This window comes from Rhynchophorus ferrugineus, unplaced genomic scaffold, assembly GCF_030347505.1.
Source record: "Rhynchophorus ferrugineus isolate W39M unplaced genomic scaffold, kcgeb_rfMv2 rfM2, whole genome shotgun sequence".
NCBI classification, from domain to species: domain Eukaryota; kingdom Metazoa; phylum Arthropoda; class Insecta; order Coleoptera; family Curculionidae; genus Rhynchophorus; species Rhynchophorus ferrugineus.
This window is the reverse complement of record NW_027472581.1, coordinates 79,340,320-79,561,776: the sequence shown is the minus strand read 5'-3', so window position 1 is coordinate 79,561,776 and position 221,457 is coordinate 79,340,320. Positions and strand designations below refer to the sequence as shown.

General features: G+C 31.7%; 9 protein-coding genes and 1 long non-coding RNA gene across 33 annotated transcripts; 7 read left to right on the top strand and 3 right to left on the bottom strand.

Moving 5' to 3' along the window:
- The first annotated feature begins 5,326 nt into the window (after positions 1-5,326).
- Positions 5,327-7,938, top strand: LOC143190603 (uncharacterized). Its single transcript, XM_076395009.1, has 3 exons — positions 5,327-5,486; positions 5,544-5,674; positions 7,631-7,938. Exons 1-3 carry the CDS (start codon positions 5,426-5,428, stop codon positions 7,877-7,879), a joined length of 441 nt encoding a protein of 146 aa, XP_076251124.1. The 5' UTR covers positions 5,327-5,425; the 3' UTR covers positions 7,880-7,938.
- Positions 7,939-8,209: 271 nt separating this feature from the next.
- Positions 8,210-9,159, top strand: LOC143190602 (uncharacterized). Its single transcript, XM_076395008.1, has 5 exons — positions 8,210-8,309; positions 8,360-8,441; positions 8,499-8,604; positions 8,707-8,835; positions 8,898-9,159. The coding sequence occupies exons 1-5, from the start codon at positions 8,242-8,244 to the stop codon at positions 9,011-9,013; spliced, it is 501 nt and encodes a 166-aa protein (XP_076251123.1). The 5' UTR covers positions 8,210-8,241; the 3' UTR covers positions 9,014-9,159.
- LOC143190600 (protein YIPF1) lies at positions 9,057-10,334 on the top strand. 2 transcript variants are annotated; one of them, XM_076395004.1, is made up of 2 exons: positions 9,057-9,428; positions 9,479-10,334. In XM_076395004.1, exons 1-2 carry the CDS (start codon positions 9,206-9,208, stop codon positions 10,216-10,218), a joined length of 963 nt encoding a protein of 320 aa, XP_076251119.1. In that variant the 5' UTR covers positions 9,057-9,205; the 3' UTR covers positions 10,219-10,334. The 2 variants fall into 2 exon arrangements, with proteins under 2 accessions (XP_076251119.1, XP_076251120.1); XM_076395005.1 differs by having other exon boundaries at positions 9,064-9,428; positions 9,482-10,334.
- A 256-nt stretch (positions 10,335-10,590) lies between these two features.
- Lamtor1 (Late endosomal/lysosomal adaptor, MAPK and MTOR activator 1) lies at positions 10,591-11,889 on the bottom strand. The gene is made up of 5 exons (XM_076395007.1): positions 11,709-11,889; positions 11,570-11,646; positions 11,422-11,511; positions 11,155-11,368; positions 10,591-11,105 (listed from the first exon to the last, which is right to left on the bottom strand). The coding sequence occupies exons 1-5, from the start codon at positions 11,754-11,756 to the stop codon at positions 11,010-11,012; spliced, it is 525 nt and encodes a 174-aa protein (XP_076251122.1). The 5' UTR covers positions 11,757-11,889; the 3' UTR covers positions 10,591-11,009.
- Positions 11,890-12,282: 393 nt separating this feature from the next.
- Positions 12,283-193,766, bottom strand: LOC143191377 (uncharacterized). Of its 20 annotated transcripts, none has more exons than XM_076396376.1 (13): positions 193,363-193,766; positions 152,251-152,356; positions 119,805-119,985; positions 118,117-118,276; positions 77,773-77,916; positions 33,728-33,802; positions 27,365-27,431; positions 27,190-27,305; positions 24,704-24,785; positions 19,509-19,843; positions 17,139-18,577; positions 15,311-15,679; positions 12,283-13,860 (listed from the first exon to the last, which is right to left on the bottom strand). In XM_076396376.1, exons 2-13 carry the CDS (start codon positions 152,354-152,356, stop codon positions 13,416-13,418), a joined length of 3,519 nt encoding a protein of 1,172 aa, XP_076252491.1. In that variant the 5' UTR covers positions 193,363-193,766; the 3' UTR covers positions 12,283-13,415. The 20 variants fall into 20 exon arrangements, with proteins under 20 accessions (XP_076252491.1, XP_076252501.1, XP_076252496.1 ...); XM_076396386.1 differs by having other exon boundaries at positions 19,509-19,747; XM_076396381.1 differs by having other exon boundaries at positions 118,117-118,273; positions 193,363-193,678.
- On the top strand, positions 30,072-30,494 carry LOC143191380 (uncharacterized). Its single transcript, XR_013004491.1, has 2 exons — positions 30,072-30,212; positions 30,274-30,494. It is a non-coding gene; the product is annotated as an uncharacterized LOC143191380 (long non-coding RNA).
- On the top strand, positions 48,194-66,643 carry LOC143192019 (uncharacterized). The gene is made up of 21 exons (XM_076397479.1): positions 48,194-48,404; positions 50,102-50,233; positions 50,290-50,458; positions 51,668-51,853; positions 52,124-52,329; positions 53,259-53,463; positions 53,599-53,765; positions 54,713-54,845; positions 55,860-55,992; positions 56,057-56,242; positions 57,393-57,503; positions 58,237-58,465; positions 60,516-60,647; positions 60,705-60,876; positions 60,980-61,165; positions 62,558-62,763; positions 63,092-63,296; positions 63,358-63,524; positions 64,798-64,930; positions 66,225-66,357; positions 66,409-66,643. The coding sequence occupies exons 1-21, from the start codon at positions 48,219-48,221 to the stop codon at positions 66,593-66,595; spliced, it is 3,564 nt and encodes a 1,187-aa protein (XP_076253594.1). The 5' UTR covers positions 48,194-48,218; the 3' UTR covers positions 66,596-66,643.
- A 223-nt stretch (positions 193,767-193,989) lies between the features above and the next one.
- On the top strand, positions 193,990-195,683 carry Ndfip (Nedd4 family interacting protein). Of its 2 annotated transcripts, XM_076396394.1 has the most exons (6): positions 193,992-194,172; positions 194,356-194,487; positions 194,648-194,782; positions 194,873-194,987; positions 195,109-195,294; positions 195,465-195,683. In XM_076396394.1, exons 1-6 carry the CDS (start codon positions 194,122-194,124, stop codon positions 195,566-195,568), a joined length of 723 nt encoding a protein of 240 aa, XP_076252509.1. In that variant the 5' UTR covers positions 193,992-194,121; the 3' UTR covers positions 195,569-195,683. The 2 variants fall into 2 exon arrangements, with proteins under 2 accessions (XP_076252510.1, XP_076252509.1); XM_076396395.1 differs by lacking the exon at positions 195,109-195,294 and having other exon boundaries at positions 193,990-194,172.
- Positions 195,684-197,350: 1,667 nt separating this feature from the next.
- Positions 197,351-203,541, bottom strand: LOC143191375 (uncharacterized). Of its 3 annotated transcripts, none has more exons than XM_076396367.1 (11): positions 203,405-203,541; positions 201,307-201,489; positions 201,015-201,147; positions 200,771-200,962; positions 200,553-200,700; positions 200,398-200,497; positions 200,222-200,346; positions 199,962-200,159; positions 199,497-199,817; positions 199,148-199,432; positions 197,351-197,572 (listed from the first exon to the last, which is right to left on the bottom strand). In XM_076396367.1, exons 2-11 carry the CDS (start codon positions 201,418-201,420, stop codon positions 197,497-197,499), a joined length of 1,692 nt encoding a protein of 563 aa, XP_076252482.1. In that variant the 5' UTR covers positions 201,421-201,489; positions 203,405-203,541; the 3' UTR covers positions 197,351-197,496. The 3 variants fall into 3 exon arrangements, with proteins under 3 accessions (XP_076252482.1, XP_076252485.1, XP_076252484.1); XM_076396370.1 differs by lacking the exon at positions 203,405-203,541 and having other exon boundaries at positions 200,771-200,860; positions 200,918-200,962; positions 201,307-201,527; XM_076396369.1 differs by lacking the exon at positions 203,405-203,541 and adding an exon at positions 201,490-201,519 and having other exon boundaries at positions 201,307-201,442.
- LOC143191376 (uncharacterized) lies at positions 203,108-205,718 on the top strand. Its single transcript, XM_076396371.1, has 5 exons — positions 203,108-203,360; positions 203,472-203,707; positions 203,915-204,060; positions 204,120-204,390; positions 205,014-205,718. The coding sequence occupies exons 1-5, from the start codon at positions 203,315-203,317 to the stop codon at positions 205,260-205,262; spliced, it is 948 nt and encodes a 315-aa protein (XP_076252486.1). The 5' UTR covers positions 203,108-203,314; the 3' UTR covers positions 205,263-205,718.
- The last annotated feature ends 15,739 nt before the right edge of the window (positions 205,719-221,457 follow it).

Sequence of the window (221,457 nt, the reverse complement as noted above, 5' to 3'; positions counted from 1 at the left end):
TCTGCAAAAGAATAGGTGTCCATTATCTTCTCATACATATATACTAAATGCACATGCTTGCACAGAGTATTCTTTATCGTATATTCTGGACAGCTACAGACATACCTATACACACAAATATTACACACCCTACTATACAAAGTTTTACAACTATTCTCGCAGATTTGATAGAAATTTACATTGTATATTTTGTTGTAATATTTGACTTTAAATTTGCCTGAATTTTGTGGAACTGTATGTATTTTATACTTATTTTTTGTATGTTCTGCTCTCTTATGGGCCCTAATAATTACACGATCCTGATAGATACTAGCGTTTGGTCTTTCAATGTTCAAAATCCTTTTCCAAATTAGCAAATCTTCCAGATCATTTAACGAATGTAATACTTTTTCAACTGACACCCTAGCATTCCTCCTTAGTGTATTGGTTTTTAACACAATGTTCAAAGATTCTATTGCCATATTTGTATTGATTCGAAATATCTTTTAAAATATTTGTAAAATCAGAAAGATATAAGTATAATAACAAATAGACAGAAAACGGTTACACACATGGCGATATTACATTCTATTTATATCATTCTTTTCTATAATCTTCAAGTAAGTTCGGTTTTCATATTATTTAACATAAAAATATATCCTTTGTTCCATAAATATCTACAAAATCAGTGTTATAAAATGATAATAGTTTACTAATAATTCATTCCTTATACACTTATTTTTGCATTATCTGCCGCTAATTTTGTCTAGAAAATAACTATATTACCTCAACAAAATGCAAATACAAAGTTTTTTTTTATTGTTTAATTAACACATTGTTACTAGTCGTTTCCGTCTAACCTACAATTTGTCTTCTAGAATTTGTCAATCTAGATATATAACTAGGAGGACCCATCGGCCCTAACTCAGTCTCTGGTGAAATAATGTTTAAGCACGTCACTGCTGAATTTTTTAATATATGTAACTCACTACACGACACTACACAAGATCAGATGGTTTGATTCTTTTGAGTCTATGTCCTGTTCTGGTGGTATCCAAAAGTTGCAATTTTTCAATATTAGTATGAGAATGCAGTCTTTCCTCATACCCCATTGCAATTCTCTTGATTTCTTGACTGACTGTGGGTATCTGAAGGTCTCGATGTAGGTAATCCGTCCTATAGTATTTGGGTGCACCCACAATACCTCTCAGTACTTTGTTGTGAAAAATGTGTATTTTATTAATGTTACTCTTTGCAGAACATTCCCTTAATTGAACTCCGTATGTCCCTATAGGTTTCAATATTTGCTTACATAATAGTTATTTATTATGTACTGATAATTGTGATTTTCTTCCAATTACCCAGTACATTTTCCTATATTTCAATTCCAGTCCTTTCTTTTCTTCTTTATATGTTCCTTCTAGCGAAGTTTTGCATCGAGATTCATTCCGAGATATTTAGCGTTGTTGCTATATGGAATGAAAGTATTATTTAATGTTATGGGTGCTTATACGGTCTGTTTATAGGTGAACTGCACATGTACAGATTTACTTTCATTAATTTTTATTTTCCAAGCTTTTGTCCAATTATTTATATTGTCACTTGCCTGTTGTAATTTTCGTGAGGCTTCTTTACTATTGTCTCCGACAGCTATTATCGCAGTATCATCAGCAAATGCAGCCAGGGATATTTTCCAAAATACAAAGTTAACGTAAAAATGACTTCTAAACACAACTGTGGTAAACAACAAGGCGTATATAGAAAAGGAGGCATAGTTGTGAAAACTCTCAGGTTAGATTAGCACAAGTGCGTATAGGCAATATTAGCCAATCGCAATTTGTATAGGCATGGAGGTATAGGTTTTTCACTGTCATCTGTATAACGTACGCCCCGAACAATGGTCCTCAACATTAAGCTTACCAACTGGCAAGAGATCAACACAGGGGCAAGGGATTATTTTCTTTGTCAGATGTTGCTCTCTTGCCTATTGGACATCCACAATTACAAACAATCACAAACATATATTTACGATCTTGACTGTCGCAACAGTAGGAGGGCCGTCCTGTCCTCTTGACCACTGCGAAAACCAAGCCGTCTATGGGAATTATTAATGGTTTATTCTAAACAAGGAAAGTCTACCTAGTTAGTTAGTTTAGTTATTTTTATCGCATCTTTATAAGCCACGCTCCTAGCTTGTGATTTTGATTGAAAATCAAATTAGAATGTTTAGTTGTTGCTGATACTTCTATAATTCTGAATAAATCCGATTAGTTCCACATGACTTAGAAAGTCTTAAACAGATATCTCCAATATTGATACAGAAAAAAGATGTATATTCACATAACAGGCCAATTTAAAAGTCCCCGGCCTACCATAGCAAAATATATTTTTTTTTGGCAAAATTTGTTTTTTTTTATTGAACATAATTCCCTTCAAAGGTGATACACTGTTACACTTATGTATATTTGTGTAGGATTTTATTTTAATAAATTAATTTTAAAAATTAAATTTGATTTTCCTTTAAATACTGTTGTCCAATAAATGTGACGTCACAAAGTAATCAGGCGAAATGGCAGACCAGTCAAAGCAAAGTATGTTCCTTACAGGTTTCTACATAACTATTTTAAACTAACCAATCAAATTCACGTTGTCAGTGCCGTCAATGATTGAACTAAGCAAAACTTTTCTCCACTACTTACCATTGGAGATGCACACCCCTGTTTCTCAATTGCTTGTAAATGGGAACGTCGCAAAGTCAGGCGAAAACTACCGAAGTTTATCGAATGCCGGCTATGACTTTCCAAAATTAGCCAATACTGACAAATTACAGAATAATATATTTAGTCAATTTAAAGTTTACTTGTACATACGTCATTAAGATTTAAAGTATTGCCTGCCGAAATAGTTTCCTTATCATTTTATTCTAGTTAACAAGAGACACAATGCTGTCTGATTAGTTCAAACGCGTAAACGAATGAGCCTATCAAAATCGTCCAGTTGCCGGACGTATGCAAAATTCTTGAAAACAATAGTGATAGGAGGTTATAACTCTAACCTATAAACTAACGTGGCTGTATAATTAACAGTAATTATTAAATGTACTATAATGTTAAAATAAATCATATATCATTTTATTTAGATTGGAATTTGTTGTGTACCAAAGCCAAACTGAACTAAAACTTGGAGTTGATGCGGCAACATGGCGACGTTTTAATGCCACAAATTTAGACAAGGTATACAGGGGTGCGCAACTCCAATGGTAAATAGTGGGGCAAAGTGTTGCATAGTTCAATCATTGGTGGCGCTGACAACGTGAATTTGATTGGTTAGTTTAAAATAGTTATGTAGAAACCTGTAAGGAAAATACTTTGCTTTGATTGGTCTGCCATTTCGTCTGATTAATTTGTAACGTCACATTTAAATGAAAATCAAATTTAATTTTTAAAATTAATTTATTAAAATAATATCCTATAAAAATATACATTAGTGTAAATATTATAAATACATATAAACAAAAAGCAAAAAAAAGACAATTATGAACTCTATTCTAGGCAAAATTAAAATATCTATAATCCTTCTATAATGCCTTCCAATATTTGTTTAGTGCCATCAATTTTATGGGATCTATTAGAGTTCTAACTTATCTTGACATATTGAAGGTAAACTTTAAATCCTTCCCTGTTGATATTGCGTTAACTTCATTAAACCAAAAATACAATCACACCTCATAATAACTTTTAAAATTTGGCCTTGAAAATCATTATGGATTTGACAGTTGAAACACTAAAAATGTATGTGTTTTTTAAAGATATTTAGATTTTAGAGTATTTAATCTGTGGAACTACTTAATATAGAATGTAGACAAATATTGCATGTTGTCTCTTTATCAGAAATTTTGTTAAATAGCCTGAAATAGTGGTAACTACTGTGGTACTAGATCTCCCGTTAAAAAAGAATATAAGTTATCTAACATTTTCATCTTCTTCACAATTTTCTCTGGGAGAATGATGTGAAAAAATTGAAGTGATGATGAGCCCTTTTAAAGATTTCTCGAACTTACTAGGTGAAGGATGCTCTTTCTACCTTCATGACCTCTAATAAATCCAACAAAATTCTTTAAGCAATCTTGGTTAAGATTTATTAAACAAATGTAGTTATTTGTAAATTTAGACACAATAGATTTCTTTAAGGTAATAAATCCCCTAAAAGTAGCAATTAAATTTTTAATTGATGGCACCGTACTAAATATTTTCTTAACAAGGCAATCAAATTTAAATATACAATAGCTCTACTATAAAATTATTGAACACTGATTGTTCTAAAATATTAAAGTATTACAAATATTTTAGAGATATTTTACAAATAAAAGTAGTATTTATTACTACTAATTATCCAGTTATCTTAATTATTACCTTCTTGTAAGACTTCTTTATGTAGAGACATCACACTGACAGCATACGAACAACTTGGTAGATTAATTGAATTTTATAACCACTAATATCTTCATAAGTAGGTTTTGATTTTCTGTAAACAAACAATATATAAACAGACATGTAGTAGATAGATAATTTTATATGTACCTGATAAAACAATGTTGGATATGCATTTACCCTAATACCTGTTCCTGAAGGAAGGGTAATTCTAAATTTTTCACTAAAATGTCCATAACAGACACCACGACGTTGATATATTTGCATTGTGGTTTATCCAGGTAACTTACTACTATTTACTTGATCAACCCATTTTTGGAAAGAAGCGAGATCATTCTTTGGGAAACGATGATTAATTTCCGTAGTAGACTTTTACACCGGTACGCTACATCTTTTACTACACTGGCGCATTGTCGTCAATTTTTATATTATCGCTCCATAATAATTAATGTAAAACAGACAATATGCACAACGTAAAACGAAGATTTCTTGATCTAAACAAAAACCAAAACCTACAAACAACAAATTTTAAAATAGACGCCCATAGAAAATGCTGACTTCACACAATTTAATCGACCAATCACGTTCCATGTTAGTGGCGGCACCAGGAATTTAAACTAGACAATCACAATTGGCGATCGCAGCGCTACCGTTGATTGAACTAAACAAAACATTTCCCCAAGGTCGCCTATACCGTGAAATTTATATTTTTTCTGTGAAGGTATATACAAAATAACTTTGAATAGACTATAGATAGTAGTGTCCGAGATAAACATTAAATTAATTGAACTAATACATTCATTTGATCAAGATAAAGACAACAAATTTAATGAAAGAAGATAAAATTAAACACCATATCTAATAACTGTTTATTAGGTCAAAAAAGTGCATAATATACTAAAGTAATTATTTGTTAAGTCAGCATTATAATACCAATCACGATCACCATTCGCTAGTCTTGACCTATTCTTGATTTTGATCTAACAAATTTTCGTGTTAATATAACATCGGTACAAATGAATCCACTAGTTATTATTGCATTTGTGATTTCGTCAGTATACGCGTTATTTGATAACGGTAATCGATAATATTTTAAATAGTTTATATATCACATATTTAAAAATGCCGTTCTAGATCTGGATCTAACCTGCATTGGGAAAACATTCAGGAATGTCACATTAACAGCCTATTATCCTGATTACATCAATCTAGACAATGAGTACGGGTTTCAAGATAAACAGGGAAGGAAACTAAAAACTCTGCAGGTAAAATGGATGAATTAATTATATATTTTTATTAATTACATCTTACATTGGATATGCTTAGTGCACTCTTAATTTACAAATTAATTTATTACTACTGTTCCGTTGTACTTGCATTAATACACAAGCAAGGCGAGTACGGGATTAATACATCAGTATGTATTTTCCAAATTATATAAAACTAATCTACTACTAAGCTAAAATTTAGAATAATCTTACATATTAAACAAGTTCGTGTGGTTTGGTTCGCTTCAATCTTCTGATTTCCTTCATGTTGTCCAATAGCTTCCACATCGCTGTGATTTAGCAACCTTATTTCATGTTTTAGGGCGAAATCTTGATCACTTCGTGTATCCATTTGATTTCGAGCTCATCGCGCAGCTCTTCGTTGGTTACGTAACGATAATTCCATCACGGTATTTGGCTGATTCTGCTTGAGAAATCGAGCATCCGTCAAGTGATATTGTGAGTTTTTTATCATTTGGAAGCAACGAAAAATTAATATGGACAGATTTGAAGCTATTAAGCTGTATTTTCCAGTCTCTTGTACATTTGTAGATCTTGTTGACCACTACTTTCACTTTCTCTACAGCCTTAGACAGGGATACATATTTTGACATGATAACTATATCGTCGGCAAATGTTCAATGTACTGTTTCCTTTATTGATGGGATATCAGCAGTATAGAGGAGATATAGGAGTTGCTCCAAGACACTACTCTGTGGAACTCCAGCCGAAATAGGTTCAAGACTGTAAATTTTCTTTCGAAAATATATGTGTTCTGCTTTTTGAAAATATAACTTGTTCTGCCAATTTGTCAGGTTTTTTAAACATAATTATTCGCGCAACCTTAAGATATTGCGGAACATGCTGCAGTCTCAAACTGGCATTTATTATATATGTCAACATGCTTATCAACTTGTCAACTTATTGCTTTTCATGGCAGCTCTTTTAATGACCCAGGTGAAAGGAGGATTGAGGTTGTTCTCAATTTCTGTGGCAAGTTCTATTGGAGAAAGCAGATTTATAGCTACATCGGGCTAATAAACATGATTTATATCTATTGTAGATTCCATATCCTTCGGTTGAAATACGTTAGCTAAACGTTCTGCGAGTAATTCAGCTTTTTCTTCGTTACGTCGAACGATGAAAAATAATTGGTCTTTTAAATATACGATTTGCTTTCCATAGCGAGTAATCTTTGTCTGTGCTTCCGGGATTAATTAACTTATATATTTTTCCAAGAAATTGTGTTTATATTCTTTAATCTTTTGATTTATCCGATTACTAATTCTATTAAACATTGTTTTGTCCACAGCATTTCTGGCTCTGTGCCATACTCTTCTAGCTTTTCGTCTTAGTGCATTATAAGTATAAACGTGTCCCAGTTTGTAAATTTGTTAGTAAGATTAGGCTTCTTTGTTTTTTTTTTTTAATTGTCGCAACTAGTGTTAACAATAATGTAGTATGATCAGGTGATTTTTCACTCAAGCTTTCGATGTGTATCTGTATTAATTATATTGATTAACTTAAGTATTAAAAAACATTATTGAGTGACATCTATTTGACAAAATTTAAATGAGGCTAAGTAATTTTCCATGTTAAATGTGATAGTTTCATAGACTGTCACGAATTGTTAAGTGGATATCAATTAAAACAAAGAAATGAGTTAATCCCAAAAAACCATAGATGTCTCAAACATAATGGTTGTGCAACATATAAACCGTACAGGCGAAAATATAACCTTAATATCAATATCACCCTAATTCAAAAAATAGCAAATTTAAAAAAAACAAAAAAATTATAGTAATGATAAAATAATGTTAAACGAGACCAGTAATATAGCAATAGACAAAACTTATAATTTCCACTTTTGATAAGCAAATAATGGAAATTAATCTGTAAACGCTGCATAACAAAGGAAGTGTTACAATTTGTCAAAATATAGTTATTTTTTAGGATTACTTGGACGACAGATCCAACTACGTTACCCTAGGCATGGACGAACAATTGGGTATACCATATGGGACCAAAGTCTGTATACCCGAATTAAACAAACACTTTGGCCATCGAATTCGCCTAGAAGTACGTGACACCTCCTTCGACCTTTATGGATTGGGATATAATAGAGCCGACATTTGCGTACGAACCGAAATAGACAGTTATGATATCACTGTCAATCGACTAATAACTTTAGTTTTTGTTTAAGCCGAAAAAATAAAAAAATTAGAAAAAAAGATTACTTAATTAGCTATTAACAATAATATATATAATAATAAATTATAAAAGTAAATTAATACAGGTAAAATAATACCTGATATAATGTAATACAATAGAAAAGAACTTAATAAAATATATATGAATTCATATTGCGGTTATATTATTTAACAAAAACATATTCCTCTAAATAATCCTTCAGTACTAATAACCCTGTACCATAAATATTATTAGTAGAATAGTATATTCTATAGTTCCTCTACACTTCATATCAATAATTGAGGTTACGCTTATTGATATAATGTCATTTTGACAATACCCTATTCAAATAACAGTTAAATTTTCTTCGAACTATGGCACAAGCATTTGTAACTTCATACAGAAATCAATTTAGGTGGTATGACCAAGCAAGACGACAACCGTATGTATATACAATGTCTTCGAATTAACTTGACGGATCACACTTTTTAGAATTGACCCGGATAAACTAACGAAATTCGAGTTAGAAGGTGATATATGGTTTCTAGACCTCAATGGCGAAATTGACGAGGAGGTAAGTATAGCTTTTTATGAGTGAACAGTCACACAAACATAATATAAAACGTTTTAGCTAAAAAACTTAAATAGCATAAAAGAAGCAATTCATAAACTTTATTTGAAACGGATGAAATCCACCTATCAAGTATCACATTGTGACAATCTTAAACCAACTCAAAGTATATTGAAGAATTATAACTTTTTGTTTATCTGGACATATGCAACTAAACATACAAAACTAAAATATGACTGAATAATTCTAATATATATATGCTTTTAAGGTGTCGATGTTTCTACCTTGGATCATCCGTCAGACAAAAAAGTAAAAAACGAGCTGTTAGAATACTGTCATAAACTGTACGGGCCTAAAAGGCAAAAAATCATACCGCCTCTATACAGCGCACGAAATGGTAACTATTTTTTCTGTATTTGACCATTTCATCGACGGTCTCATTGAAATGATCCTTTCTAGTATTTGGTTATATGAGACCTTCCAAACTGCAAACAGCCCTCACAGTTTACCAAGTCGAATATGGACGGGTCGCCTATAAACTTTTAAAATCTGCATATGGTGTCAAATATTCCTGATAAAAAATAAAGAATAAAATTAAAACAGCTGGTTTTTGACGTCAGACAACGTACGACAGTGTGTGTCAACGTTGACAGTCTATGAAAGTGTATTGAGTTAGAAAGTGCTTTTCTCTATGTTGGTGTTGGATATGACATAAAGTTGAATTGAAGCTGTATAGTTAAAGTTGTTTCGTAACACCTTGTGAAGAAATGACAAATCTTCAAGAAATACCTACGGACGATTTATTATCATTCCACGATTTTCCAACTGTACCAGTGCATAATACCGTTGGTAATTCCACAATTTCGGTACCGGCATCTCAAGTTGACGTATCTGGAAATCTAAAAAGTACGCCACAAATTCCAATTGATAATACACCACATCAAACCAACCCAAACAATTTTGGTGGCATGGACCCTCCGGAAAATCAAGGTAGATGTTATGATAAATGTCATAAGTCGTATAATGTTTTTTTTTTTCAGAAGCCACACCTGTGAAATCATTTTGGACCTTGGAGTATTATCAAAAGTATTTTGATGTTGATACAAAAGATGTTTTGGAGAGAATAGTGGCTTCAGTGACACCAAAATGGGATAATTCACTTAAGCATCATTTGAGAACAAAACCAGACCTATATGGGCCATTTTGGATAAGTGTAACATTAATATTTACCATTGCAATAAGTGGAAATATTGCCAATTATTTACAACATGCTAGTTCAAAGTATCAGTGGAAATATGACTTCCACCTTGTCTCATATGCAGCCACTACTATATGTTTATATATTTCTCTGGTACCTTTTACACTTTGGGGTTTATTAAAATACACTTCTCAACCTGCCAGCGATATTGAACAATTTGAACAGGAAGATCCCACTCCAGGTGCTTTAGAACTTATTTGTATTTATGGCTATTCATTATTTATATACATTCCAGCTGCTATTCTGTGGTCTATTCAAATAAATTTATTACAATGGCTTTTAGTATTGATAGCAGCATTTATATCTGGATCAGTTCTGCTTCTTACCCTATTACCTGCTCTTCGTTTATCCAAGCACAAGTTCTTTTTAGCAGCTGCTATCATGATATGTCATGCTTTGCTAGCAGCTGGTTTTATGCTATACTTCTTCCATGTACCCAATACTTTGCCTGTACCTGATCCTATTACTGTTAAACCAGTTGAAATACAAAGTAATATTAATATATCTAATACTTTACATTAACTGTTTTTTTATATTCACTATAAATAATGTGTGATAATAGATCATAACTATAACAACAATTATCAATAGTATCATTAAAATATTATCATAATCCAATAAAATATAATCAAGAAACACCAACTCTTTTTCTGCTTATTATTTATTTTCATAAATATATAATGAAGTGCTGCGCATTGTTACATTTTTTACCTCTAGTATTTATATAAACATTAACTTCTTTTCACTGAAGTGTTTATATTTATGACTATTGATCGTGACTATAAATACTTTTACTTTATGTTAATACCTATTATTTTTTTATACTGTTATCTGAGCAGCTCTAAATTTATAAATGGGTGTGTAACTTGTTAGGAATAGGAAACAAATAATACATTGCAAATATCACATTTTTTATTTAGAAATAGTACAATTGCAATGAATTCTGATAAGTGAAAGTATACATATAATCTTAAAAATCCGTATGAAGACGACAATGTGTGTCAATTAAAATTCACATAATGTTTTTACAAAAAAATTTAGTTACATATATAGAAAACTAGTAATAAAATATTTCTTTTGTTTAATTACCTTATATTTATCCTATATTTAATATAGTTATATACACAATTATAAGGCAAAACATAGTTAAAAACTGACTTCAATTAAAGTATAAATAACTAACAAGAGGCAACTACAGTTTGATGTGAATTAAGAACTAAGTGAAGATCTGATGTAGTCACAGTTATCACAAGACAACATTTTTAAATATATTTTACCTTACTTGTTAAAAACATAGTAGAGTAGTGTATATTTCAACAGTTTAATCCAAAAGGAACCACCAAATCCTCTTTGTGGTCCACTTTTATGTCATTTATTGCATTTAGTGCAGCATTCACTGAAGTTGTAATCTAAATATCCACAAAATATAATATTAATTTGAAATAAAATATTACTTACCAAGCTAATGTCATCTGAACCCAGTAAATCAGCACCAAGAAGCTTTTCAGGTTGAGGGATATCTTGAAGAATACAGCTTCTTAAACCACTAGCTACAATTGATTTGTTACTGGCCAATACTTGTTGAACTTGCATATTATACATCTTCATTCTTTCAATATATTCATGCTGTTGCAAATTGTGAGTATCTAATGCTGCTACATCTATAACATTCCTACAATAAAACCAATATTTGTTCAAACGAAACAAAACAAAAGACACTCTTACGTAGCCGTCTCCTGTAATATTCTGCTTAAAGCAGATTGTTCATCAGTCTTTTTAGGTAATGTACTTGGATTTATACCTAATAGGTCCTCACTAGAACAACAGTAATATAAAATACTTTTACGGCATCACATATCAGTTATAATGTTACCTATTTACAATATGTACATTTAAATTGTTTGATGCTGTATCTGTCAGCAAATGTGTTTGTTCATTCGGTTCTCCGTGCTAAAAAAACATATTTTTAATAATAATGATATGCCGCGGGTGCATATAAATCTCTTTCACACCTGTGTAGAGTTATCATCTTTGCAAAAAAAACTCCAACAACATCCCATTATTTTCTCTTTAAAATAAAAGCACCTAGTTAAACTCTTTTAATACTCACTCAACCTCCTTCAAAATACAATATCCGCTATTACTCGGATTTATTTACAAAATCCAAATGTCATTTTGCTCCGACAGTTGACGTTTCAAACAAAAGCCTAGGATAACCAAAAACATTTTTGTCGACATTATCTGCAAATTAACGAACTGTTGTGTATTTTTAGTTGCATATATACACCATTTAGTTATCAAAGTAGTATTCTACATAGAGTAATAAATTCTCTATAGAATACCATAGAGTATATATATATATATATATATGCTTTATGGCATTCTATGCTTATCACAAAATACAGAGGCTATTATTAATGGACATTTTCATGGTTTGTAATGCTAATATCTACATATATAAAAAATAACTCTATGCTTTACTAATACCCCTGTTAAAAATTGGAAGTTACTTAAATAAATCAGTTTCATAGTTATTAAAAGTTACTTTTACTATTATCGGATATTATATATAATAAAACAAATATATAAAATTATATTAGACATTTATTTTGAAACATAGAATTTAATATACAGATATAATATCAATACACATAATATACATAAATTCTTTCTCTCAAGCACCAAGGATTATCTCTTCGAAAAGGCAAGCATGGGTTCACTAAATCTATCATTTCAATCATAATCATCACAATTAGGGTCAAAAATGTACACCCATGGAGTCACAGTTATTTTATTAGTATGGTTAACAAATATAAAGAAAACTGAAGAATACTAAAAAGGCACTTATGTAAATATTTACATAAAAAGTACACTATCATAATGAAGACCTGACAGTCTTAGAAACGAAAACAATATAAATGCAAACTTTTGGGGTAGGTTTTGTTCAAACAGTTTTGGTGATTAAAAAAAATCATTTCTGGACTTCTGACTTCGTGAGTTAAAACATAAAGGTTTACTACTAACGATTTTAAATTGGCAAGACTGTAAAAGTGATAATCAGGAAGTAATTTTAGGAACACTCCCAAACTGTCTGAGGCTTACGTATACAGTTAGCAGGAACAACATTTTCTGAATAGTGCTTTGTATCAATTCATATTTACAAATGGACATGGAAAAATAGAACTATCCTACACTGTATACATTATATGGGTTGCATTAGTATAACTGAGTAAGTACTTATAAAATAATTATAAAACTTTTTTTTAATAAATTTACCACATTCAACGTATTTATTATTTTAGAATTCAGTCAAACCGTTGATCACATTTTTTTTGCTACTAACTAAATGAAGGTTTAATATACTCTCTTAGGCCTTAACGCGTTATTTATATTTTGTTTAATATTTTATAGAACTTTCAAGATACATCTGAATTTTTTAAAATATAAATTTACCATATCTGATATATATAATTTATGTAGCTAGTAATAAAAAATGGATTTCTAACGCCCCTTAAATATTTTGGCATGAATATCATCGAATTTAAGATCACGTTATCACATCACTTTTAAGATTAGTTTTTGGTATTCAATTTTTATTTTCAAAAAGTTGCAATCGCTCTTGAACATTCTCGCAAACTTTTTTTACACTTTTATCAGACTTGGGAGATAACAAGTCAACTATTATCCGTAATTTGATTCCCTAGACATGTGGTGGTTAGTTATTTCTGTGCTTGCTGTACTCTTTTTTCCCATTCGGCTTTACGTTGACTGAAATTTTTCGTCGGTATATCCGAGTTAGTGCTGATGGTCGTGATCGTTTCGGACTCCGCTCTTTTCTCCGAATAGTTCTGTTCCTTCACTGATTGCCAATCGGTTCGTCGTCTCTCATTGAGTGATGGTTGTTTTCTGATTGACAGCTCATGGGTAGGCTGAGGTTTCGCCAGGTTCAGGCTAACTGCTCGATGGGATGACAGGAAGACGTTATTGCTGATGCTCCGTCGAAGATGTACGTCCGATTCTTCGCCACTTGTTCGTAATGACTCCGTTGATTTTTTTGAATCGTTGAAACTGGATTTTATCAATTTGTTTTGCATAGAGCAATCCTCTTTCTTCTTTTGGGGGTCCTCACCAGTAGCATCCTTCACATTCTCTTTGTTCGACTCTCTAAATAAAAAAAACAGAAATAACATCAGCCTTTTAAAAGTAATTAAGACATTTTTTTGATTTATAATTTTTTACTAAAATTGTTTAAATGTGGAATACACTTTATTATTGTATATAAATAAGTACTGATGAAGAGATAGAGAGAGGAAACAAGAGAGATATTGTGGAAGAGTGAGAGGTGGAGCAGAAATAGGAAATGATGACTACTTAGTACTAAAGACAATAAGACTGGACAATGAATCGGTGAAACAGAAACGGTCAACAAAAAGAGGTACACAATTTGAAACTATAAGAGCTTATAAGTTACACAATGAAATTATAAGCAGAAAGTATACACAAGTATTAAGCAAGACAGAGATATGAAACAAAACCTAAGACAAACAACTGAGCAACTCTGGAATTATTTCAAGAACAGAAAGAAAGATTTCAAGAGTATTATTTATTAGAAGCAGCGAAATGAATCTGTAATACTAACAAAATAAAATCTGATTAATATACAACAGCATGGTGGTCCGAAATAAATAAGAATGGAAATAGAGCAATAGAAAACCGGAACAAACTATCTGAATAAAAAATCAACTAAAAGCTATGGAATATGCTATGCTATATATAAGGAGATCTAATTTATGAAGATGAAAACATAATGGAGAGATGAAGGGATACCTGGAATTGCTTTGTTGACAGGAAACAACGACAAAAATATACCGACCAACAAGAAAAGAAAGTGAGAGTACAGAGGCGATAGAAATTTAAGAATTAAAAAGTCTACTGAGAAAATTGAAGCATGAAAAGGTAGTAGGTCAAGACAGAAGTACTGAAAAAAATTAATCAGAAAGCTACTGAATTATCAGCGGAAATTTATAATAAAGTATGGAAAGAGGAACAAACGCCACAAGATTGGCAAATTGCACTTATTATGGCGATAAAGAAACAATGACATAAAAAAATAAAGATTTGTAATAATTATAAGAAGCATTAATCCGTTATGCACAGCTATGGAGATATATACCAGAAAATTACATAAAATCGTCTGAAATCAGTAGCAGATAGGTAGAAGAATAGAATAGAATAGAATAACAGTAATAGAATAGAACAGCACAACGAATTCAGAAAGGGAATAGGTATAAAACACCATATTAAATATATAAGACAAATAGTGGAAAAAGTACAACCCCAAAAAACCCTTTCATATAATTACGAAAAAAAATATTACAAAGAAAAACTTGCACTGAGTTTTTTCTAAGCTGCGTAGGACACTAAAATTTGAAGCTTTTTATTGAAAATACTGTAATTCAAATTTTAATATAAAAATATTAGAATATACAACATTACAGTATTATTTAGGAATGCATATTTAGATATTTTGTTAAATTGCTTTAAAAATCATTTATTGGAGTATTTAGGCATCGTGTTCCCGTGTATTTGACCTTTATCCAGTCAGAATATTTACCTAAGTTTCTCTTCAGCGATGCTCTCCTGAATTTGCTCTACGTCGCCATCTTTTAATTTCAGCGACCTCCGTGCAAATACTTTCATCAACTCCGGCTCTTCCTCGTTCTTATGTTTCACCAACGATTTTCTCCGAAGGATGACGCCGTCGCCTGTCCTCCTGTCCAGCTTGTCCAGGCTGTCCTGCGACGATTTATCCGCAGCACCTGTCGATGGATCGTTACCGTTCTGATCGGTTTTCAAAGAATCCAGCGATATGGAGCGGGCTTTCAGCGCCCTATCTTTTAAATGATCTCTGACCGGAGATTCCGGAGTAATCGATATGATTGAGGATTTCCGGGACGATGGCTTTGAATCGTTCTTCCTAAACCTGTCACAAAATTGATCGTCATGTTGCGTTCACTAAAGAATGGACGATGGTCTAATCTATATTATGTATTCGTTAGCGTAACTCCAATAAGCATTAGTCATTGGTCAGTTTACAAGCAAAATTCTAGTAATTTAGAACTTCATTGAGTTCATTCAGATAATTATAATGAGGCCGTTATTAGTGGAAGAATACCGAAGACAGCAGTGAAACAGAGATATTAATGAAGATTCGTGTCAAAGTCAAGAAGAATCAATACAATTATTAGAAATGATTCAACAAGTAATTTCAGATTGATTGAAAAGCAAAGAAAATTAGTTTATTGCAATAAGCCCCAATACAGACCTGAGTGCCCCAGAGATTATGGAATTATTCTGAGTTAAGATAGTCACAAAAGTTATCAGAAGCAATTTAATCCGTTTGATCAGACCACTGATAAATGGTAATAACACAATGACAATATTGTATTGTATTGTTATATCTAACAACTCTATACAATGAGAATGCTAACACATAGAAATTTTATAAATTTCAATTTTAGAAAATTTAAAAATCAATGGATTAAATTTTCAAAAAAATTAAGAATTTATTACACTGCTAAACACCAAAAAATAATGATTTTTCACTTTGCAAGTCAATCATTATCAATTTTATCTATCACACTATATCAATAAATACGATAAAGAAAAAAGGAATTAGTTCTAGTTTTAAGTGGCATAATTCTGTAAAATATTTCATTACTGTAACTTTGACCAAAGGAATTTTAAATAATAAATATTTAAATAATAAATATTTAAATAATAAAGTATGGAATGGTGTATCGATGAAATAACAGCTGTGAGTTTAGAGTATTTCACTAAACATTTCATTTTATTTGTAATTTTGTAAATTAAAATCAATCAGTTGGATGTTTAAGGCTTGTTGAGTTTTTAGGTTCAGGCGGTCACATTTTCTGCTTTCAATCGATAAATTTGGTGTGGCATAGGAACTGGTAAACTGTTCGACTGTAGAATAGATCAAATAGCGGATGGGACATTGGGATATTTCACTTTTCCTTTTCTTTTATTGATAAACCTACTCTTATGGGCGGATTCGAGCAAAAATTATAGTCCTGTAAATTCCAAAAACCTAGTGTCCCTGTGGAGTCTACAACATCACAAGACAAAACAAGAAATTCTGCACCAATTACAAAAAAATACTATGAAATTCACGTTTACAGCAATAGTATTACTAATTATAACATACAACTATATGTATTGACAGTTAACAGGTACATAAATAATGAAAAACAAATTTACCACAAACTGAAAATGTAGAATATTGAAAATATAAACTATCACTATGTAATTTTTTAATCCAGCAGATTTATTTTTGAATCTGAAATATTTTCATTGTTGAGCAGTGTTATTATGGTAACAAAAAAGGAATTAATTATTTACTAAAATTCTTCTGAAGCTCTCACCTGTTCTGGTTAGGAGTAGTGGGTGTTACAGGAACTAAAGTTGGTGTTTTAGGAGGAGAAACATCCTTGGAACATTCACTATCGCCATCCCTCTCGATGATTTCGACGTCTTCCTTGCTGAACTTTCTAGGCAATAGCTGAGGCCGTTCTAAATCGTCACCTGAGGTGGTTTTAGTTTTTGACTGCTCGACTTCGTCAGGTTTCATCGTGAGTATGATGTTACTTGCCGATCTTTGTTCCACTTTATTAAGTTGTTTATTCAGGAACTCTGGAACGTTTTCCTTGGGCACAGTTACGCTCGTTCGGATAATCTCGGTGCTTTTCTGTTTCAGATGGATTTTCGTGACCGATATTTGACTCTCTTTGTGCACGATGGATTTAATGCCCTCATTTTCCACGCATTCAGTCTCGGAAGTTATAGTATTGTGATTGATATTGTCTGCTTGGCTGGTGACGTTTACGATTGCGGTGTGACTGGGACCGGATATAGTAATGGCGTCGTTGAATGGAAGCAGAACGGGTTCTTTGTTCGTCTGGACACTATGTTCTTCAAAAGTATTTGAGGAAGAAGTGTTATATGTGTAAGTTGAACTACTTTGCTCGCTGTGGACCTGAGTCCTTTCGGCTTCTTTCAGTGCCGATTCAGTAACACTTTTATTGTTCACGGTTATAATCTCGTTGTTTTGCGTTTCAACCTCCGGAGGTTTATCTACTTTATCGCACAGTTTTTGTACCGGTTTCAAGATCATCTGCAACTCGGACTTCAATTTCGGTTCATCCAAATTTTTAATACTGTCCAAGGAGGAGGATTTCGTTACGGTTTTCGAACTATCCGCCGAGAGTCGGTCGCCGTCGAGAACAATCAGTTTCTCCGATTGGTTTTTGAAGCTGTACGATTTACTGATCGTTTTTTTCGGCTTGGGGATCGCGATTTCAACGGAAGGCGGTAGCTGGTCCTCCTCGACGGCGCTGCTCAGATTCAGCACGCGTTGTTGCAACGATGACAAAGCGGCGAATTTCGCTCTACTTTTGGTCTCCTCCACGACAATGGACTTAATTTCAGAATGTTCTTTTGTTGTTGTGGTGATCGAAGACGAAGTGTGTGTGGTAACATCCCTTACGGTTTCCTTGACGTTAGAATGCTGGATTTGCCGTTGTTTTAAAACGTTCTCCAGCTCGAGTTGTATGGGCGATGTTCGGGCGTGGTATAGTCGTTCCGGGGTCACCGGTGAGATGGGCTCGACGCTCGAAGACTCCCTGGGTGAGGTGGGCGACGACGGGATGTCGATAGGTTGAATTCTCTGACGGGAAGCCGCTCCTGTGCGTGGGACCACCGTTGGTTTAACTTCTTCGCGTTTCGCATAAGTGTGTGATGTCCTGGGGCGCGTTTCCGGTTGTGCTTTGGACACCGTTACCGGAATAGGCTGTGTATGGACGACCTACAGACAAACAAATATTTAATTAAATCATATTTACGGTTTATCTGTTCTTAATAATTTTTCTATGGGTTTGATTAGTCCATGGCCAATAGAATATATGATACAAAGGCTTCAGCAGATATTAACGATAATTTTATATAAATATAATTTTCAAGTAAATGAAAAGTTTCATAGATGGTGCCGTCGGTACGATTCTTGGAACATTATAAAATAATGTGTTCTCCTTTTTTAAATTTTTATATTTTCATTCTATTAATCAAAATCAATTTATTTATGAAGAAAAGAGTATCAAGTTTATCAAGAATGGAAGGTCGACGTTGGATTGACAATATTTCGTTAATTCGTTGACATAATTAAGTGGAGTTTCGGCAAAAGCATGGCAGTTCAAGTTATAATCTTAATATTGTCCCTATTCATTTGATCACAGAACAACAGAAGAACAGAAGAAACTAAGGGGAAATATAGTGATATCAAAATAACTTCAAAAATAAACACAACAACGAAGGAAACAAGAACTAAACGTAAATAAGTAAATATGATCTCTAAATAAAAGTAAAATACATGGATATACAATTGTTGATTAGATGAATTAGACCTCCAGGGGATACCATCATATGAAACGAACATAAAACTGGTGAACAATTGATAGGTGGTGAGCAAAAAGAGTTTTATCAAAATATCATAAAACCACCTTAACCTACAAACTATTGTGGCTGTATGATTAACTGTCGCTTAAATCCTTTGATAATATATGCATGTCGAACTATAATGTTAAAAAAAGCTATTTGATAACATTACTTGTATTTTATTATTTTATTTAGATGATGAAGTGCAGTAACATTATGACGTTTTGAATTTTGATGTGGTGAATTCACTGTTTTATTGAATAGACTATATCTGTTAACACCCATTGAAATTAAAAGATGTTCACCTTTTCGTCGCTGGTCCTCTTCGCCGATCCACTATCCACCTCCATGATGGTGTTACGTTCCATCACCTTCTCCTCCTTCTTCTTCTTCTTTCCGCTCCGGCGTGGAAACAGTCGATCGAACAGGCTGAGTTTCTCCTCTTTCTCCTGCACGGGCAGCGCAGCGTCGTCCTGGCTCTTACCTGCGTTCGACCTGCTACGGCTCAACCGAAAAGAATCGCCAGTGGGCGGGGTGACTCCGGCTGGCAAAGAGTTACATTTTAATTTGATATCGGGACGAGGCGGATTGGTTAAGGCGCTAGTCCTGGAAGTACTGCTATAAAGCTCGATTATTGGCTCTGGAAAAAAGGGAGCGAGCAAAACGGGCAATATTAGTACACAAAGTATTAAGGGTGACGAACGGTTTGGTGGAGAGGTGCTTAATTAGTACATTAAAACAGTAAGTACCTGTACGGAACAGGTATTAACTTAGGAGCTTATTGATGTTTCTCAAAGAAGAAATATGATATTTTATATTTTTCCGGTTGGTAACCGTAATATGTTGAAATATTAGATTTCCTAATAGATTTTTGATCTAACTAGCATCATATTTTTTTGAGCAAATTTGATGCTTTATCAGTCATAAGTTTTTTTTATTTGTTAGTTGAACACATACAGGAGATGTTCAAAATAATATGAACACCTGACATGTAAAATATTTATTTATTAATAACGTGTTGAACCACAATTTAAATTTTCCACAATTTTTTTAAACAGTTGCAATTCTTCGAAGAATAGATTCAGAGTACTGTGTAGTGGCGGCTAATGATAAACATTTTCAGGTGTTTTGGCATTTTTGCAAAAAAACCTATTTTTTATAAATTAAGTCCATCCTACGCTGTTTTCTGTTCGCAAATTTAGTAATTACTTTGTCATTAAAATTATTTGTTACAGAACTAAAATGTTTTTGAATAGATAGCATGGAAAGAGCTGTTAAACGATCTTCGACCGTTGCATTTCTGAGTAACGTTTTGATGCACTTTAATGTTGAGAAACCCCTTTCGACCTCTGATGTTGTTATTGGAGTTATTGTCTCCTAGATTGTTTGCTATTAAAAATTTTACAAGAGGTAGTGCACCATTTAATGTCCTGTAATCATTTCTTAGATAAATAACTGACAGTTTAGTTTGTAATCATTCTTATTATTTCAAACTCATATGCAATACTGCGTTCAAAATATCAATAGCGTCGCTTATTTCAGTAGGTCCTTTGCTGCGGTTTGTTCAAAACGATATCTACGTGGGGCATCACATGTTGGAATGAAGTAATGTACGGTGAATAGAGGCTGCTGCACTACAGACAGTGTTGCTGGAGAATTGATCTTCAATTTCATCTAAACACTCAATGAGATGATTTCTGTTACCGTACACAACATTAATAGTCTGTAGATTAAAGTTCCAACGGGTTGGAGCACCGCGGAAGATCCTTATGTTCACAATTTTGTTCAACACATCTACTCGTTGGGGTGAATTATTAAAAAAAAAGTAATGTCTTGCAGATTGCCAAAACTACACGTACGTGCTTATTTGTGGAAGCAGTTTTAAACATAATTAAATTAAATTGGTTGACATAACAGTGTACATAGTGAGCCGAACGATACTTTTTTAATCGCTCTCATCATGCCTCCAAAGAGCTATCCTTTGACACATTTTTATTATGCCTCTATATATTTATCTAATACACAGAATATAATTGAGCCATAATATTAGTTGGCTCTGCTAATGCAAATTCTATGTTTCTATATTTTCATGTTTTCTTATTTTAAAACTTAAATGCTCTAGATCGTTGACGCCCATTTCCGTCCAAGCTATCACCACCAAAAAGTAAACAAAGAAATCCGTACAACGCTTTTTTTTGTTACATCCACGTATCCAAAATTCATTTTTAAAATAAATGTCTCTATTAAATTTACGGGATTAACTTTTCCATTTACTTGCACCAGATTTCTCAATAATATTTTCTGGTAATGGTCTACTTTTTCGTTTAAATTCCTACTTTTCTTCGTAAGAATATTTAAAGAATATCTTCAGATTAATTAAATTAAAGACGACATCCATACTCACAGTTATTAATAACTGGTGGAAAGTCGCGTAAAATTCCGATACAGATAACCAATATCACATCACATACTGGGCGCTGGACTAAAGGCAGTGAAATCTCCATTTAAAATATCGGCTTTGTTTTGAACCGATGGAATTGACATGGGGATAGCGGGTGTCGCGCGAGGATTTCAAGGAGTTCGCAGAGCACGTCCGTCTGGCCCAGATAAATAATAGCGATCGCTATAGCGTCAGTCGGTATCGACCGTAGGTTATTCCACTAGTCCACGTTACTTCCGTGGCCTGCACTTCCATTCCAGTTTTTAAGATTTATTACAACAAGAATTCGCGAATGTTAAATGGGATTTGATTTTTGGTAAATATGGAAATCTACTCGTCGGTCTATACCTTAAAACTCCTCCTCAATTATGTTGAGGTCTGGCGATTGTAATAGTCAGAAAAGATGTTTGATGATATTTTGATCTTCCTCAAACCAAGACTCAGATTTTTTGGCCGTGTATGAGGGCGAATTATCATCTTGAAATATGGCAGTGTTTGGCAAAAAAATTCTAGTCATAGTAAGAACGTAGCATTAAGGATATTGCTGTATTAATTCGTAGTAATCCGTAATCAGTGATGTGAATGACAGGATTCAATACTACGAAATTTTAACTACTCAAAAACTTCTCATTGTAGAAAACTTTAGGAGTTGACGTAATATCAACACAACTGTTTGAGGGTTCACATGATGAACGTGATGAATCCATAGCAATTCGGTTACGTCCTGTAAATTTATATTTATTTGAAATTGAAATCTTGTTGACATCTTTTTCAGAGCATACCAAGAGAAAATATCAAGAGTTTATGATTGTATTTTAGATCCATTTGTAAATGGGAAAGGTTCTTGGAATATAGGCCCCAAATGGTATCATATTCACATTTTTAGTAGATGAAGATTCGTCGATTCGATAAATTTAATCTGGTTCACATCATTATAATAAGTTTTTGCTCAATAAATGTGTTAAACATGGTGAGTGTTGAAACATCGAAGTTTAATTGTAAGTAGAGGTGGGAGATAGTAAACGCTGGATTCTGAACATCTAATTTTGTTAAAAAATAAGAAATAAAAGGACTCCAATGGCAATCTGTTTATGAGCTATTGAAGAAATTCTTCAATATAGATAGGGGATAAACAAAACATTATATACAACTAGATACTAATTTAGCTATTCTTGACATTTCTACAGTTTTTTTTAAATTAAATCCTTTCTGGATTTTATGTTTTCCGTTCAGATAAAGTAGTAGAACTACATATTTATGCCGTTTGATATCATCATCTCAACTCGAATTTTAATTAAGGATTCACTCAAAATAATTCACCAACATGCCTGGAGTGTTTCCCTATTTAGTGAGCTATCTTTTAGCAAGTCATTAGATTAAGAGCCAGTAAATTATTTATAAATCATATCATAGAACCCGCCTGTTTGACGTTTTGGCGATAATGATCATTATTCTGCTGAATGACGTACTTTAATTGTTGATATCGGAATCTTGCTTCGACAAAAATTCATTTTCACGGTTCTACTTCTGAAAGAACTATTCTTTTTCAGTGCTTGATTTAAATGCATCTTGTATCGTTCAGTTTGAACAACCCATAATAAATTGTATTCTGCTGATTTCCACAAAGTCTTAACAATTAGTTTTTATTAGCGTTGGGAACTATCGACTGAAAACGACTATCGACTGTTTAGCAATTGACTACTTTTTACTATCGACTGTTTTCAGTCGCTATTTTCGGTCCAACTGATTTTGTTACTATTTACTATCGACTGTTTCAGTCGTGTACAACGTGTGTCGTTAATTATTATTTTTGGTTCTACTAGTTTCATTGGACTGATTTTTAACATTCTGGCTGTGTTGCGACCTTGACAAAAATGTACCCAATTTATGCTTACATAGATTTATATGTAATATGTATAGTTTTATATTTTTGTTGGCAGTTGTAAATAACAATACATTATATATTAATATAGCAGCATTTTGGAACGATATTTTTCAATATTGTTAATATAATAGGGTAAAAAGATTTATATTGTGAATGATAAACAGTAAAATACTTTTGACTGTTTTTATGGCAATAATAGGTAATATTTCGATTACTCTCTCGATTTTTGATTTATTTAAAGAAGGTCTAGCAGTTATTGTGCGATCATTTTTAATTATGTCATGGATTATTTTTTTTCTATGATTAGGTATATGTTTCATTTTTATTTAGCATTTATGGTTATTGTACATCTTTAGTTTTTAGGTTTTGTTTAAGTTCTATTGCATTGTCTATATTTATAATAGTATATTATTTAAAAATAGCAATTAACATATTAAAATACGATAAAATATTTGTGGTGTATTATTCCACTCCATAGAAAAATTCCAATACTTTGTCCCAGATCCACAGAACATTCAAATATAAATGTAATTCAACTTGGCAATTATCTCTGTTAGTACGTGAATGAATATGTACATCTCTGTCTTGCTTATACTACCATTGGAAAATATAAGCACATATAAAATTAACTGCTCCAAGCAATTATCTCCGTCTTTTCCTCTCTTATAATTTATACAGGAAAAGTTTCGTACATCTTCGTCTGACATCACGAACTGAAAAAAATAGTCGAATCGTGCGTGTGACTGAAAACAGCAATAACTATTTTCAGTCGCTAGTTTTTTGACTATCGACTGTTTCGACTGTTTTCAGTCTATAGTTCCCAACGCTAGTTTTAATATTGTTAAAATTAATTTATTTGAAAGAAGTTACACGCATGAGAATATTATTATATGATGTTTGCTTGTGGTATTGGTGGAATCATCGCTGCCAATTATCATAAACAGTTACTATCTTCTTATAAATATTATTTATTTCGACGGACTCACTCTATTCCAAATAATGATTTAGTACAATTATCATAACTTATTTTAAAAATATTACTGATACATTTTTTGTCGATAATGATGATTGATGATATAATTAGAACAAAGCAGGACAGAAACACTGACTGTTATGTACAAAAGCACATTCGTTAGAGACAACAGAGACAAAAATACGAAGGAATAATTACCTACCTGTAGTAATACTTTCTGGAGATATACTTCTAATGGAAGATTCTTCATTAACTTCTGGTGTGGCGGGTAAGGCAGTGGCAATCTATAAAATATTACATTTTTTAAATCTCGTATTCACATTTAATTGAATACAGAATTTTAAAATACGAATATAAAAGTAATCCACGCCATTTATGTTTAAAAATAGTATACTTAAAGTTTGTTTAACAAGTTTACACGCCATTTTTAACATCCGTTCATCTCCTATGTGTAAATAAAAAATATTTGTGTAGTTCCTTGTAGGTCCCGTAACAAAAAGCATTGGTAATTATCGAGGAACTTTACTTTGGTAGAGTTGTATTCCTAGCCAGTTTGATGTCTTAGTGCAACCCTAGATTTGTATTCAATAAGTCCAAATAAGCTTTGTTAAATGTGATAAAACACTATCTTTGATCTAGTTGAGATTATCTAACTAGATATAGATTTAATTTCGGGTTTGACCTGCTTAGCTTTGTTTGATATTTCCATTTTAATTCTATGATCGAGAGAGATGTCGAGGTATTTCGCTAATTGTACTCTGGTTGTTAGGGTCTTGTTATTATTCAGTTCCTGTCTTTTCCTAGCAACGCAAAATCGAGTTTACACTCCCAAACTTATGTGGTGTGTTGTGGTTTGATTTTAATAATAATATAAGTGAATATAGTCTTCAAACCATGAGCAACATGCCCACATGTGCTGTTCTTTATATACAGCTTTGTTTTGACTTGGTTTATCATAGTATGTTTACTTTTGACACCCAATAACAAAGAAATGCAAAAAATGCTTCTTTTTCTAGTACTGAAGCAATATTTTTTATCTCCTTCTTTGACATCGCCTCTTGGCTTCATGTTATGTGGCATTCAGTTTCTTGTTTTAAATGCAATCAAGTTACCTTTCATATACAAATATGTTCTTGTGTTCTCTATGGATCTTCATCCGGTCATTCATCTTAATTACTAAATGCAAATAATCATTCAGTAAAATGTTCGGGTGGAAAATGAACTCAGTTATTCAAGTAAAAGTTTCACAATTTCGTCGGTTTCATATCCAAATATTCCTATAAAATGTGATGTACTCGCTCAGTTGAGATACTTATGGCCTCAGCCACCTCACGTATTTCGATCGTATAATATTCTATTGATATTTTTGACGTGACGACTACTTTGGCCGACCTAAATGTTTGGCATCATTTGTTCTGGTACGAAAAAAAATGGAATTCAGTAAACTTCTCAACTATTAAAATTAATAGTGCAAAGTCCCTCTAGTATTTGTCAAGTCTTCCATAGTTTTGATGATTTTTTTTAAACAAAAAATGCTTAATCAGCACATCAAAATGACTGCAACGAGAAGCAATAATCATACTGACATTTACAGTATACAGTTTGGGGACTGAAACATGTTCTGGAATGTCTTAAGATTGCTCGAATAATTATGCTTAAAAAATTATAAACGGACTTCCCGGACGTCTCACAAACTTTTGACTGTGCATGGAATTTGGGATTAATTTACAAAATGAGTAAATTGCTACCACAGAATTACTGTCAAGGACTGGAATCATATATTTTCAAAAGAATCGAGAGTATTCTGGATAAACCTATTTTGGGTGGAGTTCCACAGGGTAACGTCTTGGAGCGACTCCTGTATTTGCTCTATACTGTTGATATCTCAACAACAAAATTAACAGTACTTGGAACATTTGCCGACGACACAGTTATCGTGGCAAAAGATGCGATGCGGTGAAATGACAAAAATCTAATTATCATTTGACGGATGCCCGATTTTTCAAGCAGAATCAGCTAACTACTTCGGAATACATCTCAATTAGGTTAGTAGGTTAAATTATAAACATCATGTTAGACAAAAAGCAGATCAAATTAGACTCAAAGTCAAGGAACTGTACTGGTTGGTCCGAAGATACTATAAACTTGACCTAAAGTCAAAGGGATTGGTTTTTCAGTATCATTCGTAAAGCCAATTTGGACCTAAGGGGTGAAAATATGGGGTTGCACTAAAACATCAAAACAACTAGTAATCCAACGCACCGAAAACAAAGTTTTACGGCTAATTGCCAATGTTTATCTATCGCTACGTAATCAATGAAGAGCTGCACGATGCCCACGAAATCAAATTGTTACACGAAGTGATCCAAGATTTCGCCTTAAATATAAAACAATGTTAAATCATAGCAACGTAGAGGCAATACAGCTACTGGACAGTACGCCGGAAATCAGAAGATTGAAGCAAACCAAACCGCACGAACTTGTTTAGTGTATAAGTGTATTCTTAACTTTAGCTTAAGTAGCTTAGTTTTGATTTTAATTAATTTGGGACATACATTAAAATTTAAAATATGAACTTTCCAAATAGAGAAACTGTATTATGATTGAATAATCTTAGTTCAACTTCCTGACAATCAAACTGCTTACACTTGTAAAGACAAGAACAAAACTGATTTGTTATAAATATACCTGTCCTTTTTTCCTTCGCGGTGCTCCGTATGTTCGTTTGGGTCTGACCGATACCCGGTGATGGGCGGCGCTGTGATTCAATGGTACCGACAAACTCGTGGGCCCCAGCTCTATGTCTGCAAGAAGTCAACATAAACAAAACAATGAGTGCGGGCCAACGCTCGGCCATATTTACCCAATTCTGGCTTTTTTTCGTTCAGAGATACCTTAGAGGAATTCCGAGATGGCAATCCGATGGAATCCTGAAAGGGAAGGGCAACGTTATATATAATAGAGACATACATAAGATAATGTTAAAATGATCATAATACAATAAAAAGGATTATACCTAACAGGTCAATTGAAAAGTCCCCGACCTACCATAGCAAAACAAATGTTTTTGGCAAAATTAGTTCTTTTATTCAACATAATTTCCTTCAAGAGTAATACACTGATTATAGCGTCCCTCCAACTTTTCGATACCATTTTTGTAATACGATTTGTCCTTTGCGATGTGTACGATAACCTCCTCATTCGACAAGAATTTTTTCCCAGCATTCTTTTGAGATCTCAGAACAGGAAATACGGTGGATGAGGAAGCAATTCTAAGCCCAACTCATGGATTTTTGTTATCGTTTTCACTGACTTGTGACACCGTGCATTGTCTTGGTGAAGCAGATCTTTCTTTTTCTTCAAATGCGGCCGTTTTTCAGCGATTTCGTCCTTCAAACGGTCCAATAACGCTATGTAATAGTCGCTATTGATGGACCTTCCTTTTTCAAGGTAGTAAATGAAAATTATTCCATGCGCATCCCAAAATACAGACGAAATAACATTGCCAGCCGACTGTTGCGTTTTCCCACGCTTTGGAGCGGGTTCATAGTGTGCCGTCCACTCGGATGACTGTCGATTAGATTTCGGAGTGAAGTGATGGAGCCATGTTTCATCCATTGTCAATTATCGACGCAAAAATTCGGGTTTATTACGCTCGATCATCTTCAAACACTGCTCCGAATCATCAACTCGTCGTTATTTTTGGTCAAAAGTGAGCTCGCGCGGCACCCACTTTACACAGAGCTTCCTCATACCCAAATATTCGTAAATGACACCATGTGCACGTTCAGTTGATATCTTTAGAGTATCTGCTATTTCATTCAATTTCAATTTACGGTCATTCGAAATCATTTCGTTGATATTTTAATGTTTTCATCGGTAACAACCTCTTTTGGGCATCCACTGCATTCACCGTCTTCGGTGCTCATTTCACCATGTCTAAACTTAGCATACTAATCTTTGATGGTTGATTTTCCTAGGGCAGGGTCCGGAAACTGAAAGTTTTTCAAAAAACAATATTTTATTAACACGCGAAATTCCTTTTTATCCATTTTTTCATAATAACAAAAGCTGCTGCTAAAAATGCTATAATTCACAAACTAATGATCCGACAGATGTTAAATTTATACACGTATCTTTTGAGGATTAGGGCTAACTAAAGAACATATGGATTTAATTCTAGTAGCGCCATCTATGTGCCAGGCCGGGGACTTTTCAATTGACCTGTTATATTGACATGCTTATTAAGATTCAGAAATGTGATAGAGTTTATTGGAGTTACTCCAAGTTTTAACGCTGTCTTCAATACTTTAATAGACATGATATAGTCTATTCAAAGTTTATTTGTATATGCGTCATCGATATGTTTAATGTTGCCTGCCGCAGCTTGTAAATTAGTTTTATAATCAGACAATAGTTTCCTTCTCATTTTAATCTAGTTAAAAAGATACACAATGCTGTCTGATTAGTTCGAATGCGTAAGCGAATGAGCCTGTCAAAATCGTCCAGTTGTCAGACGTACGCAAAATTATTCAAAATATTGGTTATAATTACTACAGGTTATAAACCGGCAAACGTTATTTTAGCACTTTGTTATATTATATAGTAATATATCATATCACTTTGTTTGAAAATGCCGAAAACAATAGATATTTATAATAATTAGATAACTGCAGATATATTGTTCTTCTTGCAGGGAATAAGCATGGTTTCATTCCTGGTGCAGAACTAGTGTTGTCCTCCAAATCCAACAGCGGCTACCATGAAGAAACGAACCATCAGTTATTATTTTGGACAGTGCCGCATATCAAAGCACAATGGTGGAATAAATCCAAACAATAGCATCAACAAAGGCTGTAATGGAGGAATGGCTTTCAAGACATGAGTTGATTTTTGAGGAGACTATGCTGAAAACTGAATTATTTCAATTTGTTACTAGGTAAATATAAATGAAATGTTTCATTGCGTTTCTTGCAATTTTTAGAAATAAGCCCGAAAAAAAAGATATATATAGTAGATCAGATGGCTGAACAATATGGTCACATAGTATTACGACTATCATTGTATATTCAATCCAAGTCAGTTAATATGAGGGGTAGCAAAGAATTATTTTAATAGACATGCTGGCCCAGAAGGATATTCTATCAAGAACTCCTTGGATATGCGGAAGGAAGCATTGTCGACCATAACACCTTTGGTTTGGATGAACTCGATAAGACATACAGAAGAAGTAATTGATAAATGGTGGACCGTGAACATGTTTTAGACATATTGGAAATTAACATTTTACTGATTGACTTGGACAGTGACTCGGAAAGTGAAAGTGACTAAAGGAAACTTTCAGGATATGTGATAATGCTGTACATTCCTGAGACAGTGATGAGAGTGGAAACAACTAAAGGTGTGCACATAATTAATAGAATATAACTGTAGAAAATGATATATGATAGGGGGGCGTGTAATATTTGTGTGCACAGATATGATTGTAATTGTTCAGAATTAAACATGAGCGTTAGGTTAGAATGTATGAGGAGAGAATGAATACTAACTATTTTGTAGATATGGTAAATGCATTAGGCAGAATTCAGTGATTAATTTTATCAAGAATGGTGTACCCAGGTAGTAGCAGAAGTAATAAAAAATACAGTCATATCAAGATGACTTGACAAGCAAATATATCATCGAAGGAAACAAGAACTAAACGGAAAAATGTAAATATTAGCTCTCGAATGAAATTAAAATACATTACTTTGATATGTAATTGTTAATTAGGCGGATTAGGTTAATTAGCCTCTAGGGGGATACCACTACTTAAAAATATGTGCCTAGAACTCTACTTCATGGGTGGTGTGGAAAAAAGTTCAATGTAAATATGATAAAACAACTTTAACCTACAAACTATTATACCTGTGTTCTTAATTGTAGTTTTAAGTCCTTCGATAAAATATGCATTAGATTTACTATAATGTTAAAGTAAATTATATTTGATAACAGTATTTTTGTTTGATTATTTTATTTAGATTAGAATTTTGTTCTATGCCAAAGCAAAACTGAACTAAAACGACGTTTTGACGTCACAAATTTCAATGACGCATATACAAATAAACTTTGAATAGACTATATCTCAAATTTTACTGAAACGACTACATTTATTCAAAATCTAATTTTTTTCCTGTATATCCTTTGTAATCCTTGTATATTCGTAAAACAGACGCAAGATAGTCGCCATTTTCGATTTTTAAAAAGTATTTCCTCAAAGATCGAGGATGTAGCTACATCTTCACTGCTGAAGATTTCTGTTTGATTAAGAACACTACAAGGGTTGGAAGCATGTCAAGCAGAACATACTTTTTTGTAGCCCTCCTTTGATTATCCTGATTTTCTTTGGTGATTTTTTGAACAGTGAAATTCTCTTTAATGTTTTTTTAGTTCATTAAACATTTCTTTAACCTACAAGGAAAAAAGTTGAACGTAACGTAGAAGTACTAAAAATAGAAACGATGAATTATTTTTGATTCGCAAGAAAAACAGACCATTGTATAATATTAAATGTTATCAAAATTGAAAAGTTTCATGCAAAGTGCAAATTTCTTAGTCATTTATTATATTAATACATAAAATAATTTCTGAATTCATATCTAGTTTCCTCCTTATAAAATTGGCCACTGATATTAGCTATAATGGCGTTACTATACCTGTCAAAAAGGAACCTACGACATTCACTAATATATAGTCCTTCCAATGAAATAGCCAATGCACGTCAAATGTATCGCCAAATTTAGTTTATAAAAACGTAAAATCCCTTTTTAACTAGGAGCATGTTTCTTTCTCATTTTACTAATTAGCATTACCCTAGTTAAAAAGAGACAGAATGAAGTCTGATGCGTCCGAACATGTAACCAAATCGAAGTCTGTAAAATTCGATTTGTGTTGGTATTGGTCGACACCGTTGTCATAAATCAATGTAAATATAATAAAACAACTGTGACCTACAAACCACTGTGGCTGTTTAATTAACTGTAATATTTAACTGCCATTCACTAAATATGCGTTAGATGTACTATAATGTCAAAATAAATTATATTTTATAACAGTATTTTTGTTTAATTATTTTATTTACATTAGTATTTTATTATCAGAGGTAAAATAAATGAAAACATGAATTTGGTGCGGCAACGATGCATTATAAATTTTGATAGCCTGCATTAGCTGTTTCATTGGAAGGACTATATATTAGGTGTTTGCCTATATTCCCGATCATCGATATCTATTGATGAAAAAGTATCAATGCATATAAATATCAAACAACCTATCATAACCTGTATAACCTCCTATAGCTAATAGTTTAATTTAGTGCTATTGAGATATATAGATAATATAGAAGCTAACCATAAAACACTCAAAATTACATTTCTGAAGCTCATTATTTTGGTTGACTGATTCAAAAACATCTGCGGTTATAGTCCATCAGACAATTAGAAATTATGGTGATTTAGAACCCTTTCAACAAGGCGTTTTCATTGCTTGTCGGGCAAAAAAGAAGAGATTTCGATAGTGTATTATGGCTAGTGATGGAAAATGGATATACTACGACAACCCGACAGTATTCTAGAAGAGACCATACATTCTTGCAGTTCATATGGTGAGATCATCAAGGCAGTAGCACAGGTCACTAAAACCGTGTGAAACTATTACTACCAATATCTAGTAATATTAATTAAACAAAATGAAAGACATATTGCTGCAAAAAATTAGCCATTCTCTTGCATTACAACCCTTGGTCACACATTGCAAGAGTGGTGAAGGATGCGATAATGCAGATTGAATATAAAGTTATTCCAGCATACTAACCAGGTATAGTGCCTTCTGATTAGTACTCTTTTAGATCAACATATCATAATTTCGCTGCCACATGTTTTCGAAATGCTGAAGATGTGCGAAAATTGATCGATTATTATTAGATCGCTGCCAAACAAACATTATTGTAGAGCATGATGGAAAATATTTTTATTAATATATATAAGAAGAATTTCTCTCAATGAATATCTTTTTAAAGTGAAACTTTGTGCACTCATATAACCAGGACTGTGAATAAATTTTGAGAATTTTCTTTTATTTTATGTAATTTTGCGAAAGTAAAAACGATATGTATTGCTTCAGTTCAAAGATTGTGGAATTACCATCCATCGACAGCAGTTACCTTAATTAGTTTAATTTAGTTTTAAATTAAGTTTAATTTAAAGAAGAATGTCGCTGGAAATAATAGGATGCCCTTGGAGTCTTACGATGAATGTTAATAAGAAGAACATATAACTTTAACAAATAAACTGTGATTTCGATATAGTTAATTGTTTTACAATAAGTTTTCGTTTCTGTTAAAATAAGACTGATTTATGTTGTTTTATTCCCATACCACCATTACCAACGATCTAAAAACAATACTTCAGTTTGAAAATGTTCCAATATCAACAAATAAAACCGGAAAAATCTTGATAACGGGAACTTTCCTGCATAAATAGATTAGAGACATTTAAATACCAAGGTAAATTCATAAAATGACGGAAAAATCAATAGATAATTTTACGATATTCTATTATACGGGATGTTTTTTAAATTTTTGCTAAACTAACGTTCCTATGGATGACATTTTTTATAGTATGTATTAAGTGTATGACTTAATTTTTGATATATTTTTTTTAGGAAATTTTAAAATTAATTAAAAAAAACACTGAAAGACAAATTGACAAGGAGAAACCCTTCAAAAGCACGAGAGTCAATTTGTTATGTTCGTTATGCAAACGTTACGTCTTATAAAACATGTAATTATAGACACAAGCCATTTAGATTTTAAAAATTAAATTGAACTAATACAAATAATATTTATAATAATAAATTAAGCCACATTAGTAAAAATAATAAAAAGCATATTATAATTTTAGGCACCATGTGTTCATATCTTCAATATACTTTTGAACTTTTTGAAATAACTAGAAGAAAAATAATTTCGAATATCCTGATGAAATTACACACGTATGTCAACTTTATAACCACGCCTTTAAAGTATGAATCAATGCTTTTGTTTCGAACGTAAATTCACACAATCACGATAAATGTTAGTCCTTTTCGTCCAATTAATTCTAGATAAATACCCAATTCTAATGAGTATATACATAAGTATGTCATTAAGATAATAATTGGATACTTTGATGTAGATGAGGATCGTTACCTCTTCCATTTCTGACCCATCCATGCTAAGTAGGGAGCCATCACTACAGGTACTGTGTGACTTGCAGGGGAGATCCTGAAACAAAAAAGAACGAAAATTATTAGAATCATAGTAATAATATTATAATATGTTTCATATATTCGTATTTCTTAATTATTTCAGCAGTAAAAGTTTTTGAATATGTGAAAAGTTTCTTTTGGAATTAATTAATAACAATGTTTAATTAATAACAGAAAAATACGTTATTTATAAAATGAGTAATTAACGCAAAGTTCAGGTTGATCAAAACTTTATTTGGTAATGTAGAAATGAGATTCTTTGGCAATACCGTAAAAATATCAGCAGTAACATTGAATTGTGGAAAAGAACCACAGTATAACATAATAATCACGCTATATTATTAATCAATGCGCTTCTTGTAAAATATAACAGTTCAACGGTAGACCATTCGTATTATTCGGCAAATCCAAGATCATGTAATTTTTATTTATCCACAAAAAAAAATCTTACACTATAATAATTATATTTTAGACTGTAAAAGACGCAGAGAAAATGAGTTCTAGAACGATATTCACTTGTGCAGAAATTATTTGTCCAATAATTGAGTATTTCTTGATACCAAACAAGAGATTAGGAGTTTGAAGCTCTAGCCTTCTTTTAAAATAGATTTAATTGTCACCCGGTGATTATTAAGTACCAAATCCTTAATTTTTGGAGGAGATTTTCTGATCTATAGGGTAACTGCTATCTTTGACTAATATATATTAATTAAAAATACTTGTTCTGTCTATAGTATTATCAAAGTTTGGAATTATTTTAGAACAATGTTTAATGCAACTTTTTACTGATTTTTTCTTTGTTATTTGTGGTTGAACGAATGTAAACGAACTACCAACGCTATTGTTTATACCCAGATGGCAGTTAAGGTTCTATTAACATAACGAAAAAAATCAGTACGAATTTCTCTGTACGATTCATATTTAAAAACCTTTAATTATTATTACTTAAAATTAAACTTTTACAAAGCAATATATCAAAATACAGCATTTGCAATAATAATTGATATATATAGCAAAATTAATTAAACTTAAATTAGCTAGTAGTAACTCAATACATCTAATCGATTTTAATGAGTTTGCGAGGCATTGTTAAGGAATACCATTTCAGCTAGATAATGATAAAATTAATTTTTCTGTTGTTAAGAGTAACAATACAGTTGTCGAGAAAGAGAAAGTTTAATTATGGGATTATTGAGATTCATAACATCTGTATAATAATTAATACTAATTCCCATTAATTTAATTTTATAAAATAATTTTTATTACTCTTAGTGGTTCCACAATCTGCCCAATAGGCAATAAGTATTTCTTATGTTTATATTATATATACATGGCATGTAGAAAATCACTTCATTAGTGATCTCCTGTATAAAATACTATTTTAATTTGAACTGAATTAACTTATTGTTTGAAACATAGTACGGAGCATCAATAACGGCACGCAACACTTTATTTTGGAACCCCATAGTTGGAGCCCATATGACCAAATACCTTGTTTTCTAATGATAACTTGAATTTGCACCCCATGAGCCAATACATTTGATATAATTTTAGTCCCAGTTGTTTCCGTTTAGCGAGTATGTGCTTCTTGCAGGTTAGGCGCCGACCTAAATGCATATCAATATATTGAACATCTTCTGCTTGGGGGAGTTGAAAATGATTGATATTCACTGATGGACATGTTCTTCTACACGGTAAAAGTTATATGAGTGGTTTTTGTTTCATTGGCTTTAATGCGCCATGTCTTCAACCATAATTGTATTTGCTCCGGGTGGGTTTGTAGGTTTATTGATGCTGTGACTGGATCTTCATGAGATGCTAAGATTGCTGTGTCGTCTGCGTATGTTGCCACAGCAGTTATTTTTGTGGTGGGTAGATCGGCTGTATATAGAAGATAGTATTAGTCCCAGTACACTATCTTGCGGAACTCCTGAATATATTGGATGTAATTCGGTATGTTCATCGCCTTGTTCTACAGTAAAATATCTATCAATGAGATACGACTTTAGTTAATTGATAGTCTACATGAGGGAGAACTTTCATTAATTTAACTTGCAAGCTCGTATATCATACTTTATCAAAAGCCTGAGATATGCCTAGGAAAGCAGCCCAACAATATATTTTGGCGTTTAGGTCCAGGTTTATTTTATTTACAAGTCTATGCACTTATTGCACTTTTTTGTTGCAAAATAAATCATCAGTAAAATTTTATTCATTTCTTTTCAATCTGATATTTCTTTATTATTTCACTTATAAAAAAAATTTAAATATAATGACATGGAAAAAACATATAGTGATAAAACGCAAACATCTTGGGCTTAAACTAAACCAAATGTATTGGCTGATAGGGCGCAAATCTAAATTATCATTAGATAACAAGATTTTGAGGGATATGTCAATATTTAGATCCATTTGCACCTATGGTATTATTATTATAGAACTGTGGGGTACAACTAACGCCAAACAGTTAAATGTGAGCGATGACAGTGTGGTGCATAGGCTCAAACGCCTGTACTACTGTACTGTACTAGTTGTACAGCAGATCACTTATTGAACCGATCTTCTACAAGTCACGATAGTTATATTATATAACTGAAATCATATAATAATACTTATTGCCCACGGGCAGATTGCTGAAGTTCTAAGAGATTAATTTAAAAAAAATGATGCTAAGCTTCGTTAAATTGTTAAAAATAAAGTTTTCAAGCAAATAGTAAAAATTCTTGGACAAAATGAAGCTCTCCCAGAGTTAGTCACTTGCCGATGTATTTAAAGCTCAAACCAAAAGAGATTCATCATCAAGAACATATCAATAATACTATTCAATATTCCTTTATTAGTCACGAATTCATGAAAAGATATGTAAAACCCTATAAGACTCATATGATGATTTTTATGTAATTATAATATTTGTTTCCTTAAAATTAGTAATTATTAATTAAAATTAAAAAAAATAAATAAATAACTGACATGAATCCACTGTATGTAACTGGTAAATACCGGAATATGTTTATTATATAATGAAGCAATAATTAATGGAACTTACCCGATATGGCAGCACTATTCGAATCATATTTATCCAGGACAGTTCTCGCGAAGTTCTCTGGCCAAAATAGGGCCTATTTTGATAGAACATTTCGCTAAACCACTTCACTGAACGTTAGTGCTCACTGACTACGGTAATAATTGCATATCACATGTTGATATGGTTATAAAATCAGCATGGGTAGGTATTAATTTTCGATAAAATACTGGGGTAAAATTGCGAAAATTCTTCTGCAAGTCATAAAAGACTAAAATCCATATTAAGTCTCGAGTTAACAAGTTGACGGGAGAGTGTATAATTTCATCAAAACAGTAAAACGAATTAAATCATAAAATATTACTTTTATTTTTTATATTTTTTTATACGGAAAAAGTATTGAGATTTTTACTTTACAGTTATTATCAGAAACGCATATTTCGGTAATATTATTTTCATAACTTTTACTGCTGTATCAAGATTTTAATAACAACATACCAGGTGTGTCGGTAATTAATGTCCAGTTTTTGCAACAGATTTCACTAGCCGTAAGTATACAATGTTACGATTTGATACATATATTATTTTATTTTACTGAAATTAGCGTCAAAGCTACACAAGACGTTCTGCCAAGATAATGGCGTTAGGGATCTAAAATATTTTTAAAATGTCCACTTTTGTGTCTGAAAACGCGCACCTGAGTTCACGCATTACTTTTCTTATTTCATCAAAAGAAAAAAGTTTCTGAAGGCCATCGTTCGCTGGTAAAGACTTACTGGAGAGCATTCCCCAATCATAACAACATGCGAAACTTGGTTTCGATATTCCAAATGTGTCGATTTCGACGTTCAAGACAAATAGAATCCTCGTAGGCCAAAAGCATTTAAAGATAAAGACCCAATATAAACTGAAATTGAGATCAATGGCAAAAAAGTTGAACGTAAGTAGAGTCGGAATTTGTGAATAATTACAAACGATAGGAAGATGGGTGTTATATGAATTGAATGGCAGACAACTAGAAAATCGAAAAATCATCAATGAAGTACTGATATATTTAAATATATAAAAGGAATTTGTTTCTGCATCGAATACTAACGGGTGATGAAATTCTTTCACAACCATGTTGTAAATTATGAAATCTGGAGAAACTGTAAATACTGATCGCTACTGTTTTAGTAAATTGTGCGTTGATCGAAAAACGTCCACAAAACGCTTATAGACCTAATAAGGTGATTTTGCAGCAGGATAATGTATCATACAGCAAAACCACTTAACGAAGCACTGAAATCACTTCGATGGGAGCTTTTATCGCACCCGTCGTACTCTACAGATCTGGCCCTATCCCACTACAACTTCTTCGCATCGATAGTACATGCGCTTACAACACAACACTTCGCCGACTTCGAGGAAGTTAATAAATGCCTAGATGAAAAGAGAAACTGATCCATATTACATTGTAAATAGGCAAAATCTGTAGAATGAAATCGCCAATACTTTGAATAAATAACATTTAACTATCCATTGTACACATAACATGTAAGATTTACTTGATAAATAAAAATATAGCATCGACAAGTAATATAACATAGCATTAATCTATTAAAGATACTTTTTCTCATACTATGATTGTGAATTAATTTTAACGGGTTTACAAAAAAGAGGCTAAGTATTCCCTTATCACTCTAAATAATTCTGTAACTATAGCAATTTAAAACTTTTCTTAAGTTTCAGGTTAGCATAATTTGTATTTTGAGCTACTTGAATTGAAAGGAAAGATATGTGAAAGATAATAATTATTGTTGGCAATTAATAGTGAGCATATTCTATTGGTAAAAATGTGCTTCCTTTTCAAATGTGGCGTCAATCGTTAACTATAATCAATTGTTAATTGGGTTTTCAAAATGAGATTGTGGAAGGTAATTTTCACCGGACCATCAATGGTTGAGAAAGTCGATGAAACTATTAATTATGACATAAAACACTTTTAAAGCCTTCACATGAGACTGAATACTAAAATATACTTGAATACCTGAATGAAGGATATTTGGATTTCTAGATAAATTAGCAGTGAAAAATTTAATGAGCCCTGTTCACATCTGTAGTCCCTGATTACACAATCAATGTGTTGCTAAGCGTTTGGTGGGAATAGAAAGGAATCATGAGCTAGAACCTGGGTAAACAATTAATTCGAGTACTGTCAGGTAAACTAAACAGGTAACTAAAACGGATAAAAAGTGATTAATAGAAAAAGCATCGTCTTCTACGACGATAACACTAGACCACATATCTTTAGTGAATCGGTAAAAGTTGAGATAAATAGACTGGGAAGTTTTGATACATTAAAATTTTTAACTCTTAATGCGGGGAAAAGCGGGCCACAATAGCCGAATTATGATTTTACTAGAAAAGTGGCAAAATACCATCAATCAAAACGGTATATATATAATTAATTAGTGATTAAAAATTATTGGAATAAATTCGATTTGAAAAACGAAAAAACCGAAATTACTCTTTTACCCACCGTATATTTATATAGAGTATTTGTTCTTCAAAGTACAGTAAAAAGATTATATTTAATATTTAACCTCCGTTGAACTTCTTGAAACAACCAATTAATTTATATTTTTCTAATAACTTTTTAACAGATTTATTTAATTGAATTGTTCGGTGTGAACTCTGAACTGTTATAAGCATTTTTAAAACAAAAACGGATATTTTGGCGAAGAAAATTGTTTATATTGCAAAAAAGCTATTGAAATTCCTCCTGAATATGAATGATCCTCCAAATTTCTATTTTAAAAAAATACGAGGTTGTACGGGGTGTGCTCCAAGAATAGCTGAAAATTTATTTTTAATAAATATAATTTTACTTATTCATCTACATTAATATTAAGGTCTTATGCTAACGTTTAAACTTTTTCGAGAACTCACTTTCGATTAAACTTTAATCCCAACTATGCTTGCAAAAAGTCTGATCACGAGCATTAACGTAATGTAAAAGCATTGTTTTTCAATTGATTTGAATATTATAGACTGTCGTTACACATTTTCGCGTTTTTATCGAATTGTGCGTGCATCATCATCAACTTCTTCACAGGCACTTTGAAAATATTTACACCACTTGTAAACCCTTATTCATCCATCGCAAAATTCAACGAAATCAAAATTTAATGCAAATATTACAATCACCAGCAAAACATATATATTTTCCATCTATAGATATTTTTAGACATGCCTTCAATAAAATAAAAAACGTGGTAAGCGAACCGACACAGCCCACGAAATTTCAAAATTCTCGTTACTTTTCGAGCACACCCTGTACTCGTATTAGGTAACACCACAGAAGAAATAACTTCCCATCAATGTAAACGCATTCGGGCACCAGACAATGAATCAATAAATGAAAGTAAATATGTGGTATCCTCGAGCTAACCAACACAGGATGGACTGTTGGGAATTAAAGCGTGATATATTAATTACATGAATTAATACTTCAATCTTTAATAACCCCACGAGACATTTTATAGTGGTCGAGTTAACGCTGTTAAGTATTAAGTGCTGTTACACGATTATCTGTTAATTACTGTGACTGAGAAGGAAAATATTTTTCGACATTACAACACCACATTGCTGCAATTATACAAAAAATGGTTTCAAAACCTGCAATATATTAATATTGCAGTGTGGATTTAATATGATGAACGAATATATATGTGGAAATACATTTCACTGACTAACAATGAAAATATAACGTATACGGATGATTTTATATATTTAACATTTATTTTATATTTTCAGTTGGCTATAAAATCGATATTGGCACACCTGTTAACTGTAAATTAGCAATTTAAAGGTTATAAACTTATCTAATATATAGAGAGAATATCTGGAGCGTCTAAAAGAGTAAAATTTGTTACATCAACATACCACGGAAATGTGTAAATTCAGTCAACAATTGTTGTTACATTTGTGAAGAAATAATTCTTTGTAATAATTTGGTGCTTGTTGTAAGACCGCCTAATGGTATTATAATATTTACATATAATGTTTCAATTCATATTCAGTTACATAAGGAGGATTTTGCTACGGATTTTTACTTGAAGCCTCCAACAAAAACAGAGACATTATTTAAAAAAGGACAAATATCCGAATCTTCCACCTACTATTTGGTATAGATTAATTTAAGGAATTTACAACAGATGGTGTTTGTGTACAAAATTGTGTCGGGTAACTTTGTAATCAACTTCATGTAGAAACTACACTCACGGACTTCACATTTTAGTATATGTCATTTCGAAGAAGGGCGAACAAAACATATTTTCAGTGTTCTCTCGACCATATATTACAAAACCGGTGAAAACATACTTGAAAACATTAAATTGTGAATTACTACCCCATTCACCGTATTCTCCAGATGTAGCTTCTCCTGGTTTCAACATATAAGTCGTGAAAGCTGAGCGAGTGGTGCTTCATTTCTTATGAAGATACCAAAAAATGGACCGATTCGTAAATAGCCTCAAAAGATATATTCTAAATTGCCTTAAAGATGGGGAAAAGTAGTGGCTATCGATGGGCAATACTTCCAATAAAATATATTGTAACAATTTCCTTTAAATCCTTTAACTAATAAAATGAGTTAAGTAAAAAGTTAAGTTAAGTAAAAAAATTAAGATAGTGTGGAAGAACTTAAAAACCGTTGACAAGATTCCATAACCATGATGTTGATGAAAGACCCATTCAGTGATCTAATTCGAGTTTTATTTATTTACTATAGAATCAGGCAGAATCTCTTTGACAACACTTCTAAAAAATAGGCTTAATTTAAAAAATAAACTTATATAAAATAGCTATTAACAATTTAAAATTAAAGTATATGAAAAATCACTGTATTCATAATGTCCAATACCACCAAAACGTTTTTAGCGTTAGAACAGCTATGAATCCAAAAAATCTGTAAAATCCATCTTTAATTAATTAAGCAAAACTATTACGTCGGGACTGTTACGTAAACGAACAGTTTTTCCTTAAAAACTTTTATCTAATATCAACACAAAGACAATATAAACGATTTCGCAAATCGGCAATAAAAAAACTAAACTATACCAAAACAATCAATTCAAAGGTAGTCTTTCTTGCAAAAAAAAAACGTAAACCAAGGACAGCAAACAATAAAACTCGTAAGAAAGTATACCGAACGCAGATTTGAATCGAACAGTAATGATAATTAAATCAAATAATGGAATAGTAGGATTGTGAATTAATTTTGAGGGTTTTACAATAGATTATGTAACTTGGTTTATATTAACACATTTAACTCAGTCAATTAATTAATGGCATTAATTAATGTAACAGATAATGTCTGGAGAACCCCGTTCGTATAGCAGAACTTTTTTACATGTGACTGGTTATTGTAATGTTACAAAATTACTTTGTCTTTCAACAATAGTCAATAATTAAATGTAACACATCTAGAATATAATACCTATATTTTCGATTAACAAATGTGTACTTTATCAAGTTAACTGTAAGTTCCTCATATCAATCGATGACTGATATTAGAGATGAATACAAAGCAAAATCTGATGACAAAACGTACAAACACATCGATGCTATATGGCCTAAGCTATTGTCAATCCCTTAAAATTAATTCACAGTATATATAATAATTAATGTAATTTTGATAAATAATACACTTTACACTCCGGATTTAGTCCCATGCGCAAAAAGTTCTAGAGACCCTTACGGGACCCATATCAACACTGACGACATACTTATCTGGTTGACGGAGACGCGTTAAATACGGTTCGTATACATATTAGAACTGCACGTATGGTCAGTACCCAACTGACAATTGAATAACGCAAGAGGAACTTTCTATCGCACTAGCACAGTCTTAGCAACAGTACCGAATGCACAACAATGAACGACGGTGGTTCGAGGCGGCGGTTGCGTAACGTGGTTGGAAAGTACCATAATCGATGGCCGAACGGGATGGTATGTTTTCGTATTTTTGCGAAAAACGCGGTCTGTTGTTTTTTTCGTCCGCTGTCTCGCTTAAATTCCATTTACCACAAGCAAAGTTTCGACATTTTTATTGAAAGAGGGAAGCCGGCCCGATTGAATCATGCCCGCATTGACTAATAATCATATTAATAACAGGTGCCAGTAATTAAAATATAGGGTGGGCTATCTGTTGATTTATTTTTGTGATCAGGCCTATTCATTAATTTTGAAGGATTTGTAACAGGTGGGGTTACTGTGTATTAAATTGCATCGGGTACATGAAGCTGGTTACTTCCTTGTTGAAACCTCACTGGGTCACTCTTCACACAAACAGGGATCCCGCAAGGTGCTCCACTAGCCCCTGTCCTGTTCAACCTTTACATGGCTGATTTCCCACTCCAGAAGTATTCCCACACAGCATTTTATGCAGATGATACTGCTTTTTTCACAACCGGTTACAGTCCCAATGCTATTCGCCACAGACTTCAAGTCCAACTGAACCAGGCGATTGCGCGGTACAAATTCTGGCTGCAGATAAAGCCAAGCAAAACTCAGGCTATTCTGTTCCACTGCAAGAAGGAGTTCCGCGCATATCGCCTCCACAGAATACTAGAAATCTTCTAAAAAATATGAATGAAAGGTAAAGTCTTTCTCAATTTATAGAGTGACCAAGTGAAATAGGGACTCATTTTTATATACATAATATAAACCTAGACTTTTTTGATATTTAGTGTGCTAGAATAATAAGCCACAGTATTGTCCAACTTCTTATCTGTTTTATTTATTACGAGGGGCAAGTAAAAAATAAGATTCCCACATTTTTTCCAGATGTAAGGCATTTTTTACTGCAATAAATAAGTATATCATCTGAAAACTTGTACTTTAAACAATTTTTATACATAGTCATACATAGTTTTTTCCTGACGAGTTATCCACTTCTGAAACTCCGCTGCTAGGTCGCCGATGAACTTTGTGACCGGTCCCTTCGCCTCTTCATCTTTAGTGAATTTGTCCACCCAAGTGCTGCTTCGATTTCGGAAACAAGTGGAAGTTGCTGGGAGCAAAATCAGAGTTGTAGGGGGCATGCTCAAGCAATTTCCATTCGAATTTGTCTAGTAGGGCGGTGGTCTGTTGAGAGACATGCGGGGACGCGTTGTGGTGCAGCCTAACGCCCCTGGTCAGTCCTCCTCTCCGGCGATTTTGGATGGCACTTTTGAGTTTCGTCAACGTCTCGCAGTACCTGTCCGAATTTATTGTGGTCCCTTTAGGCATAAACTCGGTTATCAACAGCTTTAATTTTTCTGCGGGCAGCGTCTGCTTAAGCTTTTTTGGCCTGGGCGATCCGGGATGGCGGCATTGTTTCTATTGTTCTTTGTTTCCGGAGTGGCGTAGTGACGCCACGTTTCATCCTCTATAATAATGGAATCCAAGAATTCTTCGGTATTCTCGGCGCATTCTCTAAGAAACCCCTCGGCACACTTGACGCGATTGTCTTTGTGGGTTTCTGAATTCTGAACCTTGCGTTTATCATCGTGGACGGTAGCTTTGCCATAAACTTCTTCTAACTGTCTATGAATTTCAATAGGCTTAAGCTTCTTCGCGATTAAAAATCGAATCACTGAATGGATTCCACACCTGGCGGTGACCTATCGCGAATGGCTGTTAGGCCGACACTGGGCGTCGCTGCGATCGCTCCCAGTAGTGGAGGGACCAACAATCAAGGCGGTGTTGCCAGATCTCGCCTAGCATCGCGCGCGGCGAGAGTACAGCGTTGCGAACTTTATTTTTTACCTGCCCCTCGTATGAAAGCTCCTATCGAATCAAATAGATGCAATGAATTTAGAAGTTGTTTACATTGATGTTTTCTATTCTCGTCACTAGATATCGCTGATCAAATACGTAATATTAATTATTGTTAAAATCTATATGGGCGAGATATTTTATAGCTTCAATTATAATTACATTATTTATAATAAAGTTTTCGAATATATAAATTATGCTAAACACTTTTTTGTAGTTTTTTCCTAACCTGGTTTACATACTGTTGTTCAAATAGGATTGATGATGCTGGAGAATTGAACCTCCTGGATTGTGTCAAAAATTAGATAAAATGAAATATGTTGACAAAATCGACTTTAAAACATCCCTAATCTAATTTCGAAAAGTTATTAAAACCTAATTGATAACCCTAGTACTGTCCTTGAAATATAACCGTTGAAATAACGATTATTGTTGGCATTTCCAAAATGCATAAATTTTGTTTAACAGAATGTTTATATATATCAAACGTGATAAACTCTTAGTCCAAGATCCCGTGAACGCCGGACTTTTATGAATCTTGCCTTAGGAAGTTATCATTAGAATATGCGTTTTTGGTGTTGTTTATAAGAAAGTATAATTTATACATTTAATTGATATGGTGGTGGTAAACTCTAATACAATGGAATATTAATTTAGTCTTGGTTAATATGGTTGAGAATTAATAAAGAAAAGGCTAAAATTTGATAACTGACTGAATATGGTGTGTAAATCAGGATCCAGCTAAAGCTATTTAGGGTAAGAAAGTGGCATCTAGGGCTGAAGTAATCATCCGAAGCAGCCAACTTGCAAGAGCTTTTGCTTCTCTAAGGTGGTGCTTGTGGAAGAAAGGAAATTAAAATTACCGATACTTTTAAACTCTTATCTTGCCAATACTTCTATATAAATCCGAAATTTGATTCAGTCTGGCACCTGAAAACTCGAGATCTTATCTGATGCTTAAGGCAAATTCTGCATGTTTCTCGCCGAGACCATTACTATAAATGACATTTGACTCTTTTTGATGGTCACTTGTACTTATCTGTAGTTTTTTAATGGATTTATAGACATTGTGATCTCGAATATCTCTAGGAATATTTGTAACTGTCTCCACCTTGTTCAGAATTTTATTTGCATTTTTGGATTTGCATTAAGCATGGGAAAAATCTTGAAATGTATATTGGGACTTTTGTGCATCCGTTGGTGGGGTAAGATTCTTGTAAGATATAACATTATCCCAGAGTAGGTAGAGGTAGTATACCCACGTTACGATGCTGCCAGATAGCATTCACATATTTAAAGTTGAAGATGTAGTCTCGTAGATTAATATCACCCGCTTCATTTCGTTGTAAATAGTTGTAAAAAGTATTGACTCAATAAAAATGTTAGGCACAGTAAATAACACTAAATTGTAAGGCGTTTAAAAGATGCCACATAGCGACTTGCTGATGTTACTGCATAAAGGCAAGTGGGTTCTAACGTGAGTTCCGTTCATGAACTGCCAATAATGCCAATAACTAAGTAAAATTCGTTAGAATTTTGGTACAAAAATCAATCAAAAAAAGAAAAAATATATAATGTTAGATTCATGGAGAAGAAACCGTCTATATATTGATGTTAGTTATATCCAAGACTAAATATATAAAATGTATGTAAAACAGCGAGTATTTTTTCAATATAAATATAACTTAATACAAATATTTTAAAGATAACTGTTACTCTATAAAGTATAACTTTTGTAAAACTTTATGAAACTTATGCACACGATATAAGCATGTAAGCTTATACACTGTTAAGAAACATACAATTTAAATAATGTAAAGATAACTGACAAAAAGAAGGAGAAGTTCAGACATTGCTTTAAAAGAATACAATTTTTAAAGGCATATAATAAAATTACGGAAAATTTCTTAATTCAATTTATGTGTAGACATGGATATTTCAAAATGGTACATTAGGTCACCTTTGGAACCATAAGTTATTGTTGTGGATAATGCACCATACCATAACACACTGGTAGAAAATATATCAACAAATAGATCGGCAAAGGCTGTAACTAAGGAGTGACATGCATAATATAAATTAAGTTTTGAAAATACCATGTTAAAGACTGAAGGACTTCAAATTGTTATTTGGTATAAAGGTTTAAAAGGAAATGTTTAATTGCGTTTTATGTAATTTACTTTTTTAGAAATAGGTCTGAAAAAATACACAGTAGATTATATGGCTGAATAATAGTATACATTAAAAATCATCGTGGTCCGGAGATTCGGCTACTTTCGTGACTATTCGTTGGCGCAATCTACTCGCCGCTAGCAGAAATGCTAAAAGTCGATGTTGCCAAATTTACAGCTAGGCTGTTTGCTTTATGGAAGTATTTTATTTTTAAAAAATAATATATTATAATAACAAGACTTTCTGACATTAATTTTTATATTTTGTTTTGAAAAAAAATAGAGTAGATACGCTTAGTGCGCTTTTCTAGTGTTTAGTACAATATATAGTCTTGCCCTTAGATTTAGCAACACTGCATGGTATTCCAAGCCAAACGTTTCTCAAAAGAAATGGCGATGTGCCGTATTGCTCTGATTAAACTTTGGGCATTTATTTGCTTAACTATTAACACGTTTGATATGGCATTTTAAAAGTTATATTGTGATGTTCCTTTTTAATTAAAAAGAAGGCCTTTTAGTTTAACATTTCAGCATTATAACAGGATTACAAATATGAAGAGTCAAAGGTAGGTTTAGTTTCAGTTGTTACAAATAGGATAAATTAATTAAATGACTTAAATTTTGCAGTGAAACTAAATAAATATGTCAAGTTTGTAATATGACATACTTAGTAGCAAGAGAAAAAAAGATTTCACCATGAGCTTGCTGCACAACTAAAGCCGATAACAAGACGGATCATCTGCCTTCTGTGTGTCTCCAATTTAGTGATTTTAGTATCCATACATACTGAATTTCGGCAGCATCTTTGTCGGATCCATAATATAGATATTAAACAATCTAATCTATATTTTAAGGATTTGTAAGGCTTTGAAGGTTGGAATCCACAGAACGCTAAAATATACATAGATGTACACAGATAGTAACAGAAGAAATACTATGTGAATACGAAGTGATATTAAAATGCGTGACAAGGAAATACAGCAACGAACAAGGAAACAAGAACTAAACATAAAGAGGTAAATATGATCTCTAATGAAAATAAAATAAATTACATGAATATACAATTGTTAATTAGATGGATTAGCCTCCAGGAGATACTATAGGTAGTTTAGAAAAGAGTTTAATGTAAATAAAATGAAACAACTCTCCTACATACTATTGTGGCCGTAAAATAATTGTAGTTTAAATATTTCGATAATATATGCATTAGATGTACCATAAAGTTAAAATAATTACTATTTTATAACATTTTGGTTTAACTATTTTATTTACATTAGAATTTTGGTCAGGAAAAAAATTGCACAATAATATATTATAAAATGATGCCTAACGTTCATGGGATCTTGGACTAATAAAAAAAATATGTCCTTATCACTACGTTTTAAATAAACTACACTATGATCCGAAGAATATCAGTTGTTCGGTGAATTTATAAAATGAATAACATGCCAGCACTCGGTTTTTTAATATTACTGGCCGGCGCTTTCGCTCAAGAGTTGACAGTCACCTTACCCGATGGTGCAGTAAAGGGGGTTCAAAGGGTGACAACAGCAGGTCATCCGTATTACGCATTTTTTTCTATTAGATATGCCAAACCCCCAGTTGGTGCTTTAAGATTTCAGGTAAAGTTATGTTTAATAATCAAAAATTGTTAGAGTTGTTAAGTTGAGTTATTAAACCCGGTCAAAATAAGTACAGAAGCAGGCTACCGAAACCAACTTATGTATTTAAACGAAGAAAAACGACAAAAAATGCCCCAACGTTAACGATAGTGGTGGATAGGATTTATAGAATAAATATGCAGTAGTTTTGTGTCGTAAAGGTTTAATCCCGTTTGAGTTTCGAAAACCCAGGTCATCTTCTTCCACAAGAAGCGTTTTGCACCGAGAATTTCGCGTCTTAAAATCGAGAATGTCGAAATCCCATGGTCAGAAGAAGCCACCTATCTCGGTCTTGTCCTCGATCGCAAATTTAGGTGCAATTCCCACATTCAAAAGTCCCTCCATAAAGGTCAAGGTATTGTTAATTTCCTGTTTCCCCTTATCAACTGGGCCAGCAGGCTTCCTCTATCTATAAAATTTCTTCTGTACAAGATGCTGGTTCGATCAGTCGTTTTATACGGCTCCAGTGTCTATATAAAATACGTCTCACCTAGCCAAGTGGAACGTCTTCAAGTCTTTCAAAACAAAATTCTCAGGAGAAGAGTCAATGCCCCCTGGTTCGTCAGGAACAATCAAATTCATAGAGAAACAGACGTCCCCCAAGTTCACGATTTTATATCCGAGGTTTATTCGAGATATTTCTCCACTCTTCGTCTCTTGGACAATATATCTATTACCGAGCTGGCCGATATTTCAGGCCAATAACTCATTCGGCTCTTCGTAGCCTTCTATCACAGCCGACACTACCCCGTCGTGCTCTAACTCCAAATTGTCTCGACCTTCTCCGGCGAGCGATTAACTCATGTAACGCAAGCTGCGTGGTGTGATAACGGCGCCACATACTTACCTGGCCCTTGTGCCTCTTAACGGTGTTACCGGTTACGGGCACCCTCCTCACTAACAGTAAGAAGTATCAGTTAGGGTCTGTGGATCAGCTGATAGGGTGGGGTTTAGTGGGTAGCCCAGAGGCAGTCCCCACATAACCAGTCCAACTCGCTTATTCCTACGGATCTTCCCGACCAGGTATCCGTAACAGGATTCCCCTACAAGGTTCCAGGCCAAAAAAAATTGAGTTTCGAAATCACCACCCAAAAATCGACCAAGTGCACAGAATAACAGCTTTTGTCGATACAATTGGAAAAAGTCGTTAAAGAGAAGAAATAAGCCCTGCAATACTCCTGGACGTCGCATACGCTTTTGACCGGTTATGGCATTTGGAACTAATCTACAAGATGAGCAAAACTATTGACAAAATTGCCGAAGTAATATCTATTCGAAAAAATATTTAGAGTATCGCATGAAGGGATATTCTCAACACTCAAACCTATTTCGACTGGAGTTCCCCATTTTAGTGTCTTGGGACCACTCCTGTATCTGCTATACAGTACTGAAATCTCAACAACAAAAGAAACAGTACTTGGAACATTTGCCAATGACACAATTATGGCAAAAGATGCCTAAAGCTGTACAAATAGATTGAAACATCAAGTTAGACAAAAAGCAGAGAGAAAAAAAGAGCGTTTTCAGGCGGTTTTAATATTGAACTCCTAGTATATACTGATCCTTACAATTACAATTACATTACCATTACAATATCATTAAATGGTACAATTCATCTAAAAAGTACTCTTTAATTATGATAATACTGAATATTACAGGCTCCCGTACCAGTAGACCCATGGAATGTTGTGTACGACGCAACATTCGAAAAGAATGTTTGTTATCAGGTCAGCTTTGATGTAAAAGAGGAAAATGAAGACTGTCTAACCGTTAGTGTATATACCCCTATAGTAAGACCTTTTAATAAATCTGTATACCCCCTTCACTAAGGATGATATTATTTTAGAACCCCCTGACAACCAAAAATAAATTACCTGTGATGGTTTATATTCATGGCGGGGGATTTGTGGTGGGTTCTGGACGTTACACAGGGAATTTATATGGAGCATCACCAGGATATATCATAGACAATCAGCTTATTATGGTCAGCATTAACTATCGACTAGGACCATTTGGTAAAATATGAATTTACCTATATCAAATCATCGAACCCAACAAAAAAATAAAATTTTATATTTTTTCCACTTAATGCGTCCTGCGTTACATTCCATAGACTTGCTTGAATTGCCTTAAAAGTAATTTTCTCATTTCTTCTTTTTACATACTCTACTTCAAACCCATACATCTGGGGTGAAGTAGAAAATGGTAAACTCACTGTATTCATTTATTATTAAGATCAGTTGATCTGAAACCATTGACCATTTCTTGTTTTGCAGTGATTTTTTAAGAAAAAAAATGTCACTAGTATCTCAATAACTAAAATTAATCGGTAGATTTGATGATTTTTGAATTCACGAAATGGGAATAGATTATTTTTAGGCCCAAACATTTTCATCGTTTGCATTGGTATTATATAAACGTCTTTGGAAGCACCGCGTATGAATTTCCTGAGCATTTCTTTGCACCAACCGACACGAACTTAATTTTCGCACAGCTAAGTGTTCACGTAAAATCACATATATGTTGGTGGAACTAATGCTTATGGATGCTTCAATCTTACAATAGGTGACATGACGATCTTGCGTAATCATTTCGCACGCTGCATCGATGTTTTCTGGCATAACAGCTGATTTTGGACGACCTTCACGAAACTCGTTGGACAGCGAACCACGACTACGATTGAATTTACTAAACCAGCGATACCTGGTGGTTTTTGATGGAGCTTCATCGCCAAAAGTCAAATCAAGTTGATCGATGCACTCTTGTTGTGATAATCCACGTCGAAAATCGTAAAAAAATCATCGCACGATTCAGTACGATATTTTTGCCGAGACGAAACTTTCAGCTAAATATAAAATAAACAAATGGCGTCCGTTTGTCGCACAGAATGTTCTGGGTACGTATATAGTCAAAAATGTCAAACTTTACGGTAGAACCCTCAGATGGACTCACATGACAACAGTGTTGCCAATTCCCGAAATATAAATAGTAACCCTCGTAACACTACATGAATATAATAATCTTAGAAAAATATTTCACTAATTTAGCAATGTGACTAATCTACAATGCTGCAACTCATTCTGTATACCTTGGCTCAGAAAACAGAGTATGTCTTTCTTTGGGGAAGGCAAATTGGAAATTTGGGGAGGATATATATATACTTTATCATTAAGTACCATTTGCAATAATGACATAACTGGACATAATTATTTGTTTTTGTGTAGGATTTTTATCAACTGGCGACAAAGTTATTCCCGGAAATGCAGGCTTGAAAGATCAGACGCTAGCTTTAAAATGGGTTCAGAAGAATATCGCCTTCTTTGGCGGCGACCCGGACAAAGTAACCCTCTTCGGTCAATCAGCCGGTGGAGCTTCGATCGGATACCTAATTCTCAGTCCCTCGGCTGCTGGTAAGGCTTATAATTGAACAGTTATAAATTATGTTTATTACAGTTTAATAAATCCTATGGTGCGCCATGATAGTAAAGCTGAATGAATAAATCGTTCGAGATGCTCATCGTGTGACTTTACATTTTACCATGTTTAGGTTCCATCTGGTTTTTCGATGTTCAGTATGTAGATTTACTACTACAATTTAGTCTCCTAAGTGTCAAATATTAACAATATCCAGACATTATTAAAAATCACATTCTCAAATATTTATTTAAAAATAATTTTAGGACTATTTCGAGCGGCCATATTGGAATCTGGCACACCTCTCTGCCCTTGGGCGTACCAAAGGAATCAAACCGAAATTACTTATAAAACGGCAAGTTTTATTGACCAAAGATTCAACCACCAAAGAGACGCGCAAGAACTACTAACATTTCTGCAAAAAGTTGACGCGAAAACCATAGACAATGCGTCGAATCGCTACACAGTTTGGGTGAGATTATCTTTTGCTTATTGTTGTTATGCCAAAACGAAACAATTAAATTGCTTCACAATAGATTGTTTATTAATTAAATTAAATAAGTACAGAACGTGTTATTGACTGAAGACTCTTGGATATATTTTAAAATACGTAAATTAACTATAGAAGAGTAAACTTTAAAAGTAATTTTTCTTTGCATTTCCATGTTTTATTTTTACAGATTCTTTATTATTAGTACTGAGTAAGAATAAAAGTGAGTATAGAAAAAGTCAAGTCATCTACTGTAAAAGTATCAACTAGCTCCTTTTACGTTTTCGTAAAAATTCCTTTTTCGATATGGACAAACCTGTAAACCATAAAAATGCAAATCCATTTGAAGGATATAAACGATGAATTTTATGATATTTTTGTCGTAAATTGTATAGAATACCTTATTTTGAATAAAATTATAACTTGCAAATCATATACTGTTGTATTATGAGACATAAACCGATCATTAGGTTTTGCTGTGGTTACTTATAGTTCAGCGAGAGCTTACATACTATATGGCATTCTGTAAAATCAGGATTATCAAACAGAAATATAGACAATGGGAATATACGAATTTTTCCCCCCGAAGTTTATGAGTTGGAATTAGAAAATGAAGACGATGTAGAAGCAAAACTCAAAAATTTTCGACATACCATGACTCTGACTTTAAAGAAAAATCTGATAAGCTAAGAACTTAAGTGCAGTTAAGATTACGAGTTCAGAATGTAAATGTCTAATTCAGCTGTTATAATAATACGTAGAATATGTAATTAATATTTACCATTTTCTATTACACTAAATCCTCATCCTTCTTTTAATACGATATATTTTTATATTATTTTATTTACAAATTACGTACAAACAAGACATTGCGTGGTTCTTCACTGGTTAGAAATTAATTCGTGTTTTAGGCAACAACGCCAGCTGAGACCGGCCATAATAGTATTATAAATGGACAACTTGAACAGGGATTTTTCTTTGCACCAGTTGTGGAAGTCGAACATGATGGAGCCTTCCTCACTCAGAAACCATACGAAGCTCTCGCCCGAGGCAACTTTAACAAAGTTCCAATTATTATCGGAGCCTGCAGTGAAGAAGGTCTCATGAGTTTGAGTCGTGAGTAAATTGCAACAAAATTTATTTTAGTATTTAATGCAAAAACTACAATAATAAACTAAGTTTACCGTTTTTATGTTTTTAGAGTGATATATTCTAACAGCAAGATAATTTAATTTATCAATTATCTTTCAGCCAATCTGAAATCGATCTTTTCAGTTTACGATTCAAACCCTAGCTTTCTCGTACCTCAAGGGATGCATATTACAAACTCATCAACTAAATCTTATGCAGGTTCTCTGATCAAAGCTCAATACTCCCCAAATTCCGAGATGAAAAATAATATTTTGAGTGGAATACAAGTAAGTTTGATTTATTATAAGTAGCGTTGGGACGTATCGATCGAAAAGAGTCGAAACAGTCAATAGTAGCAAAACAGTCCAAACAGTCGATAGTCAAAAAACTAGCGACTGAAAATAGTAATTACTGTTTATTCAAATCTTTTCAAATCTATTCAATTTCTTCACCTTTTCAAGACTAAATTTTGTTTTCAATATTTTAGGAAGGAAGTGTTGACAATCAAAAGACTTGAACAAAAATTGAGAGAGTTAGATCGAAAGCAAAAAGTCAATAAAAAAAAACATACTAATCCCATAAAAATAATCAAAAGTATTTTATTATTTATCATTCACAATTTTAATCCTTTTACCCTATTATGTTAACAATCTTGAAAAATAGCTTTCTAAAATGCTACTATATTAATATACAATATATTGTATTTACAAGCAAATTACCAAAATCATAAAACTGTATATATTACATATAAATCTATATAAGTCTAAATTCGGCATATTTTTGTCAAGGTCGCGGCTAGGACGACAGCCGGAATGTTAAAAATCAATCGAATGAAATTGGTAGAACCGAAAATAATAACTAAAAGTACACGACAGTCGATAGTAAAATGTAGTTAAATACTAAACAGTCGATAGTCAATTTCAGTCAAAAGTTCCCAATGCTAATTATAAGGTATCTCAAACAAAAGTTTATTTTTAGTGGATTGATTTTTCATGCTATTATATTTTAAAAAATCTTGGAATCTTTCACAAATATAAATAAGCAAATGAGTTTGTATGCTAGTAACCATTATAATAATTATAAATCAATAACTATTCCTAATAAGTAATATAATAATTAGTCATATTTTTTTTCTTAAAAAGAGAAAATCAAAAATATATTCCAAACATTTTAAAAAGTATGAATATTTTTACAAAAAATAGCGGTACTACTTAATAATTTAATAACATTCCAGTACTATACAGACCAGAATTTCGTAAAATCGCTGATCAAGCATGCTGAACTTCAATCCCAATATACAGACGTTTATTTTTACGTGTTCTCTTACTCTGGACCATTAGGAGGCAATGTTCATAACAAATACCCAGGTATGAAAAATGTCCAATATAATAAAAATATAAAGATCTGAATGGATCTCTAATGAATTTGATAAATTATTTCGCAGAGAAGTTTAATACTTTTTAGTGGTTGAACATGTCGAGCTTCCAAAGGTCATGATAACGGTCATTTTTTAGTTAAATACCTATGTCATCAAATAATCAAAACAATTCATTTGGAGCGAATATAATTCTTGAGTTTACTGATAATACAAAAAGAAACTGATTCGATTACATGCTTTACGAGTTGATGGGGGAATCATAGGTCTGTGTTTTTTCAAAAAAGATGCTGGTTAGAATCTTACAGTGAGTGAAGGCTATTAAAGAGCCTTCGTTATTTCAATCATCGTTTTCGAGCGGTTCCAACAAGTAGCAGCAACATGTCACATAGATTGTAATCGATTGCTATAAAAATAATCCATGTCATAAAATAATTATCACTAATATACGACAGCAGACAATATTGTTGCTTAGGATAACGAAAATACTAGGTGAAAGCTTACTGTACAATTAATTATGATTTAGTGACATGTATGTAAAAGGATAATGTAAAACCCAGTTTAATACTAATCCGTATAAAACTAATGCATGGTATTGAATTTGGGAAAAAGTTTGTAACCTTTTTCCTAATGCATAATTCCAATTAAAAATAATGGACGAAACGCAGATCGCAACGACATATCTAGTTCATTGAAAAGGTGAATCTTCGAGTTGCATAAACATCAAAATGGATGCAATGAGCGGAAGAAAGTTGTTTAAGTTTGAATAAAAAAGAAATAAGTAATAAAAGTTGTATCATATCCCGAAATATTATGAGAAAGGAAAGAATGCTGTACAGCTTTGTACTTCGTATAGTGAAGATATTTTTTATGAGTTTTGATTGTAAAAAATTGAAGATTAGTTAACAAAAAAAAACCTATGCAAATATTAGTTAAAAAATATATTTATAATTAATAAATCCGTTAGTATATGAAAAAGTATTCGGAATAATAATCTTTGTTCAAGGCTCAGGAAATGTGACACATGTAGAAGAAGCGAATTATATTTTGGACCGGTTGAACGTCAAACTATTCCCTCCCGCCGATCAACTAGTTCATCAGCGTATAGTAAAGTTATGGACCAATTTTGCTATTCACAAGTAAGTTGCTACAGGAATATAAAGAAATATTTCGAAATATACATCTTCAAATTATTTTTCTCAGAAACCCTACACCAACACAGGATCCTCTTTTACAAAACATAATGTGGCCAAAGGTTTCACAAGCCAACTTTCAGTATCTAGACATTGGAGCTAATCTACAGATCCTAAAGGATCCCAAGAAAGAAAAGTACAACTTCTGGAAGACCCTCTACGAGATGTTTGGCGAAAGACCATTCGATACCTTTTAGATCTTCTAATACTCTGACGTGGACTTCAAATTGTGAGCAAACAATGGAGTCAGTGAGGGATGTTTTGAAAAATAACAATGTAAATAACTTTTACAATAAATATGTCAATATTAATCCACAATTTTTATATATTAAGCTATTATACTATTACTATATTATTATGTATTATACGGTTTGCTGTAATTGAAATACAAATTACAAAATATTAAGTTACATAAATAGGATTGAACTAATCCAGTCACGGCATTAATCAGTAAAAAAAATAATGTTCTTTCATGAACACTATATTTTTAAATGTATTATCAGACAAACAGCTCCTTGTGGAGGATAAAACAAATGCTCAAGACAACAATCTTTCTATAGGCTCTGTTGACCACAATCTTGCGATATATTGTATAAGCAAATTTTTATATTTAGTTAGTGCTTAAAGATAGTAACCAGTTCGTTTTTATCATTCAGGAATCTGATTAACTCTAAGTACATTTTTGATGTCTGTGGTTGATCATTGTCTTTGCCCGCAAAAACAATAAAATAATTTTATTTACTAGCATTTCTGGTAATTTGCCTTTATTAACCAGCCAATATTTCTCTTTTAATTGTGAAATAAAGAAATAAAAATGCCTCAAAATGCAGTCTTGCAGACTATCTAATCTGGTCCTTACAGATATTAAAGTAGGCAAAAGGTTGTCGTAGTAACGATTGTTGTGAACTAATAGATTGCAGAAAACTTCTACATTAAATTGCCAGCAAAATAAAAAATATAATACATAAATTGCAATAAAATAACATTTTCTATGAAATCAAGATAAGTCATCGGTTGCGCATATAAGCAGGAAAACTTACACTATAACATTGTAATGTAACATTGTAAGAATGAGTGTGAAGTGGTTGAGATTTGTTTTGATATAAATTATTGCAAACGATACCGACTGTGAAAGTATTCAGTGATCTTACTCTAGACTTAAGATTACTAAAACTAAACAGAATCTCCAGCCTTTCAGAAGAATAACAGTTCAAGGCAAGAAGAATATTCACATTCAAAAAATTGTTGGACACTGTATTTTAAGACAATTTCTGGTTTTCAAAAAGCTGATTTGAAGGTGAATTTGTCAGTAACATCTGGGTGCTTGCATGTTGCATGATATCTAGCGAAAATGCGAAATATAAACGTAAACAACAGCCAGCGGTCGGTTTGATTGGTACAGTGATCAAGGCGATAGGGCGGTCCATCCACTGTTGCGATAGTTGCATCCCGCTGAGGTATGGATGTACTTTATGACTGTGATTATAATTGTAAATGTCTTTATAAGTAATAGTGGAAAATTCGTCAAGGAACGCCAGTAACCAGGCTGGATAAGACCGGACGTCTGGGATGATCTCTAACTGGTCGGTAGTCGGTAGGATTAATGCCGAAGGCCGTGGTTCTGAGTTCACGTTAAATAGCAGCTTCAGTTCAGATAAACCGTCGTTGGTAAAAAGGATATTTAAAATTAAATTCGATAGTCTTGACATTTCTCTATAAAAAATTATATATTTCAATTACTTATCTCATTGAACGAAAATCCGGCTTAAGTTCTCAAAGCACTTTCAGATGAATTGATGAATCAACTATTTCAAGGCATTTACACACGATAGGAAACATCCAAAAGGAAAGAAAGTGGCTACGATAGTAATTGACTGAACATGTCATTTCAAACCATTTCAACATCAGTTACATTTTATAGCTTGTCAAACAAAAAAGAACAGTTTTCTGAGTTCTATTAGAAAAGCGAAATTGGTTCCCCTACTAATGAAAAATTAAAAAGAGGTAGAAATACTATCATTGCTAATTTAGTACTGGATTTAAATATAGTCAAGTCACTTGTTACCAACAGAATGTTTTTATTTACAAAAAAATGATAAACTCGTTAAGCAATAAATATTTTCAAGCACATTGTAAACACTCAAAGAACAAAACACTTCACATTTTATCAAAACACTTTAAATAACCGAGCACTACGGGTCGAAGACCATTAGTGTTTCAGCGGTGTTTCAAAATGAATAAAGCGCTAGCTCTTGGGTTTTTTATATTACTGGCTAGCGTTCTAGCTGAAGAGTTGACAGTCACCATACCCAATGGTGCCGTAAAAGGTACACAAAGATGGACGGTAGCCGGTCAATCTTACTATGCGTTTTTCTCGATCAGATACGCGAAACCACCCACTGGAGTGTTGAGATTCCAGGTAAATATATCGATATATTTAAGAATAGCAAGCTTTTTCTGCAATATTTTTGTGTTTCTTATACCCCATAAAAATATTCTTATTTTCCAAATTAGGAAACATAAAACAAATATCGCTAAAAACCAAATTGCAGCAAAATACGGTTGAAATTGTATGCAGTGTTAAATTTTCGTTTCTCCCATTGTTATTAAAATATAAATATCGTTACGTATAATAGGTTTAGCAAGAAATATATTATTTTTGTGGGAAATTGAAGGTTTTCAATTTTTATATGACATAGAATTGTCGGGTTTAAGTCATATATGCACCAATTTTGCTTGCATGCAATCTTATTCGATAAATTGTTATAATTTTGAAGAAAAAACATCAAAAAACTGGTTCGGAAAAACTGAACGGTCGATTTTCTGTTGAGGCGAATTTTTCCCCAGCAACATAGTAGGTATGACATGACAGAAACAGGTGGTAATCACTTGATGCTTGGTTCAGACTATAATGTGGATGCATGCAAGAACCCCCGGAATTTCTGGAGAGTTGCTATCGATGGAACAGACAACGCCAGCGTCTTCATGAAACATAATTACTGTTCTGGTGGTCATAATTTCCAATTTCTGGGTGATTGTTTTCTTCGGACGGTCCAGTTGTTCACAATACAAGTTCGACCCACCAACTTCACACCAAATTCACAGCAAAGAGTGAGTTTGAAAATGAGTTTCTGTTGTTTTAAGTTTCCTGACACTCTTATATCTAGATTCTGTTTGCATCCATTCTTTGCCAAATGATTCTGAAATATTTTTATGCAATATTTAACTCCTGAGTACTAAAAAACCCTCTTTATATGAGTCCGTCATTCTCAAAACTGTCAACTAAGTTTCTATTTGGCATTCAAGAGTTACGATTTAAACAAGAAAACAAATAAAACAAGAAAAATCGAGTAAAAGTACAGCACTGTAGGTAGACGATTATTTAATCAATGTGCATGAATGTATGTACGTACTAATTTCATGATGAGTACTAATTCAACACCACAATTCTTATTAAATTAAATCTAAATGTATATATTAATTTTATATATATGCTATATTCATTGGAGACAGATTTGCTCTTTTTTTAGATTAAATTAAAGAAAAGCGATAACGTCAGATATTTGTATGGAAAATCCAATACATTATTTTACCATCTGACAACACCCATAAAATTCTCAAATTTAGTTTTAATTACTTCTAGCATACAATCTCCATTTTCTGCAGTTGGAAAATATGATAAACTAGAGTTACTTTTAGAACTTTGTAATTATTTACGATGAAATGTTCAGAAAGATGTAAATCTTATATTTCGACAGCTCTTGTTAAACTACTTTTTCTTCTTTCAATCACGAATCTTATCACACTTCAATATAGAACAGAATTAACAAGAATAATATATCACTTGTTCAGTTTTATATTACACTACATTCCGTATCATAGAAGAGAAATGCTATTTCTACGTACCACTTGGTGGGTTTCAAAAGATCATTTCGTTAAAGTTCTATAAACATTTGTGCACTATTTACTAACCCAACGTCGTATCTATATTATCCAGTAATAATTAAAAATAAATAAATTAAAGTAATAATAGAATTCATAAATTTCCCCACATATATAAAATACATAAAACATAGTTTAATAACTAGTACATTAACAATAAAAACCAATAATATTATTACTCAATTATAATTTAAAATGTTTTGAATATCAACATGAATGTAAATAACAAATAACAAGGTATTGTATGATAAAACATATTTTAATTATATTCATTTATATCTGTTCTATTACGAATACATTAATAATTCTCTTTATCAATAGTAAAAATCAAATGTTCGCTCTTTATAACGCTTATAATTATCCAATGTTCAGGCTTCTTCTTCATCCGTATCAACTACTGAAATTGCATCTTACAATTAGACAGTTTACTGTAAAATTGCATGATGAAAAGAAACGTATAAAATCGTGATTATTTATTCATGCAGCTAATATACCCAGTAATTGTTATAAATACATTTATACTACAGGCTCCCGTAGCAGCAGACCCATGGAGTGGCGTGTATGACGCAACTTACGAAAAGAACATTTGCTACCAGGTCAATGTCGACTCCGATGACGAGAACGAAGACTGTCTCACCCTCAATGTTTACACCCCTATTGTAAGTTCCTTGGACCAACTTACAGAGTGTCACATATATGATTTATGTTGTTGTTAGAACCCTCTGACACAAACCCAAAATAAATTACCAGTGATGGTTTATATTCATGGTGGGGGATTCAATTGGGGCTCCGGACAGACCAAGGGTGCTACAGGGGGAATATCGCCGGGATATATCATGGACAGCCAGCTGATTATGGTCAGCATTAATTATCGTCTAGGACCTTTCGGTAATCCATTTTTCTAACGTATACGCATACTGTTAAACATCATTAATTAATTATTAACACTCTCAATTAAAGAATTACATTTTTTATATCTTTGTCTATATAGGATTCCTCTCCACTGGTGACACAGTCATTCCCGGTAATGCAGGTTTGAAAGATCAGACGTTAGCCCTCAAGTGGGTCCAGAACAATATCGCTTACTTTGGCGGTGATGTTAATAAAGTTACCATCTTTGGTCAATCCGCTGGTGGAGCGTCAGTTGGATACCAACTTCTGAGTCCCTCTGCAGCAGGTAAAAGTTGCATTGAATCGAATATACCGTTATATAGATTATGAAATCTGAGTGAATTCCAAATCTTATAATATTTTAAATCCAATTAAAATGATTAATGATGATTTAACTCGTTGATTTATTAATGTTCAAGTTCATTAAAGAGCACTTAATGTTTTTTTACGAAAGTAATTATACATTAATTTAAAATTCTACATTTTAATTACTAATTGACATTTAACAGTTTTTAAGAAATATCTCAATACCGTAAAGTTGGTAGTTATATATTTTTAAATAAATAATAAACACCGTTTATTAGATACCCTTAGTGTAATTTTAATTAAAATATCATTCATAATTGGGCCAATTTACAAGCAAGATGAGCATGTTAAAATTAATTAGACTAACTTAAGTAGTAAGTAAGTTAAAATAAGTTTGGTTCAGTTAAATCTTTCAGTTTCTCGTCCATTGTCCATCCAGTTGCATGGCTTCCAATATCCTGTGATTTAATAAACTTAATTCATGTTTTACGATAAAATCTTGGATATCTTCGTGGCTCTATTTGATATCGCGGTCATACGCACTTCTTCGTTAGGCGATACGTATTGATTATTAATCGAATAATTTGTAATTTATGCAAATATATAAGCCCAAATAGGCTTTATTGCGAACTGATGAAAATCTAGAGTTCATCTGACTAAGCAACAAAGTTGTACCATATATGTATCGAAAGTACAGTTGGCGTTTAAACAACGCTACAGTTTAAAGATCCAAATAACCAGAAAGAAAACTAAATAAGTGCCAAACCTTAAAAAATTATTTAATCAACGAAAATGTATACAAGACATAATCCTAATTATCCGCTTCATTAAAAGTTACTGAATAGTGTTTCATAAAATTTCAATTTCAAACAATGCTCAGCAACATCAACTTAATCAAGATCCAATTATAAAAAAGTATTTGTAGAAGAATGATGAATGAATGATTGTATAAATATTAAAAAATATTAAGAAAAGCCAGATGAAGCAGGTTTACCGCAGATAAAAATAAAAACATTCTAATAATTACTAATTAATTAATTAATGTGTCAATACGATCTCATCTAATGAATTTCTAAAATAGTCATGGTATTCATGAATGGAGAACTATTCATGGTAAACACTACTAAGGACTTGAGATATGAATGAAAGAGCGAGAATTGATCTCACCTGCTGTATTCCGCGGATTTAGGACCATTTATCATTACTTCGATTCTAATTCGATTTTTTTGAAATATTGTCTTCAATCACCAAAAATCAAATAGTGAATATGATCAAATAATTCTTTATTAATAGTAATTAAATTCGAATAAATACTCAACAGAAAATTACAGATAGCCATATACATTTATTGATATATTTCTTTAAAAAATAGGATTATTTGGAGCAGCCATGTTGGAATCAGGCACAGCTTTGTGCCCTTGGGCGTATCAGAGAAATCAGACCGAGATCACTTACAAAACAGCAAGCTTCATCGATTCACGATTTGATTATCAAAGAGATTCACAGCAACTACTGAACTTCCTGCAGAACGTTGATGCCAAGGCTATCGACAACGCTTCTAAAAGCTACACAACTTGGGTAAGAGTTTTTCCATTTATTTTATTACTAATTATATATACGCAATGCTGCAATTTTAAATAAAATTTAAACAATTACTTTTAAAGAAAGTTTTACTTCATGTTTGGGGGTAATTAAATCAACTCACGATCAATCTTAATTAATTACTATAATAATTAATATTAATCGAACCAAACATAATTACTAATCGATCAAATATTATCCACCTAATAACACATAATACTACCTTAATGATTTTTTACGAAACTATACTCTGTCAAATGTATTTTTAATGATTACTATATATCTAATTAGTTAATCGTTAATTATTATGTTATAAAAAAATCAGGCTCAATCATATACTGATACTGGTTTTAACGGTGTCATAAATGGGGAACTCCAACAAGGTTTTTACTATGCACCAGTGGTGGAAGTGGAACACGATGGAGCTTTCCTCACCAAGAAACCATACGAGGCCTTCGCCGAGGGCAGTTTCAACAAGGTTCCCATCTTCATCGGAGCTTGTTCCGAAGAAGGCCTTATGAGTTACAATCGTATGTTAATTAATGATGATTTAATGAATGTTTGATCAATTTTCTTGTCTTTCTTGTTCAGAATATCTGCAATGGACTTTGTCGGTGTACGACTTGGATCACAGCATTCTCGTGCCCCAGGGAATGTATATTAATAACCAACAAACTAAATCTTATGTGGGTGATCAAATCAAAAACATGTACTCCCCATATTCGGACATGCAGTATAATCTTTTAAGTGGAATCCAAGTAAGTTTTCTATTATAATTGATAAGGCAATTGATATGTTTGCAAGTTTTCAAATCTAAAGCTGTATAAAAAATTTTGGGAGTACACATTAGATCCGTCTGTTTCTCAAAGATGGCTCTGACTGTTACGCATGTTTTATAATATCAACTGATTCGGTAAGTTTCGCAAGAAAATTAGACAATATTCAATAAATATTAGGTTCATAGTGCTTTGAATCCCATCAAATCTCTATATTCACCATACTGAATAAGTTAAATTTTGTGTTAATTAAAAAAAATAACATTTGTGGGGGGATTACTGGACTTTTAATGGGTGACATCGATGCATGACGACAGTACTCAATGAGAATCAAAATCAAACACAAGATGAACTTGTAAATCGTTGGGAGTTATGCAACCATCAATTTCCATATCATTAAAGTTTGGGTTCAGCAATAAACTGAATTAATTTATTTTGATTTTTACCAGTGAATAAGAATAGGTTTAACGGCGGATTATGACTGGAATTAAAAAACAATTCTTATATCCTCAAAAAGAAAGGGAAGAAAATGGTTCTAAACAACGACTGCTACTTGCATTGATGTATTTTTTTTTGTAATATTTTAGTTTCCTCTTCATCGACTAGCATTATTTGGATCGGACATACTGCTTAACGTGGACTCCGAACCACGGTCCTCGGCATTAAGCCTACCGACTAGCTAATGACCAATTTACAGATCATCCCAGAAGAGAAAATCAAAATTAAAATAATTATAAACATAAATATATAACCATGCTCCAGTAGGATTTGAACCTACGACTATCGAACAGTAAGAGGACCTCCTCTCACCTTGATCACTTAATCAAGCCAATTATTTATTCATTTTATTCTAAAATAAATAAATTTGTGTCCCAAAATAAAGGCATTGAACTCATCTCTATTCTCAACATAGGTTATAAATGAGCAGAGACAATTAAGTTAATGTAATTAGGTAATTGAATTATCTAATACACTATTTAATAGTTTACAATTGCGTCAGTGTGGGATTGTCAGTGAAAATGGACGAGAAAATTTACAAAGTAACAAAGAATAATGATGAAGGGAAGTTACAGGAGAGGTCAGTTTCAAATGTACCTTGGAGTTTACTGCTTTTAAAGTAGTTTTATTCTATTAACCAAATTCGAACATTGCCTATATACCAACAATTTTTCATAATATGACACTAAATCAATGCTTCTTCATAATTTTAAGTCATAATTATATTTTGTTATTTAACAACTGGATGATGTTTCAGTATTACACAGATCAGAACTTCCAAAAATCCCTCTTCAGACATGCCGAACTCCAATCTCAATACACTGATGTTTACTTCTACATGTTCTCATACTCTGGTGATATGGGCGGTAATACTGAACAAAGATATCCAGGTAAGAAGCATAATTTCATTTTAACAAATAAGAATTGGGTTGATGACACTAATCAACAAACACAAAAATATAACATTTATCTAACGAAATCAGATTAATGAATTTATTTTTAAAATATATATACTTCAAGACGCGATTACAAAATATCGGCGAGTATATAACAGATATTGATTTTATAAATATATCGATATTGCTTCAAGAAGTCTAAGCCTATTTAGAGAATAATTTCGTTTCATCATCAGTTTTCTCTTTATCGTTCGATATTTTATCTGGCTTAGATAAAATGTTCTTAATAAAATTAAAACACCTTAGAATTCATGTTTAATAGATAAATTAATGATTTTGAAATTCTCGCGGTTAACTTCATTGTTCACTCACTGTATTTTGACGCGATATGATGCCGGCGAGCGCGTTGACGCAAATTTAAACCTCAAAAAAAGAAAAAAAAGCTTTTTTCCAACAGAAATAATAATTACAATATAACGGTATTAAGTACCATCGATAACTAACACATAAGTTAACCTTTGTATCAGAAAGTATCTAATTAATTAAAGAATGATGTATAATAAGGATAATAAGTATAATAATATATAACTATTCTAGAGCACATTTGTGTTTTATTTGCCATATCCAAAAACAAACAAGTTGCTATGAAAACATTCCGGTAGCAAAAATCACTTAACCTATTTGCGCTACATTTTTTAAAAAATTTAAATTTTTTAAAAGTTATATAATTATTAGGGATTTCTTTTAGTTTTTTTACTTTCGGTAAATTTACTTATAAAGTTATACTTTTACAGCTTTATAGACTGTTATATTAATATTATTCAAGGTGTTATCCATCAGTAGCCACTACTAAATTATCATCTTTCTGGTCCTAAACAGTCGGACCATATAGCACCTATCGAAAAAAATAATTGGAACTTTTCATATACTTTCTCCATCCTTCCAGTAGTTTTATCAATAATGAGAGATTATTTTGTTACGTTTGATCGCTTTTCTTGAAGAACTCAACTGAAATATATAAACTGTATAGGGAAGCGGGCATTATTACCGGATATCCTATAAAAGAAACTACATTTATTAGAGTCCAATGTAGTATAGAATCATTATATCATCAAAAATAAACTTTTGTGTTTTGTTTTCCTAAATCAATACAGAAAGTTTTTCAGTATTTAATTAAAGTTGGTAGAAATATTAAAATATTAAATCTGTCGTAGGTATAATTTGAACAGCTCATAGATAATTAATTTATATAATCATTTGAATAGGCAATTGTAATTTTTTTCCTAAGGTTCCGGAAATGTGACTCATACAGAGGAAGGAAACTACATCTTCGACAGGAACAATCCAAACTATTTCTCTCAAGCCGATCAACTCGTTCATCAGCGTATCGTAAAGATATGGACCAATTTTGCCACCTACAAGTAAGTCGCTATACAATATTGCAAAACAATATTTTCCGAATATCTTTTCAGGAATCCGACGCCTAGTCAGGACTCCCTGTTGCAAAATATAATATGGCCCAAAGTTTCGGAGTCAAACTTCCAATACGTAGATATCGGTGAGAATTTGCAGGTACTAAAAGACCCGAAAAAAGAAAAGTATAGCTTCTGGAAGAACCTTTTCAACACTTACGGCGTAAGACCATTCGAAACGTACTAAACGATGTTCTTGTTTTTTTGGAGTCACAATTAAATAAAATAAACGTTATTCTAGTTACTAGTATTATTTCATTTAGCTCTCATTCATAGCTCATTCCTCACTTTCCATATTTTATCAAAGCATCAGATAAAAAAATTTTGAATTTTGTAAAGTTTTTATTTGAATAAAGGAGCTAGATAAAAAGGAGGCTCTTTTTGGGCAAAATTACGTTCAGTGATGACAAAAACTATTCATCCATGCCACGTTCGTTCATGGCTTTATCGATATTTGAGATTCAAAAAATGAAAAAGCACTGATAAAAAATAAAGATATCTACAATATTTTGTTAGTATAATATTTGGAGAAAATTTTAGTTAGTGGACAATATTACTTAACGGTGCATACTATAGCCATATGACAATTCAATTTCTCAAACTTAGATACAATATATGGATATGGATAACATGGAACCTAAACAAGATCTTATTATATTATTTACCAGAATTTCTTTTCCTATTAAAAATGTTACCGCCATACATATCTCGAAGAAAAAAAAAGTGTAATGTAAATTTTAACAACAGAAAATCACAATGATCACATTTTACAAAGGCTTCTTTTTTTGATTTATTAAGATACTTAAATGTCTATTTCTATTTCCTTTTTTCTATTATCTGTTTATGCATTACAAATTTATTCAATTAAAAAATTACTCAATGAGAATGTTAATACATTTTATATACATGTATTTTTAACAAACATTTCCGTGCCGGCTTGGTTGGCGCAGTAGTCAAGGCGACAGGACGACCGTCTTAGTGTTGCGATAGTCGCGGGTTCGTAAATGTCTTTATAAGCAACAGTGACCGACAAGGAATAACCATCCCAGGCACACCAGTAACCAGGCTGGGTAATACCTGATGTCTTCTGGGATGGTCTCTAAAGTTGGTCAATGGCCAAATTTTTTATATATGTAAATAAATTGGTTTATTAGTCTTTTATAAAACCTATTTGGACTTATGGGGTTCAAATATCCGGTTGCATTAAAATATAAAGCCAACTTGCAATCAAACGTGCCATAACAAAATTCTTCGATTTTATTACCAATGTTTATCGTTGCATAAACAATGAAGAAGTCAAATGGATTTACAAAGTTATCCAAGATATCCTCTTAAAACATGAAATAAGGTTACTAAATCACAGCAGCGCAGAAGCGATACTAACATAATAGCTACTGGATAACGCACAGGAAAACAAAAGATTGAAGGGAACCAAACCACATGAATGTGTATAGTGTATAAGTGTTCAATCTTAACTTAAGTAGTCTATTTTAATTTGGGAATGACATACTGATGTATTTATCCCACAGTAGACGTGCTTGTATACATGTATATATGATTCAAGTACAATTGAACAATAGTAATAAATATCGTAGTAATACATAGTAATACATTTAAGTGGTAGTAAAATGCATGTAATGCCTGCTATCAAAAATATGATAATATATCATAAAATATAATATCTAACTTAGATCCCATAAGTCAAAAAAATTACATACAAATAGTACGTATCTTCCGACATATTTCATACTACTAATTAAAATATTTTTTAACTACTACTTTTATGCCTTATCTTATCTAAAACAAATACCAATAGTTATCTTTATCGCCTGAATATAAACTGTGACGTTATCTAGGAAAACAGTAAAGATAATAAAACCAATAATATTCAAGTAAATTCAAGAAAACTGTTTATTCTAAAATATTAGAGATAGTTCTTTATTTATTTTATTTATACAAAAAAATATAGCAAGACAAAGAATGGATTGTCTTAATTATGTCCCTTAATGAGGTGTAATTTTTCTGAAATAATAACCACAACAATTGATGGTTTTGCATGATAACAGCTCAACTTCTCAGGTTTCATTTTTTGTTGTTTGAAAAATAACAATAATATAACGATGCCTTCATATTCACCAATTATGATTTTGTGTGATTTTTTAGTTTAAAAAAATCCACCCTTTCCCAAAAAAGGAAAATGTTCTAAAAAAGATGAAAAATATTCTAAATAATAAGTTCTAAAAACGTTTTGATGATTTGGTGTGTAACACCTAATCAAAAGAATGAAATTCAGATATTAGGGATACAAACTGAAGCCCACCATTTTGCAAAAGAAGACATTAATAGAAAAGAGAGGTTTAAAATTACACAATTCCTCATCGTTACATTGTTACATATATTTAAATGAGTAAACATGGCTAGTTTTGAGACAACAAGCACAATATACGAAGATTTTTGATTATAATTATAAAAAACTGAACTAAAACACGTACTTTTTTAAAATTAATTTCATTTTACATTAGATATGTTTAGTGCAATCTTAATTTGCAAATTAATTACTACTACTTCTGTTGTAGACTATAAAAGTTCGTGTGGTCTGATTCGCTTCAATCTTTTGATTTACTGCATGTTGTCCACTAACTATATTGCTTCCACGTTGCTGTAAGTTAGCAAGCTTACTTCATGTTTTAAGGCGAAATATTGGACCACTATGCTGTACTATCACTAAGAAAACATAAAGCTCTACTTCAAGATTTAATATTTACTATTTTTTATTAGCGTTTCTAAGTCTCAAAATATAAATAGCATTCCTCTAATAAAAATATCATCACTGTTATTAATATTTCCATATTTTTAATATTCCTCCTCATTAGTCGAAGTATTTTTACATTCTACAGTTTAATCTGGCGTTTCGTAGAAACCGACATGAAAAGAACATCGAACGCCTCGTTCACAACAAAAAAATCGTCAATTTTAAACGGTCTAAACAGAAGCAGCACCTTGAAATGTTTTCCATCTCTTCGGCTATAATGTTAAATAATTTCGTCGTGCTTTCTCGAATATTTCGCCTAATTATCATAGACGGTTCTCTTCATTGTTCTGTCGGTATTGTTTGGTGCTCTGTAGACGATTTAAGACGGTAAGTCTTAGATTCATTTTACGCCATTCTAATCGCTTTAATTGAAGTTGTCATATCATTAATGCGTCATATCAAAAAACGGATTGTGACAGTTCTTCTGGTAAGTAAGCTGTCGTTTCGTAAGAGGTTTTATAGTAATGATGATGTTAATTCGTTCAACAGTATAAAAAATTCATTATATTTAAACCAAGGAACAAAAAACCGATAGATGTTAATGCAAACCGGATAATTAACTCGTTAGCTGTAGATATTTTTAAGGATATAAAAAAATTAATTTTGACGAAAAGTTGCATGTTTAAATAATCAATAAAAAATGTATTCAATTAATAAGTTGCTTTACAAAATATATAATAAATAATATTCAAATGTTTTGCAAAAAATTCTTCACAAATTGATTTTAAATTGTGATATTATGTAGAATATTATGCAGATTTCTCTATTTACTATATTCCTTCTATTCTAACCATAGTTCTAATTAATTTATTACTCGGGTTGTGTTGTACTTATATCAATACACAAGCAAGACAAGTGCGGAAATACATCAATATGTATTTCCCAAATTTAAATGAAATTAAATTACTTAAGTTAAAGTTAATAGTAACACTTATGGACTATGCAGGTTCGTGTTGTTTGGTTTTGTTCACTTATCTAACTTCCTGGGTGTTGTCCTGTAGCCTCCACGTTGCTGTGATTTAGTGATATTTAGTATTTCATATATATTTTTTATTATTTAATTAATAAATTGTCACTAGTCGTTTCTGTCTAACCTACAATTTGTCTTTATGATAACTTAAATCTAGGTATATAACTAGGAGGACCCATCGGCCCTATCTCAATCTCTGGTGAAATAATGCTTATACATGTCATTGCTGTATTTTTTAATATAGCAACCTCACTACACAACACAAGATCAGATGGTTTGATCCTTTTGAGTCTGTGTCCTGTTCTGGTGGTATCCAAAAGCTGCAATATTTCAATATTCTCATGAGAGTGGAGTCTTCCGTTGCAATTATCTTAATTTTTTGACTGACTGTGGGTATCTGAAGGTCTCGATGTAGGTAATCAGTCCTATAGTATTTGGGTGCACTCTCAGGACTTTGTTCTGAAAAATTTGTGTTTTATTTATGTTACTCTTTGCAGAACATCACGATCATTGAACTCCATATGTCCATATAGGTTTCAGTATTTGCTTATACAATAGCAATTTATTATGCATTGATAATTGCGATTTTCTTCCAATTAACCAGTACATTTTCCTATATTTCAATTCCAGTTCTTTTCTTTTATCTCTATATGTTCCTTCCAGCGAAGTTTTGCATCAAGATTCATTTCGAGATATTTAACGTTGTTGCCATATGGAATGATATGGTATTATTTAATGTTATTGGTGCTTGTACGGTCTGTTTATAGGTGAACTGCACATGTACAGATTTACTTTTATTAATTCTTATTTTCTAAGCTTGTGTGAAATTATTTATATTGTCACTTGCCTGTTGTAATTTTCGTGAGGCTTCTTCACTATTGTATCCGTTACTAATCGTAGTATCATTAGCAAATGTAGCCATCGTAATATTCTCCATTTGTGGTAAATCACAAGTGTAGAGTAGATAAAGCTTTGGTCCCAGTACACCCCCTTGTGGTACACCTACTTTAGCTTCTTTTATGGTAAAGTAAGCTTCCTCTTGTTTGACTCTAAACATTCTGGTTGTAATGTATGATTTTAATAGTTCGGTGTGTTGTTTCGGTAGAATTTTCTGTAGTTTATTAACAAGGCCTTCATACCAAACCTTATCGAAGGCTTGTGCTACATCTAAGAATATAGCTGAGCATACTTTTTTACTTTCGTAGGCTCTTTCAATAACATCTGTTATTCTGTGAACCTGGTCAATTGTTGCATGCTTGTTAATAAACTCAAACTGATCTGTTGGTATCCGGTTTTTTCTCTGTATATTTCATATATTAAAAAAAAATTTCATTTGATTATGAAGTCACCCTGTAGTTCGTGGTTGGATATGTAGCGAGTAAGCATTAGTAATTAATCGAAAAACTTTATTTTGGTACCGTTGGATTTGATGTCTGAGTCAAAATAGGCCTTATAATTGATTGATGAACTAATCTCTATGATTTTAGGTACAGTTGTGAGCATCTTCTGACTAACAAGTATAGTTATTTGGTTTTGAGTAGCCGAAACATCGACTGAAAATAGTCGAAAAAGTCGATAGTCAAAAAACTAGCAACACAGTTCGGCAACAAAAAACACAGCTCGGCTGTTTATTTTCTATTTGTAATGTCAGACGAAGATGTACGAATTCTTTTCTGTATAAATTGTGAGAGAGGAAAAGACGGAGACGGCTTGGAGCAGTTTTGTAGATCTGTACAAAGGAATCGAATAATAACCCTATAAATATTTTATCGTATTTTGTGTATGCACATAACATATACCTAACCATAAAAAAACTAATTCATGCCATATCTAAAAATGATCGCACAGTAACTGCCAGAGCCTTTTTAAATAGAATAAATGCGTCATGTATTATTGAACGGAAATGATTTTAATCACTATTCAAAAATATAATCATGTTCAGCTTTTCTCCCATGATGCGATTTCTTTGATTGTTAATAATTTAGCTAGATTTTGAAAAAAATCGTTTTAAAGGGATAGATGTTGCGGGTATAGCAGAATATTTTAATTGATATAATTCGAGTAATATAATTTTATGAGCTTGCCAAAAATCTAATGTTCTCCAATTTTTCTAAACACCCAATAATTGGCATTTTCCAATACTGCTTAATTTGTGAAGTTGTTGTAGTACCTGGTGTAATTATTTCTTTCAACTACCTAGTTTTTTTATATCAAAATGTCTTCATACATTCTTCGTCAGTATTAGTGTCTTGAATTTCGAGTTGTAGTACTGTATTTGTATTTTTTGAAGTTAGAATGGAAAATATCTATTTTTTGTGATCATTTATTGTATGGCCTCAGCATTATTTGTAAGACCAAATACTGATTTATTGAATCGAGGATCTAAAAGCATTGTCCTTTATATTGATGACATTTAATTGCAGATAGCAGAACTTCAGGATTCTCTTACAAAATATTCACAAATCATAGAATGTTTCGCTGAATGCATCATTTTATTGAACAGTTATAAAATAATAAGAATAGATTGTAAAAAATATTTATCTGTCTTACCTGCTGATAAAATAAATCTTAACCAAAAACTGTCAGGACCATAATCATTTTCTTGTATTTTTTAATAGCCAAGAAAATAAACTATTGAATATACATTTTTATGCAGAGATAACATTTCAAACCATTACAAGCTAAAACAAAAAGTAACTTGTATATAAATGTTTCAATAATTACACAGAAAAAATATTCGAAAACAACTGAATCATTTGATCTGAATTAACTACTTATATTAAGATATACAAAAGGATCATTGGGAACAACTGATATAAAAATAGAGTTTAAATTGTTTTTATGACAAAATCCACAAGTTTGTCATCTAACGGCTAGTAATGCATATAATGATGTGACATGTTGAAAAAAACACCATATGTCTATCTTTATTCAGATTATATCAAAACCACCATGTGGGTAAAATACAATAAAACCATCCAAACTAAAATTAAGTGATTGTTACATTTGTATTTGTTAAAATATTTTATTTATGACTCTATTATAGTTTTTTTATCAACAAAAACAAATAATTTACTTATAAATTGGACTCGCCAGTTTTACCTTATTTAAATTATAATTTAATATTTAAATAATATTTCGATATTAGTAACCTTTATTGTTGAATGAACATTCGAACTATGGTAAAGGTCGCTGTTACTTCTATAAATGTTACTGTTTTCTTTTGTTCATAATGTTATACGAATATAACAACTATTCAGAACTCCCAATTACATCTATTGTTAATGAACTTAAAATTGAACATATTGTAATAGTACTACATGACATGACCAAGTGATGTTTTCATAGTCAAGGTTTCGCTTATGTACAATAATGTTATTGTTATAAACAGTTTTTAAATGAACACTTTTTGTTTTACACTCTACATGTTCTTAACTATTATGTAATTATAGCCCTTAATATTATAGCTCAAGAACCTCTTGGATTTTTTAGCAATTTAACGCGCTAGTTAAGGTAGACTCCAAACCATATTTTTAGTTACTTTTTAACAATTAAAGTAGTTTTTACTAATTAAAATAATTTACTTTAAAAAACTAAAAACATATTTGCCAGAGCTATGTTTCACAACGTGAAAACTTATAATTATTAATAATTTAATTAAACCAGAGAATTAACCAAATCTAAATTAATATTAACTGTTTAATATTAACTGTTTGGGTTCGGCACCGACTTTAAAGTAGTCAGTTGGTAGTAGCTAAAACAATATCATAAATTCATAAATAGGTTTAGGTAGATATTAAGCTAAATTTTGTGTATATAGTAGAATATAAAATACGTGTAGTGAATAGGTTAAATAAGATTTTTGTTTATTTTTATTTAGTTATTACAACGATTATAATGTTCATATTTTACTTTAAATAATTTTTCATATTTTACTTTTTTTGTGTGTTAAAAATCTAAGTTTGATTATTTTTTAATTATTATTGAGTTCCTTATTTATTTTTTGAAGACGGTTCAATTTTTTTTTGTTAAAAATATTTTATCTGTATGTGTAATTTCGTTAATTTCGTCGTATTGGGAACAAAAAGGCAGCTGAAGGTCATTGAATGTTGTATGAAGCTTGTGGCAACCATACTCCATCGATTTTAACATGTGATTCTGGACAGCCAAAAAAAGTTGAAGACGAAGATTTGAAAGCATTACTCGATTAAACCATCAATGGGGATCACTATCGATGAAAGTTGATGCATTAGAGTCGAATACTGCGCGAAAACGGCCGGAATGAGAACAAAAACACAACAATGCTATTGTTCAGCATGACAACGTTCGACTACATGCTACAAAAGCAGTGAAAACATACTTAAAATAGAAAGTTCTACACCATCCGCCATATTTTCCAGACTTTGCTCATTTTGACTACTATTTGTTTCGACATACGAGTGGTAACCTGTCTGAACAGCGCTTCATTTCTTCTGAAAATAACATCAAACAGGTCGATTTGTAGATAGTCTCAAAAGGTGGGAAAAAGTAGCGGCTATCGATGGAAAAAACTTTGAATAAAAACATTGTACCGATTTTTCACAAGAAATCAATAATATAATATTCGGATTTTAACATTTATATACAGAACTGTACTTTAAAATAAAGATATATACATAAAATATGTTGATATATAAATTTATATTTAACTAAAAAAAGATCATTTTGGTTACAGATGACATATCTATGGTTTTTTAAAATAATTATTACTCCATCCAAATTAAGAAATTAAGTAGTCCCTTTAGAATAATATTTCAAGGGTCATCAGCAGAATGCATAAAGTTAAACAAATAAAAATCGATTACAAAATGTACCCAAAACACAACAAATAAATAAGGTCCGACTTAAACGTGTGACGTTGTCCGACCACTACTAAATCATATTACCATCTTTAAAACTCTCCAACATCCAAATAAAGCTGGCGAGGATATGTTGCAACGCGAGCCAGATGTTAGACCTTCTAAAGAAACGCGTTTAAGATAAATTAAACCATTATCGCAATTGGTTCGTGTCCAACTATTCGACATTTGATGGAATGTAAATTGTTTGAAAACATTCGGTCTTCAATATGGTATCGAACGATGTTCTAGCTATCGATCTGTTAGATACTAGAATGTTATTACTTGAGAGTATGCTGTGGCATTATAAAGTTGCACTTTGCTATCATAGAGATACTACGATATATCGATATTTTTTCAAAAAAGTTAAATATATTTTTTAAACATTATAAACAAAACCACTTATATATAATATACTAGCGACCCGCACCGGCTTCGCACGGGTGCAATGCTGATACTAAATTAAATACACTACAGAAAAAATATGAACGTTGTATATAAAAACATAGCGGCCCGCTCCGACTTTGCACGGGCATAAAATATATATGCCTATGTCACTCAATGAAAACATGACTAAAATCGATCCAGTATTTTTGGTTCATTCATTACTGCCCTTGGCCTGCACGCATTAAATTTGGAGTAAAACAATTCCTCTTCCCCTATACTTACTATGAAGATTTCCTGCTATCTTTGGAATATCTAAATTCATACAATTTTTATTACATTACACATTTTTAAACGCAAATTTTAAAAATTTGTAATATCTACGAAAATACTTGTTTAATTTACATGCTGTAAGGAACCATATTGATCTATATTAATTGCACACTGTATTTAAGGTACTTAATTCGATAAGGATTAATGCCGTATTGCTTAAAATAGCTTCGTAAATAAGCCATTTTCTCACGTAAAAAGTAAACAATAAAAATGGTTAATGTGGGTTATCCCTAAAAGATAAACATATACCATCCCGGACTTTTTTGTAGACCTTTTTATGGTGTACAATACTGTAGTACATTAATTTGATCTAACTCGTAGGGTTAGGCAGCGTTTTGCTAATTGCTAAATAAGCCTAAAAAAATAGGTTAATTTACGACATCACGTTAGAAACCTCTAAAATTAGCAATGTTGCCTTAGTATATTATGCATGTATTATACATATAAACCTTCCTCTTGAATCACTCTATCTATTGAAAAAAACCGCATCAAAATCCGTTGCGTAGTTTTAAAGATTTAAGTGCACATAGGGATATAGGGACAGAAAAGGCGACTTTGTTTTATACTATGTAGTGATTATATATATATATATATATATATATATATATATATATATATATATATATATATATATATATATATATCTTTTTTTTTTTTTTCTCAGTCGCCGACGACAGCCTTAGTTCGAACAATATTGATTTCTATTACTCTGTATACCCGCGCGCCAACATTTGAGAATTTTTATTAACAATTAAGTTAACATAAGATAACAATAATCTCTGATTTCAATCCAATCTCATGCATTTGGTTGCTCTCTGTCAAGTGTTCATATTTTAGGTCACCCATCATATTGATATTCCACGGTCCCTAGTAGCGTTTCTTCACTTATCTTATGTCTTGATAAAATCGTTATTCTTGTTCTTAACTTACATCACCCAAGTTTTCAGGAAATAATTCAAGATGGCCTTATAAAAACGCGACTACAAGGCTCACCATATAACCCCGAGTTTTAAAATTTATCAGTTATGTTAGCTGTAATAAGTTTATAGTTAATAACTCGTACATTATCACAAATGTACCACAGAAAAATGCATCGGGACCAATTATTTATCTACTTTACACATGTGATATCCCACATATAGAAAATATCACCATAGTTACATTTGTTGATGATACTGCGAGGCGTGCTGTTGGAGACAACAGCAAAGGAGCATCCTAACCAAGATTTGGACAATAAAAAAAAGTTAACCAAACCAAATCGGTGCACTTTCAATTTATTTATAATCAAACTTCAAATAAAACAAGTATAATGAATAACATTGTCATCACATATAGCAACAACTTCAAGTGCCTTGCGATAAACCTCAATGCAATACTTCGTTAGAAACACATTAAAAAGAAAATAAAAAAACTGGAATTGAAATATATATAAAGTCCTAAGAGGCGTCGTAGATACTATAGCAATGATTACCTACACCAAGACCTTCAAATATTTTCTGCTACTTAGGAAATCAAGAGAATGGTAGAGTGATATGACATACTCCATTCTCATGATAATACCGAAGTATTGCAGCTCGTGCAAAACATCCGAGCAACACAGAAGTGTATTTCACAGAAAAGACAACAGTGTTAATAGGTGAGAATTACTGCTATAGAGACTAAGTAAGAAAGAGTTCTAGATTTATACCTAGTGTTTAAGTTACTTTAAAACAAGTCGTAGGTTAACATAATGTAAAAAACATAAATTGAATTATTCTTAATTCTCACATCAGAAAATATTCTACATTCAAATATTAAATTGTTCGTTTCAACCTGACTTATTTCCTCTCTGCTTTGGTTATCAAGCATCTACGACTTATGTAACAATATAAATATTTATGTTTAACAAACAATGTCTTTGAACGTTCGTCTTATGGACGACTGCGAAACGATTTGCAGAATCCGGAACGTCAATACGAAAGCGAAAAAGTGAAATGAGCTGTACTTACTTTATTGACAGCCTTTTCAAGAATAAGGAAGGAATCAGTAGCGGCAGCTGGTGAACCACAGGGAGGGCTCCGAGGTAGACCTTCGTCATCTTCGCTCGTGTCTCCCCGTCCTCGTCTTAACTGAAGCCTAGAGCTCAGCTCAGTCTGAAAAGAAATTGCTCGGTGTACTAATGTCTCTAGCTCTAAATTTTTTCGCACTACTCGGTATTATGCATATGTAAGGAAAAGGTATTTCGGATTTTTAGCTACTGAAACCGCAAATATCTGAATAGCAGGAAAACTGAGCATGGAATCACAAATCTGGTAAAAGTTAATGTAAAGTCAGGGAATAAGGATAACAGAAAAGCAGATGGCCAGCAAAAATTGAGAGTGATTGGCTCGGAAGATTTGCCCGACTAGCGTTTGTTCTTGTTACTGCAAAACTCTTTTAACAGAGTAAATCTGGCTTCAAGAGACTTTGTTAGGAGTTAAAAGTCATTTGGTTTAGTATTTCGCCCAGGAATGTTAAAAGTGCTACAGTGTAAAAATAGTAAAAAGTTAACGATCAAAACAATACATATAGTGTTTCCAATAACACAGCCAATCCACGTCAGAGGTCGAATGTACTGCGAAATTCGATTTGCAAAAACGTAAATTTGTCTTAAAGTCCGAGCGGAATTTTCCTTCTCAATTTACTAATTAACCTGCTGTATGTCGGAACATGTAACCGATTTGTGTTGGTACTGGTCGACACTATTGTCATATGTCTGCAAAATTATTCAAAATATTAATTATATTAATTAAAGGCTATAAATCGACAAACGTTTTCTTAGATGTTTTATACTTGTTACTGGTTTGTGTTGGTTTTTTACTATTTATTTTGTTGCTTAAAACTTGTGATTACTCTGTTTGATGGCTATATTGGAAATATTTTTAAGGTATTGCAGCTGCACTTAATACTAATATAAGCATTGATAGCAGATGAATAGAAAGAGTGGCATAATACAGAGCGGATGTTATTGTGGTATGCTCCATTCAATTACATTTTACATTAAAAACAGTGAGTTTCCGAGAAAACTGTAATTCCGGGAAGCATCCGTAGAAAATGTAAAGATAAATCATTAAGGGATGTAAGCCATCCCTTCAAACATTGTAAAAAGAAGCATTGTCAATAATAACACCCTCGGTTAGGACGGAGTTTATCATAATAATAGACGAAGAAATTGACAAATGGTGTACAAACAAACAAGTGTTAGATTAGAAATTAACAATTTCGAAATTGAACTAAATTGTGATTCCAATAGCGAAAGTGACAATGACCGAATGAAGATTTTTTGTGGTCCTATTGAGCAAAAAGAAAACTAAAGATTAGTATATAATAAAGGTTAACTATAGAAAGTCGTATTATAGAGTGTGCGTATGCAACGTGGAACAAAAGTCCCGCTACCATTTTGATTGCCTATAACTTTGCTCGAAGAAAAATTCAGTAAGTTTGGTTTTCATAAAAAGCTTATTTGGTCTTTACATTTTTTATTTCGCTATAATTGAAAAATTATATCGGCAAAATGTTGACCGCGATCGCTATGCAACTTTCGGCTTTTTTTAATGCATTTTTCATGACATCCTGCAACATCTGAGAATGAATTTCTACAATTTCGTGAATATTATCTTTAAGATGTTGAGTCGTTTGGGGCTTATTCACGTAAACTTTTGATTTTAAAAAAACCCATAAGAAAAAGTCTGGTGCTGTTAAAGCCGGAGATCTGACTGGCCATGCTAAATCGCCACTTCGCGAAATTAGTTTTTGTGGAGAAACGTCATTCAATAATTGAATTGTTGATCGAACTGTGTGTGGTGTGGCCTCATCTTGCTGAAACCACATCCTCTAGTCCTTGCTCTTCTATTTCAGGCGAAAAAAAATTCGAATCATGTCTTGGTACCGTTCAGCAGTAAAAGTAACTGCGACACCTTGGTCATTTTCAAAAATATAGCGACCAATGACCAGCATGAATACCACATCATACAGTTGTTTTTAGTGGATGCTGATGATATTTAGTGATGTTTAATGAATTAATTGAGGATTCTGTGTCCCCCAAAACCGACTCTTGTGAGGCACTGGACGATTAGAACATTATTGACGCAATTTATGCTGAGTGGTAATAATGGAATTATTATTTTCAATAAATATGGTCACTAATTCTGCTCGTTCTGGTGACGTATATTTATCCAGAATAAAATTTGGACGTCTACACAACACAATGGTTAAAACGAAACTTAAACGTCGCATAACCAAGATGACACGCAATCACGTTATATATGTGTGTACTTATTTTATGTTATATTATAAAGGTACACAAGTTGTAACAGAACAAAGTATAACATAAACACGAACGAAAAAAGAACTTATAATATAATAATATATAATATAATAAACAATATTACACTTTATTTAATTATTAATAGACTAATTTAATATAGACATAGTAATACAATTTATAGAAATGTTATAGACAAATTAAAAAAAAAATATAGAAAAGGTATATTTTTTTCTCTGTATTTTATTTATCACCATAAAATCCATAATTGGTTTTATTAATCTAGTTTCTTCCAAAATCAACATTTAATATGAGTAACCCGACAGTCATCTACATCCTTAAAGTACATTTCATTCGCTTCCTTAGCATCAACCTTGATTCCGTCTGGTTGGAAAATAATTCGTGGACGGGAAAGTCGGTGATTCAGAGCAAACTACACATACAATTTGTGTCAGTGGTAATGCTTCTTAAATTAGCATCGTGTTAATATCCAGATATATTTATAAAACCGCGATGGAAAAATATGTTTCTCATTCGAACCTAGTTTCTGGAAACTAGAAGGATATACAGACTTGGTATTAAACAGGCGTATGGATATATGACTATTTTCAAACATTATTTTTGCATTTTCGACAGTAAAACATATATGTACCAGGTACGTATATTATATTATACCAGGTACATTTCCACGGCATTTTAATATTACGTATTTTATGCAAACAAAGCCAACATTCCACTTAAACCTCGGAATTAAAGAGTTTTCAGTTTGTATGAGCATATTTTTAGAACAATGGAAAAATAATCCTGCAGTGACTCCTTGTAAAGAAGGTTTAAGAGCTAAAGAAATTCGTACTAAATGTGTTAGGTGAATCTGCTACCGCAAAAACAGTAGCTTATTATATATATAGTTGTAATATAATGTATATATTTATATATACATATAAAAGTTGATCAACATTAAAAAAAATCATCGTAAAAGTATAGAATATGGTTTTGAAAGACAATTGAGTGAACGAGATTTAATGGATTTTCGTTAAAAATAATTTGACTTAATTAAATAGCGGTGCTTAAAATACAAAAAAATATATTTTTAATAACTACGGAGATTATACCTAAGCCATGGAAGTGGTGGATCTACAACTTACTTAATAATAGTAGAATTATAGAAATATATATAAATATATGATATTTCTGATTATCTAACTAATTATAATAAATGTAACGGATGTCTGATGCAAATACGATTGCCAAAAATAATAAAGTAGCTGTTGAAACATAGCTGAACAGTAAAATCTCTTAGAAAGGCTTTTCTATCTCTCTCAAAATTGTAATTAAAACCAGCACACAGAAACACTATGCTGAAAGTGTTTCAGAAAGAACAACTTTGTCTAGAAATTTAGGAGAAAAGGGATTAATGGATATCGGTAACCAACTTCATCAGTAAATATTTAATTTAAGAAGTTCGCTTCTGAAAGAATCCAAAACACCGCTGCTACACCTGGCAATACGTCTAGTGACGAATTGGTCCATAAGCAAATTAAGCAACTGCTTAGTGCATCACGTCTTAGGGAGCCCAAAAACTGCATAAAAACATATACTAGCACACATAGAAAGGTAAGGCATACGTAATAATTTATCTGGTATTAAAAACGTTTTTTTAACATATACTAGTTTTTTTATGGATAAATTGGGCTCTAGAGGCGTAAATTGCTTAGAGCATCAGCAGCAGTAGTAAGTCGGCACTAAATATACTAAGAGGATAGCTTCACCCATTTACGTTATAAATATAGAAGCGAGGGAGAAAAAACCCGTGAAAGAAGACATCACGGGGCGACTGTCTAAGATAATATCAACTTCGTAGCGTCAAAGAAGTAGTATCGGGAAGGATGAAGAAGGAAAATCATCTATTGGTCGTATGGTCTTATAATAAAACTTATAAAACAGCCAGTGCACGTCATCAATATTTATAATGCAACGTTGCCACACCAAATTTAATGTTTAGCTTATTTTGACTCTGACAACAAAATATTAATGTAAACAAATATAGCGTTATAAAATATAATTTATATTTAAACATTATAGTACATCTAATGGATATTTATTAAAGGACTTAAACTACAGTTAATTAAACAGCCACCATAGATTGTAGGTAAGAGTTGTTTTAATATATTCACATTGACATATGACAACGGTTTCGACCAATAATAACACAAATTGAATTTTGCAGACCGATTTGTTTACATATTCGGCCCATCGCACTTCATTCTGTCTCTTTTTAACTAAAGTAATGCTAATTAGTAAAATGAAAAAGAAAAATGCTCTCAGTTTAAGAGATATTTTACGTTTTAATAAACTAAATTTGGCAATACGTATGACGGTGTTGATGACGTGCATTGGCTGTTTTATTGGACTATATGTCGTGCTGGTAAGTCCTGATCAGGTAGGACCTGGATAAGTAGGAGATATATTTCAAGATATGATAGTTAATGATGACAAATGTAGGTCTGAGTAGTGAAACTGTAGAACATATTACAGGGGGTTTTAACTGAAAACAAAGCAACATAATGTGTCTTTAAAGAAAAACCACTTGTTTATTAAAACTAAACGCACAAGAGATCTTGAGTTTTGTTCCGGTTATTTAGAGGTGCATGCTCCGGTCGGTACTGCACATTGCAACCATCAGATAATACGGCTCTTAGATATCTTGGAGATGTACATCTTATGATAGCCAGGAATATTGAACTGATTAGCCTCTTTAACAATTTGAGTGCTCATGGCACGGATCCGTGGCATATGTCAAAAATGACAGGAAAGCCTAACATTCATTATTCTAAATTACGACCTTAATTTAAAAAAAAAACATATGTCCGCATCTGGCCATATGTGGCAGCCACCATATAGTTTTTTTTAATGTATAATCTGTCGCTCTATCGCACATTCATGATTAGTTGTCCAATGTCAAAAATCACTGGGGCTTGCCAAAACAGGGAAAGGATGAACTATCATCGAGAATTTGAACGTGTAGCTGGTCTTAACCACAATTTTTTTCTTAAAAATGCGTTGACGCAAATATGTCCCACTTCCAAAGTTTCAGAGGTGGAATATCCACTACAGCAGCCTTTACTAAATCGAAGGTCTCGTTTTTACAACTCCAATAATAGTAACCAGTAAGTTTCTACGTAACTACCGATAGGAATAGAAAGGCATGATGTGTTACTCTACCAGAATATTCGCTAGAAAATTATAAAATGTATTGGGACCATACAGAACTCGCAGAAGATATTATAGTGGTTGATAAAAGTGTAATACTGATTGATGTTACCATTCCAAAAAACACCAGTAAACTTATAAAACACATAAAAATATCAAAATATTTAATTTCTAAGCAACCCCTGATAAATATTAGTAAATATTTATTGAAATATTGGATATACATGAGTATCTAAACAAAATTATGCAAAAAATTAAAATTACTATCGGCTTGGAAATCAACAGCAGGAAGTCGACAACACCCCAAAAAAGCTCATCAGGGCTTAACATTTTTAGCATTTCTAATATCTGAGATAAGTCAAGAGAATGAGAATGTCCTTTGGCTAAATAATAATATTAATAGAATATTATCACACAATAAGTTTAAAAATAGATATAGCATTTGATTAAAACTAACTTCCGTTATTTCTATTTCAGACGATAATGTTATACGAACGCCAAATGAACATTTTTTGCAATATAATTTATTTTTCACGATTATAATGTAAACAGATAACTGTATCCACAGTACGAAAATACCAGTAATGATTAGAACGCACGCCCATCCAATGCAATATACATATTTAGGTGTATCCTTAATAATCGAGGCGACGACATTAAAACCTTTATTATATAAGCCAAATGGTGACTATATACAGCTCAAGGTTGCTACGCCTTCACAGACCCTACCCTTTGTACTATTGTACGGGTTTTATTGAATAGCGCTGTAATAACTGTTTGCTTACTGATATTGTTCAATTTTCCTATCGATACATTATGTTTCCTTCAAAAGTGTCCAAATCGATAATTTTTCGACGACAACAAAAGGCATTTAAACCTGTAATGTGAATAAAAACTGCTTATATTTCATGACAAAAATTATTTTTTTAAAGCCCTTTCATAAGGTGCATAAAAACGAATTATTAAGTTAAGAATGACTGTGAAAAATAAACTTATTGAAAGAGGTATTCTAATCTAGAAATATGAAGTAATCGATTTTTTCATATGTTCAAAGCTTCACCCAATACAGCTTACAATATATATTGATATTTTCAATAAACCCTTACAATTAAGTACCAAAAATATACCAAATCTATACACTTAAGTACCAATTATAATGTAGTAGCGACCCGCCCCGGCTTCGCACGGGTGCAATGCTGATACTAAATTAAATACACTACAGAAAAAATATGAACGTTGTATATAAAAACATAGCGGCCCGCTCCGACTTTGCACGGGCATAAAATATATATGCCTATGTCACTCAATGAAAACATGATTAAAATCGATCCAGAATTTTTGGTTCATTCATTACTACCCTTGGCTTGCACGCATTAAATTTGGAGTAAAAGAATTCCTCTTCCCCTATACTTACTATGAAGATTTCCTGCTATCTTTGGAATATCTAAATTCATACAATTTTTATTACATTACACATTTTTAAACGCAAATTTTAAATTTGTAATATCTCCGAAAATATTTGTTTAATTTACATGCTGTAAGGAACCATATTGATCTATATTAATTGCACACTGTATTTAAGGTACTTAATTCGATAAGGATTAATGCCGTATTGCTTAAAATAGCTTCGTAAATAAGCCATTTTCTCACATAAAAAGTAAACAATAAAAATGGTTAATGTGGGTTATCCCTAAAAGATAAACATATACCATCGCGGACTTTTTTGTAGACCTTTTTATGGTGTACAATACTGTAGTACATTAATTTGATCTAACTCGTAGGGTTAGGCAGCGTTTTTGCTAATTGCTAAATAAGCCTAAAAAAATAGGTTAATTTACGACATCACGTTAGAAACCTCTAAAATTAGCAATGTTGCCTTAGTATATTATGCATGTATTATACATATAAACCTTCCTCTTGAATCACTCTATCTATTGAAAAAAACCGCATCAAAATCCGTTGCGTAGTTTTAAAGATTTAAGCGCACATAGGGATATAGGGACAGAAAAGGCGACTTTGTTTTATACTATGTATAGATAAGAATTAAGAAATATTACTACCTCCGAGTAATAAAATTGAAGTGAAGTGCAAATTCCTAGAGTGAACTATTTTTGCTGTTTCTCCTGGGAGTAGTTTTCAATGGGCTCCTTTGAAAGTATTTTATTTTCATTGAGAGAATTCTGCGGAGATAGCAACAAGTGATAGACGGAGGTTGCTATGTCTAGATTGTGAGGTCAAGTGGTTCAAATTCTGGAGGTTGCAAATCAACCCCCTGAAAACCTAGGCCATCATTTTCCATAAGAAGCGTTACGCACTGCGCGTCTCGCAACTTAAGATCGACACCACAATAATTCCATGGCTGGATAACATCCCGTACCTAGGTCATCACTTCGACCGGCGTTTCGGTTGGCATTCCCAAATCCATAAAGCAATCCAGAAAGGTTCGTCGATAGCAAACCTGCTATATTCTCTGATCTGCCCTTCTAGCAGACTGCCCATCTCCATCAAATGCTTATTTTACAACATGTTAATTCGGTCCGTACTCCTCTACGGATCTAATGTCTACTTCAAGTTTGTTACACCCAACCAGGTCAAACGGCTTCAAGTTTTCCAAAATAAACTCCTCAGGAGTATATTAAACCCTCCATGGTTTGTCAGAAATAATCAAATTCATAGGGAAACTGACAATCAATCGCCGGGTCCTTGTGCCCAATAACGGCTGCCCGATCAGCGGTCCCCAAATTTAATGCAGTAGCAGTAGCGATCCACGGGGGTCAACTGTGAGGCGGTTTCGGTTTAATGTATTGGTAAGCCCAGAGGCAGTCCCACATAACCCGATCCAACTCGTCACTCCAGGGTAAGTCTCCGCGATCAGGTATGCGTCATGCATTCCACCGCCCGGTTTTAGACCAGAACAAAAAAAATAGATTGTGCGATAGATGTACCAAAACAATAACGGTTTTCAATTATTGACGGGTCATCAAAAAGTGTATAGTCGAACATTATCAGGGTGGGAAACTGTTTTGAACTTATTTTGTCAAATGGTTGGCGTAATGTCGTAATAGATTCGATTATCAGGAATATACTGAATATTACTGAATCAAAAAGGTAGGCCTTATTCTTCGTATAATAAACCAATATCACAAACATTTGAAGATTTTTATAGTATAACACATAGGCTGAAAAGTCCAGGGCACAACACAGAAAACGAATTTTTTTCTTGTTCAAAATTGACTTTATTTATCAACGTAATCTCCATCAAGAGCCACACAATCATTGCAGCGCCGCTCTAATATTTTAATACCAATTTTGCAGAACGATTTATCTTTTGCATTAAATTAAGCCTGTCACCAGTTGCTGTCCACTCAGATGACGATCGCTTTGATTCCAGAGTGAAGTGATGGATCCATGTTTGATCCATTGTCACATATAGACGTAAAAATTCTGGTTTGTTACGTTTAAACATGACCAAACACTGTTCAGAATCATCAACACGTTTTTGTTTTTGGAACAGAAAGCAAACGTAACACCCACTTGGAACAGAAATTTATCATAGTTAAATGTTCATGTAATATAAAACCAATAGGTTTTATCGATGTTAGCTAATTTACCCGAGTTCATTTTTTGATCATTCAAAACGATTCTGTGGTTTTTTTTATGTTTTCTGATGTTACCACTTCCTCTAGATGTCCACTGCGTTCTATATCATTGGTGTCTCTACGGCCACGTTTGAAGTCAGCAAATTAACGTTTTATTGCAGTTTCTGATTGAACGGAGTCCTTTAACACTTTTCAAACCATTGCTTCGCTTGAACGGTATTTTTTCTTATCAAAAAGCAGTGTAAAATTAAATAACGAAATGATTTTTGATCCATTATTTTGCAAATAACAAAAGTAGTGTCACTCTTAGCACAATAACTAACAAACTTATGAGTAAAATATGATGATTGTTTTTTCCTGTTCCAGAATAACCAGCTAGAATCATATGGTCTTTTGCTGATGTCGCTTTAGGTTCGGGATTGTGCAGTGTTTTGTGGACGTTACAATAAATTGTTCAATAATATAACCATCAAGCAACAAGATTGAATTTTCAATATATATGATCGATTTTTAAAAAAATTGGAAGTTGTATTATTTACGAAAACATTACGAAAAACTAAACGCTAATTCTGACCTAAGTCTGATGTTTCTTAAACAGTCATATAGGTAAAAATTATCTAGTTGAGACTAATCTAAGATTTACCTTCTAATTATATCAACAAGATACTCATGTACCGATCAAAGTGTTAGTCTTTGTTTTCCTGCACAATATGCAAGTTTAAGGTATTTATAAAACATAATATAACTAGTATTAAAGCATATCGGATTATATTGTAACTATATTCATGTGGTCATTGTTCCTATTGACATATTACCGTTTGTTCCAATAAAACAAAATTTTTAGAAACTTTTACTTTTCAAGAAACCGGACCTGATTAACATTGATTGTTATGGATGAACATGAAGATGAACATATGCGTGAACATCTCCAAAAAATATTAACGATTCGAATACAAGTATAAAAATCGCGAAGGAAGAGCAGCAACGTTTGAAAACGCTGTATCAGGAACGTTATTGGGCCAAGATTAATACCAGATTGTAGAAAAGTTCGCTGAATTCTTGGGGAGTCACTCAAGAAGTGACTTTAAATCATCTCAAGGCTATTAATTTGGTATAAAAAAGGAACTTGGGTTACGACGTAAAAATCCGTAATAAAAATATAAATCCATGATATATGATTATATATATATATATATATATATATATATATATATATATATATATACATATTTAAAAAAAGCTTTATTTGTTATATGTGTTTGGAATTAAGGACTTCGCCAGTTCTTACATTTTAAATAAAATAGATTTTCTATAAACCAGTAAAATTTGTTTTTGTTTTACGCTTCATAACTTACGTACAATATACACCCTATATGTTTAGCTTATCAGATTATCCATTTTTTCCTCACGCATACATAACAAATTTGCTATAAAATATATTTTAATATATTGCATCTCAAATGACGCGCAACCTAACTAAATGAGGCTACACATTTTCAGAGTTATCAGAGACATATAATCATCTCTATGACTATTAGTTTGTAACTATTAAACTTTTTATCAGTAAGCAATAAAGGCTACGTCAGACGTCGATCGTGTATCTCCATATTTAGGCATGAACTGGTAAGTCAGTGAAAGTGTGTGTTCCACTGCGCGGCAGATACGAAATCGAACGGTTCTGATAAGATTAGGGAACCTAACGCACCATCAACTAATGCACGAGATGCTTGTTACTGTTTTAAGCGGCTTATCGCTAACAAAATATTATCAAACAATTTTTTTTCATTTCAGGTAATCCCATGTAAAAGGTCAATGCTATTTAGAACATTACATAAATCCATAAAATCATGAAAGAAGTCAGAGATATTTATATTATTAAGTTGTCAAATATATGCAGTTCTTGTGAAGACCACGATCAAAGAAATAAAATCTAAAAGCTAGTTTTACTTGTTCACATTTTTTTCCATTGAGGGAAATCAAAAATCGTTCCGAATATCTTGGTACTTGAAATTACATCTGGTACTTCGATATTTTAGACCTTTTAATTTTGGGTCGTTTATGTTTTTTAAAAGGTTTGAATGATAATGTAAAGGAACTAGGCGGGATTTCCGCTTTTTTTTTCATTGTAGAATTTGTCGGCTTTGTGACACATCCAAAGGACGTTAGAACTCCATAACAGTTCATTTCTAAAGACGCGACGTTCAGAGAGATTACTGTTTTCTTATTGAGTTTATTTTACTGTGTTCTGTGTCGCCCAACCTGAGTTTCAGCTGGTGAGTTCCTAGAGTATTCCTGTTTTCACTCTTGACTACATGTCCATCAGTCTAATTAGTTCACTTTCAAAACTTGCCGAAAAAGCGATATTACACGCTTTAAATAGTTGTACAGACGCACACCACATATTCCCGAACGAACAATTCGATTTCCGTACCAATCACCCAAGCCTTCATCAAGCTGCTCGCGTCGCAGCAACCATCCACCAGGCATTAAGAAAAGGTTGAAAAACTGGAGCCATTTTTATAGATTTTTTGAAAACTTTCGATCAAGTATGGCACAACATTCTAATATTCATAGCAAAATAGCTTGGTCTACCGAATGACCTTATCTCCCTGATTGATTCATACTTGGACGGTAGGTCCTTTCAAGTGAGGATCCCTGTTCAACCTTTATATGGCTGATTTCCCACACAGCATTTTATGCAGATGATACAGCTTTCTTTACAACCGGTTACAGTTACGACACAATTCGCGACAGACTTCCAACTGAACCAGGCGATTGCGTGGTACAATTTTTGGCGGCTGCAGATAAATCCGAGCAAAATTCAGGCCATTCTGTTCAATTGCAAGGGGTTCCGCGCCCGTCGACTCTAATTCGATAAAGTCCTTATCCCCTGGCCCCAGAAAGTATCATACCTCGATCTCCAGTTCGATCGCAGGTTCCAATGGTCAGCCCAAATCCAGCACATCTGCAAAGGCAATGGCGTGTATAGTCTATTCTTCCCACTTCTCTGCAGAAAAAGTAAACTACCAATCCCCCAGAAAGCGACTCTGGTGTGGTACAGGGATGTACCACACCTGTGAGGGACAACTTAAACTACTCCAAGTGTTCCAATCCAGAAAGTCCGCGTTACTCAAAGCCCCATGGTATATGAGGAACGTCAACACTCACCTCGAATCAAGCGCCCCGTTGGTGAAAAGATTCTCCCTAGGCGCCTTAGAAACACGACAACAGCTTGATAAAATCTCTACCCATCCACAAACCTCGGTAGATAACCAATTACGACAATCCCAGTCGTAATCCAGGGTCTCTGTCGCCCGCAAAATACTTCACTATCCCGAACCCGAAGCAGCATCAGCAAAAGACAATTTGGTTCTAGCTGGTCATCTTGGACCAAGAAAAAAAAGTTTTCACTTTTTAATTCCCATTTATTATTTATTTTAAATATCCATTTATAATGTTCTATTTATTATTCTCTACTTTATTTATTTATTTATTCATCTATTTATCGTTATCTACTTTATCGTACATTACTTTATTATTTCTTGGAATCGTAGTATGTTCCCCATAATTCTTACAGTATGGTAAATCAAAGATATTAATTTTATGGTTGCAACTGTAAATATAAATAAAAACTATTTTATAAACCATAAGCTAACGCCAAAATGGTCAAAGTTACTGATGTGTTATTATGATCTACGGATAACTTGAAGTATATATAAATGCCACCAAAAGTGGTTTCAACTGGCTCCTGGTGGCAGCGTATCTAAGGTGTGGCCTTTGAATTTTTCTCTTTTACGCATCGCACGTTCATCATAACTGGAGCTGGAACTGGAGCTGCTGGCACCCTGCCCGTCTTCAATATCTGGGATTATATTTCTGAGTATTTTGTAGACCGTTATTCCACGATGTAGAACTCGACATGCCACAAGGTCGTTACAGGAGGAATATATAATATATACTGTGTTCTGTATCGCCCAACCTGAGTTTCAGCTGGTGAGTTCTTAGAGTATTCCGGTTTTCACTTTTGACTACATGTACAATCAGTCTAATTAGTTCACTTTCCAAATTTGCCGAAAAAGCGATATTACACGCTCTAAATAGTTGTACAGACGCACACCACATATTCCCGAACGAACAATTCGATTTCCGTACCAATCACCCAAGCCTTCATCAAGCTGCTCGCGTCGCAGCAACCATCCACCAGGCATTAAGAAAAGGTTGAAAAACTAGAGCCATCTTTATAGATTTTTCGAAAAATTTCGATCAAGCATGGCACAACGGTCTAATATTCAAAGCAAAACAGCTTGGTCTACCGAATGATCTTATCTCCCTGATTGATCCATACTTGGACGGTAGGTCCTTTCAAATGAGGATCCCTGTTCAACCTTGATACGGCTGATTCCACACACAGCATTTTATGCAGATAATACAGCTTTCTTTACAACCGGTTACAGTTACGACACCATTCGCGACAGACTTCAAGTCCAACTGAACCAGGCGATTGCGTGGTACAAATTCAAATGCTAAATCGATAAAGTCCTTATCCCCTGGCTCCAGGAATTATCATACCTCGATTTCCAGTTCGATCGCAAGTTCCAATGGTCACCCCAAATCCAGCACATCTGCAAAGGCAATGGCGTGTATAGTCTATTCTTCCCACTTCTCTGCAGAAAAAGTAAACTACCAATCCCCCAGAAAGCGACTCTGGTGTGGTACAGGGATGTACCACACCTGTGAGGGACAACTTAAACTACTCCAAGTGTTCCAATCCAAAAAGTCCGTGTTACTCAAAGCCCCATGGTATATGAGGAACGTCAACAGTCACCTCGAATCAAGCGCCCCGTTGGTGAAAAGATTCTCCCTAGGCGCCTTAGAAACACGACAACAGCTTGATAAAATCTCTACCCATCCACAAACCTCGGTAGATAACCAATTACGACAATCCCAGTCGTAATCCAGGGTCTCTGTCGCCCGCAAAATACTTCACTATCCCGAACCCGAAGCAACATCAGCAAAAGACCATTTGGTTCTAGCTGGTCATCTTGGAACAAGAAAAAAAAGTTTTCACTTTTTAATACCCATTTATTATTTATTAAATATCCATTTACAATGTTCTATTTATTATTCTCTACTTATTTATTTATTTATCCATTTATCGTTATCTAAGCCAAAATGGCCAAAGTTACTGATGTGTAATTATGATCTATGGATAACATGAAGCATAAACACCACCAAATGTGGTTTTTGTTGGCTCCTGGTGGCATCTTACGTGTGGCTTTTGAGTTTTTCCCTTGTACGCATTGCACGTTCATCATAACTGGAGCTGGAGAAGTGAGTGTACAATAGCAATTATATTACTAGGAAGTTTCTGTAAGTTGGCCTAGCTAATTGAAATTTGGACAGAAGCTGCCAGCTTTGGCGCATTGCTTCTCAACTCAGCTTCCCCCAGCCGTGGACTATTGGAATCAACTATTAGAGTATTAAACAGTACGCAAAAGACACAACAAATGCATTGCATATAACGGAAAATAGGTTGAAAGTTACTGGACGAATTTTAGTACAGCAAATCACACAAAAGAGGCATACTCGTTGACTTTTTTTAGGTATCAATTTTATACAAAATCTGACAATGTATACGAAATATTAAAATAATAAGCTTATAAGTAAGCGTTCATTTGTTTTGGTACATTGAGTGCATCTATGTGATATGAAACGAAATAGCTTGTTCGCAGTCAAACTAATACGTCGCGTGCATGTTTAAACGTATCTCGACGTCACACGTATCACTTTATTATGTTTTCAATGTTTCTATTGTTTTGTGGTCGGTCCATTACGTATTATATTATGCGTTTCGTGTTTTTTTAAATAATGCTAGGAAATCAGTTCTTTCCATTCTTTGTAACTTGTTAAAAACTAAGTAATATAAAAACAAAAAGATATAGTTTTTCTTGAACGATATAAACATTTCTATTGACCAAGCAATTCTCTTAGAAATAGACTAACATATTATTTTATCAAATAAATAAAAATTAATCAATAAAAATCTGTTAATTAATATGCTCAACAGCACTAAGTCAATTGTAAAGAATAAAATTTTATTAAAATATGATATTCTGTTATAACACGATAAGCAGTTTTCATTGCCTTTTAGTTTTACGAATAATACTTCGAACGAAACTTCTAGTACCATCGAATCTCGACATTTGCATTCTCTAGGTATTAGCTGCAACAATTTTTTTACTAGGCCAACTAAATATGGCAAAGTTTCATAGTTAACTAAACAGTACTTACTGACCATTCTGAAATCTTAAAATACGTAATTGCAATAGAAATACATATAGCCTATTCAAAATAGCAGTAAACATTGAACTATAATGTTAAAATAAATTATACGTTATAATATTTTTGTTTCATTATTTTATTTGCATTAGAATAGTTGTAATATATAAAAGCTAAAATAAACTAAAAGTCAAAGTTAAACTCTTAAACCATATCTGGTATTTGTAATACAATTACTTTTTAAAAATACAGTTTATAATTGGTATTTCAAATATCTGGAGCTGAGGTATTTTATAGATAGTATTTAAAATACGTATGACTTTGAAAACACATTTGAAAATACATACATTTAGCGACTTTCGTAAGCATATTTTATTGGCAACATTGCACCTGTACTGTGCGTTAAATTGTCAAGTATCTTATCAATTATCGTTTTCTTTCTTAAAAGGTTATTTTCATGAAACTTCTATGTCTTTTATTAATTAAGGTTATTAGTACGAATGCTATTATTAGTTAGGATCACAATTGTTACTACGGCAAACTTCTGCCTACTTTTTTCCTTTAATAAAAATCAATTTGAAATTAAATGTTTCTATAAAAAATTCTTGTTATTACTTTTAATTACATTTGACATGATAAAATATGACATTTTTACTAATAAACTTATTTAAATTTGAATTTGAATATTTGAGCGATATTTCAGAATCCAAGAAAATGTCTTCCATATATTATATTCTTGAAATATACATATAATTTAGGTGCCAGGTGTCTCTACGAGTAGAATCTTGTTATGCAATTAGTAAGGAAGGTTTGGCATTGAAGACCATGTTACTAAAGAGACTATTTTATTAAGCAAATAAATAACAACTTTTACTACCTCGATATATAATACAATCAGATATATAATAATATACAAAAAACTAAATTTATTGGAATTGAAAAAACAAAATTAAAATTAAATTAAAAAAGAATTGAAGAAAGATTCAATTAAAAAAGATAACTTACGGTCAAGGAGAATTTTGAAGGATAAGTGAAAAACAACTAATGTATAGACACGTTAAATAACACTTAAAAGACCAACTTTTACATATAATTTAAAAATAAAAAACCAATGTGGGAAACTCAATAATTGCAAATAATGAAAAAAAAACAAATGTATTTAATATTATTAAAAATAAAAGTAAAAGTAGGTATATTTAAAATAATTTGAAAATATCAATGAAACATTGGAACAAACACAGCAAATACTGAAGAAATAAGAAGGTTAAGAGCTCTCTAAATAAGTAAGCGTTGTTGTTTACGATCTGTCATCAACGAACTAAAACAGGAACAAGTACCGTTGTACTGCCCAACGTTATTGAATTGAAATTTCAGTTGTACCGCAGCTGTTTCTACTCCTTTCATGTTTATCTTGTTAATTGTAAGCCGCGTTTTCGATGGCGTACGTACGATACCGGTGGAGTGCTATGCAGGCACGTTTCCTGCGAACTGTCTACCAATTTATTTTTAAAACTTTCCTTCATTTAATCCGGCTAAATTCGTACAGAAGAATTCCCGATACTTAATCTAACATCAGTTAAATAAATTATTTCAAAGGAAAGCATTAATTTAATTTTAGCCGAACCTTACCGATTTCTAACTTAATTAAACTTTATATTTTACTCCAAATATACAACTTATATATAAAGAGATTTATATATAACGTATATACGTAAAATATATTACGAAATATAATTTAACTCAGAAAGGCCTCAAAGGCAAGCTGAAGGATGAAAGTAGAATTATTATTCACCAATAATATTAGTACTGTAAGATATATAGGATACATAAAGGATATATGTATGAGGGAAATATATTCTACACAAGATTACAAATACAATTTAAAAAAATACAAATAAATTATTATTACAAATTTAAATTATAAAGCAAATACATTAAAACAACGCCAGCGAACAAAGCAAACAAATACAAGTGCCACTCTTATAAACCGATTTTCAAAATTATTCTTTTTATTCAAAAGAGTATACCTCCGACGTGGTCCCATTGGAACCAAATCAGGATCTGATGGGGAGAAGAGAGGAAACCTCAAATTTCAAAGACACGTACAATGTTTTCACATTTTTTTTTAATCTAAAATAATCAGATATTTGTGCATACTGTTACTGCTGAACTGATGTGACGAAAAATCGGAAGAAGCTCAGTGTAAAAACCAAACAACATAATATGAGGAGTTGTAGAAACGTTGTAGGCAACTGTTTCTATAGTGTAATGCTTAGGACTAACACGCGGAGGTCGCGGGCTTAAATCCCAACAGGGCGGCAACTTTTTTTTGTTCTAGTTTGATTGAAACATTTGTCAAATCATCTAGACTAGATAGCGGACCTCAGAGCCTGAAACTTTCCTTATTTTCAATCATTATTTCTTTATTCCTATTTTTCCTCATACGGGCTATTCTTTTATTTGGGCTATCCATTGTAATACTTAATAAAACAACTGCGTAATTTATTGAGCAAATATCTAACACTGAAAAGAGAAAAATAAAATATTTTGACCAAAAAATTGAACCGACTTCAAAAAATACATAAGAAACTCACTAAAAAGTAAAAAATAATCAAACTTAGATTTTTAACACAAAAAGAATACGTTTTGAAATAAAATATGCGCATAATAATAGTTCTAATAACTAAATAAAAATGAACAAAAAACTCATTTGACCTATCTACTAGACATATTTTATATTCTACTATATACACACAATTTAGCTTAATATCTAATCCTAATTATCTATTTGCGAAATTATTTTAACTACTACCAACTGATCAGTTTGAAGTCGGTACAGTGCCTAAACTATACAAAAATAATAATATAATTTTGTGACATATTCACATTAAATTACGAACAAACCAAATCTAATTTGTTGCTCAGTATATTTCTCTTATATTTTTATATCACTAATCCAGGTAATATTCTTTGAACAGTAATTATTTATTGTTATCAGAGCTCACCGATTGTTAAATTTATTCTTAATCAATATTTTTATCACGCACTAATAATATATAATCATCAGATAAATTAATGGTTAACACATCATCGCAGTATAATTATATACCATGATCGCATAAACTGCATTCGCAAAAAAAATCATTAAATTTAAAAGCATGTTTAATTTTAATCTAGTCTTAATTTCAATCAGATTTTTCGGAATTTGATTTCATCTTATATAGAGTGGATCTTTTTCATTGGAACTGTAGTATTTTGGGAATTCCAACATTTCTATTAAATTACTCTCAAATTTTTCGTAAAATTTATTTTAAAAGTTTTTTTTTTATTTACCTTGGATCCTAAAAATAACGCGACAAACAAAGGTCTACCGTTTGAAGAAAACTATATAAAATCTCGATCCTCCATGGCAATTATCAAATATCCAAAAACGAATAAGGAGTTATTAAAAAGATAAATAGATATCCGCGAAGAATAATGCGGGAAAATAGGAATTCTCAACAGATAATTACGAGATTCCGGTATAGTTTCGGATAGTTTTATAAATACGACGAGATTGGCCAGAATAATACCAGAATAATTTCTCATTATATTTTTAAATTCACTTCATTTTAAATTAAAAGAAAAAATTATTGACAAAAATTTTATATCGTGCTCCAACTTGGATCCAAACTTAATTGAAGTCACATGTCAGGTCATGTGTCAAAAGCCCTTTAAACAATGACAACTTACAGTTGCAAGACAAGAAACAACCCTAGCTCAATGAGGACTTGAGGCTGATATCATTTCAATAATTATCGAAATCATCAGGAATTAACTTAAGCAACAAACAGTGACCAAATATATTCAGTAAGCAAACAAATCACCTTACGGATTACCATTGATGATATATTTTTCAGCACGCCAATGTTCACACCACAAAACATAGAAATATAGAATGAGAACTTAAATGGGCACACCCGTAACCATGTTCTCAGTGTACTGCTACACCGCCAGAGGGCCACCGATAAAAAGATTACAGATTTCTTTCTTTCGATTTGAATTATAAATGTCATAAAAATAACGTCAGCGTTTGTCAAGTGAAGGTTCTAACTACCAAATATACAGACTTGATTTAAATGTTTTAATTTTTATGTCAATGTTTAATATTTCAATGTTTTGTGGTTCCAACAGAATGCATCCTTTTCCCAAGAGTTTTGCTGTAACCCAGAAATGGCTTAACTTAAGAAAGAACTTAACGGGCTCTCTCAGTAGTATTTATATATGCCCATAAATGACGATATAGACGTTTCATAGCCAGAAAATTATTAAAGTTAATTAAATGTTAAGGCTGTAGGTAAAAAATTTTGTATCGGGAAAGATACAAAATTTTATATGATAAATGTATGATAAATGTTGTCTTACGATAACAGGAAATTTATATGTTTTTGAAGCCATCTCTATAATTTTTATATATTGCCTAAAGCATGTGCCAAAGCAAATTTAAGGGACATTCTTGATAAAATGTTATGCCAGCAAATGTCACTCTTTTTTAAAACCATTACTTGTTTTCAATATCCAGATGGGGGAAATATAATAAGAAAAGTAATAATTAGGTGTTGCTTGTTTTGGTTGACGAAAAAAGTAAACTGGATTGCAAAAGGAAAAAATGAAAAATTTTGCTTGGCTACATATCTTATGGATAGGGTCCAATTAAGCACCTATAAAAATACATAAAAAGGAAAAGGAGATTTCGCAATCAAAATTGTAACATGTAACTACTATCCTGGACTTATTTATAGAATTTGTTGTTATAATATTTACAATAATTAATGTACAATTAGAAAATAAGTTGTCAGTTGTCATATTACATGTTTTTTATGTATTTAGAAAACATTTTAAACAAATGTTAACTCGTATTTAAATAAAATATTCAACATCAATAACATCGTATTTTTTAATTCCCCCCACCCCACGTATTAAATAAACCCGCATTGCGCGACCTCTGGTGGTGCGGCAGAGCATAATTTAGTCACAGTCTTATACAGGGGAGATTGCATTCTAAGTTTGTATATTTTGTGGTCCACACGTCTCAAGACCCGTCAAAATATATTTAAATTCTGAAAAATTCAAAACTCTCTTCTTTTCTCACTCTTTCTGACTACGATTGATTTCGATCAATTTAAATAGCATCATAGCATAAGCGTAATTGGTTGGTTAATTCTTGTCAGATTTTATACTTTTATCTAGAGACATTTAAAATTACATCTACTAACATAAAGTACATCCATGTCCTGGCGAGATTTGAATCCACGACCATCACATCAGTAAGAAGACCGTCCTGTCATCTCAACCACTGCGGCTCTTAAGTAAACTTTTTTTATTTAATATTACATAAGCTATTTTTTATCAAAAGTGCTACGAATTGATTCAAGTACATAAAAACACAGCAGAGATGTTAATACATTTGTTTACCTATCAGTACAGTTGAACTGTTTAATTACCTGGTAATGTAGCTGTTCAAATGCAATTAATCGAAATAATTGACTACTATAAATTAAGCTCACCTAATAAAATTACTTGGAGAACTTAAATGAAAAGAACCGAATTAGTTTTAAACTCAATCAGAACTTTCTATAAAACGGCGAGCAAAAAAATTTAATTGAAATTTAATGAATCTAATATAAAATGTGATCGTTAAAAATGATGTTTTCTAATATACAAAATTAATCGACCGTATAAAATTATTTTTTCCATAGATATTTTATCCTGTGATAGTAAATTAACTATACCGATAAGAGTGCGACATACGACAGAATTAACATGTTATCGTTAATCATTCGCACTTTTTTTTGTCGCCCATATAGGAAATACCGTTTTATTCGTCACCATATAAAGTGTACACAGTCTAATAATGATGCAAGTAAGTCAACAGCTTCATTTCAAACGTCGATGGAAAATAATTTACAGCATCGGAAACTCTCCGTTCTCCCGTGACTTTCATTTCGAAGCCATTACCACTTGGTTTGACCCGCGCCATATTTAGAAAACACGAGAGCTTTGTTTTTACGTAAATCGATTTTTTTTGTAGGACTTCTTGCGAACAAAAGCAGCTAAAAAGGCACTTGCCCAACCTGTAAAACCCCTATAGCTATTTTAGCATATTTAGAATAATAAACTAAATGTACGCGTAGGATGAAATGTCTCCGGTCTAACAATTAATACTAGTCAATAGAAGTAAAAGTTCGACGTCATTTAAATATTACCATCAAAAAGCAAAACACATTAGAACCAAAATAACTATACTGGTTAGTCGGAATATACTCTCAAATTCATCTAAAATCAAAGAGGTTTACCTATAATGGTGTGCAAATTTAGGGTTGTACTAAAACATCCAACCAACTAGTAATTCAACGCACCCAAAACAAAGTACTACGATTGATTACCAATGCCTATCGCTACGTAACCAACTAAGAACTGCACGATGACCTGGAAATCAAATGGATTTGCGAAGCTATTTCGCCTTGAAACACGAAAGGAGATTATTAAATCATACTAACGTGGAAGCAATACAACTGCTGGACAGCGCGCAGGATGTCAGGAGATTGAAACGAACCAAATCATATGAACTTATATAAAGTGTATACCTTTAGTGTAAACTATAGCCTAAGTTATTATAATTTTATAATTGAGGAATATATATTGATGTATTTTCTTACACTCGTCTTGCTTGTGAATTAATCCAAGTACAAATGAAAAGTAGTAACAAATTAATGTATAATTAAGATTGTACTAAGCGTATCTAATAAAGATAATATAAAAAAATTAATATTAAGCCTTAGGAACAAAATATAATTAAATTAAATTTACCAAGAGAATAACAGGATTTTGAGAAAGCAGTAAGTCTATAAGAAGTAAGTAAGAAAAATACACAAAAAAGTTAGAGAAATATGGTTAAACCTTACGCGAATCCACCGGTAAAATATTAACATCGAAAATGTATAGCTGTAAAGACCATTCTAATATAACTATTTGCTATATTAACAGACTTTAACATGTTCGCTGCCGATCTGCCGACTATATTTTTTCAGATTTCATCAATAAAATATTCCTAATAACGTTTTTTAACGTGTGTTCAGTCTAGATTTTAATATTTTCTAACAATTATTTATTTATTTTCTGTATCACGCGCCAGAACGTGATCGGCACTGAGGTCAGACTTTATTGCCGATGGCCGCATAACGCCCGAGCACGTGGCGAATGAAAATGGAGAGAATAGGAAAATACATTGTTGAACAGAAGATATAATTACCATAACCATAATAATATACCATAACAAAATTATATATATAATGGGAATGAAATTTATGTAAACACCTAATGTTTGTTCAATATTTTGTGTAACAATAATTATCTAAATGTTTAGCTGTTATTCTTTTTGCTTCTATCCTGTTATAGATAAATATATATATAAATTATCTATAAATCTCCATCATATAAAAGCTTTCTGTAGTGACCCGAATATTTTTTATGATACACATAAAAATAGACGACTTTCGTTTTAAAGTTATCAATGTTTTGATCTGCTATACAGAAAAGACAATTTTTTACAAAGCCAAACAGGTGACAAATTCGACTGCACTTCACGAGAAACATTAGAAAGCCATCTAGAAAAATATAGCTATGAATTTTTATAGATATTAAAAAAAAATTATATCGTCGTATATATTCAGTACTAGCAAACTAAATAATGTTTTCCTTCTTTTAAGTCAAAAACATACTGTTCAAAACCTCAAAATAGGTAAAAATAGGTACTGTATCATAATATTGGATAGTAGTTTTAGTTATGCAAATATATAATAATATATATAGGACAAAACAAAGTAAATAGAGAAAACTAAAGATATAGAAAAGAATAGAAAAAAAGAAAGAGAATAGAAAGATAAGATATGTTTTTGAAGATTCTAAAGATTCCATAAAGATAATCCATTAAATATACAGTATAAAATGAAAAAACTAAAAAAACATTAATTATAATTTTAGGGATAATCAAAATAAAATAAAACAGAAATAAAAAAGCAATTGATAAAAAGTTAACAAAAACCCAGTGTTGGCAAGATAAAACAATAGGATATGAGTTATTTAAATGACGTAGAAGAATACGACATAATTTAGAATATAATCAATCATGGGGAATATAGAGAAGAAACAAGTTAATTTATGAGTCAACTGCAGGTAGGTAACAGCAATGCAAAATACAAGAAGAAAGTGGTATAGAAGGACGGAAGAATAATCGAATAATTAAATTACTTCCGATTGCTGAAAATCTGAAATTGGACGTAACATTCTGCTTTTAACATAATATTTAAAAAAAAAATTATTTGTGTAATTTTAAAAATATTCTTCGTAATTTGCATTTCGGATTCGTTAATGTTTTAATTTGCAATACGTAATAGAAATTCAAAAACCCAAACAGCTAATAAATTCAAACAAACTAGAAAGTTATTGGTAAAAAATAACAGGAAACAACGAAAATTTATAACGGTGTTTATAATTTCGCATATAGTTATTTAATAAATGGATATATTTAAATAATGTCTTTAAATTATAGATTAATTAAAACTCATAAGAAATACGAATTACGCTCACTCTTTTTTTTTTAACTTTAAATATAATGTTATGAATTTACATTTATGTTTAGAACGTAACAATCAGTGTATGACCACTTTTTAAGAGAAATAAGAGTCAGTGTAAGAGCCTGTTGAATTTCTTGAAAACTGTTCTCTCTCCAAACCGGACTACTTTATCTTTTTAAATAACGAGTGAAACAAATAATGTGAAGAACGTAAAATTTAAAAACTAAGTGTTTTATTTAAATAACAATCTAATATGTTGTGGTATCACAACTTGTCAAAGTGTTCAAGAGGCGGCTTGGTTGGTACACTGGTAAAGGCGACAGGACGGTTCACCTAATGTTGCGATAGATTCGGGTTCGAATTTTGGTGGGGCATGGTTGTAAATTTGTTAGTGATTGTCCAAAGCAAGAGTGCAAAATACGATAAGGAAAATGATCCAGTCACGCCAGTAACCAGGCCGCGTAAGACCGGATGTCTTCTAGGATGATTTCTAGGTTGGTCACTCGGCCATCGGCAGGCTTAATACCAAGGACCGTCGTTCGGAGCCAACATTAAACCGTAGGTCCAGTCCAGATAAATCCTCGTTGATAAAAAGGAAACTTTAAAATATTTTTAAAAATGTTCAAGATAAGTTATAATACTAAAACATAAGGGCATCCTTTTTTCTATAAATTCGCGAATTTTTGCATCTAATTAGTGTAAAAGAGTACAATAACAATCTTACTTTACCCGTTTGAAGGTAATCAACGAACAAAATTGTTTTCGAATCGCAATTCGGAGCCAAAAAATATGATTGGCCATTGATAGAGAAAAAAACAGTGTCTATCTAAACCTACTTAAAATAAATTTTCCTGTAGCAACCCTAGTATTTTTATTGTATATCAGATTAAATACATTTCGAATTCATTATCAATGTTTAATCTGCGGTACAGAATAGAAATGTCTTTAAAACAAAAACAGATGAGAAATTCAGACATACTAGAAAGTTACTGAAGATAAATGGTAGGAAGTTATAACTATTATATGTTATGATGATAATATATTCAAATTTAAATGCATATATTTTAATATATAACAATACTTTATGGGATTAATCAAAACTACTATTCAATGTAGTAAATTACTTGTTAACGTTCATTTTCAACAAAGTCTGCCGATTTCAACATACGACTGTTGGTTTAGAATATTTTTAAATATGAAAAGTATTAGAAAAATGATTAGTAACTAGACTACTTTAAAATGAAGGGAAAGATGAAACCTGAAGATATTCCAATTTTTGCAATCAACGTTCACTGTTGCTGCTACTAACTGTTAAATCAGAAAAGTATATTAATTTACGAAGTGTTAAAACCTGGTGAAATTATTACAGAAGATCGTTATAAACGACAATTAATCTCATTAATCCGATAATTGAAGCCCTGAATACGCCAAAAGGCACGTCAAGGTAATTTTTTACGCGATAACGCCCAGCCATCTGAATCGAAATCGGTTAAAGATACATTGAAGCGCTTCGTTGGAATGTTACTGCCACCGGACTTTCTGACTATTAATTGATATAATAGATAGCGTGTAACGTATTCTACATATAGTCTGTTCAAAGTCTTTTTAATAATGCGTCATGGATATTTGCGACGTCGAAACTTTACAATGTTGCCGCATCAACTCTGAGTTTTAGATCAGTTTGGCTTTGACATACAAAAAAATTCTAATTTAAATAAAATAATTGAGCAAAAATGTTATCAAATATAATTTATTTTAACATTACAGTGCATCTAATATATATATATATATATATATATATATATATATATATATATATATATATATATATATATATAAATATATATATATATATACATATACATATATATATATACATATATATATATATATATATATATATATATACATATATATATATATATATATATATATATATATATATATATATATACATATATATATATATATTGCAAATTCTGATATGACTGGAAAAACTATGAGTATATGAATAAGTATTACAAACAGATTTATTTTTCCGATGCTTTTCCCCTTGTTACACATCATTCGTTAAAAAATAAAAGCCCTATTCGACTGATTTATAATTTATTTTTATCGTACACATTACATAAGTACTTATTATTGCGTGCATTCTAATAAGTTTCATTTTAAAAAATAAAATTATCCATATTATCTGGTATAATATATATTAATAAAAATATTTTTGATCACTTTACCCAACATTTTTCGTGTCAAATGTTGCATTGGCAGCGAAACTTTGTGTCTGCTAAGCCATGCTAAATCGATTTAAGCAAGTGGTAATCAGAAGGTGCTATGTCTAGTGAGTAGTAGGGTCCGCCAGAACTTCTTATTCGAGTTGAAGCAGTATATCCTTCGAAAGTTTTGTAAGGTGCGATAACAGTTTCATTAGATTTTAACAACACCTAATACACTACACTTAGCTGATTCCAGAATATACACAGCAAGACTGTACGTATGGCTGTCCTGGACCAACGCATGCGTTTTTATACTTGGAATTGTCAGAGTAAATCCACTTTTCATCGCCAGTCACAATATATCCCATGATTAATCAACTACTAAGTTATCTGAAAGTTGTGTACACTGATACATACTCAGCAATAGATACCACCGATCAAAATATATGTAATAACCTAAATTAAACTTAAAAAACTACTTCAAAATATTAAATCGAAACAGGACATTAAAACAAAATTGAATTGTAAAAACATATCTTTTCATTTTTATCACAATAGTAATTAAAAAATATTGATAAGTAAAATATTTAAAATTTGTCCCAAATATCGTGACATTTTGAAGTAAAGTTTACTGTAGTGACCCCAATATTTCTTTAGAAATAAAAAATACAAGACTTTTACTTTGAAATCATTATCAGCGTTTCGACCTATGCTATATTTAGAAACCAAAAGTTTCGTTTTAGGCAAGTATATAAGTTAGTTAAAAAAAAATTATACTTCCTTTTAACCAACCAATCTCTCTTTAAGAGTGTAATACATTCGATTCAAAGCTGCCCTAGCTTGATTTTACGCCTTATTAATTTAACTAATATATAATATTACAATTAAAAACATAAATCCATACATTACACTCAATAAGTACCCTGTCTAAGGGATACACTCTTTTATTTTTGGACAAACAATTCTCCTTAAAGACTTATATATCCAGTCCAAAACTGATCTAACCTCATTTTATACTCATTCAAAAAGATTTTCACCTTTCAAAAATATTCTCTCGAACAGTTTTAGTTTTTCTAAAAAAAAGTGTGTTTTATAAGAGCGTTTCCATTCTATAAAAAAAATAATCAAATTAGAAACGGGAATTATGGAAAAAGCATGTACTTTTGATGTTAAGTTCATTGACACTTAAGTACAACATCCTACTCTATTATCTAACAGAACCATGCTAGGTTGCAGCCTTTATAAACTCTAACCCCATTTGCATTAAAATGGACTATATTTTAGATCAGTTTAAGCTGGGAAACTAAAAACGTCACACGTATAATGTAAGAATAGAGGAACAAAATGGTAATTAAAGATAAATTCCGCGACAATACTTTAGCACACCACAGATTTTTCATTTCAACTTTTTAATAAAAATAAATCTGTCGTTCTCTAATTATATGATTCGTGTAAATACTATAATGAGAAAACTATTATTTACTTACAGGTTCTTTACCCGGAATCTATATATATATAATAGATGTGCAGCTCGAACAAAGCGACAGAACTACAGCAGAGGTTAGTTAAAAAAGAACAAATGAATATTTTTAATTTTTATTTCTATTTTTCACAAGTTCAGTCAGTCTTTTCAGCAATGTTTTATATAGGTTTTCAACATAATCTTGATTCTCCACTTATCTTGAATAGTACTCTTTAGTTCCTAACATTGCTATATTGCTTACCATTTGACTATACAGGACATGCTAGCCTACCTCGACCATTTTGAATAACACACAATTAAGGGAGTTGTAAGTACCTACGTATTATAATCTAACTACCATGATTCAAAAAAATATATCAAATGATTTTAAGTTGCAGATATATACACCATACAGAAATATAATTAATTTCTGGGTAAATTATATTAAATTGATCGAAGAATGGTTAGCCTAAGATGAAACATGATTTGGCGGTCAGAATTATATTATTCGTTAAGACAATGTTGATGTTCATACTGCCAAACATATTAAAAACTATTTTTCAGAAAATGTTGAATACTATTCACCTAATAAGTAAAGTATATTACCTATAAGTAAACAATAGCTGTCTTATTTACATGAATTTTAGATTAGCCTTCGAAACATTTATTTTTATTAAGAGTTGACATGAAAAATCTGCTTCGTGCTAAAGTTTTTGTTGTATAAATTAAAAATAAAATGGGTCTAGATAATAGTACCAAAAACAAAAAAAGTTTTACAAATTACTATCGAAACCATTGTAAATCAAAGCCATATAGAAAAATGTATTATCAACAATGGACATAATAACTAATGGAAATTCTATTCCTAACGGAAATTAGCTGAATGGTCCCAAAGGCATCGAAAAGAAACTAGTTGGAGGCTTCCTATATATATGCAACTAAAGTTGAAAATCATTCCCTTTCACTGCACTTTTAATTATATTATAAAAACTGAAAGTCGGCACCAGATATCTCTTGGCAGTCGATATCGGTCCGACAGCGAACTTAGAAAGTTGGCGTCTGCAAAACAAACACTTCATGACGACCGGCTGGATCTAGCCGCTTAAAATACGAAGAAGAACGTTATTATGACGAACGGTATTTTGATGTCAATCTGCCTCTCGCCTACCTTGCAGATGTTCGGCCCAGAGTGGAGGAATACTTAAACAACGATCTGGTTTTTCATGGAATTTTCTCCATCATGCATGAATGAGTTGAAATTAGTCCAATGAAAATGTGTTCCAATTAAAAACACTTACATACTGAAGAAAAACAACTTGAGTGACGTTTTGCTAAATTTATATATATATATATATATATATATATATATATATATATATATATATATATATATATAATTGTGCTAACGCAGTTGTGTACTTTTTTAAAATTAATTATTTAAGAACATAGTGAATTAAATTTAAAGGTGTTGTACCATAGAGCATTTGGATCAACAATTGGCAATACAGAAGGACTGGACGTCATTTCTTTTCATTCTTTTCCATTTACCATATTCTTTGATCCCCAAGTTGAATCATATAGTTATTATTACAACAAACTAGCCATGCAGAAAAAGTGTCGTTTTTTCTTGGCCGATATAGTTTTTAGCCGATATTTTTGATATTTTTTAAATATAAATTAAATATATAATATTTAGTTTTCTAGCAGTTTTCTTTAGCAGTAATATTTAGATAAAATATATATCTTTTTAAGTTAATAGTTCACTATATTCATTTTTTCTTAAAACTTTCTTGACCGACTGTGGGTATCTGAAGGTCTCGATGTAGGTAATCAGTCCTATAGTATTTGGGTGCACCCACAATACCTCTCAGGACTTTGTTCTGAAAAATCTATATTTTACTAGCGACCCGCCCCGGCTTCGCACGAGTGCAATGCTGATACTAAATTAAATACACTACAGAAAAAATATGAACGTTGTATATAAAAACATAGCGGCCCGCTCCGACTTTGCACGGGCATAAAATATATATGCCTATGTCACTCAATGAAAACATGATTAAAATCGATCCAGTATTTTTGGTTCATTCATTACTGCCCTTGGCCCGCACGCATTAAATTTGGAGTAAAACAATTCCTCTTCCCCTATACTTACTATGAAGATTTCCTGCTATCTTTGGAATATCTAAATTCATACAATTTTTATTACATTACACATTTTTAAAGGCAAATTTTAAATTTGTAATATCTCCGAAAATATTTGTTTAATTTACATGCTGTAAGGAACCATATTGATCTATATTAATTGCACACTGTATTTAAGGTACTTAATTCGATAAGGATTAATGCCGTATTGCTTAAAATAGCTTCGTAAATAAGCCACTTTCTCACGTAAAAAGTAAACAATAAAAATGGTTAATGTGGGTTATACCTAAAAGATAAACATATACCATCGCGGACTTTTTTGTACACCTTTTTATGGTGTACAATACTCTAGTACATTAATTTGATCTAACTCGTAGGGTTAGGCAGCGTTTTTGCTAATTGCTAAATAAGCCTAAAAAAATAGGTTAATTTACGACATCACGTTAGAAACCTCTAAAATTAGCAATGTTGCCTTAGTATATTATGCATGTATTATACATATAAACCTTCCTCTTGAATCACTCTATCTATTGAAAAAATCGCATCAAAATCCGTTGCGTAGTTTTAAAGATTTAAGCGCACATAGGGATATAGGGACAGAAAAGGCGACTTTGTTTTATACTATGTAGTGATTTATGTTAGTCTTTGCAGAATATCCCAACTCCGTATGTCCATATAGGTTTCAGTATTTGCTTATATAATAGCAATTTATTATGTATTGATAATTGTGATTTTCTTCCAATTAGCCTGTCCATGTTCCTATATTTCAATTCCAGGTCTTTTCTTTTCTTCTTTATATGTTCTTTCCAGCGAAGTTTTGCATCAAGGTTCATTCCGAGATATTTAGAGTTGTTGCTATATGGAATGATAGCATTATTTAATTCAATGCTATTGGTGCTTAAAAAAATTGTGCAAACCCACGTCCGTTTAAAAGATTAGACTATATTCAATAAAAAAGCAATTACTAAAACCAATTTTAAGAAATCAGCAATTCGCGGTATAGTAACCTTTGTGGTCATAAAATACGTATACCAGTCTCTTTCAAAATTAGGGACAATTGGTAACAAACTACTACTAAGTACGGTCATGAAAATAATAAATTCCAATAGTAATTTGTTTAGTTGAAGATTTATTGAGAACTTTTGAACAGTAGTGTATAAGGAAAACAGGAATATTTCGAGTGTATTGGTAACAGTAAAGTCGAACATATTACATATTCCATATGGAGTTATGATGCATATTGGACAGTACATCCCAGTGAACGTGCTCGAGACGGAACAGCTCTAATAAAAAAAATATACAGCATTTCCAACAAGACGAGGTAAGATAGGAAGAAATATAAGCTACGACATTTAACATTGAAAAGAACGGCACTGAAATAAACATAGAAGCTATATAATGGCCACCAAGATACAAAATAACACCAAAACAATACAGAGATTTATTTTTAAAATTAGGCCCAAGTTAGTTTATTATTGGAGGAGATTTTAATGTTAAACACACCTGGGGTTAAACCAGCCTGGGGTTCACGATTAATAACACCTCGAAAAGGAAACGAATTACTCGCAGCAATAAATATTATTAATTGTAACTATCATTCAGTGCGCCAACCCACTTACTGGTCCACCGAGAGTAATAAAGTACCTAGACTACTAAATCAAATACAAATCGAGAGCTTGTGCGAACTATCATCTTATCACACTCCAGTATTGTTAACACTAGGCTAGCTCTTACTAATAAATTTACTAACTAGGACACGTTTAGACTTATAATGCAGGAACAAATCAGTTAAAAGGTAAGACTCAAAACTATAGACGCGCTTGAGTTGCAAACGCGAAATATAATTGAACAAACTGGGTCTGCTCCAAAAGAAACTACCCCAACAACAAGAAAGAAATCAGAATATGAGCTAAAATATATTGGTAAAAGAAAGACGAAAAGCTAGAAAAGTATGGCCCAAAACCAGAAATACTGTAGGCAAAACAATATTTAATAGAATTAGTAATCAGACAAATCAAAAGATTAAAGAATATAAACAGAGTTGCTTCGAGAAGTATGTAAGTGAATTAAGCCCAGAGGCAGACAAAGATTACTCGTTATGGAAAGCAACTCGTATATTTAAAAGACCAATTATTTTTCATCGTTCGACATAACGAAGAAAAAGCTGAATTATTCACAAAACATTTAGCTAACGTATTTCAACCGAAGAATATAGAATCTACAATAGGTATAAATCCTGTTTATCAGCCCGATGTAGCTGTAAATCTGATTCCTGTAAAACCTGATAAACCTAGCTGCTATCTGCCATATCAAAATTATTTGAGAAACTGCTGTTAAAATGCATTAAACCATTTATAGAAATACCAGATATTCAGTTTGGATTTCGGAATCACCATTCGACAATCGACCTAGAGCACAGAGTAATAGCGGTTGTTCAAAAGGCATTCGAAGAAAAGAAATACTGCTTTGCAATATTCCTGGACCTGTCTGATGATTAATGTCTGGCAAAATCAGTAAATTACTACCGCGGAATTACTGTCGACAGCTGGAATCATATATTTTCCAAAGAAAATTTATTCTCGCGTGAAGGGGCATTCTCAACACTTAAACCTATTTCGGCTGGAGTTCCACAAGGCAGTGTCTTGGGACTATTTTTATATCTGCTCTAAACTGCTGATATCCCAACAACAAAAGAAACAGTATTTATAATAGCAAGATATATCTCTGTCTAAAGCTATAGAACAAGTACAAGTTGCGGTCAACAAGATGGATCAAACGGACTAGAAACTGGAAGATACAGCTTAATAGCTCCAAATATGTCCATATTAATTTTGCGTTGCGACGAATTGACAAAAACTTAATTATATCACTTGATGGATGGCCGATTCCTCAATACCTTGAGATATACCTCGATGGCATATTAAACTGGAAACATCATGTGAGATAAAAAGCAAAGCAAATTAGACTCAAAGCCAAGCATTTGTACTGGTTAGTCGGAAGATACTCTCATCTTGACCCAAAATCAAAAAGATTCGTTTATCATTCAATCATAACGCTTATTTGGACCTATGGGGTGCAAATATGAGGCTGCACTAAAACATCAAACCAACTAGTAATCTAAAGCATCCAAAACAAAATTCTACGATTAATTACTAGTGCTTATCGCTACGTAACCAACGAAGAGCTGCACGACTTGCTTGCTTCGTAGTACAAGTACAAGTACAACAGAACAGTAGTAATAAATTAATATGTGAATGAAGATTGTAGTGCTTAGTACCATTGAATGTAAGATGTAATTAATAAAAAAAAATTACAAAAAAAATTGAACCGACTTCAAAAATGCCGAACAGTTATTTTAAATTAGACTTGTTTTGTTCTTAATTTAATTGTGTTTATGACATAAAATTATATTATCATTTTTGTATTGTTTGGGAAAAATAGGAATAAAGAAACAATGATTGAAATTAAGGAATGTTTCAGGCACTGGGGCCCGCTACCTAGTCTAAGTTATCTGACAAACAAACGTTCCAACTAAACTAGAAAAAATGTTATTGTCCCCACGGGGCATCGAACCCGCGACCCCCGTTTGGGAGCTAAACGCTTTAACTATTACGCCATAAAAGCAGTTGTGTACAATATTTTTACGAGGTCATATATATGCTATAGTTTGTGCTTAAAAAGCAATCTAAAGGGCTTTTGCACTGAACGAGTTCCGATCTTCAGTCACATCAGCTCAAAAACATTGTACGCGCCTCTGAAATTTGAACGTTTCCCTCGATTTCCCCCCTTCCCCCGAGATATCCTGATTTGGTTCCAATGGAACCACCGCGGAAGTGCACTCTTTCGAATGAAAAAAGAATTTTGAAAATCGGCCCCCAATTGACGGAGAAATCGGCGAACATACATTAAAATATAATTCACAATTCACGAAATAATAAAATATTTGTAGGGAGTTTAGTTATCTATGTCGTAACATATGTCGATGGAAAATAGATGAACTAACTAGGACATCACGAAATATTGACGGAATAACATAAGCCATAGTACAATATGTTTAGTTGTACAACCTCATAACATTGACAAAAAAAAACTTTGTCGAAACGGTTGTTTGACCTTGTCTCACCGATTGACTGGTGACCCAATCCATCATCGTGATTCACCCAAAAATTAACCGGTCCTAAATTAGCGCTATGACGACCCAATATCAATTTATTTTTTTAATTAACTATGAATCTGCTCTAAACGCCTCGAGATGAACCGTGAAATTTAGTATGTTATGATTTTTTACGCAATAGAAAAAAAAACCAAACAAGTTATAAATAAGATTTTTAAATAATAGGACGGATATCAAGACTATGGCCGGTTGGAAACGATTTCAATCGCAGTAACTCAGAGCAATTGTCGAAAATTGTTTAATATTCCTATTTAAATAGTTGGGTGAATAAACGCGCGTTGTTTGCCGCACATTCATCAGGTCGGTGAATATTAAAATCGTTTCCCACGGATGTAAAAGCACAAACAGTATTGAGTAATAGATGCAGATTTATAATGGCAAAACGCTGGCGATTTATAATGGATTTATTCGTTCTGTACTTTTTCTCCAGTTCTCTCGGTCACAATAATTTTATAACATAATACCGATTATATATACTGCCCAACTAAATTGACTAATAAATCGGTGAAAGTAACCAATGAAATAAAAAAGGAAATCTTGTTTATTATTTTGAGCTTTAGCAACAGTAAGTGTTGTCAGGCTTCATCTAATTTCTTTCTAACAATCTAACAATTTTACTCGAGCTATCTCGTTCCAACAACATATAACAAAATCAAGGAAGAATTATTATATCAATTTGTATATTTAGATGAGACATCGATGTTTCAGAATGGTACATTGGGTCACTCATGTCAAGATGATAATAAATATAGTGTAATGACAACAAAAGTTGATGAAAAAAGGTAAACGTTGGAATAACTATCGATTAGGTTTTGTTAGTAATAACATTTATTAATAATTCATTGCTGACATATAGTTCTTCATACTGGAAACATAAAAGTTTTTATTCCTGGTGCACAATTAGTGCTTTCCTCTAAGTCCAAGGGTGACTACCGTGGAGAAATGAATCATAACTTGTTTTTACAATTGTCGTTATGGACATTGTACCATATCATAGTATACTGGTGGAGAAGGTCCCAACAAGTGCATCAACAAAGGCTGCAATTAAGCAATGGTTTAAACTAACCCATATTAAAGAATGAACTATTTCAAATTGTTACTCGGTAAATATAAATGAAATATTTAATTGCATTTTATATAATTTAGTTTTTTGGAAATAAACCTAAGAAAAGATACATAGTAGATCAGATTGCTGACCGTTATGGCCACAGAGTATTACGTCTTCCTCCCTATCACTGCATATTTAATCCAAATGAGTTGATATGGGGCATTGTAAAGAATTATTATAATACACATTCAGGTCGAGAAGAATATTCAAACCAGAACTGTCTGGACTTATGGAATGGAGCATTGCCGACAATAACACCTTCCGTTTAGATAAACTCGGTTAGACACATTGATGAAGAAATTGACAAAATGGTGGAATCTCGAGCAAGCTTTTGATAGATTAGAAATAAACAACTTAGTTATTCACTTGAGTAATGATTCTGATAGTGAGAGTGATTGAATAAAACTTTGTGAATGTTGGTTTATGATTCAATTACAAAGACAGGGCGATGAAAGAGGAAAGACCTAAAGGTTAGTATAAAATTAATATAATTTAACCGAAGGAAATTTTATTATAGAGTGTGAAAGCTTTATGTGCATGTGTGTTATTGTTCAGAATATACATAAAAGCTCGGTTAAAATGTATGAGGACATAAATAATACTAACTGTTTTGCAGATATAGCAAATGCATTAACAAGAATGCTGTGAATAAATCTAGTTTTATCAAGAAAAAGGGATGCAGGTAGTACAGGATAAACTCAGGAGAAATATAGTAATATCATAATGACTTTAAAAGGAAATATTGCATCGAATAAAACAAGAACTAAGCGCAAAAGGTAAAAATGCTTTATAATGAAAGTAAAATACATTACTCAGTTATACAACTGTTAATTAGGTGGATTAGGCCTTCAGAGAATACTAGTACATAAAAAAACGTACCTAGAACTCTACCTAAACTAGTGTGGAAAAGAATTCAATGTAAATTTAATAAAACAACTCTAACCTATAAACTAGTGTGGCTGTATAATTAAGTAGTTTTAAGTTCTTCGAAAATATATACATTAGGTATACTATAATGTTAAAATAAATTATATTAGACAACATTTTCCTTACATTATTTAGATTAGAATTATGTTAATATTAAAGTCAAAATGTACTAAAACTCAGAATTGATGCGGCAACATTGCGTCATCAATTCAGCTCACGTGAGTTCAGTGTAGACTAACTATATAATCAAATTGATCATATAGTAATACCCATGAATAAGTTTTTGAGGTAAAGCACTAGGAAATATCGTAGATATTATATTGTGTAATAATTAACATGTTTACTTTCAACTGTCCAGGAAATTAAAAGATTCACAACAAAATATAGGCAGAAATTATCATGTTAACAACGAGGTATTGCAACGCTTAGTAATACTGGAGTATGACGCAGACTCAAGAGAATCAAACCATTTGAACTTGTGTAAGGTAATGATGCGTATACAACAGTTTTAATTAACAAGTGAGCATTGTTACAGTAAAAACCAATAGGTCCTCGTTTATAAACAAGTAGTTTTATAGAAACAAATTGTAGCTTAGAAGCTATGTTTACTAATTGTTTTAAAAAATCACTTGAAATTTCCTTTTTTGTTTAATTTAAGAAAACTCCTTTTGAGAGACAATAAGTGGTGTCTGAAGATCTGAACCGCGAAAATCTACTTGGAAGCATCCTGCAAATCAACTCATTGCAAATCAAACAAACCAGACATTGACTTTTCTTGAATAGCCTCAAAAACAAAACATATCCACATGGCGAAGTCAAAAGCCTCCAAAAGATGGGAAAAGGTAGTGGCCAGAAACTGACAATAAATTCAAAAGTAATGTTATACGAATTTTTTAATACATAAGCTTCAATTTACAGAAAAGTTTAAAATTAAATACCACTACCATTACTTATATAAATAATATAAAGAATAAAAAAGATATAAAGACCACAAATCAGATCGATTTGAAAGTATCAACCAACCTCAAAACTTGACAGAGTGGCCAATAATAGCGTCAAGAGGGTTTAAACCATGTTGATGAACAATATAATCAAAAGAGAATATAATCGTTTTAATTTTCGGTGGTATTGAAACAGTTTCGGGAGAGCTATATTGAAATAAAATCAATATTCTTTTAACAACACTGTTAGGGATTAATTGATCAAAATGTATAGACAACATATATGCGATTATGAGTAACAACACACTGCCCAATATATTTTTTATCCCCAACATATGAGTCATTTAACCTTCATAAAAAAATACCTACAAATTAATCAATCATTATTTCTTTGTTCATATATGGAACTATGATTTTTTAATTTTAAAATTCTTCTATTCTACAAAATGTACAAATGTGATTTCACCCATTTTTTGAACAAACAATAACCACTTATATATTATTCAAATCATGTGGTATTTACAAATTTCGCATCACCTTTCATGTAATTTACATATTTTCTTTTATTACCTGTTTATATAAAAATTAATAGATTCAAAATAGTATTTCCAGATCAACAATTAACCGAAATAAATTATTATAATAACATGATAAATAAATGGAAATTGAAGTTATCTTTTAAAAAAAGGGACAGATGGTTTCTAGGAACTCGTAAATTTTTAATTAATTAAAAGGAACACTGACGCTAGGCATTCATATTTTGAAGGAATAAATACTTAATTTTTTTCATGACTCGCCTGTTTTTAACCAGTATCTTTTAAGTTCAGTTTTTAAGTTGTTTTATATTTCGCTAAATGTTTTTGAATAATTTCCTTCCTGAATATAATGCTGTAAAATATACAAATGAGTAATATCTAATGTTGTAGCAAATTCTAATTGTATTTAACATCAAATAATAACACTTTCAATTCTTATCACCATTATTAAAAAATATTTCGGTTCAATAATAAATAAAGCATTTACATTATTTAAAAAAAGCTCTAATAGTTATTGTGCGATCATTTTTAATTATGTCATGAATTAGTTTTTATTTTTCTATGATTAGGTATATATTTAATTTTTATTTAGTATTTATGGTTATTGTACATCTTTACTTTTTAGGCTTTGTTCAAGTTCTATTGTATTGTCTATATTTATTATAGTATATTATTTGAAAATAGCAATTAACATATTAAAATAGGATAAAACTTTTGTGAGGTATTATTCTATTCCATAGAAAAATTCCATTCCTTTTTACAGATCCACAGAACACTCAAACATAAAAGTAATTCTACTTCGTTTAAAATGAAATTATTAATTGCATGTTAATAGTATTCAGTATTTTTTTTTCTTTTTTAAAGTTAGTACATCAAGGAATATGTATATCGCCGTCTGGCTTATTCTATCCTTCGAAAATATAAGCATGTATAAAATTAACTGCTCCAAGCAATTATCTCCGTCCTTTCCTCTCTCGCAATTTATACAGAAAAAGGTTCGTACACCTTCGTCTGTCCTCACGAATTGAAAAAAAAAACAGTCAAACCGTGCATTTGACTGAAAATAGTAATTACTATTTTCAGTCGTTAGCTTTTTGACTATCGACTGTTTCGACTGTTTTCAGTCGATAGTTACCAATGCTAATCATAATGTGAATTGAAATAATAATGATATTTTATGCAATAAAAATTCCAGTAAAATAATCGTTTTGTTGGAATGAAAACACAAAAAGAAGTAATACCATACACAACAAATGGCAACAATGTGCAGTGTCTATTTTCGAAAAGAAAAAAAAGAAAATACCAATATTGTAATATGTTTTCATCATCTCTATCAGAATGTTATTCACCAAATATTTCTGTTTTAAATCACCTAAACTAACAACTTTGTTAATAACTGAATTTGCTTATAAACTACACCTCAGAACCATCCTCGGAAAACTTCAACTTCAAGCAAATAAGGAATTAATCATAATAAATTCACTCATTATTTCCACATCGTCAAGTAAAAACACACTGAATTCAACTAAATGTTATCATTGGATTTGCTAATTTGTCAAAATATGAATAATTACTTTATAAATTGTCCCCATTCTCCAGCGTTATTAATGTTATTAAAAAACAGGCATTGCATCAACTTAATGAACTGGTATTGCCAACTTGGGCGTTTTACATCATAATACCGGCTTAATATCATAATAACTTGTATTAATGATATAATCTCCATAATGTAAAAACATTTGATATTATTTTATATTGTGTGAAAATCCTTCTAATAATAAAAACAATAGAAAATGAAAATATTAGAGAACATTTATTTCCTGCGTGTTGCTCAGTACCTGTACTGCGTCCCCGTTGCTGTGATTTTGCAAACTTTAAGGCGAAATCTTGGATCACTTCGTGTATCCATTTGATTCCAAGATCATGGTGCAGCTCTTCGTTAGTTACGTAGCGATAAGCCCTGGTAATAAATCTCAGAACTTTGTTTTGGGTGCGTTAGATTACTAGTTGGTTTGATGTCTTAGTGCAACCTCATAATTGCACCCCATAGGTCCAGATTGGCTTTATGATGCACAAATATGTTTCATAAAACGAAACGAAGGGCAAATAGAAAACAGCAAACAAAACGATAAACAAACTGAATTACATCCATTATATTCGTGAGTTCACAGCTAATTTATGCTCGCATGCATCTAAACCGACGCCTAACTTGGAAGAAGCACATAGTTGCAAAACGAAAAAATCACTTAATGAGGTGATTTTCAACCTATCATAAGAAATAGATCACAACATTGGTACACATAGTCTATTCAAAGTTTTTGTACATACGTCACCAAGATTTCTAATGTATTACCAGTCGCAATTTGTAAATTAGTTTTGGAATCAGACAATATTTTCCCTCTCATCTTATTCTAGGTAAAAAGAGGCACAATGCTGTCTGATTAGTTCGAACAAGTAAACGAATGAGCCTGTCAGTCGTTTAAGAAGTTATAACTCTAACCTGTAAACTATTGTGGCTGTATAATTAACTATAATTTTTAGATGTACTATAATGTTAAAATAAATTATATTTTATAACATTTTTGTTCAAGTATTTTATTTAGATTAGAATTTTGTTATATGTCAAAGCAAAACTGAACTAAAACTGAGTGGATGGGGCAGCATTGTTACGTTTTGATGTCACAAATTTAAATGACATGTATACAAAATAACTTTGAACAGACTACATTTATTAATCAATTTTGGGATAAAGTCATATTCTTGAAGAATTCTATTCATCTATCATTATTAAAATTAGAATTACCAAAAAAAGTATGAAGTCTACAGCTAATGTGTACTCACCTGAAGTTTACTATCACCCAAAGGCTGGGATATCGACAAGGACGATGAACTTTGTGCTCCGTCCAACTCCAAATCGGAAGAATTCAATGGATGGAAAACGCTGTCATGCGATACGCTCAATCCCGGATGCATGCTCGAGGAGTTCCTGACTTCATTGCTGCTGTCGAACCAAAATCACACCTTTATAACATAAATAATCTATATGTCCCCATAGGGAACAATTCTATTATTGCTTATTTCAGAAACATTCACTGTAGTTTAACTTTATTTAGAAGGAATAAAGGGGAAAATATTTTGGAAAAATAATTATCTTCATTTCTTAACACTTTTGTTTGGTTCGGTACAGAATTTTTGAATAAATTCAAATTTAATTTTATACCTAGATAGATAACAGGGTAATTGAAAAGTCCCCGGCCTACCATAGTAAAACACATTTTTTTTGGAAAAAATAGTTTTTTTATTCAACATAATTCCCTTCAAGGGTGATACATTATAGCGACCCTCCAACTTTTCGATACCATTTTTGTACTACGATTTGTCCTTTGCTTCAAAATAGGCCTCAGTTTCGTCGATCACCCTTCACGAAAATTTCCTCCCAGCGAGCATTCTTTTAAGATCTGATAACAGGAAATAGTCGCTGGGGGCCAGATCTCGAGAATACGGTGGATGAGGAACCAATTCGAAGCCCAATTCATGGATTTTTGACACGGTGCGTTATCTTCAAACGGTCCAATGACGCTATATAATAAGTCAGTGTTGATGGTCCTTCCTTTTTCAAGGTAATAAATGAAAATTATTCCATACGCATCCCAAAATACAAACGTCATATCCTTGCCAGCCAACTGTTGCGTTTTCCCACGTTTTGGAGCGGATTCATCATATGCAGTCCACTCGTATGACTGTAGATTGGACTTCGGAGTGAAATGATGGAGCCATGTTTCATTCACTATCACATATCGACCCAAAAACTCGGGTTTATTACGCTTGACCATCTTGACGATTATCAATGTTGAATGTTCACTTTATGACACTTCATGTCCATCTTGTCAGCTAGATATGTGGTGTTATAATATAAAGTTCCAAAAATGTTTGCACTAGATTGCGGTAAAAAGCTGACTGTCGGAAGCTGGAAGGTCGATTGTCAAAAATATGGATAAAATCATGGAAATAGCCAGGACCGACCATCATATAAGCACTGTTACTATTTCTATGGAGCTAAAGGTTGTACAAAAAGCCGTTTGGAAGTATTTGGCTGCCAAGCTCGAAAATTTTTACTGTATGTTGAGTAGAAGAGCTACTTGCTAAAGAAGCCATATACTGAGCTGCTCTTCTGTAGCAAAACTCTTACTTATTATTATTACTTTTTAATTATAATCATTTAACATAAAAACCATATTGCCGACAGTTCTGTTGGCATGTGAGCTACTCCATCGATAAAACGACAAAAATTAATTTGGCAATTTAACAGACGAAATAATTTCGATACAGTTAATGAAGAATACCCTAGTCAACCAAAAAAAAAATGTGCGAGGAACCCTAACCTAAGCCAAATTGTCTTTGGGTACCAGTGATTGCAATTGATAGGTTTACGCCTAATACTAGGCCAAAGGAAAATAACTGTTACTTTAGTAAAAAAGTTACTTAAAATTAATTAAACTATGGAAGTAAAATTAAAAAAGGATCTTTACCTTCTGGACGGTTCTTCGTCAGTGGAAAGTTCGTCCGTAGACCTGCTACGAGCACCTTCCACATCTCGGTGCTCTTGTTGGCTATGTGGGATATGAGATCCGTGAGTCATGTGTTCGTCGCTTGTTTTCTGCTTTTTCCTGAACCATTTTTTCGGGTTCCAGAACTTCCGTTTAGATACAACTGAAATAAAAATTATACAAATTAATATTGACAAAATAATACTCATACTCAATTAAAAAAAATATATAAATATAAAAAATATAAAAATATATATAAAAATATATTTTAAAGTCTCCTTTTTACCAATGAGGGTTTATCTGAACTTGGACCCACATGGGTTCAGAACCACGGTCTTTGACATTAAGCCAACCGACTGGCGAATAACGAACTTAAGCACCATCCCAGAAGATATCCGGTTTTACCACCCTGGTTACGAAAAAAACATATTTTGTTTAATTTTATTCTATAAGAAAGGCAAATTGACTTTGAGGGATTGATAATAAAGGGCGTTACTTATGTATATTGAAAAATAAAATCATTGGAAATAACTATCATTTGTCATTGATGTTCTTGGATCGAATACTAAAAACTGCAGCATTTATACCACATTTTCAATTAATATATTACGAATCAATCATATCAAAATCAAATATAAGTTTTAATTCCGTATATAACGACACTATCAACTAGTATTCTAATATAAATAAATTACACCATAGTAGCACCTAATCTAACTTAACATATTAGATTCTATATCGTTCTTTTAAGTTTCTATTGTAATTTTGAGTTAACACACACACTAGGAATATAAATAGAAATAAGCAGAAATAATTATTATTTTGTCACAAGTGATAAGCAAACAATCTAATTTATTAATTTTATGTCAAATTGATAGCAATATACTAAAGAACAAAAACCATTGAACCTAACGTAAACTATTAAACAAATTTGCATAATTTACACGTTATTTTAATTTACATAGCAGATGTTCTATTTCATTCTTATATTGGTGATGATGGTAAATTTCTTAAAAAATATATTGGTGTGTTTTAAAATCATTCATAACATATTTTAATCAAAGCAAAATCACTTAATTTACTTCAAAACTATGTTATTCAAAACTATTTAACAGCACGATACCTGATAGCGATTTTTAGGAATCTTCTTAGGATACAGTTACTACTAAACGAAACCCTAATAATGAAATATTGTCTTTCTTCGAAGAATATCCAACACCATAAATTTAATAAAAATGTCTACTATGAAAACACTGATGTTCATGTAACGATATGATCGGTCTGAATCAAAATATCTCTATCTCCTACTGATATATTTCTATTATAGATAACACTATTTTGTATACTCCTAAAAAATATGTCTTTTCCATTTAAAGAACACATATACTGCCAAAAAGAAAATATGACTAACCATAGACTTTTTAAAACAATAATTTACATATTGTTAAATGTTAAATGCCTTGAATTTATTGACTCATGTTATATATTCCGTAATATCGTTTATCGTATATCATTCCTATTATAATATACCACTTAAGAAGTGGTTTTAAAATCTCTGGTACATCAGGAACTACTAAATATACTGGGAATATGGGCAGAACTTCTAATAACTTTTTTTTTCTTTTTCCATAGTGATTTTTCTATTCCAGTGTGTTGTACGTCTTATTCGATGACGACTAAATATGTGATCTCCCAGATGTTAAAAACAGACACAAAATGGTAAAACATCATCAGTGAAGAGGGATATGGGCAAAACTTAAAGTTAACTGATTGAGGCCAACGAGTATTAAAAAGGTTGACCAGACAACATAAAATCATCGTGGCAAAAGTGACAGCAGAACTCGGCATTTACTTGACTAACACTGTTTCTATAAAAATAGTACGACGGAAGTTCCATAAAACTGCGAAAGAAGTGGCGCTGCAATAATTATAAAACCTGCACATCTGATGATTGGAACAATGTGTTAAAGTCCAATAAATCTTCGTTTATATTATTTTCTCATCTTATCGTCCTATAATCCTGTTGTCTGTAATCTCCAAACTTTCTGACAAACTCTACATTAAGAGACTCCAAATAATAGCAGAACAGAGAAATATTATTCCAGACCATCAATTTGGCTTCCGTAACAAAAACGGAACAACAGAACAAATACATTGATTAGTCAACCAAGTTAACAAAAACTTAAACGATTAAAAATAATACTTCGAGGTCTTTCTCGATATATCTCAGGCATTCGACAAGGTGTTGCACACTGGACTGCATGTTAAATTGAAAAAGGTTCTTGACAGACATTTTATTGACCTATACCTAATATATTCGGATGTTCCGCAGGGCAGTGTTTGGTATATATATATATATATATATATATATATATATATATATATATATATATATATATATATATATATATATATATATATATATATATATAAAAATTGGATAACCATGAACTTTCACAAGCAGACAACGTTAAATATCTGGTAATGCATTTTGATTGACATTTGACATGGAAAAACAAATAGTGACAAAACGCAAATAGCTTGGGCTTAAACTAAACCAAATGTATTGGCTGGTAAGACGTAAATATAAATTATCATTAGATAACAAGCTTTTGCTGTATAAGTCAATACTTAAGCCCATTTGGACCTATCGTATTGAATTGTGGGATACAACTAGCAAATCTAACTTAGATATCCTTCAAAGGTTCCAGAATAAAGTGTTGCGAGTCATCGTCGATGCCTCATATTACGTCTCCAACAAACTGATTCAGCGCGATATCACCTTAAAACCCATAACGAGTGTGATTCAAAGTGCTAGTGCAAAGTACTCTGAAAGACTATTAGTGCATCCCAATGCCAAACAGATAAATGTGTGCGATGACAGTGACGTAGAGTGAGATTTAATAATCTCTAGAATAAGTTAGAATAGCCTTTAGAATGAGTTATCTAGAATAGGATTTAAATTATAAGATGTACAGCAGATCATATACTGAAGCGATCTTCTGCATTTCAGGATAGTTATGTAACAAAAATCATATGATAATACTTGCTGCCCGCGGGCAGAAAGATTAATAAGAAAACACTATTTTCTCAAAACCACAAAAATCAAACAAACCAAACAATAACAAAACAAACTCTAACAAAACCCGGTCGAGTTTATGTATGGAACACCACGAAAGAAGTCTACGATCCGGACTGCCTGCTTCATACAATTAAACATGAGGGAGGTTCCGTTATAATATGGGCGTCGTCGTATTAAGGTGGTCCTCTCATTCACATTGCTGGTCGAATTATTGCCAATCATCAACGATTAAGTTCATATTATGACTAACATATTACTTCTAAACCGCCTTATTCCAAGATAAAAATGCGCTCATACACAGAGCCAAAGAAGTTTGAGGAGCCTCAGAATATCCTGAAACATCCTGGTAGCATAGCATAACTCTCAATATAATTGAAACATTTCTATCTCCAATATCACTGAAGTAACTGGTAGATATTTTGAGATAGGAATGGGACAGTATTCCTTTAAGCTATTTAGACACCATATGAATCTATTCCGGGAAGAATTGCACCTATTTTAAAATAAATTGTGGCTCAACGACTTTTTAATAAATATTGTTTATATAAGTTAATATGCCCATCCTCTTTCTATACTGAGTAGAAAATAAGATTGTAAACATAAATTAGACTGTTTAATAGTGCTTTACATTAATAATTCAATATAGGGATACCGAAATATATCAATATATTTTTTCTTAGCCGATGCTTTTCGATATTTAAAAGAAAAGACATTTCTTCAACTTTTTAAAAGCCTTTCAATTATTTTTAATAAACCTTCAAATTTGATACATAGTTTTAAAAGTGTATTCAAAATATCGATATGTTTAAAAATGTTTAGAGCATATAGATATTTGTTCTGGTTGTATTTTTTTCTCGATAGATCGATATTTATCTCAGAGGCCAACAACCCTCCTTACAATATTCACCAGATATAGATATCGCTGATCAAAATAAGGATGCCTAAAAAATATCGATATTTTTTTCAAAAAATATAGATGTTTTTGGTATATATATTTTTTGACAGTATATATATATATATATATATATATATATATATATAAAATTAAAGGTATTTCTTAAACATTAAAAATGGGTCATTAAAAATGACGCAGCTATTGCAAAAAAAAAAATGTTTATATTTTTCATATGTTTTTATATGACATATGTTTTCTAAAAGTATCGAAAACGATATATCGATATTCTCGCCGGCCGACACCCCTAGATCGAAACATAAGCAAATAACCTAATAATATTTCTGAACAGCAGTGTATCTGATGATCCCACAAGACAATTAAGTGAAATTACCGCCACTTTACGTTCGGCACCACCCCGTACCTCGGCAATATCGAAACGAAGGCGAAAGATCGAACGCGGTGAGTCAGTCGGTCGGCCGCTCGCCTACTCGAATCGGCAGGAGAGGAGAGAGAGAAAAAAAAAAACAACAAAATTAATCAGAGCAAGAACGGTAATTAAAAAATAAACCAGTGTGTAGACTTATAATTGCTTTTTTTTGTAATCGTCAGCGTTCGTTATATAAAGTTGTGCATTGGCCGATAATTAAAAGCTGAATTTTTATTGGCGGTTTCTATGGAGATCCATTCTGCTCTACTGGTCACGTTCTACATATATTTATACAGAGTGTATTCGAAATATGCAGAGACGTATCATTATACTTCCTGTTTAGTTAGCGTAAGACTTTTACATCATTAAATGAGTAAATTATTACCACTGAATTACTGCCTACTGCTTGAATCATATCTTTTTGACAGACAATTTAGTCCCGCATGAAGGAGCATCACTTAAACCTTTTGGGCGGAGTTCCACAGGGTAGTGTTTTGGGATTACTCCTATATCTGCTCTACACTGCTGATATCCCAACAACGAAAGAAACAGTACTTGGAACATTTGCCGACAACACAGTTATCATGATAAAAGTCGTATCTCTCTCTAAGGCTGTAGAAAAAGGACAAGTAGTGATCAACAAAGATCTACAAATGGTCTAGAGACTGAAAAATACAGCTTAATAGCTCCAAATCTGTCCATGACAATTTTGCGTGGAGGCGAAATGACTAAAACACCACAACACACCCAAAACAAAGTTCTATAATTAATTACCTACGCTTACCGCTGCTACGTAACCAACGAAGATTTGCACGATGACCTCGAAATTGATACACGAAGTGATCCGAAATTTCGCCTTAAAGTTTGCTAAATCACAGCAACGTGAAAACATTACAGCTATTGAACAACATTCAGGAAATCAGAAGATTGAAGCGAACCAAACCACACGAACAATTTTGGGGTATAAGTGTATCTGTAACTTTAGCTTTGTAGGTTAGTTCCCAAATTAGAGTAAAAATTTAAGAAATGCATACTGATGTATGAATCCCGTACTTGCTTTGCTTGTGTATTATTGCAAGTTCAACAGAACAGTAGTAATAAAAGAATATAAGTAAATACGCTTCATCCTCACTATTAACGAACGAGTACCAACGAGTCAAATTCAATCGATTTGTAATAAGTGAGATTAACCCATTATTTTAAGCGATTTATTTATTTATTTAAATGAGTATTATATCTTGAGGAAATGTTTAAAGTCCTTCATTTACATTAAAATAGGATTAAATCATATGATGTTTTTAATACCTGTAAGTGTTACCAACATGCAGGCAATATTCAAATTCTAAAGCAACCACCACGCTTCAATGATTTGGATATTATTGAAAATTGTTGCGTTTATCTGACACGTGCTGTGTACTCAAATGGTAAACAATGTAATAAAGTTGAACAACAACAAAATGTTATCCAAAATGAATGGAAAAGATAGACTATATGATTGTGCTAAAACGTTGCCGAAGCGATAGATTGAAGTTGTGAAAGATAGAAAAGGCCCATTTCTGAAACTCTTCCTTGAAATCAGTTCTTTTATTTTTTTACACAACTGTGCTATAGTTTTGTCTCCTCATTCGAGCGGCAAGTTCTTTAGACAAGGTTCCGTCAAAATAAATACATTAAAACAGTAAGTAATAGCTATCACTTTAATATTTATTTGTATTAAGCTTTGAAATGGAAAATCTCTGATGTGTTAAAACATTGTTGCGAAGGTACATATAAAGAATAAAACAATCTTAACTATCTGTTGAAAATTAACTACCAACACGACGCCTCCAGCATCACATCACTTTTACGATTTATTTAAAAAAAACATCTAAAATATTTTAAATCCACTGAAGTAACATAGTATTTACAAAAAAGTAAAAAAATACGTAGAATGACATAAACTACACAGCCCAAAAGTCAATATATCACAATGGGTTCGAACTAAGCGATTCAATCTTGGGTAATTATGTCCAATCCCGCTATTTCGAGATGCCAAAACTTATGGATAGTTAGTGAGAAATCAAATAACTTTATCAACTTAAGGACATATTTTAAAATAAACAAATTAAAATACACAAACTTGTAAACTTCCAAGTTAAAAATCAACTGAAATATTATCCCGAAATAAACTTTTTTATAGTACAGAGATTAAATTTGTATTAATTATTAAACAATAATCAAATTATATAAAGCTTGTCTCAGTAAAGATAAGTTAACAAAATCACACTTCAAATTTCTATTAAACTAAACCAATTGGTTCAGTTTATAACACACTTAAAATTGACATGTTAAACTACCAGAAAATAAACTTAATTAAATTTAAGTAAGAGTCCCCGTTATACAGACGTCATTCTACGGAGATCATTGTTCACCTCATTATATTAAAATGACCCGATATGGTTTAAAATGACCAGATACTTTAGGCCTTGTTTGTATAGCGAAGATAAAATCTAAAAAGTAATAAAGCATCCGATGTTTCGTCTCCAGGCTTATTTCTCGGTTTGTTGTACATATATGTAGAGTCTAAAAACGCCAGTTCCGGTTCGATGGAAATGTTTAACAATCTAATTTTTTTGTAGGCAATAGATTTTGAGAAACCTGCTAAAGAAAAGAATCTTTCTACAGGTCCTGATGAGCACAAACTTGTATTATATTGTATGACCATACTTTTTATATTTGTAGTGTTCAAACATGGAAAATATTTCTACTTTTATAGTTTAGGAAGCTGACTAACTCTATTTTTGATGTATGTGGTTGATCACTGTCCCTAATCGCAGAAACAATCTCATCTCATCAAACAAATCATTATATTCTTTACTAGTACTTCTATTCCTGTTACTTTATGTTTTTTACCTTTATGTAACTTGCTTCTAAGGCATGAATTGCAAGATTTTATATTATTTGTCTTTCATGTGTCGTGATGCTTTCTGGCAACTTGGTTTTCGGCATTAGGTGTAACTAGGGTAGCATGACGCAAATATGGCTTCATTTATTTCATATGACTATTTAAAAACGTTTTTAAATCTTCATTTCTTTCTAAACCCTCTTTTATATTTATATTTTGTGATGTAATAAGGCATAAGGGGCATTTTATTCTCAAATTACAATCCTGGACACGTCATAGCATTCAATCATCTGACATGAGTGAGTTTGATTATTAGAATAAATGATTCGTACTAATGAACTTTTTCTGCTTACAAAAACTATTAAGCGTTATTTTTTGCATAATGTTAATAAGATCGCTAAATTTATTATGTTCAAATTATATTTTTAACTAATTTAATTACAAATACTAAATATATAGTTGTATTTATATATACATATATATATATATATATATATATATATATATATATATATACATATATATATATATATATATATATATATATATTTGGAAGCATCACATTAGACAAAAAGCAAAACACATTAGAACCAAAAAAAAACAACTATACTGGTTAGTCGGAAAATACTCTCAACTTGATCTAAAATCAAAGAGGTTGATCTATAAAACAATTATAAAGCCAATTTGGACCTAAATTGGACACTAAAAATTCAAATCGGTTACTCGTTACAGCGCTGTCAAAACAAGGTTCTTCGATTGATGACCAATGCGTATCGCTATGTAACCAATGAAGAACTGCACGATGACCTGGAAATCAAATGCATATGCGAAGTTGTGCAGGATTTCGCCTTGAAACACGAAAGAAGATTACTAAATCATACTAACTAGCAATACAACTGCTGGACAGGGCGCAGGATGTCAGGAGATTGAAACGAACAAAACCATACGAACTTGTGTGAACATTTAGTGTGTATTATTAGTGTAAACTATAGCTATAAGTTAATAATTAATAAATAATTATAATTGTATAATAGAGGAATACATAATGATGTATTTTCTCGCACTCGTCTTGTTTGTTAACTAATCCAAGTACATAGAAAAAGAAGTAATAAATTAATTGTAAATTAAGATTGTACTATATATATATATATATATATATATATATATATATAAACTCTCCTTTTACCAACTATGGATTTATCTGGACTGAGCCTAAAGTTTAACGTGGGTTTCGAACCACGGTCTTCAGCATAAAGCCTACCGAGTGGCGAGTGACCAACTTTAAAAATCATACCGGACAACATCCGGTCCTTGTCGGATTTTAAACTCTTGCCTAGAACATTCACAAATTTGAAACAATCACAAACATTAGTTTACCACCATGCCTCAGCAGGATTCGAACGCGCGGCTATCACAACAGTAGGAGGACCATCCCATCGCCTTTACCTCTGCGCCACCTAACCCTGTATAAAGTCTGGCCAATGTATATTAAAACAGCGTTAAAATACAAATTATTTACAGAAAAATATGCACCATATCTAAAATAAAAACTGATTTTCCTCACTATAAATTTCGATAAATGACTACCAATACAAGAAAGAAAATAAAACAGACATAAAACTAAATTATTATAATTAATTGTATATATAATTGTTATAATGCATAACTACAGAATAATAAGAAAACGATTAAATATATACTTCCTCTTATGCAGGCAGTACGTTTTGTTAAAGGAATTTTAGATATTTGCATAGAAAAAAGTAACAGCATAAGTTCTATATATATATTGGTCCGAATAAAAACGTAAATGCCTGGACGAGAGGACCTTGATAGGTCTGATTGATTAATGACTCAACATGTGTTCCATGTGTCCAGGAAGAACAGAAAAAAGCGGTTTATTTGGATTTTTAATATATTTTCGAACATTTCTTTTAGTTTAAATTGGATATTTCTCAACAGTCATTACCGAAATCTTTGGGAATTCATAGATGTTAGTATATATGACTAATTTAAATATAGTGTTTGTTTAGAATCGCGTATTGTAGGAAAATATATTAATAGATGAAAGAATTGTGAAAGTGTATATGAATATTGAAAAATCTATTCTTAGAAGTACACAATAGTAAATGTTTCCTGCATGAAGATTGCAATAATGGAAAGAAAATAACATTCTAATGATCCTAACCATATTTTTCATATTACTGACTGACCTGGCATCATGCGACTTTTATGTGTTCTTGAAGGTTAAATCCCCATAAACAGACAACCATATTAAATAAGTTCGCACAAATCTTGGCCTAAACAATATACCACAAAACGAATCAATATTCTAAACGATGCAAAATTTACATGAAATCATATCGTAAATTCGTTTCAGAATCAGACAATATTTTCCCTCTCATTTTATTCTAGTTAAAAAGGGACATTGAGACAAAACAGGGAAATTCTTCAAAACAATAGCGATAAGAGGTTAAAAACCGACAAACGTTGTCTTAAAGCTTTGCTTACTTTGATAAATTTCAAATAGCTTTTTATTATTACTCTGATTGAAAAAAAAGCATATAATAAAATGAAGGAAAGCCTTATTATTGCAATTTATATATTTAGATGAGACATGGGTATTTCAGAATGGGACCAATATACCAAAGGGTCGCACATGGCAAGATGATAAATAAAAATAGTATTATACACAATATTTATTAATACTTCACTGCAGATATAGTGTACTTCCTGCTGGAAATAGAAGTGGTTAATAACACCTTGGTTTGGATGAACTCGATCAGGCACATTGAAGAAAAAGTTCACAAATAATGGAATTGTGAACACCGGGGTGCAAATTCGGTAAGTAAAATGGTCAATTTCATCAGAACATGTGCCTATATATTATAACTTTATTTGTATTATTATATTTTGTCTCCTTTTTACCAACGAAGATTTATCTGGACTATACCTACTGTTTAACGTAGGTTCTGACCCACGGTCTTCGGCATTAAACCTACCGACTGACCAGTGACCAACTTAGAAACGATCCCAGAAGACATCCGGTCTTATCCAGCCTAACCGGGATGGTTATTCCTTATCATATAGCATTCAATCATCTGACATGAGTGAGTTTGATTATTAGAATAAATGATTCGTACTAATGAACTTTTTCTGCTTACAAAAACTATTAAGCGTTATTTTTTGCATAATGTTAATAAGATCGCTAAATTTATTATGTTCAAATTATATTTTTAACTAATTTAATTACAAATACTAAATATATAGTTGTATTTATATATACATATATATATATATATATATATATATATATATATATATATATATATATATATATATATATATATATATATATATATATATATTTGGAAGCATCACATTAGACAAAAAGCAAAACACATTAGAACCAAAAAAAAACAACTATACTGGTTAGTCGGAAAATACTCTCAACTTGATCTAAAATCAAAGAGGTTGATCTATAAAACAATTATAAAGCCAATTTGGACCTAAATTGGACACTAAAAATTCAAATCGGTTACTCGTTACAGCGCTGTCAAAACAAGGTTCTTCGATTGATGACCAATGCGTATCGCTATGTAACCAATGAAGAACTGCACGATGACCTGGAAATCAAATGCATATGCGAAGTTGTGCAGGATTTCGCCTTGAAACACGAAAGAAGATTACTAAATCATACTAACTAGCAATACAACTGCTGGACAGGGCGCAGGATGTCAGGAGATTGAAACGAACAAAACCATACGAACTTGTGTGAACATTTAGTGTGTATTATTAGTGTAAACTATAGCTATAAGTTAATAATTAATAAATAATTATAATTGTATAATAGAGGAATACATAATGATGTATTTTCTCGCACTCGTCTTGTTTGTTAACTACATGAAATCATATCGTAAATTTGTTTCAGAATCAGACAATATTTTCCCTCTCATTTTATTCTAGTTAAAAAGGGACATTGAGACAAAACAGGGAAATTCTTAAAAATAATAGCGATAAGAGGTTAAAAACCGACAAACGTTGTCTTAAAGCTTTGCTTACTTTGATAAATTTCAAATAGCTTTTTATTATTACTCTGATTGAAAAAAAAGCATATAATAAAATGAAGGAAAGCCTTATTATTGCAATTTATATATTTAGATGAGACATGGGTATTTCAGAATGGGACCAATATACCAAAGGGTCGCACATGGCAAGATGATAAATAAAAATAGTATTATACACAATATTTATTAATACTTCACTGCAGATATAGTGTACTTCCTGCTGGAAATAGAAGTGGTTAATAACACCTTGGTTTGGATGAACTCGATCAGGCACATTGAAGAAAAAGTTCACAAATAATGGAATTGTGAACACCGGGGTGCAAATTCGGTAAGTAAAATGGTCAATTTCATCAGAACATGTGCCTATATATTATAACTTTATTTGTATTATTATATTTTGTCTCCTTTTTACCAACGAAGATTTATCTGGACTATACCTACTGTTTAACGTAGGTTCTGACCCACGGTCTTCGGCATTAAACCTACCGACTGACCAGTGACCAACTTAGAAACGATCCCAGAAGACATCCGGTCTTATCCAGCCTAACCGGGATGGTTATTCCTTATCATATATTCTACTGTTTCCTAGTTTGTGGCAAAACTTAAAATTACAACCAGAAACATAAAACCCCTAAATCCCCAGCAGGATTCCAATCCGAGACTAACGCAACAGCAGGAGGATCGTCCTGTTGCCTTGACTGATAACCGTTATAAAAGCCATCAATGTAGTGATTTCCGGAAGTACCGCAAAATACAGTTACTTCTCTAAAAATTCTCTCTTAAATTCTATTACTTCCACAAAGAATGTTAAAACATTCGTTTATAATAGATCTGAAATATTTACGTTACAAACATATAAATTATATTTACGTAATTTCTATAAATAATAAATAATATTAACAAACAAATAAATAACATATATTTGTTTAGTGATGTTTTACTTTATCAGTAATATTATTCATTTAATTAAACAGATTAATGAGTAATTTCAACATAATGTCATATAGAACAAAGCGAAGCTTTGAATACAATTTTATGGTATTAGTTCACTTAACTTATTGTTAAAAAATAACTCTAAAAATAATAACTTTAAAAATAACTGTTTTTTGAAAACATTTAAAACGTAAATATTCTCCAAAATATAATTTTGGAAAGTATAAACTACTAAGGTCTTTTGAGGCACCACCATTTGATTTAAACTGTTTTTTGTGATTTTATGAAATATACATGAGACGTATCTTGGAATAAATTTCATTTTACATCTGTCTATTATGATTCATACCCAAAAATATTAAATACAGCATATTAAATACTCCTGCAGTTGAAAAATGGATTAATAGCGACCTCAAAACATCAGAAACAATGAAGTGGCAACTTCAAAGGAAAGTTCTCGTATTTTTAGTTATAAGAGGTGAGTAGAAGTTTTATTTACTTTTATTACGGATGCCTACGGCTGACTGGCCAAATCGTCTCCTAATCCTACCGCTATTCATTACTAGTTCTTACATAGTATCAATACTTCCTGGCATGACGAGTGAATATAGAAGGGCATAATCGGTGTTTCGTAATGGTAAAGAATGGATCTCTATCACCATCACCTGATGAATTATTTGTCTTTATGACGTCAAAAAATATAATAAACAATCATCCAAAAATAAAATCAAACATCCCGTTAAACAAAAAGCAGGACAGATCAGGTTTACACTCAAAGAGCTGTATTGGTTAGTCGCAAGATAAGTCAATCAGAAAGCCGATTTAAACCAAAATATCAAATTACTTGCTGGTAATCCAACGATGCCAAATTAAAGTTCTTCTATTAATCTGGGTGCAAGTACAAAAGAACAATAGTAATAAATAAATTTTATAAATTAAAGTTATATTAATCATATATAATATAAGATTGGGAATTAATTTTAAAGCAAAAAATTTTATTGACCAGCGATCGAACTTGTCAAGTATAGCTGCGTGTGACTTTTTCCTAACTCAATAAGTAAAAAAATAGTCAGAAAATGGAACAATTGTTCATATATTTATATTGCATACAATAAATTATAGTAATTAACAATTAATTTATTCAATATATATATCCAGTATGACAGATAGGTGGTTTTATTTCTGACGGATTTTCAGAAAATACTAGAAACATTCCAACTATTACAAACTAAACAATGATTTTACTGAAATATCTCCTGGATGAAACAAAATTTCGTATGTATGTATGTTGATGTATGTTGTTTAAAGTTGTTTTATTGATAAAAAATATAAATGAAGCCGTACAGACTCTGTATGAGGTATACTGTTATTGACTAGTATGCTGTATTTAAATGTTATACAGATTTTCCGATAACGTGAAAAAGATCACAAAATAGTTATGAAAACACACAGTAATAGTATTTATTTCAGAATATGTAAATATATTTCAAAATAGGCATTGCGTGGATAAAACAGAAACGTGTATGATTCAGAGAGCTTTTTGGAGCTGTTGACATATAGCAAGGAAGAAAAAATGGAAGCACTGCACACCTGATTCAAAGAATCATCAGTCAACAAAAGAAGCATCAACAAATTATAGATATTGAGGAATTACGTAAAATTTCTTTTAAAAATTGTATCTTAATTATACCAGAGACTTATTTAGAGATATGTTAATTCATTTGTTCTAAATTACCTATCTAAAATATAAGTTATTTTTTCTAGGTTATAACATATTGCAAACAGTGACAGCAAATAAAAAAATAAAATCTGATATCAGATGTTTTAATAATACTAATAAACTTAACAATATGGTTGAAATACACTTTTATTTTAACCAATTAAGAAAAATGCGTACATACCGACGTTGTATCTTCTATAACAAGTACACATTCCTTCGACGTTTGCCCAATAACTGGGACTACTTTTAACACCCACACTATTCGGCAACTCCTACTGCACCATTCGATGTGACACCGACATAGTAACAATTTCGACTAATTAGCCGGTCGAACTCGGACAATTTTACGATATCATTTCGGCAAAAGTTGCGTTCCAAACCGCAATTAAATGAAACTATCCCACCGTTTTTTTTTAAACTCCATTTTCATTAAAATAACGCCCATGATGGTCGACGTAACACCACTATCTCGTGTGCTGATGACCTCAATATCATTATTGCAAAAAATATCACCAAAAAGATTAATAATTCCCTCGATGCAATGTATTTTTACCAATTCCCCCAATCGTAACGATGAAAAATATCTTAAATTATTTTAATTTTCAGATACGAATGTTTCTAGTGTTATTTCTAATGTCACATCTTCCATACTAAAGTGTTGTGCTATGCTAAATTGTTACTTCAAATCCTGTCGTACCCAAAGTACCTAGAGCAGTGGTCGTCACACTTTTCTGGTCAAGGACCACATGGGACAGTGTGGGGTATCACTGCAGGTCTCATATTTGTTTGTATGACAATAGCTACGGATTAAGAAGAACGAAGTACGAAACAAACATTAGTACATGAGACAAATATTTGTTATTAATTTTAACAAACATGTTATCATTATTTACATGTGTTTTACTAGTATTAGGTATTGTGTTATGATGTTAAACTTTTTTTATTAGATCTTCTATGTTGGGGTCTTTGGGGCTACATGTTATTTTCATTGCGTCTTCTAAATGAGTGGAAAGGCCATTGCGATATTTATTTTTCGTTTTGGAATATGAGGCTTCACAGAGATATGAGGAAGGAAATATGGTCAAAATAAATTGTGAACATTCGCGTAGGGTTTTACAGTTATTAGATACCTTTATCAAAAATTCAATGTATTCCTGCTTTTCACGATGCTCAATAAAATGAGCTTTGCATTTTATGTCGTGCTTTAGTTCAGTGAGTTCGTTTATCAACCGAGTTTTGAAAAATCGAAAATGAATAAAATTATATCATTCTCTTAAAAATTCCAAGGGTTTTCTACAAAGATAAAACCGATCTTAATATACCTGGGAACTAATTAGCTGATAACCTCGCCAAATCAAATTACAAATAGCCAACAAATTACAAATACATTATATTATAAGGATCTTGCCCTATTTGTAAATTATAAGATAACTAGCCTGGTGCAACTTCAGTGGGACCTGCTGGAGGAAGAAACCAAGCGTTGGACCATTAAGAAAAAACTTCCTTGCTATCACAAGAACTCATTGTTTGTCTCAATCCTTGAGAGATATGATCTTGCTTGAAAATTTGCCCAAATGATTTTATTTCTTTAAGGAAATTAGCCTTGATTTAGAAATTTAGTTATACCTTGTACAACTCTACATTTTATCTTTACTTTTTCTACCATACACAATTTTTTTTACCGAGATATTTATTTTGTCTCGATATTTATTTTTAAAATTTAAACATATAAATTAATTAATGGATTTGTTTCCTTATTATTTTGAGGTTCCTTGGATTTAGCGCAAGAAGCGGTGATGCTCTTAAAAATTATCCTCTACAATTGTTTTCCATCATCTTCAGTTCTCATCTCAGATTATTTAATTTATAATGAAATTATATCTAATTTAATTCCAAAACAATAAAACAAATTCGTTTTTCAATCCCCAACTTATATACAAGATTGCCAAACGACATCTGATTCCTCTGCACCTCAAAAATCAATACATAAAATACAATTTTAATCAAAAAAATTTACAGAATCGTTGGAATTATATATTAAGATATATTATCAAAGAGAAATAAAACTGAGATAACAAAAGGAAAAAAGTGAAAGACAGAGGCAGAAAAGTAAGAAGACAAGCAGCAGAAATGAAATACCTCAGCAGTCAGGGGTCAAGGGTGTAATAAGGACAGGATGAGAAGTAAAGAAACAGATGGTGGGCACACTTACAGAGCATGAAGGAAAGACAGAAGATGGGTAAAGAAAAAATATGGGAACCAAGAACGGAGAAGGGCAAAAATCATATGGATGAATGTATCACGAAATACTTAAATAATACGAAATAATAATAAATAATACTTTAATACAAAAGAGAGGAAGAAAAACCCGGCTGAAGTAAGAAGACTGAGCAGAGAGAAAAAATTGACGAAGAGAAATTGATGAAAGAGAATAGACACTAAACATAACGCACACCACTATGTGCTACAAAAGGTATATTCTTTAGTTCGAAAGAAGAGTTTGATTATGAAGTTAATGGAAATTGTAGTTCCGAAAAATAAAATAAATTTAACCATTTTTTATTTTTAGTTAAATTTCTAGTGTGAGTAGTAAAATTAAAGTAAACCCAATATGCATCTATATCCGCTAGTTATTAAAATTTAATAATAACATACTATTAAAATATAACTGACAATTTGTTTGCAAAAATAGTTGCAAACATTCTCAGAATGAAACAGTCAAACAAGTATATCATTTCTGTGTTAGTTAGTGGTGCTTATTCGCCCGAACTAGTACCATGTGACTATCATCTGTCCGAAGGTAAAAATGTGATATGAAAAAACATCATGCATTAAAAACGAGCTGACAGAAGAGTTCGTTGTTTTCGCCGTTCCAAAAAGAAAAGTAACTTATATTGAACGGAATAATAGTTAAATATACATAATATATACAACTAGAACAATATATACAACTGGTAAAAAACAAGAAACTTTAAAAAATATTTCGTTATTATATCGACTATAACAAAAACATATTTAGACCTTTGTATAACAAGTATGACATGTATGACAAATAAGAAAAGTGATTTTATTTCACTGATTTTTGAAAACGAATGCCAGTGGTATCAAAATCCTAGATTTAGATGATCAGGAAATTGAATTATTTTTAATATTTATCAAATATCTCGACTATATTCCTAAAAATAAATGCGTTTTATTTTTTACATAAAAATAACAAAATTAGTTAATAATCAGTGATTGTGGAGTCAAACCATAGTAACTCATACATCGAATCATTTTAAAATACAAGGTGGTCCAAAAATACATTAATTTTTGAGTGGAAGAAAATGGTATTAATTTATTTTAACTTATCATCATCATCAATCCCTCTGCGGCTGCGGCTCGAAGAGAGTACCTACATCTCAACCAATACGCTGCTGTTGGTCAATCAAAGTTGATTCAATTTTTTGTTAAAAATATTTTATTTTTTTCTTTTTAGAGTTAGATTTTGCTCAATAAACTATGCAGTTATTTTAATAAACATTAGAATGGGTAAGCCAAGTAAAGATGCACCTCGTATGAGGAAAAATAGGAATAAAGAAACGATGATTGAAAATAAAGAACGCTTCAGGCCCCGGTGTCTGCTACCTAGTTTAGGTGATTTGATAAATGTTCTAATCAAACTAGAAAAACAAAAAGTTGTTGCCTCCGTTGGGAATCGAACCTCGGTCCTCCGCATGTGAACTGAACGCTCTACCCATTACAGCATAGAAGCAGCTGTCTGCGACATATCTATGCTTTTTCATACGATATCATTAGTATTTAAAAAGAAAACAATGGTCTTTACACTGAACTACGGCCGATTTTCTGTCATATCAGTTCAGCAATAACACTTCATATTATTTTATATAGAAATTATGTGAACACTTGAGATGAACACAATTGTGTGAATTTGAGGTTTTCCCTCGATTTCTCCCATTCCTGACTTGGGCCAACTCAGAAGTGCACTCTTTCAAATAAAAAAATAATTTAGTAAATCGGCCCATAATTGTCGGAGAAATCGGCGCACATGCATTAAAAAATATATTTATACAGCCGAACATAGAACCTCCTCATTGTTTGAAGTCGGTTAATAAAGTTTAATTAGTGCGATTTCAAGAATAAATTTCTTTCTGGATCACCATGTATCAAGAATTTTATAAAAACAATAATTTAACTTAACTTATTTTTAAATTTAAAATATCATATCTATTGGTTAACCACAAAAGACTATATCATCATATGTACAGTATAAAGCTATGATGATAAGAAACCACCATTGTTTATCCTAAACATAATATACAAATTTATATACAAAAAATTTAAATAAATAAATAAATAAATCTGAGATAAAATAAGTGGAATGCGTTTATTTAGAAAATTATAACACTTGCTGACTATAGCGGTTACATTTTATTGGAAACAAAACTGATTTAGATATGAATCAAACAAAATAATGTTAATGTTGAACATGACGTTATGCCATATTAAAAAAGTTTGAAGATGAAAATATTATGTATCGTAACTGAAAATGCAAAAAGTTTATAAATAAGTGAATACTTTTATTTAAAAAAAGAGCAAACAGACATACTAGAAGCTATTAGTGAACATATAGTCGCAAAAAAGTTAATACATATGGGATGAAACAACAATTATCGCTAAATATATAACTTCCCTAGGTTATATAAATTAAAATGCTCCCCTTCTGTCTCTTAATTGTCCCCTTGTTTCTAAAAATATATACCGTACATTTTCAACGACATCAACAGTGGAATAAATTGCTTAGAACAGAAGGACAACACTAACAAACACGAATTGGCTCTCTGTCTATGAATTAGTGATCGCAGTCAGTCCGAGATATATTTTCTATGAGGCCCTTTTCATGGGTATAAATATTAATTTACCTTGAACATGTTAACGTCAACGTTTTCTTTGAAAAAGTAATGCTGTATTTTTTTATTACACTGTTAATTACAATTAATGACCAAACTAATAACTACATAATTTAGCAGACTTTCCGTGGGGTCATCAATATATAATGTTTACATACGCATCCAAAACAAAGTTCTACAATTAATTAGCAATGCTTATTACTACGTGACCAACGAGAAGAGCTGCACGATGGCCTCGAAGGCAAGTGGATATCCGAACTGATCCAAAATTTTGCCTTAAAACATGATATAAGATTTCTAAATCACACCAGCGTCGAACCAATATAGTTACTAGACAACACGCAGAAATCAGAAGATTGAAGGAAACAAAAAGCACGAACCTGTTTAGTGTATAAGTGTATTCTTCTTCAAATTTAGCTTAGGTAGATTAGTTTTATTTAAATTTTGGGAAATGAATACTGATGTATTAATCCCATAATCGCATTGCTTATATATTAATGCAAGTACAACAGAACAGTAGTAATACATTAATTTGTAAATTAAGGTTATACTTAGCATATTTACTGTAAGATGTAATTAATAAAAAAAACTGTTAAAATTTTAGATGAAGAAATAGATCAGGTCATACTCCTTAATGACAAAACTAATAACTACATAATTTAATAAACTTTTCCTCGGTCATCAACAAATAACCATATATAAATAACCTAATAACGTTTAACAGCCGGCTTGATTGGCGCAGTGGTAAAGAAGACAGGACGATCCACTTACTGTTGCGATAGTCGCGGGTTCGAATCCTGCTGTGGCGTAGTCGTAAATGTATGTTTGTGATTATTTAATATTTGTGATTTTCCTAGGTAAGAGTGTAAAATCCGATAAGGAAAATGATCCCAGTGACGCAAATAACCAGGCTGGGTAAGACCGGATGTCTTCTGGGATGATTTCTAAGTTGGTCACTCGCCAGTGGGTAGGCGTAAGACAGAGAACCGTGGTTCGGAACCCACGTTAAACTGTAGGTCCAGTCCAGATAAAATCCTAGTTGGTAAAAAGGAAACTTTAAAATATATATATATATATATATATATATATATATATAATGTTAATTATAAACACGCTAATTATCGTTATTCTGATTTCAATTATTATTTTACACAAGATCGAATATTGCATTATTATAATTTTCCATTTAACTAAGCTCTATCTTTATTTTTTCTAAATAATTTCAGATTGATGAGATATAAACCTAGAAGTGGTGGATATTGTCTCACCTTCGGTGGGATTTCGTGAGGATAACGGGGATAATACACTGAACTAGACTCTAACTAGAAGGTCATGGATTGAAAGCAATTTGATGAGCGAGTTTGAGTAGTGTAAGTTGCCTAGTGAAAATCTCGGAAAGTATTGTCTTTCGATGACATATTTCAATTCGAACTAATAATAATATAAATCGAGCTAATGTATATTTTAAACACTATTTATCCACGTCTAAAAAAGATCATCTCAATATATATATATATATATATATATATATATATATATATACATATTCTAAAACCAATTCTAACGATTTCTAACATCAAAAACTAGGGATATGATCATATTCTAATGGTCTAACGAGACTACGCGATACTTTAGAACTAGTGACCACAACCAATTTCTAGATAGTATATGAATCTACTCAAACCAACTTCTCACCAAAATTCATCTAACAAAAAATTCTGATAGTCAAATCTTTTGCTTCAGTTCCAATGTAAAAACAGAGCAATTCGTAATTTTAACACAATTTAAGTGTAATTTTGAATTATTATTAGGTGCTTACATATATCATCAATATATATTGGAGAAAAATATTCATATAAAGAACAGAATTACCCATTAAATTCGATAATTGAGATACTTTTCTACTTAGAATAACAGTTTTTCATGTAGTACTATTGAGTGATTCAGTATATACCACATTCCACATTTATTGCATCGTTGTTTGATTTGAAAAAATATATTGGCGAAACCTATCAAGCACATTTACAAATTTTAAGTGATACTGCTGCGTTATATCCTTATTGTCAGTTTTGATTTCACCAATATAATATATAACTCTCAAAGAACTTTCAAACATCTTAAAAAGAAGAGATTTCTGTAGCACACTGTGACTGACAATGAACTAAGTTACAACCTACAAACTAGCCAGGTCTATACCAAGCCCAAAAAGTCACGGGTTAGTCCAAAAAGGCCATCAACATCAACAACAAAGTGTTCTATACCATGACGGTATTTTATATAGACCACAAATTATTACTGTTCATATGGCATGATCTGCTAAAAAGCGAATGAAACTATTACTGACATCAATCGAACAAATTAAACGACATTTTGTTGGAAAAATATCAGCAATAACGAGTAATAGACGCAAAATCATCCTCTACATGACAATACTGGGCAATACATTGCAAGGATACACTGATGCCGCTCCAATTGGTTAATTACCACTTGTTCAGATTGATGCATCATACATTTACTGACAAACGGTTTTGAAATACTGAAAAAGTGCAAAAATGGATCGATTAATGAATCGCTGCCAAACCTGCAGCATTATTTCGACACGGTATCACCATATTACCAAAACGATTAATTATTCATTTCAGGGATATGGACATTGAGAGTGAGAGAAAGTCATTATTCCATAATAATATCAAAATTACTCGAAATTAATATAAGAAAGGTCTACTCTGAAAAAAAATTAATATCTGCTCCATATTATTTAATAATCAAATATCTAAGTCCTTTATTAAATAAATATTAATTCAGAAATATGACTGAATACAAAAAAACAGTCACATAATAGAACTGCAATCAAAAACAAAAATGATGAATATTCGACCCAGTCTCGTTATAAAAGAAAAAGAATGGATACAAATAAACGTGAAAAAATTGGTTTCTACGAAAAAAATTGAACTGAAGAAACAACGTCCATTACAACATATCGCCGATATGATCAAGTGTTAATGGCTAAATTTTCGCTGAATGATTTTACGAAATTAAAAGCCTTCATTCGTGTATCTGATACGTAACGTTTTGGTAAATATCTTGTGGGTTGCTCCATGGTTATCTTTTCGGTTGGTTTTATAATTCTTGCTGTTTCGCCAAGAACTGTCTTGTGGCTTTTCTTCGAAACTGCCTGATTTACACGTAGATTTTGCAAGATAAAACTTAAAAGAAACAATGAATATGTCTCGACAAAAATACTATATATGGTAATATCAACCGATTTTAAATAGTTACGCATTTTCTTGTTTTTACATATTCATTTTATTTTAACCTAAAAATGCTGGAATGATCACTGTTTCTGACTTTATCACAGTATTTTCTTTCATCGAGAAATAATGCACGATTGTTGTTACTAAATTCATTATAAGTTTTAAATAGAATTTGTAATTTTCAAACAGCAATTTAAGGGTATTTTTTATATTCGGCTCAGTTAATCTAGTTTCAAGTATCAGTCAAGAAATAATACACAATCAAAATACAATTTGTTTTATCTATCTCTTATTAATAACAAAAGTTGTTACTAAAGTAATCGTAAATTTTAAACTAATAGTTGGAAATAAAATAACATTTTGATACAATGTGTATGTCATGTGTCACATTTATTGAGTGGTGTATTATAATTATACAACAAAGCATTGGAATTTTTAAAAATAAAGACTGATTTAGTAACCTAACGGTTTATTTAAATTGTAATGCAACCGGATATTTTCTAGGTATTTACTGTAGATCAATTTCCAAATCATTTTTTTTTAATTTTCAATTTTTCAATCTTTCAGCCATTTTACGGATTCGATCTCGAAAGAACGATTTAATTCCTTCAATTCCTCGTCTTCAAATGTTTTGACTATCTAGAGCGCTCTTTGCCTTCGGTGTGAAAATCACCATTTTTAATTTGAGTAACGCGCGGACTTTTTTTGAATTGGAACACTTGGAGTAGTTCAAGTTGTCTCTCAGAGACATACCTGTACCACACCTGTGCTCCGTAGAGGCAGACTGGACGGACTAGACTGCGGTTGAACTGAAGACCGAGGTATGATACTTTCTGGAGCCAGAGCATAGGGACCTTATCGATTTGGAGATAATAGACGCGGAACTCCTTCTTGTGGTGGCACAGAATAGCCTGAGTTTTGCTCGGATATTTCCTCGTCTTCAAATGTTTTGACTATTAAGAACACTCTTTGTCTTCGGTGTCAAAATCACTTTGAAACATCGAAACCATTATTCATCTGTTGTAATCAATAGAGCAGGGCTGTCATAACCGTCACACCGTAATTAATGGACTGGATCTGATCCGAGGTATAGTAAAAAAGTTGCAATATTACTTTCATTATCATTTTCCTATACATATATTACAGAAGACAAAAGCCCTCTTAAATCTACAAGCTCTAAGAAGATTTTAAATTCAATATTGTAATTAATTTATTTAATATTAAAAGTTACCAAAGCCACTAAAACGGCAAAAAATATTTTAAAACTATCTGTTATACCCTTGTCATACCCATGTCGTTAAGCCAAAATATGTTCACTTCCGATCCTTTGAAAAGAATGTAAACAAATCTAGTTCAGTGTGACAAACAGAGGAAGTCATAAATATTAAGCCTCATAACTGTAGTGGCTAATATGTATTAATCACCACACGATTTCTTTACAAGATAAATGTTTGTTTTTCAGCCACCAGTCTCTACTGTTTATTATCATTTTAAATAATCGACTGATATATTTATAATATCGAAAATTTCATATTGAAAAATACATCAAAATCTAATCGAATGTTTTAGTTCAGATCTAAATTTTACATTGCTGTTTTGATATTGTAATACAAGTAAAAAACTAGCAACTAAGATATGATGACAACAATTAAATATTTTTTATAAGTAATGCTGCCTTAGAATTGTGTTTAGTAGATCGTTTATATTCCAAATATTTTATAGCATTCCAAAGATTTCGAAAATCATACTCAGGTTGCGAAATCCATCAAAATCTAGTTGTTTTAAAAGCAGTTTGGAAATCTTCAATATAATCACATTAATAAAGCTATTTTTAAAGGGTTAGATACTTGGAAGGTCATTCCACGTTCAAGTTAAAGACGAATTATTCTACAAGAGAAAGCCAAAACGAAGATTTTCTTTGGCCATACCAACATATTCAACTTCATAAGTTCCGGCTTTACATAGTCAAACATTGAAACAGTGATTAAAATGGCTTCTCCAGCTGTCTAATTATTATCTTCTATATATTGGACGATATGTATTTCCGTTGATAACTCTAAATCATGATCAGTCTATAGCTCTATAGTCTATAGCCCTCTGAAAGATTGTCTACTTCTTGACAAATACGCAGCTATTGGTTCTGGCCTTGAACAATGTTAGTTTTCAAATCACTTTCTACGATCTCGATCCATGCCTATTTTTGGAGCTGTAACGACCTTTTATATAGCCAATAAATAACGGTCACATAATGTAAACACCACTGTTTCATTTCCTTTTACCTCCATTCACCGAGCCACATCATTTACTATAAAGAGCTATTGTACCACAGAAGCCTGTGAGGAATCCGATTACCTCTCATTCAACAGACATATCCAAACTTCTGTAATCCTCGTCGTTGGAACTGTTCGTTGGAGATGCTAGAACAGTGCGCAAGTTTCAGAACCATGCAGAAGAATTGGCAAAATAAGCGAAGAGATCTTCGAAACAACTTTAGTAGACGCCACTTTCTTAACCAATATTACTAATTCCAAGTACTTGAGCTAATTCTGCACTTGCTCGAATTTGGTCCTTTCTTAGTTAATTGCCTTAATTTCTTAGTTAATTAATATCAAGTCACTTGGATCTGCAATACTCTATAATAATTATGGCTTGAAGAATGAGAGATGCATCAACAGTATCAGCGAATATAGCCCTATCGTTAGTGAATATTAGATCGGCCAAGAGGTCTTGGCTGAATTATTTGCCAAAATTTTCAAAGCTTTTAATAAAAATTGCATAAAATATTCTTTAGTTTGTTCTTTAAAACCATAAATATTGCATAAAATAATTTATTTATTCTTTTTGAAACCATATAACCTCTCAACATAAGCTAAACTATCGAAAAGTCATCAGAACGAACACAAACTGATTCAATCCAACATTCAACATTTAATAATTGAAATTGAAAATCCACTAAACATCTTCCGCAAATTTCAAGTTCCTCGTTCATACATATCTCAATTGTTTTAACATCCTCACGTTACATAACAAGATAATTTTATTAGAAATTGGAACATTCTGTGCACAACTAGTATTACCGCAGATTACTCAGATACTCCAACAATAAACGAAACAAACTTTAAAAAAATATAAACTGTCACGGGCAAATTTAAAGATAAAATAAATGCAATAAATTTGTTGTATTATTGTATAATTGTATCTAAAACCTTTCATATGATAATAGTAATGTAATCTTTTATCTATATGTAATAATTAATATATGACATGACCGGCATAACGTGGATGCTCGACAATCCATTCATTCAGTTAAAAAAATCACTGCGTCAATAATTCAACAACACGAGATTTTCAAGTCTTGAACTTTAAATTATCACTACATCGTCAAACAATAATGAACCAGTGATTAAAATGGCTTCTCCATCTGTCTAGTTATTACCTTTTAGTTAAGAAATAAAGAAAAAATGAGTTAAGAGAAACAAATGTAGCTCAACTTCAACTAAAATACACATCGTAAACATATATTTATTTAAGGCCAAAACTAGGTTGTCCTTAAGAATTAATAGACCGACATTTTTCAACCAATACGTTGTAAATAAAAAACTAGATAAAACTCTAGATATGAAATTGAAGACTTCTAAATTAGCCAAGTGAAGTACCACAATAATCAAATCGTATATGCATTTAAATCAAAACCATACAACATATAGGCTTGAGTACTCACCCAAAACGTATTGTCCTCTCTGGCTGGGCGACCAGGTAAAGGACCGCATCACTTTCGCCATATTTGCTTTAAACGTTCCAAACGTCTCCTGAAGCTCACACCAATCGGTTACATTTCCCCGCGCGTAATTATTGAGTTTTCAACCAACTGAAAACCGAATCGCCAATCATCGATACGCTAATCTGATAACATTTATCTGATCCGAGGCCTGACACTCCAGAACACGAGTGCGTCAAAACACAAAGCTATCTTAATAGCAGATTAATTATTGTTATAGTGATAATATTATTTTTACAAATTAAACAACCGTTTATAGATAATTAGTTTTTTTATCGCTGCAATCGAAAGCTGGTTTTCGACCAATCAAGATTTTCATTCAACAATGATCAGATCAGAAAATACGAGGATCGCTATTTATATTTCGGGAATAGAAAAAAAAAACAAATAGTTATGCTGCGAATATATTTTGATCGTTTTTTCAAAGTACTCGCCACGATGATCGATACACTTTTTCATACGCTTAAATCAAGCATTTATTCCATTCCGAATGAGGTATCCTCAAAACATGATTTTTCAACGCTTCAATAGCTTCTTCGGGCGATAAAAATCTGGGAAAAAAATGGGAACAAAATGAAGTCATTGGGTGCCAAATCAGGGCTGTATGGTGGACGACCCATAAATTCGATGTCTGAATGCTGAAATAGTCTCTTGTTTGTCATAATGAAAAACAATCCGGCGTCTCTTGTTTGTTTTCTTTATTTCACCAAAGACTTCTGGCAAGCAAAGGGGTATTTACCAATCAAAATTTACTGTTCTACGATCATCTAGAGGCACTATTGCAATATGACCAGTTGTCCCGAAGAAATAGGACCCCATTTTCTTTGGAGTGGTTCGTGCGCTAACAACTTTTGTTGGATTTGGATCACCTTGGAACACCCATACAGTCGACTCCTGCTTACTTTCGGGCTCATACGAATATATCCATGATTCGTCACGTGTCACGATTTTATAAACGTCTTTCGAAGCACCGTGATTGAATTTCTTAAGCATTTCAAGATTAAATAGTGTAGGATCCCATGCGAACATAATTTTCGCAAAACTGTTCATGTAAAATCGCATATATGCTGGTGGACCTACTGCTTAGGGATGTCTCAATCTCACAATAGGTGATATGACGATCTTGCTTAATCATTTCGCACACAGCATCGATGTTTTCTGGCACAACAGCCGATTTTGGACGACCTTCACGAAACTCGTTGAACAGCGAACTACGACCACGATTGAATTCACTAAGCCGGCGAACCATCGCCAAAAGTCATATTAAGTTGATTGATGCACTCTTGTTGTGATAATCCACGTCGAAAATCGTAAAAAATCATCGCACGAAAATGTTCACGATTCAGTACCATCTTTTGCCGAGACGAAACCTTCAACTAAATATAAAATAAACAAATAGCATCGTCAAAAATGTCAAACTTTACGATAGAATCGTCAGATGGACTCATATGACAACAGTGTTGCCAATTCCCGAAATATAAATAGTAACCCTCGTATCAGTATAGGGCCGCAGGTATTAAAGCAACTGACATATATTATTTTTTTACATACATAACTTTAGAATAAGACTAATTAATTAAATCATATAGGAGATTATACAGGAGATCACTTAATTAAATGATTTTCTACATGCCATGTATATGTAATATAAACATTGCCCTTCCTCTGGGCAGATTGTGGAACTACTAAGAGTAATAAAAAACATACATAATCATTTTATTTGCTTCCAACATTGGATTGAAATTTTGTAGCATATCTATTTTTCCCCAATTTTTAAGAAAATGTATTTTTATGACGTCATGTATATAGCATTTAAGTTAAAAATGATTTGCTTAAACGCGAAAATAGAACCAAAGTATAGTTTTCCAAGAAGGTTCGAAGAGAAAGATTTTTTTCTAAAGGATTCTGCTTTAACAATGATAAGCTTAACCTCTTATGAGGTTGTACATCAAACTTCCGGGCAAAAAGGCTTGTTCTTCGGATTTTAGACCAGATAATTATAGATCCAAATGTGGAAGAGCATTGCTTAACCAAGATCCAATCCCTAATTGTAATTTTAAAAGTAAGTCATTAAAATCCACATCCATAATTAAATTGAAATATGTATATACACTCATCCCTCGTTACACGTGGTCTCACCAATCGCGGTTTCGCTTATTTTATTAATAATTCTATAATAATAATAATTAAATTGTTGGGTTATACTTGGGGGCTTAGCATATATTGGTTATAAAATATGGAGGAACAAGGATAAGTGCAGAATGTAAAGTTACATTTTTAAAAGTTATAAAATCCAAACAAAATCAATTTTATTTATAGTGGGAATGTTAGCTGCCAAATGTATAAAACATCATTTTCAATGACCTGGAATAGGTATCAATATATGCCAAAATTTATTGATAACAATAACACAGAAGAAAATGGTTCTTGTAGTGTAGAAAGTAGTCAAATCAAGTAGTAAGTCATTAATGAGATTGGTCCATCAAGAATAGAAGCAAAAATTGCAGTAGCGATCATAGTTGATCATATTTGGAGATTTCTAGGAGAATTTCACTGCTTTCATATATAGTGGTGGTTTTTACGTTTGGTTTTAACTATATTGGCTGAATTTGATCAAAACGTAATGTATAATGTTTATTTATATGGTTCTTGAAGTTAATTGTTGTTATATGAAGTTCTTGTTAATTGTTCAAATATGTAAATTAATTTAAATATGGTGTCCGTATGAAAATAGAAAGACATATAGAAATTGTATCTATTATTTCATTTCATTCAATAATTTTTTAAATAAAATGTGTTATTTCAAAAAAATTCAACGTTTATTTCTCTCCTTATATATAGTTTCAACATTAAATCAATTATTTACCAAATTTTTGTATATTTATTTATGTAAATATAAATGTAATTTAAGTATATACGCATATGTATATACTTAAAAACAGAATTTTTGAAACACAGAATAATTTAATTATTCAAAAATAATGTAAACTATATTACTTGAATATACAATTGTTAATTAGGTGGATTAAGTCTCCAGGGGATGCAACTACAAACACGCTGAACTGAATTCTTAACTCATAGGTGATATGGAAAAAGTAAATATAATCAAACACAACCCTAACCTACAAACTATTATAACGGTCTACTTTATTGTAGTTTTAAGTTCTTAGATATAGATATTAATGTGGATTAGATTTACTATATTGTTAAAATAGATAATATTTGATAACAGTATTTTTTTTAAATAATTTTATTTAAATTAAAATCTTGTATGTCAAAGCCAAACTGAACTAAAACTCACTGTTAATACGGCAACATTACGACATTTTGACGTCACAAGTTTAGATGACATATGTACAAAATAACATTGGATAGACTATATATACCAAACCTAATATTTAACATGTTAAAACTACATTATTCACACATAAAACTTCAGATAAAAAATCTTTGTTCGCTCTAATATAAAAACAATTTCCTTATTTCTTTTTCTAGATAAAATCAAATACATGATGTAAATGATATTGTATTGCGTCATTTTCTTCTAAATAAAGTACTTTATATGCAATTCATTTTTAAAATAGATACATTGAAGATATCTACGAGAACATACGAAACTAGTAAAAAATAAAAAATGTATGTTGGTCATGGGATTGATTGCGAAAACAAATCTCGAAGATATCGAGACTGGGCCAGTCACAATTTGCAGTTACTTAACAGAACACCCACTATAGAACTTGATGTACCGTTATATTTAACGCTAATAAGGCAGCCACTATTCTTAGTTCTTGGTGATTAATATTCATAAAGTAAGCAAATGTTTACGATCTAACTCTTCTGGTATTTACTCGTTAATATCTTTCGGTAAATTGTTTCTAACCAAAAAAGAACGCTATATTATTTTCAATAACCTCCACAACATAAATGATTCGATAAAAGTTTCTGAATTTTATGAAAAAATTAACAAAAAACTTTATTATATCTAATGAAGAAAATTTTAGACAATATTAGAACTAAAACACACATTAATTTTTCTTTATCCAAACTTTATCTTACTAACATATCCGCCCTGTATAGATATAAAAAATATCGAGGTCTCTCATAAAAACTCTTTAAAAAAAACTTGCTATTTCATATATACATAAGCGGAGAACCAATTTGCATTTTTGTCATAAGTGACAGAGTTGTAATATTAAACTGTTGAAACTTTGGTAACTTTTTTAATATAATTTATCATACCAATCTAGTAAATGAACACTAATAAGCTATTTATTTGTATCCTAATTTGTTACGGCTCTAAAACTACAAAGTACTTATTCTACGATAAATACTTTGGGCTTAACATCTACGTCACTGTTTTTAATGTGTACTAAGTTTTATTCCTAACTTCACTGAACTTGGTCAAATGGTTATACATTCTGTAGTCTTCTAATTCAGACGAATCAACATTGATGTACGGGTGCCTTTGTTCATATCTTTGGACATAGTGCTAAATATTGTTATCGACAGTTTCTACCTACAAGTCCTTATGCAGATTGTCGTTACGAATGTACCATGGAGCATCAGAATACCTCGCAGTACCTTGTTTTGGAACCTTTGTATAATATTTCTAATGCTTTGGTTGGTATAATCCCAGGGTTGAACACCATAAGCCTATACTGGTTTCGAGACTTGTTGGTAAAGTAAAAGTTTATTATATACTGACACACAGACATGTTCTTGTTATGACTTTGAAGTTTCGATCAGGTCAGATTTTGGCAATATGTGAGAATTTTTTTAGAAAATATCTCGCGGAGTAATTTTATTGATATATGACGCAAAAATATAGACAACCTTCAGCAACAAACCCAAAATATAATTAAACAAATTAAGTCAGCAGCAAATGAAGGTACCCCATCATCAAGAGAGAGGTAGATAACCCCCTCGAAGTTAGGGAGTTGATAAGAAAAACTAAAAGCTAGAAGAGTATGGCACCAGAACCAGAGATGTAGATAAAACAATATGTAATAAAATTAGTAATCAGACAAAACAAAAGATTAAAGGATATAAACAAAATTATTTCGAAAAATATGTAAGTGAATTAAACCCGGAATCAGACAATGATTACTCACAATGGGAAGCAACTCGAAGATTTAAAATACCCATTATTAGAGTACCGCCTATTAAACATGATCGAAATGAATGGATTCGACAAAAAATCTGAATTATTTGTACATTTGGTTAATGTATTCCCACCGAGTGATATAGAAACAACACATGGATACAACTCATATATATACTCATATATGTATTACAGCCCAATGTAGCTGTAAATCTGATTTCTCTAGTTGGAAATTGCTACGGAAATTGGAAACAACCTCAATCCTAAAAAGGTTCCTCGGTTTGATGATATTTCACAAGGATTATTGAAAGAGTTGCCACTAAAAGCAATCATCATGTTGATATACATATTCTATGCCTGTTTCAGATTGAAGCATGTTTCGGAATGATTAAAACTGGCTCAAAGAATTATGTTTTAAGAAAAAACCTGACAAACAAGTTGGATTTTACAGGCCTATTCCGCTATTACCTGCGATATCAAACTTATTTGAGAAACTGATGTTAAAATCTTGGGACATGTCAAATTTTACGTATTAGAATAGCGCCCTACAAAATACCCAGAAAATATAATACCAGATGTCGCATGCTGAATGAACGCGTGCAGGGTGCCAGCAGCGACATCTAGTGAACGATAATGAATGCAACCCCGTTGATCTGGGATATTATTGAGGGGTACTTTGAATCATTCAGTCACTGACCATCGTTCAGTTGTGACGTGCCTCCATCGACTATCCAAGCGTATTTTCAGATAACACTGCGCCGCTCCATTTTGTCTATTATTTTCTATTTTTATATAATGTGAAGAAATTCACCAAGCCATATAAACCGCAAAAAAACGTATTAAACCAATTGTAAAAATACCAGATTTCTTGTTTGAATTTCGAAATCAGCACTCAACAATCGGCCCAGAGTAACAGCGGTTGTTAAAAAGGCATTACTGTCGTACAATATTTCTGGACATTCATTTTAGGACTAATCTACAAGATAAGCAAATTACCATCGTTGAACTATTATCAACTGCTGGAATCATATCTTTTCTTTCTATTTCAACTAGAGTTCCCTAGGGTAGCGTTTTGGGACCACTCTTGTATCTGCTTTATACTGTTGATATCCCAAAAACAAAAGAAAAAGTATTTTTGCCAACGACGCTCTCTTGCTAAGGTTGTAGAAAAAATACAAGTAACGAGAATAGTCACAACTGGATTAGAGACTGGAAAATACGGCTTAATAGCTCCAAAACTGTTTCTGTTAATTTAACGTTGCGGTGAAATGACAAAAACCTAATTATATCGCTTGACGGATTAATCGTTCATTAAGATTGTACTAAGCATATCTAATATAAGATATAATTAATTTTAAAAAAAAGCTGCCATCCACTTACCGTTCTTATCAACGTCTGCTTCGTAGTCTTGCAAGGGGGATGATTCTCGTACGCACGACATCAAGTTGAGAGAACCGGTCGCGTGAGGCCCCACAGTCCTTGACATCTGAAACCAGAAACAATGAATTAGAATTCTCCTCGGATCAGACTTTTACTAGTGTTACACACACGATAATATAATATGACGCCGGCGATTGTGATGCAAACGAATGAAATGGTGCGCGACGCGAATGTTGATGATTGAATCGCTTTTACTACGCCACTATCATTGAATGTCAACTATGTTACGAGGTTGATGGTGGTCACTAGGTCGAATAAGAATCGCTATTCATATGATAACATCGATCTATTTACTATATGAATGATATATGAATCAAACATCAATCTCTTCTATATAATCACTATAATACTATTTCATTCCTATATAAATATGAGTCATTCGATTTTAATATAATAGTACTCATGTTGTGAATGTGAATTGATATTCAGAGATTGTCTCGTATTATTATCGATCGTTAGCCACTTCTTTTTTAACTTTCTGCCAGCAAGTAATTGATATTATACAAGTAACAATATGAATTGTTAATATCTGGTTAATACGGTAGGAGGCGTAAGACCCATTTAAGGACTTCCAAGTTGCAAAATCACGTTGTCGTTTTGTTACTTGCATAAGAATAGATTTTTGAACATTTGACTCGAACGTCGTAAGGGCATCGCGCATAATATTTTATAATAGTTTGGTCGTTTTGTTTAGATGGCGATTCAACTAAATAAATGAAATAAAATAACAAAGGACATAAATAAGTTACATATATAAGTTATGAAACACATAGGGGTTAAGGTTTAGGGATTAAGGAATTAAGTTATATAAAAATGGGAAAGGGTTTTCGATCACAAAAACAATTAGTTTACTTCAAAATACTATTTTATTTAATGAGACTATTTAAATAGACTAACGCGTCACATAAATGACCACATAGATGTATAAGGTCGTTATTCCGTTTGGATAGCTTATAGTTGCCACAGAAATTGTTTTTGAGTATCGATTGTACCTTCGTCCGCCAGTTTTCCTTTGAAGATCTTCGAAATAACACTGTTTCTACCCAAATTCCCTTGGCGTCCCTCTATGGAATTGTTTTCCAAGTTTTTGGTAATTCGAGATTGCAACAATCTATAGCTAAGAAATTAAGAAACACAACTGCAAGCTTCTGTCCAAATTTCAAATGTTAATTCACAGCAACTTCAGTTCGCCTTACACCTTAAACTATGATACATGCGCCGGGAATTCACGGACTAGGGGTGTTTTCCAAAGTTTGAATTTTTCTTACTTGGAATAGTTTATAGCTGGGATCTTTGAGTACCTTCTATTCACCGTTTGTGCCCTTACAGTTTCAGTTGCGATATTTTTGCCCGAATTCCATTTAACTATAGTAAGGAGTAAGGATTACTAATCCAACGTCAACGTATCTTCTTTCCTTGATAATTAATTTGATTCCAGTTCATTAGTGGAAAACTTTTATTTCACTCATCTACTTTGAGCAGATTTCCAGATAAAACAATGACGATGGGTTTGAAATTGATGGCAGTAAATTTACTGAAAGACCGACTATGTATGAAGACGCGAAATTGCAAATTATAAACGAATTAAATCGTCATATAAAACAGTTATAACTTAATCGAAATAGGTAATTGCGTAAGCTTCCAAACATTGCTCCTTATAACCACAACTTGTTTTGCCCAATAATTCTTGAAAGACCAAGTAGCACTTTTTGTGAGGAAGTAAAAAATTGTATAGATTCTTGCATTGTCTTAACACAATTGTTCTTCTACGCAGAATCTTTATAATATGTCCTAAATTAATCATCTAAAAATGCCGAAAAGTCGGATTAAAGAACTCAATACTCAATATGGATATTTGTATACCCTATAGAAGAAGGTTGTCCTAAATTTTCATTTCAAAATAAATTCCTAAAAGCAAATTGAGCGTAGCAAATTGAATTTCATGTCTCTTACAAAAGATTTTTAAATATTGCTATGCTAAGTTTAGACGTGGTGAAGGAGCACCGAAGACGGTGAACGCAGTGGACGCCCAAGAGGTTGTTGTTAAAAAATCCACAAAATGATTCTGAATGACCGTAAATTGAAATTGAATGAATAGCAGACACTCTAAAGATATCAATTCATTTTCTTGACTACCTCGAAAAAGGAAGGGCCATAAACAGCGACTATTAAATAGCGTTATTGGACCCTTTGGAGGACGAAATCGCCGAGAAACGGCCGCATTTGAAGATAAAGAAAGTGCAGCTTCACCAAGACACTACACCGTGTCACAAGTCAGTAAAAATGATGACGAAAATCCGTGAATTGGGCTTCAAATTGCCACATTGTCATCCACCGTATTCTCCAGATCTGACTATTTCCTGTTCTCAGATCCCAAAAGAGTGCTCGCTGGGAAGGAATTTTGGTCGAATGAGGAGGTGATAGCCGAAACTGATGCCTATTTTGAAGCAATGGAGAAATCGTACTACAAAAATGGTATTGAAAAGTTGGAGGGTCGCTCTAATCAGTGTATCACCCTTGAAGGGAATTATGTTGAATAAAAAAACTAATTTTGACAAAAAAAAATTGTTTTACTATGGTAGGCCGGGGAATTTTCAATTGACCTGTTATTTCCGATTATTTCATCAAAAGCAATTTGATCACATTGTAAATTCAGATTTTTTGTTCTTGTCGGACATCTGAACTTTTTCCAAAAAAAAATTTGTCTGGTTGTTATAACTGACTCACAAAACATTTATTCCGACAACTAATGTCAGCGGTTTCGTAGAGAATATTTCAGGAAACAGCAGTAATATTCATTTTATATCTCAAAACGATATATATAGAATACTATTTTTACTATGATGATATGTCAAAATTTGAAGAAATCGCTCACAAGCAACACAGGGGTGTTAAAAGACGATTTTATTTTTCGCAAAAAGCGTCTTTCGAAGATCATACTGCCTAAATATATTTGCAATCAGTAAATAAAACCTACCAAAAGACTATAACCACCAAAGATGAGTTTAAGAGTGACTTTGAAGTGTCCGCTATATCGAACTCATCGCTTCTTCTAAGAGCGAGTTAAGTCACAGCTATTTTCTTACGACTAATTATATAGATACTAAAATGTCACTAACTATTATTAAATATTTAAATATTTTTATTGAATAGGCATAAATTCAAAACAGTAAATAATGAACAGCCAAAATTTTGTAAGTAACTAAATTTTAGAAATAGAAAAACATCATTATATATCTTAACAATTTCAAAAAATAAAACTTTATTAGTTTATCCGTGATCACTTTATAACGTAAATCTTCCATTTTTTTCGGTTTAAATGATTTATCCTGAAACGACACCTTTATCACTCCTGTGTTATGTTATGTATCATCTCATATTGAAAAAATGTCACATTCATCTGTTATACTTCATTTGTCGACGACACAGTCATTATGGTAAAAACATATATGTGCTTAGGACTAGAAAAAAATACAGGTTACAGTCAATAATATTCACAAAGGGACTAGAGATTGGAAAATGGAGCCTAATAGCTCGAAATCTGCCAAGCATCGAGATTTCGTCTCATAACAACAGAGAATAGAAACAACAGATTAGAAGATTGAAGCGAACGAAAACACAAGAACTTATGAAGTGCATAAGTGTTACTTTTAACTGATGAATTTATCCGACAATCTTCCCGCTTGTGAATTAATGTAATTACAGCAGAATAATAGTAACAAATTGATTGTTAATAATCATTGATATGCCAACTAAGCATATCTAATAAGATGAAAGATGTATCAAAAACTACCGTCTCAGCAAATATAAAAATGAACTTCCAATTTTAATTAAAAGTCAACAAATTAAAATACTAATATTCTTGACCTCTCCATGAAAATCAGCAAGTATCAAATTAATAACGTTAAACTAAAAATATTAATAAATAATGTATTATGTTGTACAAATATTCTATTGTAAATATACTACAAAAAAATTATTAACGAAGAAATCACCGAGCTATTTACTTAACATTAGTATTTGATATGATAAGTAAAACTATACAGTGTAATTATAGTAGCACTGGAAATCTAATCAATATTAGGTATATAACAGTATAACACTTTTATCACCGTTATCAGCAGTTATAGCGATGAAAATGTCCATAAATGACATCATCAATATATATGCATTCCATAATATGATATTGATAATCACATTATATAACAAACTGACACAAAACAAATATTTGATTAAATCTAAATTGAAGGCAGGAAATACAGATGAATTTATCATCATGATATTAACGATAGTCTCCTGGGGCTATGAACTGAACTCAAACCAACTTAGAAACATTGGAGCGTAAAATATGCAAATCTACTATTGTATGAACTCAAGAAATGACATTGACCGTAAGTATATATTCAATAAGATCATCAGGGGCCAGAGCAGAAATTATACAAGCTGTACAAGCCGAGAAACAACATTAATTAAAAAGTATTTGGTGAAACCTGGGAAATAAAACAGGAGAAAAAACAAAATTGAAGCAATGAATATTTTTTACGAATCACTACGAAGATTACGAAGATTGACAAGAATATATACCTATATATGCAAACTTAAAAAGGTTTTTACTACTTTTTTTATTGAATTAATGTTCCAATTTATTTCCACTTTTAAACCAAGATTATTTTGCAAGAGTAAAAAAAGAGAATGACAACCAAAATCAACCTAAAAAATTAAAACTGTGAAATTAGAAACAGTATACAATGAATTTTGTATTTTTCATGGAATTAGTTCAGATAAAACTATATTATATTGATCGTAGAAAGTTTTACGTTTTTGAGATGGCAACGCTGAATGTTAATGTATATTAGGATGAAGTTTTAATCCAGCAATAGATCAAACAATTTCAAAATAAAAAGAATAATTTGCACTATCTGTCTACAATAAGAGAATTATCTCACAAAATCTCTTTCAGATTCATAACATAAATAGTCTCTAATACAAATTTCAAGATTTTTTTATAAATCATACTGTATTTTTCATTGTATCTGAAATAGTTATAAAATGTTATTCAGGTTCATTTCAGGTTTCCTACGTAAACGCTTAACCGTCCGGTCAATGAACGGGCACCCGGGTATCCATTTCAAATCCGCAGGTAAAATATATTAACTTCTCCAGAAAAAAAAATTATGACACTCATTTTTTAAGGTCGTCAAATTTTTTAACAATCAATTAATTAATAAAAGTTATTAACCATCAAATTGGATACTCCGCCCGTTCGATATCCAGGTACCCGGGTACCCACTAAGATTATTGTATATGAACGACAGGTTTAAACACACTTCAGAGACTGCTTATTAAAGTATTTAGTTAATTTGACTTTTAAATTGATAATAGACAATATAGTTTGTAATTTTTTTATTTAAACAATAATTCTTATTATAAACAATAACAAAAATAGTAGTTAATATAGTTATTTTATTTTATTAATATCGTTTTCCATTCTTTTACTCTTTATTTATTTACATTATTTTATTTATTATGATACAGTGCCATATAAAAATTGAAGTACATTAAATTATTTCGTACATCCTTCACATGTCGTGGTTGTAATACAGTGTTCGTCACAAATAGGGTTCTCACATACCGAACATATTTTTCTAATTTAACGTATCGAGATTTGACAGCATGTTGGTGTTCCTATTAGGTCCACATCTCTCTCGAACAATATTACGCCTCCCAGCTTGATGTTCACTTGGTGATGTCGCAACCCACTGAGTACCATCTTTTGCTGTCATTCCAGAGGCCGTCGCTTCTATTTCTTCATCCTCATCCTCTCCATCTTCACTTTCTTTATCTTCATCTTTCTGGTTTTTATCTTCATTATTGAGTGCGATTTCATCATCTATTATGAATAAAATATACAATAAGGGGAAAATATTCATCATCACTACTATCCAACACGCAGTCATCATCAGATTCTTCTGCTTCGAATGTTTTCTCCAAATTCTTATTACTCTGAGAGCGGGTGACTCTATTGTAAACAATTTAAAATTTATTTATTACTATTTTTTTTAATATTGAAAACATAAAATAAATAATTTACTTGAAAATAAAACAATTAAATATCTCCTTACCGTCTAAAACTCGATGAATCAGCCATTGTATTTAGATTAAATACAAATTTTTTATTAATATATTATTATTATATTATATTTTAATATATTAATAATTAATATTAATTTTGTATATTTTCTTTTCACTTTCAGTGTATATTTTATAGTCTGTGCACTACGCTTGTAGAATCACTGAACACGTTTCTTTCTTTTCGTACGACAAGAGAAGTTGAAAGGGACATCTCAGGTATCTAAATATCGATTGGCTTGGCATTCCGCTATTGTTATTTCTATGAGGACTATAAACTGTGTCCCTATAGCTATCTCATATGCCACATAGCCAGTTTACTCAGAATATTTTTTTATTCAGTACACTAATGACTTGCACATCTAGATGGGTACCCGGGTACTCGGTCATTGAACGAATGGTGAAAGTTTGGTCATTGACTGGACGGTTAAAGGGTCAGCTAAATATTGCAGGTAAAACTGAATATTGAAAAGACTACTAAAAATAAAAAATTTTAGTAATAACAAGAGCGGGCTTGGTTGGCTTGCTTCTCGCTTTCCTCATAATGAAAAAGTATAATATGAGAACTAAAGGATGAAGAAGAATTCTTATCAGCTTATATGAATGAAATAATAGAGAAAGATTAAAGAAAGTAACCGCGTTATAGAATAATTAATTTAATGATTGTTTTAGATGACATTTATCCATTAATTAAATAAAATAGGTATCAATATAACGTTTTATTTTAATAAAATATTATCCATTGTTGATATTAGTTAAATACAAATACAATATTAGTTAAGTACATGATGAACCTAATTGTTATAAACTTAACAATTTTCACAATACTAATATATGTTAAAAATGGTACTTAACATTTGTTTCACTAATATGTCATCAAAGTCTGACAATATCAGTTACAAAAGTAGCATTGATAGTTTAAAATATAACCATCAGATGATAAAAATCATTATTTATTAAAAGATATATTTTCGACCTCATAGATGATATCAAATCCAAAAGCATAATTTAAAGTCGTTTAGTCGTTGTAATACTGTAGGTTCTTCTAAGAACCAAACGCTGATGGCCAGCCCAGAAAATAAAATATAATTAATAGATAACAGAATAATTAATAGGTAAAATATTCAATACATAGACCAGACAGTAAAATAAATTTGATTAACTAGATTATTATACAAATATCTAACACCTTCAAACGTTTGATTATAATTAGAAGACTGAAACATTTCAAATCTCCAGGTAACATTTAAATTGACACTATATACAGGGAGTTAATTTTGAAGGACTTAGTAATGAGTAATGTAACAATTCTCATTTTCATAATACTAATACCAACAAAGAATCCATCACGTAATATTCTATTATTTTCTTAACACTATGCTATGTAAATTCATTGTGTATTCATCCAATTAGTTGAATTAATACATAGGCTGAAAAATCCCGAGTGTAACAAAGAAAACACGTTTTTTCGTTCAAGATTGGCTTTATTCATCTCCATCAAGAGCCACACAATCATTCCAGCGCCGCTCTAACATTTCAATACCAGTTTTGTAGGTCGATTTATCTTTTGCTTCAAAATAAGCCTATCACCAGTTGCTGTCCACTCAGATCACGATCGTTTCGAGACCGAAGTGAAGTGATGGATCCAGGTTTCACCAATTGTCACATATCGATTCAAAAATTCCAATTTGTTGCGTTTAAACATGGCCGAACACCGCTCAGAATCATCAACACGTTCTTGTATATGATCAACAGTGAGCAAACACGACACCCACTTTGAACAGAGCTTTCTCATAGTCAAATGTTCATGCAATATAAAACCAACACGTTCTCTTGATATCTTTACGATACTAGTTAACTCACGCAACTTCCCTTTTCGATCATTCCAAACGATTTTTCTAATGTTTTCTGGTGTTACCACCCCATTTGGACGCACTCTGCGTTCTGCATCATGAGTCTCTACGACGTATTTTTTCCCATCAATAAACAATGTAAAATTAAAACACGAAATTGTTTTCAAAATACTAAATAAGTAGTGTCACTCTTAGTACAGTAACTCACAAACTTATGAGTAGAATATCATGAACAGCTTTTTCAACAGCTTTCTTTTGAAGATTAGTACTAACTGAAAAAATTGTGAATGCAATAAAACTAGCGCCATCTATGTGATAGGTGAGGGACTTTTCAACCCGTGTGTTAGTCATGGACATCAAGATATACCCTACCTTTGGAGACATCATATGAAATTTTGTGATTTTTGAACTAACTGTATTGTAACCAAACTTGCAAATACCAAACCGGGTACGACTGCCAACAATCAATTGTCAAAAAACAAAACAGATGATTGCATAAACATTCTCAGATAATTAACTTAGATTAAGTTATAATAATATAAAAAACCGAACTACACACAAAATACACTTGGCAAATTTAATCATTGACTGATAAACTATAGATTCTACTAGCAAAAAGTTTTGAAACCGTATCGGAAAATAAACAGAGATAGCTAGCAGGCGATGGACGAAAAACAAACAAAACACTACGACCAATAACGTTCAGTTTCAAAAACCGAACTTGGAAAAAACTTCAATTATTGTCAATTCGTAACAGGAGATAAAATTTAATACTACCTAATCCTAGACTGTAACGATATTGGTACTTCATGCAAACAGTTACAAACATTGAAACATGAGTAAAAATATAATGCATAGTAAATTAGTAAAACCTAGACAACTTCATTAAACTCTTAAATGACTGATAAAAAAACTCGATATGTCATTCGAGAAAAGATGACTGGGTTTACTGATTTTCTTTATGAGCACATGATGGATATTTACAGCTATTCAAAATGACTATATGATATCGTGTGTCTTTGCACAATGGCGAAAAGAGAACATAGTAATAAATCTCCTATTTTTGAAAGGTGCAGTACCAAAATGAACGAACCAGTTTATAGAGCTATAAAAAATGACACCTTCGATTAGAACAGTAGAAAAAGTGGATCGCTAACTTACACATACATTAATACTTTAAATATTACTCACATAGCCTGACCTCTAAAAAGTGCATCAAAACAAAAAATCATACCAAAAATATATGACATAGTGTTATACAACAATATTTTGGGTGAGATGTTAATTTTCATAAAACAGGGTACAGGGTAACAGAATAAAAAGGTAGAAATAGCTGATTCAGCAAAATAACATCCAAAAACAGAAAAAAAAGGAATTAGGATTAAGTTTTTAGCATGCGATCTGAATTCTGCTCATGTATTTCTTCCCAAGTGTTAAAAAAATAAACTCAGATTACTAAAGTAAGTTTTCTAATAAACTACATGTAAAAATTCGTGAAAAAAAACATGTTTTACCATAACAATGCATTCTTCATAACAGCTCAAAAAATATTACAAAAAAATCAGGCTCAAAAATAATCTTCTCATCAGGACAGGCTCGACAATGCTCCACAATTAGATATTACACTTAAATATTACAAAAATATATTACTTTATCTCATATATCCGAATAAATCTAAGGAGAAATATATATAGGAGAGCCCATTATCTTGTTAAAATTTAATCCCTCGTTAAAATTGACATTAGCCTATTCAAATTAAAACAATACATGATGATTTAGATAATTGAGATCGAAAAGACAAGACATTTATTTACTTAGTTCCATTAAGTCACTTTTGAATGTAGTCTGGTTACAAGTTGAATTTACAGTAAGTGGTACTGATCGTATCTCGTATTATACTGTCAACAACATATTTAGAGTAAATGGTAATCGATAAACCAATTGTAGTGGTAAACTATCGAGCTGATATTGGTCTGTAGATAAATTACCTTCCTTTTTGTCGTGAAATATAGTGTAAAACTTGAAGAAAAAAACGCTACTTTAACCACTTTTGCAGAATCGCGATCCTGTTACGGCCAATGTTCTTAAAAAGCACTTCCATATCCTTATTCCACTCGAATTCCATAGAGCTATTCTTTCCGCCCAATAACAATAAAACCCAAACAGAGAAAATCGTCAAAGTAAACTCTACAGGCATGGCAACCTTCACTTTTATATTCGATCTTCAACTATGCTGAATATATACCGATCCCCGTATCTATTGGTTTACGCACCATAGAAGATCACTGATTTAATTAAAAATTTAAACAAATTTAAGTACTTAAAACATTATATTAGGTGCTTCATATTCCTTATTAGGCCTTCCCAACAACATCTATTGGTGAAAATGCGAGGTGTTAATGTAAAATACTAGTAAACAACTTAATATAGGTATTAAATTCGATGATATATGTTCTCTACGTCAAATAACAACTTGCAATTTAGTATTATCGATTATTGATTTACTTCGACATTCATTAATTTTCTTGTTTTTATGTGAAATCTGCTGGAGAAGCCCGCCAAAGAGTCTTAGACACTTATGGTGATGCTATTCGGCCATATCCCAATTGTCAGTTTTTGTTTCAACTATTTAAAAGTGGTAATTCGGATTCAATGACAAAGTGGCTGGAGATCTAAAAGTTCTAAAGTTCGAAGTTCGAATAAATTGTAAGACTTCTTGAGCAAAAACCCAGCTTAAATTCCGAAAGAACTTTCAGAGAGATTAGCAGTTGATGAGGCAACTGTTTTCAGGCATTTGGATGTGATAGAAATGGTCTAGTCTGGAGAGAAAATGGCCACCGTACGAATCGACTAAAAATACCATTTCCAAACGTTCCAATAAAGCGGTTTCATTCCTTACAACGCAAGAAAAAGAGTTTTTTGTGGCATGACATGATATGTATTATGACAGTTCCAGACGCATCATGAGTTGGTCCACGAGAACCATACACATCGGCACGGAAGCGAAATAGTGTTTAAACAAGATGTGGACGTTAACAAGATTACGAGCTGTTAAAACCGATACAGATATCTAACGACGTCAATAGCGAATAACAGAAATCAACAACAAAGTCATCCGTTTGTATGACAAGGCTCTAGAATGGGATGTTCTGCAGCCTCCAGCGTACTCAGCAAACACGCCTTCTGACATGGTTTCGAAACGTTGGAGAAGTGTAAATGAGCAAGAATGAATCGATAATTAGATCACTGCCAGACCAACATTGAATATAATTATATTAATACATATTATAACAATTTTTCTCAATAAATGCCTTTCTAGTGTGAAAAAAGATCAGAATAAATGCAAGTGCTGAATATAATGTCAGATAACTCACCTCATAAAGAATTTATTATAGTTGTAGCGACCTTGAGGCATGTCAAATTTTACATCGTGGAATAACGGTCTACAAAATACCGAGAAATATAATCCCAAATGTTGAACACGGGCGGGATACCAGCAGCGCCAATTAGTACACGATAACAAAGATCTAGCAACCCCCAGACTTTTATCTGGGCGATTTCGAGTATAGAGGCACTGACCACCGTTCAGTTCAGACGTGCCACCATCGACTGCTCAAGTCTCGTCTCTAGATCTCTCAGGTAACAACTCTGCCATACCTATCTTCCAATACCTAACTCCCAATAAATAAAGGTCACGCCATGTAAACAACCACTTTTATTTCGCTTGTTAGCCATATTATACAACCCTAAATAGTAAAATTAAAGAGAGATATTACTCTTTCATATTTTCATACAGATATTCGCAATAAGTTAATAATCCGCATCTGGTGACATCAACTCGATAAATCTACTATGAGTTTAACTACAGCTTAACCAAATCATTATACGAGAACTATATCAACAACTAAGACAAGCAAACCTAGTGTTAATGATCAAACCTCCCCAACATACCAAAAGCCATGATCTTTCAACTTGACAACGCTCGGTAATATGACGAAGATTCATTCAAAGTCGCAATTAAAATTAACTAAACGCCGGACATCTCTCCTTATACGACTTCTTCCGAAGACGTCAAAAAAGAAGAAATTTCTTCAACACTGAATCCCTATGCTTCCTGAAAGATGAGGAACATAAAGTGTACAAATTTATCTGAGAAAAGCTTACGAGTTACAAAAATGCACATAAAATGTATTTGTACGCCCTATATTCCAAGGTTGCGTAAAAGATATCAAAAAGATTATTGTCAAAAAGACGAAAACATTTGATAGCTCAATAAAAAATGCGTGTTTTAAGTCATCACCTTCAATCTTCGACATTTTAAATCAAATTGGACTTCCTCTCTTTCCCTTCCTTTCTCGGCAAAGTCTCTCTCTCTGCTTGGTTACATCTCCCGCTCCATATAAATCATTATTAAAACCGTTCTATCCTGATTAGTTCAATATGATTGCTTCGATACATCCGAGTGCTTTTATTTCGCTCGCCTTTTCACCCAGGCTCACATTTGCATAATAACGATAGTTGCTGATTAAGGTTTTGATCTATTAATTATTGTTCATGAATTTTTCAGTGTGGCTTATTTTTTTACCAACATTAACAGTCGCTATCTTTTCAAAACTTCATTATCATAACTCAGGCGTGAAATGCAGAGGCAGAAAAGAATAACAAGAATTTAAAACAATTAAAGAAGCCTAGGATATAATCACTTAAAGGTGACATAAAATGAGCTATGCTAAAAATGTGGAATATTAAAATTTACCAGGATAATAATTCACTTAATGATAAAAAATTCACGTAATGATAATAACTTAATTCACTAAATAAAACAGTTCGAATATATTCATGAAAGTATTCCACGCATGATGTAGCTTTGGGGTATTTTAAATAGTCGATTTAAAATTTTTTTTTAACAAAAACAATGAACCGACTTCAAAAAGCAAATAAGGAACGCACTAAAACGTAAAAAATAGTCGAACTTAGATATCGATCGGTACGAGCAAAATATTAGATTTGTTTTGTTCGTAATTTAATTCTGTATATATGACATGTATGTTATGCAAGTACAATAATATTGTACCGGCTTGGTTGGCGCAATGGTAAAGGCGACAGAACGGTGCACCTACTATTGCGATAGCGGTAACAGGCTGGGTAAGACCAGATATCTTCTGAGATGATTTCTAAGTTGGTCACTCGCCAGTCGGTAGGCTTAATGCCTAAAACCGTGGTTCGGAGCCCACGTTAAATTGTAGGTCCAGTCCGGATAAACCATCGTTGGCAAAAAGGAGACATTAGAATTTAAAAAAATCTAAATAAATAAATAAGTTTAGGTAAGTATTAATCTAAATTGTTTGTATATAGTAGAAAATAAAATACGTGTAGTAGATATGTTTAATAAGGTTTTTGTTTATATTAATTTATTTATTACAACGATTATTATTATGTACATTATATTTATATTTGTTAATATTATAATATGTTTTTATGTTTGTTATATATTTTTTGAAGTTGGTTCAATTGTTTTTAATATATTATTTTTACCTTTTTAGTGTTAAATAATTACTCAATAAATTACGCCGTTATTTTATTAAGTATTACAATGGGTAGGCTAAGTATAAGTAAGCACGTATGAGGAAAAATAAGTATAAAGAACCAATAACTGAAAATAAGGAACGCTTCAGGCACCCGGGTCCACTACCTGGCCTAGATGATTTTATAAATGTTCTAATCAAACTAGAACAACAAAACGTTGTTCGTTGTTGAATCGAACCTTCGCCCTCCGCGTTGATCTGAACGTTCTAAGCATTACATCATAGAAGCAATTGCGAATAATATTTCTATCACTTGTCATATGATACGGTTAGTTCTTAAAAAGCTTTTGCATTGAACGACTTCCGATTTTCCGTTACATCAACTCAGCAATAACATTATACACAAATATCTGATTATTATAGATAAAAAAATGTGTCTTTGAAATTTGAGGGTTTTCCTGAATTTCCCAGGATTGCATCTCAGATCCTGACTTAGTTCCAATGGGACCACCTCGGAAACGCACTCTTTTGAACATACATTTAAAAAAATATATAGTCGAACATGGAACCTCATCCTTGAAGTCGGTTCTTTTTACTTGGTGAGCAAAGTACCTACCCAAATTGCTCTAGACTTATTTCTGTGTGGGATAATACAGCAAAGCAAGTTCACTGCGAACAAAATGTGTACCTCTTGTGAGAATCCTTAATTATTGGTTGGCGCAAAAATATTTTTCCTTCATTACTGGATATCAAGTGTGATGAAACAGTTGGTAAATTGAGTATAGAAAAATTAAAAACTGGAATGTTTAATGAACTTTACAGGAGTTGACTGATGGATTCTGAATGTCAAGCTCAGAGAGGTTTGATGTGGATGCTAGAAAACTTTCAATATAGCACCAAATTATGGTGCACCCGAAATGCACTATAACGCACCAAATAATGAAGAGTCAAATATGAACATCAGTTTACAGTTTCTCCACAGTCACCGGAGCAGGTTTCCTGAGAATCTATAAATTTATGGTGAGGAAGAAAGAAAGCGCATCCACCAGGATCTAAAAGTAATGAAAGGGTAGGGGTAAAAGGTATCAGGGCATCAGGGTCCATGGAGATGGTTGTCAAGAAATTTCAGAATATATATTTAATATACGAAAATATCTTTTTGCTAGTATCAGTTTATATTTGCTGGTTGAAAGAAACAGTACAACAAGAAGTATTCATATTTACACTAATAATTCCCAATGGATTTTTAGCTTTAGTCAGCTATAAGCATTGAATATTGAAAAAAAAATGCATTGAAAACGTACCGGCCAATTATATCAGGCCATCAAAAACATGAAGAACGCCTCCAAAACTATGCTAAGGTCGAAGAAATCGAACAAAAGAAGACTAAGACCACAGTTCAAGTTCATTTCAGCTATTGTGTGCCCAATTATTGTTCAACGTACCGTTAGACAGAGAGAGAAAAAAATTGATGGTCACCGATAGTAAAAACAAATTTACACGCGAGTTAAGTATGTGTGAAATAGCTGTTAATCAAAAAACTACTTGTAAATGTGAGCATTGCTAATAAATAACGAGCTAAACTTAAACACTAATTATTAAAATTTATATATATATATATATATATATATATATATATATATCTTGTTCGATTACTCACTAACACATTATTCAATAGTATCTGCTCTATTTTTTAACTTAACTGGCTATTTTTTAATTCAAACATATAGAAATACATCCCTATTCCATAAATTATCAGGTATCGATGTAAGAAAGGTACAATATTCCTGATTTGAGAGATCCATAACACTTACGAAACCACAGTTTAGCTCTTTAACCATTTTTCTATTTTCCATCCATCAATACCATGTTTACCAACATACGAGAATCTTTCCTATCTAGTAAACACAATTTTCATTCAGCTTCATCAGTTGTCAGTTAGATTCTCCCAGAACTTTGAACTTTTCATCTTTACTAATAATATTCCTTCTGAATAAATTGTCCATTGCTTCTGTATTTTCCATTTCGATCTCTTCTGTCAATCTTTTACTTAATATTCAGCCTACTTCTGCTGATACTTTCTTGCTTTTATTTACTTCACCATATATAAACGTATGAACGTTACCATGAAAATTTTATAAAGACAAGACCGTTTCATTTTTATTTCGGTTACATATCCAGCTGAACATGTTCAAATTCCTCCTCTAGTTTCCTTTTCTTACTCGTCAATCTTCGTATACTGGTGATGTCTATTTTCCAAATTGTTCTCCTTTTTATCAATTTACGATGTTTTCACTCCCTTCGTCTCCTCTGCTTGCTAAGACTTATTATATGTTCCCCTACCTTTTTAATTCGTCATTTCCTTGCCCTTTATCATCACCGTCATCTTAATCACCCTTCCCCAAATTCTTCCCATTCATTATTTTTTACACACATCTCTCCAGTTATCTCCTTCTTTCCCTCTCCATATTCCATATTGTAGATATTAGTTTGGGCATCTAATGTATTTGCGTTCAGTATTTGTCTGTGCGAAGTTTATTCAGATGTATTATATGTCAGATATATGTATGTATTATGTTATTATTTTACGGTGATAAAAAAGGCTTGGAACACATGTAAAATGGTCCGGAACAACAGCTAATTTCCAACGGACAAACTAATTTCTCGACATCGACCCTCTAGAAGCGGAATAGTGTAAACAAACCGATATATTCCGAGAAGCATTTGACTTGAAAGTAACTACCGGTCATGGTGCGAGAACAGTTAAGCCAACCTACGTTTCCGATACGAAGGATGGGACGATCGTGATAAAATGAGTTACATCCGTCTAATCATCCTTGGGGAATCAAATGGAAATAATTTCTTTAAAATATAGGCAACTCCACTGCTCTTTATGATCCCTGGCGCGTCGCCAAAGGCGTAATGGGGAAAAATTCGAACCCAATTTTTAAAGACCTACTCTTCCACGGACATCGCTAATTAATTCCAGAATCAAATGAAATGTAATCCATCTCTTGGCCCACCTGCCCACCAACAGACGTTGCCCATCATAAACGACACTATTACCTTTCTGAAGAGGAAAAACATATAATCTTTTGAAGAGCATAGTCTCTCCCAGAGACCTTAAGCTCTCAATACGTCTGGCTTCTGAAAATGCTCCAGGCCCAGATGGTATAACAGTAAACCATCTGAAAAGTCTCACTAGCAAGCAAACTATCACAGCTTGCCAACATCATCAACTCTATCCTGAAGATAAAGCATTTCCCAAAGAACTGGAAAAATGCACTTGTCGCTATCATTCCAATAAAGTAAGCCAAGTCCAATCCATCTGACTACAGGCCCATCAGCCTGATTAGTTCACTTTCCAAACTTGTCGAAAAAGCGATATTACACGCTTTAAACAGTTTCACAGGCGCACACCACATAAGCCCGAACGAACAATTCGGTTTCCGTCCCAAACACTCAAGCCTTCATCAAGCTACTCGCGTGGCACCAACAATCCACCAGGAAATAAGAAAAGATCGAACAACTGGAGACATCTTTTTAGATGTTTCCAAATCCAGTATGTCACAACGGTCTAATATTCAAAGCGAAACAGCTTGGTCTACCGAATGACATAAATTCCCTGATTGATTCATACTTGGACAGTAGATCGTTTCAAGTGAGGATCGGTGACGCAGTATCCTCTTGAAAACAGATCTCCGCAGGAGACCCGCTAGATGATTTCCTACTCCACAAACATTCCCACAGGATGTTGTGCAGATGATACAGCTTTCTTCACAACCGGTTACAGTCCGGACGCTATTCGCGACAGTCTTCAAGTGCAACTGAACCAGGCGATTGCTTGGCACAAATTCTGGCGGCTACAGATAAACCAGAGCAAAAATCAGGATATTCAGTTCCACCGCAAGGTTCCGCACTTACCACCTCCAAATCGATAAAGTCCCTATTCCGTAGCTCCAGAAAGTATCATTACCTCGGTCTCCAGTTCGACCGCAGATTCCAATGGTCAGCCCAAATCCAGCACGCTATCTGCAAAGGCAATTCTACTCTTCCCACTCCTCTAAAAAAAATTAAACTCGCAATCTCTCAGAAAGCGACTCTGTATAAAATGCTACTCCGTCCAGTCTGCCTCAACGGAGCCCAGATGTGGTACAGGTATGTGTGGTGTGGATAGTGTGGAGGTGTGGTTTATCAGGAACGTCAACACTCACTTCGAAACAGACATCCAGTTCGTGAAGAGTTTCACGAACATGCTCAGTATAAGGTTCTCCGTAGCAGCTTTAGAAGACTGCAGCCTTAGAAGAAGAAGAAGAGAGAACACCTTGATAATATCCCTACCCCACGACAATACACCCCACACCCAACTACGACAATCCCAATCGTAAGCCAGAGTCTCTGTCGTCCGCAAAACACTTCACTATCCCAAACCCGAAGCGACATCAGCAAAAGATCATTTGGTCATCTCGGAAAAAAAAAATATTCTTTTTTGCCATCAGTCTTCAAGAACACGCACAGCCTTCAGTCCACATACACAGACAACACAAAAGAGCGCACAGTTGGTGCCATTTTTACACTGTCTATCCTTGTAATTATAAAATTTAGTTTATAAATTAAAAATAAATGTATAAATTAAATTACAAAAATAAAGTCTTTTAAGTTCGCTAGTTTTAGTTTTTCACAATCGGGAAGAAAAAAACGTGCAATACATATCTACATCTGCCCATCTATTATTAATTTATTACATATTAATTTAACATATATGTAATAAATTAATTCTTATTTTCCTAGTATTTGCCTCTGTTCATTAAATATGTCTTCACTCGTACATATTCTATATCTTAATTTTGGTCAGTTTATTTTTGTTTTTCATCATTAGTTCTTTATCTCTGTTATTTTCTAATTCTATTAGATAGGTATTTTTTTCTAATTTACTAACATTTTTTCATGAAAGTATACAGACTTTATACATAATTATTATTTATAATATTTTTTAAATTCATTATAATTTCAGTTCTTGCAGTCAATCCCTATACAACCGCATTGTATTTCCTTTTCTTTTGTCCTCAGTATCCATTCTATTTATTATTCGTTTCACCATCTTAATTATATTATTCTCAATATTCAATATTTTATTTCATCTCTTCTCCGTATTCTCTTGGTTTCTCCCTTATTTCCTTCAACTCCTACTGTACTTCCTCTCTAAAAGATTCAATAGTCAATTTCAATTCAATAGACAATGAGAAGTCAATTTCTCTTCTATAGTTTTTCTCGAGTTCCGTTTTCCAGAAATGATAAATCGATTATTGTGCTCATTATAATGCAGATCTGGTTTAATCCCATTAAAGAGTGTTATGTTTTAACCACACTATGTATATGGTGGATAAGACTGTTAAATACGGTGACGTAGTAATGGTTCAGTTTAACCGAACAAAGAAGAACAAATCATGTCTTCATGGGCCAGTTAGGCTGACAATTTAATTTCTAGAAAATTGTTACGCGTTATATAAAGCAGAACCTGCGTCGTTACTTCCTGAGTATGAAACCTGTTTCTAATAGTAGAATTTCGTCGAATTTAAGACCTCTCGTTTCTAGGTCAACACAATGAAAGAGGGTTTTATCGTGACCATAGATCTTGAACATTGTATGTCGTTGGTTTGCAGTTGACGCAAAATATATGTTTAGGTGTCAGTGAATGTACCCGATATATAAATATTGTTATAGGTGTTTGTATACAGTAACTTTGGAATAAAATATTGTACATTTTACCGATTATATAACTATATACATATTAATGAATGCTATTCGTTAGTCTTGATAAAATTCGAGAACAGCTGGACCGATTTGGCTAATATTTTATATGAAATATCTGTGGAACTCCAGGGAAGGTTTATATGCTGAAAAAAAAGTAATAATTGCTAATAAAATAGTAAAAACAACAATTTTGTTTATATACGAAGTATCAGTGTCGATATCATTAATAGTTTCACCGTCACAAAAGATCGACATATTAGTTGCTTGTCAAACATTTATTTGCTGCCATTTATATGCGATATCATAGACTTTTGTGTTACAAAAAATATTGATACCAAAACGTGAAAAGCTGAATCATGCTTCGATCTACCATCTGATTACTCACTAGTTATTATAACAGTGAACTCAAATATTCTCAACAAAACAAAATCACCTTCTTTGCATAACACTAAAACCAACTGGTCATTATTTAGAGGAAAATTAGACAGTTTGTTATCACTAAATTTACCTCTCAAAACAGAAAGAGATACAGAAATAGCAGCAAAAAATATAACAAAAACTATACAAGAGGCCGCATGGTACGCAACACCTAATAGAGCGACATATCAAAAATTTAATTATACTTATATTTCATCTACAATTAAACAGATTTTTAAAGAAGTTTTCTCTAAACGCTTAAAACCCGTATTTAATCCGTACCCATCTAAAATACCCGCAACAGAAAAAAATAACATAATTTACTTTCATAACACTGCGTTTCAAATGGATCTGCCACATAAGAAATTTACTGTTAAGGAAGTAAAACAAACAATACTTAAAGAAATCAATGATAAAAAAGCTCCCGGTTTTGATCTAATTACTGGAAGAATCTTGAAAGAGCTCTCAGGAAAGTGCATCAAATTAATAACATTCATATTTAATGATATGCTAAGACTGAATTATTTTCCTAGCACTTGGAAAGTGGCTCAAATCATTATGATTCTTAAACCTGGGAAAAAATCAGAAGACGTCTCCTCTTATCGTCCTATAAGCCTGTTACCTGTCATCTCAAAACTTTTCGAAAAACTATACATTAAGAGATTAAAATTAATCGCAGAGGGGAGAAATAATATTCCAGACCATTAATTTGGCTTCCGTAATAAACACGAAATAACAGAACAAATACATAGAATAGTGAACCAAATTAACAAAAATTTAAACGATAAAAAAATATTGCTCCGCTGCATTTCTCGATATTTCTCAGGCCTTCGACAAGGTGTGGCATACTGGACTGCACGTTAAATTGAAAAAGCTTTTTCCCCATACGCACTTTCAATTGCTGAAATCGTACCTCTCAGAGAGACATTTTATTGGGTGACAACAACAGGGTGACGAATACACTGACCTACAGCCCATATATTCGGGTGTTCCGCAGGGCAGTGACTCGACCCATTGTTATATCTTATATACACAGCTGACCAACCGACCTCAAGAAACACTACTGGTGCAACATATTCTGACGACACAGCGGTTTTATCATCACACGAGGATCCAATATCAGCCACAAAAAACCTCGAACTTCATCTTAACAAAGTCGAATTGTGGTTGAAAACGTGACGTATCAAAGCAAATGAGACAAAATCTACCCATGTGACATTCACCCTTTGTAGAAGAACATGTCCCTCAGTAAAATTGAATAATCATGAACTTCCGCAAGCAGACAGCGTTAAATATCTGGGAATGCATTTTGATCGACGTCTGACTTCAGATAACAAGGTTTTGCTGTATAAGTCAATACTTAGATCCATTTGGACCTATGGTATTAAACTGTAGGGTACTACTAGCAAATCTAACATAGATATCCTCCAGAGGTTCCAGAATAAAGTGTTGCGAATCATCGTCGATGACATATTACGTGCCAAACAAACTGACTCAACGCGATATGTCCATAGAACCCATAACGAGTGTGATTCAAAGTGCTAGTGCGAAGTACTCTGAAAGACTATTAGTGCATCCTAATGCACTCGCCAAACAGTTAAATATGCGCGATGACAGTGAAGTGCATATGCTCAAACGCAAACTACCATACGAACTGGTTAATGAACACATAGAGTGAAATTTAATAATTTCTAGAATAAGTTAGAATAGTCATTAGAATAAGTTAGGATAGACTTTAAAATAAGTTAGAATAGTGAATAAGATTTAGATTATAAATTGTACAGCAGATCACTTACTGAAGTGATCTTCTATATGTTAGGATGGTTAAACTGTATAACAGAAATCAAACAATAATACTTATTGCCCACAGGCAGATTGTTGACGTTCCAAGAGATTAATAAAAAAAATTATTGGTGCGTTAGGATTTTTATTTTGTGACTAAAAATCTTAAATACTGATTAAAATTACCATTATCAAACCGAGATCAGATTATATAATATATTAAACATTATTTTAAGACTTTACCACAATTTATATTTCATACATACAAATATATAGACCCTCCAATAAAACAGCCAATGCACATAATATATGACGTCCAATATACGAATATTGCCAAATTCTATTTGTAACAACATAAAATTCGGTTTAAACTCGGAGCGTTTAACTCTAGTTAAAAAGAAACACAATGAAGTCTGATAAGTCAAAACATGTAACCGAATCATACTATAAAATTCGACTTGTGTTGGTACTATTCGATACCGTTATCATATGCTTGCAAAATTATTCAAAATATTAATGATAATAATCAAATGTTATAGCAAACATTCTGTTTTGTGCTTGTTTTGATAATTTTCTAACTGTTGTTTAAAATTTGTGATAATAATAACGAGACGTGGATATTTCAAAATGGAATATTGGACTATTCTTGGCAAAACGTTAATAAAGAGTGTAAAGGCAACAAACTTTGATGCAAAAGATAAAAGTTGTAATAGGTTACATAGGTTTTGTTACTCATAATTTATTTTAAACAATTAATTACAGATATATTATTACCTATGGTGAAAACTGACATGGCTTATTATTGAGTGTTTGACCATTCCTTAATTTATATTAAATGTTTGTGTTTTATGTAATTTGTGTAACAAAAAACAAAATTGACACATGGTGGAATCGTTAACAAGTATTAGCGATAGATAAGAAATGAACAATTTTGTAATTGACTTGAACAGTGATTCTGATAGTAACAGAGACTGAATAAAACTTTTTTGTTGTGGCCCAATGCTGATGATTATCAACACAGAATGATAAGACCAAAAACAAGTAAAGATAAGTATATAACTAATATAGCACAACTGTTGAAAATCACATTGTAGAGTGTGAAATATTTACGTGCATAAAAATTTGTAATTGTTTAGAATATACATGAGCATAAAATTAACATTTATTGGTAGAGAATTATTATTAACTATTTTGCAGATATGGAAAATGCACTAGGGAAAATGTGGTTATTAAATATAATTTTATCAAGGAATTTTAAGTATAAACATATCGTATTTGACATCAATTTTGTTTTGTTTATTTTGTTTTCATTCATATATTCAATACGCCAGCTTACAGCTTTCATTTATATTATTTTAAGTTATTTTGTAAAACAATATATGTCAATATATTTGAGCAACATAATAAGTATCCATTGATGCAAGTTTGATTTGATTTTGAGTTAAGTATAACATATATAACAAATAACAAATATATCAATCATTGACCCATCCTAAACATCTTCATACAAAATGTATAAATTCCCACCTGAACTAAGCTGTCCAATATTTTACGGTTAAGATAACTCTAAACTTATTTAAGTTATAACATTTGTTTCCTTTTTTTGAAAAAAAAGTATTTTTAGGCCCTTTTCATGAGAAGAAAATAAAAAGTAATGTACGACAAAAAGATAATTCTCTAAATCCATGAAAATCTACACAAAAACGCTTAAATAAGAAAAACCACACACGCCACATATGTATCAGGCATTATTTCTTCCGACTATTACTAATTCCAGCTTATGTCACAAAAACACTTAATTTTTTTCTGAAAATACCAGAGAATAAACCGACTCATTCACATCACATCAAAATAAATTTTGTTTTTCTGGCGTGCAATTAAAACTTCAAAACTGTCAAAAATATGCGTAAAGCAAGTGATAAACTTAATACTTTGAAAAATAATAATGGATAAAATTTTATTTTTATACAGCAAATGTATATTTTTTCGCTTATACATCAACTTGATTAAACTTCCATTTTAAACTATGGCTTTCCCCATTTTTCACGTAAAGCCATTATTCCATCGATACGAGCTTCTGGTTTTTTGGAGCGAAGAACCGAAGCAAGTAATTCTCGCAGACCGGCCCCAATTTTAATGTATAGATTTACTCAGCATCGCCTTATTCGACGTCAATCCGAATTTTGCAGTCATTTGTTATCGTTCACCTTATTTCGACCGCAATCTCACACGAACAATATTCTCGCATCAATGCCGCTATCAATTTTTCAAACCCCCGTTGGTAATTTTTCAAACAACGTCAAGATTTCGTTCGTTTCTTTTTCAATGTTTCGTACACAGAAACACGCTCCATCAATTCCCTTTATAGTTAAGTAACATTGCATTGAAAGATGTTCGCATTTAAATCGTTATTTTACGGCTATCAGAAGAAAGCTGATTGGCTATTGACAATCGTTTTATAAACCATTAGTTAACTGAAGATTATTCAAGTCAGGTCATCAAAATATTTTTAAAAAATTATCAACATTTCAAATGAATCTACCCTATGGAAAAATAAAGTTAAACAAAAATACCGAGGGTTAACCATAAAGAAATATCCTGAAATCAGTTTGCGATCTCCAAAGTATTTGAAAAACTATATCAAAAGACTAAGACGATACAACAGCTAAAAATATTATTCCAGAACGTTATTCCACATCATCGGGAACATCAATTACATACATAAACTTATAAATCAAATAAATATATAAGGCAAAGGATTGCAGGTCAAACTAAAAATGACTCTCCTTCATCGGTACGTTCAATTACTAAAACCTTGCAGATTAATAGTGTACTATAAAACAAGATGAACTTAACTACATCCAATAAATTTACACAAGACAATGCTGGGTCCATTATTGTAACTGCTGTATACTGCTGGTCTACCGATCACTAAAATCAGTAGTGTGGCAAAATGCTCAGACGACACGGCAGTTTTAGCATCTTCTGAAGACTCAATAATGGCACAGAAAATTTTCAAACAATACTTAATAAAATACAACGATGACTGAAAAATTCGCGTATTAAAATAAATAAAACTAAATCTACCCATATAACGTTTACCATGCGTAGAACATCTCCCCCCCCCCCTGAGAATATTAATAATTACCAATTTCTTTAAGATAAAAATGCTAAATATCTTAGCAGCAACAACATGTGATCAAACACTGCCGGCAATATTCCTGAGAGACCGTCATAAAGCTATAAAAATATAGGTATTATAAAAGCGATATTTTGGGAAATAACTATTGGAATTTATAAACATAATTAACAATTTTACTCATTTATCTCTCCGACATGCTTAACATCCCTAATATTTGGGCCGCGAATAATAGCAGCGGTTTGAAAAGCTAACAGTAGCTCATCACGTTATTAATAAATAAACGAATATGGTGTATGCGTCAGATGTTCGTATAATTTTTCAATCTCCTACATATAGTCTATCCAAAGAAGCAGTGAACATACGTCATCAAGATGTTTAATGTATTACCTGTAGCGATTTGTAAATTCGTTTTAGAACCAAACAATATTTTTCTTCTCATTTTATTGTAGTTAAAAAGAGATACAGTGCTATCTGACAAGTTCGAACACGAAACGAATGACCCTGCAAAAGTTGTTCGGTTGTCAAATGTATGCAAAATTCTTCAAAATATTAGTTATAACAACTACAATGCATAAAGCGGTAATAACAAAACATAAACTGTTTTAACGTAAACATTTTTACTGTTTAATATTAAGTTTCAAGAATGTTAGTATGGGCACAGTCATTAATAATTAAAAATATAATATTGGATTCACTGAAAAGAAACGACCATCATAAGAAGCGGATGATAAACCAAGATAAGCTTGATGTTAGATCTATCAGAGATCAAATAAATCAAATACATAAAACCAGAGTAATTTTTTCAACATAAACATAATTTAATACAATTATTTTAGATAAAAATGCCTAGAAAGTATCCATAGATAGCTTAGAGATATGAGATGTGGTTTTTGAAGCATGTAGAACATCCCTGCGTACACTATTAAGTAATATAGGATTTAAATGGCGTAAAGATAACCGACAAAGAGGTCTAATGGAACTTTAGGGCATTGCTTTTAAAAGAATCATTTTTAAAAGCATATAACAAAATCAAGGAAGACTTATTATTTCAATTTGTGTCTTCAGACGGGCCATGGATATTTTAGAATATTTTAGAACAATGGGTCAAAAGTGTTAAGACAATAAAAGTTGATGGAAAAAGGTAAACGTTGGAATAACAATTGATTAGATATTATTAGCCATAACGTTTATTAGTAATTCATTGCAGATATACTGTTCCTGTTCTTCTTAGAATGGTTGGGATGAAATGGTTAATAACACCTTTGGTTTGGATGAATTCGTTCAGACATATTGAAAAAGAAATTGACAAAAGATGAAATCGTGAATTGACAGCTTAGATATTCGCTTGAATTAAACTTTCTGAATGTAGGATTAAGATTCAATGCTGACAATTTTCAAGACAGGGTGAAGAGAGTGAAATCAACTAAAGATGAGTATATAATTAATATACGATAGGTGAAGGAAGTTGTATCGCACAGTGTGAATGATCTATGTGTAAAGATATGGGTATGATTGTTCAGAATTATACATGAGCATTAGAATGTATGAGAAAAAGATGAAGACTAACTATTTTGTAGATATGGTAAATACATTAGGGAGAATGCAGTGATTAAATCTAGTTTTATCAAAAAAGATGTATACAGATAGTAACAGAACAAGGAGATATACAGTAATATCAAAATGATTTGACAAAGAAACACCATCAAAGGAAACAAAAACTAAACGTAAAAGGGTAAATATGCTCTCTAATGAAAGTAGTAGTTTAAATAAAATTTATTAATTGGATATTCAATCGTTAATTAGGTAGATTAGACCTCAACACACTACATAAAAAACGCTAGAACTCTACCTCATGGGTGTTGTGAAAAAGTTCAATGTAAATATTAATAAAACAACTCTAACCTATAAACCGTTGTGGCTGTAAATATACTATAATGCTAAAATAAATTATAGTTGATAACATTGTTGTTTCATTATTTTATTTAGATTAGAATTTTGATATATGTCAAAGACAAAATAAAGTAAAATACAGAGTTGATACGGCAACATTGAGATGTTTTGACGTCATAAATTGAGATGACGTATGTTCACTGCTTCTTTGGATAAACTATATGCCTAGTTTTTTAAAGTTATTGTAAAAGCAAATTCGAAGTTGGCAGGCAACGACTAGTAACAATGTGTTAATAAAAAATTAACATGTTAGGAACTTCGATATACCACAAATCTATTTGCTTTAATAGTACTCATTACTATTTATTTCTCAGTAATAAATATTTTTCGATAGAAAATTACGATTGCTTAATGAATACAAGGCCGAATTCTTGGATGATATCGCTATACTTATTGAATAATCAGAAATTGACGACGGAATGGGGACCGTCCGAGTTTGTTGTGGTCGTTATCGTTTTTCCTATGATTCGTCCGAACTCAACGCTTCCGGTCTGAGACAAAGACTCCGATGGTTTGATATCAGCTTGTAGTCATTCGCCATAACAATAAAGAACATCAAGATTTGTTAAGTGTAAACCGAGAAATTCTAAAAATTAGTTTGGTTTTATTGGTATTTTTCTGTCTATGATCTCTATTTTAACTTGTGATGTTATCGGTTTTATGAAAAATACTTCATGATTTCAGTGTGACTATATTTCTTTTATTAATTACATATTACATTAGATATGCTTAGTACAATCTTAATTTACAAATTAATGTATAACTACTGTTATGTTGTACATGTCGTCAGCAAATGTTCCAAGTACTGTTTCTTTTGTTGTTGAGATATTAGCAGTGTAGAGCAGATATAGGAGTGATCCCAAGATACTACCCTGGAGAACTTCAGGCAAAATAGGTTTAAGTTGAGAATCCCCCTTCATGCGAGACTCGATTTTTTTCGAAAAGATATGATTCCACCAATTTCCAAAGATTGCATCACAGTTCAACAAATCGCTATTTCTCTCCCTACAGTAAAATAAGTTTAAAGTAGATCAACAGTTCTTGATATTTTAAATCTTTCACATTTCGTAATTGGCGCGGTCGGTAGGATTACGGAAATATAATAAGGCTGTTCTCTTTTAAATTCATTCAGTTAATGGGGATCAAAGTCCTTATCGACAAAAAACGAGTTCGGACAAAAAATCAAGTATCTCAGCTGATAGCTAATAAAGTCAAAAATGTGGATTGAAGGTACTCAAAAACCACCAGTTATAAACCATTCCATTTGGGAAATATACGAGCTTTGAAAAATACTACCAGTATATAGATTCCTGGCATAGCTATCACATTATCACAAGTGTAGGAAACTTGAGTTAAAACAGTGCTATTCAAAAGACCATCAGAGGCAAAATGATAGACTAAGGTACAGGCGATATTCTCAAATACTAGGTATACCGGAAAGCCATTTTTTTCAGAAAAAAAACTACATCATTTTCAAGAAAATCGAAAATTTTGTTTATTCAATTGTCGAAGTATTAACAGTTTGATTCTATATGCAATAGGCATTCTATATTAACATTTATGGATGCCATCACAAAACTCCTTCTGAACAAAACTATTCATCGAGTCATTTCCGAACTTCTTCGAAATTGGCGAACCGAATTGCTGTAAAATCACTTTACCGTGTCTTCGAGTTCATTTTGGACGTTTTCGGACATTATAAAAACCATTTAATACGTTTGTATAAACTGTTTGCAAAAAAATATAGATTTTTTTTGATAAAAAAAATAAAAAATGTCGAAATGGATATTTTTTTCGGTGGCCAACACCCCTATAATACACCACGCTATTCTGGTCCCACCAAACATAGATCACTATGCATTGCCTTCGACAATTATTTTTTGCAGTTACGGTTTTCAAATTAGATCAACTTTTCATTATCCGTCACTACTCGATGCAGAAATGGCTTCCGATCATACCTTTGGAGCAGCAGTTCGCAGACGATTTTTCGATTTTCCGATCTTTTAGATTTTCCCCATCGCTCAAAATCATTCGCTAATCGTTTCTTGGACCACTTTTAACGCTGCTTCCAATAACTCTTGAAGTTTCGCACGTTCAAACTTTTTCGGTCCACCAGAATGTTCTTTAGAGCATGCTCATCGTTTCTACCAGCAAACGATGACATTCAGCGGCTTTTTTCTTTTGGTTAAATAAAGTAATGCGTGCCGCAAATACACGTTTTCAGGCACGAAACTTGACATTTTCAAAGAGGTATACATCTATGACGGTGTTACTTTTGCTAAACATAATATATATAGCATAGAGTATATATAGAGGTTTTACTTAAATAGGCGAAACCGAGGAAATGTTTTGCGTATTCCGTTCAATGTTGGCTCTGAGACCACTTTTTGATTGGTTCATTTGAATTGGCCTACAAAGGCATTTGATTGGCTCATTTCTATAGCGGGATTGTTTGTTTCTGTTTGTTTACGACGCCAGTTTTGTATGTCTGACATAAAGTACGATCAGCATTTTGTGTCTTGATGTTAAAATGATAAAATTACATTAAAAGTAAATTTTGTAAAGTGCCATAAATTTAAACCTTAATTATTCTGAAGGGATTCATTTACTTGAAACAAATGTATATTGGTTAAGAAACATATAATTAATATTTTGGCTTAAGGCTCCTTAACCGAGATAACCTTTTCAATAAGGATGTTAATAAAATACATTAGTACAAAATAATATAATACAATTTGTAGACCAACAAGATGAGCTTGATTATATAGACAAGATATTATCATGCTTGTCTTATTAAATTGTTAATAGATGCTTAAGCTGTCTTTTTAACTGCTGGATTTTACCATAATAGCACAGCAGTAATTTTGTTTTTTGTTGCTGTTCTTTAAAGTATTACATTTTGGTATGTTTCTCTATTCTGACGTATATTATACGATTTAACTGTTTTAATCATCCGTTCCGTAATTTTGACCAAAAACAACGACGAGTTTTTGCGTCGATATGTGACAATGGATGAAACATGGCATCAATTCATTCCGAAGACAATCGACAGTCATCCGAGTGGACTGCACACGATGAACCCGCTCCAAAACGTGGGAAAACGCAACAGTCGGCTGGCAAGATTATGGCATCTGTATTTTGGGATGCGCATGGAATAATTTTCATTGACTACCTTGAAAAAGAAAGGACCTTCAATAGCGACTATTACATGGCGTTATTGGACCGTTTGAAGAACGAAATCGCCGAAAAACGGCTGCATTTGAAGAAAAACAAAGTGGTGCTTGACGAAGACAATACACCGTATCACAAGTCAGCGAAAACGATAACAAACATCCATGAATTGTACTTCGAATTTGTTCGTCATCCTCTGTATTCTCCACATCTGGCCACCAGCGACTATTTCCTATTTTCAGATCTCAAAAGAATGCTCGCGGATTTTTTCGTCGAATGAAGAGGTGATCGACGAAACTGAGGCCTATTTTGAAGCAAAGGACAAATCGTACTACAAAAATGGTATCGAAAGTTGGAGGGTCGCTATAATTAGGGTATCACCCTTGAAGGGAATTATGTTGAATAAAAAAAAGTAATTTTGCCAAAAAAATGTGTTTTACTATGGTAGGCCGGGGACTTTTCAATTAACCTGTTAGCTATGAAGCTTGATGTCAATAGAATAAAATAGCACGTGTCAAATCATAACATTGCATACTTAACCCTAGCCACATCTAAAAGTGCTTGTTGCTCTAAATCCTTGACATTTCATAACTTATGCACTAAACAACCGCACGCACAAATAGCAAACACTTACTGTACAATCACGAACGAAGATAGGTGACTCACGCTACTATGGAACAATAACAATTATAATGAGAGAAATAGTTAAGACTCACACAGCAAGTACAACCGAACGTTTTCATTTAGAAATCCTAACGCTTTTTTAAAACACAACGCGTATTTACCCGTTATCTCGAACGTACTGTTTGGACATAAATCAGCCGGTCGGTTTATTCCTCGAGCCGGTAGAATTAAATAGGAGATAACCTCTCCGCTTTCAAAAAAAAAACCGTCTGATTATTTCGGTTCGCGCACAAACGAAAATACATGAACGAAAGTCAGAACAAGTATACTTAACGGTATAAAAACGGTAAAAACTGGACAATAAAATTAAAATAAACATTGGTAGTTAATTTTGAGGGATATTTAAGAGACGACATTTCGTATACATGGTCGGATCATATAATTCCATTAACTATATCTTCCATTAAATATAACTTTGTCTATAGTCCAGGAACTAGGAACCAGAGCTGATCAGAATACATGTTTTTCTTTTATGCACATTATATTTTTCAATGTACTATCAGACAAACAACCTCTTATAGTGGCTTGAAAAAATGTTGTTAAAGAAAATAATCTTTCAACAGGTCCTTGGGTCCTTTAACAGGTCCTTCAACACGGTCGCTGTCCACAAAATAATAAAATCATCATATTATTTATTAGTACTGCAGCTCTTGTTACTCCCAAGCATTATGCTTTTTTGTAATTTGTAAATATATATAAAAAAAACTAAGAATAAAAGAATGAAAAATATAAAAAGAATTTAAAAAATGTTAAGAATCGTACTAGAATGAAAAAATCAGTTAGAATTAAAACAATGTGACCAACACATGTATTGAGAAGTAACATGACGTTAGACAAAAGAACTGAGCAGATCAAAATTAAAGAACTATACTGATTAATCGGAAGATACCCAAATTGACCAAAAAATACCAAAGAGCGTTGTGTTGAGGGAAGAAAATAGTTATTCCTTGATTCGTAACGATAAGTATTATCAATTAATCGAAAAGCTTTGTCTCGATTACTAATGGGATTGATGTTTTAGTGCAAAACAAATTGGGAGGTGTAGGTTTTGACCAACCAATACTCTTCATTGATTTGAAGATTTTTGATCTATCATGATATTAAAATATGAACACAAATTATAACATATTCTAGATGTGATAATATCGATAAATTTACCTGGAGAGGGTTGTCAAAACTGAGAAAATGGCAGATAATGCAAAAAGTTATTTAAACCGATTGATAAGCTACATTAAATTTCTAAATATCAATATTAGTGTCAGTATTCATAGTGGTAACACATAATGCGCGAAGTATATAGATGTTAATGAAATTGATGAAAAATATAAAGTTACCAGAGAATGGAAGTTATATTCTGAGCTGAAAGGTGGTGTAAAAAAATGCAAAAGAAACACGTCAATACTACATGAATATGTACAACTCAATTTTGTTCTATTTCTATGATTTTCATACCTATGACATCTTCAATACCTCACTTAATTGCTTATTTTTAAGCTTTAATTTATACTAGTTTTCGTTATTAAGTTAATTAATTAAGAAAAAACCTATATTTAAATTTAAAGTTAAGTTTTTCAACTTTTAATCCTATTAATTATGCCAAAATATTAATAATCGTAATCTCATTGTGATGAATAAAATAGCTTGATGACTTTTACAAAATAGTTAAATATCAATTCATAAATCCATTCTGTCCAAATTGATACAGTTAGGCAAAAACTTCTTGAAGAAACGCGTTATTTCCAATACCATTACATAGGAGGTTTCATTATATCATTTCTCTATATCATTTTTGTCTGTTTATTTTTATTTGGTGAATAAGCGATATAGTTTTGAGAACAATTCAATAATTCCGCTATCTTTCACGTATAATCATTAACAAAACAAATGTTTATTATATCTAAATATCTAAATGATAAATGATAAACCATAAATTTACTACTTTTGAGTGGTTTGTAGAAAAATAATATTGTAATTGGTCATATTAACAAACCCAACAACAAAAGAAACAGTACTTATCATGTAAATATCATGTTTCAAGCAACTGTACTGATTAGTCAGAAGATACTCTCAAGTTCACCTAAAATCAAAGAGATTGGTTTATCAGTCAATCAAAACTCAATATAAAGTCAATTTGAACCTATAGAGTGCACATATATGGTTGCACTAAAATATCAAACCAACTAGTCATTCAAAGCACCCAAAATAAAGTTCTACGACTAATTACCAATGTTTATAAAATTGTAGGAACGTTCGTCGGGTCGGTCAGTCGGTCGAAATGTGTGGCTGCCGCTGCGATTATTTGCCAGAACACTCACTACTATTTTTGGAAGGAATTTGCACGAGAACTGAAAACACTGGTTGAAGAAATACTGTTTATTTCAATGTTAAATGATACATGTGGTCGACGGGAGAATTGAAAGGATATTAGGTTAGGTAGAGGAAGTACGGTAGCGCTGTGGAAGTGGTACTATTACAAGGGGATGGAGAAAAGAAAAGAGAACGAGACGTCGTCGTGATGGTCTTTTATAGCCTGGAACTGCATGGTACCAATCCACCGGCGTTGCCAACCTTTGTACTTGTTGATGAATTCGTGGCGGTCGCTACATAACTCCCCTCCTAGTGGAACTGCCGTGGAACGTACCTCTATGTGGTGCAAGTTCCGGAGTGCACCCGCAATCACGCAAACAAACGCCCGGGGACTGCTGATGAGATGGGGATCCCAACCTGAGCGGGGAGTTTTACGGGATCAGCTGCCATCGGAGTTGTAGCAGGACGTCGTTCGTCTTGGGGCGTTTAGCTTTGTTTGAGGGTACCTATAAGTGTGTTACGTGTCCCGTTTCGTGATGCGAGGGTGTTCATGCGTTGATGGTATACATGATGGGCTTCTGTGGTTTTCGTCCATCAGGCTAGTCTCGTGGGATGTCGTCGACCATGTGATGTTGATGGGTTCCATTCCTCGTGCTATCCTTCTATGCACGTGTCAAGCACCTGTCGAGTGGCTTATGTTGAACTGATTTACCTGTTAGGCACTTTGATCACGTCGGGGTCACCAATTGTAGGAATGTTCGTCGGGTCGGTCAGTCGGTCGAAATGTGTGGCTGCCGCTGCGATTATTTGCCAAAACACTCACTACTATTTTTGGAAGGAATTTGCACGAGAACTGAAAACACTGGTTGAAGAAATACTGTTTATTTTAATGTTAAATGATGCATGTGGTCGACGGGAGAATTGAAAGGATATTAGATTATGTAGAAGAAGTACGGTAGCGCTGTGGAAGTGGTACTATTACAAGGGGATGGAGAAAAGAAAAGAGAACGAGACGTCGTCGTGATGGTCTTTTATAGCCTGGAACTGCACGGTACCAATCCACCGGCGTTGCCAACCTTTGTACTTGTTGATGAATTCGTGGTGGCCTAAAGGGTCGTGGCGGTCGCCACAAAATAATCCAAGATATCGCCTTAAAACATGATATAATTTTGCTAAATCACAGTAACGTGGAAACAATACAGCTACTGAACAACACTCAGGAAATTATAAGATTTAAGCGAACCAAACCATATGAACTTGTTTAGTTAAACTTTAGCTAAAGTAGTTTAGTTTTATTTTAATTTGGAAAATACATACCGATGTATTAATCCCGTAGTCGCCTTGCTTGTGTATTAATGCAAGTACACCAGAACAGTAGTAATAAATTAATTTGTAAATTAAAATTGTACTACACACATCTAATGTAAGATGTCAAAAATTATTGTGATGAATTTCAAAGAGAAACAGCTTAAATAATAATGCCAACAATATCGTTAACTAAATTTACTCCTCAACAAAATATGGGTGTTTTAGAACCAAACTAAATTTAAATGCTAGTAATTATGTTAAATGCGCATATGCTCAGTTAGCCAATCATATAATATATCTTGTCTGTTTCCCTGTAGCTTATTATCAGCAAGCAGTTCACCCTGTAGCTTATTATCAGCAAGCAGTTCACACCAAAGGCAGAATGAAAAGTTTCCCAACGATTCAAACACAACCATTAGGTTAAAACAAGAGCTACTAGCAAACTGATAACGCCAGTGAAAGAACAGCTGTCTGTAGCCGTATTGTTTTACTCGGTACTGTGGGACATACGACCGACCCACTTTTAACGTTTAAATCGCGGGCTATATCGTTATATATCCAATTCGATTCACACTTTTGTCGAGCCACCGCGTTTGGGAATGTTATAGCATCGAGAGTCGCGTTTCGAACATGCAACTATGTTCACCTGATACAGATCGATGAAAATACTTGGGTATTTATGTAAGACCCAGTCGCATGAATTACAATTACTGGAACGACATCGTAAATGATTTTAAGATTTTAAAACTTTAAAATATATACCCAAAGAGGGTTTAATTAATATGTAATTTTTAAAAAAATGCTTCTTGTAGTAAAATTAAATGCTTTGTGTCGGTGCCAATTAGATAATTAGGGTTGTCGAAAAAATAACTATATAGGAATAACTTTTATTCAGATATATATTTTTTCGTAATACGTCCATTTGAAATGATTGAAAATTCCATGTCCAAGACAAAGAATTTTCTGGTAGACCGAAAAAGAAATTTCTTTTTAAAAGCATATAATAAAATGAAGGAAGGCTTATTATTTCAATTTATGTATTTAGATGATACATGGATATTTCAAAACTGGAGCAATATACGCAATGGTCGCTCATGGCAAGATGAATTGAAATTTCTAGGACTAGGTGATGAGAGTCGAAATAACTAAAGGTGAGTATATAATTAATATATAATAATTGTAGGAAATGTTATTATAGAGGGTAAAAGATTTATGTATACAGATATGTGAGTAATGGTTCAGAATATACATGAGCATTTGGTTAAAATGTGTCAAGAGAGAAAAATAGTAACCGTTTTGCCAATATAGCACATACCTTAAGGAGAAATACGGTGATATCAAAATATCTTTACAAGGAAACACTGTACCGAAGGACACAAGAACTAAGCGTAAAAGGTAAATATGATCCCTAATGAAAGTAAAATATATTACTTAGATATACAATTGTTAATTAGGTGGACTATACCACCAGGGTATAAAACTACAAACGCGCTTAGCTCTAACTCTAACTCATCAGGTGGTATGGTAAAGAATTCAATGTAATTTTAATTATGGGTACTATGGAAAGAAAAGAGTTCGATGTAAATTTAATTAAACACAATCCTCACCTACAAACTATATTCCTCGATAGTCCCTCGATACTATATACATTAGATTTACTATAATGTTAAAATAAATTATATTTGATAATATTAATTTTGTTTAATTATTTTATTTACACTAGAATTTTGTTGTATGTGTAAACAAAACTGAACTAAAACTCGACAGATACGGCAACATTGCCACATCATTTTGACGTCACAAATGTAGATGACGTATGTACAAAACAACGTTGGATAAACTATACGTTTGTACGTACTTGTTCATTTTAGTTGCCATTCGAAGATATTTACACTAGTGGTGTGCATAATCAATGGAATAATAAAAAAGAAGTCAATCAATCTACCAAAAGCTACATGAATCATCATATCTATTGAACATACATCTTAGGTCCTATCGGTGAAAATGAGAAGTATTGATGTAAACAACTGTTAAAATCGATATTTTACCATTTCGCTACATAAAATAACAGCTTTCTATTTAGTATTATTAAGTAATTCAATGTACATAGGCGCTAATTAAAGAATGCACTAAATTGCATTTTCGACTGATGTGCTGCCGAAACTCATCAAACACTTTTAGAATGTATAATGTATATACACAAATGTATAATTTGGTTTCAACGATTTAGCGATTTTGACGTCAACAAATGGCAAGACTTATTTGATGAAAACTATTAAAACAGTGCGAAAATGGCTACCATAAGAATATACTAGATGGCTGTTTTTGGAAAAATACTTTATGACAGTTCTAGGAATATAATTTACCCGGAATAAAAGTTATTTTTGCAAAAAAAAATAATTTAATTATTTATATTAATTAAATGTTTATTTAATTGTTATAAAATGTTTGTTAATTAAAAAATGTGACGTAGATGTTTTGGTAGCACCGGACGGTTTGCATAGATACAGTTCTTATTTATACCTAATTATACTTATAATTAGACATTACAGGTGTGAGAGTCCCAAATAATTATATATAGAAAAAAAATGCATACAAGTAGTGTAGGCAAATAATGGGACTAAATCTTACAAGGCAGGAACCATCCAGTTTGGTTTGAACATCGGTAACTTACATACAGCAATAATATCATACTAATGTAAGTGCATTAGTTTAAGGCGTAATTAACGTAATATAGAGATAAATAACACTGTTGATAACATTTGATGTTATGCCTCATTATGACTGCTTTACTAATACAAGTGTACATGAAGTCAGTATATGTTTCTACAAGATTCGAATGTCAATTCGACGGAAAAAAAAAAGATCTTCTAACTGATATCATTGAACATTCACTGCTGTTCACTACTGAACGATCATATATTCTTAAAATACAAAGAAAAATATTAGTTTAATAAATAATTATCATATATATAATATATTAATCAAATATCTGGTTTCTTGTACATCAAATAGTTCGATGGGCTATATTTCACCACGTTAAGGGTATTATGTATAAGGGTTTTATAGCAAACAGACATTTCAACTATTTCGAATAATAACTATGTATGATAAGAGAACCAAATATGTCAAAGCATGTCTAAACACAGATTATGTAAAGTACTTGATGAAGTATTGTAGTTGCACATGTTTATAAGATTGTAAGATTAGTATTAAGATGAACTTATGGAACTTATATAATGGTAATTTGATACAATAACAGATACACCTTTTCATTCTACATAGTTGCTAAAAGTTTAAGAAAATCATTCAACATTCATCATTAAATTTTTATAATCTAATCCTTTTTTGTGTTGTATTTACTCATCAACTATGTAAAATGAATATTTTGATAGTCCTGTCAAATATAGGCATCTGAATGTTCAAATTATTATCATAAAATTTTTCAATACATTTACCAATTTATACCTTAACACAATTTTGATGTATCTTAACAAATATAGAGAATGCTTTAAATAATATTAATCTCATAGTTCCCAAGAAGCGATTGTTTTATTATTGGGTCCTCCTCTTTAGAGTTATTTCCTGCTTTTATTAATTTTTTTGTCAAGTGTTTTACTTATTGTTCTTCAATACTCCATCACATTTCATGTTTAGTGCGTCTATGATACTCACTTAATTAGGTAAGAGTTATAGTAGTCTTTTTGAAATTATTATTTCAATTACAGTCACTCAGTATCGACGAATTGATTGTGGACAAATTTAGGTTATTACTCTGATTGATGTTTGACTGACTAACATGGCAAATGTTGCGTTTTTATCTCTGGTAAAAACTTAGTAACCCCCATTTAAATTTAAAATAGATGTATTCTTAATAATAAATCTATAGTATATTATTATTATAAATCAATATTTTTGTGAATCTTTATTACAGTCATCTAGCCTAATGATCGAAAATGTCACTTCAAACAACTTCAACACCGCGCTTTCATGTAACATATCTACTGCGACAATCCAAAGTATAAAAAGTCATGTATTAATCGACGAGAACCAAGCGTCATGGCCATCAAGTCTTGCAGCATATATGGTGAGACCAGGAAGGGGTAGTTCATCACAAGCTGCTAAAACCGAATTAAACTGCTTTCGCAGATGTCCGCCGACATCAATTGAACAAATTGAACGACGTATAAAAAAGGCCAGCAGTAGCAAATGACGGACATAAAGTCAGTCTCGTGCATGATAACACTGGGCCGCACGTTGCAACAATTGTAAGCGTGTACCCAGCGTAGTCACCGGAGATAGCACCTTCTGACTACAATTTCCTTACAACAACAAATCGATGCAGCATGGCTTGGCGGGCACGGATTCAAAATGTTGAAAAAGTGTGAAAATAGATCGATTATTAAATCGCCGCCAAACCAACATCGTTCTTTCGCTTCTATATCGTCATTCTGCCAAAAGTTGAGAAAAAGTTCTATGAAATAATAGAAAGTCTTTTGATTAATATATATTGTACCAATTGTTCTCAATAAAGGCCTTTTAAATGTGAAAATGAGGGAATACATGCAAACAGCCAATGATTCAATCAATTCCCTAAAAACCATTATTAATGTTGGTATAACAACCTGCTAGTCACAATGACTAAGACAACAAGGCATTCCTCATATTGACAACATATCAAATACCACAAGGAAGAACCATTCCAGGTACGCCAGTAACCAAGCTGATTAAGGTCGGGTCTATTTAGATGGAAAATAGATGATATCTCGCTGTTCCATACCAAATAAACAGACGGAACAGAGAAGACATACAACAACAACATAATGTTAAGCCCTATATAAATACATAATTAAGAAACCAAACCAAAGCAAACAAGTAAATATTCTGAATAATAAAACCCAAACAGCAGGAAATATAGTAGCAGAGGACATTCTCAGAATCAATTAACTGTTTTAATGTTTACTTAACGATATATCCAATCTAACTACTATATCTAGTCTGTGTCCATTATTAACTCATTAAAAAATATTTTCTTTATCTGTTATTTCATGTAGTACTTACCCAATAGCTAATTTAGAGTAAGAGTAAATGTCGAGACAAAACTGAAAGATATTTTGAACTTACTATAGTGACTATAAAATACTGATCTAATATAAAACACCGAATATCTTAAATGATAACAGGAAACGTAGCAGAAGAGAACGCTTTTTGAATCCAAGCTGAGACATTTTTATAGGCACTATATATAAACTTTTAAATGTGTTTCCACAACTGCTAATAATAAAGAACATAATAAAACATAAAAAACGTTAGGATCAATGTTATATAATATTATGCAATATACAAAAAAAATTAAATAAAATGTACATGTACATAAAATGTAAAGACTAGTTATTTACAAATCATCTTCAATTGCAGTGCTAAAACATTTCTAAAGCAAACATAATGATTAAAAGTCTACTGTAAGCTCTTATTGATATTCATGGTGACGCTGTACCTCTCCCAATCAACATAATAATTTTAAATCCTAAATGTAAAGCCAGCAGATTGTTCAAAGGTTAACAACTACTCTAAGCCCTTGATGACATTCATGATGAGACTAGCCTTTGATGGATACTTATTAATAGCACTTATTTTTAATAATAATGATGATTTTAAAACCCTGAATGTGCGGCCAATGAACCGGTCAACTGTCTACCACTAAACATCCTCAATGATAAAATATGAACAGCAGGAAATGTAATAATGAACATTGAATCCATCTTAAAGATGTTATAACATTGGCCATATAACATTGATATAAGTTGAAAAATACAATATATTGTTTAAAATAATTTCCAATAATATTGTATAATAACAAATATCATTAATAATTATCAATTATATAACTGAACATATCGACCATTTATACAATTATACTGGATCACAACCAAATAATGTTCTATAAAATTAACACAATATTACTATTAAACCTGTCTACATAAAATCATTTAAAAACTGCTTAAAACTAATAACAAGGAAAAAACAAAGATTAGGGAAACATTTATAATTTATGAAATTGGTTGCAGGAATGTGTGCCTTTATATCTAAAAGAAAAAGACCTTCACTTATCCAATAGGTAATGATCAAACAATACATATGTAACAGAAAAGGCCTAAGTAAAAATAAAAGACTTCGAGATATTAAGAATATAATTATCACGGTAAAATATAATGTTATTAAAATCACCTTAAAAATAACAGAAAAATAGGTAACTAATGTGTATGTGAAAATGAAGGACTAGCAGCAATCAACACTATTTTTATTTTTTCTAAAGATGACTTCACTGACCATATCCATCACTGGCAGTAGCTTACTTGCAATGTACAACAAATAGAAAGAACTAGAAAAACATCTAATACAAAATGATTTTTGGGAAGTTCCAATTTCCGACCTACAACCCGACAAAAACACTGGCCTGGGTATACCCATCTCAAACCAGGGTCAGAACAGACGCAATAAAAAAGAGAAAGGTCTCTATGTAAATCGTTAGGAAAGGTTTTACGGCCATCAGATGAGGCCGGGTAAAAGGGGATCCCGTTGTACACGTGCATCTCCAGACCAATAAACTAGCTTATTAAACATTTATCGCGTCTGATAAAAAAAATTAATTTTGTAACTAAATTGTACTAGATACTGAAGGCCTAGTAAAAAAGTACCCTCATAATAAAATTGAATAAGACAGGCTTTCTCTGTAAGCCAATAAACATTGTTTCTACAGAGCACAGGCTCGAAAATGACAATATCAATTGGCTTTTGTTTACATACAATGGAATGTAAACAATAAGATTAAGAAAATTTGTTTATTTACAAAATGATCAAACACAAAATTAGTACAATCATAATAGTGTTAGTAAATCCTCTTTGAATGTTTGAATCCTTACGAAAATAAAAGGTCAATACTTTCAGAGTTAATCCGGTCAAAGTGTCTCTTTATTGGACATTTTATGAATAATCGTTACATTAAAAGATAAAACCAAAAATAACAAACCTTTATCCGACTTCAATGAAATATTTATCATTACCAAAAGAAGAATCCGTTTGTAGGAAACTCACAAAACAAGTTTTAAAACCAAAACCGCTATTCTTTTAGATGGATATTCCACACTTTTTAGTTATTAAAAGAAACTACTCCACTTCCAAATACACGAGCACCCTGTTATTTCAATACCGTATGATTTATCTGAAAATTGTGTGATTCATACTGATTTAATTCGCCACTCACGGTTTCTTTTTCAGATTTTCGACATAAATTCACGCCACAAACATAACACGTCAACGACTGTTTTCACACTGTTATTCTCCTTTCTCTTCGCCTTTAACATTTTTAAAAGCTTTCGATTGAACGAGATAGTTCAAACATTTTACTCTTTAGTTATTGCCGTCTCTCTCTTTGACATTATATTTTTTTCTTTACTCTTATTCATCGAGGTGTTAAATTAATATATTACTTATTTCATACAAATACTATAATATAACATATATAACATCAATATATTATTGTAATTTTCTAGATATATTTATAATTTTATTCCTGTTTTATAATTCCTTCTAATTAAAATTATGAAAAACTATCCTTAATACCTCTAGGATATAAATGTCAAATGTCAATATAGAAATTTGACATACATGGATTGATTTTTGTGTGGTTTTTAGTGTAAATTTACATTTCTTATTGTTCTTTTCTTATCAGAAAATGATATAGAGCGTGATTAGTTTATTTTTTTATTTATCAACATACATAAGTAACATGGGTACCATATCTACAGATCCGCCTCAAATAACACAACAGGGTGAAATAGTAAGTTTTGAATATCAAAAATAATTTTAATATATTCATGACGTTTTACATCAGAAAATGAAAACAATATTGTATTTTTCATGTAATGATTGGTGATAAAGACAAGCCATGTATTAATTATGCCACTATAAATACTTCATTTTTCAAAAACATAATTCTTGTTTTCTTGATTTATTTTTATAGAGTACTACATCACAAACAATTAACTCTGGAGGTGTATCATGTGCTGGAGCCTCTTCTGAGATATCATCTCATCCTGAAACTAATCATATGTTAGCAACCAGCTCATCTCTGGAAGACATACCACCACCAAGGGTTTGTTTCTTTATTTCTTTTATAATGTATAATAGTATATTTATAAACTGTGATGTGGTATATTCAAGGTTAGCATAAACCACATAGTATTGTAATATAAGCACATATTGATGCAACATAATAATATTTATTCTAAAGTTGTATATATCTGTTATTTTAGCCAGATTATTATGCTCCTCCCCCATATGAGGTTGCAACACAGACCACAAAACTGCCCACCTATGAAGAAGTCCAAAGAGAAAAGCATTTAGAAGATGAATTATTTGGCTTGCCAGTTATTGATGCGCCCAACATCGTAAGTTTCTGTTAAAAATTATTGTAGGTCTTGTTTTATTTTATTTTGTTGATTATCTTATTTCTAATAACTTTAAAAATATGTATTTAGTCAACACAATTTAGACCACAAGGTCAAAGGATAGTTCCAATTGATAATGAGGCTGCAGAAGATGTCGATACAAGTCTGCTAGGAACAGATTTCATGTTTTATATTGCATTTTTTGGTGAGTGCATAAAATCAACTGTTAACAAGCAACAGCTGTCTCTTAATAATTCTTATAATAAAAATATAGCTTCTCAATATGTTTGTATAAAACTATTGTTAAACATAGTAACTATTTGCAGTTGCTTTTATATTCAACTGGATTGGCTTTCTGCTTCTTATGTGTTTCTGTCACACAATTGCATCAAGATATGGAGCTTTATCTGGTTTTGGTCTATCACTTGCTAAGTGGACCTTTATTGTGCAACATTCCACAGAACTGGCTTCAAAGGATAACAGCTGGCTATGGTGGTTGATAATGACATTTGGTAAGCTTTAAATGTACTGTAGAATATATATATTCAGAAATGTACATATGCAATTAAATAATTGTATGTTTGTATCTGAGTAGAACACAAATTTGTTTGCTTTTTTATATAAACTATGTATTAACTATTATTATGTTTCATCAATAATTGCTGACTACCTTTTTTCATAGGTTTAATAATCTGTATACGGGCCATACTGCAATATTTGAGCATCAAAAGAGGGTGGCATATGCTATCTGCTAGTCACCAAGAAAGACTCCTATTTTTCTATTAGGTACTAGGCTTTACACATATTAGAAATTGTTATTGTGATTTTATGTATCCCCTGTACTATGTTAGATGTATGTCATAATCATTCCCCCTTAACAAATATACTTATTAGGATTTAATTATTGGTGTTTTGACAAGTTGTTCCTTCAGTGTACCTCACTCCCTCCCAGCATTCACATGTTATGTGCTGCTTCCAGAGTTGGGCAGTATTTGAATTACTTGTAATTAAAATACATAACTATAATACAAATACATATTTTGGTACCAAATTACTTCTTAAAAATATAATTTGTATATGAAATACCTGATTCTGACATTTTGTAAAGCGTAGTATTTCAAATACTTATGGCGTTAAACATCTGAACATAAATACATTAGCAATCTTATTAAGTATCTTTTATAGGATATAAAAGGCAATAGCTGTCCTAAGCAAAATAGGGATTGGTAAATATATCAGTTTGTGTGAGGACGCAAATACAGTGTATTTGTTGTTAAATCTAAATGCTTTCATTATTGTTTGTTTATATATCTAAATTAATACCTTTAAGGCTAGAGTATAATCTATTAGCTTACATAAAAGTTAAATTTAATACCTACTTTACAGAAAAAGGTGAAGAAAATGAACTGGGCTAAGCATAAGCACTTGTTGAGCTCAAAACCCAATCTCTTTAATTTACGAGATTAAAATAGGTTGAATATTCTAGTGCTTAGCGGTCTTCACTAGGTTATAATATGCTACAGACGTCAATGAGCCTGCATATGAATATCGTGACAATTTTACATTTTTATTTAGTAGCACCCGTCTCCATCTAAGAAGACTCCCAGTGTAACACTAACATTTTCCCAGTCAGTAGAATACTTGGAGGAATTCATTGTAATATTGAAAGTATTTGCTACATGTTTATATTACATTCAAGGCAGCAATTGTACCCATGGCAAGCTTCTGTCTACTTTAATGTCTACACGAACCAGATTAGATCGTCTTTGGGACTGCAATTTGAGGCATTTTACTTTTAAGATTTTTGTCACCTGAAATCAATGTACCCATTTTTAAGTTCATCTCATTTTCTTGAAGTATTTTTTCAATTTAGCCATGTGAAGTCTTTCCAAAAAATCTATGGGTAAACTGCATTAATTTCATCATCAGTTGGCTTAGCATTGATGTTTTGGTTCCCGATTAAAAGGCCTATATACAACATACCACAAACCAAATTTTTAATATTTTTTAAAGTGACAGGGCAGTCCTACTTCTACTATGATAATAACGGGCCTGAATTCTACCTTGGCGTGGTTGTAAATTTATGTTTATAGATATATATATATATATATATATATATATATATATGTTTTTAAACCCTACAAATTTCATAACTTATTAAGACTCTATTTGGTAAAAGTAATAGAGTAACTTACCAGACTTTATAAATTAAAGATGCTTCAGTGTTTAATTAGGAATATGGGAATTTTATTGAAACAAATATGTATACAATGCAAATATTTTAAATTTACATACATTCTTTTCTTATTGCGGGGGTGACACCCAGACCAAGGGAATAAGTTCACAGTAAAACTACAGTCTTTCTGACAGATTATTTTATTCGATCCTAATTTATTCTTAAACTTTATGGTACTTTCATTGGGAGATGTAAGAGAACACTGAAGTTTTTACTTCATCCATCATTTGAGCCATTAACTTGTTCAATATCAGTCACGATCCTCGATGAGTCCAGTTATTCAAAGTCAAAAGTTAGGCGAACTAGCGGAGTCTTTTATTGTTTCTTTTAAAAAAACTGGTAGAAAAATATATTATCGATATACTGTTAAACTTAATGAACGACTCGGAAGCGTTACGAGTATGTAAGCGTTAAGACATTTGTACAATAAAACTATTTAGGTACAAGTGTATAGGGGCGGGAGCGCTAAAGCCAAATTTCAGCTCGGAGATTCGCTTATCTCTGAGTCTATACTAGTATGAGAATTGGGTGTCTGTATCCTATTGGTTTGTAACCTGGAAAGGACAGAAAAATCTATAATGTTGTAATAATGGGATAAGATAGGGTTGTACAAGATGCCTCAAAAGAAAGCTAATATTTTTAATAAACTGGTAGAAATATTCGAGATTTCCGCTTCCGACTTAAATGATACGCCAAGCATTTCTTCCATTTATCATCATCATTAACCCACAGCTTCCCAACCTGTTTCTGCCGCCTGGTAATCAGTCGCAGCTGTTTGCTGTATCTTCCACAAAGTTATTTTTGTCCCAGAAGTATGTAAGAAATGCATTCCCAACTGTGCATTGATTGTCGCATTGTAAACCATGGACAGAAACATGTCAAGCATCAAATTTGAAAGACATCAAGCTTGCAGATGCCAGACTGTAACAGTAACCAAGTCTTGAAGTCACACAGAAGGATCCGCCAGATAAGCATTTAGCGAAAGAAGCGGATTTTAGTATTGATTGTAAAATGTTCTCTTTTCCATATGCACCATCTTAGAGAAACAAATTCTAGTGCAGCTTGACCATTCGGTTTATTACTTCAACTACAAAACCATGTCCTTCTTCTATATAACTCGCTTTCACTTACTCTAACCCATTGATTAGAGATTTACAATAACAGGCGATCCATTAATTGCCAATACTTTCTTCATTAACTCGCAAGTCATATAGCTCAACAATGCGAATTATATCATGAAGAATGCTAGAAGACCCCACATCTGTATCAGCGAATATAGCGCTATCATCAGGGAACATCAGATCGACCAAGAAATTTGTTGCAACATATTGAACGCCGTGTTCAACAACTTCCAACACCATTCCAGTAAGCTTCTCTTTCTAGTTTTAATTTTTGCCCAATATGTCTATTTAATTTTCAGTGTTTCTCGAGATCGAGATTCGATCTTCTACCATTTGTAGATATTCGTCGGATAGCCAGTGTTTTATTTTATAGCGAGCTTGTACTTTAATGCCACGCTGAATAATTGTTTTAGATATTTGATTTTCTGATGTATCAATATCTGCATCATTTAAGTGTTCTATATAGTGCCAGGGATTTATTTGTAGTTTCAATCTGAAACTCCAATATTTTGGAACATTGGCCACGACAATCAGAGAGGCCAAAGTCGTTAGAAACAATACAAAGTTGGAGAGTAGAGAATGTTAACTTCAAATGTGCTTTTAATATGTGCAGATCACCATTACATCGCATTTTACAGCCCTACAAAATTCACCTGGCACAATAATTGATGCGCCAAGATGACAGACAGAGGTTTGACTTCATAAACAATTTTCTGAATGTTTTACTAACATCTTGTTTTTGGGTAAACATAATTGTTGCTCCATGGCTGCAACGAATTTTAAATGCAATCATCAGAAACCCCTTCATAAGCGTAAAGTTGCCTTTTCTGATACAACGTGGGCGCAAAGAACTATTAACCTTCAATTATATTTAGACTATACTATTATTATGAAATGTATAAATTGTGTATTATAAAATTAAAAACGCGTTTTCAATAGACAATAGTTTAATTTTTTTCCCAAACTTTATTTTAAGACATCTTGTAGAGAACGACAAAATTAACATACCATTCTTCGCCAGTGACATGCTTTGTTGGCGTGATTTGCTGAATTTCAGCATCTTTATGATTATGCACATCGGACACGTTGCTTTCTATTGACGTATCAGTGGTGAATTGTTGGTGCAATCCCACTTCCGTCGATGACTGAGACTCATCATCAGTACAACACTTTGGCAAACACTTTGTTGTATTACCATTCTGACATGATTTTCTTACAGAGGCTCGAGCACCACCTAAATCTACTTCCGATTCTGAGGTATCACTGTTTAAAGACTGGTCTAAATTATCATAACTGCAATAAAGAAATTGTACATTATTTCTTCCTAGAAAAATTGTGTGTTAATTAAACATATTACCTTGCATTCCTATACGTAGGACTAATATCTTGATTATTATCGGAATCTTCGTTATTTTCGCAGTCCTTTTCAATGGCATAAAGATCGTCGCCCAAACTTGTCCAGAAGGGCTCAAAGGTGGGAGTTAAGTTGCGGCGATTGAGGCTCAAATCGAGGTTCTTTTTGGCTTTGAACGTCGGCTTTCTCTCGATCAATATGTTGATCGAATTATCCTTAATACTTCCTGGTATTTCCTTGACGCGCTTATCTTTCGCGTCGAGATAAAGAACATGGTCAAGAACACGATGTTGTTTCTTTACTTCTATTTTTCGTTTTTTTCCTCTAAAATTAAAACATGCTATAAATGTACCATTCAACTTTACTAGCTAACATTGAATAAACCAGAAGGATTACATTTTTTTGTAGAGTCCTTAGTGGGCTTATTGAACAACAGTATAATTAAGGCAAATAAGACTTAATTCTTACTTGTGCTCCAGTGATATATGTTCATGATATTCTTTTTTTGATAAAAATGCAAGATCACAGTGTAAACAGGGTATAGAGTAAGCAATATGTCTGCTCGTGTGGTCCTGTAGATCATCAATATTTAGTTGCCTCTTTCCGCAAATAGGGCAAATAGGGAACGAGTTATCGTGAATTCTTTGATGCATTTTCAGATGTGCTCTATACCAAATTAATTTTATCAATTACAAAATAGGAATATGCTAGAATATTGAAATACATACTTGGTGAGATAATTTGTATTGCAGGTGTCACACTCATAATATGCCTGATATCCATGCTCTTTAACCATATGGCTAGTGTACTTTCCAACATTATACTCATATTCCATACAGTGAGGACAGTAAAACTAAAATATAAGCCAGTTATAACTGCTTGAAAAAGAAAAAAGTACAATTACCTCGGCATGTCTACTAATAGCTCTAGTTTTTATATTTTTCAATCTTCCTTTCTCATCAAACTTCAACTCTGGTAATTTATAGTCCAAATCTTTTTCATTGCTGCTTAAACAAAAACGCAATAATCATATTAAACTAAAGAAATCCCATTACTTACTCATGAAAGGCATTTTCGCTTCGTACGCGTCGTAATCCACCAGGTGTAACTTCATTGTTCTTATAATTGGGTACAGATTTTGGCCTTCCCCTAGGCCTATGCATTAATCGAGCAACCTCTGCATTAGCCAAGTCTGCATTGGCAGAAGCTAAACAATAATTGTATCAATATATCATATCAATATATGACATATAATGACAGCTTGATTGTTATATTACCTATGCTTCTGGCACTAGGAGCTCTTTTCCTGTGATAACGATCTATTCTTATATCTCCATTGTATTCAGGATATTGAGAAACAAGGCCATCTGTAGAAGCTGGCGTTAAACTTGGTGTAAATGGAGGATTAAGAAAAACATATTTACTTAAGTACCCAGGTGTACTTCTATTGATAAACTCCCAATATCTTCCTGAAACAGTAGCCACATCAATTTAGTCTCATTAATTTTTTCTCTTAATTACCATAGTTTATATTTCTAAATTGGCTCTTATTCAAAACTACTTCAACTAGAATACGTCGAATGTTGGCAAAATCATCTAACATTATTTTGCATTTACCGCAAACTCGATCATCTGGATGTAAATGATCTATAACCTAAAATATTATTTAAAATACTTGATTATTTTAATAGTTTTTATATTTATTTGGTCAAATATTTTTAGTTTGTCTTATGTTAATACATGAAACATAAATTGTTAGTGAAAGAGAGTTGTTAATGAACAGATCCCCTAAATATCAAAATTGTTTACATACTTCTGATCCCAATATTTCTTCAAGATCATCCTTAACTGTTGCTTGTTCTTCACCAAATTCTTCAAAAATATTACAGCCCTTTTCTACTGTACGTTTACAAGTAATACACCTCATAACTGTAATTTTTTTCCTTAAACTAATATAACAGTCATCAAAGTTTCCAAAAAAATAATAAAATTTAACCTGAAAATATACAAACAGTTTTGTTTAATATTTTCCCTTTAATTCTATTACAGTCTAATTATGGAGAATCATAGCATGCGCACAAGTCTTTTAATTTGCAACATTGCCTGTTCTTGCAAACCGTACGTACCTTTAAGGAATATAATATATATAATTAGATTATATTTATAGATATATATCAATATATATTTATAAATTAAATCTTGAATGCGCAAAATAGAAAAATACCATACTACTTTATGTGTCAATTATGTTTTCGTTGAGACTCAAGTTAAAATGTTTTGATAGATTTTTTATCTCCTAAATTTTATATTAATACAAATATGCAATTATATATCAATATAATTAACATTGCAGTTATTACAAACTAGTTATAACCTCAGAATAGACAGATTTATTGTTTATTTGTTTTGTGGTTATAGTAAATTAGTTGTGTATTCAAACAGTATAAAACATATTCTCTCCTGGAAACTAAAGACCAAATTTAACTAACTTTATTATTCAATAGTTTTAGTATATATATCAGGTCTAGGTAGTTTAACCTTTTATAAACATATTTAATTTTAAAAGAAAAAAGAGAAAATAAAACAATATGACAGGTAAAATCTTTCAGGGCACTAAAAAATATCGTCATTGTTTCCTCTTTGAATCTGTTCAACAGATAAAAACAACACGGAAACATCTCTCAATTTATTCAATAAAAGCAATGAATGCCATCCAAACACATTGCATTAAGTCTGTGTGCACACACATATACAATCATGGCTATATTCTTTTAACATTTCATATTGTCCTTTCATTACAATTAACAAAAACAATCTGCCTTTAAAATGGTGTATGTGCATGTTTCAACGCTCACCCTTTGATACAAATGGATTTCGTAAATGGCAACGTCGCGCAGCCAGTCAGAAACTAACGAAGAATAACGAATGGCGATTATGATTCTCCAAAATTAGCAACTGCTCTTTAACTCGATTTAAGTTTTTTTTAACATTGCTGTATAAATATATTATATGATCAAATTATAGAGTATATTATTCTGTAGATAAAATAACCGAATAACAAGTGTATTTAATATTTTGTTGTAGGAAGGCTCAAAATATCGTTATATTTATTATATTTGTCTTATATAATTCTTATTTTTATTTGATTTTTTTTTAAATATCGATATTTTTTGCCAATATCTTTTTGGCACATTTGTCGGCATTTTTGTAATTCAATATGTTAAAATATATATATATATATATATATATATATATATATATATATATATATATGTATATATAGATATATATAGATAATGTTTGCAATATATATATATATATATATATATATATATATATATATATATATATATTGCAAACATTATCTCTTAAACATTATAAAAAAACATTTTAATTGTTTATGTTTTTGAGTGTTTATATATAAAAATATCAATATATATTGTAAAAAAAATATCGACTTTTTATCTACGATATATCGTAATATCGATATATCTGTTGCTTGTCGACACCTCAACTCTACAGGTTTCTATATGATGAATCTATACTAACTAATCAAATGTCGCGTTTTCAGCGCTCCCAATGTTTGAATCGACGAAAACATTTCTCCAAAGTTTACTATAGCGTTTATGTTTCGCCGAAGAAGATGAATTTATAACACAACCTTGTTCATTAAAGTAAATTTAGTACAAATAATCATTAGAATCTTGAAAATTTACAAGAAAATAGAAAGTCTATTTATGATTTGTAGGGTTTTTGGTGTATTGTATTATGATATAATTATAAGGTTTAAGTAGCTGTTAATATTACATTTATATAACAAAATGGATCAGATGCTTCCTAGCCCTGGCTTTAGTATACCTAGTATTGGTAACTATTATTTAAAATTATTTTTAGAAATATAAAATACTTGCCGTAAAAATTGTTGTATGCTACATCAAACAATAAGTGTTCCTAAACTGTATATACAATCCTATATAGGTACACCTTTACATCAGCCAGAAGAAGATCAACAAATTTTACCAAATGCTTTACAACAGCAGCAGCAGTCTCAACCAGTTACCAGTCAAGTACCATCACTAGCACCAATGGGGGGATTAACACCAACTTTAGGTTTAGGAATGGGCAATGCTATGTCAATGCCTCACACAAAATATGTAACAGGTTTTACACTACCTATGTCGAACATACATAGTGGAATGACGCCACAGACACCAGTGAGTAAACTAAATATATTAGCTAGCTTAGCAAAATGGGTTTCTGTGCTTTATTAAATGATTCATAAATTATGAATGTTATTACAAGATAAAACAAGAACAATGGATTTATTGAGTAGATAAATCACTAGTTTTTTTTTATCAAACTATATATATATATATATATATATATATATATATATATATATATGTGTCATGTCATTATAGCAACATACTATGATGTCACCAATGGTAAACTTAGGAGGATCAGGAGCTGGTGGTACCACACCTAGTATAGGAGGCCCCGCAACACCATCCCCTATGACCCCTATGACACCTCATTCTGCAGATCCTGGAATTGTACCCCAATTACAGTATGTGCGAATAACTTCAGAAAGTTCATAGTTAACGTTTCTAATTTACTTTTTTCTAGGAACATCGTATCAACTGTAAACTTAAACTGCAAACTGGACTTGAAGAAAATTGCATTACATGCCAGAAATGCAGAATACAATCCAAAACGTTTTGCCGCTGTGATAATGCGAATAAGAGAACCAAGAACTACAGCCCTAATATTTAGCTCAGGGAAGATGGTATGTACAGGGGCAAAGAGCGAAGAAGATTCAAGGCTGGCAGCAAGGAAATATGCCCGGATAATACAGAAACTCGGATTTCCCGCCAAGTTCTTGGATTTTAAAATACAGGTGAATATTGTAGGTAATAGTAATATAATGCAGTATCATACAAATTTCTGTTTGAAAACTATCATTTCTGAAGTCATACATTCGGTTATTATGGTATTTTAAAACAGAATTTGAAGTTGTAGATTAAACATTAGGTTAAACATTTCAAAGGAAATATTTACAGTTTTTTTCGGTATTAGTGTATAGCGTTTAAAATCAAAATATCTATATAGTAAGTTAAGTATAGAAGAATTTCCTACTGAAGTGCTTATTTAATACACAAAAAATGGGAAAACTGGCAATCAAATATATAATCAAGAAATAAAACAGATGAAAATATCACTAAGTAGGTATTTACTATATACATATTGAACCTTTTATAGTAAAATACAATTAAATGCCTCTCAGTATTATTCCGTGGGAGTCACGCTCTGCAAGGAAAAATAAACGCCCTAGTTTTAAATTAAATTGTGGGTGGTTTTTATTTCACTTAAACTTGAAAGATCAACCAATATTTACTTATTTACATTCTAAATCCATTTTTTAATTTGAAGTAATTTATTTAATCTGGTGTTTCCATAATCCCAAATGTCGATTTGCTATCTTTAAATATAACTAATAACTAAATTTTTTTAATATTACAGAATATGGTAGGCAGTTGTGATGTAAAATTCCCCATCAGATTAGAAGGCTTGGTTTTGACGCACGGTTCTTTCAGTTCCTACGAGCCGGAGCTGTTCCCTGGACTAATTTACCGTATGGTAAAACCCAGGATTGTATTATTGATATTCGTTTCGGGAAAAGTGGTATTAACTGGTGCTAAAGTACGACAAGAAATATATGAGGCATTTGATAACATCTATCCAATCCTGAAGAGTTTCAAGAAGCAATGATTCTTCGCTATTTTCATTAAACATTTAACTAAGAGTGTAAGTGGAAAATGTGATAGCAACAGTGTTAAATATTTTAGAGGGTTTCGTTACTTCGTGTGCCTTTACCATAACTTAAAATTTAGCGTGTAAATTTTCTTTGAGTCTTTGACGTATCTTTTTTTTATCTACTCGTGATAGCATTATCAGCTTTACTTAATTTGTGAGTATCCAGGGATATCACTAATAATATCATATTTCCAATAATATTAGTTAATGACTATTATTGATAATCAACAAATGGAAATAATATTTTTGCATAATTTCAAAGATATGCAAAGTGTAACAATTTCTACAAGGAATATTTTATGTACTGTGTACAGAAGTAGAGAATGTCTTTAATCTGTTTAAGCCATTTATTACAACTGTATTATAAATATATATTCAAAGTTTTCATTCAATAAATATGTTTTGTAATTATTTTTCTGTTTAAATATGTGTATATATGGGCCAAGTCAGGTAATAAACATTTTATATGAATTTGGTTTGCTTGGGTAAAATAATCAAGTCGCTTTATAATATGAAGTATATCTTGTTATGTTTATTACACTATCATGGGGATCTACACTAAATTAATAAAAAAACTTGCTGTTTATGCAAAACTAAGGATTATGCAGGTGAGCCTCAACGACTTCCGGAAATAAACTTCTAAAAAATTGAGGATAATAAGTTGTGAAGATTGGTATATATCGTAAATATTTATTAATAATTATTTGTTTACTTATATCAACATATTTCATAACAAGAGTCTGGAGAATCATAGGGTGTACACAAAGGTTTGAATTTGCAACGTTGGCGGTTATTGTAAATTAAACCTAACTTTGAAGAATATAATATAAATAGATTATATATTAATTATAAATTATCTTGCATTCACAAATAAACCTAATTAATCAATATCTTTTATTTTAAAATAATTTTGAAAGGAAAAATGAGAAATAAAACAATACATGATTATTTATCAATATATCAACATTTAATCTAGATTTCTTCCACGCCACTAAAATTTATCTGTAGTGCTTGTTCATCAGAAGAAATGAGGATTTAGTTGTTCATTCAACATAATCTTTCCAGACCTTAAATTTTTCAATCAAACCAAGCTTCAATGGTTCTTATTCAATTTTAATGTTGTGGAATAACTCTATATGAATAGCGGCTGCGATTTTGATGATATATGCTCGTATAAAATATAATGAACTTAGAATTAAATCCAATTCGCAAAATTAAAAGAGAAATTGAATAGATACGCAACTGACTTTTGACTCTATTGAACCAGTGTCACAAAACATTGAAATATAGAATGAAAACTTAAATGGGCACACCTGTAGTCATGATCTCAGTGTACTACCACACCGCCAGAGGGCCGCTGATAAAAATATTATTAGATTTCCTCCTGTCGATTTAAATTATAAATGTCAAAATATAACGTGAGCGTTTGTAATGATAGAATAAAAAAATTTTTATTATATGTTTGTAATAGACATAGAATAAAGAAAATTTTTTTATTCTATGGTAATAGTGTTTTAAGTAAATTGAAAAAAATATAACTAGTATTTAAATAAAATATTTTATTGATATTGTATTTTTTAATTTCCCCCTGTAGTATAAATAAACTTCATTCATATTTCTTAATCCACCTCGTATTAAATAAGCCGGCTATCCGCGACCTCTGGTGGCGTGGCAGAGCATAATTTGGTCTTAACACAGTCTTATACATGGGAAATTGCATTCTAAGTCTGTATATTTTGTAACCAGGATTCCGAATATTATTTAGTGAATAACTGATTACACCAAGTAATTAAACATGGCCCTTCGAGTCGTTGGAACTATAAAGCACAATGATGATATCTGTAATTAGGTTAGTAGTGTAAGAGTACAAGAGATGTCAGAACAAGCAAAATACGGGTACTTCTTGTTATGTATATTTTGTAAATAAAGTTAGTCTGTGCGGGAAATTCGACGAAGTTGTTTCATTCCAATAATACGTGGGTCATCAAGAATAAGTATATAGTGAAAAGTGAAATGTTAAGTGAGTTTTTCCTAAAGTATGTAGAGGAAAAATTATTTAAGTAATCCCGTAAAGATACCTAACAGCTTCTAAATATTCCAAGTATATAATAGCTATAGACTATTCAAAGTTATTTTGTACGTATGTCATCAAAATGTTTAATGTATTGCCTACCGCAGTTTGTAAATTCGTTTCAGAATCAACCAATATTTTCCTCATTTTATTCTATTTAAAAAGATACACAATTTTGTCTAATTAGTTTGAACATATAAAAGAATGAGTCTGTCAAAATCGTCCGGTTGCCAGACGTATGCAAAATTCTTGAAAGCAATAGTGAAAAGAGTTTATAACTCTAACCTATAAACTATTGTAGTTTTTAGATGTACTATAATGTTAAAATAAATTATATTTTATTTCTTGTTCAATTATTTTTATTTAGAATTTATTCTATTTTATTAGAATTTTATTATATGTCAAAGCCAAACTGAACTAAAATTCAGAGTTGATGCGGCAACATTGCGATATTTTGATATCACAAATTTAAATGACGTATGTACAAAATAACTTTGAACAGACTATAAGTTGTACCTGTACGTATTAACGTCTGTACTCTGTGAAGTTTCCAAATATAAATGTACCCCTATTTAATGGATCTTTACAAAATTTGCTCGAATTCAAAGGGTCATTTTTCATTTCTTTATACACAATGGGAATATTTTGTACACAATCTTGTAAATCAAAAACAAACACAAATCCTTCCTTAAATGATTGATTGATGATCATTGTTGAATTCAAAAGTTGAATTCAATATCTTGAAGATTTAGATCAAAATCGCATGGAGGAACGACACGATAGTAATTTTAGAGGTCTAGTCCTACAACTAGACCTAGAATTAATATAGAAATTTGACTAGTGTTAAATGGCCAATGTGTACATTTTACAAAATTGAACAGTATATTCATTTATGCTCTTCATTTTTAAATTATCCTGTTGAAAAGCGATGTGATATAGTTATCTCTTTAAGAATATGTTTAAAACCTATCAATATTAGTAAAAATTGCCTACGACCAACCTATCAAAACATATTAAAGTTAGTGCTCAAGAACTTAATGAGGAATATAAAAAATGTCATAATAATATTGAAAATGCATCTTCCTCTTTGATTAATGCCAATAAAGTATTTTTAACATTTCTGCTAATTGTGACGTGAATGAGGTTTTACCATCAACAGTTCACTTCTGTATCTTGGACCCTTTTAGTAACAAACATACTATACGAATAATGTTTGACACTAGATCACATCCTATTTTTATATCTGAGAGTGTTTGCAATAAGCTACAATTATTTAATTAATGTGGATCTTAATAAAGTTGCTACAAACATATTTTTTAGGTTAAATAATTCTTCATTAAAGGTAGCTTGTTTTGTTCCAAAAATAATAGGGCCTTTGCCAGTGCCATCTATTAGTGTTCACCACTTAAAACTTTCCAGCGATTGCAAATTAGCTGATTTTGTGTTTTTTAGACCTGAAGAAATTGATATGTTGATTGGCTCGGACGTGTTTTGGAATGCATACTACGATGAAACACTAAATTTGGATGGATTGCAACTGGACCTGTTGAAAACATAATTAAGCTAATTCTGGTAAACTGTTTTGGTAACTCCTTTAATAAAAAGATAAAAATTTGAAACTATTTCGGGAATTAGAAAATATCAATGCTGCCGAAGAAGTAGCATGTGAAAATCATTTTATTTAAAATATCAAGTGTAAGGAAAATGGCTCGGTTGTTGTTAAATTGCTTTTAAAAATGAAGGAGGCAAGATTTGGTGGTTTATTTGAAGTAGTTAAAAAAGAATTTTTAAATATGGAACGCAAAATGTCTTCCGACTATAATGAGAAAAATTTATATCGTGAATTTATGAAGGAATAACAGGTCAATTGGAAAGTTCCCGGCCTGACACATAGATGGCGCTACTAGAATTAATTCGATATGCTTTTTAGTCATTACTAAACCAAAAAAGATGTATGTATAAATTTGACAGCTGTCGGATTATTAGTTTGTGAATTCATCATAGAATCATAGAATAGAGAAATATAGAAGTGAAACTTATATGGAACTCCACGTTTAAGCTTTTCGGAATCCCCATTACGCGGCCAAATGTAAATGAAAAATGCAATAGCTATATGTGTGTATCTCCCTCATTCGACTTCGGTATTAATAATTCTAACCTAAGCAGTTAACGGCCATTTTTGGGTGATATAATTTGTGGTGTTTATTTTTTTATGGTGCTTATTTACTAGAATTTTTTTAGTATGTGTTTTTATATAATTAACAATTATTTTAGATTATTATATGTATTTTAGTTTTTAGTGTAATAAAAAGTAAACCTTAAGGAGACCTCTTGTGATCTTCCATATAGATTCAGGATAATAGATTGTTTAGAGTTACTGAAACTGCAATGGCACTCTTATGAAGATAAACATACCAGAGACATCAAAGTTATGGCAAGAGAGTAAAAGATTCTAAAAATGAAAAAATTGTCGTAAAACTAAACAAAAATAGGCTTAAATGCTTAAATGCGACAAATATTTAAAAAAAGAAAAGACCAAAATAACAAAGGAGAAATTTTAGTCCACAAGAAGCCATTACATCTATTTATGTTAGCCTTTGAACATGATACGGACACAAAAACCATTTTTGCTATTAAAAGACCACGCCACTAAAATTTATCTGTAGTGCTTGTTCATCAGAAGAAATGAGGATTTAGTTGTTCATTCAACATAATCTTTCCAGACCTTAAATTTTTCAATCAAACCAAGCTTCAATGGTTCTTATTCAATTTTAATGTTGTGGAATAACTCTATATGAATAGCGGCTGCGATTTTGATGATATATGCTCGTATAAAATATAATGAACTTAGAATTAAATCCAATTCGCAAAATTAAAAGAGAAATTGAATAGATACGCAACTGACTTTTGACTCTATTGAACCAGTGTCACAAAACATTGAAATATAGAATGAAAACTTAAATGGGCACACCTGTAGTCATGATCTCAGTGTACTACCACACCGCCAGAGGGCCGCTGATAAAAATATTATTAGATTTCCTCCTTTCGATTTAAATTATAAATGTCAAAATATAACGTGAGCGTTTGTAATGATAGAATAAAAAAATTTTTATTATATGTTTGTAATAGACATAGAATAAAGAAAATTTTTTTATTCTATGGTAATAGTGTTTTAAGTAAATTAAAAAAAATATAACTAGTATTTAAATAAAATATTTTATTGATATTGTATTTTTTAATTTCCCCCTGTAGTATAAATAAACTTCATTCATATTTCTTAATCCACCTCGTATTATTTTTTTATGGTGCTTATTTACTAGAATTTTTTTAGTATGTGTTTTTATATAATTAACAATTATTTTAGATTATTATATGTATTTTAGTTTTTAGTGTAATAAAAAGTAAACCTTAAGGAGACCTCTGGTGATCTTCCATATAGATTCAGGATAATAGATTGTTTAGAGTTACTGAAACTGCAATGGCACTCTTATGAAGATAAACATACCAGAGACATCAAAGTTATGGCAAGAGAGTAAAAGATTCTAAAAATGAAAAAATTGTCGTAAAACTAAACAAAAATAGGCTTAAATGCTTAAATGCGACAAATATTTAAAAAAAGAAAAGACCAAAAATAACAAAGGAGAAATTTTAGTCCCCAAGAAGCCATTACATCTATTTATGTTAGCCTTTGAACATGATACGGACACAAAAACCATTTTTGCTATTAAAAGAATTTTAGGGGTCGAAATAAAAATCAAACCTCTAAATATCGAACTTAATACCATAATGCAAAAGATGCAAATTGCATGGACACCAACAGAAATTCTGCAGAAAAGAACCTAAATGTGTAAAATATTACTTAAATTGCTACTTAAATTAATAGGAAAGCTGGGCAGACAAGAAAAAATGATCGAATATTTTTCCGAAAGGATTGAAAAACTAGAAATGAAAAACACTAGGCCTGTGGCTCTAAAAACCCGAAATGGCAAATAAAGACTAGCAATTTGGAATGCTAATGGAATCCAGCAACATCACGCTACCCTACAAGTATTCCTAGATTTGCAAAAAATATATATTTGCCTAATATCAGAAACCCATTTAACAAAAGAATCCTTTATGAAATTTAGAGGATATACATTATATCATACCATACATCCAGCTAACACCGCAAGAAGAGGAATTGCAATAATAATAAGAAAGAATATTTCCCAGCATCAAGAACCCGGGCTAAGTACAGCAGATAATCAGGTAGCAGCAGTAACTATTAAATCAAGCAGATACAAGGTTACAATAGCCGCAATTTATTGTCCTCCAAGATACAATAAAAAAAGGAAAATTATTTGAATATTCTAAGCAACCTGGGAGAAAAATTTATAATTGGATGTGATTTTAATGCAAAAAATACAAGATGGGGGTCCAGAATGACAACAACTAAAGGCAATGAACTGCATCAAGCAGCTACTGAACTGAGATGTTGTTACATGTCAACTGGAAAACCAACTTATCGGCCGACTGATCAAGAGAAAACCACAGACCTATTAGATTTCTTCATAGTAAGAAACATACCATTCAACTATATAAAAGCCGAAGGAAATTTGGAGCTATGTTCAGATCATACGCCAGTGATTCTGACGTTGAGCGAAAGTATAATAAGAAAAGAAAGAAACCTAACGTTAATAAACAAGAGAACAGACTGGGAAGGATTTGCTGAAGAATTGAACAATCGAATTCAACTAAATGTACCCCTCAAGACAATGAACAATTAAATCTTGAAGCAGAAAAAATCGTAGTAGATATTCAACAAGCTGCTTGGAATAATACTCCAGAAATTAAGAGTACAACAAAAGGAATTAATTATCCAAAAGAAGTGAAGGAAATGGTAGCTGAAAAAAGCCAATTATGAAAAAAATGGCAACAAAACAGAACACCTGAAGTTAAAAATAGTTTAAACAATATAACCCAAACACTGAAAAGAGAAATACTAGAAATTAAAAACAAAACCATAAATGACTATCTGAGAAATTGAACAGATGTTAAAGAAACTGATTACTCATTCTGGAAAGCCAAAAAACATCTAAAGCGCTCATGTCTACACAATCTATAACTATAACAGACCATGTGGGAATTGGGCACGTGACAATCACCAAAAAGCAGAAGCATTTGCTGAATATCTAAAAAAAACGTTCAAACTAAACAAAATTAATATTGAACATAATTTGCCGGACATAGAAGCTGAAAATTCGATCATTAAATTAGTCACGCCGAAAGAGTTAACCAAAGTTATTAAAACTGATATTAACCCCATGAAATTACCAGGCTACGATTTAATAACGAGAGAATTACTGCAAAAACTACCAAGAAAGGGAATTATAAAACTCACCAACTTGATCAATACAGCATTTAGATTAAAACATGTCCCAGACATTTGGAAGATGGCGAAAATTATAATGATCCCAAAATCTGAGAAATCACCAAACGAAATAAAAGCCTATAGACCTATTTCACTGCTGCCAGTAATATCTAAGGTTTTTGAAAAACTCCTGTTGAAAAGAATAAAACCGATCATAGAGAGAAAGAACCTAATACCAACACACCAGTTTGGGTTTATTAACAAGCACTCTATAATTGACCAGGCCCACAGAACAACAGATGTTATTGAAAAAGCTTACTAAAGTCAAAAAGTATGCTCAGCTATATTCTTAGATGTAGCACAACCCTTCGATAAGGTTTGGCATGAAGGACTTGTTCATAAACTACAGAAAATTCTACCAAAACAAAACACCGAACTATTAAAATCATACATTACAACCAGAATGTTTAGAGTAAAGCAAGAAGAAGCTTACTTTACAATAAAAGAAGCTAAAGCAGGTGTACACAAGGAAGTGTACTGGGGCCAATGCTTTATCTACTCTACACTTGTGATATACCACAAATGGAAAATATTACGATGGCTACGTTTGCTGATGATACTGCGATTATAGCTGTCGGAGACGATAGTAAAGAAGCCTCACGAAAATTACAACAGGCAAGTGACAATATAAATAATTGGACACAAGCTTGGAAAATAAGAATTAATGAAAGTAAATCTGTACATGTGCAGTTCACCTATAAACAGACCGTACAAGCACCAATAACATTAAATAATATTATCATTCCATATAGCAACAACGCTAAATATCTCGGAATGAATCTCGATGCAAAATTTCGCTGGAAGGAACATGTAAAGAAGAAAAGAAGAAAAGAAAAAAACTAGAATTGAAATATGGGAAAATCTACCAGTTAATTGGAAGAAAATCACAATTATCAGTACATAATAAATTGCTATTATATAAGCAAATAGTGAAACCTATATGGGCATACGGAGTTCAATTATAGGGATGTTCTGCAAAGAGTAACATAAATATAATACAAATTTTTCATTCAATGCTATAGGACTGATTACCTACATCGAGACCTTCAGATACCCACAGTCAGTCAATAAATCAAGAGAATTGCAAGGAGACATGAGGAAAGACTCCATTCTCATACGAATATTGAAATATTGCAACTTTTGGATACCACCAGAAAAAGACACAGACTCAAAAGAATCAAATCATCTGATCTTTTGTAGTGTTGTGTAGTGAGGTGCGTATATTAAAAAAAAATCAGCAGTGACATGTACAAACATTATTTCACCAGAGACTAAATTAAGGCGATGGGTCCTCCTAGTTATATCCTAGATTTAAGTTATCATAAAGACAAATTGGTAGGTTAAACCGAAACGACATATAACAATGTGTTAATTAAATAGTAAAAAAAATATGGCGCCTCTGAACTCATACAATATTATAATTGAGTTAAGCTATATGTCATATATATAATACATTTGTAGTGATGTGTATTCAAATATATGTAGTAATGTAATATATGTATATAAGTAGGTTTAGTAAATGGTTTATGACATAGTTAAAGTTTATTTTTTATATCCTATAATTTATAATTAGAAATTTAATATTAAGCTGTATTTTCATTTTTCCTTCTCTAAAATGTTTCGTAAATTAATATGCCGCCTTACTGTTTTATTTATGGTCATTTTTACTATATTTATACAAATGTATGTTATATATAGGTTAATATAAAACTTATGAACATTAACTTTTATTTTAAAAAATAATACAGGACTGCCGCATTGAACAATATTCTTTAGATAATAACCTTTTGTTACACTTTGCATATCTGGAATTATTTTAAAATATTTATTCTATTTGTTCATCGTCAGTAAAAGTCATTAACTAGTATTAATTTAAATGTAAATGTAAGTAAATCTTCGTATGAATTTTAAATTATCGTGAAGGCACACGAAAGTATGAAACCCTCTGAAATATTTTACACAACAACATATCGATTGAAGCTGAAACTGAAATCAAACGCAAAAGTTTTCACATATTTCTTTATCCAAAATAATCAGATATTTGTGCAGCTCATACGCCAAGGTCGCAGTTTCGATTCCCGACGTGAGCAGCCACTTTTTATTGTTCTAGTTTGGTTTGAACATTCGTCAAATCACCTAGGCTAGGTAGTCGGTGCCGGGGCCCGAAGTGTTCCTTATTTCAATCATTGCTTCTTTATTCCTATTTTTGCACATACCGGCTGTACGTTTATTTAATATTCCCATCGTAATACTAACTAATAATAAGTATTAACCGCATAATTTATTGAGTAAATATCTAACACTAAAAAGAGAACAATGTTTCTTTTACAAAATAAATAAACAACAGGCGAGATCAGGTAAGCAATAGTATGTTCCTTATTTATTTTGTGAGCTCGGTTCAATTGTTTTGTATTTTTTTTCACCAGCAATTAACTTATTAGGTAAGACGACAAAAATTTTAAGTATATTAAACAGTGACGGAGCGGGTTACTTTGCACTTACTTTTTGTTACGTAGCAAAAATTGTATGAGAATAAATAATATAATTTCGTGAACATATAAAAATTTAAATTACCTACAGAACAAATCTAATTTGCTGCTCGGCACTGACTTCAAACTGATCAGTTAGTGGTAGTTAAATAAAATTATAAATAAATAAGATTGTAAATAAATAAGTAGGTTTAGGTAGGCATTAGTTAAAATGGGTTATATAGTAGAGTATATAAAATATTTCTAACAAAAAAAATTAATCGATTTCTAATAATAAATAAGGATCTCACAAAAGTATATTATTTTTGTATTGTTTGGGATCGGCACCGACTTCAAACTGATCAGTTGGTAGTAGTTAAAACAATATTATAAATAGATCAATAGGTTTAGGTAGGCATTAGCTAAATTGGGTTATATAGTAGAGTATATAAAATATTTCTAACAAAAAAAATTAATCCATTTCAAATAATAAATAAGGATCTCACAAAAGTATATTATTTTTGTATTGTTTGGGATCGGCACCGACTTCAAACTGATCAGTTGGTAGTAGTTAAAACAATATTATAAATAGATCAATAGGTTTAGGTAGGCATTAGCTAAATTGGGTTATATAGTAGAGTATATAAAATATTTCTAACAAAAAAAATTAATCGATTTCTAATAATAAATAAGGATCTCACAAAAGTATATTATTTTTGTATTGTTTGGGATCGGCACCGACTTCAAACTGATCAGTTGGTAGTAGTTAAAACAATATTATAAATAGATCAATAGGTTTAGGTAGGCATTAGCTAAATTGGGTTATATAGTAGAGTATATAAAATATTTCTAACAAAAAAAATTAATCCATTTCAAATAATAAATAAGGATCTCACAAAAGTATATTATTTTTGTATTGTTTGGGATCGGCACCGACTTCAAACTGATCAGTTGGTAGTAGTTAAAACAATATTATAAATAGATCAATAGGTTTAGGTAGGCATTAGCTAAATTGGGTTATATAGTAGAGTATATAAAATATTTCTAACAAAAAAAATTAATCGATTTCTAATAATAAATAAGGATCTCACAAAAGTATATTATTTTTGTATTGTTTGGGATCGGCACCGACTTCAAACTGATCAGTTGGTAGTAGTTAAAACAATATTATAAATAGATCAATAGGTTTAGGTAGGCATTAGCTAAATTGGGTTATATAGTAGAGTATATAAAATATTTCTAACAAAAAAAATTAATCCATTTCAAATAATAAATAAGGATCTCACAAAAGTATATTATTTTTGTATTGTTTGGGATCGGCACCGACTTCAAACTGATCAGTTGGTAGTAGTTAAAACAATATTATAAATAGATCAATAGGTTTAGGTAGGCATTAGCTAAATTGGGTTATATAGTAGAGTATATAAAATATTTCTAACAAAAAAAATTAATCCATTTCTAATAATAAATAAGGATCTCACAAAAGTATATTATTTTTGTATTGTTTGGGATCGGCACCGACTTCAAACTGATCAGTTGGTAGTAGTTAAAACAATATTATAAATAGATCAATAGGTTTAGGTAGGCATTAGCTAAATTGGGTTATATAGTAGAGTATATAAAATATTTCTAACAAAAAAAATTAATCGATTTCTAATAATAAATAAGGATCTCACAAAAGTATATTATTTTTGTATTGTTTGGGATCGGCACCGACTTCAAACTGATCAGTTGGTAGTAGTTAAAACAATATTATAAATAGATCAATAGGTTTAGGTAGGCATTAGCTAAATTGGGTTATATAGTAGAGTATATAAAATATTTCTAACAAAAAAAATTAATCGATTTCTAATAATAAATAAGGATCTCACAAAAGTATATTATTTTTGTATTGTTTGGGATCGGCACCGACTTCAAACTGATCAGTTGGTAGTAGTTAAAACAATATTATAAATAGATCAATAGGTTTAGGTAGGCATTCGCTAAATTGGGTTATATAGTAGAGTATATAAAATATTTCTAACAAAAAAAATTAATCCATTTCAAATAATAAATAAGGATCTCACAAAAGTATATTATTTTTGTATTGTTTGGGATCGGCACCGACTTCAAACTGATCAGTTGGTAGTAGTTAAAACCATATTATAAATAGATCAATAGGTTTAGGTAGGCATTAGCTAAATTGGGTTATATAGTAGAGTATATAAAATATTTGTAACAAAAAAAATTAATCCATTTCTAATAATAAATAAGGATCTCACAAAAGTATATTATTTTTGTATTGTTTGGGATCGGCACCGACTTCAAACTGATCAGTTGGTAGTAGTTAAAACAATATTATAAATAGATCAATAGGTTTAGGTAGGCATTAGCTAAATTGGGTTATATAGTAGAGTATATAAAATATTTCTAACAAAAAAAATTAATCCATTTCTAATAATAAATAGGGATCTCACAAAAGTATATTATTTTTGTATTGTTTGGGATCGGCACCGACTTCAAACTGATCAGTTGGTAGTAGTTAAAACAATATTATAAATAGATCAATAGGTTTAGGTAGGCATTAGCTAAATTGGGTTATATAGTAGAGTATATAAAATATTTGTAACAAAAAAAATTAATCCATTTCTAATAATAAATAAGGATCTCACAAAAGTATATTATTTTTGTATTGTTTGGGATCGGCACCGACTTCAAACTGATCAGTTGGTAGTAGTTAAAACAATATTATAAATAGATCAATAGGTTTAGGTAGGCATTAGCTAAATTGGGTTATATAGTAGAGTATATAAAATATTTCTAACAAAAAAAATTAATCCATTTCTAATAATAAATAGGGATCTCACAAAAGTATATTATTTTTGTATTGTTTGGGATCGGCACCGACTTCAAACTGATCAGTTGGTAGTAGTTAAACTAATATTGTAAATAGATAAATAGGTTTAGGTAGGCATTAGCTAAATTGGGTTATATAGTAGAGTATATAAAATATTTCTAACAAAAAAAATTAATCCATTTCAAATAATAAATAAGGATCTCACAAAAGTATATTATTTTTGTATTGTTTGGGATCGGCACCGACTTCAAACTGATCAGTTGGTAGTAGTTAAACTAATATTGTAAATAGATAAATAGGTTTAGGTAGGCATTAGCTAAATTGGGTTATATAGTAGAGTATATAAAATATTTCTAACAAAAAAATTAATCCATTTCAAATAATAAATAAGGATCTCACAAAAGTATATTATTTTTGTATTGTTTGGGATCGGCACCGACTTCAAACTGATCAGTTGGTAGTAGTTAAAACAATATTATAAATAGATCAATAGGTTTAGGTAGGCATTAGCTAATTTGGGTTATATAGTAGAGTATATAAAATATTTCTAACAAAAAAAATTAATCCATTTCTAATAATAAATAAGGATCTCACAAAAGTATATTATTTTTGTATTGTTTGGGATCGGCACCGACTTCAAACTGATCAGTTGGTAGTAGTTAAAACAATATTATAAATAGATCAATAGGTTTAGGTAGGCATTAGCTAAATTGGGTTATATAGTAGAGTATATAAAATATTTCTAACAAAAAAAATTAATCCATTTCAAATAATAAATAAGGATCTCACAAAAGTATATTATTTTTGTATTGTTTGGGATCGGCACCGACTTCAAACTGATCATTTGGTAGTAGTTAAAACAATATTATAAATAGATCAATAGGTTTAGGTAGGCATTAGCTAAATTGGGTTATATAGTAGAGTATATAAAATATTTCTAACAAAAAAAATTAATCCATTTCAAATAATAAATAAGGATCTCACAGAAGTATATTATTTTTGTATTGTTTGGGATCGGGACCGACTTCAAACTGATCAGTTGGTAGTAGTTAAAACAATATTATAAATAGATCAATAGGTTTAGGTAGGCATTAGCTAAATTGGGTTATATAGTAGAGTATATAAAATATTTCTAACAAAAAAAATTAATCCATTTCTAATAATAAATAAGGATCTCACAAAAGTATATTATTTTTGTATTGTTTGGGATCGGCACCGACTTCAAACTGATCAGTTGGTAGTAGTTAAAACAATATTATAAATAGATCAATAGGTTTAGGTAGGCATTAGCTAAATTGGGTTATATAGTAGAGTATATAAAATATTTCTAACAAAAAAAATTAATCGATTTCTAATAATAAATAAGGATCTCACAAAAGTATATTATTTTTGTATTGTTTGGGATCGGCACCGACTTCAAACTGATCATTTGGTAGTAGTTAAAACAATATTATAAATAGATCAATAGGTTTAGGTAGGCATTAGCTAAATTGGGTTATATAGTAGAGTATATAAAATATTTCTAACAAAAAAAATTAATCCATTTCTAATAATAAATAAGGATCTCACAAAAGTATATTATTTTTGTATTGTTTGGGATCGGCACCGACTTCAAACTGATCAGTTGGTGGTAGTTAAACTAATATTGTAAATAGATAAATAGGTTTAGGTAGGCATTAACGAAATTGGGTTATATAGTAGAGTATATAAAATATTTCTAACAAAAAAAATTAATCCATTTCAAATAATAAATAAGGATCTCACAGAAGTATATTATTTTTGTATTGTTTGGGATCGGGACCGACTTCAAACTGATCAGTTGGTAGTAGTTAAACTAATATTGTAAATAGATAAATAGGTTTAGGTAGGCATTAGCTAAATTGGGTTATATAGTAGAGTATATAAAATATTTCTAACAAAAAAAATTAATCCATTTCAAATAATAAATAAAGATCTCACAAAAGTATATTATTTTTGTATTGTTTGGGATCGGCACCGACTTCAAACTGATCAGTTGGTAGTAGTTAAATTAAAATTGTAAATAGATAAATAGGTTTAGGTAGGCATTAGCTAAATTGGGTTATATAGTAGAGTATATAAAATATTTCTAACAAAAAAAATTAATCCATTTCAAATAATAAATAAGGATCTCACAAAAGTATATTATTTTTGTATTGTTTGGGATCGGCACCGACTTCAAACTGATCAGTTGGTAGTAGTTAAACTAATATTGTAAATAGATAAATAGGTTTAGGTAGGCATTAGCTAAATTGGGTTATATAGTAGAGTATATAAAATATTTCTAACAAAAAAAATTAATCGATTTCTAATAATAAATAAGGATCTCACAAAAGTATATTATTTTTGTATTGTTTGGGATCGGCACCGACTTCAAACTGATCAGTTGGTAGTAGTTAAACTAATATTGTAAATAGATAAATAGGTTTAGGTAGGCATTAGCTAAATTAGGTTATATAGTAGAGTATATAAAGTATTTCTAACAAAAAAAATTAATCGATATCTAATATTAAATAAGGATCTCACAAAAGCATATTGTTTTTGTATTGTTTGGGATCGGCACCGACTTCAAACTGATCAGTTGGTAGTAGTTAAACTAATATTGTAAATAGATAAATAGGTTTAGGTAGGCATTAGCTAAATTGGGTTATATAGTAGAGTATATAAAATATTTCTAACAAAAAAAATTAATCGATTTCTAATAATAAATAAGGATCTCACAAAAGTATATTATTTTTGTATTGTTTGGGATCGGCACCGACTTCAAACTGATCAGTTGGTAGTAGTAAAACTAATATTGTATATAGATAAATAGGTTTAGGTAGGCATTAGCTAAATTGGGTTATATAGTAGAGTATATAAATTATTTCTAACAAAAAAAATTAATCGATTTCTAATAATAAATAAGGATCTCACAGAAGTATATTATTTTTGTATTGTTTGGGATCGGGACCGACTTCAAACTGATCAGTTGGTAGTAGTTAAACTAATATTGTAAATAGATAAATAGGTTTAGGTAGGCATTAGCTAAATTGGGTTATATAGTAGAGTATATAAATTATTTCTAACAAAAAAAATTAATCGATTTCTAATAATAAATAAGGATCTCACAGAAGTATATTATTTTTGTATTGTTTGGGATCGGCACCGACTTCAAACTGATCAGTTGGTAGTAGTAAAACTAATATTGTATATAGATAAATAGGTTTAGGTAGGCATTAGCTAAATTGGGTTATATAGTAGAGTATATAAATTATTTCTAACAAAAAAAATTAATCGATTTCTAATAATAAATAAGGATCTCACAGAAGTATATTATTTTTGTATTGTTTGGGATCGGGACCGAC

Bases quoted from the DNA above. Each gene is read 5' to 3' on its own strand.
- LOC143191375 (XM_076396367.1), bottom strand. From the start codon at position 201,420: ATGAGGTGTATTACTTGTAAACGTACAGTAGAAAAGGGCTGTAATATT. The intron at 200,963-201,014 runs GTAATTAAGAGA...CTACTGTTTCAG, and splicing joins ATTTAGAAATATAAACTATG to GAAGATATTGGGAGTTTATC. The intron at 200,347-200,397 runs GTAATTGTACTT...CTTATATTTTAG, and splicing joins CTATTAGTAGACATGCCGAG to TTTTACTGTCCTCACTGTAT.
- LOC143190602 (XM_076395008.1), top strand. From the start codon at position 8,242: ATGGCACAAGCATTTGTAACTTCATACAGAAATCAATTTAGGTGGTAT. The intron at 8,310-8,359 runs GTATGTATATAC...CACACTTTTTAG, and splicing joins GACCAAGCAAGACGACAACC to AATTGACCCGGATAAACTAA. The intron at 8,605-8,706 runs GTATATTGAAGA...TATGCTTTTAAG, and splicing joins CAATCTTAAACCAACTCAAA to GTGTCGATGTTTCTACCTTG.
- LOC143191376 (XM_076396371.1), top strand. From the start codon at position 203,315: ATGGATCAGATGCTTCCTAGCCCTGGCTTTAGTATACCTAGTATTG. The intron at 203,708-203,914 runs GTGAGTAAACTA...ATGTCATTATAG, and splicing joins GAATGACGCCACAGACACCA to CAACATACTATGATGTCACC. The intron at 204,061-204,119 runs GTATGTGCGAAT...ACTTTTTTCTAG, and splicing joins GGAATTGTACCCCAATTACA to GAACATCGTATCAACTGTAA.
- LOC143192019 (XM_076397479.1), top strand. From the start codon at position 48,219: ATGAATAACATGCCAGCACTCGGTTTTTTAATATTACTGGCCGGCGCT. The intron at 52,330-53,258 runs GTGAGATTATCT...TTCGTGTTTTAG, and splicing joins CGAATCGCTACACAGTTTGG to GCAACAACGCCAGCTGAGAC. The intron at 60,877-60,979 runs GTAATCCATTTT...TTGTCTATATAG, and splicing joins TTATCGTCTAGGACCTTTCG to GATTCCTCTCCACTGGTGAC.
- LOC143190603 (XM_076395009.1), top strand. From the start codon at position 5,426: ATGAATCCACTAGTTATTATTGCATTTGTGATTTCGTCAGTATACGCG. The intron at 5,487-5,543 runs GTAATCGATAAT...ATGCCGTTCTAG, and splicing joins ATACGCGTTATTTGATAACG to ATCTGGATCTAACCTGCATT. The intron at 5,675-7,630 runs GTAAAATGGATG...GTTATTTTTTAG, and splicing joins GGAAACTAAAAACTCTGCAG to GATTACTTGGACGACAGATC.
- Lamtor1 (XM_076395007.1), bottom strand. From the start codon at position 11,756: ATGGGATGTTGTTGGAGTTTTTTTTGCAAAGATGATAACTCTACACAG. The intron at 11,647-11,708 runs GTGTGAAAGAGA...ATGTTTTTTTAG, and splicing joins AAGATGATAACTCTACACAG to CACGGAGAACCGAATGAACA. The intron at 11,512-11,569 runs GTAACATTATAA...CTGTTGTTCTAG, and splicing joins AATGTACATATTGTAAATAG to TGAGGACCTATTAGGTATAA.
- LOC143191377 (XM_076396372.1), bottom strand. From the start codon at position 182,776: ATGAAAACGTTCGGTTGTACTTGCTGT. The intron at 118,277-119,804 runs GTAAAGATCCTT...TTGGTTCGACAG, and splicing joins GACGAAGAACCGTCCAGAAG to CAGCAATGAAGTCAGGAACT. The intron at 13,861-15,310 runs GTAAATATTCTG...TTTTTTATTTAG, and splicing joins ATCGCTGAAGAGAAACTTAG to AGAGTCGAACAAAGAGAATG.
- LOC143190600 (XM_076395004.1), top strand. From the start codon at position 9,206: ATGACAAATCTTCAAGAAATACCTACGGACGATTTATTATCATTCCAC. The intron at 9,429-9,478 runs GTAGATGTTATG...TTTTTTTTTCAG, and splicing joins GGACCCTCCGGAAAATCAAG to AAGCCACACCTGTGAAATCA.
- Ndfip (XM_076396394.1), top strand. From the start codon at position 194,122: ATGGGTACCATATCTACAGATCCGCCTCAAATAACACAACAGGGTGAA. The intron at 194,173-194,355 runs GTAAGTTTTGAA...TTATTTTTATAG, and splicing joins TAACACAACAGGGTGAAATA to AGTACTACATCACAAACAAT. The intron at 194,488-194,647 runs GTTTGTTTCTTT...CTGTTATTTTAG, and splicing joins AAGACATACCACCACCAAGG to CCAGATTATTATGCTCCTCC.